Source organism: Echiichthys vipera (assembly GCF_963691815.1).
Source record: "Echiichthys vipera genome assembly, chromosome: 11".
Lineage (NCBI taxonomy): Eukaryota > Metazoa > Chordata > Actinopteri > Perciformes > Trachinidae > Echiichthys > Echiichthys vipera.
Window position 1 is genome coordinate 8,518,138 of NC_139836.1, and position 288,358 is coordinate 8,806,495.

At 41.2% G+C, this 288,358-nt stretch overlaps 3 protein-coding genes across 3 annotated transcripts; 2 read left to right on the forward strand and 1 right to left on the reverse strand.

The window, feature by feature from the left end:
* The first annotated feature begins 14,511 nt into the window (after nucleotides 1–14,511).
* inpp5a (inositol polyphosphate-5-phosphatase A) lies at nucleotides 14,512–176,922 on the forward strand. The gene is made up of 16 exons (XM_083922975.1): nucleotides 14,512–14,995; nucleotides 63,004–63,045; nucleotides 75,432–75,532; nucleotides 75,820–75,907; nucleotides 106,722–106,785; nucleotides 109,298–109,401; nucleotides 117,560–117,612; nucleotides 120,185–120,304; nucleotides 131,301–131,385; nucleotides 149,015–149,110; nucleotides 150,271–150,345; nucleotides 158,250–158,323; nucleotides 170,796–170,907; nucleotides 173,936–174,004; nucleotides 176,384–176,471; nucleotides 176,778–176,922. The coding sequence occupies exons 1-15, from the start codon at nucleotides 14,918–14,920 to the stop codon at nucleotides 176,462–176,464; spliced, it is 1,242 nt and encodes a 413-aa protein (XP_083779101.1). The 5' UTR covers nucleotides 14,512–14,917; the 3' UTR covers nucleotides 176,465–176,471; nucleotides 176,778–176,922.
* A 4,566-nt stretch (nucleotides 176,923–181,488) lies between these two features.
* nkx6.2 (NK6 homeobox 2) lies at nucleotides 181,489–183,449 on the reverse strand (the record flags this gene model as incomplete). The annotated part of the gene is made up of 3 exons (XM_083922783.1): nucleotides 183,004–183,449; nucleotides 182,222–182,394; nucleotides 181,489–181,737 (listed from the first exon to the last, which is right to left on the reverse strand). Exons 1-3 carry the CDS (start codon nucleotides 183,434–183,436, stop codon nucleotides 181,489–181,491), a joined length of 855 nt encoding a protein of 284 aa, XP_083778909.1. The 5' UTR covers nucleotides 183,437–183,449.
* A 50,596-nt stretch (nucleotides 183,450–234,045) lies between these two features.
* Nucleotides 234,046–257,094, forward strand: valopa (vertebrate ancient long opsin a; the record flags this gene model as incomplete). Its single annotated transcript, XM_083923152.1, has 5 exons — nucleotides 234,046–234,409; nucleotides 237,076–237,286; nucleotides 246,137–246,254; nucleotides 249,183–249,416; nucleotides 256,858–257,094. The coding sequence occupies 5 exons, from the start codon at nucleotides 234,046–234,048 to the stop codon at nucleotides 257,092–257,094; spliced, it is 1,164 nt and encodes a 387-aa protein (XP_083779278.1).
* Between the last annotated feature and the right edge of the window lie 31,264 nt (nucleotides 257,095–288,358).

Consider the following 288,358-nt stretch of genomic DNA (forward strand, 5'->3'; position numbering starts at 1 on the left):
TTTCCGAGTTGAGGGGAACTGTAGGGTCGGGTTAAAAATATTCTATAGGTTCGTCACTATCACTTACACATTTCACATAATTGTGTCCATTCATGCAGGGTCCACCCTGGACAGGACGCCAGTCCATCACAGGACACATAGAGACGAACAGAGACAGACAACCATTCACACCTACGGGCAATTTAGAGTCATCAATGAACCTAACACCTGCACGTCTTTGGACTGTGGGTGGAAGCTGGAGAACCCGGAACCCTGTCACTGTGAGGCGAATGTGCTAACCACCACTCCACCGTGTCACCCTAATTGGCTCCATGTTAATGTGAAAATGCTGCAATAATAGATTTAGTAGACCTACTATAAGCTACCTGTTCAGTAACAGCACCAAAATGCTGACAAAGGTAGAGACTAGCATTGTTTAGCATTAAGCAGCAAAAGAGTCGGCTATTTCTCTCAGAAGTTGGTGGAGACCAAACCAGAGAGAAAAGGGAGGGTGAAAATTTGATTTACAATCATCAGTTGGACACAAAAAAATCAAAATGGAGGCTAATATTTCTCTCTGTCAATGTGTAAATAACCAACACGTTCTCACTCTTAATTGCTTAAATCCAGCAGCTCGGTCAATGACTCAGCATCTGATACTGATGCGCAAGGCACAATTCAGTGTCTGTATGAGTGAGACACATTGGGCTTGCACCTGCTCAACCGCGGCACAGTGAAATGAGGCAATATAAAGAGCGACAAGAGGATAATAATTTATATTTAAAAAAATAAAGTCCACTTAGGGAGAAGTTTTGGGTGGATGGAAGGGTCAAACAAACACTGGACTGTCACCCAGGAGACTGCTGTTCATGTCCTGTGACTGAAAGTCAATGTTGACTTTTTTATGCTCATGTTACATAGGGTATGAAACCTATGTAAGTCAAGTATTTAACTAACATCACATAAGTAAGTTCTGTGACGATCTTACTTATTTTAACCCAAATCAGGATATTTTTTTCGTCTGTGTGTGAGTTGGAAATGAGAATGTGTTGAAATAAGCCAATGTTTGCTGACAGGTTTGTCATATAAATTTAAAAGCTGACAATAAGTCAGCTATTACACTTGCAGTGTGTTTCCACCGCCTCAAAGTAGCTAAATAGAAAAAAACACCTTTCCAAGATTAGCTTTATTTATTCTCTTATTTTGAAGTATTGTGTTTCCATAGAGTTTCAGTTACATGATTATAAGTGCTCTTAAAATAGTATGAGTTGAGGCAATGTCAGTCTTACCAGTGAGTCCCTCTTGAACTAAAAATTAATCAGGTCATCAGCTGCCTCTTTCAGAAAATAACTGACCTTTGTCCCAGTAGAATAATGTGCTCCAAATTAATTGGTAAGGGAGGGTAAATGAGTACGGGGCGATATTATAAAGCACCCAGTGGGAGCTCCAAAATAGGCTTTCTCGCAGTGGGATCCACTCTGGCCAACAGAGGGAGGTGGAGAAGATGCCAGAGATTTAAGGCTACAGTCCAGGCAGAAAAGGCTAACTTTGTGATCTGACCCAACTGAAACACTATGACAGGGTTAACTGGAACCCCCAGTTTATCACGGCCCTGCATGACCACTTCTTTGTGTTTGGGTTTATGTGTGGGCAGGCACAGTATGTTTTCCCCATGGCTGCAGTGCATTCACTTATATGATTTGATAAATCAAGCTCAAGTTAAAGGTTCTCTGGGCAACATTCAGCAAAACCCTTGTTGTTAGTGACACCTGTGGCCTGGGCGTCCAGTCAGCATCCTGTGGCTCGCGCCCGCATGCTCACGCACCCCATAGCCATGAGTGAGTAGCGGTTAAAACAGTGAGACTGAATTGACCGTTTTATTGGTAAATACTGTAAAATGAATCACAACCATAAGGAATAATGCTAGATTGCTGCCAACCAACAGTGGATACCACACAACCAAGCCACAAGCCAGCTTAGGTTTTGGTGAGCTAACATTAGAAGGCAAGCTAACGTTAGCCAGCTAGCTGTAGCTTGCTAAGCTGCATGGATCTGGCGTTGTTTCGTAATTCAGTGTCTTAATCAAGTAAGTAAAAGTTACAGTAATAAGTAATGGTAAGAGTACATTTTATTATATATTTACAAATGATTTATAATCACTGCACATTAACTTTAAAACACTAGTTAAATTTGAATCTTTTTTTATCAGAAATAATAATTTATTATTATTATATTTATTATAAAAAGTAATTTCTGGTAAATTATTATAATTTTTTGGCAGTTTTTTAAAGCCTTTATTTTACAGGACAGACAGAAAATGGGGTGAGAGAGCAGGAGACATGCAGCAAAGGGCCTTGTTGGAATTGAACCTACGGCTGCTGCCTCAAGGACCTTCAGCGTCTTTACATGGGCGACTGTTCTAACCGCTCAGCCACCGGCTGCCCAAATTTTTAGTTAATTTAACCATTATTTCATATTTGTGATAACCGTAACGAATCCCGGGATCGGAAGGTCGAAGACACTCAGGGGTGACAGGGGACATATGACTGAAAAAGCCTACCCGGAAAGTCCCATGATGCATTGCGGAATATATTTTATAGCTTTTTCGCCACTAACTCCAATAACGCATTGTAAAAACACCAAGTATGATATATCTCTGTGTTCGCTCTGATCTCAGCTATCATAATAATAATAATTATATATAATTATTAAAAATGTGGTTATTAATAAGTCACAAACATGCTTCTCTGAGGCAGTAAAAGGTGCGCTCGCTGTGATGAGAAGGATCATCTTAAGCATCATCCCAGTGTGAAAAAAAAGGAGTGCGTCAGGTTGTGTTTAGGTTATATGAATTCATACATTTTATGCGGTCCAAATAAAATGATTTGCCGAGCTTCGCGCCTCTCAGCAGAGCGAGTGGTCTGTGAGAGATAGCACGGAGCGGCGAAGAACTGATGAGTCAAGAGGCAAAACGCGAGTCAACATCGGCTCTGCTTCCCAGCGATGGCGGAGGCTAATGCAGCTTCATCTGGAGCTAAAAAGAGATGAGATGGTTATTATAGTTCTGTCACACTGTTTTATTTGTGCTCTTGTGCTGCTCACTTTCTCACCACACGGGTGAGGGGGGAGCGTCAGAGGTCAGGCAGGGGGAAGAGAGTGGGACTTTGGAGGTGCTGTGCTACATGCCAGAAAGGTAGAATAGCTTTAAGTAACATTGACTTAATTTTGTCACAAATGTGACGTTTAGAGGCCAGTGCATTACACTGATATTGGTGCGGGACTTGTAAATTTGACTTTGAAAAATTAGTAAATCCAAGTCACTCAAAATAACAAGTTGTAACGAGTTATTTTTTTCAGTGTAAGTAGCCTTTTAAAATGTGTCTTTAATCAATGTTTTTATGATAGCAATGCATCCAATGACAACTTGATGAACCTACAGACAATCATCAGCTGAATGTGCAGATCCCCCCGGCTTTAAAGAGCTTTATATAGCAAGTCTCAGTTAACTCTTTTGCTATCCTGCCCATTTTTCTGTTTTAGGCCACAGCAGGCAGCTGAACATGGGAGAAGTCAACCTTCAGGGCTTTCTGACAGAAAAGGTTTATTTCAAATAGTTTAGTTGCCTAAATTGAAATGATTTCTGGCAGAAAGCCCAGCAGACCAACTTCTCCCACGTGGCAGGCAGCTGATTTCAACAACAAAAAAGCCTCCAAAAACCTACACAACACTACCTGTTCAACACAGAACAGAGAGACGGACACAGTTAGTGACTAGCTGGGGAACATAGTGGAGCATTTAAAGAGACAAATTTCCTTCAGTAATTGGTTGAGACCCAAAAGCAGTACCGACTGGCTATGTGTTTGATTTAATTTATCCTCCGTGGGTAACAGCTAATATATTTCAGCTGCAAGAATGGAGTAGGAGTAGAGAGATGGCGTCTCTACAAACAGATATCTGCTTACAAATGCAGAAATCTAATAACAAAAAGATAATGAAAAGCTAAAGCGTTGTCAGGAGATAGCCGATGGGTTCCGTGATTGCATTCTGACCAATGTGTTCCGCCTCTAATGCTCTCCACATGGACCGTTTACCTGCATGCAACCAAAGCATGCTCATACATGATTGGTCAGTACTACTCGGGCTAAACCAGACCACTTCCATACCCAAATCTTTAAAGTACTTTGTTACTGTACTTGAGTACATTTTTCATGTATCTGTACTTTAGTTTAGTAGATTTAGTTTAGTGTACTTTTAACTTTTACTCCACTACATCTTTGAGCAAATATACTATACTTTCTACATTTCTACACTGGGTTACGTTACACGTTACAGTCACATCGCTATTTTCCCCCCAAATAAAACGTTATCAATAGCGGGAGAGTGATCCGAACTAATCAGGGCAGGCCCTTCTTCAACGAGTGGAGCGCGCCTGCACCCACCGGTGAACACACCCAAAATGGATATGGGAGAGGCTACCACCGAGACCGAGGCTGAGCCAGACATTCGCCACCCATGGCCCTATTTCAAAGAGTAATCTGAGATAACTGAGTCTAAAAATGATTTATAGAGATTACGGTCCCTCGAAAACACAAGGTGTGTTCTAATTCTGAGACACAGAATCGTAAGTTTTAAGTGTGAACTGTCAGAGGGTAAACACAGTAAGAAGGATAACAAAATAACTGATATGAGATTGTTTGCCACGGTATCAGTATTATCATCCGCAGCATTCTTATATAAAATGGCACAACCTGTACTATTTTTGTATTTACAAAATATACATACAGTGGTCACACTTGCACAGACAAGTCATTTTACTTTTAATACTTTCAGTATATTTTATACAAAGTACCTTCTTACTTTTACTCAAAGGTTAATGTGGAACTTCAACTTTGACTTAAGAACATTTTTGTCGGTTTATTTGTACTTTTGCTTAAGTACAGTGTTTGAGTTCTTCCTCCACCACTGTATGAATAAATTATAATGTTGCATAAAGACGAGATACAAGTTTGCATAACTTAAAGAGTGAAGATGTTGATGTTAATGTTGTGTTAAGAGCATTCCCCTGCCTCTAAGTGGTCTAAACATCAGTCATAGCAGGTTTAAAACTTAGAGTGGAACAAAAGGGCTACATTAAGGCGTATTAAACACTTTTAAAGTCAAGAAAAGAGTCACGCTACTTCCTAACAGATGATTCTTTGTGAAAATGATGCTGCTGCATTGTGGGCCACAAATCACATGATTTCTTTCATCGTTAAAGATATCATCTACAGTAGATCTCATTTTTCGACAAATAGAAATGCTGGAAAGGCTTGAAATCATCATCGTCTGTTTTTCCACAAAACGTTTAATTACCTAGTTAAATTCTTAAGATTACTCACTCAAGATTGTAGCAGTATGGCTTCGTTTGTACACTTAGTACATCCTCAGGTAATACAAATGAAGGTTCACTAACAATCGAAAAGTACTGTAGGCTAAACTTTATTCAAATGATGTGGGAATAAGACAGAGGGACATATATTGTCCAAAGGAATGACTGATAAACCTTGATCCACACACACATACAGACCTCCCTTCCACTGACGAAAGTTTTCTCATGCTAAATTCCCATGCTGACAGAGCTGGCTCTCTCGGGATACATACATCAGGTTCACATGACTGATTCCTGAGCGAGGCCGCTGGAGATAAAACTTCATGTCGAGCGAGCCTTAAAACATCATTACATGGCTGAATCCCTGCTCCTTTGGAGACATGAGAAAGCCTGATTATTTCCAGATTTGCCTATTTTTAGATTTTTAAGCAGTAGAGAGATCGGGGTCAAAGTGCACATACTTGCCTTCAGTCTGGAATTTCAACATCATTTTTTCCATTACCCAGAGTGCAGAAGGAGGGGCTTCTAACCAGCGCGTAGAACTTCTTTATCAGCAGCATACTCTCTCTCTCTCTCTCTCTCTCTCTCACACACACACACACACACACACACACAGATGTCATTACCTCCTCCTTACGTTCCCCCTGTGGGATATCCTGCCTAGAGCTAACGGTGTAGTATTTACTGACCCTCATGGAACACATTACCTGGGCTGTTATCTGCATGCACACAGAGCTCCACACATATTTGTCCCGTTATTTTTAGGGCCATTTCCACTTGCTTTCCCTTCTGCTGTTTGATTAGCAGGAAGAAAAGTGTTGGCATGCAAGCCTTAGCAGGGATACAGTTGCCTGGGTATTAATGGTTTATCAGAAATAGTTGTTTTTTTATTGAATTATGCAGACAAGTACACAAGGAAAAGTCTAATAGTTGTACAGTGTGTTTGCTTTAAGGTGAAAAAAAAGACAGAAAAACCAGCTATCCCTCCCAACAACCCACGTCAGACACGGTCACAATAACCAACCAAGTAACCAAATAACATGTAACATAAGTAGACAGGTAAAGGGGGGGAAATAAATCAATAAAACTAATAGCGAAAATAAATAAAGTAATTCACGAAAGAGGAAAAACAACAAAAATAATAAATAAAAAAGAAGAGGGTGTGGGATAGTTTTGAAGGAATAACTTGACGGTCGGGGCGGAAGTAGCTCAGTCCATAGGTGACTTGGCTAGGAACCGTGGGGTCGCTGGTTCAAGACCCTGTGTGGACCATGTATGGAGTGTGGACTGGTGGCTGGAGAGGTGCCAGTTCATCTCCTGGGCACTGCCAAGGTGCTGTTGAGCACTGGCGCTGGTCACTGGCAGCCCCCTCGCTCTAACATCTCTCCTTAATTGCATGTATAGGTCCTGTTTGTGCATGTGTGTATTTCGGGCCTGTGTGTGTAACATGTATAATAATAAGAGTGAAAAAATTAAATTTCCCCGTGCGGGATAAATAAAGTAATTCTTCTTCTTCTTCTTAAGGAAATACCCTTATGCCTATCCTATAGAAGACTTTTAAACACGACACTCACATCTAAAGACAATGTGTCATAAGTCACAGAGTTTTACTTCACAAACTCAAAGATCTTGCAAAGACTTGTAGAGTCACAAGGCTATCAGACTGTTCAGTCGTGACGTAACGCCCTTTCAAAATATGATTTGGGGTCTGAGCCGCTCCAAGCCTCATATTTAACACTGCAGCACCGTGTTCCCTGTTGTTTGAACAGATATGAGTCTTTAAAAAACACCATAATTGTCATTTTAACTCGTTCTTATCGATGTAAAAGATGTCTAACTGACAAAAGAGGTGATCGTAACTGTTCACATGCTCTGCCGTTGTGGTTTGTTCTGAAAGAACAGCCGAAAAGAAAAAGAGAAGACACCACGGAATGTGACAATGTGACAAGACCCTCATTTTCTACGGCCCAAGAGAACCAAGACTCACATTCTTGCGACCCCAAATAAATCCCCAGCCCATCTAAAGCTCAAGTTACAACTTGCTTATTTAACTTGAAAAAAAAGAGAAATGTATGAACAACCTTACTAGGGGTTCGATGTTCGTCTATTTCTTGACTGAGAGCAGTGGCTTTCCTGTCTTGTCATCGCCGTGAGGTTGCTAGGCATCCAGCAGATCATGACTCAATTGGCATTTTAACATTTTGTACAGATTAAACAAACAAGATGTGCAACAGCGTGCAGAAAGACTCATTTTGTTACCGAAGGCTGTTTCCCCCTGCCTTCATTCTCTATGCTAAGCTTAGCTAATTGGCAGCTGGCCCAATTTATTACCGTTTTCATGAGGATGGTATCAATATTCTTATCCAACTTGAATAAGCATATTTATATATCTATTATTCCTTTACAACCCTCTATTGGAAGTGTTTCCCAAAAGTAGTGGTTGGTGAATGGTTTGCTGAAATTCTAAGACACGATGGTGCACATACAGACAGTTACCAAGCAGTTCGCAAGCTTATTAGCTTTTCCCCTTCTTCTTAAAAATCTTTATTGAATGAAATGTACACCCTAGATTAAATAAAATAATACCAGGGGGAGTAGACAGCTCAGCACAAAGAAACTAAAGAAGCTCAGTGTACTATTGTGACTGACTAGTGCTCGCATGCCCTGGCTGGCTAGCATTATAGTGGTACCGTACCTCACCAGGGGTGTTTCCTATATTCCTCCGATCAATACCCTCTTAATATGATTCATTAAGGCAGGTGTCTCAAAGTGATCCAGTAAAGGGTTGCTGTGGCTGCAGGTTTCCATTCCAACGAAGCGAGAACACACCTGATCCAACAAATCCAACTGTGTGAAGGCGATTCAGTTGGTTGAATAAGTCTTGTCAGGTGAGTTCTTGCTTTGCTTTGTTTCAAAGGGTTTTTTGTTCGCAGCAATGTTTTTCCCGAGGTGAAATGGTTAATGTATGTCTCCCTGGGTCAAAGTCAGAGACCACATTTAAAGATTGACGACATGGCTCCACCTCCTCCCGCTGTGCAAAACGGAAGTCAAAATATCCCAGATAGGGGCGCGGCCATATTGTCATTTTGGAGCCAGAGTCTGCGCAGCAAGGATCGGGCGGTAGAGTCACGTCATCAAAGCGACGTCCATACACCCGAGATACTAATCGCTAGGCGATCACGGCTGTCAATCATGACATTTCACCTTGGATACTTATGACCTATTATGCACCCAGCCACCAGGGGACTATCCAGATACCTTGTACCATGTCATCCACTTACAGCTTATATCCTACTGATGTAATTCTCCCTGAAATGTACCTCAAATTTGTGGGTAAGGCAGTTTTCTCGGTGTTGACTGATATCTCCTCACGGAACAGATTTGTACCATCCTCACTGCATTTGAAACATCTATAACCGCGTTATATCAAGACACAAATGAGACCCTGGGAACATTGGGATGACCCCCCACAGCACCTAGAATGCTTAACCAGTCTTGCGAGGTCTGAAATGATAAATTATAAAATTTGTAGCCATAAAAACACCATCAGTGTCTCACTGTACCACAGCTCTTATTACCACTACTCATCCTTGATCATATTTACCACCATAATTATTATTATTGTCATATTCTGTCACCTTAGCTGTACTTGTTTCTATTATTCTCCAATAATTACTGTCATAACATATAAGTCATATTCACATTACTATAGATATTATTATAGTTACTGGAAGTGTGTCTGTCTCTGTCTTTGTGTCTGTCTTTGTCTCTCTCTGTCCATCTGTCTGTCTTTTCTCTCTTTCTCTCTCCTTTTCTTCCTCCCCAACCGGTGCAGACAGATGTCCGTCCTCCACAGAGCTGGGTCTGTCTGACGTTCCTGCCTGTTCTAGGGGAGGTTTTCGTCTCCACCGTACTCTACGGGGGAATTGTTGGGTCTCTGTAAATCATAAATAAGTCATATAGTGTGGTCTTTACCTACTCTGTAAAGTGTCTTGAGATAACTTGTGTTATGAATCGGCACTGTGAATAAAATTGAATTGAAGTGACTAGGTCAACCAGCGTATACGTAGAAGAAAATATTTTGTCACGTGCAACGCACCAACTTCATCTTCTTCCCCTTGCTACTCTTCCTCATCCTCCATCTCTCCTTCCTTCCGTCTTCTTCTGCCTATTGAGGACACCACTAATGGTTTTTCTTTTTTAGATTTGCCTTCTTTCGGCCTCCGCCTGAGCAAAAATATTAACTCTTAGCTATCCAAACCCAGTATGACTTACTGTGAGCACATAGGGTAACAAAATCTTAACTTTATGATAAACATTAGTCAGTCAGAATGGTACAGTGCAGTCTTTACAGTTTACATAACTCTAATGGTACTGGGTTTACCATGATTGCGATGAGTATCATTCTGCAAAAGAGATATTATCTACTTTCTATTGTTTTCAAGGGCGGCATGGTCCCTTTTTAATTAAATCTCTGTTCACAGCAGGATATACACACACACACACACACACACACACACACACACACACACACACACACACGCATGCGCACACACACACACACACACGCACACACACACACACACACACACAATAGCATTGGCACAGATTTATTCCCTTTGAATGTTATCATTACCGGATGACTGATTATAGATATTCTGTAGCATATTCTGTTCACACATACAGAACATGGCGAGACACCATGCAAATAAACATACACTCGTGCATCACAACTTCGGAGTCACAAAGATACACACTCACTCTCTCCCCACAAACACACTCTCTCCTCATGCCAGACACAGCTGTGAGCACTCTCGTTTTGGCGATAATCTCTCAGCTCTTTTCAAAGACTCTTAGTGACCGTGACCCCCTCCTAAAACACACACACGTCTGATAATACATAAGCCACCGAAACCACCTGTGTGATGACATACGTTACAATTCACAGAAATTAAAATATAGCAACGAAAGAGGCCAAAACACATATTTCACTCTCTCAATAAAGTGAGCTGTCACTCTGATTATCTTCCCTCATCTGTCCACTTAGGAACAAAAGCTCATTGGTCTGTAATCAAGCATGACATATGGCTGCCCTGCGCTACGGACCTCAACTTACCTTTGACTGAAGTGGGCTATTTATGGTCCCGGGCTCCCTCCAAACCATCAGGGGAGATCACATCATGCTGCGTAAAAAGCATGTCCGTAATTAATACATGATGGTCTGTGAATGATACAGAAGAGTCACGCTGTGTTTCTGCCAGATGTTGGGTTCCAGAAGCTAAAAGGTGACAGGAAGCAACATCACTGATCATTTATCTTCAAACAATTCTGCTGATGACCACAACTGCCAGCCTACTGCATTTAAACAGGTAGAGCTGTGAGAAAATATCCATAAACAATTCAGATTATCTGTGATATTATGTTTTGCAATAGTGTATACATTCTGAAAAGCACTGTATTGATTTTTAATTAACAGCTAGATGGCTAGATAGTATTATTGCAATGTAGCTTCAGCCACTGGACTCAATGCAATTATTCTGTGAGGTAAAATTACTGTTTTTGTCAAAGGAGTCTGGTGGCTTTGACGAGAGCATAGAAGGATGTAATGGCTTCTGTTCCCAGGCTGAAAGGTCTGTCTGACGGCAAGGTCGAGTGGTGTAGTCATTGGGACTTGCTAGCTTACTGGGTTGTCTCTAGATGGTAACCCTAGATTTGTGAACCCCCCCAGCAAAAACTCTGCAGGACTCACTTCCTGACCACCTTTACTAACCTTAACCATTCGAGTTCAATGCCTGAAATGAACCACCAATCATTCAAGGTTCCTGTCTGACTTCAACCATCTTGTTAGACTTTTGCAAATCTACCATCTAGACACGACCAGGTTACTGCTACTGTACTTCTACTAACTCACCCTAAGTTCCGCCCATAATCATTTCTACTGTAACGTCCCCAAGAATAAGGTGGATACTATGACAGTTTTCCTAAAATTTGATTTAAAAAAAAAAGCAATGTACCAAAATACAGTACGTTTATTTGTAACCCCTGTATCATGAAACACATATCGCCATATTTTGTACGATTATCTATTGGACACATATTTTTGCCTACAAAATCAATATGACCTCTTTTTTCTGTAATAAGGTCTACTCTTCAGCCTATGAGCTAGCATTCAACGGTCACGTTTTCACTTGAGGTTACTTTTCCTTTTCTTGAGGTGTTTTCCAGCTCAGTCCTAAGCCTGGTTCCAGATAACAGGTGAGCAAACGCTTTATCTGCAATTTGATGTCAACAAACAGGCTTTGTGAAGCCTGGAAAATACATATCCGAATAGATTCTCATTCACATTAATTGGTTTCCAGTCTTTGAACATGACATTTTCCAAAGTAGGAAATCTTTAGATCAAAGAGTGTGTCCACGTTTGGCAAAGGATGTCTACGGTGAGTCTATGCAAGGATCGCACACACAGTGGAAAGGGTAATTACAGTGTAACTTCCGCAGCACAACATGTTAAGACACGAGTGTCAGGTCAGTAACACTTCAGCTGTGTGCCAGTGGCTGCCGATTGAGCCCAGTGACATAGATTAGTGTGAATGCTATATGTTGTCAGGCATCCACTAGATCACAGATGTTCTTGTCAAGACTACTCAGAGGTTTGATGTGATGATGATGTATCAGTAGTTACACAGTCACACACATTTGAATGCAGTGAAGCACATTACGTTTCCAAATATTCACATTATTGATTGGTTTTGATTTCAGCTTGTGGACAAGCTGCTTTAAACCTCATCCATTTAACATGCATATCCTTAGGGAGCAGTTCTTGTGGCTCAGAGATCTAATGCGCATATTAAAGATGCATTACACCGCATTTTTTATGTTTACAACAAACTAAATTACTCCATAATTAGTTTATATTACTGCTGAGCCCAACAATTCAGGCTACAGCTTTTGCAATTTATAGCTGTTTTGGCCTCACAATTTTGGTGTCTAGGTTCCACAAACAAAAGCAGTTATGGTTTATATAAAGTAATATGCAGGACTATGACTATGCACACAAGAAACATCTATCAAATGCAAGTGGACATTTGACAAGACTCACACTTCTCTCTGTTTTTGCTGAATTTGTAAGCAAAACATTGTTTGTTTTGGACTCTTTCTGCCCCCCAGTGGTCAAAGATCAAGATAAAGGTAAAATCTGTATTTAAAATGTTCTTTTTGTTAGATGGTGGAGGTGTTTGTGCGCGGGTCTGCAGTTTATTTGCCTGTGTAAAGTGTAATACTTTTGAGCTTATTGACCCTCTTCACAGCAGACATTTTGACTTGTCATAGTAGGAAATCACAGGTGTGATAATAACATTAACGAGCCAGCATGCATAATACAAGGACCCTGAAACTTTAGAAGCTAAAAGTAACTCAACCATCATTCATTGTATTATTTACACCTGTGCTTTTCCTACTTTGAATGTACTAAATGATACTCCATGTCACAGATGACCTTTCAGTTGAATAGAAATCATAACAGCTTTAAATTAGACATTTCCCATTTCTGACCAGAGAGTTCCATCAGTTCTCAGTCTCTCCCTCACATATATTCTCTTATTCTTTCAAAATCGAACAAAGGGAAATCCTGAACAATATATGCAGGCACAGTAGACTTGGCCTCTTAACTTTACTTGCACCGCGGTTTCACAGTCAGACATTAGACTTACATGCCTGAACTCACGTAAGTAGGCCTACCTGAGTAGTAGTTAAGGTAACTTTATTCACACTGCAAAATCATAACAAAAGTTATCTCAGGACCCTTTACAGTGTAGGTATAGTCTTATTCATGATTTACATAGACCCAACAATTCCCCTGTTGAGTACACAGTGGCAACGGAAACCTTCCCTATTACAGGCAGGAACGTGGGACAGACCCAGCTCTGTGGAGGACGGACATCTGTCTGCACCGGTTGGGGAAGAAGAAAAGGAGAGAGAAAGATAGAAAAGACAGACGGGTGGACAGAGAGAGACAAAGACAGACAAAGTCCCAGAGATGCAAGCAAGCACAAAAGTAACAGTAACTATAATAATATCTATAGTAATGTGAATATGACTTATATGTTATGACAGTAATTATTGGAGAATAATAGAAACAAGCACAGCTAAGGTGACAGAATATGACAATAATAATAATTATGGTGGTAAATATGATCAAGGATGAGTAGCGGTAATAACAGCTGTGATACAGTGAGACATACCACTGATGGTGTTTTTGAAAAATGTATAAGACTAATGATAGTATATATGAGTAATATTTATAATAGCAGCAGGAAGCATCATGCAGGACCACGGCAGCAGGCAACTCCACCTGCAAGACGACAAAGCACAAACAACTCTGAGGAAGAAGTTGAATTAGTAACATGCGTTGATGAGACATGAATGATACAGACAGAGAGGAGAGAAGGTCAGAGTATCAGGAAAAGTATTATCCCCCGGCAGACTAGGCCTATAGCAGCATAGCTAAGGGCTAGTAAGCCCTAACTATAAGCTTTATCATAGAGGAAAGTTTCAAGTTTACTTTCAAATACGGGGATGGTGTCTACTGATCAGCACTCAGGAGTTGGTTCCACAGGAGAGGAGCTTGGCCTCTTGGAAGCCAAAATGCATGCTAAAGTGCCCTCTTTGCCGCCAAAACATGTAAGTGCCCTCTAGGATCCAAAACGCGTGTTAAAGTGCCCTCTAGGATCCAAAACGCGTGTTAAAGTGCCCTCTTCAGTGGCTTTTCGCCCCTGCCCTTCAAAAAGTCTGTACACGCCACTGGTACCATGACGCTGTACAGTGGAAGCTCAAAAAATGTCAAACTTGCAATATTTTCATGCAAAGCGCTCCACCAATTCAGGCCATGTACACTTCTCTGTCGCATATGTAAAACGTTGGGAATACAGTAAAAGCACAAAAGTCAGCCAGGTACTCTTAAAAACAAACTGAAGTTTAGGTTGCGGTTGTGGGCAATATAGGACTGCCCGACTGTCCGATAATGGACGCCGTGCGGTTAGGGACGGAGCCGTCGTGTTTACGGTGCGCTGGCCCTTTAAGACAGCCCGTGTTTCCATTGGCACGGTGACGTCAGAGCACGAAGGACTCCAGCCTATCCTCTCTAAACAGTGAAGGCAATGGTCCTGGCAGAGAGTCCTGCTTTCGGAGGGACACTTTTACACTGTCCGAAAGCTAGGGGAAACACTCGTCGCTGATATGAACCAGAGCCCTCGGACACTCGCCGTGGATTAAAACGGAAACTTTAAACGATGGCTCTGAACGTGAAAAAGTAGCACGAGAGAGCAGCACGCTAGCCGCCGCCGCCAACGGACCCTTCTCGTGCAGAGCAACTCCCGGTAGATGCACGGCCACTGCTGAAAAATATGTTCCAGCCGAGCCGCCTCAACCCCGGCTTCAGCGGAAGACTCCCAGTGTTGTAACCAGTTTCGTGAGACATTCGCCGGCTTCTGTTCGTTTGTTTTTTCCCCCTCCGCTCCTCACCTATAAAGTCCAAGTCGTACAAGTCCCCGAACCCACCTGCGAGAGAGAATTATGGCAGGGAAGCTGACAACCGCGCAAGGCACAGGAATACTGCTGGTGACAGCCAACGTTGGATCTCTGTTCGAGGATGTGAGTTCCCCATTGATAAACGCTCCGTGTCGGTGCTTCATGTTCACACCAGTGTTGTAGTTGCACTTGTTTTTCTTTTCGTACTGCCAACTCTGCCTTCATGTTATGCTAAACGACGTCTCAGCTGGTCACGACTCAGGTGTCAAGTCGCGTGCGGTAGCCTAAACACCTATACACCAAACACATGGGCTTCACATGCCCTTAATGAAACACGCTAGCTCTATGTGTTAAGGGTTATGCATTCTACACATGCAATGACCTATTTTCTCTCTCATGTCCTTTTCCGTATGAATGGCAAAGCTGTGAGTAGTGATGATAATGCTGCAGTATTGCCATAGTGCTTATTACCTATGATCCAGGCTGTAACTTGGGCATGCAGCAGCAATCTACCTTTGCAGAAAACACCCACCTTTTGTAGTCTGATGTCAATCTGCGCGTTTGGATGTGTTTATAGAACCCACACCATTATAAGAGTACAGAACAGAAGTTTACTGATATGTGGGGTTGCTTTCCTTGCAGTGATCACCGGGGATGCTGATTGCTGCAGTATACAGTGCAGTAGCTGATGTTTCACACCTTCTAGTTATTTTTTTTTTCATTCAGGTGAGGGCTGCCCTGCAGTATCTCCCTGAACAAGAGGTATGGTATTTCCTAGAGGAGACGGCGTAATGAGTAACACCAATGGCAATTGAGATTGTAGACTCACCAACATCCTATTTGCATCGAATTGAGAACAAGCAGCATTCAAATATTCATCCTAGATTAAGCCACTTTACTTGGCGGGACAAAGCAATAGCATGCTCCACGTGAAAATGGGTGTGTCAGGCCTCCTAAGGAGTGACTGTGCGGGTTGTTGAATGATACCTGTTGCTGTATTGGACTCTCTTGGCACCAAATGACACTGAGATATGGTGGAAAGTGGTACAATGAAATGCTTCAAGTTCAAACACTTTGTGTCACTTTCAGTGTTGTGTCAATAGAGAGTCCCCTTCTTCCTCCCTCCTTTCACCCGTGTGAGGAGCTGAGCCCAAACATGAGGGAAGAGCTGTCTCCCTCACTGGAGTAAGCCTATTAATAGCCGGCCTCTCACTAGCAGCACGCTTTTGGTGTCTTGTGTCTTTTTTCTTCCTCCACCAGACTTTTAACAGACGGCGCCAAAATGCACATTAGAGCATGTTTCCTTCGGTGAGCGGGTGTGCTGGTCAAATATAAGGCTATCTGTAGTCTCCAGTGTGTTAACACTCCTTTTGATATTCTTTGTGGACCGCTTTTAGTGCATGTCCCACTATTAGTTCCACTGTATAAGATACCATATGAAATGCATCAGGCCTTTTTAAAGTTGGATGTGTATTCTCATATCATGTCCGTTTTTTCCCCTTGTAGATTGTTTGATCTCTAGATGGAAATATGCTATTAAACTTTCCTTTACTCATTGCAACTCAAATAACATGGCTGCAGGCTTCTGTGTTGACAGCCATTACGAATGTAAACACTCTTAACTGCCTCAACATTGTGTTGTGGTGTGTTTGAATAAGGAGTGCCACTCTGCAAGTATTGATTAAAGCATTTCATGGAAAATATACACAGATTTTTTTTCCCCTTGTAGATTGAAGGTGTAGGCAAAAGAGGTCCCTTAAGATGAAGAGGACAAGATGGCTGTGGACAAATGTCAAGGATTGGTCTATAAGTTGATAATCGGGTGATGTTGGCTCTATTATCATATGCTGTCATGCCTCTTGGAGTTTGGACCCTCAGATTTGCGGGTTTCAGCCAAAATGATGCAGATAGAATTTGTGCACCCCATACATTTGGGCCGTGGATAGAGGATACTGGACACAAGTCGGTTTGTTCTATACTTTCTGAAACTGGTTGCCTGGTGGAAAGTATGTTGTGGTAACTGTAGTTTTCTGTGGTGTTATGGGTGCTTTTAAATTAAAAGAAGACTATGTCAATTTTTTAAGCTGAAATGACATAAAAAGCATATTTCTGTGTACTATAAAAACATCCTTTTCGATAAAAACTATGAAGTAAATACATTGCAAAACACTGTCCCATTGACAGTTTTAACCAATGTAACTAAAGCATTTATTATTTAAAGATTCATTGCTGTCAAATGTTATACTTTATTTGTTACATGATGGATGCACTCCCTCAGAATAGCTTGCAGTGTCTTAGATGGTGGATTTAGAAATTTGTCACAGCTCCATGGCTGTGTCTGTACACTGTACACTGTAGGTGGCCCAGCACTAACAATGCTCCCAACTCTGTCTTAAGCCCCTTTCCCACTGGTCGAAAAACCCACTCACACCCACTAACATCTGGCTTCTGTCCTTAGCGGGAAAGGTTACAATCGGCATTCATTCCCAGGACAAATAAGTCCGCAGCGGTCGCTGCTCCAGCTCCGATCGGCAGTGACGGAAACATGATACCAATTTTCTGGTGCGATGCTAAGATGCGTGTTGTTTCGCTCTGTAACTTATTTTACTTTTTCAAGTTTCAGTTTTATTGGTCTTATTTAATTTAACACAAGGTCAACAGTACAATGCAATGTGGTTGACGAGAGAAAGGGTCAACTCAGCAATAAATATAAAATAAGATAAAATAACATTAAGGTAAAAAGATAATAATAAGATAGGATGACAACACTAAACAAGGTAAAAAAAGACCATTAGATAAAAGTGAGAATAGAGGTAAGATGGGATCACCTCACTTAAATGTAGTACTATACATTATATGCATAAATGGAAATGAGGGTTTAGTATAAAAGTAAGTGACAGAGTAATGCAGAGATGTAGTTAGGTACGTTCTGATGTTAACATTTTTCTCATCTAATCCACAAATTCCGTCCATCTCCATGTAAGTAACGCTTGAACATCGTTTCAAATGAGTCGCCACTGAGTTTTAAAGAGAGACTGAATAAGTAAAAAGTAAGTAAGAAAAAAACAGAAAGGCATACCTGCTACTGGCAATAGGAGAGGAGTCTATCGCCTTTCTTTAGCTTGTTTCCCTGTGTTCAAAAATTCTGCATATAGACACTTATCTTTCTGTAAAAGGGATTTTAGTGGCTGCTTCAACTATTAAGTCCCACAGTACTGTTCCAGTTAAATGCCCAAGTTTTCCTTGGATTGTAATACTATTCATCTTGCTTTCCCTCACACTGTTGCTTATTCTATTCATATGAAAAATAATCTCTAATCCGTTGTGCAGATTTTTAAATACACTCATGTGGCCCGTGCATGGTGATTAAAACCGATGCCTTTGTGTTAAAGTGGAATTGAACCAATTAGAATTTCCTCTGTTATTTTTTAGAACAACATCTAAAGCAAAAGACAAACAATCCTCCTCCGGCTCTCTCCAGTCATTTTCCATTGTTGAGCCATCCTCAGTGAATCTCATTATGACAGCAAACAATGGTTTCTCAAACAGACATTGAGGGTTAACTATTATTTGCCTTTTCTTGAGTTTTCGCATGCTCACTTTGTTTTTCTAAGGTAAAGCCCCACCACCACCACCTCCCAGCCGACATCTGGATTATCTGTTTGCTACTTTTTCTAAAAACAGCAGGGATTAGTTTTTAAGGGTATCTTTATTAAATAGAGCAGCATATGCAGCTGCTCAGATGTCCTTGTATGACAAGACACAGTGTAGCACATGGGAAAACACCACACATCCTTTTTTTCCTGGTCCTAATTAGTCCAGTCCCATCCAAACCTGTCATTTTTCCCCCGACACCAACAGTCTTAACCCTGTTTATATCATGGAGAGAATTGCGGGTCTTTTTCTACACAGTACTTTTTTGTTTTCAAAGGGGTAATGTTTAGACTCCATCATTTGTGCTAACCGGGCTCAAAAACAAATGTTATTAATTTATGTTGAGTAAAGAATGTTACCTGTTGACCTTCTACACACACAAATGCGTGTGACATTGAGACATACATTACTCTACACTACACATTAAGTCCTCCTGAGCCTTAGAATATTTACCCCTGAGGCTTGGTCTCATTAGCCATTATCCGTTCCCATCATGTAGACGCAGCAGGAATGCACTGCAGTATTCCCACGGGTCCTGCAGGATTTTTGATCCACAGTCAGCCTGTAGTACACAGATCACAACAGAAGAAGCCAATTAATGATATTGCGTTAGTGTCAACTGATGTCTTGTGCCTGTGTCATCAGCCATCACAAGAAAAAAAGCAAGTGTGAGTGTGCAGATTAGTGTATAAATGAATGAGCTCCTGTAAAATGCAACTGTGGTACCTTATAACCATCACAGCTGAGTTGAACTCTGATTGGAAGCTCATGCTGGTATGTGGGCATATTCACGTCAAACTGCAGTGTTTTCCTTTTGGCATTGGCTTGTTTAAACAGGTGGACACCGTGCTAGCTGGACTTGGGCGTCACCAAATAACAGCACCATGACGCCTGAGGCGCAGGTTTTGTTTTGAAAGAGGATGGAGGTGTAGCCTCGTCCTTGACGTGTGCATGTAATCTGCTATATCAACCAACCAGTTACAGAAAACAACTCTGAAAAGGAAAGTTTGAATGCTGAAATTCATGCTTGAGAAACCTTTAACAATGTTCAAGTACTAAACGCAAGTTACCACGCATAATGTTTTACTTGCCTGACATGAACATCTGAGAAAATACATTTCAGACAAGCCTGTGCCAGTATGTGAATCCCAATTAACCCTTAAAAACACCAAAGTCACACAGTAACACAAACAAACTAACTGATGTAGGCAGTGGCAGACTACAAACTCTTGTGTTCTGTGAGGTAAAATGACTGTTTTGTCAAAGGAGTCAGAAAGGGCTGTCTGACAGCAAGGTAAAGCTGTGAAAATAAAGCGTACACTTAAATTGAGTTGGATCATTTTAGGTGGCTGAAGCTATGTTCCCACTCAAAGACTTCCAAAGTTACAGGAGGGGGCGAGTGTTGCCATCCCCACCACCCTGGGAGCATTTCAAAATCACACATATTTTTGTCTGCTTTTCAGGTGGTTCACGTGACATATTTTCCGATACCTGCTCTCTGTCCGCTGGTGGGAGTGTGCATACCTGTGTGTGTGAGCACTGCTCGCAGCAAAATAAGTCAATCGATGCCGGTCAATCGTGCACCCCTAGATAAGTAACATAAGGCTATTTAGTTTGTTTAATAGAAAGGACAAGGTATAGACCTTTCTATAGGACAGGTATTCTTAAGGGTGCACTCACACTGTCCATTCGTGCCGTGCCAGGTGCTTTAGGGTGATTGCCCCCCCGTTACCCCGTGGCACGTGTACGCTTGTACTCAGATTACTTGAAATGATCTGGGCCGTGGCTCGAATGTTTCTTGCTCATAGCTTACGTCATCACCCCTCGAAGATTTCTCTTTTTGAATATTTTCATCTGACCAAATCTGCAGTAAACACTCCACCTCCGCATCCAACCACCGCAAACTGTTCTGCGGATTCGTTTTAAAGGTCTGTCATGGGGAACAGACGCAGTGAGAAATCAGGACCACGTCAATGTTTGTGCTCGTACATGTGTGCACGCTTGTGCCCGTACATGTGCATCTGTACTTAACAAAAGCCCACCTCTCTCAACCGGGCCGCGGCTGGCAGGCGTGCTGTGCCTGGGTGGGGTACGGTTGCACTCACACTGGTCAAATGTACTAGACTTTAGCCGTGAATCATGCTTGGGAACGGTACGAGTGATCTGGCGCTATATAGAACATAAAATGAACTTGGCCTTCAAGGGAGGCAGGAGGTGCCATTGAGAGGTTGGGGCGACGGGGCCTAAGTTATAGTAGGGGAAACACCGGATTGCTGTACTGTTCACACTACACAACTTCCTATCTTGTTGACTTGTTCTCACACTACCTTACAGACCCACGACCGGGGGTCACAAACTACAAGAAAGAATTCCTGATGAGTTTGCCTGGTCTTCAAACTACATTTTTCCCGAAAACACACATGAGCTGTGACATGGGAAATGCCCCCCAGCAAGCAGCAAGCAAGCGGTCCAAGTTGATTGAGTACTGATTTAAAGCGTTAAAACAAAGACTGAAAAAAAAAAGTATTAAGGCATGTTTTCTTTTATTACGTGTTACAAATGCAGCACATACAGTAAAGTTTTAATTGTTACCGGCGCAGCTTTCCCCTCAAGTGTCTTGCGCTAGATATTTAGTGATATTTGTAAGATATTTAGTAAGATATTTAGTTTGTTAGATATCTGGAATTTGTTGGCAAGGCTCGTGCCGTCCATCGTCTACTGTTGAAATGCACTGTAGTAGTAGAGCTAATTATCAAGCGGATTAATGCTATTTAGAGATAATCGGCATCGGCTGATTGCTGCGCTTACAAGGCCAATAACAAAACAGCTGCAGCCACATCAGACAAAACTTTTGTATAGGCATCCTGAGCCCCCACTCCTACTCCGGACAAGTCAAACATTTAACAGATTTATCATCGGTCGATGAGCAAGTGTAACTGTGAAGCCTTTTAGAGGCCGTCTACGTGACGATGAAAAGTTTTGAAAATGGCGTTTTTCCTTCTGCGTTTTCAAACTACACAGAGACAATGCAGACAATAACGGGGTTAAATAAAGAATTAAATTGTTGCATTTTATCAGACACAAAAAAACTCCCAAAACCAATAACCTCATGATATCGACATTATATATCAGCCACTCTGCTCTCCAAATATTGGCATATATCAGCAAATCCATATCTGACGACCACTAACCAATGACTATTGAATACCTCATTGAACCCTGCTTGAACTATCCCTTTCACATCTTCCACCACCCAAAACCTCTTAGTTCTGTTTACAGGCTTTGGTTTGCTTGCATTTGTGCAGTCTGAACCTAAATAAACCCAACAAGAAAATAACAAAGTCAACTTTTCCACTCCGGTTTGGTCTAGAGAAAACAAACTCTACTGTAGGTGTGATTTGAGTGTCCTCGTCCACTGTGTGATCTCTGCTGGTAACTGAATCTGGCTCGCTCACAAAGATCATATCATGAGTTTAGGAGACTTTCCAGCGGAAAGCTCAGCTGGATTATTCCAAATGTTTTATATCGGACACATGCCAGCTTTTATTGCCGAGGATGTAAGCTGATGTGTCGCCCTGCGCGTAGACTCCTGTTCTGTTCATATTATCCTAATGATGGCTGTCTAAATTGTCCTGCGCGCTCATCGCAGTAAACACTGGTCACTGGCTGTGGTTTTCATTTGATTATAACCACTCTGTTTTTGATTACGCACACCTCTTGTTAGCCAAGCCAAGATAACCATACGGTGATGCAATAGATCACTATGAATAGCCCCCCTTGTGGGCTTGCTCTTCCAACTTATTTTTCATCATGTCTCTCCGTTTCTCCCTCTACGTCTCCCACTCCTGTCCACTGACGGCTCATTAGCTCAGGCTATCACAGCCCGGACCCCACTGAGCTGCCATATTTACACTAGTAAAAATAGTACGGAGCAGGAAAAAATACCTGGCTGACTCAATGTGTCCTCAAACCTGGAAGTTTACAGCATTGCAGTGTTTTCTCTTCAATGACTGTTATACAGTGAGTGAGTGAGTGAATGAGTGTGTGTGGTTGGGAAGTATTTGAGAGGTATTTGTCATTACCAAATGTCTCTGCATCTCATTAGTGGTAAAGAGCAGTGTGGTTCAAATGCATTTTCCTTGTAAAACATGTGAAGATGTTACTGCAGCCAGCATAGAAACTATATTTAGCCTCGTAGTCACGTGTCTGCTGGTAGTGAATTCCCTAACTGAATAATATAATTGAGCATTCAGGATGTGTATTTATAGTGTGGCAATAGTAGAGCAAATGTGTGATGCCAGACATGATGCTGTGTTGAGGGTGAAACAGAGGAAACAAATACTATGAAAGCCTTATTCTTTATATCAAGTCTTTACTTTGTGTCCAGCTCTCCTCCTTGTTTCCTCCCTTTTTATTTCTTTTTTTTGGGGGGGGGTGTCAAGTTTTCTGAGAAGCTCAGCAGCAGAGCCTGTGACTAAGTACTTCATCTGACAGCTTGATTGTGCGTTTCTTCCTCTGCCAAAGTCTGTTCCAGTGTGTTGCTGCAGGAGTGGAAAAGTTTATGAAAGAAAGATCAGATGATGCTATTTTGGTTTTCTCCCTACTCTGCCCTGCTCCATCCTGTCATAACACGGAATTAGAATTTCAAAAGGAAAAAGATGTTGGAAAGAACAGAAAAGGCAAAGAAAAGTCAGAATTGTAAGTACAGCTTATTGTTCACCAGTATGTACCCACAGTGGCTGTTATTAATTATATGTTTAACAGTATTTGACGGTATTAGACCGTATACAAAGGCTACACGGTGGTGTAGTGGTTAGCACTGTCGCCTCACAGCGAGAAAGTTCCAGGTTCGCATCCCGACTGGGGCCTTTCTGTGTGGAGTTTGCATGTTCTCCCCGTCTCTGCGTGGGTTTTCTCCGGGTACTCTGGTTTCCTCCCACCATCCAAAAACATGCATGTGTTAGGTTATTTGATGACTCTAAAATTGCACCCAGGTGTGAATGGTTGTCTGTCTCTGTTCGTCTCTATGTGTCCTGCGATAGACTGGCGTCCTGTCCCCGCCTCACGCCTGATGTCAGCTGGGAACGGCTCCAGCCCCCTGCGACCCCGACATGGATAAGCTGTTGAAGCAGGTTGAAGATGAATGAATAGACTGTATACAAGTAGTCAAATGCAATCTCATATTTAGAGCTGCAAAAATGAAATGATTCGGTGTGTATTGATTAATTGGTAATGAGTGATTTTTTTTTTTAGAAAACTGAACCCGAATTTATTTAAGTGGTGGACAAAACGAGATACATGAGGACGTCATCTTGGGCTTTTTTTTATCACTTTCTGGCATTTTATGGACCAGATAACTAATCAGTTAATAGAAATTAGTTGCTAATGAAAAAAATAATTTATAGACTGTTAACAATATGCTTTTTATATTTAAAAGTGTAATATTCCCCTAATCTATGATTTTGAAAAAAACCCATCATCATTTCAGATTGAAAGAAAAATGATAGACGGTAGAGAATTCAGTGGTATTGCAAAATTAGGAGCCATATACATTGTATGACACATTGCGTGTTAGATTGACGTCTTAAAACAACACCTCTGTTGTAATAACAATGTAAAAATATCAGGAATGTTGAACATGCTGTCAACAACACCATACAATAAAGAGTGTTTGGTGTATTGTACAATGTATGTATAATGTACGTATATTGCATAATCGTTTGCATTAAAACCTAATCTTGGAAGGGGACAGATGTTGCTTCAGCAGAGAGTGGTGATGTTCCAGTCTTTAAGGAAAGCCCTGTGAAGTCTCCCACAACCACTCCAGCCTGTCACTGGGCTAAAAGTGGAGGGCCCTCTTATGAGAGGTAAGCCCCGTCGTCTGCGTCACTCAGCGCTCCGGGTTTCCTTCACACAGTCAGTGGCTCGTGATGGAATATATGCCAGACTCACTGACAGCTGGACATCAGTCAACAAGTTAGCTTCCCCAAAATGTCATACAAAATGATTAGGTAACACAAATTAGTAATAGCTTACTGTCCTTTGATGTCACCACTTCCATCACCAGCTCTTTTGCAATAGAGGTTTCAGTCCTTTATTTTTAGCATTCCTCTGAAATACACTCAAAAAGCCAAAATGTGTCTGCAAAATGAAATCATTTCAATAGAAATGCGGCAGTCAGGGGATTCACTAGCAGGGGCGCAAATTCAGCATTGACCAATTCAGTTCAATTTTATTTACAGTGCCAAATCACAACAGAGTAGATGTAGACCACACTATGACTTATTCATGATTTACATAGACCCAAGAATTCCCCCGTTGAGCACACAGTGGCAACGAAAACCTTCCCTATAACGGGCAGGTACGTTGGACAGACCCAGCTCTGTGGAGGACGACATCTGTCTGCACCGGGGGCAAGCTGTGTTCATAGGGCTGATGTTTGAGGGAACAAAGTTTTATTTAGCTTATGTTTGTCATGATAAGAGTTTAGAATTTCAATACAAAACTAGGATAAAACAAGATGCTTAATACCTCTCTCGATGACATGGCAAAAAGAAAAAGCCACATAAAATAGATAGATAACAAAACTTTTTTTAATAACAACCTGCATACAGTGCTGATTCTGGAAAAAGTCACTGGAAATGTTCATTTTTCTCCTCGTACTTTCATCTGTGCAGCCCTGGGTTGAAAATCTGATCTGTAAATTTGCTTTTTTTTTAATAGCTTTGATACTTTCTATAATATCAAATGTGGCTATTGTATCATTTGAAAACATGGTATTTTACTGTATGGTATTATTGATACTTTTGATTAATTTAGCGTTCCTCTGTCAGGGTACAAACTGATTCTCAAAAGAGGAATGCTTTCAGAGACATTAGTTGATGTTAGAAATACGTCTTTTGAAAAAAACTGCAAATCTTTTTGTGTTTTCTTGTTCCTAACTGAAAGCTATCAAGCTTGGAGAGGTTTTTAGAAAGAGCGGTGGGGTGTACCAAATCTCCGCATGTTGTATTTTGGAGAGATTGTTGACTATTTTTGTTGAATTCTTAGGTGGTAACAGATTAAGTAAAATTATGCACTCCCTAAAAAGACAACAATAGATATGATAAATGGAGACGGAAATGGTAGATTAATGTTAATAGGACGTGTTTGTGTTTGTGTGTGTGCCACCGCTGCTTAAATCAGTACCCCACTTGGGCCATCCAAGTCAAAAAAGATCTTGAAATGCCACTGGCTGCTAGGGGATGGAGAGGGAAGATAGCAAGTTCACAATGGCATGACAAGGGCAAGCATTTTGCTCATTTTGCTAACAAGGGGGTTGGGGGACAACATCCCCTCCAGGGTTCTTTTGGATGTCCGAGGCTGCCTCACAACAGACGAACCTGAGCTCTGACATCTTTCTGTTTTTGATTTGGTGCTGGCATTACCACACCAGGACAGAACTGAGGTCACACTGCAGCTGTTCCATGTGATTCATTTCTAACTTTTATCCAAATTAGGAAGTTACAGAGTGCCCTCGGTAAGAACCAGCATATTTTGTGTCTTTTATCAGTGCAGATGTTCACAGTTTTCTCCCTCAAGTTTGTCTTCTGAAGCATTTGATACATGAATTATTGGAGGCAGAACATTACTGTATCCTCGTATCTCCTGTTTGTATGTATTGTTTTGTTCCATCGAGGCATTGGGCTGTTTTTCTGAGCTGTATCTCCCAGGTGCTGCATCAAGTCACCATGCCCAAGAACAGAGCAAACGGGTCTGCAGAGGTGCGGACATGATCATGTTGCTGATGTGGGGAGCCATCTGAAGACACCCCCCGCCCCCGGTCTAAGCTGTTGATCTTACCAGGCAAACTAAACAGTCACTCACTGAACCAGGACAGGAGAGTTTATAGTGGATTTCTCTCAGGGGAAATGACGCACTCACAGACATATATGTGAATCTGGAGACGGACTCTCAGCAATATATAACATGAGACAGGGACTTTACAGTGGGTCGACACAGCTGACTTTTTCCAGAGTTCATTGACCCCGCTCAGGAGGATTTGATAGTTTGTGTGAGTGTGTGTGTGTAAGCAGAGCAGGACAATGAATAGCCAGGCCCCATTGGGCCCAGATAAGGAACTGGGATAAGAGTGGGAGTGTCAGCACGGACCGAGCAAAGCTTGGGTTCACTCCAAGAGCCATAATTATCCAGGATGGGAAAGCCACCCATCCCAACGATGAGGCCAAGGACTCATTCCGAAGATTCCCTGAGACAACAGTGGCAGTTCAGTCCCCATGAAATTAAACATACGCACATACAATGCAACTGATGCAATGGAAGCTAAAGTCATTGTGTCTGCTTGTGCTCAGTCAAGTTGTACATGTTGTTGTGCTCCTGTCAGCTACAGAGGACACTGTCATTTGGTTAATTCTATCTGAATCATTTCTTTTGTCACCCTGGATCTAGGGCTGAAATAAGATGCAAACTCTTTGCCTCAAAGCTTAATTGAATCCATTTAACACAACTATATACTGTGGACAGGCACCACATCCATGGTGTACACAAAATAAAGGAAGAGAGTAAATAACAAGGAGAAACAGCGAAGACAATAGACAGGCCAGAGAAAACATAACAAGTTTCTAAAATTTGAGATAATTTCCAGTCGAAACCAAAAAAAAACTGTAAAGTGTGTCTACTGTAAAACACAACTTGATTACTACAACAGCACAACGTCAGTACTTCAGCATCTCAACAGAAAGTATCCAGTCTTGACCCGACGCAAGCTAATGCCTTTCTTTGACGACTTTCAACCACGTCACTGCAGCCGGGCAAGCACATGCTGATAATACAGCGCTGGCTTTTAAAAGCTTTAAACTACCGTATTTTTCGGACTATAAGTCGCAGACTATAAGTTTTTCATAGTTTGGCCGGGGGTGCGACTTATACTCTGGAGCGACTTATGTGTGAAATTATTAACACATTACCATAAAATATCAAATAATAGCCCGGACTATTATTTATGTCAGTCATGTAAGAGACTAGGCGTATATCAGCAATCGTCACACACACACACACGTCAACCAGTCAAAATTCGGCGGGGGGGCGGGTCACGGCAGAAGTGCATTGGGAAAATAAAGATGCTACCTGTGGTGTATCTGATCGAGCACTCGGTGCTCGACTGTTCATGACTGTGTCACTCGGTGTGTGCGGTGATTGATTGTTCCTGTATGTGTGTTATGAAGTTGTGCCGCTACTAAAAGAGTACATGTTACAGCCTCGCCTCCGTGTGTGATATTTATCATAGAGACCCACAATGCGCACTACAATAGTCACGCAATAACATAAAACCCCAACACTACCTGCTAATGCTTGAGCTAAGCGGCGCATTGTCTACCTTTGGAGTTGGCGGAGTTGTTCAGAAGTGACACCGAGGAAGAAGAGTTCATTGGATGTAGTGATTAGCAGTGACAGAGTGTTTGGTAAACGTATAGCATGTTCTATATGTTATAGTTCTGTGTGATTAGTGACAGAGTGTTTGGTAAACGTATAGCTTGTTCTATATGTTATAGTTCTTTGAATGACTCTTACCGTATTATGTTACGTTAACATACCAGGCACGTTCTCAGTTCGTTGTTTATGCGTCATATAACGTACACTTATTCAGCCTGTTGTTCTCTATTCTATTTTTATTTTAAATTGCCTTTAAAGATGATATGTCTGTTCTTGGTGTTGGATTTTATCAAATCAATTTCCCCAAAAATGCGACTTATACTCTAGTGCGACTTATATATGTTTTTCCCTTCTTTATTCTGCATTTTCGGCTGGTGAGACTTATACTTCGGAGCGACTTATAATCCAAAAAACACGGTAGATGTTTAGTATTTTTTCATTCTTACTGCTTGCTTCCACTTTCTGTTGCCATCAAAATGTAGTGTCACGCTACTCTGCTTTCCACAGACGACCAGATAACGTGTTTAATGTGCAAATAAATGTGTAAGCGATAACTAACCCATTTACTGTGTGACATGATTTACAACAACATTTTTCAACTCAAAATCAGGTTACTCTGGGGAGGAACTGAATGCTCTGTGCTCATAAACATATAGGGCAGATTCGGTGGTAATATGTCAGACCCCCAGTACACTAATGTTACTACGGTGTTGGATGAATAGATGTTAGAGCTCTGCGGTCTGGGGGGCCATGAGGCTTCAGCAGTAGGCGTCTCCCATGTGCACATTTGGAATGCACAGAGGAGTTACCTGAAGGAGTTCACAGCCAGAATACACACTGTGGATTTCCTAAGATGTACATCCATGTCCTGACATGCCTGCCTGTTAAGTCATCCATTGTGTTTGTGGATGGAAGTTGTGCGTTTAGTGAATGTTGAGTGTATTTTCAGATCAAATTATTATTGATTTTTTCTTGCATTAGACAAAGAATGTGAGTGAGCCTTCCTCTTTGTTCCTATACAGTGCATACATCTCCTCGCCTCTTGTTTCCCGTAAGCGGGAATAACAGAGCGTCTTCTACTAAAAGCCGGACCCTATTATTGATTTGTTGCTGAGTTAAGATATTATGTGTTATTGTGTTCTTCTGCCTCTTCTGTTAACATAGTTTGTGGTTTGAGCACTAATGCTTTGCAGTATCACGTCACATTCTGTCTTTATGCATTAAATTCAGGCTCAGCGTTAAAGGTTTGGTTCACTTTAAATCACTCGACTGCACCGGGATCTAGTTAGATATCTTTGTTTTTAATGATTGAGATATCTGCCGCCCCCTTTTATCGTTTTCCAAATAAATCGATATGCTAATTTGGGGATTTTTGTGATACACACGTCTAAATTTACAATAAAATCACAGTAACTGAAACTTCTCAGAAAATGTTTTGTGAAGTTCCCGAGGGAATATCATTTAAAAATTTCCGTTTTGGATTTATTCTCAAATTTTACATTAAGTAACGGTTCACTGAACTCACGGTTCACAATGCGGTTTTCCCGCGATTTTTAAACAGAATGACTTTGAATTTGAATAATGAGTGAAAAAGATCGGTGTATTAATTGAGGTATAATGCAAAACAGTGCACAATAGTTACAGAAGGTTACACAGTGGTCAGTGTGCATTAAAGGGGCGCTATGCAATTAGTTGTTCATTGATTTATGTGTGATTGTCAAGTTTGTATGAATCTTATACGCTTTCATTTCAGTTCTGACACCAAATACATAATTCCTGCATTAGTCCTAGTAATTTTCTTCTTCAGTTACACAGATATTGTCTTGTATCGTAGACTGAATTTCTTGCAATATATCGTGTATCGGGATGTTATCGAGTGTCAAATATCGTCACAGTATTGTATCGTGAGTTACCGGATCGTCCCGCCCCTAATACAGATATGAGAGATCTTGACTTGGGACAAAATGAAAGGTTTTGATTCCAACATATGGAGTTGTGAGTGACTTTTAACTTCTCAGTCAGTTTGATAGGTGTTGAATGATAAGAGTCACTTTTTGAAAATCAAACTCTGAGGTTACGGCTAGGATGCTCTTTGCTCTCGTAATAACAAAACCAGAGCTAGGATTTTACTACTACATTTGTAGTCAAAGTCTGCAGAGAATGTTGGATTGTTTTCAGAAAGAGGTTTATGTTTTTATGTTTTTGTGTGTGCCATGAAAGTGTGTGTATTTACACCTGGAATCCTGTGCACAGTTTATGTTCAGTACTTAGCTTGCGTCAACGCTGTTTATCGGAGGAATTTGGCACACTTTCATCTCGTAAACCCAAAGTGTGTTTTAAAGAGTCGGCTTAGCACCTGCAGGCCTTCTGTCCACTCATGTTTTTTTTAATCTTTGATCCATATCCACTTCACATACGTACTATCTGTTATGATGATGTCGTTTGTACACCCCTCACTGTGTTTGTCATAGTCACACATGTGCATGCTTTACTCTCCACGCTGCTGTGTTTTCTCTCAGTAAGTGACTGATGCGGAGGCACACGAACGGAATGATTACAGAAAGGCTCTTTTATCTCCTAGAAGTCAAACTACTTGAATAAAGCCGCTCTGTCGCAGAAGCAGGACCTCAAGATATGTGTCCTCCCCGGGGTCCACGTTACAGCAAACAGCTTTTATCACCAGCAGCTGCAGGGTTTATTCAGAAGAAAAGATGCATACAATTGGGAGTTGGTCAGAGACATCACGTACAGATTGGATTGACGGAATCGATAGCTTTGCAGACCGGAGTTTCACTGATTTTCTTAAGATATTATTCCAGGCTCAGCTGTACATCACTTTCAATTCAGTTATATCAGAAATGACTTTATTGTTTCAAACAGGAATTGTTTGAGGAATCTGTTCCCTAAAATATGTTGAAGACAAGATCCCAATTAACATCTAATACAACTGTTTTTTACATTTTTTTTTTTTTATACCATTTTTAGTTTATTTTTTATTTTCTAATTCTTTTTTGAATTTTTTTTTTTGGTTGAAAATGCACAGGGCTTAAAGTTCCCAGGCTCCAAGCCTGATTCCAGGAGTAGAGCACTTTTAAATTCATATAATACGTAATTCAAAACATTGTACACATTTCCATTGTACAAATGTTTGAATGTAATACATTGCATGTAAAATGATGTTAAATATTCTTCAATAAAGTTATTTGTTGAAGAAAGGAGCCTTCTGAGTACCTTTGCAGAGTTATATCGGTGCAAAATGGGTGCACATTCCAAGTAGATAAGGTCTTTTTTCAATCCAGCCAAAAATTCACTGTATTATCCACCATATCGGTAAATTTTCGCCCTCTAAAATCGATATTGGTGGCAAAAATCCCATATCGGTCATGCCCTAGTCAACTAATACTTGACTAATGGATTAGTGGATTTAATCGACATAAAGAATCAATTCTCCATAAAGAATCATGCCAAACCACCAGTTTTAAATTTTGTGTTTGCCAGAGATGTGCTAATAAGTTTCTTAAATACATCATTCGGCATAAATTACTAAACCATTTGGACAACGACAACCAAAACCACCTGTTAGTCAGTTAATCGAGTAGAAGTTCTACGAGATATAGTGTGATATGTTAATTGGTGAGCTTCAGAGATTCTTTGGAGAGGACCACGCTGGCTGTTCTCCCTGTTTCCTGTCTTTGTGCTAAACTAAGCTAACCAGCTGCTGGCTTCAGTTTTAATGTTCATACATGAGAATGGTATCTAACTGGAGGCAAGAAAGCAAATAAGCGTATTTCCTCAAATGTTTTCTTGAGGCATGTTTTGTTCTTACTGCACCTCATCTACATCACCAGTTAAACCTACATCAGCACGTGTATAATGATGACAGGAGGCAAACTAGAGCCGTAATGTAATCACTGAGTAAACATAAGAGAAAGCTTCTTGGTTTACATAAAAAAAACATTACCTTTACTGTTTACTGTTATCTGAAGAAGCTACAGATACCACATCTCATCCATCACCTAATATTTAGATATGCAAGAGGGTTTGAACCAACTGACTGACATTACCGTCCCTAGAGCCCTGCCCTCTTGCTCCGAATTTGTCACTCTTCTCTTTGCCTTTGCCATTAAAATTCCCTACTTTCATTTTTTTTTTTAGCCACATCATACAAAGAAGTGTCTGTTCACATATTTGAAGTGCACGAGGAGTCTCACATGCCAAATCAGACATGCTGTGATGAACTTGTTTGGCCAGTTGGACAAAGAACAACATTTTTGGACACTTTGAAGATCTTTATTAGCAAACTTTCACAAGCTGTAGTTTCTCCTGATGTCTAGGTTCTTTGCATCTACTGTGTCTTGGTTTATTAATCAAGTGAAAAAGCCTTTTCCTGCTGGGTTGCAGTCCTCCTTTCGGCACTCCCTTTATCCCTTGCAGAGAGCTCTACACTCCCCAGTTCCCTTTATCTTTTTCCCATACACACTCAGCCACACATTCCCAGCAGGACGGGTGTTTATTTAACCCTAAGCCTTTGATGGAGAGTGCTTATTGTCTCTGCTCCACGTACAGTCGGTGGGTGAATATTTCCCAGTTAAGGCCATTGTTTTCTTTCCACCGTGGCCCCAGTCTGAAAAAGTACTAGCCTGTCTGGCCAAGTCATCAAGTAGAGCCTGGTACTGACTCTGCCTGTGAGGGTGACTATAGTTTTCCTCTGGCCTCCTTCGGGTTTCCTCCTTCTTAGTCATCATGCAGTTGGTCAGAGCACCTGGATGCTGTGCTTCCTTCTATAGATTTATAGATTATAGATTTGGTCATAAATATACATTTCTGGTCTATTAAAAAGCACGTTCACGCATCAATCAGAGTGTTACATTGCTCAAAAGTATATCTTCCATCACTCCAAACTACGTCTGGTTTCTCTCAGCAACCCACAAAGCCATAATGGAAAACTCCCTTCCAATGAACATCACTATTTGACTGTTTGACACCCTCTGGTTCCCATTTAAGGCAAGCCAAGAAGTACGCTGATGGAGCAATACGTAAAACACACACACACTAATACACACTCACTACTAACGCTCCATCACTACTTGATAGCTGCTGTTATATGTCACATGGCACTCCAAAGAGTTTCACATTTATTATACTTGGGAAAACATTGTGTGGAATAGTGACTGTGGATGTGTGCCGAGTACATGGATATATTATTTTGTGGCTATTTCTGATCAGTTGTTGTGCTGCATCCAAAATCGCGTGTTGTTTTCTTCCCTCAGATGCAAATAGAGGGCCAGCTGCACAGGAGGGAGGTATTGGGTGTTACTCCTCAGCAAGCTGCTGTGGTGTTGGAGCTTGGCGCCTGCTTCAATTACTGCATCATTAGTCCTCCCACTCTCAGCCTCACTTGTGGAGGAAATGAAGGCCCAGAGCAGTTCAAAATACTGAACATCAGATTAGTACTGTATGCTTAAAAACCGTGAAATCTGCCTACAGCCAAACAGTCACACAACAGTGAAGCACCTTACCATTTACCTGTGACCTGTCAACTCCCTCTAACTGATCAAATGGGCTCCACACCTCATGCAAGGCATACATGGCCCAATGCAAGTGTACAGCATTTTTAGGTTTTCCATAGCAATCATATCTTTCTTGAATCCACTAGTTAGCATTATATGCAGTATATAAACAAATAATAAATAGCTTTAAACACACTGTTGAATGACAAATGTAGCACAGTTACTATCGCTTTATATTAGGGATGCTCGATATTGGCTTTTCTGCCGATATCCGATATCCGATATTGTCCAACTCTTAATTTCCGATACCGATATCACCCGATACCGATATCACCCGATACCGATATATGCCGTCTTTTTACACCAAAATTGTTAAGATAACAAAATCACATATCACCTAATATGGAATTAACACATTATGCCTAATTTTATTGTGATGCCCCACTGGATGCATACATAGATGCAACACGGCTTTTCAAATGTAAACACAGTCTGTACAAAATAAGTTCTTGAAAAAAGTGCCATTCATTTATTTGTTTTTGTTTTTAGAGATAATATTTTGCCTCAAACAACGCTACAGACAATAACAACACAAGGAAGATGCATAGCTTCAGTCCAGAGTAGTAAACAAACAGTCCTCTTTTTTCAGACTGAGTAACAGGCCATAACTTGGCAAATAATACAATCAATAAATTATAAACTGGGCTCAATCTGCCCTGCTCTTTCCTATGAGTATCAAAATAGTGCAAATAACAAGAAGGGCACAAGAATGTTTAAACTTTAACATTTAACATTTAAAGTGCAACAAATGAAGCTCCAAGAAGACCGATGCTGACCGGTCCATATGACTGGCCTATTTCTTTTTCCGCATGTCCTCATGTGTGAGAGGTAGATTTTTCTGTATGAAAACAAGCATCTCGGCATTGTCACAATGTATGCGATTTCTCTTCTCATCAATGACATGGGCAACAGTGCTGAACAGCCGTTCGCTGTCGACACTGGTGCAGGGTGCAGTCAGGTACTTGCGTGCAACACGAGCAACAGCAGGGAAGCGGGCCTGGTTGAGCCTCCAGTACTCCAAAGGGCATCCTTTCTGGAGGATGGCTTCTCCCAGGTATGCATGCACCTAAAGAATGCGTAAAAAATAAAGGAAAGCAATAATTATATAAAAGAATTCTTCCTTTTCTTTAATAGAATTTGTATTTACTTTTCTTTGAAGCACTGACAACCAAATGTTTATTTTATTCATTGTATGTACATTTTCATGTGAAGTACTCAACAGATTAAATAAGTTTGATTATAAAGTTTATTAACTACTCACCTGTGCCGTCTCGCCTGTAGGTGCTTGAGCAACTTCATTTTCCGCAAGGATTTCTTGGTACATGTCCCGCAGGTTCAACCCTCCAGTTCGGGCCCTCTTAGGTGGGCATTCCTGGTCCTCCTGGCCTGGGTCATCTGCACTGCCACCAGCAGCCTCTCTATTGCTGCCACGGGTCCTTTCATTCACCACTTTAAGAAGCATATTGCGTGCTCCCTCCTTCTTATCCATGTCAAAGAAACGATCTTTGTAACGGGCATCAACCATGGTTGCAATGGCATAAAGAGGTTCAGATTGCACACAATTAAAGCGATCACTGACAGCTTCAAGTAGAGCACGTTTGGCTGTTTTCACACCTTTGTCAGATTCATCCTCCTTGGTAAGCAGCCGTGTCAGTGACACCACAGCAGGGATAACATTTGCAGCAGTTGCCTCTGCAGAGCTGATGTCCTTGGTTAGCTGCTCAAAAGGTTGCAGTAAGGGGATCATCTTCTCCAGAATTCCCCATTGAGTTGCTGTCAGTTTCTGGGTTGCAGGGAGTTCATAATCATCAGCAAATGCACTTAAAGACCTCTTCTGCTCCACCAGGCTCTGCATCATATAATAGGTGGAATTCCACCTGGTGGGCACATCTTGTTGGAGCTTTTTAACAGGCATTTTGAGTTCCTTTTGTATGTCCTCAAGTTTACTGCAAGCTAGTGGTGAGTGCTTGAAGTGGCCTACCAGTCGCCTCCCCACGGCCAGAGCATCTGAAATATTGCGGTGAGACAGGGCACCTCCGTTCACTGCAAGCTGCAAGGTGTGCGCCATGCAGGGCAGACTTGACACACCAAACTCCACCGCAGCTTTAGCCATGTTACGCGCATTGTCTCTGACTACTACGTGTACTTTCGCCTTGGGGATATTCCATTTCTCGAACATACCTTCAAAAGTCGATGCAATTCGGTCTGCTGTGTGAGACCCACGGCACTCTTGAGAATGAAGAACAGCCTTTTTCAACACGAACTCCTCATCTAGCCATTGTGCAGTCAAGCTCAACATGCTAACCTGGTTAACGCTTGAAGACCAGATATCTGTAGTGAAGCTAATTGATACAGCACCAGAAATTAGTTTCTCGACGTGACTGTACACAATGCTGTACAATTCGGGTAAGCACTGGTCTGTGAAATATTTGCGACTGGGCATGGCATAACGTGGCTCGAGGAACTCCACAAGTTTGGTGAAGCCGGCGTCTTGAACGATAGAAAAAGGCTGGTTATCCACTGCGATACACTCCATGATTTTCAGATCGATGGCTTTCCGTCTGGGGTGGTCCTTGTCGTATTTATGTTTTTTCTCAGTTGACTCTTTGAGAGACAACTGTGTGGTTTTTCTCGGTGTCGGCCTCTTCTCGTCACTTCGCTGCACAAATGTTGCGTATAACTCCGCATGATTCTTCTTCAGGTGGGTAATCAAATTTGTTGTATTAAATGAAGACGCCTTGCTTCCTCCTCTCATAACGGACGCCTTGCAGTCATTGCAAAGCGCAAATTTACTGTTAGTGGGTGATACTTTGAAATACTTCCAAACCACAGACATCTCATTCACCGGGTGAGCTGAAGCTTGTTAGCCACGGTTAGCAACCTATGAGTCTAGTGTGCTGTTGTTGTTATACGTCATCAAGCACGCGCCTGTAAACGGCCGTGTTGCATTCAGGTACACTCGGAAATGCTGAAGCCTACGGCCCGTGTTGCATTCAGGTACACTCGGAAATTCTGATGCCAACAGAACAAACATCGGTTGTAAAAAACCGATACCGATATTTCCCGATATTACATTTTTAACTCAATATCGGCCGATAATATCGGTGGGCCGATATTATCGGACATCCCTACTTTATATGCTTATCAAATGTGGAGTATTTATTTGTTATCAATAGAACTAAACAGTGACTTTTCAAACAGCTCCGGTTCTGGAAGTGACTTTCATTCATTTACTCCCTTTGCGTTTTGGAAAATCCTTTTTAATTTAACGCCTGGAACCAAGCCAACCAGCTACGAGATACATTTTCGAAATTCAGCACAAAAAAGAAATTGTAAAATGGAAGAAAAGGGAAAGGTATAAGACTGTGCTCATAAACTTCCTTATAGGTCAGTGGTAGCAACTCACTGGCAGTTAGCAGTTTCGCGCGGTTGTGTGGCTTAACATTTTTAAAGCTCTCAGCAAGAAGCACCAATCAGAGACGTCTCTTATGCTTAGCATTGAGGGTAGTGTAGTACTTTTATGTCAGATTGTGAATAAAACATGTTTTCCTTGAAACAAGGTCGACATCATACAGAATTATGGCTTCTACAGGAGCATAAACCGTTGTTTCACAATCTCGTAGCCTCATGGTGAGTCTACATTTAATGGTTAAGACATTATGGAAAATTCAAAGGATTTTGACTTCTGGCACCACACTGTTGAGCCCTATAGGGGTGTAATGGTACACAGAGGTCATGGTTCTGTTCTGTTTTAGGAAATAGAAGCACAGATAAAAGTTTCCAGGCGGAACGTGGGTTTGTGAACTTTGATTCTGCATTAATTGCGTCAATCAGACCGTGTCCCCCGTACTGTGACTGTTCAGCACAAATACACAGACAGTTACGGCCCCAGTTATTAATAAAGTACTTGTTATAATATACCCTTTCACTCTCCATTACAACTGAGCTTACTCTATTTGCTGGTGAAGGCCATGAGAAACGGCAGAAAGCTCTGGAAGGAATCCGTGTCAGAGTCTGAGTCGCCAACAGCCGGGTGGTAGTGTCACCACTTCCACTAATTTCTTCTTTGTTATTGAAATTGTTTTCCAGCACGTACTGTACGTGTGCATTTCTGCGGGGAGTGTGTGTGTTTGTGTGTATGTGTGTGTGTGTGTGTGTGTGTGTGTGTGTGTGTGTGTGTGTGTGTGTGTGTGTGTGTGTGTGTGTGTGTGTGTGTGTGTGTGTGTGTGTGTGTGTGTGTGTGTGTGTGTGTGTGTGTGTGTGTGTGTGTGTGTGTGTGGTCCCACTCACTGCCTTATCACCCCTGGCCTTTGCAGAGGGTTATCACTTAGTCTTCCACTAGCAACAGTAAAGTTTCCACTGCGGACAGCTCGAACAATGGAGACTCTCCCTCGTCTCTCCACAGCTTCTGTCTCTCCTTAGGCAGCTATATATAAACCTCCACCACGAGTATATCTTTGTCTAAGACATCCTATTATTTTTTTATGCTGGCCGGAAAAAGGTCCCATGTTCCCAGGGCCTGGGAAACTGTGTGACAGTTAAGTACTTAGCCTCACCCAAATTTCCTCTTCCAATAACAAAAGCATCCAGAAAGTTGGCAAAGGAGACAATTAATCAAGTGGATTTGATTGTATTTTAAGGATTAAGATTAAGATCTTCCTGCTGCTTCTTGGAACACATTTCAAATTGCACTGTGCTTTTGTTGAAATATCATGCAGTAGGAACACTTCCCTGTACACATCTGGTATATAAGAGGTGCTTCAGTCAGTGTGTCCGTTCCTCAGTGGGTTTAAGTGATGAAGGAGCTAAAGACTTGTCACAGGAGCAGTAAACAGCTGTTTGTAACAAAGATTTGAACAGAAAGATGAGCAGTTAAGCGGTTATTTAAGTGGCCACTGAATTGACAGGCCATAGATAAAAATAAGAAAAGTCACACTTGGCGCTTAGACAGACAGACACACACACACACACACACACACACACACACACACACACACACACACACACACACACACACACACACACACACACACACACACACACACACACACACACGCACACACACACACACACACTCGTCTGAAGGGTTGCCCTGGCCCTTTGCCTGCAGCCTGTCAGCGCTCCTTTAGACAAGTGTCCGTTCGTCCCTTGGGCTGCGTGGGACAGGCCAGCCCCTGCTGGACAGATGGTGCTGTCCCCACCTTGCCTGCCTCACAGGTTTTTATTACCCAATTTGGCCAGCGAGAGGTTGGTTAGAAAGGGAGGACAAACGCACAGTGAGAAAGTAGTACATCCATCTACCTGCTAATGTTCATCGTTTAGCTTTTATAGGTATTTGCTTTCTCTGGATGACAGATGGAAATCTTGTTAAATTGTGTAAGTAAAGAATTTCACTGTATAATAAGCCCTGCTTAGTGTGTCAGTTGGGTTGTAGAAACTTTACTGTACCACTGATGTAGTATGGAAATTTAATCATGTACTTAGGCTATTTAAAGTTGTCCAATAGACATAAAACTGCCAGACACAAAGTAGAGCTGGGGTTTACAAGGTTTGGCATCTGCTTGGTGCTCCTTCTTATAAAATGAGGGAAAAAAAATGATGCCCTTTATCATCTTTATGTGCAGAGATATGGATTCTAGGAACATCTATTTCACTCCTGACCTAGTTATGTCTTGTTCTGTCTCTTTATCTTGATATCTACCTGTAGTGAAGGGAGGACTCGAGGTTACATCCACATCAATTTATTTTCGTTTTAATATGCATACCTTTTGATTCGTTTAGTCAAACGATCCAAACTACTCCTGCATTTCTGAGCACCTATAACAAAGAGTTTTTAAAATGCTGCTGACCCCGTTTTAGTTCGAAAGCTCTGACACACTTTGATAAATGGTATTGAAGTTGGGACAGGCAGAAACGGAGATCTTTGTAAATGATGACGCAGATACCCCAGCTCGCTTCCCGATTTGGGTCTTCTCAATCCTGACGTGTCCTTCCCTGATCCGTCTCGACTCTCACATCACATGGCGCTTTTTTGAAGAAAACAAACAACATCGGCCTTGACTACCAGTGGTCATTTCAACACGGATAATTCATTTCAGACGTTACTGACCTTCTTTACTGATTTTCAGTTTATATATGAGGAAAAGGTGTGTGCTTATCTGACTGCATTGGTTAAAGTGATGGTTAAGTGTAGTGTAAGTGGAGGTAAAGCTGCTGTATGTTTTGTTTGTTCTCACACATACGTACATGTTTTCACACTTGGATCCAATCGCAGCAACAGTGAGATGTGAGAGCCAGAGTGTGTGTCTTATCTGATTTGCTGCTGGCAGAGGTGAAGTGGTTTGTGAAGGGACACTTTATAAGATAGGCAGCTCGGGATGCTGGTCTGGGTCTGGCCTTTCCCCTCCGTCACGTTTTCCACTTCCTGCTTTCCTGCACGAAAAGGGAGTACAAGACTCGGTACACTTGGTGACACTGAAACCGTGAAGTGGCATATTAAGACTCGGGCTCTTTCTGGTGCTTGAAACTTCCAATGTCAGCATTGGTAAGCTGCACTGAACTCCTATTCATTTCACAGCAGATAAATGTTGTGATTAGGCCTAAACATGAAAAAAAAGGAGTGCATTGACCTCTGACCCTTGGCTGACCTTTGGTTCCTGCTCTTAGGTTCGCTGCCCCTCTCTTTTCCTTAAAGCAAACTGTCGCCTACAATAGAAATGATGTCCTCTGTTCCTAATGAGATACATGAGAGCTGAAATTAAATGAAGTTATCCAGACAACATAATCTTATTGGTGTCCTTACATTAACCATGACTACTCAAATGCGTATAATGCAACAATGTACTGTTTGTATCTAGGCACAGTGTGACAGTCAATACACTGAGCAGTAGCATGAATTCACATGACTTCACATAATTCATCAAAGGTAAACTTGAACATGAATGATTTGCGCTTATTTTCTTTGGCCCCATGAGCGAGTCAACTGATCACAGCGTTTCTACGGAAATACATTGATTTAGTAAGTGTGAAGCTGTCAATGGGAGAAAGACGAGTGGATGATTCTCATTTTTATTTCTTCAATGTTTCCATTTGATTGTATATGTTTGTGTGGTTTTTGATCTCAATTAGTCTTTTTCCTGCTTAAATAAAGGTCAGATATGTTAAAGAGTTTTTTACTCTCCAGTATCTATGTTTGTTATTATTATTATTACTATTATGAACTCAGTCATACATTTTTGTTCATCACACTGTGGTGGGAGAGATGAGACTTTGCTGCAGAGTCAATGTGTGAAACGACCTTAAAGCTAAAAATAATGTCCCTCCGGCTCAAGTGCATAGGCAGGCCCAGTGCGTGTTTGCGTAAGCCTTAAATTCACGTCCATTTCACCTCAAGGGGAAGTGAAGGGGAGTTTAGGCACACAATATTTTGCTTCTGTCTGTGTGACTCCTTGTTTTGTCTTTTCATCAGTTAGCCCAAATGGGTTAGATTTTGTTAGAGACAACAGTGTGAGTGTGAGTGTGCGTGTGCGTGTGCGTGTCTGTGTGTGTCCAGCCAAATAGTGTTTGTGAGTATGAATTTTACATCTGGAAAAGAGAGATTACATAGGACTTTGTCTCTCAATTCCTGTTTACGCGTCTCTCATGATGGCCAGTTTACACTCCTTATCCTGTGTGTGTGTGTGTGTGTGTGTGTGTGTGTGTGTGTGTGTGTGTGTGTGTGTGTGTGTGTGTGTGTGTGTGTGTGTGTGTGTGTGTGTGTGTGTGTGTGTGTGTGTGTGTGTGTGTGTGTGTGTGTGTGTGTGTGTGTGTGTGTGTGTGTGTGTGTGTGTGTGTGTGTGTGTGTGTGTGTGTGTGTGTGTGTGTGTGTGTTTTTCCCATTTTGTCCTATCTTATTGTATGCCGTCATTCTACTGAAAGGTCACCAGTGAGTGACAGGACTGCCCTGAAGATGTGATTAGATGCATCAAGTGATGGGAAAAGAGTGATGAATGTAGGAACTTGGGCCGTTGCATCTGCAAAACTAATGAGGTGTGTTGTTAGACCTGCTGCACTTTTGACGCTATCACAGATAATGAATGCCTGAAAACAGTAAATCATTTTGAGGGTAGGTATAATTCCATTTGTGGACCATACTAATTTTTTTAGTATCTGGTGAATACTCGCATTCCACTTTGAATTAAAGTATATTTGATTATTTTGCTGATGCTGGCTTCAACAATAAGTTGATTGTACAGTACAAAACATACTATTTTTACTTTCAAGGGACTCACCAAATTGCAGAGTGGATATTGAATAATTGACTGTTCTTCAGAATGTGAATGACTTTATGAATGGTATTGGTTGGTCCACCACTTTAGTAGAGAAAAAATCTCCCAGACGGATTACCATGGAGTTTTATACATACATTCATTGTGTCCATAGGAAAAATCCGAATGACTTTGTTGATTTTCCATTCAATGCAATCGGCAGCTCAAAATGTTCCCTTATCCAGTGAAATATCTTGACCTTTGCATTTTTGGTACAGGAATTTTCTCAGATGATGATTCCACTCATTTAGGTGATCCCCCATAGACTTTGGAAACTATAGGCGTGGTCTCTGACGTCACCCATAAGTTTCTGAAAAGCCAAAATGAATATCAATGCGGGTGGCTCCAGTCTATGGCGCCTGCTCCAGGCTAATCGAAAAATTGTGGGCCGAATAAAACCTACATTCTATAGCCATCTGTGACGACACCCGCTTGTCATTCGAAGTGGACATTCCTGTATGATTATGCGGAACTTTAAACCTTAATATAATTTAAGCATTGAAAGAAAATCCACCTCCCGTACATTTATCATGAACAGGGTAATACGCCAGAAACCTAAGCTGTCTTTTGTACCAGGCTGTAAACATATTTACATATTGATCTCAATTCTAAAGTTGGGCATTTTCACATGGGAGTCTAGGGGGACTGACTCACTTTTGAAGCCAACCTCAAGCGGCCATTAAAGGAACGGCAGTTTTTAGCATTTCTGTGTCTGCTTCATTTTTGGAGTGATCTGCTCAGTGATCCCCTGACCCGCCACGACATTCATGTTCCCCACAGGATAACTTTGGTGCTTCCCTATACTTCTTTTCTTTTTATCCAGACTCAACAACAGGTGGGATTTCTACTTTAACTTTGAGCCTTTAGCTCATTTAATGCCGCCTCACAGAGCTGCTAGCTTGACTGTAGACTCTTAGTCTTGTTTTTCACATGGATACAAGATTGTGTTGTCACAGTAGATCATGTGCCAAAGATCAAACAACCTAGGTGCGCTTCACTAATCTTCGGCACATACCATTTCTTGTATGACAGGACACTTATTCGTCTTATAGTGCCATGGCCAATCAAAGACGCTCCTTTTCTTTCTTTCGTTCAAATGGCCCACATGGCTGCTAATTCTAAAATAACTTCACTCCTCACACAGTCAAATGTATGATACACTTGACATGTTCTGTGAAATGTAGTCGAGCCTCATCACTTTCCCAACTGCTGCACTCTGATGCCAGTTCATGAGAAAGTTTTGCAACTGGATTGTGAAATGATTCAAGTTCGTCACAAAGATAGTGTACTGTAAAAAGAGGGAAATGATAAAGATAATCTCATATCCACTGCTTGTAGAGACCTAACCAGGGCTGTGTGCCAATGTTTGTCATAAAAAATGTCTTAAAATATACAGGGGGGAGCCACAGAGAATATTTAATGCAGGAAGAGAGAAGAAATGTCACTAAAGCATGAGAAGGATTCAGAGTAGGGATGCACTGATCCGACTATTTAAGTCCCATCAGTGATACCTGAGCTTTTGGTAGCAGCTGATACCGAGCATCATCAGATTCAGATGTTTATTTAGTGAGCTGTGTGTCTCACTGTGTGGAAGTGACTGGGATCATTCTTTTATGTGTAAGGCAACATCAAGCTTGATTATAACTAGTGATAGACAGATACATCGGCTGGCTGATATTATCGGCCGATATTTGCGTTTTTTACGTGTTTTTTCGGAATTTGCCAATGCAGGCTGCTGCGTTCTTTACCAGTTTTTTTCCCAGCATTATTTACAGACAGTGCCAAATATTGGCTCAAGTAAATTGTCAGTCCGTATCGGTCATCGGCTAAGGCTGATGACAAAAAAAACGGCATTGGCCCTAAAAAATATCCATATTGGTCGATTCTTAATTAAAACATTGCTTTCCTGACTTTGTCATCCATTAGCAGTCTAAATACCACCACCCAAACGCTTACATACACGTTCTACATACAGCTGGTGCATTCACTTCTGTAGTCGCTGAAATGGTGGATGGTCAGCCATCTTTAACTAGCTTGTCGTGTGTCCAACGTCTTCGCCTGGCCCAGGTTTTCACCACTGAGGGCTGTTGTGGTATTTCTAAGGCGTAACTCATCTACTGTGAGTCTGGTTGAGGTCTGGGCCTGGGCACAGTGTTATGGAAACGCAGCGCCCTCTCAGCTGTTTATTTTGGAAGTCCGGTTTTCTGGCACTCTGTGAAGGTCAATGCTGAGGGGAACCATTAAATGAGAGGACTACTTGGGAGATATATTCTAGATTTGGACATATTCTGGAAATGTTTTCTGATGGAAGAGCGAGGGGGAGCCTGGTTTGTCCCGTTTTGGGCTTGTCTGATATGCTATGATGGATTTAACCTATTTTTGTGTGACACGGATCCCCATGTGGATCTTTATGCTCTACATAGTACGCAATGACTGAAAGAATTGTTGTGGGGCTTCTCGGAGACATTTTAATGGGGTCCTGGTGGAAATGGAAACTGACCCTTCTATGCCCCCCTCCCGTTGTCACTTTTTTTTTCTCTTTCCATTCTAACTCTCTCTCAAGCTCTTCCACAGCAGGAAGAGCCCAATTATAGAGATATCGGACCCATGCTGAAAACGTGATAGCCTGTGAAATGTCTTCGGCGTCACACAGAGACAATGTTTGTCCTGCCCCAGTGCAAACAGGATGCTGTGTGCAGGAGAGCGACGCGAGATAAGAACAGACAACGGCAAGAGGAAAAGACAAAAAAAAGAAAGAAATGGCAGCCAAGGGGGCAGAGGACAACATGGACAGAGAGAGGGGAAACACAACTGAGAGACTGATGATGCTGAGATGATCTGATGACCCAGGGAGACACAGAAGCAGAGCACTCGTGCAGTCCCAGTATCACTAGAACGATGTGATTCTTGTACAGGAAGTAGAAGGGTTTGCGCCGCCACCTGAAGGAAACACAACTACAGACATTGTGTCATTTCTTATCCTCCTCCTACTTTTAACCATTTCCTGTTGCTTCCTTGCTAGACAGTAATTCACGATGACTTAATTTACCAAGGAAATTAGAGGTCGATTTGCATTATACTTCATCATTTGTAGCAATATATAATAAAGGCTCAGGTGCACAGTGTTGGCAAATCCCACGATCTGTGCATAGACACTGACAGCTGAGGTTTGTATTATAGTTGTAATGACGTTATTCTCACACAAAATCAGATTACGGGATGGTTATATCTTCTTTTTTTCCACTAAACCAAAGATTATTCTCACTCTCTGTGGACTTATCTACCGAGCTCACTTTGTCCTTAATGCTGCTGTTCAGATTAAAATGTGGGTCATGTTAACTTTAGAGAAACAGTTAAGGAATTAGACTAATTTATACTTAAAAGGGAGCCCCATCAATGCAGCGAGGTTCTATTCCCATCAATGTAATACCCGTGGTTGAAGAAGTACCCAGATCTTTTTACTAAGTAAAAATATACCATAATCTAGAATTACTCCGTCACAAGTAAGTAAGTAAAAGTCCTTTACTATACTTAAAATTTGAAATGATCAGTATTGGCATCAAAATATACTTAAAGGACAGAAAGTAAAAGTAGTCATTATGCAGATTGGCCCATTCCAGAATAATGTTTAGCATGCTATTGAATTCTGATTATTGATGCATTGAAACTATACATCATCTAAATGTTGCAGTTGGTAAAGGCGGGGCTTATGTACACTACCAGGTAGCTTGTGAATTCTACCAAGGATTAAAAAAAGTCTTATAATTTGAATATTATGGAGTAGATTTAAACTTCTAAAGCAGCAGCAATTGGAAATTCTCGCCTTAGAATTGTTGTTAGTTACTTTCCACGACCCAAATACTGCACCAGAGTGTTTTTTTGGGTTGACTCCAAAAGACACGTTTTATTTCCTTGACAAATAACCTTTAATTATCTTGTTTGATTAAGAATATCATAATATTTACTGCAAGTTGTTTGAACTTTTGCATACTGAATAACCATGCTCCACATGTCAGGGTTGATGTAGATTTATGTCTAAATATTTAAAGCCACAGCCTCATTTAGATGCAGTCTCACACCTCAAGGCTCACCTTAGACACCGTACGGAGAACGCATTCATACACTGCTGTTTATGTAAAGAGGGCAATTATTGATCTTGCTTAAAGGGGACATGATTGACATAGTCAGCCAATAGTGACAGTAAATAGCAACCTAACAGTCAGTTATTCATATCAGCAGAAAAAAGGCTTTTATTAGGTTGTGTTGTGGTGTGTATGACATTTGTCTTTTTTTGCTGGCTCTCAAGATTAACACCAGAAGTCTCTCTTTTGTTGGTTTTGTTAAATCCATATGAGTAATGCTCCCTGACACCAAGACACAAACTCCAGAATCAATATCAGAATCAATTTTAGACTTTTAAACCTTCCACACAAACACGAAGAGACTCAAACCCCATCTCGGCCCTCATCAGACATTTCAGTGCAGATGCCTCTAGAGATTGGAGGCATCTGGGTGATTTTGAAAGCTTGAGAAAGTAGAGCAGGCTATATATGTTGAATCTGTGATCGCCTAATTCTCTCCCTCGCTCTTTTTCCCGTTGTTAAATTATGCATAAGTATGGCATTTTTGCATATTGAAAGTGTGCGCAGAACCAGTTTGATGGTGTCCCTCAGGATGTCCTCAGGCCATCCGAGCAGTGAGCACCTCTTCAGTTGTTAAAACCTGCAGTACCTGCACTTTTCGGGAGTTTTGGTTGACAGCTGTGCAGTAAGACTGTGTTGTAATGTTTATTGTAACATGCAGTAATTGTCCGATGTGTGGTGGAATATCTTGTACTTTCTTGTTGAGAGTAATGGCAGTAACTTTTACATTTTAAATTACATCTTCAAAAAATATTGCAGAGCACCTCTGAAAACCTCAAGAGTTGACCTCAGGGCACTCAGCAGTTTAACTCAGCTGAGATACGTGGGGTCAAAAGAATAGTTCATGTAAAGAGAGGAACTATTGATCTTGTTTACAAGGGACACCAGGATTGACATATTCAGCCAATAGGAACGGTAAATGTCAAAAATACATCGGGACATCATATTTCACAGGTTGAACATCCTATTGCTAGCATCGTTTATAGAACAATCTAGTAGCTGTTCATGCTTGGTTATATATGTAAATACATGCTTAGGGCAAATATTTTTTACAGTATTTTCTGCAAAATATTTCTTTTATTGATTTATGAATCTGAACTTACACACTCAACCTCAAATGTTTGGTTTTGTTGGAACAGCAGTCCTAAACCCAGAACATATTCTGGTTTCAAATATATAAAACAAAAGGGAAGCAGAAAATCCTCAAATTGGAGAAGCTGCGACTAGAGTATGGTTGGAGATTTAGAAAAAACTATGTTGATTCAATTTAAGAAAATCCTGGAGTGTAAGTTCCTGCAGCTTCTCAGAAAAGCCCTGAACATCAGATAAACGTTATTCTCACACAGAAACAGATTACGGGATGGTTGTATCTTCTTTTTTCCCACTAAACCAAAGATTACTCTCACTCTATGTGGACTTATCTACGGAGCTCACTTCGTCCTTAATGCTGCTGTTCAGATTAAAATGTGGGTCATGTTAACTTTGGAGCAAGAGTAAAAAATTAGACTAATTTATACTTAAAAGTCCTAAAAAATCCTCAAATTGGAGAAGCTGCGACTAGAGAATGGTTGGCGATTTAGAATAAATGAATGAATCAAAATCGTAGAGTGTTAGTTCCTGCAGCTTCTGTAATACTCAGAAAAGCCCTCAACATCAGATAAACGTTATTCTCACACAGAAACGGATTACGGGATGGATTTGAGTGTCCCCCAGGAGAACAGCTTTCAGGATTTTGTTGAGTTATGAACATACACAGTAACCCGAAAATGGCCTTACTCCGGTTAAGGGAATAATCGGATTATTGAAGTTCCTCACGTATACATGAGAGGGGGTTGAATTTGCAAATGATGTGACTAACTCTTCTTCCAGTACAGTAGGTGGCACTCCGCCAACATATAGCTGGTTGGAACAGGGCTTTTTTCCGTAAGGGGGGTTAAATGGCCGACTTTAGGACAGAATTACGTCAGAAACAGGTCTTCTTGGTAGTGATGTTAATTGCCATGGTGAAGTCCTCCCTCGGTTTAAAGGTATCGCTCTATTGTTTTTGTTTGTTTCACTTTGTTTTCGGCGTTGTTGCTTCCTGGTCTATTCTATTTCTGGGGCAAAAACCAATGCTGCAGAATGGGGAGGGGGAGTAATAACCGACGGAGCATGCGCAGACGTGAAACCAGAGAGTAACCCGGGAAGGCAGGTTACATGCATGAATAATCTGGTACTGAATGAGTTAACTAGGTCTGTTAACCGGGGTATGGTGTTTACATGGTGTTTGAGAAACCATAGTATGCCCTTAACCCGAATATAATCGGGTTTTTAAACTGCATGTAATCGCACTGACAGAGAAATGTGTCATTTTCTTCAACGTTACTGACCGCCATCATTACATTTGGTCACCTGAGAATGGCTTTATATGCGTCAGTGTTGTGGTTGTCCAAACAAGCTGAGCAAACTAAGCTATTTCAAAGCCTTACCAAACTTTTTGTTATTGTTCTTATTGAGAGACCCCCAGCGGCAGAACATTACATATTGCGCATTTAAGTACCTTATAAATATGTGAAGATGTGGCAGAAACCCTGAACTGAAACTCTGACCAGTCACCACCAACTGCTGAAATAACTTCTCCAAGTTGACGTGTCTTCACTTGGAAGAAATATGGAGCAACGTCTGTGTAGTCGAGTAATAAATGAGTCAAGCAGCCAAAGAAGTAAATATTTCTCATGTAACTTTTTAGGGAAGTCCCAAAGCTTCCTGGGAAAAGACTGATAATGGGTACAAAGCTATTTTTGTAAAAACACTGACAAGATTCTGTGCATTGTAAATATCGTTCACATAGATTCTTTGTCGGGTTCCTTGACGATGTGACTTTCTCTGCAGCATATCCGACCCTGCTCCTTCTGTTGGATTACCCCAGCAGGAGCAAAGTAAACATGAGGATTAACCTTCAGCACTGAATCTGACACAGCTTTTAAATCTCAGATTTTCAGCTTAACACAACAAGAAATCCCCCCAGTTTTCTTCTACAGAAAACCTTTGCTTAGTACATTTTCCCATTTTCCAGTAAAGCATAAAAAATATATTCTACTTACAGTGACAGTAACCAGACCTGTGCGGCCTTTTATGAGATCTTTATATCACTGATACCATATGGAACGTTGTTTGATTCTTCAGGAAAGTGTCTGGTGCATGGTAAAGTTGAGCGTTTTTATTTCCCTTCCAGAGATGTTGCACTCATTCAGACGTGGATGTTTTTTCGTACAGCCTCAGTCTGTCGCTGTTGATGACCTTTGTGCTGAAAGTGTAAAAGCACTTTGTTTTTCAGAGATTCATCTTTTTAAGGAGAATATCAAGATGGCTTTTTCCGTGGCCCAGAGGCCGCGAATGGGAGGATTTGACTTATTCTCCCTACAATGAGAGTAACATTACATGTCCAAACGAAAATCTATTTATTTATTGAAGTGCTGTATGTCACTTTGTCAGGAATATCAAATCCTTTTGGATGTTTACAACAATTAAAATCTCAGTGATGTTATTCTGTCTGTTGTGATTTTCATTCTGATGTCTCTGATTGTGAAAGAAGCTTAGAAAGTGATGTAATCTACTTGAAGCTTCCACTATAACCTTTGTCTTAAACTCATAATAGGCACCAAATGATTTAGTAATTGAATAATAACAAAAAATGAACAGCAGAATTGATTTGCACTTTGTAGTATACTATACCCTCGATTATCAGGATGAACTTAAAACATCAGGGCTAACCTTGTTCTAGACCAGGAACAGCTAGTCTTGGGTGGGCCCTCACTGTTTCAGATCATGAAAAGCTTCTTATCTCCATGAGTTATCTTTTTACTAGATACTATAAAAAGCCATATAGGACACCGCCCAAGATTAAGTGAGTCAAGAAATGGAAAATGTATTGAGTAAGGAAATACTCATTCTAGTTTAGTCTCTTCTAAGGTTCTAGGTTTTTACATTTCTCATTGCTCCATCCAGCTCTTACTGTATTTCCTCTACAGCGACGATGCAGGAACATCTGCAGCAGTCAACCGACTGCAATGTTTTTGTGTGCTAGGTACCTCAACAGAAGGGTAAAGCCCAGTTCAGACCAAAGATTTGTGTTGAAACTTGCAGCTACATGCAACGTGCAGGTCTGCAATTTTCTAAAACCTTCCCGTTCAGACCAAAGAGACGAGGCGAGACGGGTTATCGACTCCATAACAACGCAATATAATTTAATTTGTAGCATTATTAAATATAAATGAGGACAGAGATAGTGAGATACTTGCTACAGCTGCATTTCTAGTGATAAAATGGCGCTTATTTCCCGGATTCACTGCTTTGTTCTGGATCGTGGCTGGCGCTCCCTCTCCTTATTCATTGTATTGCTTGTTGACTCTCTCTCTCTCCGTCTCTCTCTGTCTCTTTTTCCTCTCTCTCACTCGTTGAGCCTCCGATTGATTGATTGGCTGTTGAAACAGGTGAAGTGTGTGACGTTCTAAAACCAGCTGCTGGCGATTTGACAAGCAGAATCGCTGGCGACATCATCAGCCAGAAAGATTCGCAACGAGACTGCAACTTTCACCTGTGATGTTCTAAAACAGTTTTGTTGCGTTGTGAATCTTTGGTCTGAACTGGGCTTTACAAACAATCAGGACAGAATGGAGTGGTTCCATTGGTACCCTCCACAACTTTGGACAATGAAAACGGGAAAATAACTGCTCTAATGCGTGACAAACTGAACTGAACCGTACTGCTATTGTTGCACACTGTATAAGGAGGCAGATGAATAGTAGCAGTCAGTTGTATCTTGACCATGTTCATGAAGTAGAACACCCTGTAGCCCTGATGGACAGTAGAGATGCAGTAAGCAGCCTTCAGCTCTCTAATCACAGGCAAGAGAGTGTGACCAAGCTTTAGTGTGGATCAAGAGCAGACACAGCAGGTCCTCACAGCATGGAAAGCCTTTATCTCTGCTTGAAATGTGACTCCTAATTACAGTGTGCTGGGTCTTGGTGGCATCTGAAACACCAGACACTCCCTTCCTCATTCAGTGGTGCTTTGCAGTATCCCCTGTTATTCTGTCACTGATCTTTATATACAGATACACAGAGATAGATTCCCTTGCGTTATCAGTGTGGAAAGGAATGAACTCGTCTAAATTCGTAAAACCTTGTACTGGTGAAAAGCGTAGAGACATGCTGAGAGGATTCCTACATTTAACCGTGACCCATAAGTATCCTACATGTAGTTAGACAGGCGTAATCTTATATTTTACTGTTGTTTAAAAGGGCCAAGCTTTCATTTGCATTTCTCACTTCTTAATTGGTTATTACCAATGTCAGTCAACTATCATAGCAGTGCAGTCATGCGTAGACCTAGCAGTTAGTCCCTGCCTGCTACCATAATTTCTCATTCAGTGAAACAGGAGAAATGGATATCTGATCAGCTGCTCGAAATATCCCAGAATGTTGCGTGTGCAAGAAAAGAAGCAAATTATTAGACTTTGGTAAATTACGTGTGTGTGTGTGTGTGTGTGTGTGTGTGTGTGTGTGTGTATGTACTGTATGTGGTGAAGAAGCTTGACCGTAAAGCTCTGAACTTTGACTCTATGTCTCTGTGTCTTATTGGACATCCTGCAGCGTGTTTGAATCCTGTTTATAAAGATGGCTGAGGGCTACAACTGTAATACTCCATTGAACTGTATTATTTAGATATTGTTTTGAATTTTGTGAATTGTGCCTCCCTGTTTGCTACCTCAGGGTTCTGTGTAAGACTGAAGCAGTTTATTCAGCCCCAATGGCAAATGTGACTGAGCATATTTGTTTGGACATTATAATACTTTTCTGCGAGAAAAATGGTAATTTATTTTCAGTGACATAAATCCAATCAGTCCACAGCCTCTGTTCCTCATACAGATAGTGTATGACCCTATAAAGATAGACTGGCACTATGGCTTCTTGACATTCTCCAAGGGCTTGACAAAGCCCCAGTTGATTATTTTTAGGCATCTTGTATTGACATGTCCTGGTTTTTGTGGAGTGTTGCACGTGCCTGACCTTTACACACACACACACACACACACACACACACACACACACACACACACACACACACACACACACACACACACACACACACACACACAAATGTACTTTGCTGATGAAATGTAAGGCCACATTCACTATTTCTCCATACCCCAGGTGTTGCAGGTTTTCTGCTAGTTTGTGTCCCAGCAGCTGTCAGTGTAACGTACGATGTGTATGCTCTGAGTGATAATGATGCAGGTGCCAACATCTTTAACCCTGCAGGCCAAGTGGTTTGGCACATGTTTGATGCTAACCAAGGAGGAGGAATGAAAAGGAATTTGAACATCATCACTATGCATTGAGTTGCCATCTTAACAGCACACCTCAATTCATAGTACAGCACCTGGTCCTAATGTTGTTATTATTATTATTATTGTTATTATCATACATAAAATACCAGTGAGTATGAAATGGATGCAACATAAGGAAACATTCACTTGCATGTTGCATATACTTTATTGCAGTTGTAGTTTACTGCCTTGTAACTGTGCAACAAAGTTAATGGTTCAGGTTTGTCATTTTCTTAAAGATTATTTTTTGGCAGTCTTCCAAGCCTTAATTCGATAGGACAGACAGGAAATGGGGTAAGAGACAACAATGTGACATGCAGCAAAGGGCGGCAGGTTGGAGTCGAACCTTCGGCCACTGCCTCCAGGACCTTCAGCCTCTTTACATGGGGCGACTGCTCTAACCACTGTGCAACCAGCCGCCCCATGTTTTCAATAAACATAGTACAGGTTATGTGATTAATACTTTGCAAATTTGATACATAAAGAATATAGTTCAGAAACTAGTTTACTAAGTGTCGGTAATGACATCAAACTTGAATCTAAGCCTAGTTTATCACATTGAATGGGGATGTTGCCATATGTTCAGGGTTCCTGTTTCTGACTTGTTAGTAAAGAGGTATTTGAGTGCAGAACAGTAGCTCTGTGCATCATACTGTTGTAGGGAGATTGCGGTGTGTTGAGTAACACGGCAGAGGTGTGAGTGGGAGAGCTCACACTATTCAGATTGTAACAAAGCTTTATCCGTTGCTGGGCTCTCTTTCGGCCTTGTGCGTATCGCACAATGCAGAGACTGGGGGACAACTTCCAATACTGACTTACAGTGAAAAGCATTGTCCAAGATAATCATAAATGTCCTTGCTTTTTATCTTCCTTAGATTTCAAACTGTGAAAGACGATGAAAGAATTTATCAGAAGACTGCTGATGCACTGCAGTCTTAGCCCTACTGTACGGCCTCACCCCTAACACAACTCTTTCCATCTATTTAGAAGGTGTGTGAGCTTTTGAACAGCATTGTAAGTGAGTGCTGCAGTCTCATGCGGTGAGGAAAAGGCTGTGGTTACTCTGAGTGGTGTAATTTCCTGTTCTCTGATGACACTTAATCTACACAAATCCCAGCTGATTGCAATGTTGATTCACACTCAAAGGGGTGGGAGTGCATGCATTTGTATGAATGCTAGTTTACTCTTTTCCTTTGTTCATTATTCCATTACTACATTTACCCTGCAGCTACCATTCTGTTGAGTTATGCTGAGTGTACACTCTTTCTATTTGCTTTTGCTTTTCTTCCCACTATGCTCATTTTCAGGTTCATACTTGTATTTTGAGTTTCTACTAGAACATGTTTACATGCTTTAATGTAAACTTTTCCTCATACTGTTTGTCTGAATAAACCTGTATTCACTCTCTGTATATATACTATATATAAACCTGTGTATATATACATCTCTCTCTCTATATATAGAGCGATATATATTTATAGCAATATACATGTAGCATAGTTGTGACATCCCAACCGTACAGAAGTCCTGACGGCTTGTTTAAAGTCACAGTTTCTGAATACGGGCTGTGAACATTTCTCTGTGGATTGAATGTGTTAATGCTTTTACAGTCTTTATACAGCGCCTTCACCTGCTTTATAATAAAAAAAGACCTGGAAATCTGACTTTTTACATTATTGGACCTTAGTAGTTTCCATGCGTATTTACCTACAACGATGCCTGTGGCTGTTGTCACATGTAAAACAACAGTATCCACTCTCACAACCTCCATTCTGAATTCATTCTCTGATGCTTCTTCATATGATGTTGTTGTTTTTCCAAAGACAAAAAGTCCCATCATCCATTCTCTATATCTGCTTTTTCTGTTCACTTTCAAGGGGGTTTGGAACCTGTCCCAGCATGCATTGGGTATAAGACAATTCGATACCCTGAAGAACGCACAAGCACTAGAGAGTGAGCAAGGACACCTACATTACAAGAGGATTAGCAGTCAAACAAAAAAGCAAAACTAAACCGCAAGTGAAACCAACATTATATCGCCCTTAATTAGATTAAAGCTATCGTGAGATAAAACTTGCAACAACACTTGGGTAGCAGTCACTCCTCTTATAGTCACTTCTATTATATAATATATCCATGTCGGTAGCAGCAGAGGAAAGCCTCAGATCTCTGTGGAGCGATGAAGAGACTGCTAACTTCCTCAAATGAATACATGAAAGTAAATAAATTTCTCTTTTCTTTCTTTTGATGTTTGACTTGTGCTGAAGGGGGCGAGACATAAAACTCCGAGTTCAAATGGGCCAAGGGGGCTTTCAGGCGCTAATAGATGAACCGACAGGCACTTTGTTTGAATCATACTGACTCTTTAACCCTCCTCCACACCTCCACATCTTATCCTCTAGAAGGATGAAGACGTCTCCCAGGAGCCAGCCTACGTCTAAATCAGTGTTTTATCAGAGAGGGTCTGCTCTAATTAATTCCTTAATGAGCCTCTTTGATGTGGAGTTACATAAAACACTGAGGGGACACACCTCTGCGTCATCCGACCTCCACCGAGTAACTGTGGAGGAGAGTTGTTGGGGGAAGTGACATCGGCGGCGACCTGTTGAAGGACACGGGGGGCCAGCCAATCAACGGATCCCCCTGCTGATTCTCCAACTGCTCTCCTTCCTCAGATCGCCTCCCTCAATCTTCTAGGCAGGGTATATTTAGTCAGCTGCCTGCTCCCCTGAAAGCCAGTAACCTCCTTTCCTAACAGTCTGTACACACACACACACACACACACACACACACACACACACACACACACACACACACACACACACACACACACACACACACACACACACACACACACACACACACACACACACACACACACACACACACACACACACACACACACACACACACACACAAGGAGCTGTGCCACAAGGGTTGGAAAAACAAGGCCCTGATGGGGAAGGCTGTCTTTAACATCTTTTATCTAGATTTTAGTCTTGGGTCTAGCAGCTTATTGTTCTTGATAAGGCCATTTGCGTTGAATACAAGAAAAGAAATAATGAATCCTGTTAGAAATAATGACTATGACTAGCTTGGAACAATATCAAAGCAGTGAAGGGATCTCTTTGAAAAGATGTTATTGTGAGCTGTGATTGTTTGGGGAAGCGTTCCAAGCCTTCCTACTAGCGAAAGCCATCAGTGATTTATTCTCTCATTTTGCATGGCAAATGAGGTGGTTAGGATTTAGAATAAAGAATCAATTTCTTCCTTCCATGCCTAGCTCATAGTCTGTCTGCTCAAATGGGACATGACCTGTTGAACATGTGCTTCAAAAGGGTGATTATTTGGTTCTTTGAATGGCCATTCTGACAAAGTCACAAGGCTTTTTAGGTGATTTGAATATGGGAGGTGAGACGGACTGCTACAAAACACACTAAGCTGAATGGGCAGAGCATGATAGCACCGCCAATCTGTGTTTGGTTAAAGGTCTAAAGCTGCTATAATCAGTATATTTAGATTCAAGGTCCCATATAATGCTCATTTTAAAGTTTATACTTGTGTTTGAGGTTTCTACTAGAACATATTTACTTGCTTTAAGGTTCAAAAAGCACACTATTTTTCCCATACTGTCAGTCTGAATATATCTGTATTCACCGGCTGTCTGAAACACTCTGTTTAGGGCCTGCACCCTTTCTTTTCTGACTTTTAGAGATTATCTTTTGAACCTTTTTGGGGCCTTAAAGCAATAGAAGAAAGAAAAGAAAGAGGTAGAGTGAGAAAGGGGATTATATGATGCAAAGGACCGTGGGTCTGACTTAAACCCAGGCCACTGCTAAGGACGCTTACCAGGTGAGCTACCAGGGCGCTCCATGAGCAGGTCTCTTTAAGCCTCTCTCCCGAAAAAGCTCAGTCTTCCGCATTTGCACTCTCGGTGTCGCCGCACAATCACTGTAGCCGGTGAATGACTGTAACATCACTGGAGCAGCACTTTCAACCTATATATATATAGTATAGTTGTGACATCACAACAGTGCAGAAGTCCTAACAGCTCGTTTAAAGACACATTGTCTGAATTCTGGCTGTGTGCATTTCTCTATGGATTTTGGTACTTTCACATTATTTATACAGCAACTTGACTGCTTTATAATAAAAAAAGACATGGGAATCTCACTTTTTACAATATGGGACCTATGGGACAACCAGCTGCCCCTCCTTGTTGCTGTGTTTTGTGTATTATTGAATATTGGCACCACTTTCAGCTGCATCCATTCAGAAATGCTCTTCATAGGCCCACATCATTTACAGTAGACAGTCAACATCGTGTCATTCACGTATGTTACTGTACATGTTAAGAAACTTAAACACAGGAGCAGAAGGTTGTCACATTTTCCGTCGTGTGTCTGATTTGCTTCAGCTCGAGGTCGGCTTGTTTATACCTCAGAGATATACAGAGGCAGCCACATAGAGCCGTACTGTATTCTCTCTACCTTGATTTTTAACTCGTACCTCAAATACAGTTTGTTTTTTTTTCTGTGGTAGACCTGCGTGTCTGATATTAATGCCAGGTGTAACCAAGCAACCGTTGCTTTTTTTAAAACTCTGACTCTCCACTCTCTTCTTTTCAATTATGGAGGTTACATGCTGCAGAGCGAAGTTTTAAAAAAAGAAAACAAACGTACTTCTCTTCCCCCATGCCGGTGTGCTCTGATAGAGCTGAGCATACTTGCTGGGAACTGGAAGAAGAGCACAGTTGTTGGGGAAGGTTGAAACAAAATAACAGCAAGCGGGGACGGGAGGATGGACAAACCCAGAGATCTGCACAACCTAATGAAAATATTGTAGTTGAAATTGAGGTCAAGAGGAAACAGGGTGAGGGTTCCTTGGAGTATGAGTAGGTGGAGAGTCATGTGATGGCCATGTGTTCCCAGCAGATCGCCACATGTGCCTTTAATGGGATCGGCCTTGACGTAATTTCCCCAACAGCCTTGATTCAAACGGCATGCTGTAATACCAAGACGGGTTGAGGAATGCTACTACACTATTAGCCAAAGAATGCTTCGCTGAAGACCCACAGGGAAGAAAAGTATGTGCACTTTAGGTCATAACCTTTGAGGCTCTGTGGCAGCCTGAAGGTTGGGACTTCTGCTCAACTCGTAGAACTTAGTTAGTGTTTTAATCCCGTAGAGCCAACACTGACGATTGGTAACTACTGTACACTTTGCATTTAAAAGTACAGACTGATGGCATTCTATTTGTGTGCAGTTACGTTTATCTTGTTAGAATAATTTCTCGTTAATTTCTTGAAATGTTTGCACACAAGCTTTAATGCATCACTTCCTGCTGACAGAGAGGCCACACCTTACACTGACATTTAGTGTGCACGAATAAGGACAATTTATAGAGTCCTCATAGAATGACACACACACACGAGTTTGAAAGCGAGGGAAAGGAATCAAGGCTCGGGGAAATACACGGAATTGCTGGGGTTGTCTGAGTCAGTTCAAGAGTTCATGAACAATCAACGAGACCAGACCTCTGGGCCTTGTGAATCAGCTGCTTAAAAGTCTGTTTGAGGGGGCAAGGTGCAATTAGTACTCAGGGGATAGGGACCGTGTTGGGTGTGATTGGGGATTGGGCTCAGGTGATTCTGTTTGGGTCAGTGTGGAAGTGGCATTTGGGCTAAGTAAAGGTGATTGGGAATTGGGATTGGAAAGGGGATTGTGCATTTCTTGGGGAATACCAGACTCAGCCACGACACACACACACACACACACACACACACACACACACACACACACACACACACACACACACACACACACACACACACACACACACACACACACACACACACACACACACACACACACACACACACACACACACACACACACACACACACACACACACACACACACACACAAACACACACAAACACAAAGTTTAGTGGTGTTCAGTCATACGGATAATTTTGCTTACTTATGATGTTCACTCTAATAGAATGGGGCTGCTTATAATTATCATCCGCACACACCAATGTTAGCACATTTCAAAGGGACTGTTTATGCTGTAGAAAGTAGTTCCAATAAAAAAAAAAAATTCACAGCCAGGTTCATCACCTCCATTGCATTGGAGTGTACGTTTCATATATCGATATGCTCAGCACATTGCTTGACACTAGTGGTAAATTAAATTATATTTTTGTGATTGTTTGGGTTAGAGCTGCAATGATTAGTTGAGAAAGCGAAAAAAGTCAATCGACAGAAAAATGATTAATCAATGATTTATTGATTAATTAATGCCTGCCCTTTGTCGAACACTGTTGCAAATCAAACTGTCATTGTTTGGAAACATCAGCAAACATATTTTAAAGGAGGCGAAACAACCCAATGGACAGTGGGCAGGTTTCATGATTCCCTCTCATTTTGTCGAAAGTTGATGTTTTGCTGAGACACTCATCAAAAGTGCAATGACACTGAAGATATACCTATCTTAAGTCTTAAGGGCTGGTATTTTCAATACATTTCTGCTAAAAACCAAAGTAGAGTCTCTTAGTTCCCCACGCTGTCTCAAAAGTAGGCCAATCGACTGAGAAAACAGAGGCATGGCTAAAGAAGAGAGAGGAGGTGGAGAGAACTAAGCGAGTGAAAGTGCCAGCGGTGGAAGAGAAGGTGTTCGTGGAGGAGAGGCTGGTGGTGGGGAGGGTTTGGGTTTATTTTTACCTTTCTGCCAGTATAGCCCCACTTTCTAATTAACTGCAAATTAACTTCTGATAAGCTGAGGGCTGGTGGCAAAGTGCCGCGGCTACAGATATAGACTCAGTTCACCCTCCCTTCACTTCCGTTATTAGACTTTCTCTCCGGCGTCCAGGCCTCTGAGGGCCCACCAGTCCTCTGAGCGATCCTGGCAAGGCTGACATCTGTTCCCCAGAAACATCGCATCAGAGATGGGGTCAGTCTAAATCTGAGCGCTCTCTGGGTGAATATCTACATGAGCAACCTGCTGTACTCTTTCCACTCCGTGCTCCATGTGGAGTCGATCTAGGACACATATTCCCTAGATAGGATACTTCAAGACTTGTTTGTCGGCAGTATGCTTTTATTGCCTCATTTCCATGGTCACACATCCGTCAAGTTGGTGTCTGCTGTGTCCACTGGTGCACTTGGGAAGATTTTTTTTTTCTTTCAAAGAGTAAATTCATTGCCCTCATGAGTGTCTGTGTGATGTAAGTATGATACACAGGACTGTATTTTATCTAAGCTTGAGGCACACACACAAACTGTTTTTAAATGGGGTATTGGGGCATCATTTGCCAAGAAACCAGCGACTCAAATATGCCCTGCATGATGCACAACAACTCTGAAAGAAGAACTACGACTTTCACCCATCGGTCTGGCCTGTCAATGTAAACTTATGACTGAATGTGATCCTTTACAGTAGTACCAGGATGGCCAGGTCTACTCTCTGGTTTGAACCTTTCTGTTCCTCTGTCTGCTTGTCTTGCTCTCTTTTTCTCTTCCTCCATCCATGTGACTAATGACAAGGTCCAGTGCTTATGTCCTTATATAGACCTATGCTCTGTCTGATCTGGCTGGGGCTGGGGCACACACACTCACACACACACACACACACACACACATCGTCTTGGGAAATTTAGTTGCCCCTGGAAATGTCAACGTATATCAGGCATGACATCTTCTGAGGGTATTAATGAATCTGTTAGTATACTTGATTTGGGAACTGATGGTCTATTCTTGGCTCTTGTATTCCACACATCACAGGGATAATTTGTCCCTCATGCCCTTATTTTCAGAACAAAACTTTTCTGCCATTAATGATAAAAGGATAGTTCATTTTAGGGTTTATACCTAAGGCTGGGACACACACTCAGACTGTTGAGGCAATTATGAATGTAATTTAGGTGCGACGACTGATCGGACCAAGTTGGATCTGGTCTGTTCCAGTCTGGGTCATTATGTATTGAAAGTTGTCAGATAAAATCATGTAGTGAGTGATGTGTCAAAATTCTAATCTTAATTCTTCCATCATTCTCATAAAGATATTTAAAAAAAAAGATTATGGTTATTGCAACTGACATCAGCCTCCACTGTTGTCACCTGAGGGAGACATAGCAGTAAGTTTGCAACTTTACCTGAAGTTAGCTTTGTTTCACAAAAGGTGTTTTTACGCCTGACATTAAGACGGTAATTTGCTTGCTTTCTTGAGGCCTGATACTTAACGTCAGACGGAACAAAGTGTAATGTCGGCCATATTTAGCACCCTTGACTCTACACATATTGGCGGCTCTATTTCCATATAAATAGAGTTGATGCGGCTTGGCGGCACAGGCATGACTTAGGCGGAGGTGTTGATAACGTGAACTGTTGTGGGACCCACAGCAGGGAGTTTTAAAAGCAGGAAAGGATCGCTGAAATGAGAGGCAGCAAAATATCGGCAGTCGGGATGAGCAACTGGAAAGCCTGTGAAATCCATGAGCTGCCGACCAGCACGGCAGGGAAAGTCGTGAATTATCAGATCACGTGGGAGAACTTCTTTGACGCATATGTTGTACGTCACTGTACACCCTACTTTGTGCTTCACGTCACGTGTTCATGCCTTTATCCCAGAAAGCTGTCTTTTGGGAAAAGAGGAATATTACGCCTCGGTGTCACACAGACAGGACCTCAAATTGCAGTCTTTGCCTGGCTGTGAATGTGACAAATTTTCTATATAAAAAACCCTAAATTTCAATTACCTCCAATAGACCAGACTGGCATTGTGTCATTGCCAAGGCCACACACCCTTCAGGGGGATAGAAAACAGACAATCCTATAGCATCCCATAGCTATCAATGCAATTTGACATTTGTTTGGATCATCATTTTGTATGTATTTTGTTGTTTCTTTAATGTTCTTTATATAGACATGCCTAGTAATTGTTTTGCAACCTTAACTGAACCTGAGCATCCATGATTCTGTTCTGATTGATGCTGTTACAAAATAATTTCCCAGTCTGGGACCATTAAAGTAATTCTATTCTATTCCTTAAGAAATGAAGGTGGATTGCCTTCATGTCTTCTCAGTCTTCCCCCGTCTAAGTGGATGACTAAAATGCAGCAGTCAGCCGTAATCTTATCGTATCTTATGAGCCTTTTGAATATGAACCTCCTTGTGAATGTCTTAGCATTTTCCCATATTTCTGTCCATATGTGCATTTCTTTCCCCCAAAAGGGGACGGAGCCTTGGCGATGATGCAATGCCAGTCTGGTGGATTCCCTCGGCTATACAGTCCACGTTGTACACACTTTTCCATCCTGGATATCTGTTAAACGCCCCTTTTTTCTCCTATTTTACTCTTGTAGCGCAAATTGCACTGTATTAAATGTTGAATATTTCCAGTCTTATTTTTCCAGTTATTACCGCGCCATCCATGCCTACAGGTAGCCTGTCCATCCCGTTCTTGTGAATGCCATATCTCAGGAACGAGGAATGAGGGAATGTTTTCAAAATGTGGCACATACAGTATGTCCACCACTTAAGGTCAAAGCTAGTTATGACAAAATTTCACACAATAGGATAAATGATGAAGTGATGACATTTTATGGATTAAAGGTCATAATATTTCAGTTCATTATTCAACGCCATAACTCAGGAAGAGAAAGGGAGACATTTGGTCGAGTACAGAACCGGTGACACTAATGTTGAAAATGCGGTCACTGTATTGATCTTCTGTGCTGCCAGGTTGAGGATGTCTGTAGCATCCATGTTTTACAAAAAAATACACTTCTTACCTTGTTTTTACTAAATTCCTTTAAAGTCTTCACTACATATAACCCCCCCCCCCCATTGATTCGTATTGAAGATCCGAAGCTCAAAGGTTATTATTATTATTAAGTATTCGGGACAGCTCTTTGGAGGAGGCATACAGCTGCAAGGTGGTCATCATAGTTGGATAGAGTTGTCATGGCGATTAGGTTTTTGGTGGGCTTTGTGCCCCAGTGCCATCCAAGGATACTGTGCCTGCTTCTGTAATATATAAGGGCTTTGATGCATCTACAGAGCCTGCAGATCCCTTGCGTGTTCTTATTATAGTGTAGTTTTCCAAGGACAAACTCTACAACTCGCACATGCGCAGTGCTGTTCATCAGACCAAGTTATCGACATAGGGAGATCTCTCCTTAAATGGTAGACTGTCTAGGGCCCTGTCTCTGTTTCCACTGCACAAACCAAATCCAGAGTCCAGGTCTGGGAATATCCTTTTAAAGAGGAGGAGAGAGAGGGAGGGAGTATCAGATGCAGGCAGAGCAAAAGAAGGTGAGAGAAAGAAAGATGGCGAGAGGCTCACAGATATCTTGGAGAACATGATTCGTGCACCTTAAAGAAACTGTATTTGGAGCAAGGCAACTTCTCACACGCCCATGTTTGTGTTATTATCTAGAGAAAATCTTTCATGTTTTATGTGGGAAAGTGTGTCAGTTCATCAGTGTTGGGCCCAACTAGACAGTATCCAGATGTCACTTGTGTGTGTTTCGTCCTGATTAGTATATTACATAAGCAAGTGAAACCCATCTGGCATTATGAAATTCACACTTTGAACTCCATTGGGTCTGTGATGTTGCCAGAAAATACTCATCTTGTTTCTTTTTTCTTTTCAGCCTGAAAATCTACAGAAAACATGGCTGAGGGAGTTTTACCAGGTAAGAGACCCAGAACCCAGCCTCAAATATGAGATGATGCAAGTCAAACAAATAACATCTTACTGATTGGTGTCTTTAACTGATTCACTGGCACCTCACCTGCTGATCTTGTGATACTCCACGTACAGTAACATACAGTATACTCCTAGAGTCTTCGTCAGTCAGCTCACAAAACTAAAACACTACAGCTACAGAGTGACATCTAAACTCCTGGCTATAGACAGTACTTGTGCTTTATTTTATAAATGGTTGAAATTAATGTATGGCATCTGAATACACACACATTAAGAATATTTTTTAGGGAGAATCCATACTTAAAGAGGATTATTGTATTATATTGTAATGTATCTTATCAGAATCAATGCAATTTACTAATTTCCACATAGCCCTCCCCTGATTTGCTACGTTACAGTGGAGATACTATTGGCCCAGGCCTGGCATGTGTTTCTAGAGATTTAGTCATGGGACTGCGAACAGAAACCTTGAGGCTAGTCCACATGATTTTCTTTTTCAGTTGCAGCTCTGTAGGTTAGGTCAAGTAAAAGAATGTGCTTCCTTTAGCTACATCTTTTTTTGCAAAGAGGAAATCTAAATCTGTGTGTCTTCTGTTAATGGGCAAAGTGAAAGCTTCAATTCACTTAAAAAAAATGTTTAAAAAAAAATCTTGCAGTCTAATGTTGGGTTTAGCTCCTGTGATCGTATTCACCTTATTTTCACCCCTCTAAATGCAATGTTGTTTATTTTCTTCAAAAAAACAAAAGCTCAAGCACAGTCATCTTTCATATCTTACCTTCTCATCTACATAGGAACCCCTGACTAACCACAACTCTTTCCACTGGGGTAAGGGAAGTGAGGCAGCTAGAACTTGCAACTGTCTGAAAGTAAAAGACAGAGAGAAGAGAGAGGGAGTGACACACAGGTAGTTTTGCTATGAGAACCAGTATTTGTGTTGTGGTGTGTGTAAAAAGGTGAATTCAGTATTCAAATACATGCAATATGTTTTAATTGCATATAACTCCTAGAGAACATATTTTGACATTTAAAGATGTTGTTAGTTAAAGTTAAATTGACTTCTGTTCTTATTTGTTCAAAATTGTACTTGTTTTCTAAAAAAAACAATGGAAGTTTTATTATTTTCTGCTGTGACAGCACCTCCTACAGGGTTGTGAAGTTTCGGTTTCCGATACTGGTGGTACTGCAGATTGACATAGCCTTATGGCTAAATCTGATGGTCGGCCAGCACCACAACTGGAACCATTAAAGAAACACAGCTAATGCTAGCTAGCAACTAACCCTCCTCTGTTTAATGTGTGATGAACACAACACTGAGTCAGGAGGAGCTGTCAATGACTCAGCAGTATTGAAATAACAGGAACAAAATGTAGCATCTAGTGGGAATTAGTGCTAATGTTAGCAATCTAAGCTATATAGCTTCAAGTGAAAGCTAGTTAACCTGACTTAGCTTGCTAGCTTTCACTCTCCCAGTATAATATAAACATAACAGTAGATATGGATCCTCCCAAATAATGAATCTTGTAAAGGGGCAAAAGCCTTAAATTGCTAACAGGTGAAAGCGAATGCTATGTGTGCCTGTTGAAGAGTTTTTTGGCTATAAGACTATAATGTTCTCTTGCCAGTATTGCACTACTGAAGTTGACAGCTCCAAAGGTATTCTATAACTAAAGATAGCACATTACAAGCTGCACCAATGGTATAAAACTGTATACACTTCCTGTCTCCTAAGTAAGTGTGGGTTTGTGAGTATGTGAGTATATTTTCTTTTGCTAACATTAGATTTTTACACAGCTAACAACCATATTTAGCATTATGACAAATTAGTTATCTGAGGTGTTGAGTAACGTTAGTTGATGTTAGCTTAGCTGTGTTGCCAGATCTCGGGACATTGTGTTGCTGAGAGAGAAACAGGTCTCAAACTAAGTTGTTTTTCCCCCCTTTGTCAGTTATTTTGTTGTCAGAATGTTTGGGAGATACGTGGCTTGTGAAAAAATTGGTTAGAATTGGTGTTCACTTTCATTTCTCCCATTGAAATCAATACATGCAGGACCTGCCGCTAGTCTTCTAAAGAGGTGGGGCAGTGAAACCCACGTGACACAGGAAATTAGTCAGAGGTGCGCCCGCCATCTCACTTCTAAACCATCCCTGGAGTCTCCAAACAACACTGTCCCCAATTGTTAGTGAGCCGCTGCCATAGGAATGCCCACCCAGAGGCCTGAAGCTTTGTTTTCACAAAAGTAACCTCCTTATAAAATTTAAGAATCTGCACAAAAGCTGCAGCATCGTAATGGTTTATATTTCTTTACACAGAAAGAAATGAAAGCGTCAGTCGACCAATGTCACATCACCAGTCAAAGTCAAATGTGGCAGCACTTAATAAATGACACAAAACAAATATTGGATAGAAACTTCAAAAAGAAGATAGATGATAAAATACACCCAAGGAGAAACAGTGATGTAGAAAGTGAGAGAGACAGAATAAAATTAGCTGTATCTCCAAATGTATCAGCTAGGATGTCTTGCTGTTAGTATAAATAGCCCAGTACTGATGTATGTGTCAGTGATAGTAGCGTGCCAGTGTCACGAATGTCTCAGGTAAACAGCAAGATAGGCTCAGGTAGATTTTCTCACCAGGAAGTTGTCTGACGTACTTAGGGTTTTTTCCTGTTGCAGCTTTATTGTTACAGTAAGTAGTATCCTGGAATAACTGCACGTGACCCAGATATGTATTTTCCAGTCACGACACCACAATCCTAAATTGTGAGCTTACTGGGATGAATGAATAACTGCACAGTGATGCCTGGACTACAAAAAGAAAATAATTCAATGAAAGGAAAGGTAAGAAAAGGTGAAAAGTAAGATAACACTTATGAGGGGCATAGGTGCTATATATCACACATCGTCAGTGAGGCGAGCACACACTGTATGTTTAGGAACTATTTAAGAAAACTTCGATTCAGAGTTTCATTTCTCTCCATGATCATGCTCCTCTTTGAGGGTTTATATTCTAGGATGTTACATTATGAATGAAGTGTTGATAATGCATTAGTTCTTTGAGGAAATGCGTTTCTGTGGGTAGAAGTCAAACAGCCTTTTTGTGGTGAATGTTAATAATATAAATGCTGTAGCTCTTTGATGCAGAGAAGTCAAAAGTATGCTCAGCGTGCGTACAAATGCAGGCAAACTTTCTGAGGTAGCAGCATCCATCCTGCATGAAGCGTTGCTGCCTGTGCAAGCTTTTTTATGCTCCTGTCGGCTCTTGGTGCTTCTATTTGTGCACATAATATGCGTAGAGATATATTTATTTTATATTATTTTTATAGTTCTTTTTCACAAGGAGCTGATTCTTCCACTGTTCCTGTTGGGACAGAGCGTCATTGGCTGGAGACTAACTGGAAAAAGTGGTTAGTTCAGAACAGTATGTAAACCAAGTAAATAAACGACACGTCAAACACTGCTGAGAAAAACACACAGTCTTATTTACTATTCCCAGGAAGTACCAGTCCATTGGTTGTGACAGAAAATATTCCCGACTCACCCTGAACACACACAGCCATACACAGGCTGACTGCCACCATCCATGGCCTACGGCGAATTCAAGAATCCCATTTCACATATTCAAATATTGAAGAACATAAAGATTCCTACTTCTAGCCTAAAGAGATTCACATTATTTATCAGGATGTTTCAAATTTGCAACGAAATTTGTTTGTACGGTTGGTGTTGAATATGAATACCAGCTCTGTGGACATGAGGCATTTGAGATGTGTTTATTACAGCACTGTATCTGCACTCAAATGCTCTATCTGTAATGGATTGCCGCATGTGGGAGTCACAGACATTCTAATATAAATTGAATGCACATCATACTTTTAAACATAATGCAGGACTAATAACTAAGAGAAATCAATACAGAATTCATAATTAGGTTCCCTGTTAATAGACCAATAAGTTCCATTAAGTCCACTTTATGTCAACTCAAATCAACAGCGGTTATTGTACTAAGAGCTGAAACATATATTATACCTCACCGCATGACTTTCTTTCACTGAGCAGAATTCAATTTAGCTGATAGTTTGTATACAGTAGGATCTAAAGGTTACCAAATCCTGCTTTTCATTTTGCAACATCCTCATAGATTTTTCTCTCCATGATCATGCTCCCAGTCTGCCTTTACTCCTGGTCCTCATACAATATTTCAATTTTGCTAACTAATACAGCCTCACAGTATAACTACATTAGGCCTAACCTAAAGTTTAAAAAATGTAAACTTTGCAATAATCACACTACAGCCATTGTGCAATCTTTTACATTATTCAGTTGTATAAATACCAGCATATCTGTGTTCCCAGGGTCCAATGTTCCCTAGCTGAATGTAAACAGGCCACCATGTTAGTGACGCTGCTGACTGCGGAGGGTCTGCCAACCCAGACCGTCACTCACAGTTATGCTGCGTTCCCTTGTAATTAGAAATGGGGAACATCCAATTCTGAGTCAGGCTTTTAGTAAGGGCAGAAGTGTAATACGTGTGTGTGTGTGTGTGTATGGATTTAATAGGGTAACATATATGGGACGGACTGGAAGTAGAGAGGTGAATGTGTTTCAATAAAGTTTACAAAAGAGCAAAAAAAGATGCAGCTAGAAACAACATATCACAATTCTTATTGCGTATAACTTTAAGGATACCGTTCTTAGCAATGTTTTTCCCCTTTGTCATTTATGTTTAAATCAACCAACAATTTATAGCCTTCTGATGTTGTATATAGAATACTACTCCTTGAAACCTATACCCTCAATTGTGCCGTCAAGACAGTTTTCATGACTTTCATGTCTCACTGGACAACATCATTGCAATGTGTAGTCTACAAATATTGACACAACATATTATGTAGGTTAACAACTTTGAGTGATTTAGGACCTCTGTTTTAATGTTGACAACATTCAAGACTTAACATTTCGGGGGAACCTTTAAGTGGTTAAATTGGAATTAAAAGTGATGTTATGAACCTTTTTCAGGGCAGTCCTAACCAGATTATTGCACCAATCAAATTACCAGTAGATTGTAATCAAAGTAGATAAATATATTGATATCTTAGTAAAAAAGAAGACAAGTCTGTTTCATTAAAGAAATTGGGATTGCTAACAGTGCTAATGGCAACAGTAGTAACAGAAATAACAGTAGCGATGGGGGTTAGTTGTCTGCATTGTTAGCTCACATACTCACTGGGGTGACCTGGCTTCCGTGAGATAGCAGTGCTCATCAATGGTAACATTACCAGTCTCAATTGGGACATCGTCGTTATCAGCGAGTAACCTCTGTATGAGCACATTGCAGAGCGGCTAGTTGCTGGCAACAACAACCTGTTTTCATTCCCAGTTCGCCAAATACCAACGCCAACCGGAGGGGCTCGCATGCACTTACATGCATGCACGTCCAGAACGGCTACTAAAACAAAAGAACAGAGGATCTCACATTACAACACACACACAGAGGGAGTGTGACTTAATTTTCTGCTCATTATTCCATTATATCTTTACATACAGTAGCAAGTCTTTGTTTACTGCTATATTAATGTTCTGAATATCGTGTACAAAACCTTGATGTTCTGTATGTTGTCACGTAGTGTAGTGTCTTGTACAGTCGAGAGAGGAATGTGGAGAGAGGAATGTCAGTCTGACGGTTTGGATCTTCACAGCCTTTCTGAAACAAAATACTGATGTAGGTGTCAGCGTTGACATAGTCCTGGTAAGGAACCTGATTGGTAACAATAAACAAATCAGTTCCTTCAGGCTTAATCTAAACTAGACAATCAAAGTAAACATGCCTCATTGTAATCTTCGAATCTTGTATGGGACATCATTTCATCCCATTTCTACAGTGGTTATTATTGCTCAACTAATCAACTAATCTAATCTGAAAGGGCCTCTAAATAATTTCACCTCATTTGAGACTTCATAGTTGGTTACAGAAGTTAAAAAATACAGAGGAATATCCCTCTGCTCAGTTGCCTGGCCCCTGCAAGTCAACTTTGATTTACTCTTCCTTGTAATTATCTGTCACTGGCGGGCCAGAACATGTTGATTGCCAGGTGATTCCAGCTTCTATGTTTTGTTAAGCACTGAGGTTATTGGATATGCGTGTGTGTGTGTGTGGAGAGTCATGTTCTGGTTACGGCTCTTGAGGAATTCTGTTTGCATTGTACAGCAGGCTTGTGCAGCTTAGACGAAGGTATCACATCTGCGAATGTGTGTGTTGTGGGAAAGAGGGAAAGAAAAGCATGCATGGCGAGAGAGAGAGGTGTGCCCGTGTGCGAACGAGGCAGGCATGTACCTCCTGCCAGCTCTGTGCTGCTGCCGGCTGACGTCATGGAAAGAAGCATCAGACTCTGAACTCGGCACGGCTGGGAACAACCACCAGTGACGGCTAAAGTGAACTACAATCAGCCGTGCTGCGCTAGCTCATCGTGACCCCTCCGCACATGCAATACGCTCACTGTGTCTTGGGATCCATCGATCATCTGCTATGTGGAACTGTTAAAACTATGATTTGTCTTTCACTGGAAAATCTCAGTGGATTGGAAAAAGAAAGGCACATTGTGTGTTTAACAAGGAGTATTTTTATGACTTCTGCTCTGAGTTGACTTGGCAAGAATCCAAAGGCTGTTTGACACAGGAACACATAGGTCTCAAACCCAGTAAATTGAATCAGCACTTTTATTATACATCTTATCATCAGAAAACTTGAAATAGGTGTGGCCAATTCACACTGTAGCACCCCCCCCCCCCCCCCCCCAAAAAAAAAGCTGTGTAAATCTCTGCTCCAAAGCAACTGTATGCATTGCACAGAAAGGGTTACTTTTATTTTTAATGAATCAAAACTAATCCTTTCGTAATTCCACTGAAATATAAACAATAAAAGCTGTTAAACTGGCTTTTATAGACAGGAGATTGCAGTAACGGGCACTGTGCAAGTTTGCCTGTACCTGCACTTTTCCTACGTCAAGATTCAAAATGTTTATTAAGTACGATTGTGTGAAATACATAAAAGACATAACATTAAGATAGAATAAAATATAAGAAATTAAAAGATAAAAATCATCAAAGAAAAACAGTAAATTGTTCACATAAAGATAAGAATATATATTATGCAATAAAAATATATTTCCTATGTAAAAAACATATGGAACAAAATCTCCATTAAATAAAAATGGTAAATAATCAACACTACAAGACATATCAATATAATAAAATCAAATATAATAACATATTTATTCAGCATTTAATTCATCTCCATTAAACAAAAACACTAAATAGTAAATATAAAAATACATTTAACATAATATAATATGATACATTATAACAAAACATATAAGAAGCAATCAAACATATCTATTATAGAAAAACAGTAGACAAAGCTGCAGTATATAATAAAATATAATAACAAAATATAAGATGCAGTAAAAATCTATAATAATTAAAGGAATCAATAGAGTGTGTATTCTAGCTGTCGAGCCTCCAGCTCTTCAGCAGTAAACACAGTAGATCAAGTCTGCAGCTTCAGGGAATTCCTTGAGGAAAATAATTATTTGTTTTGTGACACACACACACACAACACATCATTGGCATGTTTGTACCAGCTACTGCAAAAACCTGCTACCGTGCTCACTCGCTTCTCCTCTGCTGATCTGACACTCTGACTCATTTAGCAGAGGTTGTGTTTTCCGGCCTCCCCAAAATCCAAGCATGTTAGGAGCAGTTGAGACGAACTCTGCAGTGTTAACTTGGGGAGCACCAAGATATCTGTGGGTGTAGGTCTCTTCTTAGAGAATCGCAGGGCATTTCTGTAAGGATGTGATCTTATTGTAAGCATTTACAGGAATCTAGATCTCACCGTAACATTTTAGGGGTGTAAAGAAACTTTGTTATTGGGGCGGCAGTAGCGCAGTCCATAGGTGACTTGGCTGGGAACCCCAGCTTCGCCGATTGGAGTCCCTGTGTGGACCATGAATGGAGCGTGGGCTGGTGTTTGGCACTGCCGAGGTGCTGTTGAGCAAGGCACCGAACTGCTTGGGGCGCTGAGCCATTGGCAGTCCCCTCGCCTAGCTCTGACATCTCTCCATCAATTGCATGTGTATATATATATATATATATATATATAGGTCCTGTATAATAATAAAAACAGAGTGAAAAAATAGAACTTCCCTTGCGGGATAAATAAAAAGAATTCTTCTTAATTCTTCTTCTTATTAACATCTGGTAGTCAGCCCTTACATGTAGATCCAAGTTTGTGCAATCACTGAGTCAGCTTTTCCTTCATGTGTTCTTAACTTGTATGCATATCTTAGATGGCAAATTACAGGAAACAGGGTGGAAACATCCAACAGGCTTAGTTACAGTTAAAGGGCGATGTCTCCCACTGCAAAAATCGGATCACAAGTTACTGTGTTGTCTTGAGACTTGGGTTTAGCCTTTGGATAGATTGTATTGGAGCCTATGACACAAAATAAAGTGAAAAAGCAAAGCTATTATGTGTGAGGCTCATTCTACATGCAAAGACTAAAGCTTTGCCAAAGTCTTTGCTTCTCATTTTCTTACTTCTAATGCCAGTGCGTCAAATCCAATCCTGTATCACGACCTCTCTCTGTCTAAGGATGTCCCAGTCATTTACACATAAGCAAAGCAGGGTCATTTGCCTGCACCACATGTGTGCAATAGATGGGGTTCAATGGTAATCTGGCATTGATGGTAGTATAAGGAGTGCTTTGCATCGCACCACACTGAATTGAATAATCCCGCAGCTTATTTGCATTGGAAACTTCTCTGGACCATCACAGGCCACTCCGCACATCCAGTGTTGTTATCTGTACATTTCAGAGACTCAAAGTTTTGAAGGTGATCAGATGGTTCATTGATGTGATGTTTCCTCTAAAGACCCAATCTCTAATTATTTTATGACTCCTGAACCTTCTGTTGAAACCCCATGCCTGCCTGACAAAGAGATGTATTGGAATTTAAACATTTGGGTTTAATGTTGTGTGTGTATACACTGGGGATCAAAATTAGAAAACAACGTATTAATAGTTCAATATTGATATTTTTTACAGTAACCACTGTGTCATAAGATCTTGGTCCATTCTGACTCAGTCTCTTCCACAGTACAGTTACTGTAGTGCGTTTCATAGACATTACTTTGTTGCCGAGGATTTTCCAGAGATTCTCTATGGGGTTTAGATCTGGACTCTGGGCTGACCATTTCATTGTTTCAATATTCTTAGCTTCACGGAACTGCTTAACCCGTTTGGCAGTGTGACAGGGGGCATTGCCTTGTATGAACATTGTGGACTGATTGGGAGACAGTTGCAGTGGAGATATTGCATGTTGCAGAAGGAGTTTTTTTCTGAATGTTTTTGTTGTAATACTCATTTCAGCCACAAGAGGCTGAAGAGCACAACCATGCTGATTAAAATACATTTCTAGCCAAAAGAAAGACACTACAGTAACGTAACATAACTCCTATCTAAAACATGGGGCTGTGGTGCACTTCAGCCTCTTGTGGCTGTAGTGGTTATTACAATTCAATTTTATTTATAGTGTCAAATCATAACACAAGTTATCCCAGGACACTTTCCATAGAGATTATTGCGTCTAGACTGAGACCCAACAATTTCTCTATGAGTAAACAACAACAATCACTTAGAAAGTAAGTGCCATAAACACAGGAGAGAAAACTATTTAAAACAGACTTGGAACCAGAATTATTATTTTTTCTCAATTGCCTCCGAGGGCTTCCATATGTACTTATTAGTATAATTAATTTGATAACTTGCTTAACACCAGATTGTATCCCAAAGCCCAATTTCTCCCATCTTATATTATCAGAAGATTTTGACTGAGTGAATTCACAGTTGTTCAGTAAAGCAACTTTGTTTCACAATCTCCTATGATCCCTGTGATATTTCCCACCTCCAAATAGGAACCACAAAGTAGGACTCCTGATTAGTCCTCATCAAAGGCCGTGTCTGTCTCGTAGCTGATATCTGGTGCACAGTGCCTCTTTTGACCTTTACTAGTTAATGAAGATGAAACCTATGTCACGTCATCACGCTTGCCCTCCACTTCTCACCTCTGAGGCCTGCTGCTGCTGCGTCTTCTGCCAAGATTGAGATCAAGATGCCAGTGTGTTTTGTGCCAGAATGACCACATTCCAGCAAGAACGGGTGTTCTTTCTTTAAGACCGTCAGACTAGGAAGCAATACTCAGTGTTGAGAAGAGGAGGCAAAGCGTGATGACGTGACGTCACATAGGCGACATGAAATGTAGTCATTCTCATTACCTGTTTTCCAGAGCCTTTCACTGAGCAATCTTACTAAAAACTTTCAAACTCTTAACAAGAAAAAAATCTTATTTAATGCAGAAAACATCATTGGTGTTATCCAGGACAGATAATGACTGTAACCAGGAATTTTTTTTTCATTTCAATAGACACCAATGTAAATTTTTGGCGAGCTGAGGTCCCATGGGGTCTACAGAAGGCTGTATTACAGTTTAGGGCAGTACTTTCTCTTAACAGGCCACCTCTGCTTAATGGGCAAATGCACAATATATGTATGTATGTTTGTATATCTATCCATCTATCCATCTATCCATCTATCTATCTGTCTATCTGTATGTATATATATATATATATATATATATATATATATATATATATATATATATATATATATATATATATGAGATAATTGGGAACTCAAATGTTGGAATTCAAATATTGTCAAGAATAGGTCATGGTAAGACAGAGAGAGAGAAAAAGAGAAAGGGTGAGAGGGCATGCTGACATCCCTGTGAGGTTGAGAAATGGTTCCATATGTCAGTCATGGCCAGACAGCCTTCTCTCAGCACTGCCATAGCAGCTGTCACTGTCTGAGGGTTGTTTAGAGAGGCCACTACTGTTGCTGCCCACCATAAAATCATGTTTTATAGATACAATATTTAGCGAGTCAATATTCCGGTCACTGCTCGGCACAAATGTCAACAGAATTTCTTGTTAACAGTGGTACCTTTAATTAGATATTGGTCACAGGCTTGCTCTTTGCCAAAGTAAAGTAAGGTTGATCCTGTTTGGTTTGGGGCTGATAGCATTGGTGATTCTAGTAATGAAATTACCACCTGGATACTGTCTGTTTGCCAACGTAGACCTGAATTTACAGCCTGGAAAGATAAATAGAATGCAGTCGATTAACGCAAGCACGTGCGTGTGAGTGTGAACACGCACACATTCACGTCCCACACGTCACATTTGAGCCTGACATTAGTTGCAAGCTCCTTGAGAGTGTGACCTTTTCCATCGTGAGTTGATAGGTCCACTAATCTTTCCAAGTTTGAGCCGCCGTAGGTCTCCGCTCTTGGGTCATCGGGCTAAGTGACAAGCCATAGGTTGATGGAAAATCCATAGTGTTATTGCCATACATTACTTTTATTTGATTGGGCCTGTAGTGAGCATAATGCAAGGCTGGGGTGGGGTGCCGGTGAAGTAGCAGGACCCCCGTTCGGGTCCAGGGAACATTTGTCGCTCCTCCACCCCCCAACACACAGTGACATTGATGTATGTTCTCTGCCTGCCATCCATAGGGCCGACCCTGTGAGTGCCTGTGAGTGCTGTAAATCACTCTGTGCTATTGATTTTTCCATTAGAGGTCAGCCACCCTGAACACCTCTGACAGGGTGCTCACAAACACCTCGCTGTGTGTAAGAGGGAATGTTAATGGAAAGCAGCATGAGCTCATGGGACTGCGGATGGGACAGCCTGCAGGAAGTGAATCTTACCACTTTCACTTTATATACAGCATGCAATGCATTCATCACAGAACATGCATGCAACTGGATGCAATGCTGGAGTCTTGCCCACATCCTAATAAGAATTCCTGCAGCGATGGAGTTGTTATTGGTAAAGTGAGGGATTTGTCAGCACGAGCTGACATGTGACCATCTGTAACACCGTGCTATACATACATACTGTGCTGCAAGCACATCCCTGGTGGTGGATGAAGAGGGGCCGACGTTATGCTTGTGGAACAAGCTCACTAAGTGCCTTCTGCCTACATTAGCAAGGCACTTTGTCTTGTGTAAATATAGTAGCATGTCACAGAGTTGAGTTAGGGAGAATCATAGAGGCGGCGCTCATTTAGATTTTGCGCTTGCCTGAATAATTCAACTTAAGGTGTGTTTATTATGAGCAGATGGGCCTACTGTAGTGTTGTTACAGCTGTTATCGGTGCACTTGTGATGAAAAATATAATACAGTGGCACTGTTTACCTTTCCATTCTTTTTGACGTGTGTTTTTTTTTTGTCTTTCTCTCTTCCCATACAGACAGTGCAGTCACACAAGCCTCACTTCTTGGCAGTGCACTGTCAGGAGGTGGGAGGGAAGAATTATGAGGCATCCATGTCGCACGTGGATTGTTTCGTCAAGTAAGTGTCATGCTCATGGCCTAATTGTTTTGATATAATTGTAATAGCTGTGCAGTCTCTATGAGGAGGAAACAGTCTGTTTTAAACAGGAGGAGTACTCCCCCCGCTGGTCGCATCACAGCTGCACGCCAGCACAGCAAAATATGTTGCTTTAAAATAATAAGCCTTTTAGTGTAAATCTTGGACCAGGATATTTTAAATTTGGTTCAACTTAAAGAAATCCTTGGCGTCTTTGACTGACATTTCCTGACATATCCGGCTGTCTGTGTGTGCGATCTGTCCATCAGAGAACTGTTGTCCAGTGATGCCATGAGGGAGTACAGCAGAGCCCGCGTCTACCTCGATGAGAACTACAAATCCCAGGAGCATTTCACAGTAAGGGCTGTTTTATGTGTTGATGGTCCATTCACTTACAATCACACACACACACAATCTCTTTGAAGTAGAAGTGTTTTTAAAAAAAAATGTTTTAATCTAAGCTTCCATTTGTTGAATTAGGGAGGAGTCATGGGCTCAACACTTATTTGATTAGATTCGATCTGCAGTTTCCTTTCCTCATTTAATCTATTTCATGAAAACATACTTGGAAAACAGACAGCAGAATTGTGTTTTAAACATTGTTCTTCAAGGGCATATGTTGTAAAAAGTAAGATTCCCATGTCATTTTTGATAATATTGCAGGTCGAGGTGCTATTTCAATACTGTGAAGGTATCAAAACGCTCGAGCTACAGAGTCACAACTATAATACATATAGGTACATACATATATAGAAAGCGCTCCTACAGTTCTATACAGGCATTAGACCCGGAAATGCTGACCAATCACAGCAGGCGCTAAAACAAAGCGTTTCAGACAGAGGGTGAATACAGGTATATTCAGACAGAGAGTGTGAAATAAAATGTATTTTTTGAACATTAAAGCATGTAAACCTACAGTGAACCTAAAATTATGAACCTACAATTTAGCATACACCACCTTTTTGAATAAGACGCTAAAAAGTAATGCTTCTATAATTACACTATTACTCTTTTATGCTAAATCATACTTTCAGTCTTGAGAGACCCTCGTTTCTCTGAATTCACCACAAAAGGAAACATCAGACAGTCAGGTGTCATCACACGAGTCATTTTGTGATCATAGCTTAAACTGGGGACGCCGGTGGAATTTTAGCTCATGGTTGAAAGGGCTTACAATGAGTGTATTTGAAGAATGCATCATTCAGGGGCTTTGGCATATTAAGATCTCAATACAGCAGAGACCCACATATGGACTGCAGCCATGACGCAAGAACCACAAGCTGTTGGTTGATGCAAAGAAAAATATATGGATACTTTGTGGGATCTACTCATGTATTTTGAATACAAGGGCATAACTTGGAGTAAATGTTAATAAAACTTAAGACAGGAATCATGGCTTAATATTCCAGTCGAATGTACTTTTGCCCGCCGCTTTCCCCTCAATATGTAGTAACAGCAGACGGCCACAAGATGGCAGTAGATACTTTAAGAATTTTGCTGTCCGAGCTCAGTTTAAAACTTAATGATCTGGGACTGCTTTTTTATTGATTGTCAGGATTTATTTGCGTCTAATGAATTCTTTAGCATTAGTAAAACGGCGAAGAACGTCTCAGACTTGTGATGTCAACAGGTAGGAAGTGTGGAGCTGCTCCATAAATGATATTTGGGAGACTGATTTAGTTTGTTTTTCTCTTTTATTTCCACACACGCTTTATTCCCCTGGATGCTCTCAGTGTCATCCACAACATCTATCCCAGTTTATCGTCAATGAAGCAGCTCCACTCTTTATACAGGATGGCATCACAAATTTGAGTTTTAGCAGTCTAGTTTTTACATTTGTGAGTTTTGGAAGACTTTAAGTACATCCTACACTGTAGGAATAACATGTGTGAATTTAAAAAAAAAAGAAAAAAGTACAGTTTAAAATAGATACAAAGGCAAAGCTCACTGTCGGAACAAGTAATTACATCAAAAGTACATGCAAATATTTTAATTTGTCTAGTTTTACAAAAGTTTCTGGTCCAATAGTGGTGACACACTGTCAACTGTACTATCATCTTCATTCATTTATATATAAGCTTCCTGTTTAACTGCTAATCAAAAAATAATAGTTACATCTTTGGATATAATGACTAAACTACAGCCTTGGGTCTTGGTAAATGACCTTTTTCACCCATTTACTGAGCTGCGTAGATGTTTTGTACATGGCCTCTTGGTGGAGCCACATACTCAGACCTACATTAACTGCAGCAGCTCTGTGTTCTGTAACCAGCCGCTGCTTTACAGGGAAACATGGTTGTGAGTGCAGTTTTATGTCTGATGCTTAATTGACAGACTACAGGTTTATCATATGCTCATCTTTGCATTCCCAGCAGATTATGTGGAAAAAACAGAGTGTAGAGTAACCTGTGGAGAAAGGCCCAGATATAGACTGTGATCACTGAGTTGTGTGTGTGTGTGTCTTGGTTCTCCTCCATGATTTTTTGGCGTTATCACCACGCTACGCTGCACCTCCGCAAATGCTCATAAATCACAGCAACCACTGAGTCACATTTGCTCTTTTCAAAAAAATATTACAAACATTGGCCTTTAGAAAATATAATTATCTGCCATTTCATATAAGTGCCGCTAATATCCCAGCATTATGAGCTGTTTATTTAATGGTGTTTGTCTATAGATTAACCTTTTTGTTGTATTTTCATTTCAATCAAATAGAGATGGCAGTTTGTGCTTCTCTTTGTGAATCAGTCAGTGGAAAGGGAAACATCTGATGTGCTTTCTATGATGTTGATATTGAAATCCTGGCAACAGTAAATATGAATAGACTCTCCAGTCTTTCTCACACAGGGCCTGCCATTTAGCTTTGATGACATCACCCGTATTTGTTTTCTCAATCTTCGATTTCTTTCCCCCGTGCTCCGGGGATAATTGTTTGTTGTCTGCCCCGCCTGTCAATTTTCAGATAAAGTGGGAAGTGGGAACACTTTTCTAGGTCCGGAGCTTCCGCTTTGCACGAGGTCGCGTTGTGTTTTTGTACGCAGCTATGCACATGTAGTTTCTTTGGAAGTAGACAAGGGAATGTTTTTGGATGAGTGGGAGTGTAGTAATGTAGCGAGTGTATGGTAAAGGCCAGAGAGATTGTTTACATGTCTGCCCAGTGTGAGAGCTTGTTTGAACTGTACCTCTGTGTCAGTGAAAGGGGGGAATGTGATTGATAAATGAATGTGTGAAATTCTGTTACCACAGACACTTTTTTTGCAACTGTGATTGGAGCTGAAAAAATGAACCAATAAGATGATCGACACAAACTCACTCAGCAACTCATTTTTTTAAGCAACATTGCTAAATTAATTCAGCAGTTTCTCAGATGTGAGATTTTTCTGTGATAGTAAATGAATGTAGTGTTGATTAGACAAAAGAAGCACTTTGAATATGTCAGTTTGCGCTCAATTTTTCTGGGAATTACGACAGCTTTTTTTTGTAGTAGTAGCAACTGTTCTGACATTTTATGGTCCGAAGGTGGAATTGGAAAATATTCAGCTTATAGTTTGCAATGAAAATAATCATTAGTTGATAATATAATAGTATCTATTGAACAGGTGGACTTTGGCGTCTCTGAATGGCATTTTTACAGAGACTGTAGAAACTAGGAGTGTCTTCAGTTCATTCTAAATGGGAAATTGATCCCAATGAGCTTCAGTTATTGTAATCAAAAGAAGAACCGTGATTTATATGGCCGTTAAATCACAATTAAAGGCTTCTTTTGATATTTTTCTATAAGAATTTGAAAATGTAAATGACAGTTGTCAAGGCATAAAATCAAACGATACGTTGATCTTTGCGAATCGAGACTCAATAGTCAAGCAGTGGCTTGGCCTTCAGTGCTTCAAAAAAAGTGTTGAAAGCAAAAAGTGCATTGAATCTTGACGTTAAAACTGAAACCCTAATTGAACCACGGTTTTGAAGAATGGTAACACATGGTAGTAGAAATGGATAAACCAATCCTCCTTAGGTTTTGACACTTTGTAAGTCTAGAGCCAGCTGGAAAAAAAAGTAGTTATTTTAGTGATACAGGTGCACCTGAAATGAGCTGAATCTGAAGTGTGGTGTAGAGGCTTGGGGGAGCTGTAATCATGTCTGTTTACTGTATCTTAATTCCCCTAAAAGGAAACCGTAATAATGTCCTGATGTGGAAATGCTACATGTAACGCCTTGCTGCTGAATCTGAACAATGACAAGTTCGGTCGAGCTGGAGCTCCTCCTCTCCTCCCAGAGGAAGGGCAGCAGTGATGGGGAAGAGCTTGACTGACATGTCCCCCCCCTACGGCTGAGCCCTGGCCTGGTGTTTTACAGCCCTGTTAAGGTATACAGCAGGTAAAATGTCAATTAGGAAGGCCCGCCCTGATAACTCAACTCCCAATCCACTTGTTCTTGGCCATTAATATTTATCATGGGCCTGGTCCTGCAGCTGAAGCCCATGTCATCTGGAAGAATGTGTGCTAATGTTACCACTTCCTGATACACACTTGTACCGTGGTGTCTGTACGGCTCAACAGAAACGCCTGCAAACACACTGCTGCTGCCACTGACGCACGGTTTAATCAAGCTATCCACACACACAGACAGTGACACACCTCGGCACACACTGCCTCCTCAGCCCTCAGTTGTTCCAGGGCATTTTAATGGGAAATTAAAGGCATCCCTCATGTCTGTGGTCTGCAGGACAGGAATGAGAGCAGCGACAGAGGATAAATCAGGCTCTGTGGCTTGACAGGACACCGCTGTCTTCTTTGGATGTGTGTGTATGCATGTGTTTGTACTTACAACTGCTAAGAGGCACTGTTGTAGAATGCAAGCGCTCTGTCCTGAGCAATTTGTGTCATGGATCTAAAACAGTCATACTGGAAGTTTAAAGTTTATTCTCGCCGTGTCAGTGTCTTTATGTTACAGTGTATACAGACAGCAGATGCTTATAGACTTCTAATGAAGAGCATTATGCATGGGTAAACCTTTCCAGTAAATAAGCTCCTTTAAGATGATCGGACGACACAAAAATAAAACGAATGACATAGGTGCAAAACGATTAAGATTATTCAACTGAATTGTAGTATCTTAAGATATGGATGCAAGTTTCAGATCAGCAGGTAAGCTCTTCCAAATGGACAAGATTTAGAGTCAGCAAAAGGGCTCAGATATGTGTCGTCACTAGAGGAAACGTTTTACTAGTCAAAAGCTACTGTAGTTGAGAAAACGCCGCAGACAAGTCTGTATTGAGGTGTCGTATTTAGAGGCAGTCCCTTAAAAGGGAAGTAGCTGGTTCCTCTATGACTGTATGACGTACAGTCTCACATTGTAAACTTAAAGCTTGTGACAAAATGATTGACATCATCAGCTAGATGCCTAATCATTTTTTGCTTTTCCTGCCCAAGCTGCCGCCTGATCTCTGGTCAGTAGAGCGGCCCTGTCAGTAGCTGCCAGCAGCCCTGCCTCACTCCGCTCCAGAGGTGAGTCCTTAATTCTCCTCCAGGCAGCGCGCTGTAATGCAATCATCAGTACCGCTCTGCTCGGCCAGGAATTTATGAACACTTAGTGTCCCTCTGTGCTGACAGGGCCTCAGCGTGAGTGTGTTTACAGTATTGCCCAGAAATGCGTGTCACTCGCATTTATCGCCTCTTTTTTCTTTTTTTCTTTTTTAACTGCATCCTATATCACCCCCCTGTTCCATCTTTTTATGATGAAACAAAAACCAGGTTGCATATAGAGATTATATACTTTCCAGAGAAAGTGGGGTCATAGAGGAGAGGTCTCTGTGTACAGTCTGTTGGTTTTACACACAGAGGTTAACTAGCAGGAGCAGCCCTCCTCCCTCCCTCCTACACCTCTCAGCTCTGTGTTTAAAAAGACCGCAGCAGCCATATAAGGCGGTTAAAATATTGCTAACTAAATCTAAGAGAGTTCTTATTTCAATATGGTGAGAAGTACGGCACCGACTGAGGCCACTTGAATGGAGTAGATGTCAGCACGGTAATACGGCCGGGCCATAACTCTCCACGGCCATCACTCATACTCTCAGGGCAGACATAAGTGCATATACACACACACACACACACACACACAAACACACACACACACACACACACACACACACACACACACACACACACACACACACACACACACACACACACACACACACACACACACACACACACACACACACACACATACATAGTGACAAAGATGAATAAACACTTACGCAAGCACACACACGTTGAAACTCACACACACACTTTGGACATGGGGTTGAGCGACAATCAATGAATCTGCCATCAGACGTGAGTTATGAGGCAGAGAGAGTGGGCATTCCCTGTGTGAAAATATTTTGACTGAAAATGTAGATATAATTAATAGATTGTGTAAAGAGGTGGAGAAGTTGATGCATTTATTACAAGGAGTCAAATCTGGGGGGGGGGCTTTCACTCTCCGAGATCACCGCTGTACCTGCTCTCATACACACTCAGAAGTCCACAAACACACACCGAGCCTCTCCTCATAAACAGCGCTCTGATAAAGTGTTTCAGGATCGAGGGGGGAGCAACGCGGTGCTCGGAGGTGGAGGTGGTGTTGTCCTGCGGTGGAGGGTGGGATGTTGTGGTGGAGGTGGTTGGTGGTGGTGGGGTTGGGGTGGAGGGGTCTCCAGCCACAGATAATGATGTGATTCCAGCATGAGGCGGGCCTGGTGTACCTCGCCACCGTCCATTATGATGTGCGGCCCCCAGCCACGGAGGGGGCAGAGTGAAGGTGAGCCTGTCATATCGATCTTTTTAGTGCTAAAATATGAGCCACTTTACTCTGCTCCCCGGCGCAGTGATGTGAAAAATAATAACTCGGACCCAAATTAAAAATATTGATCGCTTAGGAGGTGTTGAGAGCAAATAAACACCCTCTGAAGGATTTTTATCCTCCCCCTCCCTCTCTACCCTCCACCCTCTTCTGTCTTGTCCCCCCCCGCCCAGTGAAAGGGCCGGGTCAGGGATGGTGGCTGGCTGAACTGTAAAAATATCACACCATCTTGTTGCTCAGTAGTCTTCATAATAACCACCTACCAGCCTCTTGATGCTCTTTATTGTTCCCAGACACAAATCAACAAGCAACCATCTTTTCAGTTACTCTCTAACACTGATTGATCGGGTTTTGACTCCATAATCTGGCATTAGCTCGGCTCCATTCACACACACACACACACACACACACACACACACACACACACACACACACACACACACACACACACACACACACACACACACACACACACACCCCACCACCAACCCCCCACGGTCATAATTTTTTGCACATCCGAGCTTGACTTTTTTATTCCTCCCCGCTATAACAGATGAGCTGACACGGGGCCATCAAACGGGTGGGAAAACAATTGCCACAAGGTTAATTTTATTGCCTGCTCCATGCATTTGTGAGCAGGCGGGAGGTGTCCTCTGCCCGGGTCCTGATGAATGGCTGCGCCGAGCAGGCAGGAATGAAAATGAGAGGGGAGAGGCCAGGCACGGGGAGCTGGAGTCCCGCCACTCGCACCTGAAATTGAAATTTTTTCTGACATGCTCAAAATTGGTATTCTGATATATAAGAGAGGCGATGTTCCATTTAGTTTGATGATGAAGGCCGTCATGTGTCCCAGTCAATTGCATTTTACGACACCCACTTTACCTCATACATCCGAAGAAGGTTAATATCCTCACATCCTAAATGGTGGATGTCAGATTGTCCAGAGTCGGTAGGAAAATAAACTACTTAGTGTATCTAAATGCTGTCGTAATACTTGGCTGTCCTGGTAGCAGCACTATTGATTGTCTACAAGGACGTTTGTTCTGTTTTGGGGCCAAGGCAGGATGAATAGATATTTGATGGAGCGTGGAGAGTGGGGCTGGACCAGCATCTGCATCTCAGTGCTGTGTCAGTAGGGATGAGAGCCAGGCGTCGGGGGAGAATCACATGCTGCCTGTTGACATCAGGGAGAGAGAGCGGGGCCGGAGCTGGCGATATCTCCAGTTCCCCACTTGAGCCGGGTCCTCTTGCTGAAAGCTCACTCCTGTCTGCTGGCTCCAGGCCCTCACTCTCTGTGTGTGTTTGTGTGTTTGTGTGTTTGTCTGTGTGTGTGTGTGTGTGTGTGTGTGTGTGTGTGTGTGTGTGTGTGTGTGTGTGTGTGTGTGTGTGTGTGTGTGTGTGTGTGTGTGTGTGTGTGTGTGTGTGTGTGTGTGTGTGTGTGTGTGTGTGTGTGTGTGTGTGTGTGTGTGTGTGTGTGTGTGTGTGTGTGTGTGTGTGTGTGTGTGTGTGTGTGTGTGTGTGTGTGTGTGTGTGTGTGTGTGTGTGTGCGTGCGTGCGTGTGGATGCGCGTGTGCGTGTGGATGCGCGTGTGCGCTTGTGTGCGTGTGCGTAGCATCACTGATATAAGGCTATCTCCGGCCAGCTCTGTGCCCATACATATCGATTCAGCCTCCGCCACTGGCTATAGCTGCTTCATTTGCATGGCCCAGCTGACCCAGGCATTCAGTGGCCATTATATTCCCATTAGCTAATCTCTCAGCTTTGATTTCCATAATCCTCTGTCTATTGAGAGCTCTCACAGTGCCCGCTCTCCAAGGAGAAAAAAGACCCCCCAACCACCCCGCCCCAGTCACTTCACTCTCCAAAAATCAGCGCAGCAACATGCTTCACATACACAAACATGCATATGTAGATTTAAACAAAGCAATGATTCCCTATTGTTATGCATCATTGTCTATTATTGTTATGCATCATTGTCTATTACTTTTACTTAAGTAAAAGTAAAATGAAAGAAGTATTATCTGAAAATGTGCTTCAGTATCAAGGGAGAAAAAGATATTGTGCATTTGGATTATTATTAATGATGCATGTACATGTAAGCAACATTGTACTGATGCTAAACACTGGTCAAGGTGGAACTAATTTAATACTAGTTCATTTTACATACTTATGGGTAGCCTATGACATATAAAGTGATGGTTTTCTGTGTAAAATTAAAAAAAAAAGACTAACTACAACAGGTTGGAGAAGGTAGATCGATAGATGGATTTATAGAGACATAGATACATACTTACATACTTTATTTTCCAGACCCATCAACCAATAAGAAATTAAAAAAACACGATTAGATCATAAAAATATCAGTGCTATTTTAAGCTCCTATTTAGAACACCAACTGACAGAGGCACGAAGGAGTTCTTGTATCAGTTTAATCTCAGTCGCTTAGCTCGGTTTCGCCTGCCTAACAGCTCATACTGTGAGTGTAGAATATGGGATGGCTCCTCCAGGATTCTCTTCACCTGTTTCAGTACACACCTTTCAAACAGACACTGCAGATTATAATGATCTTTAAAGCCAATCATTTTGAACCGGGTGCAGTAGCTGTGATTTAGCTGAAACAGGGAGGTTCCCAAACCAAACAGTCACACCCTATCTGATTACACTCTCCAAGACAGCTTGATAAAATAAAAACATCATTCTCTGCTCAACTCCATACAGTCTCTTTAGAAAGTACAATCTTTGGAGGAGTTCAAAACACACCCAGTCCACATGGGTGGTCCAGGTTAAAGTTCTGTCTATGTAGACACCAATGTACTTATAGGACTGGACTTGTAAAATTGGTTGGTTGTGAACTTTGCTGTGATCACCGACTCCTTTGTGATCAAAAATTATCTCCTCTGTCTTTTTAATGTTGATTGTGAGATGATTGGTACCACACAACTCGACACACCTTTCCACTTCAGAATTATAAGTTTGTTAGTGTTGTCATGTACCCGGAGTAAGCTCAGCACTGTAAAATGTTCAGATCAAGTATGTCGAGACTATTGCTGGTGAGTGTTGACGCATCAGAAGAGGATTGTTGAAGTCTGAACTTTGGCATCAAAGCAACCAAATGCAGATCAGTAACACTGGAAAGACAAAAAGGACGTTTTTGTCCTCACAAAGACTAACTTTGCGAGATACCATCTTGATTTGATTAATTTAGACCGCTAGAGCTTCATATTAACTTTGGCTGAACTTTAGATTGCATTTTTTTTTTTTCCCATCACTAACATCAGAATCACGTCCGGAGAGGATATTGTCTTGGACGTGAGCGAGAGAGTCCTGTATTAAGACAGACAGGAACAAATGAAACCTAACCTTCAAATAGCTCTTGGTTTCTTTTTATTATTGAACAAGGTGTCATGGAGCAACACTGTCATACGTCACACAATCATGAGATGTGTAATGACAACTACAGACCATCCACATTTTCAGTTATACCTAAAACCTGCCCAACACAACCCTGGCATAGTGGTGGCAGTAGCTCAATCTGTCGAGACTTGGCTTAGGAAGCGGAAGGTAGCCAGTAAAGTCCCACACGAACCAGGTACCGAGTATGGACCAGTAGCAGTTCACCTCCGGGCACTGCCAAGGTTCCCTTGAGCAAGGCTAAACCCCTAAATGCTCACTATGCTTAGTGTGTGGCCCTGTCTCCTAAAAAATGTCAAAAAATCTCATGACTTAACTGCATTTTTGATAAAGTTTTGGGGGAAACTTATTTTGTCCAGGATTACAAATACTTTTCTAATCAAAGTCTGTTATGGATGAGGTCGGTGTGGATGAATGGGGCAAACAAATACGTGATTTTCACCCAGGAGACCGTTGTCTAAAGTCAATTTATGTAACGTGCGTGAGTTAATGTACTTAACTTACGTATGTAACTAAAGTTAAGTAACCTACTTACTTACTAACCCAAACCATAATCTTTTTCTCAACCTATCCAAGTAGTTTTGTTTCAATTCACAAGGTTAACTCAGTCGTTCAAAACTGCAACAGTTCCACAACTTGTGGCTGTCGCTGGTTCGAAGACGTGCAATGTGGGTGATAATGTTTCTGTTAATCAGGAAAAATAACTTCTATAAATGACTGACTTCTTAATTGTTAGCAGTTTTAAGTATTTAAAGAGCTGCGAGAGTGTGGACAACCTTAAAACAGGCAGCAATGATCTGTTTTACTGAGTTGAAGTGTCTATTAGGCTGTTGTTGTTGTTTTTTCTCTCTTATTTATTAAGTGTGTCTAAGGCTATCACTAAACAGGATGCAGTGAAGTTGATCAGTTACCTACTGCTAACACATTCACCTCCCCCATCTCCATGCACCAGTGTCACCCACTCATCCTCTCCTATAATAGGCATCCAGTGTGCCAGGCCAAACTGACCTTAATCGCCCTCAGTCGAGTTGTCTTGGAGTGATCGCTTACATTGATCAAAGAGGACCTACCACCTACCGCCCACTCTCCACCCTTGACACCCCCTCCTCTCCAAATGAGCTGATAATTAATAAGGGCTGGCTCTGCAAACACCAGCCAACAGACAGCATGATGGATCGGACAGCTTGGATGCAAACCAATACAATGCCAAGCTTTTCTCCGGCCCCTGGGTGTCCTTTACCCTGCATGATCAGGCATGCACGGGAGCACCCACCCTGCTAATTAAATACCCACAGGTTGCCCTTGTTTTTCAGCAGCAATGCTTTCTGTCTGTTCACTATTGGCATGTGTTTAATAATTCATGGGGCTGAGGACAGGGCTTAGGGTTTTTGCTGCAATGTTGTAGTCTTTGTCATAAAGTCAGTTAGATTTCAGAGGTTTAGTAGCTCACAACATAATGCAAGGTGTTCATTTGTGGAATATTAACTTGGGCGATAAGGCCAAGGTCTTCTTGCTAACGATACACATCAAGATATATCTTTTCCCCCCCTGTAATTCTATAAATAAATAGCCTATATGAATAACCACATGATCAAGTTTGAATACTCCTCTATTAATGGAGTATTTTCTTATCAAATACAAACATTTGGGTATTTTGCAACCTGGACTCTATTTCCCCATTGACTAATAGTAAGTTACTAATGGCAACAACTTTTTTTTTTTTTTTTTTTTTTTCAATTGGTCCAGTATTGAGCGTGAGTGTAATCAAAAGTGAACCTGCCCACCAACAATATGCGTCCACTAAAATTGCTTGTTTTTGCCAATGACGGGATCAGATTATTATCTTAAGTGTCTGACTGTATTATGGGAAGATAGGGAAGTTGCTGTTATCCTGTAATGCTTTGGTGTGGCAGTAGCTACTGATGCAGGTCAACATAGTAACTTTAGCTAATACCATTAGCCTAATGCTCTGTCTGCAAAAAGTGTCTGCACTCTTGGAACAGCATTTTTCTTTAGTGAAATGTGCTTTGGTAGGATGTCTTCTCCTCTTTGTCTGGCAGGAGTGTCCCAGTCGAACTGCAGACCCGATGGTCTGTGAAAGGCAGTGTATCCAGAGTTATTAGGATCTATTTGTAGCACAACTAGCCAAAACTTCTGCCTGTTTGCGTCCAGAGGGAACCTTTATGAAAGCTGCTTGAAGAGCTCAAACGTTATTTTGCACAGACCTTCACTTCTTCAACATCTTGCAGAATTTCAGAATGAGATTTCAGAACAAGACTTTGTCATTTTTCCATAATACAGTCAGACATTTATGATAACAATCTGAGCCTGTCAGAATGCCCATTTAAGTTTATTAACATTAGTGCCCATATGATGGTAATATTGCCTTAATGAAATTCCCACTTTGTTTATGCCTTTTATTAAAAAGAATAGTTTGTTTTTCATTTAAATGTCCGGGAGAGCTCAGTAATAAAAATGATCCAATTATATATTAGTTGCTTTTTGTGAGTTGCTATAAATGTAACTGACTGTGTTAAATGGACTTTGTGATATCAGCAAATACAGCATCTTTGTCCAACCAATTGATATTATATTGTATCGTTTTAAATTGTGTGATTTAAACCCCTATACCCCTATGTCATAGACGTTTTATAGTGTTTCATTGATGTATACAGTATGTATTATTGCCAAGCCTTAGTTTTGCTCTTTGATGGTTGATTTAATGATTCTGAACCAACACCTACATCCTAAATGCTGATCGTGTCAGATAAAGTAATAATTAGCATTCAGACAATTGTTATCATTCATCTGAACAGGCGATCACACCACTGTGGGACATTTGCTGTAGAGCTGCCAAATAACTACACCTTCAGGCGATTTCCTCTGTCAGTGACGTGGTCCAACATCGGTTACTACAGAGCTGTCTGCTTTGTTGCTGAATGATCTGAGCACTGATGGCCACATCCATGACTAATCTATACTGCTGTGCTAATAACGTCCTTTTAATCAGTGCACTTCCTCTTGTTTTGTCACCACTTGACTCGTTGGCTGCTAATTATAAGATATGGGTATTTTCCAGAGAGGAAAATACCGTTATCTGCTTCACTAGACTGAGTCAGGCCTAGAACCAGTGACAGTTTAAGTAATTGTTGTGTGTTTTCATTGTCATTTGGAATTGGTGTGCATCTTAGAGAGCATTTAGGAAAATGAAGAAACAGAAAGTGGAAACTGCAGGTCTGATTCCTAATTATGTTAGGTCCCGTCTCAGCAAGGCAACAGCTGGAGTAGGAAGTGTGGCTGTCTGGTCCTCGTTGGCCCCTAACCAGTGTGATTGGGTGTAATTGGTGAATGTGGTCTAAAAGGAGTGGAGGGTCGCCGGCTATGGGTTGTGAGCCTGTCATAATAACAACCAACAATGTGATCATTTCATTTCCTTTTCACTTACACTTCACCTCACTTCACATGAGCCTGGACAGTCAAACACACACACATACAGACACGGGGACAAGGTTAACGTTGGGCCCCATTTATTTCACTCTAACAATGACTCTAAATAGCCTTTCAAAAGCGGAGTGAGGAGGGAGACAAAAATAATCGAATCACACAATTACTGCTTGGCTTCATTCTATAGTTAAGTGCATTTTTATTGTGTAACGTTTCTTTTTTCCCTGCACCCTCTCCCACCCCCTCTGTTTTTCCTGCCTCCCTCGGCAAGCGTTCTCTCCCTGCCACTTCTCATCTAATATGGCCATAATTGGGTTTGGTTGTACAAATCAGATTTCGGCAATTGGGTTATCCTCCTCTGAAATTGGAGAGGTCCCTGGGCTGGCATGGGTGGAGAGTTAATCTGCTTTTGTTAAGCCCTCCTTTTGGTGGCTGCGGCGGCAACATGCGGCTGTGCCAGTTAAAGCGTTTTACCTGTCACTGTGGACATGGCTCGTAATTTACCCCCTCTTCAAAAAAAAAAACCTCCCTCACACACATACATTATACACATCCAGCCACCATCTGCTTCTCCTCGTGCAAATAATGACATTTGAATCGAGCATTAACGGGCTTAATTACTTTAAAATTGTCATTTTAATTTACACTGATATAGTATTGATCACACAAGCAGAGATTAAGGCCCTCAGTGGAGCGGTTGATGTGGAATTAAACAGGGCCGGGTCCTCCTGGGGCCCGCCTGGCCTGTCCTGCCGCAGCCAGAAGAGGAATGACATCCTCCCCCTAATGAACTGGCAGCATGCGCAGACATGAATTTCAGGCCCCGCTGGAGAAGGAGGGAAATAATGGGGTTTGGGGAGCCATGGCGGGTTATTCATTCACTGCCATGCACCAATTCTCCTGTGATTCATCCCTAGGCCCCCAGACCCCCACTGCCTGTTTGCCTGCCACATTCAGCCCGCCTGACCTTTCTCCCGCCTAAGTCCAGCCTAAGTGTATATATATATATATTTATATATATATATATATATATATAAATATATATATGCTCTGCTCCCTCCTTCCTCGCCCCATACCAGGTATCATGTACATAAAGAGGGACTGGCATTGGGGTGTTCGGGTGCAGAGGGAGCAGGGACAAGACACCTACAGCGAGCCACCTGCTTCTAATCCAAACATCCCCCCCAGCGGTGGAAGCGCTGCTCCGTGATTCTCCCTCTCATCCTGGCTCACTGACCTGTCTGAAGAGGACGACACTTTCCTGGGGAATTGATCTCTTAGCTCAAGCCTGGTGTCACGCACGGCTGGGTTATATCGGGGGGGTCGTTACATTAAATCCAAGCAGTTTCTCCCCAGTTTAAAGAAAGCCTGTGGCTCCTCTGTTGTGGAGTAATTATAGTAGTAGAAACAACCTCTTGACACCTTTCTCCAATGAACACACTCAAACAATCACACTCCACACAAGTGCTTTTAATGACTGGTTCTTAGAGCCAGGTGCCCAATAAGAATAAAGCCAGGGCTGTGTGCAGACACAGGAAGGAAGAATATTCCGATGCATGCGCTGTTTCTGACATGGCACACTTCAACTGAAAACCACTGTAACGCCTCTTACTCATTTGTGTTAATGGAGCAACTGTGATTTATTCAAATCTTCACAAGTAAAATATCATTTATAGCATTCATTTTTAAAAAGCAGTTGTGAAAATGTTTTCCAAACAGCTGATAATAGGCTAAAGCAGGTGGGCCATTCACAGTAATCGCTGTTCTTTCCACTTATAATATAATACTATGTGTTCAGAATCAGAATCAGGTTTGTTGCCAAGTTATTTGCATTACAAGGAATTTGCCTTTATTTTAAGGTGCTTACATGGAAACAGACATAAACATAAACCCAAGCATAATAAACTATTAACCATAAAATAGAAAGTATATACATATATGTATTTACACAAGTAGTTAATTCAGAACTGCACACCTGCCTTTCAACAGACAACAGTAAGAATCTTCAGTAGCCATAGTATGAATGTAGAGCAATCGTGGTGGTAACTCCATCAGCCTCCATATATTACGGCAGTAATATGTTGTTGCAGCTGTACTCACAGTTTGTATTGCGTGCTCTCCTCTTCATCTCTTACTTTCCTGTTGTTCTCCAATCTGAGCTGTCAAGAGCTTTGGATATGATTTATGGAAACAGGTATACATCATGAAATCAGACGGTGATGGCTCGGTGGCAAAGTCAAAACAGAACTCAAGTATATGCTTGTCCTTGAGCCAGTTGACTACCAGTGTTTCCTAAAACAGCCCAAGGGTCTCGGAGGAAATTGAAAGTGTGTTTGTGTGTGTGTGTGTGTGTGTGTGGGGGGGTTGTTTGTGATGTACACATTTGATTGCATTACCTACACCTGGGTGGGTGGAAGCCATCTTGACAATGAGGGCTGAACAAAACAACAACCTCTTCTCTGTCTTGGCTGGGAACTCCCTATGACGGATATCTAGATGTCTCCAATACACGTAATGGACTTGGCAAGGCCCGAGGTGGCTGGGCTTGGGCCTTCTACTCCACTCTGTCATCCAATCACCTTATTCTAATGCTTTTGCATTGTTTAGTCAACCAGCCGTCCATTTACATCAACCCATAACCACACAGCCACACCACAGAGGCACTTAATAGAATTAGCAGGTATTGTGCAGCACATTTTAAACACATAGGCCGTTTTAAACACACACACTCCGTCACTCCACCTCCCTCCCTGGGCTGATGATCCCCCGCCTTCTGTCAGAGTAATGGCATCACAAGCGCACCATGCAGCACCAGCCTCTTCTCTTTAACTGTCATAACTCTATACCGTGCCTACCATGGACAGTTTATTCAGATCTTTAAATGTGTAGCCAATATTGTTGTCATGTTTATGTTATGTACTACATATTAATAGCCCATGAAGCACATTTGTTGCCTTATTGAATCATTTTTCACTCGCTCCTCATTAGAAAATAGGAAGCCAAACCTCTTGACTGAAACCGGCGGTTAATTCTAAGGCTCATAATTTCCTAATCTGATTTGGGGAATGTTTGTGAGTCTGTTCAGCTAGCCAGCATATAAATAGACCAAAAAAAAAAATGGAACAGCCACATGGCTGGGAATTTGCAGTCATATGCCCTCTTTTGCCCTTGACTGAATGCATTACTTTTCATTTCAAACCTCAACACTTCAATGCTATCTTTTCAAACAAATGAGTCTCATATGCTTCCCCCCTTGTGATTAACACGAAGCAATTTCACATCAAATAACCCCAAATATGTCTCAAGACCTCATTTTCTAATGATATTAAATCTTGAAAGTTTATTTGGAATGACTCATCCGTGGGGTCAGAGGAAATGAGCAATCCCTTTGTCCCCTAGCCTCCACCCCCTGTTAAACTATTACCTATAAAAGAAGCCATACACTCCCATTGAGAGGGTGTGTTCTGCCGGTGTAATAACAAGGACCTTCCTCCTTGTCCCATTCCTCGGCCGATTGATTTTTGTTAGGAAAATTAATGCAGTCGCTGTAAGGTTCTGGAGGTCAGAGGTAGACGGGCTTCAGCAGATGAGGGGCGGTGCTGGGCAAACGGAAAGGCAGCATTCTGCTACGGGACCTCCAGAGTCTGCCTGATGAAACTTACTGTGGGTTTGTTTGAGGGCGGAGCGTCCAATAGCTTATGATGTATTGTCTCTGTGCTGTTTCATGCACACACCAAAATTCATCTCCTATGATTGACCAAGCAAATATATTGGCCCATTTATTAACTGCACTCACTCAACCCAATGTGGGTTTGTTGCCCTTGTTTTATGTTGTACGCTCTTCTGTTTTTTGTCTTGATGGCGGAGAAACACTTACAAATACAATTCATTTAAAGCCTCACTTCAGAACCAATCCAAGTGGTACAGTTACGGAGCAAAGCATACCCATATCTCAGTGAGTAATGCTTCCCAAGTAGTAACCAATCTAACACACGGAGTGACCCAGTCAGCAGGGTCCCTGCACAAGTTTAAACCACAATGGCACCCTGTGTGCACCGTGCTGTAGCTAATTTCCAACTCATTAAAGAGCTCCCTAATTAGATTGGATGTTATGCTCTTTCAGTTAAATTCAAGCTCTTAATTTTAACTGCCTAATTACATTTCTGAAAAGAAAAAAAAAACCTTTCAAAGCGCTCTTTGGCCAACTGGAAATGAAGCATTTCTCAGAACTGAATCTTCTCGTTTCTTTTTAGTGAGTCTATATCTTTGAGAGCTGATGAGCGTAAATCAATGGAATGAGCTTAATTGTTGATATAGAGGATCCAATAGAGTGATTTCAGCTGATATATGTAATTCTTTCTGGCAGCCTTATCGGAGATCCAAAGTTTGGGGTAAAAAGTTGTTTGGAACAGTTGATTTACTGTTTCCCCAAAATAGGGGAACGCCTAGTTCCCAAATTAGTTGGAGTAAAGATGTGTATTGAAACTACGGTTGAATACAATTGCTGCACTGTTGTGTTTATTGGTGGAACAGAACAATAATTTACGTTATTGATACCAGCTGTGCTTTTCCTGCTTTGACAATTCAAGACTTCTGTGAAAAAAAACGTCCTTATAATTTTAATAATAATAAAGTCTCACCTTATTTATGGTGTCAGGGAAGCTAACCACTGCTAACTTCCTTTCTTAGACATTATAGTTGCCCATTATACTACACTAGCTTACAAATCAATTAGAAGCCAGTGTCAGTGATATTTTAACACCTGATGCACTGCAGAATGGCCTGCTGGCAAGTTAGTTAGCCAGAAAACAGCAAAATCCAACAGCTGGCTAGCTTCTTCTCAAGCTAAACGTTTTTGTGTAGTAGATTAGGGCTAGAGGCTGTTAGTGTGTCACAGTAAATATAGTCTTGTATTGGCAGACCATACTCAAGCACTGCGGTCTTGCTTCTTGAGATAACACTCATGTAAAGGGGGAAACATTTATAAAACAGATAGTGAAAGGGGCCCGACATGGTAAACTAGACAACAGCAACTGAGACAAATCAACCCCTTCAGACGATTAACATTTGTTTGTTTTATGGCAGTGAGAGGCACATAGATGGGCCTTTCTACAAGTACACATAATTTAAAGGCAAAACACTTGCTAAACAAGACAATACACATACATACACATACACAATAAAAGTTCCCTAAAAACAAATGAATTCACCAAAACTTAAAAACATAGGATCATGTACAATTACATATCTGATCCTTGTTTGAAAATGGTGTCACTTTGAGCTTAAAAAATTCCCATTTGTGATACATTTGGAGTTCTGGTGGTAAGGAGTTACACATATTGATTAAAAAAAACATTTTGAGACCTTCTGTTTAGAAGAAGTTTTATGAAAAAGCACTTTTGTATAGATGCATTGCTATAGTAACATTATGGAGTTCACCTACACCTCACCTCAATGATATTTACAGGTCAAAGGGGAAAGAAAGCCGTCTTCTGTAGCTTTGTTGTTTTTGCTCTTGCCGTCAGTGTTCTGCTAAATGTCCCTGATGGCAAAGCCAGTCATGTCTCGTATTGAGTCTGATTTGTTCTCAGATGTAACAGATGCACTGTACATTGCGTATTCTTCTCTACTGACACGTGACCTAATGACATACAATACAGTACCACCTGGTCATCTGTCGAGGACTCAAAGGGGCGACCCAGGAGCCTTGTTGCAGACCATGGGCCCCTCCAAATCCTCTTTTCCTCCCACATTTCTGTGTGTGTGATATTTACAGGAGAGCAGACGTGAGTTTGCTGCCACTCTTGCCCCTGGCACAGGACCTCTGCTCGCTCACATCTTAAAGCTGTCGTTTTACGAGGGGCCACGGGAGAGGCCGGATGCTGTGATTGTACGCATAAAAAGAAACATCTGCGTAAGAAAAGCCCTCCCTTGTTCAGTCTTTTTTATTTATTATTATAATAATACAATAAGAGGAAAAAAACCCATGACATAATTTCTTGTTATCTAAGAAGCTGAGGCTGCATTTACATTTGCTTTTCATGCAGCGTCCATGTGCTCTTAGGGGCGATGCACTGGAGTATAACTAAGCTAGCATGGAGGATATCCAACCATTTAAATCAAGCCTCTGGGAATTTTACATAACACATCATTGGCAAGCATTGGTTTTTACATAAAGACAAAGAAGGCCACAAAGAGCCACCGGACGGGCGTCTTAGCCTGAGACGAGCCGCTGCGTGTGTTTTTGCAGACTCCTCTAAAGCTTCACGGTCCTGTGGTCACTGTTGTGCTCCGAGAACGCCTCTGCTCATACCCAGACAGAACACAGACAGAAAGCTGCTTATTTTTTTTTTACACATCCAGGGGGGAAAAAATATTTTTCTGAACGCGACCTCCAAACTGAACCCTCTCCTCTGATGGGGCGACTTCTCAGCTTGATCTTCAGAGGAGCGCTCTCGAGCCTCTGGGCTCAAGGAGATACTGTAGGCCGCCATCGATTGTTCCTGTGCCGCAGAAGCTGTCATATATTATAGATGTTTCACGAGATGGCTCATGATCTAGACGATGTTGCCTTCATTTAGGAAGAGTTGTGTTTGTACTAAGGGTGGAGGAAGGGCTCTTGATACAGAGAAATGAGGACCTTTCTGATAAATTCTTCTCACAAGTGACAAAATAATGCCACTAAGATGCTGCAAACTAATATATTTCATTATGGGGCTCTGCAATAGAGCTGTATCTCACTGGGCAGCCAAGGATGCCACTTTGTCATTACAAGGCCACATGAGCGAGTCACCGGCAGCGTGGGACAGGGACAGAATCAAAGCTGTCTCTGGACAGAAGCTGACTGATTACTTTTCCAGCTAACATCAGAGCTCTGACAGCCAGCGTCCTTAGGGAGAGTTGAGTTTGCTCAATACTGATTATTTGACATCGAAAGTTGCTTATGTCACCGGTCACTTTACCCCAGATGTTGACAGGTGTGTGCGCGCATGTGCTTCACCTCTACAAATGCCCTTAAAGTGTTCATTGAAGGCAAGTAAACAAGTTGTGCATTTAGACAATCAGACAAAAAAAACTTTTCAAACTTCTTTACGGTCTTCATTTAACCGCAGCGATCAGTTAAAATGATATTGCTTCCATTCACCGCACAGCCTCTATAATCCTAATTCAATCAATTCCTTCCCAAATGAGGCATCATGAATAGGCACAATATTAAATCAGATAATAATATAGATTGATGAACAGTCCATGACAACATTAGCGGCCTTTCCAAAATGCAGAGATGAAAAAAAAAGGGAAGAAAATCAATGAACTCAAAGACCTGTCATTTGCATGGGCCTCTTCCCCTAATGGGAATAGTTTTACAGACAGGGAATTACAAGTTGAAATATTCTTTTTGATTATTGGACATCCATAGCCAAATATGATTTACATTAATGAGCATAAGTATATTAAAGGCATTTTATCCCCCAGCATCCGAAACAATTGAATAATGGCTCTGGCAAACAGGCAGAGGCCCGAGAAAATAGAGAGGAGGTAATGTCACTTTAATTACTAATGGATACCTCAATTGTTCAGACTTTGATTTTTCATCTTTGGGAATAATCTAATAAGGAATATATTCATCATCTTCATATCCCCTTTTAAAACGATGATTTTGTCAAGCCCAGACAGCGTAGTTATTTAAAGAAAGTGGCCATTTACCATGCTGGCCTCTAAGATTAACGGTTTATTTGAAGATTGCTTTCAAAAGATTATTTTCCTGTGAAGAAAGAAGTAAGGTCTTTCTATACCCAATTGCAGATGTCCGATACACTTAGGTTTGAGAAGTTGACCTTGTTAGTGGACACAGACATTGTAAAATTTCCCTTTAGAACTATAATTGCCCCACACTCTTCACTGTTTGTCATTGAATGGATGTTACACACTAGAGATCAAATTATAAATACTTGATTTATTCTGAAATGCTGTTGTTATTTTATTGTTCAGACTTTGATAGAATATCAGCTGTGGCATACCACTGCTGTACTAGCATGTTTTTTTTTAAATAACCAAGGCACAAAAACCTTTATTTTGTGAGAAAAGAAAAGGTGAGCAAGATTAGAGAACACTTTCAGATCCCTCCCAGGTATTGGTGTTAATCTGGCACTGAATTGTTGGACACACCCCATTTATCTGCAGCTCTCCTGGTTACTTTGAAAGATGGTGAACTGCTCTAAGGAGACTGAAACCCTGAGACAGCAGGTTGTCCAGATGAAGGCCAAAGGGATGACCCTCTCAGCCATCAGAGAGAGGCTGGGTGTTCAGTCTGTGATTTCAAGAAGATTGAAACTATATAGCAGAAAGATGGAGGCTCTGAAAGAACAGGCTTGCCTGCAGTTACATCTAACTCCCAAAGAGGCTGCTAGAAACAACATATTTCAACATGTACAACTTTAACTGCCCAGGAGTTTGTGTAAACAGTTTCCTGCCACAAGTTCCAGCATAGTTGCTCAGTTTCTTTTCCTTCTCTGTAGGGGTTAAAGAACACAACAGGGCCAGTGAAACTTCCGCCAGAGGACAACCCTACGGCAATCTGTTGGATCTACTTGATTCTGTGTGAACTAATGCAACTCAAAAGCGTCTTTTATTTAAATGCCTGCTTCTTTAAATCTCTACACCTTCAGTTTGTAATGCAGACATTGTGCTTTAGTCTTTAGAGTTAGAGTCTCACGCCTGAGCAGAGATGACCCTGGTGACATCATCTTTAGCTGTTTTTGTTGCCTGTAGTTCATACAGAAGCTGCACCCGTATCAAGCTGTAAGCAAAACACCCTCAGCATAGCTTCATTTAAATCATTTTCATTATATATTTACAGACTGTTCTGCCATGCAAAGGACATTTTGCCCAGTCTCCTTAAGAGGTCAACAGCAGCACTGGCCCCACAGGTGTAATCCCATTTACTTTGATCCTCTGTTTTTATGTCCTCGTTAAAAGCTGCTGAAGTAGCATCACGGTATGAGTAAATACGCAGCTGGAATATATATGAGCATTAATCATTCTCTGTAGTGGACAGGACACTACTACCTCACTGGAAATTGAGGACTGTGCAGAAATGATACATTACATTGAATTTAGATATTTATCCTTTAATCATGACAGGAGTTTTGTACCTTTCCTATAAGCATCCAGCATGTATTACATCAAAATGTACCCTATCATATTTCTGGCTTATTGCTTTATCAGAAGACATTTATTCAAACCACCCTCTCTGAAAGTAGAAAGGAGGTGCTATTACTGTATGTATCCAACATTTTTAACAAAGTTATCAAACTCTTCCATCTGGATTATGCTGAAGAAGCCAATGATGTGGTCTAAAGCAAAACGAAGCCCGGGCATTATAAAGAAGCACTTTTAAAGTCTGAGTCACATCATGCGTATTCACTTTTCTCTTTTTCTTTTTTTTTGTTGAATGTCATTGCTGTGATGGTTTTATTGCTTTAGACCCCTCTGCCGGGCAGGTTAGGGGAGCGACTGCACGACTGATGAGCATGGCAGGAAATTGGCAGATGGAAGCATCCATTTCACCGCTAATTAGGGGGTCCAGAAGCCCGCCGACTGACAGGGTTCAACTGGGCAATGTAGTGCCTGCCAGCTCCCATCCCGTGCGCTTTATAAAACGCTCTTTAATTCCCCGGCACAATATCATTAACTTTGTAAGTGGATGAACACAATGGACAAGCAATTTAATTAACTTCTACCATTGAATGTTAGAGGGGAGACTAAATGAAATTAATGCACAATATTTCCCAGGGAGGCAGCCAACCTTGGGAGTGGGTCTGGATTGTTGGCAGGTCAGGCGCTGCCGTGGCTTTGGCCAATTATGCCTTGTTTAGACCCATCCATAATATTTTCCTCAAAAGAAAATAAAATCAGTGGTTTTGAGATCAATCATGAGCGTATGTCGCTCTGCATTCTGGGAGATTTTAGAATAATGAAGTGGAAGCCTGGAAACACTGAAATAGAGCTGAAATACAGGTATCAAAACGGATCCATACAGCAGTGGGCGGTTACTTGAGATAGACGATCAATAAATGGATGGTTGGAGGTTGAGTTTGGGAAATGTAGTAAATACATTTGTTTTTGATTGTTGAACTAGACATTGTAATGCTGGTCGGTCTCTCCATTACTTTGATCCAGATTGAAATATTTACTTTAATAACTGTTGGGTGGATTGCCATGAAACTGAGACTTTCATGGTCTCCAGTGGTTGAATGCTCATGACTTTTTTCTATAATGACATCATGTGGTTTACATTTTTGTATTTCTCAACAGCTATTGGATGAATTGCCATGACATTCATGGTCCCCAGAAGATGAATCCTCTTGTGACACTAGCAGGTTGACATTTGTGCTCTAGAGGGAAATGTTGCGTTTTGATGAAGACATTCATGATCTTTTGGAAATGTGTCACTCCATTCATCAACAGGTCAAGATTTCAGTTTGTAAAAATACTTAATTGATCAAATTTTATTATCTATTTGGCCATTAGGGCTGGACAACATGGCCAACATCTTCAACAATATAGCATGTTAATGTATAGCATGATCAGATGACCTAAAGGAGGTGAAAACTGCCATAACTATTGATGGAAATGGAGAAAGAACCAAATTGGAACTAAAACCGGAATCAGAGTTAGCAGATTTTTTTCTTTAACTAAAAAACAGAAAACTGCACAAATATTTGCTAATTTCATCTAAAAAATACGCTTATATAGTTGCGTTGATGTTGAAACTTTTTCCACACAGTAAATCAGGCCAATGAGCAAAACTGATACCGGCATTGGTATCAATAGAATTGTATCAATTCCAATCCCTGGCCGTAACGCAGTTCGGCTTTTCAACATTGTGATAGAAACGAGGTAGAAAAATATATTTGATAGACATTTGTCGTTTTTTGTTGTTTTTACGATATATATAGCACCATATCGCCCAGCCCTATTTGATATTTCAGTACAATAACCATTACAGCCTTGCAGGGCTGCTAGTGTTGCTGTAGACTCTTAGTCTGGTTTGTTTTGTAATGTTACAGATGCAAAAATCATTACTGCATTTCAGAATGAAGAGCCTTATCTGACCATATTTCAGTATTATCCACTGTAGCCACAATACAAGTTAAAATGAGGTTCAGGTGGTCTGGATCTGCTGCTCCTGCTTTAATTGTAAGGGATCAATACTAGTCCTGCTTCGCCATGTAAACCAATTTCCTTGCAAGGTTTGCTCATGAGGTCCTCATGGGGACAGTGGAAGAGCATTAAGGAAAGTAAGCTTAACTTAGATCTTAATTACTCTGGAATAAACAAGTACATTTGTGTTAACATGTTTCCTTTTAGTATATCTTTGGACTGTCTAATTCCTTCCCTCCGTCCCTTACCTATGCACCCCAGAGACAAGGGCTCCTTCAGGACGTGACGGATGGCTCCAACACTCGGGCCGCTTTCAAATCACAGGAAGTGATAGAGGAAGTTTTAATGAGAGTTTTGTCTGTGTATCCAGTCAGACCTTCCAGGCAGCCGATGAATAATAGACACTGTGGCTCAATACTCTGAATACTCAATCAATGGCACTGGGAGAGGGCCTTGGCAAACACATATGGCAGCCCGGGGTGGGCGGTGGGCTCAGGAGGGGGTAGAAAATACTAAGGCTTCTCCATCTGTATCTCTGGGCTGAAAGAACAAGACATTTCTATTGATGCTGTTCACTTTTGTGCCGTGGTGTTTTCCTTGCCAGGGATGACAAACAGGCTGTTTGTGCAGTATTGGAGATTTGTGCAGAGAGGCTCCTGTGAAGGTGCTCTTTTAGCCCCAGATCCTGCATATCAATGGGTCCCTTGCGAGAACTGATCTTGAAATAGATATGTGGATTGGTACATTCAGTAGCTGTCAGAGTACATAGCATGCTTACTGTTCTATTGTCTGCTGAACCTTAACACTTTGTATTGGAGTGTGTTTAGAATGAAGCTGTGTCCTTAGTGACTAATGAGGATATTATAATGAGGATATTATGCAGCTATTAGTCAGAGCTTATGTCTCCTTCTCTAAGCTGTTTTGACGTAACATGTGTTTCTGATATATCGCAACGCCATTTCTTCATGACAGCATATCTGATTGACCTTTCGGATAAGACGGCGTGCGCATGTATGTGTACACATTCCTGAGGGTTTTTCCTGGTGATGGTTCTATGTGCAGGTTTATGCGGAAGTGTGATATCAGTCGGGATTTGACAGATGATGGGATCCCAGAGAGTTCTGAGCAATGAGATATAAACTGGAAAACCGCCCATTTTGTCTCTGCTGTCCAGAGGGCGAAATGCCACAGAAAACCCTGAGGAGATATTTCTCTGAGGGGGCTGAAACGAGCCTGAACACTGAGATAACCCTGATCACGGTGCAAGTACTGTATCAAGGTAGTGGTGTTAATGAGTCATTCTTTTTTTTTTTTTATTACAACTTTTTTTTTTTTCATAGTTTGGGTCATCTTTCCTGTAATAACAAGACTGTGTTCACCAAGGTAATTTCTTAAAATATGTTAACATTGTTAAAAAGGAATACCGGCAGTCAGAGAATCAAACCGGTTGTAGACTAATGGATTAATAAACTAATCAAATGAGGTCTAACATTCTTATTATTGGCATTTCGGATGCGCTCAGTTTCACTTTTTCCTCTAAATAAAGTGGTTTAGCTAATCAACAACTACAACTACAAACAAATCCCAAGTTGTAACCAACCATAATTATGTTTAAAGGTCCCATATTATGCTCTCTCTCTCATGCTTGTATTTTGGGTTTCTACTAGAACAAAAAATACATTATTGTTCTCATACTGTGTGTTTGAATATACCTGTATTCACCCTCTGTCTGAAGCGATTTGTTTTAGCGCATGTCTATTCAAGACTCCCCTCTGACAAAGCTCGATCTGCTCTGATTGGTCAACATTTCCAGGTCTTCCGTACCTGTGTTCTCTGTGTCGGGGAATGACTGTAACGGCACTGTAGTGACACTTTATACCTATAGTTTCGAAATCACAACTGTACAGAAGCCTGACGGGTCGTTTAAAGGCACAGTTTCTTAATACAGGCTGTGTGCATTTCTCTGTGGATTGAGTGTTTTGATACTTTCACAGTATTTATATAGCATCTCCACCTGCTTTATAGTAAAAACAATGCATGGAAATCTGACTTAATTTTTGCAATATGAGACCTTTAAAGGTTAACAAAGCAGTACCAGTGCCAAAGGATTTCATTTAAAAGTATTCTTATGAAACTGATTGGTGGCACTCCTAAAACTCTATAAACTTCAACACTAACCATTTTGGTGTTAAAAAATGTCATTCTTTCATCATTGGACCTCACAGAGAATTACAAATCACCCCCAGGTGTGACGGGCAGGTACTAACTTCTGTTACCACAATGAACAATAATCAAAAATAGAAACTTTTCATCGGGATACATTTATACATTGCACCAGTACACGCTTAAAACCACTCCATTTAAACAACTAAATCTGTGTACAGTGTGTTCAGATGTAGGAATACAACCTAAAATACAAAACCAACAAAAGGTAATGGTAAAGGAAACAAAGATGTCCCGCCACAGTTCTCTCTTCTCTTTTGAGTAAGCCCCACTTGTTAAAGCCCTTTATGAGTATATCATCTGTTTTCCTATTAAAACCCCTCACTGGAGGCACACGCTCTCTGCTCCACAAACCCATAAGGCTGCACTTTGCTAGTGTCTGGGGGACGACAGAACATTACCCTCGGAAGTTGTACAGTGACACTGCGATGACACCGGAGTGTGTATGTGTCGGCTCTCCTGGGACGGGCCACTCTCCCTTAGCACAGATTGGAGGTGAGACCTTGAAGAAAAATTATTACTTTTATGTTTGCTTTATGGCTCATTTTTCACATTAAACGCAGAAAATCTATTCAGAGGTCACAGAATTCCTGCTTCTCTTCGTCGGCCAGAACTAATTTTTGCAGCCCTCGGTATCGATAAAGCATTCAGCGGAGCAAAGTATGCAGGCTATGTACTGCAGCTCTCAAGTCTCTATTTTCCACCAGCCAGTCTATTGGGACTTGTTCAGCCCATATCTGCTGGGGTTTTGGAAATGTCAACTACACACTTGTACGAACAGACACACACACACACACACACACACACACAGACAGTGAGCAGTGTGTCAGTGTGCCCTTATCTGTAAGCGGCGTAGCCAATACGACTCGTGATAAGACATAGCATTGCCAGAAGGACTCATAAAACCCCGGCTTTTATGGCGCGGTTATTGTCTTTCTGTCTACAATTATGGTGATTACTCATTTTCCCTCACCCCCCCTCCCCGCAACCCTCATGGTGCACTTAATAGACTGCATTTTACTAATGGAAAATTAAGTAGCAGCCGTGGCAGTAGGGTTTATAAATATGTAAAATATACTTTTAATTATTTCAAGTGAATCTGGCAGCTAATCAATAAAGAGGGACGTGACAAACATACGTTTGACACAGGCCATTGTAAAGCCACTGGTAAAAGATAAGCATGGCCTGTCAGCGCAGTCCAGCCCTAATGAATATTTTGAGGCTGTCATGTAAGGAGACAAATGGATTAATTGCGCCCTGCTAATATAATAGCTTCTTCATGAAGAGTGCAGGAGGGAGGCAGAGGAGAGGAGAGAGAGCACGGCAGCTGCTACGTCCTGAACCCTGTTGTCAAATAAATATTTATGAGGGTTGAGGGTTAAGTAGATTTTTGCGATTACACGGATAGCCACTTAAGCATAGTTGTTTATCATTTATTTGAAAATTGATTCACGCCGATTTGTTTGATGTCATATTAATTTCATTTTTCGTAGGCATTGAGGGACTGTAGAAGGATCTGTGGGGGCTCTTTGGAACGAGAGCAAAGGGTTTAATCTTTGTTTTATTTTTTATTTTTTGCAGACAGTTGTTGTCAAAGACTCCCTGCAGTCATTTATCAGGTTTTGGGATTGAGTTCAGATTTTCTTTTAAGTCAGTGAGTGTATTCTTTGGGGCTGCAGCTGATGATCATTTTCATCATCTGTTTATACAGTATGTACAGCATTTTTCCAGTTATCTGTTGACCATTGCAATTTCACAGAGCTCAAGGTGAACTCGTTTGCCTTCCATTTGTCAAAGATATTCACTTTACATATCGTACAGATATAACAGAGAATAGAAGAAAATCCTCATATTCAAGCAGATGGAACCAGTAAATCTTTAATTTGTTTTTCTTCATAGACCATTTATCACTCATAATCCGTTCATTAATTGTTTGAGCAGTTGCACTCAAGGCTGGGTGATATGTCTATATCAAAACAATTAAAAAATATCTTTTGTACAGAACATTTAAGTCATTCAAATGACTTTTTATGTTCTGATCCTTGCATGTTAATTTGGCACTAAAGTTCTTAATCAAATGAGAAAAAACTCAGAACTTTTCACTAACTATTTAATTCACACAGAAGTACACAGAAATAGGCTTTACTATGTTGTTGTTTCATGAAAACCATTTATTAATTGAATTAACAGGAAAACTGCTATATTGTGATGAATATCGTTATCGAGATAGTAAATAACCTATATTAGGATAGAACCGTTTGGCCACGCCACCTAGCCCTAGTTGTACTCTGACTTTCCATAGAAATTGCACCTTTTTTATTTGTTATAGAGTGAAATATATTCTTTTATCTCTATCATCGAACGTCATATTTCAAACTAGTCATTTTTACTTGACTGCCCGCTGAAATATTTACACAAACAGCAGCAGTTAGCATAGTGGCACCATTTTGACGAATAGCACGTTTTTCCCTCCCCTCGGCCTGTTCTCCTATCCATCTCGAGTGTCGTTGGCACTTTAAGGTGAAAGAGAACATAAAGACAAGTGAGCACAAATAAGTGTAGGGGGCCTTCCTGGAACACCGTCCTCTTGCAATGGAAAGCTGTGACCTTGAGTCCTGCCTTCACCCAACGCTGTCCCCTCTCTCTCTCTCTCACACACACACACACACACACACACACACACACACACACACACACACACACACACACACACACACACACACACACCCCACCCCACCTCCCTCTTTCTCTGTCCTCCGTTAGAGCAGGAGAAGAAATGAGGCAGCGAGGTGGTGGTGGTGGTGGTGGTGGGGGGTTTTGGGTCACCAGCCGCTGTTCTCATCAATTAAATGTGCGACAGTGTTTTCCGTCGGCTGAACTTATATGTCAAGGAGATAGGCAGGACCTCATGTTTGTGCTTTTGACAAATCAGCAAATGTTTAATCTCAAGATGTGCCGGCGCTCATAAATAATGCAGAGGCCGGGGGCCGGGCCCAAACTCTCTCCCAACGTGCCGGAGAGAGGCGTCTGCTCCCGGCTTCAATAGGAAAACACAGGAAAAACCCTCCAGACTAAATCCTGCCTGGAGCCTTTTCTTATACAGATGTCCCTCCTTCTTTTGATCACATCCCTCTAATCCCACCTCATCACAACTCTTTTATTTTACTTTACCTGAGCCTTACCTCCCGTTATCTCATCCATCTTTGTCTTTCGCCACTTTTCCCTCTCATGTTTTAATTTGGTCGCTCTGGTCCTTAAAGTGAAAGCTACGCACCCTCTTCCTCTCAGACTCCTCTCAGAATTATCTCGAGCCAAAGGTCTGCTATCTCAAAGACACAGAGGATTGAGCTTGAGCTTTGCCTCCATTTGCCCTAAATGTAAAGAGGGCAACAGAAAGCAGTGTAGTGGACTGTGAACCGCATCAAATCCCCCTCTGCACCACTCTCACTTCTTCCCACAGACTTGGATTGGCTTGTCCACCGACTGGGAAAGTTTCCTGATGTTCACAGGGGAAATTAAGATTTTAAGCCTATTGAAGTTGATCTTTGCTCATTCAAAAGTCCATCTGAATGTGTCCTTTGAAAGCTCAAATTGTTGACTCGCCACATTAGAGGACTCCCCGAGAATCGGGTGCGCAGAGACTGTACTGTACCGAGAGCACGTTGCACCTGTTGTTGTGTAGTTGATAGTGTGTAGTGTTTGTGACTCCCCTTTGAGAGGAGCTGTGGGAAGTGTGCTGTGGAGTGTGTTAAGATTGAGGCTCTATACTTTCAGCCCAGTTTATTAGTCAAGCATTCTCACATTAGGTCAATCCTTTGCACACTTAACGTTGTGAAAAGGGTCATGAACAGGGGTCTTGGAAACCGGAGAAATAATGTGATTGTAGCACTTGAACGGCTTGGAAGTTTGGCAATAATGGTTGGAAATGTAGGCGTTTTTAATTCCACCCATCATGTGGAAAATCTGTGAAGTGATAAATCGTGACAATCTTGATCCAGAGCCAGTAAAGAAATAAATATCTTGTAAAAATGTATAGAATCATTTATGGAAAATGTTTCCAATCTCACAAATACTTTTCCTCTTGCAGGCTCTCGGAAGTTTCTACTTTATCCACGAGTCTTTGAAAAACATCCACCAGTTTGATTTCAAAGGTGAGTATCCCTCTCCCACACACTTCCACACATGCATCATCACCGATGTGTGATAAAATCACACCGTGCCCCCTCATCCCACCCCTGCATATCAAACACAACCATTCGCAGGCTATTCCCCCTTCCATCAGAAAGCAGCGAGCTAAGATTGGCTTTGAGGATAATATAAAGGGTGGGGACAGAATGGTAATGCTTATTAATATTAGGATTTAATTCATAAGGTTTCGGGCCTACAGTAATGATGTGCCGCGGGTTATTGGACAGTTACGGCGGTCTCATCAGGCTGCGGTGTCAGAGGGCCCCGGGGTCCGCTGGCCGCGCTAATTAAAGAAGGGATATAGATGTGGAGGCACCTCGCTTCTTATTAGACCCAAGTCAGCATTAGCACCAGTTACCCCAGTGAAGGACAGGGCGAAGGCAGGGGAGGGGTCGGGAGGGGAGAGGACCACTCCCCACGAACACACACATACTTTAAAGATTTGATTTAAAGTCAGAATTACATCAACTACTGTACGTTCTGTCTAGCTATGTTGATTGTTTTTTTATTACCAGCTTTATTCCCAGCAGACATTTTGAAGTGTGAGCAGCAGAAGTGCAGGTGTTCCTGATAATTGGCTCTGTTCCATTCAAGTGAGCCGTGACAGTTAACCAGCATGCACAATACCAAGACCTTGACACCGAAGCAGCTAAATGGAATCCAGCCATCACCCATGTCATTATGCACACCTGGGATCTGTCTTTATATAAGCTGCTATTCCTACACAGCGAAACAATGTGTGACGTCCACACCAAGAACAATAACGATGTGAGCATCAATACTGATGAAGAATTAAGTTCTGTAAACGGCGCTGCCAGGAACACGCTGTGTGCTCCAGCTGCGTTGGACCCCTAAAAGTTCAGTGGTGGAACAAGTATGCAGGTCTATTACTTAAGAAAAAATATTTGGTGTATAGTATCCGCAATACTACAGTATAAAGATACTCTGTTACAATTAAAAGTCCTGCCTTCAAAGTCTCACTTAAGTAACAGCACAAAATTATAAGCATCAGAATGTACTCAAAGTACCAAAAGTACAGTAAAAGTGCCCATTATGCATTGAATGTCTATTAAATTACTGGAGTATAAAGAGTGATCCATTAGATGTTGCAGTTGGTAAAGGTGTGAAACGTCACATTATATCATAATATATTAGTTGAGTATATTTTGTAGTAGTTATCTAAATATGCAAAGTAACTAAAGTTGACAAATTAACGCTGGTGGAGTAAAAAGCTTAGGCTCAACATGTAGTGGAGTTGAAGTATAAAGTAGCATAGAATGAAAATACTCAACTAAAGCAAGGTACCTCAAAAGTGCAGTACGTGAATTCATGTTCTTAGTTTCATTCCACCGCTACAAAGTGGATATCGCTGACCTGTTGCTGACGTTGCACAGAGAAGGAAAAAGAAAAACTGAAGGGTATTGGCTCACAAAGACCAGAGGAGTTAGGAGATTCCTACTGTTAGGAGCATTGTCACATTTATAAAGGCCTCGAGTTTCCTTCTCACCTTTGTCAAACAGAAAATAAAATAGTTTCTAATGTGTTAAAATGTATTGGGAATATCAGTGTTTATTTGTTCCGTGTAAGATTAGTAAAATGGTCTTTGAACATATTTTCTGTCAGTGATAAAAGGTGCTTATTCAGTGCTAAAAGACGGTCAGCGCCACCGCAACACCTTCTTCTTATTCATATTTCATGTTTTGATGGATCCTGATGGATTTTGATTGGCTGTCATCTTTCATCAAAACGTCCTAAAGTTGACCCCAACGTTATTGTTCACCTGTCACTGTCAGTATATCTGAGTTAGAACGATTTTTAAAAGCACAGATTCACACTTATCGCTCTCGTTCTTGGTGTGGACGGCCTTTAACTGACACCAGTCCTCCTTCACACATGTTCAATCATCAGTCCTGGCAGCAGTGCTTGCACATGAGCTTGAATATGTACTTTGTGGTCACATTATATATGTAGCTCAAAATCACAAATCACCAGAATGTGTCATAGGACTAACACAGGACGTACAGTACAACACCCTCTGTCTTTTGAATCCTGATGGGATAAGGAAGGACCTTCCCATTATAAACCCTTTAAGCTCAGTGATACAAACAGGCGGACGTGCCACGCCAGGTGTAAAAAGCAAGAGGAGATGGTTGGCTCAGGCACTTCATGTTGATTTTATAGTAAATACACAGGGATCTAAATATGTTTAGGGTCATATCTCCCAGTGATGCTCCTGTGAGCTCACCTCTCTCCACTGAATACCTCTGTTCTTCATCCTGACCAGCAGGTGGTGCAGTTGTCTGTTACTCTAGCTTTCAATGAGCTCTAATTGTATCAGGAGATTCAGACTCACACCCGTGGGGTCTCCAGAAATTAACCTGCCATGTTTGATACAATAAGCTGCTTTTTTCCCCTTTCCTTGCTCTGTTTCTCCACCTCTCTTTCTGTCTTCCGTCCCCTCCATCTCCACTTTAGCCAAGAAATTCAAGAAGGTTGTCGGGAAGGAAACCTACTCAGAGACACTAGAAAGCACGCCTTCGCTGGAGAAGGAGAAGTTTCCACAGGACTACTTTCCTGAGGTGGGTAATGTAATAAGCACATTTGACTGACTGATGGTGGCAGCTTTCTGCTGAGGCGTGGACTGACGGATATCACAGTGAGGGGGTGGGTGGGGTTGTCATGACAAATGAACACACAGCTCTTTTACAGCATATGCAAGTTTAATAAAGCTGCAAAATTGAAAAAAGTCATCAATCAAGGACGAAAACGAATGAATTTTGATTTATTCTCCCCTAAACAAGATTGCAAAAGATATCTTACGAAATACTCGATCCACTCAGCTGTGTTCGGTAATACGGTGGCAAACTTAAATAATATATACAAAAAAGAGATTTCCTTCCCCTACTTTTTTATTCATTTTTCAAAAGCAATTTTGTTTTCCATGTATCTTTTTGTTTTAGTGTCCAGTGGTTTGGGGTTTTTTTTCATCGAGGAAATCCAGGCGTCACATGGCTGATTTAAAGACAAATCAGTCAAAAAATTCAAATCGTGGAACAGAGAAAGTCCTCGTTGTGTTCTGCCGCGTCCCGTGAAGCAATTCTCTGCTCGCTCCGCTGTGTTCACTTTTCTGGTTCCGGTGTGCTGTGTTATCAGAGGGGCGCTGAGCATAGCTGTGCTGATATAGTAATAAAGAGCACGACCGCCCGTGTGTCATCCCCGCACTCCCCACTCATCTGTCAACCATGCTCCGACGGCCGCCTCCGCAAATATATGCAAAACAGATGGATACGGCCCCTTCACACACTTCCCCCCAATTTCCGTCTCTTTCACACACTGCAGGACTCCCCACCCTGAGCCATCCTGGATATACACACAAACACATGCATAAGCGCACACACACACACACACACACACACACACACACACACACACACACACACACACAAACATCTTCTCGTCTCTAGGTTTCCCATTTTCCCATTCTGGAGATGATCTAAAACCAATTACACTGATTGAGGCGCAAAAGCCATTTAAAATAATTACAGCAGAAGCATTGTTCTGCGTTTAACAGGACAAGCTTAGAAAACCACAAAACAAACCTGGCATGGCACAGCGTGAGAAGGATGAGGGGAGTGATGTAGGGAGAAAAGGAGGTGTGTGTGTGTGTATGTTGGAGGTGGGGGGAAGATGAGAAAAGTTTTGCCCGGTGATTAATGCCTCTTTCCCGGCTGGGATATGAATCTGGGATGATGCTCCAGAGAGCAGCACTCCAGATAATGTTAGCCCATTTAAAAAGAGCAGATTTGTGTAGTCTATCAGGGTCGCAGAGTATTTTTTTTTCTCCCCTCCCTCCCTCCTCCGGCCCCTCCGTAGTGAGAAATTGGTTGTTATCATAGATCACAGATACTGCTCAAACCTCTTATGAAAGATGAATTAATTTCACTAATGCTTTAATGCAAAGCTCTCATGAGGGAGGCAGACTGGTGATAACCCCTGCCTCGTCCCCGCTTCCTCCGCTAGTGATTTATGCCCTCTTTTAGTAGATGAAACCGCCTAGATTTGCCATCCATCTGCAGCTTTGAGGAATCCTATTACACGGGGATCTTGGAGCGGACAGAACGTCACACAGAGTCCCAAACCAGTTGCTTGAGTCCCAGCTCTCAGTTTTTGGGTCACGCAGCCTCAGATGTGTGGTGTGAATTATTGTAACAGATTTGGAAAGATAAGGATTTAAAGTTAAAGACAAACACACAGAGAACAGTTCTTGTTTACATGCTCATAACTGATGGGGAAAAAAAGAAAAAGATGTGTATTCAAAGTGCATCCGGTTTGTGAGACAGAATCCTTAGAGGAAGGTTAGAGAGTGACAGCAGACGGCTCAGGTGGCCGCTGGGAGACAGATGTGTGTGTTTCTCGGCTTGTGTCTTCCCTTTACAGTCCCCATTAATAAAGTGTCACTGAGCGAGCTGCTGATGACATCATGGTGGGAGGGTTCAGTGTGTGCGTGTGTCAGTTTGTGTGTATGAAAAAGAAACCAAATGTCATTCAGTACATTTTACTGCACTTGGGTGGTGCGTGGTGATTTAGACCCACAGGGTGTGGAAATCCTGTGCAGAGCAGGGGCTGTAACTGTTGTTTATTCTAACTATCGATTCCCCTGCAAATTATTTTTCAAGATTAATGGACCACATATTCCCAGAACCCAAAGTGATGTCTTCAAATTGCTAATTCCACAGCCCAAAGATGTTCGATTAGGACTGAAATAAAACCTAGAGGAGCAGAACTTACTCACATTTACCAGCGCTTGACTTGAAAAGTAAACAAATACTTGATTATTGAGACAGATGCCAATTTTAGAGAGGAAAAATTCCCCTATAATAGTGGACAATATTATATATATATGTTTAGTTGGAATGGAAAAAGACCTCATCGATGTGTATTATGATCCAATTTTCACAAATATGACTCTTGAAAGGCTGCTTTCCTAAACAAATAACTTCATTAAAGAATATTTAATTAGTAATTAGTATACAGCATATATTCAATGTATTACATTGTAAACCAATTCTAGAAATGACCATTCAAATAAAGAGTAAATAAAAATGTAATTAATAGCTAAATATTTCTGCATGTTCAATATCAGTCAATTGCCGACCTTTTAAGTATAGAATAAATCAAATAAAAGATATAGCTCGGCTGTACGGCTGACTATTTCTATATCACGGCAAGCATCTTTCTGCGTTATATATTCAGTAAAAAAGGTTTTCATATCGGCGCATATTAGAAAACATATCTGCCAAAAAAACGCTATGTCTGACCGATAAATGGCTCCAGTTCTAATATCACGCACTTGGCTTTCCATTTCAGCTTTTAAAAGTGGCTCAAACTCAGTGTCATAAAATAAAAATATTGGTAAAAATCACTTACGTTCCCCCCTTCCTGCTTGTGGCCCTTTTCTGCTCTTACGGTAGCTTGATTCTGATTTAAGTGACAACCCCTCCATATGCAAAACCTCCGTTGTTACCGTAATCCCACCTTGAGTTATAGCTGTAAGTGAAGGGGAGAGAAGTGGGGGGACATTAATTGAAATGCTGAATAAGAAGGAAGTGGACAAAATCGTGAGCGCAGTTCTTTTGAAAGGTCGCCATGATGGATTTGGCGGCTTGTCGTTTCCCGTTGTTCCGTCAATCTCTTCACCTCCCCAGTGGGGCATTAATATATTTATTTGTTTGGCGCAGTAATACATGCCTCCAAAAACCATTGCATCATAAGGATTTGTCATTGCCTTATATAAATAAAGTATACGACCCAGACCTTAATGTGCCCTTGCTATTGATTGTTTTACACAGCCGTAGGAAGAAAAAAAAAAGAGAAGGGAAGGGAATGGCGGACAGGCTGTAGATCAACATCGATATGAGTTTGTATTTGTTGTTTGGCACCATGAGCGTGTCCATAAAAGCATTGACTTTTCATACCCTTTTAGTGCCCTCTGTAGTAAGCTCTGATACGGGGCTGTGATTACTTTCAAGTTCTGCCCCCGATGAAAGTAAACTTCCTTCATGTTTTCCTCCTTTGATTTAAACACTGTGCCTGATTCGCAGATGCGATGCGTACGTTAAGGAGATGAAGTCATTTAAACTGGCATCGCTTGTAAAATGCTCTCTGCATTTATCACCAAACAAGACACCTGTGACACAGATGCTGTTCTCTGTGACAGGCGTGATCCACGAGACTGCAAGCGGCTCATAAATGAGGGGATAATGTCGAAACGAGAGCTAAACGAAGGCTTTCTACGCTCATTTTTTTTCTTTTAGTGCACAGAAGGATCAGAAAAAAATCTATTGATTTTACAACTGAACTCAACTGCGAAAATCCAATTAAGGCTGTTTGAATCCATCATTTTCTCTGTTCCTCTTGAATTCACCACGCAAATTCTTGCAGCGCTTGGCATTCCGGCGTCATGTTTACTGCAACATTTGAGTGGTGACAGTGACGGGAGACCGCTCTCTGCACATGTGGTGAATCTTTATCCGAGCACACACACACACACACACATACACACACACACACGGATGTTCATGTGCTGTCCAGTCATATAAACCCTGTGTGAGGCCCTCTCTTTATTTGATGGGCCCCCTGGATGATGGAATAAAGATAAATGTGACTGTCTAGCGGGGCTCAAATCAATCAGCGTTTGTGTGTATTACTTATTACTCACAGTGCATTTCTGTCACAGGGCTTTTGTGTAACCCCCACCTTACCCCCCTCCCTACCCTGCACTCTTCTATCAGCATCCCCCCCCCCCCCCCCCCCACACACACACACACACACACACCAAACATCACTCCGCCATAATATTATTTATGGGGGTCGGACTTTGAGCTGAAATATAAGAAAGGTCAAAGAATCAAACTGGTTGGACCGGGAAAATGTGGCAGGAGGGTGTTTTGGACAAGGGACTATGCGTGTGTGTGTGTGTGTGTGTGTGTGTGTGTGTGTGTGTGTGTGTGTGTGTGTGTGTGTGTGTGTGTGTGTGTGTGTGTGTGTGTGTGTGTGTGTGTGTGTGTGTGTGTGTGTGTGTGTGTGTGTGTGTGTGTGTGTGTGTGTGTGTGTGTGTGTGTGTGTGTGTGTGTGTGTGTGTGTGTGTGTGTGTGTGTGTGTGTGTGTGTGTGTGTGTGTGTGTGTGTGTGTGTGTGTGTGTGTGTGTGTGTGTGTGTGTGTGTGTGTGTGTGTGTGTGTGTGTGTGTGTGCGTGCGTGCGTGCGTGCGTGCGTGTGTGCGTGTCACGTCTGACATTTCATAAGAGCATCATTTTCCATTGGTCACAATTCGGGAGTTTTATGTAGTGATTTCTAGTTTCTAGTGAATCTGATGGTCCTGTTGTCCTCCATCACCCCGTCTTGTCTTTTTTTCACCCTTATTTCCTCTTTCTTTCCATCTCTTTCTCATCCTGTGTGTGTGTGTGTGTGTGATTCGCGGTCAGCCCGTATATATGTATTGCCCGACACCCCTGGACGCAACCCACTGTGTAGCTGCCGTTCATCACTGTCATGGGCGGAGACGCCATCGCTGACCTGTGGAAGGTCAGCCAATGTCACCCCCGAGCCTCGTGACCTTTTACCGGTGCCCTCTGACTCCCCTCAGACCCCCCCCCCCCCCACCCTGCAACCCCTCTCACTGACTCTTTACAACCACCAAACCTGATGTATGATATGATTACGTGTCACCTCTCAGTAATCTTTAGCCCAAATATGTCTTCTCTCTTTTTTTTAAAATAACAAAGCAACGAGCATGTTTGCGAAATTCCTCCGTTTTTTTAAGACGGTGTATTTGTGTGAAGGGAGGGAGGGGTGATGATGATGATGATGATGATGATGATGATGTTGCAGCAGCAGATTAAATGGGGCTGGACAGCATCTGTGTCATCATGTCTGCTCCAACATCAGCTGCAGCACCAAAATCATGTCGTCATCATGTCAACCAATAGAGAGAGACACACTTCTCTTCTCCTCCGCTGTGATTGATTGTGAGAGATAATCATCTTAACCGGACTCCCATTACAAAATAAAAGCATTGAAATTGGGTAAAATAGGCTCTATGATATGTAGATAGCTTGTACTGCTTGGACCGGGATGGCTGTCTGCGTGTTTACCGCACGCGTGGGCGTGTGCGTGTGCGTGTGCGTGTGCGTGTGTTGTGAGTGTGTTCATAAGCAAGCGATGAAGCGGGGGGTCAATCAGTCATACGTGGAGGAAATGGGGCAATCTGGGGCCGGGTGTCAAGGAAGTGATGGATTTTAATGCTGCGATTGTAGTTAATGGCTCTTTAAATTAAATCGAGATTAAACGTCTCTGGCTTCAGTCAGAGCTTGTATGAGCACTGAGCAAGGCCCCCCCCCCCAAAAAAAAAAAAAAAAACTCTCACTCTTCATCTTGTCCCTCCTCATCCTCCCCACTCTTAGACTTTCTTTCCTCAACTTTACATCAGCAAACCCATACAGTACACTAATGGCCAATATAATTGAATATTTATGTTCATTTTGTGTACATAAACACATGATTGTAATTACTGTGTTTCAAATCTTTTTTCTTTTTTCTAAAGTGTATGGTCAATCTGTTCTGCTGCAGTGTGACACTCGCATCTTATTCCAATTTCTCCTTTCAAAGTCACAATATTGGGACGGCGAGTTATAATTGGGCCCATACATCCTGCCCAAGCAGTATGGATTAATTCAAGTATGCTAATGTAATTCAATTTGATACAGTTAATCTTGTACTAATGCAGATTGAAGGATGTGAGGTGCAATCAAATACCTCTTAGCCTTTTAATTTGCATTTGAGTTTTTTAAATAAAATTAGTCAATTTGTAATTATGTGACCTGGCCCATAATTAGTTTATTCATCACCGCAGTTAACTCCCCATTAGGAGTATCGGAGGGAGATAGACAGAAAAAGAGAGAGGCTGAGGGAAAGAGACGTATTTATCTATTCCGAATGAGAATACTCACAACATCAATTTGTCTCTCATTTAATAACCAGCTTCATGGTGAATCATGTGCTGTTTGAGAAAGGGCTTTGGACTTTATTAGATAATTAACTCAAGGCTGGTGGGATCTGATCAAACAGCTGTGTACTGGAAGTCTGCACTGAGTTGAATTCTCTGAATAATTTGTATTACTTTCACCTCTACAGGCCGTAGGTTTTGTGTTGAACATTTCTATGCATTATTTATTAGACATGCTGCAAAGCAACTAGCAAGCACTTAAAGTGTCTGAAGAAAAAAATGAGCTCTAGATCCATTTCTGACGGATTGAAACAAATATGTCTCACATTTACATGTAATCAGTGGTGGCAAGTAACTTAGTATATTTACTGACGTACTCCTTGCATCTTCTTTTGATGCTACTTCATCCTTCTACTTTGACAGCTCAGAGAGAATGTACCTTTTAGGGCATTGCGTTTATTCAACTAATTACTTTTACCAGATTAAGATTTTACAAACTGAACATAGGGTGAGCTCATAATATATTACTTACTATTAAACTAGCCAGTAGTCTATCTAAAATTGGCTGCACATTGACGGATTACATTAGTATCCAATAATGTCATGTCTTATTCATAATTGGCAGAGTTTTTGTTTAACAATTTAAACACAGGACTTTTACCCAAGGGACCACCTTTAGACAATGGTAATTCTACTTCTACTGAAGTAAAGGATCTGAATACTTCTTCTGCAACTAAACTAAATTGTCATCGCTTAATGTGTTGATTCCCTTTCTCAAATAATCGGTTTTTATTTTTTTGGTCCATAAAATAATGAAAAATTCTATTCTTAAGTTCAACTTGATGTTGCTAACTTTCTACAACCTACTGTCTAAAACATAAAGATATTTCATTTCTAACACATAAGATTAAATAAAGCAGCAAATCGTCACAACTGAAGTCCTGAAAAATGACTTGCATATATAATCAATCGTTAATTTAGTTGCCAAACAGTTTGGAAGTCGATTGTCTAACCTATAGAAAGAAGTACTCCGATCCTTTTATCCATAATTTAGGTAAAAGTAGTAAAACCACAATGTTAGAACCTGAATTCATAATTTGACTGAGCAAAACATTCTTAAAGTGTCACAACTAGAAGTATTCACTATGCAAAATGGACTTTCATTTTCATTATTTATGTATATATACTGTATATACGTACATTTATTATTGGCTTAATATTTAAGTAAAAAGCATTTTAATGTGGATCACTATCCACCTATTTTTCCTAGTTTCAATACTGTTACAATATTTTGTGTGCAAAAAATAATAACCTTATTATTTAAAACAACTTGTAGTTATATCTGTTCCATACTGTGAATGTAGTGGAGTAAAAAGTGCAATAATAATAATCTAATGAAATGTAGTGACGTAGTATAAAGTAGCATCAAATTCACCTAATTAAGTAAAGTAAATGTAAAGTATGTGTGTTACTTCCACCACTGATAATGTACTAATATATAATAAATCATTAATCCATTGATGTTTATCTGTATCTGTAATAACATTTCGCCAAAAGTTTTATTTAATTAAGACATGTTTTGGATGGAAATTCAACTTTAGGATGATACACATTGTTACATGCCTGTGAAACATCTGACATCCTGTCTTTCATTCGCTTTGAGTTGACTGAATCCTTAATAATGTCAAAATCTACCGTTGTTATGCTAAATTGAGTTTCTCTGTGCGTTCTGCAGTGCAAGTGGTCCAGAAAGGGATTCATCAGGACTCGATGGGCCCTGGCTGACTGGTGAGTTCCTGCAGTGACACATCATTACAACTGTATCATTGTGATTAGACGTGTCTCTAACCACGTCAGTCACGTCCGGCTTCACCCACAAGCCCGGTGTGCTGTGCGAGGTGTAGTGGTGGTCATAGACAGCACACACACTCACACACACACACACACACACACACACACACACACACACACACACAAACATACACACACACACACACACACACACACACACACACACACACACACACACACACACACACACACACACACACACACACACACAGAGTGAGTTCCATAGCTGAACCCTCTTCGGACAGTGTGCCACGGAAGAGAGCAGGGATTTGATTAGACGTAATCGCGTTAGTCAAGCAGTTGCATATGACAGATGACCAAAAACATTACATGCAATTGAACCTGAACAGCATGAATACAAACGCCAGCTTCCAGTGTGCGGAGCAGAGGACTCGGAGGGGGTTGGGAGAAGGTGGAGGGGGTGGAGGGGGGGGGGGGGTGTAATCTAATCGAAGGATGACATGAGAACTAAAGAGCTGAAACGGTAAGCATTTAATTGGAGCATGACGTTTGACAAGAGCGGCCGAGAGAGAGAGAGGCCAGTGAAGAATAGGGAGATCAGATCGGAGATGGCATAGACAGAGATAACCCAAAGCCATGCATGTATTCATTTGTTCAGGATGTCACTGCAGAATAAACCCCTCAAGATAAGACCAATTCCTCTGGGTCGCCCTGCCGAACACCATGCTAACAAAACAGCCTAGATTGATAGGATCAGCAGGGAGGTGTTCATCACTGTGCATTGAGCCATCTCCCTCTTCCCTGAGGACAAACTGGAAGAAGGCAGATCAGTTTGCATGGAGGGATATCTGCGCTCTTATAGTATGTAGTGAAAGAAGAAGAAGAAGAATTACTTTATTTATCCAGCACGGGGAAATTGAATTTTTTCACTCTTATTATTATACATACATACACACACAGGCCCGAAATACACACATGCACAAACAGGGCCTATACATGCAATTAGGGAGAGATGTTAGAGCGAGGGGGCTGCCAGTGACCAGCACCCCAAGCAGTTGGGGGTTCGGTGCCTTGCTCAACAGCACCTCTGCAGTGCCCAGGAGATGAACTGGCACCTCTCCAGCCACCAGTCCACGCTCCATACATGGTCCTCACGGGGACTTGAACCAGCGACCCTATGGTTCCCAGCCAAGTCACCTATGGACTGAGCTACTGCCGCCCCGATAGTGAGTCTGGGTGGCATTTATTTAATCCCCCTCGTAAAAAATAAAAACATTGATCATGTGTCCCAAGTTGGTAATGACAAAAAGGTTTTTCTCATTTAATTGAATTGAAAGTGTAATTCTTCTCATGTTTTTGTCACACACTTACATACATCAAATAAGCCATCGAGACAGTTTTTTTTTCATGTAACAATTATTAACGGAAAAATCCCGGAGAGTCGCTAACGGCTGGACGTGGCTAACAATAATTAGCTCGGGGCAGTGAAGGCATTAAAAAGTCTTTTTAATCACCAAAAATGCTCAAAGTAACAGAAAACCTCTGCAGTAGCATGAGAAGAGTCCCTACACAGAAAACAAAAACAAAATCCACTTGAATGGACTTTACTATGAGAGGAGCTGGTACAGGGGCCAGTAGGTAAGTCTTTAAAACACTCTATTAAATAAACTCCAGGTTCACTGACTAAGTTGTTGGTGCTTTGTTTGGTTTTGTTTTTCTTTTTTTTTTTTTGGTGCTTTGATTAGGCCATCTAATCTCTCTTTATGCATTTATTCAAATCACACTCACTTATAAGTCCAATTAGGGCTGGACGATATAGCCAAAACCTGCTAACCTGTTATAGGTAATTTCATCTCTATAACAATATCTCTCTGTTAATTCAATAAATAAATTGTCTATGTCTTTATGAACTAACCACATGGTACTCTTGTGTGCATTTAATGCATTACAAGGATTTTCTCATTTTATCAAGAACTTTAGTGCAAAATATAAACTCTAAATATTTCAATATATCAGATTTTATGAAAATGAATGAATTTGACTTATTATGTGCTTATTATCAATTTAGATGATGTCATTGTATATCACGATATCTCGATATATGATGTCATATGATTCCACTGAAAGATGATAAATGATCGTATCGAATTATCGTCCAGTCCACTATCATATTTGTGTCCAAGAGTTTGCTTCCAAAACATCATCAAAATACGAAGCAGGTATGAGATTTTAATGGTACGATCAATGTCTCATGGATTCACAGTATTACACAATATTTTTCATTATCAATGATAAGATGAAATTGAAACTTGAAACTGTTTTTCAAATGGATGTGTGTGCAAAAAGTCTTCCTTTTGAAAACAAATGAAATATATATATATTTTTTTCAATGCCCTAGATAAGTCAGTGATAACCGTCAGTTTTCATATTGCATATACCATGAAACTGGTATGGCTGAAACCCTAATACACAGTGAGCTTTCATCAGTGCTGTAGTTGCTTATGATCATTATGGTAAAAGTCTTTGAGACTGTGTTCTTTCATCCTAGTGCCTTTGATCTGGTCAACATCCACCTGTTCCATGATGCATCCAACCTGGTAGCCTGGGAGAAAAGCCCCTCTGTCTACTCTGGGACCAGGCAGAAAGCGCTGGGCTACGTTTTAGACAGGTAACTGTACACACCGGACACCACCTCTGTCTCTCTCTTAGCTTTTCATCCACGCTGTATGTTTTCTTTTCATTGACATAAAACCATAAAGAGGCAAATCCAAGTCATCGCCTCACTTTGGGGAGACTCCTTGCGTCAGTGTTTTACAATGTTTGAGAATGGGAATTGGTTATTTACAAAAATGTAGATACTATCTACAATTCCCAGTGCTGTCTGGCATGGCAAAACCTGTATAGATATTTTAATGGAGGCTTAGAATGAGCAAGAGAGGTACGTTGGAGGCGATTTCAGTAGGATTCAGTTCTAGACCAGTGGGATTACATCCGTCTGTAAAAGTAGGGGGTCTTACTCACTACACGGTCTGTGAACTCCCAACTCTCTTTTATCTGTTCTTTTTCTGTCCCTCTCTCTAGCTCTTTTCTTTTTGTGGTGTAATCCTACATTTCTATTCGTTTTTGTCCCACTACCTTCAGGCAAACTGATGAAAGTGTTCTTCGATTGCCTGTTTGGGGATGCGGAACACTTTCATCTCTAAAGAAATAGTAGTCAATGATATTGGAAAAAGATTTGGTGCACAAAAAGTATCTTGAAATGGGTCTATTTTACATGGAATTAATAATGGATAATATTGGTCCACAGTGGATGAATCCTAATTTCATAATTTACTGAGCACATTCATGCTCCCCAGAGACGGCACACTTTCCATTTCGGACACTCCATAAGCTCAGCCTCCAGGTCTTTTTGTCAACTTTGTACACTAGAAATAAAAAATTATTGCCCTTATTTCAATATGTGCCGTAGAGGATGAACCCTACAGTTTTTGTTGGCCTTCTGACTACTCCTGTTGCAACACCATCGGGCAAAATGTCCAATTCCATATTAAATGTGTAATAATCTACCAGGCAGATTGCCGTGCCATTCGCACAGTTGTGCTCCCGAGAGGATCAGCCCTTAGAATAAATTTAGCATTTTTAATTATCCTGGCGAGGCTCTGGGAATCTTATTCGTAATGATAAAAACGTCTTCACTCTGCGCTGAGTAAAGCTGGCTTCTATACAAACAGGCCAGGCTATCCATTCATAGGCCATGCTAATGTGATTTATAGGATATCCATTTGCAGCAGAGGCAGAATGAGAGAGTGCACAGCGTGACCCCTGCTCCCTACCTGGCCACGCTAACACAGAATAAAAGCCTCGCAGCAGGCGACCTCCCATTCAAATGGCATCAGAATGCACTACATGGCTCCCCGCCTTCTCAACTTTGAATAACTACATGCATATATGGGTGGTTTATATTATCACCAGGTCTTATTTTACCTGTACTGTATTCTTGATTTGATGTAGGTATGGTCCACTTTTAATGGACAGAGAAGCTGGAGTGTTTAAAGAATATGGCAGCGTTTGCTTTTTTATTATGCTGTAAATTACCTGGATTTACTGGCATAATGAAGTTTCAAAAGGACCTCTGTTGTTGCTTACATTTAAGCGTTTTCATTGTATTTCCTCTGCTTTCATCATGCTTTTTCACTTGATTTATTTCCCCTGCTTGTAAATGCACCTAAATAGCTGAGTCGCTGCGGTTTAGCTGGGTGGCTGAGGGGACTGAATAGAAATAGGGTTGGCTGAGTGGCAGTTTCCACGCTCCCTCTTCCTAAATCCCCTTGCGTCGTGAATGGTAACCTTGTTGTTACTTCTGGTCCATATCATTTAAAGGTTCTTTTTTGACAGGGGTCCTAAGTGGTGTCAGACAGGGGATCCTAAGTGGTGTGAGGTAAGGTGGCTGGGGGAGGTCGTTATATATTCCCGCTTCCCTGGTACAAGGGTGGGATAGTGGTGGCATCGCGCCTCAGTCGCTCACTTTGGGGTAAACCGCCGGGTGCATATCCGGAGCACCGGAGTGAGAAAAAGCTGGCGGTGCAGAGGGAAGGGAGGAGGAGCACAAAGGGTGCTTGGGCTTCTGTAAAGGGCAGTGAATAATGGGTTGGTCCTTTCACAGAGGCTGCTAACCTTTTGGCAGCCACCAGCAAACTCCATTCTCCTCCGCCGATCTGGGAGGACAATGTGCCCGGGCCGGGCTTTGAATGAAGCGCTACCACCAACAGTGTTCCCATTCAGCGGCTGGTTGGGAACCATCTTTTTGGCCATTGTCCTAACTCTGACTCCTACCCCCAGAAAGCAGAGCAGGAAAAGGGACAGGGGGAATATCTAAAGCCAAACTCCCCCCTCCTTCCCTCTGCTCTCTCCCTCTCTGAGCTCTAATCTCTCACTGCGGGATGGGAGAGAAGGGGAGGAGGAGGGGAGCTGCTGAACACAGCCACCAGCTGAGTTCCGAGAGACAGCAGGCACAGGAGCCTGATCACACAGCAGTGCTGCGGACACAGCTCTGCTGCTGGGCATCAAACTTGAGCCTCCACCTTATCTGCGGCCCAGGCTCAATAATGCAGCTTACGGCCCATTGAGAAGACATCTGATAAGCCTTTTCCTCTGTGGCCCTTTTAACTGCTAAACGGTGTTTATCTCCAAAGTGCTTCAAGGCCTCGGGGGAACAATGCTGAGAAGAAACAGCGTTTAGCCAGCCAGACCTCACTATTGAGTCACATCAAAAAAGCACTGCTCTATAGCTTGGGTTGATGTGTGGGCCACTTCCATGAGAGCAAAGCTCAGCTTGAAATGCATCCCCTGCTTGTTTTCCTGTCCTTTTTACGAATGTGCATATGTGCTTGGGGCTGCGTCAAGGATTATTTATCTTGTTGATGTGGACAAGCAATGTTTTATAATCATGTCAAGTTTGTTGCTTTATGTTTTAAGGATGATTTAATTGGACTTTTAATTGAATTTAAAGAATCATTTTCAAGAGTTATATAAAGGGACAGGATTCTAGAAATGTGTTTGCAGTAAAAAATTGGCTTATTTACTTATTTCTGAGCGAGACAGCTGATGTAATGGAAGTGATGCTGAAACTCCCCAGAGGATGGAAAACATGGCTGCTAAATGAGCCTGTGAAATGATGGCATGAGATAAAATCAACAGTTTTTTTTACCCCTCTTCCTTAAAAAAAAATCCCTTTTGTGTATTGGAGTTTGTTTCTTTTTTTCCAACCCCTATTCAGAGTGGCTGGTCCGGTTCAGGGAAGAACAGTTTTACATTACAACTGTGAAATCCTGGCATAAAGGCATCCTTTGTGGCGTGCCATTATTTTCACACAAATATAGTCCATTGTCACAGTGCTGAAGTTAATTTGATCAACATTGGGGACATTTAACTGTTTTGTTCGCTGAAAAGACTTGTTTCATGCTCATTTTCGGGGCATTGAAAAGCAATGATTGGCAGAAAAATAATGTTGCCGTTAACAATTCAAAGCAATTAGTTTCCCATGGGGAGGCAGTGGGCCGCACTGGCCACCACACAGCGATGCTTTGTCATTTTATGGACGGTCATCAGTCAACTGTCAGAGCGTCTCAAAGAGCCCTCCAATCTAAATGTTTCCCTTTAGGCTTTTCCCAGAACAACAGGCTGAAAGAGCAGAGAAAGGCCGGCTAGTTTTCAGCCAATAGACATGTTGAGCTGCAGGAGGGAGGACTGGATAATCACAGGGAGATCCTCCATAAAGCCAGCATGAATTTATTAAAGAGAGAGGTTTGTGTGTGTCCATGTCTCATGCGTCAAACGAAAAGCAGCAAATGTTGTATTTAGACATATAGCAGCTATATATATATATATATATATATATATATATATACACATACGCTTTGATTCAAACGCTATCAAAGCGTATGTGTAAGTATGAGCTGCTTCGAGTGTAAGGTTGAGATTGTGTGTTCGCGTGCGTGTGCGTGTGTGTGTGCGTGTGCGTGTGTGTGCATGCGTGTGTGTGTTTTGTCTGTGACTCTGACTGCCTTCTCACCCTGGGAGGCCTGCAGGAGCAGAGGTTAATCTTCCCCAGTGTCTCTCTGCTCATAGTGGACCTGTTTATTACACACACACACACACACACACACACACACACACACACACACACGCACACGCACACGCACACGCACACACACACACACCATGCTCCAGCAGTCACTCAGAGTGAGGGTGGGGGTTTGACAGACATGACGCCTGCGAACATTGAATATTGCCTCCTCCCATTTGTCTCCTTTTTACAGATAGACATAGACCATTTGAGTAAAGTGAGTAATTCAGCACCATGGCACAACAACTAAAGCAATCAAGTCAAGTGTTTCCCAACAGTATGTGGACAGATTGTGATCTTATTTGGCTGCCCATCTTTGTCTTTACATATGGCTCTAGTTACCTTATGCATTAGATAAGCCAGTACAGTACAAGCATGGCCAAATGTACTCATCTACTGAAACACTACCTGACCCTGGGTTTTCTGTATGTCCGTTCATGGTAATTTGATGATTTCCCCTACTTAGGGAAAAGCAACAGTTTAGCACAATATAAACTAGAATATAAAGGTGTAACTGTACAACTACATTTGGGCACAGACCCCCCCTAAAAGATAGAGCCACAACATTATGTAATTATCATAGATGGTATCAAATATACATATAGTCTTCGTGACGTCACCTATACATTTCTAAAGAGCCAAAATGAAGTTCGATGTGGGCGGCTCGGGTCACTCCTGACGTTGCGTTCTCGGCCGAGCCTGATTTGGCGTCACTCCTGGCTCATCCAGAAATGGGCAAAGAGGCGGGTTGTGGCTAGATATATAGAAGTTCACCCCCCAGTAGAGAGACAAAAACCGTTTTTTTTTTTGTACCAGACTATAAACAAGTTTTTTTTGTTGTATAGTTGGGCATTTTAACACGGGGGTCAATGGGGATTGACTCTCTTTTGGAGCTAGCCTCCATTGGTCATTCGAGGAACTGCAGTTTTTGGCAGTTCTTTTTTTGCTTTATTTCTCAGCACTGGAGAGTACTGCTTAGTAATAATGCAGGACCCAGTTGATGTTTCATCAGTATTCAAATCACCAGGAACGAATTGAAGCACAGGGAACCTCTGGCTTTTGAGGCCATCGTGTGCTAGGGTGGCCCTGGGGCAGTTGCTCGCTTTGCTCGGCTGGTAATCCAGTCTTGAGTTCAGGTGGTCTGGTATTCAGTTCCAGAAATATAGACCTCCATTCTGTTACACAGAGCAAAGAATCAGCAGACATCTCTCAGTGACAGATAAGTTCTTCACATTGTCTCATAAGTTGGCTCCACCTTTTCTCAAAGGTGTCCTCCCCATCTTGAGTTTGTGTTGACAGTGCCGTTGGCTCAAGCTGACTTATTCTTTAACCTCTGTGTGACCGCAGCAACATCCCTTGCACCTCCTCAGCACCCCATCTTCCCTGCATGGTGTTCATGGTGGGGTGGGCGTCCAGGGGAAGGCTGTCCTGCAGTGTCAAAGGTCCTGTCAGGGGCCACCGCTGGCCTTTTCAGAGAGACGTCACCCAGCAAATTCTTTACAATGTTAACATTCTCCCAAATTCTCAACATTTACTTACAATGGATGACTGCGCTCAACCCAGCTATTGTGTGCAAAGTTGAATCTGAACGGCCAACTTATGGTAAGTCATCTTGTCAGTATAATTGTGACATGGCCCCCCGTTGCACCCTCATAATCTCATATTGGCTGTCTATTATGGCTCAGTTTAGCTGTCAATCACAGCGTGTAATCTGGCAAGGACTCAGTAAGGGATTGAGGGAGAAAGATTCATAAGAAGGCGGGGTTTGTATGTGTTATTGTTGTATACATGAGTATTCTCTGTGAGATCGAAATGCTGTCCCTGGCTGTGGTGCAGGAGCATTTCAGAGTCTTCGGCAAAGGTGTGTGTTGTTTTTTTTGCATTCTTGTTCACTTCTATGACAGCTATGTATCTATGTTTGTGTGTGAGAGAAAAGTCGAATCAGAAAGAGAAAATGTGCTGTGGTTGCTTTGTGCCGGTGGTTTAAGGAGCCTGGGAGCAGAGTCGGGGGCCATGCTATAAATTAGCGTCTGACCTCTGTCTTTGTGTGGCCCCTAAGAAGGCCTGAAGAAGGGCCCAGCCCAAACCTCAGCAAGAACGGCCCTTGTGAAGAGCCTCTTTCAGGGGTGTCACTGCACGATGAATTGGCCCGGAGAAGCATGTTTATAGACTGTGTAAAGGAGTGCGTCTTTGTGGGAGAATGTCACTGACACTGTTACAGTTTGCCTGAATGAACTGTGATGACGAGGCTAATGGGGGGCCCCCACCGAGGGTGAGGGTCAGTGAGGGGGGCCCCCCAAGCTCTGGACCCCCCACCCTCAGGCCTCTTTCACGCCCAGTAGCTGTAGCTAATGTCGCAATTCTTCGTTCCCCCGACAAAGGCCAAGAAAAAAGTCAACTTTCACACCAGCGGGTCACCATGAGTGCTTTAGGAAATGATCGTGTAAACAGAGTGTTACCTTCTGACCTGTGGCTGATACCTTGGAGCAGCAGACAAAACAGCCAGGCTGCGGGTATTAGACATGGCTGTTAGTGGGATAAAGCTACAGGACACAGAGGAGGAAGACCCCCAGGCTTCTGCCAAATTCATCTTTTAACCCTTTTATATTTTATTTTTTTGCCTCATTATCTGATCCACAAATGAGCAGATTACGGACTGAGACAAAGTAAAAGTTTGTTGGATTTACTTTTGCTTATATTCTCCACCCACAGGAGCACTGGTGGTAAATTCTCTATTAGCACAAGGAATTTGTTCCCGCGCCAATAACAACTGCATCGACGCCCGTGTACAGACGTTTTACTGCCCTCCTTTCGAGCCAATGGAATAAACTAACCCTGTTTGAATAGAGTTGAGTCTCTTAGCACCAGGATGTAAGGTCATTAATGACATCGGCCCCAGTTTGAGTGCATAAATGAGCTATTGCACACACATACACACGCAAACACGTGTGCACACAAACAGTTTAGTCTGTATAACTGTTAATATAGCCCCTTTCACACATGCACTGCAAACCTGAAATGATCTAGATATTACCCGGACGAGCTCTATGTGTGAACGCAAATGTCCAAATCAGTTGAATCGGGCATCAAACTGACTTCACCCTGCCAGCTACCCAGTACATGTAATCTCTGAGTGAGCCCGTGTGTGATCACAGCAAGAGCGTGGGTGTGTTGGTTATGTTTTTATCATGCGGCTCGTGCATAAGTAAAACAAAACAAGAGGGTTGATTTACACAAAGAATCCAACAAAAGTGTCTAACTTAAGAAGTCAAGAACATCGGTTGGTAAGGACTGACGCCAAATTAGCCAGACAAATTTGAGGAATGGCAAGACTCTGGCTATGTGACCACGGTGTAATCTGCGTCATGTCCTCCCTCCTGCACGCTCTACCCAGGCGCCGCCCCTGGCCCATACCAAACAGAGTATTTCCAGTAAGTGAGAACGTGTCTGACACGGACAAGTATTCAGCTTAGAATCTTAGCAGTAATGCAGTCAGTGTCCAAACACACACCAACCTGTTTGTTTTTGAGTCTCATCGTTTCTATTTGGCCCCGCCTGTTACAGCAAGCTTTTTGGGAAACCACCACATCATTAGACTTTTTTTGCCAATAATGTTTGACACTTCTGCCATCAAACAAGAGTCATTTTATTGTGAGTAGAGCTGAAACAATAAGTCAATTGATCAGTTGATCGTCACTGGTTTCAGATTCTTTTTACGGTATCTATGACAGTAGCTGAATATCTTTGGGATTTGGTATGACAAACAAGCGATCTGAAGATGTCAAGATCTTGTTTATTTTATTAAATATTACTATGATATTATATAGACCAAACCATTAATCCATAACTTGAGAATTGCTACCAAATTGCAACTACAATTAGAGTAAATAATGAGAAAAAAGTCTTCCTCCACTCCTGCAGAAATGAATGCAGCAGAGGTCCATAGTAAAGATGGACCCGTTTTAATTATTAATTACATCAATCATAACCATTAAACATTTTAGTGTTTTTTCGGAGATGAATTTCTAAATGCTGTTCCCATCTCTCGGTTGACCCCTCTTGAAAATCCTATTGAATAAAAAGACTTTCTGTTTAATATAATGGGATGTCAAAGTTACATACTCTCTATTTAATATAATAGCTGCATTCCCCGCCTCTTTACTCTAGTCACCTTCGCCTCCCTGCCATTCCCTCTCTCTGCCTCATAGAGAAGAAGTGGCCATGCTTTACGACAGCCGACCAGAGCCGAGACCCACCACTAAGAAGAGGCTCCTTCTCTCTTTACGGCCCCATAAATATATTGTTATCTGGGCCTGGGAAGTCCACGTTGAGATTTATCCGCGCGGTTAGTGGAGATAGCGAGCCAAGCATCCTGAATCATTAATTACACAAGAGGCTGCGCTACGTCCACCTTAATTTCCTATCTCAGCTCTGTAGAGGAGCCACTTTTAAGTAGGTGATGAGGCATTGGAGTTAATTATATGTCGCTTAGCTGCAGTTTTTTAACACACTGAGATGCTGGCGCTGTGGCGAGGTTCTGGAGATTTGGAAGTCGTCCATGACAGCGATGATCTAAACTCCATGAATTCTCTGACATTAGACTCTCAGGTTTTAGAAAGCAATGCATACAGTACATTAAAAACATTTGCCAGACAGGAGACAATAAAACGTGGGGGATTGAAACACCCTTGGGAGGCATCGAAAGAGCACAATCAAGAGTCACTTTAGGTGCACTCTAAGTGGAGCGGAGCCTGTGGAAGCTTGCATGGATGGAGTCCTCCAAGCTGTACAAGTGTGTTGGCGACTCTCGGTCGAAAGCCACAAGCCCACCAACAAATCTCAGTTGATCTGATTTTTTGTACAGAACAAACCCACAGGATATCCTCAGGATCTGTCTCCTTTTATGGCTTTTGATGCTGCTTCCCTCTCCCTTTGATCAGTTTAGTAAAGTGAATTTACTTTGCCTTCAAAGCAGATTATCAAAGATTCATTGATTAAATTGTGGTGTCAGCTGAGAATTAACAGTTTGAACTGAAAGTGTTTACTTGAATCCCTGCAAAACATGCTCTCTGAGCCGTTTCAGTCACTGCCTCCCTTAAACTTATTACTGCATTTGCATAATACATGGTTTCCTGAATGGGAATGCAGTAATGATAGGCTAATCTAATCAGGGCATCTGTTTTTCATGGCCATTTGTCCAGAATTTTTTTTTTTTTTTTTTTTTCAAAGTCACAAGCAGTTTAAACACTTAGAGATTTGAATGCGCGATTCTTTTCAGCCCTGTTTGGGTTTACAAATAGCCATCGCATGCGCAACCATTTCATTTCCTTACAAAGTTACAGGTTAGTTTACAGCTTGGTTTTAAATCAAATATTCTGCCTTTCCCAGGTCGGCAATCTTCTACAAAAGGTTCCCTTCCTGAAGCACAGCTTAAGTTTTTCATAGTCATCTGACTAAAGGAAAAGAACACAGGAGGTCATCTTATTTAAAAGTATATCTCTTATATCTGCGTAAAACAAAATCATAAAATGATTATAAATGATTATTTTTGATCTTAGGTAAGCCATTTTTTTTTACGAATGGTCAAGAGCACTCTCATTAAGACAACAAAAAACAACAAATTGTTTCACAAACTCAATGAAACATACGTTTTAAATTGAAGGGAACATGAAAGTATCAAATCCAGATTATTGTATATTATATTATTACCTGATTTAGCTGTTTCTTGTTCCTGTAACGCCAGTACAGACGCTCTGAAGGCCATTTATTTAAGTTTATTCAACACGTCGATTTCACTCCTTCTGAACTTCTTCCTAGAGCCTTTTTTGGTAACATTTCTCTCTTTCTTGGGCATTTACACACGGCACCACACCTTAGCTTTTATGGTGTTTAGGGGGAATTACATGGGTTAGAGCAGATTTGAATTGTTAAGAACATTTGGTACACCTGGTGTTGACTCCTCTTTTTTTTCTCTTTACATTTAAAAACAAACAAACAAAAAAAATTGCTTTGTGTAGAAGTATGGGCTATATATGTATATTTACGGTCATATATCCATATGTATATGTAGATGTGCTTCTATGGATGTTTATATGTAGGCCTATAAATTATATTATGCTACTTTGTATGTATTATGTAATTTATAAAATGTTATAATATTGATTTTTGTATAGTAAGATTTACAAATTGTACATATAGTGGATAAAAGATACAGATTGCAGAAATCACTGAATTGTTAAAAAGGGGTCGGATTAAATAAGTGAAAACTTCTTCCTGCTCCTTTTCAGACGGAATAAATTGTGTATATGTTGTTACAGGTTTTTCTTTTGTTTTCTCTCTTATTTTTTAAACTAATTTAATTTTGTATACTTTTGTATTCTTTTTTGTTTTTTTACATGTCTTTCTCAAATAAATTCATAAATTCAAATTCAAACATAAAATAAGAGAAAATATAAGTCACATTGTTCAAATAAGTGAAATAAGTTTGTAAGTTTGGTTTAGACCATTTTGTTCTATTCAGGAGAAACGTTTTGCTCCCATTCTCTTGAATATCACAAAGTAACCTGTTCTGGAAAATGAATGGTAAATTGTTACATATATATCCTTCTTACCTATGAATCTAGAAATCTATCATCATCACAGCCCTCCCGTTGTTTCTAGTATTTCCTCTATCTGCCCCATCCTCACATCCACTGTGTGTGTGTGTTTGTGTGTTTAGTGGTAATATATGAATGCTGTGAAACTCATGTACCAAAAGATTGTGTCAGACCACAAAAGCTGTCAAAAAGGTCACATAAAGCCATTGTCCCAGCTCTGTAAAGGTGAATATCTTCTTATTGAAGTGTTCAGACACCAGGTGGTGCTGTGGCCCTCATGAACTAAGTACCCTGAGGTCAGGGCGATCCTCCAATGCTTTAGTGGTAATGTATGTTACAATTTGGGATTGTGAGGAATGATGTTCAGCTGCCAGCACCCATCCCAGATGTCATGATGGTCGTTTAAAACATTTTCACTGACATGTGATTGTAATGTCTTTCAGGATCACAGACCAGCGCCATGAGAAGTTGCCATATTTTGTCTTTGGGGACTTTAACTTCAGGTTGGACTCGAAGCAGGTCATTGAGGTGAGTGTTTTAGCTTTACACCAAACTTCTGATGAAAGACTGATTGTATAGATTATCTGTGCGACATTGGGGCATTTGTCCCCAACTGTATGCTAATGTACTGTATACATATGTGGTTAAACATGATCAAACTCCTTGTAATATAAAGTGTGTGTGGTTGTATTTGTGTGCATTAGAGTGAGACTGCAATATAGTAAAAGTGGTTTTAGTAGCCCACTGTCTCTTTAGAGTTATGACTCATTAAACGCTTCACTGTTGCTGGCCCAGCTGTGTTTGCCAACTGAGCCTCCAAGTGCATTGTTATGTTATGGTGCCATTCACTGCTCTTTCTCTCTCCCTTCCTCTCCTGCTCCCTCCCCTCTTTCTTCCTTCTCCTCCTCCTCCCCTCCTTTTCTTGGTGCAAATGAGGCCAGTGAGAGCCAAGGTAGCGCAATCATTCAGCATTCTCCATGAGGAGATGGGGCTGGGGGGTGGGGGGGGGGGATAACAAGTCATAAAGGCCCACCGCAGACAGTGGTGTCCTATGATAACAGAGTGGGAGAGCCACTTGTTGGCCGATCCTCTCCCTCCTCTCCGGCACAATGGCCCTGAAGTCAGTGGGCCTGTTCAAGGTGTGGGCATTGTTCATTTCAACCAGAGCCCCATTCAGGATAGAAGGGAAGAGGAGGGAAGCCTTTCTGAATGGAGGGGTTTTGCTCAAATGACTTAGGAAGGACTTCACTCTGTGTGGCACAGAAGAAGAAGCCCTTTGTAGTTGCGTCATCTAGGGGGGCGGTAAATCACCATCAGCTAAGTGGGATCAGCAATCCAGCAGGGTCATTTTGATTGATGGCCTCAAAGTTTGTGCAGTAGATTTGATTTTGGATCTGTAATTAGGTCACATTAACTGACTGATCACGTGGACATGTGTTGCTATGGAGCTAATAAATCTCAGTACAGAATCCACAACAGCAGATGTGCAAACACAGAGGTTACTCAGAAGTCAACTTTTGCAATCAAACGTCCCCTGGCACACATTCAGGTCTCCACTGTGATGTTAAAGCAATGATAGGCTCTTTGATATCTTATCTGCATTGCTGTGATTAAAAAATAAGCTTTGAAACATATAAAATGTTACATGGTTTTATGAGAAAATATGTATTTTTAATGCCAACGCTGGCAGGCGACATGGACGCATTAAGCTGAAACGAAAGCATCCAATTAAACGGAGTCAGATGAGATGATGGGGGCTTGTACAGCTAATCTAGATAACTCTCTCCTCATGTTTCCTGTCTTGTCCGTGCTGCTCTGTGGTAGGTAAGCACTCATCCTCTCCATGTCTCTACCACTCTGAAATGCTGTTTGAGTGCAGTAGGGGTCATGACCCCTTTTCCAGGGATGTGTAAGGCTTGCATCGGTGTGTGTCCATCTCTGCCCCCTCTCCCCTCCACACAGCTCCTTTCTTATGCACCTTGGCCCCCATTCACATACACATCCAGAGCGAATATACACACACACACACACACACACACACACACACACACACACACACACACACACACACATACACACACACACACACACACACACACACACACAGACACAGACACACACACACACTCACACACTCACACACAAACCAATTTGTTAGGCCGATTGAATCTGATTGATTCACCCCGTTTAAAGGGGTGTGAAAGCAATACGGGGGGGGGGGGGGGGGGCTTTCAGACTTCCCCTCAGGAAGTTAGAGCTGTGGGCTATGGCTTAAACCACACACACACACACACACACACACACACACACACACACACACACACACACACACACACACACACACACACACACACACACACACACACACACACACACACACACACACACACACACACACACACACACACACACACACACACACACACACACACACACACACACACACACACACACACACACACACACACACACACACAAACACACACACAGCTAGACCTTTTCCTTCCAGCTTAATGAGGGTTCCTCAAACCTGCCGACCATTTAATGGGGACAACAGAAAAGGCTGATGATGTCATCTGTGTGAAATGCGTGGTTAGAGGGGCAGCACTGCTCTTTATAAAGCTGTCCTGTGCAGTGGTCAGCCTGTCCGATTTAACCTTTCGCATTAGTGGCAAAGAGAGCTGTGATGTCACCAATAAACAGATGGGTTGCAACCTTAGCGTAGGATGTAACTCACAGCCAGGAGGCCGTTTTAAGCCCTTTAATGACAATTAATGTCAACAGGACAATTAGTGCACATCCACCGAAGTGCTTAACTGTAGATGGGTTGGTGGTGGATCGATCGTCCATACTTATCCTAAGATTGATTCAGACGCAGAGAGGCCGGCTCTCATTCTCACTGTCTGAGAGTCTCATTTTTTGCTTTTCTCACTATTCTCTCAATCGATTGGAAAGGGCCCAAAAAAAGCAAATGCAGATGAATAGATATTTGGACGCATCAAAGGAATACGTCGCTCTCAAAATGACCATTTGTTTACCAATTAATCACCCCGTTTTTCTCACCTGCCTCCACAAAGAACTGAATGGAAGTGAAAGGGGCCTTTGCCATGTACCCCCTTATTATGTTAATTCATGCTCTGTTTATAGATTCTTTGTTCACACGAATTCAAAATAACACAGGGTGACTGATTGATATACAAATGATCGTTTTGAGGGTGACTTATTCCTTTAAGTGGACGCAGTAATTTCAGATTTAAACCACTTGCCTTTTCTGATTAGTGGAACACCAGGGGCGACCCTCAAGCACCCACGGGGATCACTAGGCCCCACTTTGAGAGTCACTGGATCAGAAAATACTCCAGTACATTTCTCTACAGCTGCACGCTACACCACTTCTCTTCTTCTCTGTCTCTGGTCCATTGTGGGTGACTAGACTGTGGACAACCACAAGCCACTCCCTTATTACCCATCCTGCCTTGTGGGTGGGTTGATGGGACAGGGGGTATTTTGGGATGTATCCATGTGTGTACAGAAAAAGGAGGTGGGTTTGTAAGGGGGTGGGTTTGTTATTGTCACAGGGCAAATTCCAGGTGGCAAATTCCTGGCATGCTTGTGCGGCAGGATCAGTAACCAAAGGGCCGCGGTCGCCCCCCTCCTGCCCGCTGTGGGCAACCCCATTAATTGTGTCCGACAGAGGGAATTGGTTTCAATTGACCCCCATTCAGCGGCCCTTTGACTGGCAGACAAAGGACACAGCCACGTGGAGACTAATGCTAGGGCTGAGCAGCCTGGAGGTGGTCCAGTCCCCACCAACCTTCTCTCTCCTCTCCCCTCTCCCATGGGTGTGATCAGGCTTTGGCTTGATCATGCTTTGCATCGGTGCTGATAAAACAGGAAAGCGAGAAGGAATGGTTTTGAAGATTTTGTCCGGCAAATCGGATACATCACAGCCTGCAGTTTCTTTGAATCCCTCATGGAGCACTCATGTTCAAGCAGGCAGTGACTCAACTGACTAGAGATGCATTGCATAATGTCCCAGGCCTGTTGAAATAAATGAGACCCTACTCGATTGTCGAGTTTTTAAAGGAGAGCTCAAATTAGGGACGGCAAATGTTATTGTAATGAATATGGGAGCAGGCAGTGAGCACTGCACAGTTGGAGTGGGATGAATTTTTAAATTAAAGAGGCTGATATTATTGATCTCAACCATGCATGTAAATCAATTCCCTTCCATTAAACCGTTTGCCTCAATTAAGACGAATGCTTTTCAGCTCATTCTGCGTCTCTCTTTTTTTTCATGGTCTCCCTTTTTAGGACAAGTTGTGTAGTTGGTCACAGAGATTTTTAAATAAACATCAATATAATTAAATACTAGAGAGCATCTTGCTTGGGGCAATGGCCCCTTTCCTACATTCTACCCCCTACTTTCGCCACCCTTGCTCGGACCACACCTATCGAATGTATCTTGCACGTTTGCAATGCTATTGATGTGACACAGTCTGTCCACAGTCAGACGCACAGACGTATAAACACCTGGAAAAATACTCAAAACTGCCTCTGAACGTCTAGAAATGCTCAATCCACAGAGAAATGCACAAAGCCTGTTTTCAGAAGCAATACTATCTAAGCTGTTGGTTAAAAGTGCAGTCAGTTACAGTCTTTCCCCACCTGCAATGACAGACGATGGAGCTCAGATGTGATGGACCTGACCAATCAGAGTAGACTTAAAGAGACAGGCACTAACACGGAGCGTTATGTATAAGTAATCAGAATCCCAGTGCCAGCAAGCAGGAGCAGGGCAGGGAATCGGTTGAAACGAGCAGTGATGATCCGAAATCCTGCAGGATCAGACAGGCGATTTAGTCCCACACAAACACTTGACACTGCCAGTATGTGTCATGTTAATAGTAACAATAATGTTACAATAATAATGCAATAACCCCTTAAAAAAATCACATCATAGAAACCCATGTGCAGCCTTTCAGACCAAAGCTGAGCAGTGCTCAGTCATGGCTCCAGGTCACATGAGCCTTGTTGACCGATTCACAACTAGGGCTTCTTCTTGGTTCCGTTCTTCAGACAAGGGGTGGTATAAGGTATACAGTGGTGTGTGTGAAGAGTGTGTGTGTCCCTTGAGGTGGCCAGTGGCTGTGAATCAGCGGTGTCGATGACAGCCTCAGGGCTCCGTGCCTGGACTCCTAGTATATTTAAAATCCCTCCTAATTAAACTTAATAGAATGTAAATTTAATATCTGCAGAGATTGTGTGCTGCTGGCCGGCCTGCTCCAATTTAAGGATTGATAGAGGCCAACGGGAAGGTTAATTGCTGACTTGATCTACTGTCCCTGTGACATGGTGTGGGGCTGTTTTTAATTGGGGCTGATCTGCTGCTACATGGACAGATTTCATTAGGCTAGCTGGCCCCTCTCTGACTGAAGAGAGAGATTTGGATCAGCGCCCCCTGTCCGCGTCTGCGGGAAGTGGAGAGGGCCAGACCAGGCATCAATCTTCCTTCCTTTGTCCTGTGTCCTTTCTCTCGCTTGAGCAGCATGAAATTAAAGGTGGGGCCAGAGACTAGCCCCACTCCTAATGAATGCTGTAAAATGCTCAGTAATGACATGCCAGCATGATAGATCAGTCATTTTATTTTCACACTGCTACTCGGCGCACACGCCCATGACAACAGAGACAGAAATATAAACACGTTTTTGGAAGATAAATTCTGTCATGAATTAATTTTTTTATTTGTATTTATGTATGTGTGAGGTTTTGTACACAATGACTGGGAGGATGCTTTGCTTTTTTTCTTCTATTTATAGATGCTAATTTTTATTTTGTAAAAAAAAAAAATGTAATTGCCCTGACTGAAAAAGTAAAGGATATATGTGACAAACCATGTCAGAGCCCCATAAAATACTTCAATTTGTATTTATAATCTAATATGTTTGGTGTCACAGTCCCAGTCTCTGTGTTACCCCTCTCTTTGAAACCAACATGAGTTCATTACATAGTTGATGGCTGTTGTCCTGGCTGCTGAACCTAGTCTGAGTAAATAATTTGCACCAGTAAAGGGTAAACAATTTTTCTCTTTTTAGCCCTGACTTTGACTAACATGTGTGTATCTGGCCAGCTATAAATCAAAAGGCAGCCAGTGTAATTAAGTGTACACTACATTAGTCAGGCTAATTAATTTTGGGGGCCATCCATCCATTAACCAGTGGGCCAGCACTGATTGGGCCTCTGTTCTGTGGAACCCCTCACTAGGGACTGTGACCCTTCTTGGCTGCCCTCAGTTTCCAGATACACTCATGGACCCAGAGTCACAGATGTAGCACACATACAGTACAGTACATGCACCAGCCCTTGTGTACCTTATCAGATTTGAACTAAAAAGGGAAGTTTATTACAATAAACGTCACAGTTTTAATGTCCTAATTCTTCAGGACAGTGTTCTTTTCTTCCTCTTTTATGTAATTTATTGTTAAATATAGAGCATTTGTGAGGCTCTTACTAGGAGGAGTGTTGTATACGTATGACTGTTTAATTGCTAGGCGAAATCGTATTGACAAATCCTTTACATGGTTTGTCATAGCCCACTAAATCAATATGCTTTTCTGTGGAAGACAACCCACCTGACACTTCTCACTGTAATTTGTCCTGATGCAGTAAACCCCACCCATTTACTACACACCTTGCAGGTTAAAAACAGACTTATCAACACCTGCTGTATGACCCCCCGCCTGTTTATGGCCAATGGAGATGTTTCCTCAGAATACAATAAAGGGATATTATCTGACTCAAAGAGTCCAATCTATCACAATGAGGGCCCATTATATCACAGATAACCCATCTGGATATAGAGGGAGACTATTCCCTCTAGACAACAGCGCCTGTTCTCTCTCTCTCTCTCTATTCGGTCTGTTTGCTTTCGATGCTAATGAATCCAGCGCTGAAGACACAGAGGAAAAAAGAGTTCAGCTATGAGGGCGTAACTTGAACGATGCAGCTTTGATGGGAGCGCTGTCCATATAATTAAAACGTTGGCAAATGAAGAACAAGCAGTGGCTTCTGTTGGTCCTGCTCATTAACAACAGGCCGTTTGAGCCCGGCGCCAGCCATGCTATTGCCATTGTGTGCTTGGAGGGGAGGGGGAGGGGGGTGGCACTGTGACTGGCAGCTGGGAACACCATACCAACAGTGGGATGGTGTGACAAACTAAGCCAAGGATGAGCGCAGAGCCTGGCACTATCAGGGGCTGGGAGGGCACGTTGCCTTGTAGGCCCCTGGGGTTGGGGTTGGCCCCGGTCAGGGATGTAATCAAAGTTACCCCTCAATGGTTCACCAACGCTGTCCTCTACAGCAGAGGAAACTGGTCTGTTCGATATAAACAACTTATAGTAAGTCTGATACATCCATTAAAGATTCATCAGCTATAGTGATTCTGTTTTGTGAAAGGTGGATTTTCCATTGTCGAACACCTTCTCACTCCCTATATCAGTATATGTAACCCAACCTTGGACCCAACACTCCCTTCCTCCAGCTGGTGTTTAGTACCTTATTAGTGCACATTAGATACATTAAGGGAGATTTCTTTACCAGTCCTCATACTGATACCTGGCCTTTGGGTTTACTCCAATAGCAGTTAGTTAGTATCCATCCAATACCATTGTTTAATTAATAAGCTGTATACCTCACTGTGTGAAAATGACTGGGAACATTGTTTTCTGTGTAAGGCAACATCAGGCTTGAATTGCAATTAATTGTTATTAATTAGTAAAGTAATAAATCCTGCACCAGCAACTTTGTGAAAAATCTTACAGGAATTGCAATTCAGGTGAAAATGTTACCCTTCAAGCGCTGCCACTAATTAGTCAAAACTTAAATGGGAAATTTCAAAAAGTATATAATGTTTACAGTAGAAACATCGAATTGAATTGAAGCAATCGGCCCCATTTTCACAATACTCGATCCAGCTATTTGAGTCAGTATTAGCCTGATATCAGTATCAGATTTATGCATCCCTAGTTTCTTCCATGTTTTGTAGTTTTAAATGCCTTTTCCTGTGATCATCCCTCACTCTCCAAAAACATTCCCTCACTCATTTCAGTTACGTATCTTCTCTTTTGCTTTCTCCTGTCATCTTACCGTTCTTTCTTTCCCCCAAAACTCCTCTCTCTCTTCTCTTCTCTGTTTTGTCCCACACTGTCTTAAACATCCTCTCTGGGTATTTCTTCTTTATACAAAATAGTTTTCTAGCACTAAAAATTGTGAGGCAAAATGTCTGTCACAATTTCACAAAGGCCAGGGAGACTTGTATAAATTGCTTGTTTGTTTTGTCCAAAAATTCCAAGACATTGAGTTCAGAAAACTTAGAAAACCTGTAAATATTAAAACATCAGACGCTAGAACAAGTACATGTTTTTTGCTGAAAAAACTATTTGTTATCAAAATTGTTGCAGATTATGTTTCTGACAGTTTGAAATTGTCTATAAAAGTTCAGGTAAAAACTACCACAGAAATAACACAGAATGTTTATTCACTTTCAAGGAGGTCCATCTGTGAAACTGATTTAGCTGTTCATTGTTTCATTGTTTGTATGTGTTTGTATGTTACAAACACATGGACTCTAAACTAGTCATCTTATAGATATCAGGCACTTCATGTAAGAAATGGTTTCTATAATGCAATTTGAAATATTTACAGTTTATTTAAAATTATGGAGATAAGTCTCTTTGTGTCGTGAATCTATTGATAACCATGATGTGTTTGCCAAGATTATGCAAACAATATACATATTCCAAATGGAATTAACTGTAATTGGATCAGTCTGTAAATTAAAGTGGACTCAATACTCAATCCATGTCTTTTTTATTTAATCCACCACGCGGTGTAATCTCTATAAATCATGAATAATCAACTTTGAGTCAGTCTCTGTCTTTCTTCATCTCTTGCTATATTGATGGTTTGTCTCATCCCCCCTGCCTTTTAAAATCACAAGGAGGAACAGCAACAGCTCACAGTGATGCTTTTATTTAGTCCAGATGAAATGTGGCATAAACTGTGAAGGATAGGGATCTCTTTGTGCCTGGTACATAGTGTTCAGCGTGTATGATGTCAGTCTATTTTTGACTAATGCAGTCCTCAGCCTTTGTAGACCAGAGCACAATAATTGTTTTTTCTCTCTCTGAAGGATGGAGTGGTTGCCAAGATAACACATGTTGTCTCTGGGGAGCTGTGCGCAAACATGCACGCACACACCGTCTCCACTGCTGTTTCCAGGATTTTAATCATTATCGTTTGTTGTAATGCATATGCAAATCAGCCGCCTCTATAAGAATGGATGCACATGGCTGAATTCAGAGCCTACTCAACAAGTCGGTCACAGCCTTGGTTATTCAAACTATTTAAATCAGGCAATACCATAAAGGTCCCATATTCTACTCATTTTCAGGTTCACTTTTATTTTTGTTTTTCTACTAGAACATGTTTACATGCTTTAATGTTCAAAAAACACATTCTTTTTCTCATACTGTCTGTCTGAATATACCTGTATTCACCCTCTGTCTAACCCCCTTCTGAAAAAGCATAGTTTGCTCTGATTGGTTTAGTGTTTTCGGGTCTTCCACATTTGCGCTTTATGCATCCATGCACCATCATTGCAGCCGGGGAATGGCTGTAAAGGCATTGCCCTTTCTATCTATATTTAGTATAGTAGTGACATCCCAACCGTACAGAAGTCCTAACGGCTCGTTTAAAGACACAGTCTCTGAATGCAGGCTGTGTGCATTTTTCTGTGGATTGAGCGTTCTGATACTTTCCCAGTATTTATATAGAACCTCAGCCTGTTTTATGGTTTTAAAAAAAGACATGGAAATCTCCCTTCTTACAATAGGGGGCCTTTTAACTCATGGTATTTATTTGATGGCTCATTCCATTACGAGCTGCAAAAGGACAACAGATAAGTGATGATAAAATATTGTGCTGTTGTTAAGGAAGCCAGTAGAAGTGCTCGGATTATTTAAACAACTTGGCCTACAGCTTTTCCCAGTGTGAATCTTTACTGTCAGCAGCAGGGCGATGTTCCTACAGAATGGCTCATTGTAACACAGCTGTAAACCCAACTTTGGCACCATGGGCTTTTAAACAACTCTGCCCTCTGACATTAAAAGTGGCTGGGCTCCATTCATATCCGCACACACATATCCCATCATATTTAAGAGGGCCCATTAAGGGCTGCATTGAGAATTCATGGGCCTTTCTCTCACTCCCCCTTTTGTGATTTATCTGTGACGGCCATATTGCCGGGCCCTTTCAGAAGGAGTGGCTCCAGTTTTTGTCTTAAAAGGCCCAAAACAATGCATTTCAGGCCCATTTCTCCGACGGGGCCTCCTCTTTCAGGGGGCAGAGAGAGCCGGGGCTGGCCTAACATCTGTTTGTGTCCAGAGCCAGGCGGGACCGGAGAACAGCGTGCCTCGGTGGCCCCCTTCTCCTCTCCCTGGGGGTCTTTGTTCCCGATTTCATGCTATCAGAGCGGCAGCATGTTTTCCTGCGCAGAGCTGTCAGGGGCATAAAAGGCCCTGAGTGGGGTCACATCAAGAGGGATGGGCATGAAAAATTGGTAAAATGTATCACAAAGCCCACCCACTAGATGGTTGCCTAGCGCCCTGCGGTGGGGTGTCAAGACCCCTCCTCCCCCTCTGTACCTTCCTCTTTCCCCTTTCCTTGGCTGAATTACACCTCTCTCTCTCCCTCACCCTCTCCCTCTCTCTCCCTCTCCCTCTCTCTCTCTCTCTCTCTCTCTCTCTCTCTCTCTCTCTCTCTCCCTCTCCCTCTCCCTCTCTCTCTCCCTCTCCCTCTCCCTCTCTCTCACTCTCTCTCTCTCTCTCTCACCCTGGCGGACAAGCACATCATTTAGATGAAATGGTGCAAACAAATTAAAGGGTGGTGCTTCAAATGAATCAATGTTCTTTGTGTGTGAGGACGGTTTTGTGCCTCGCCAGGGTCTTCTCCTCCCAGTGCACCCTGGAAGCAAGATGGCTGGTCACCTGCCCGCCTGAAAAAGCCATAACCCTAACCCTGCTTTGGTAGTTCAACTGTTGCTACGGAGAAAAGAAAGAGAAAAGGTTATTCTCCTATACACAAATTGTTTTTCCGCTATGAAAAGGAGTATTGCAGGGCTGCCAGGGCAAGTTGTAAAAATAATAAGGTCGCTGTTGACGGTAGATTTGTGCAGGAAGTCCTGTGTCCTGCTAGTGTCGATTTGCTCTGACTGATCCGTGAACTGCAGCGTTTTAACTCCTCCCTTTAGTATCGACTCGTATACCATGCAGTAGAAACGCAATTGACGTTGCATATTTGTAGTATTTGTAGGCTGGTTGATTGTGCTAACCAAGCTCTAGCTCTCTTTAAAGGGAACATCATTAGACATTCATTAATTCTTAGGTCCTGATCTCTATCGAATACCAGAGTAATGAACCCAACAGACCCTGCATTCCTATTGGACCAGCACTAATCGCCAATCACTGATTGGGTCTTCAATATTCTGTAATTGACTCAGCAACGACAAATAACACTCACTGTCTGTTTCCTTTAATTGATTCCCAGCCACAGCTACGGTGGGATAGGTAAATTAAATGAGAGTGCGACGTTTTCAGGTGCTTAGTAAGTGTTTATACTCCATATCAATATCTCTTCTGTTGGCCATGTTTAAATGTGCTGCAACGATTGCTTCACGGTTGGATGTGAATTTGTTTCCTCATTAACAGGATAAATGCTCTAAGTCTTAAAAAGAAAACATGAATGGCCACAGCACTGCTGGCTGCTCCTTCAAATCACAAAGCCTCCTTTTTGGAAACACAACAACTGCAGCTAACAACATTCAAATGAATGCCACATTAAGATGGCTATTGAGCAATTTAGGCATGCATGGCCTTATTGAGAGGTTAAGAGAAGCCAGTGCGTTAAACAGTCTTGCAGACATCTGCCGTGGTTGGTTTTAAAGTGCTGACTAAAAGTGTTAGGGGAGGTTTCTCAGATTAAATCTCTCATTAGGTTTTCTTTGTACAGGTGGCAGTAATGTGTCAAGAGCCCAGCCTGAGACAATGTCCTCCTCTTACTGGGACTAATACGCCTCAGGAGAGCCCACCCTCCTTTTACTGCCACTACTTTACACAGAGACACAGTCACAATGAAGCATCTGGTGGCCTTTTCCTGTGTGGAAGGCTTTTCCATAGCCATTGTGTCTGCTAGTGTGCATGTGTTAGAGAAAGAAATCAGGAGGCTTAGTACATTTCCATGGCTCAACTTGTCTTGTTTAACTGACTGTGTATTAGTATGAATCTTTACTTAAAATGTTTGGAGATGATTTCAGAACATTTGCTCCCTGCTCTGATTATGAGTTTGAGTGGGTGGGCAAGGGCGTGCTTGTGCATCTGTGTGTGTGTCTGTGCAACCCCCCAGTAGTGAGAGGTCACCAGGGTCAAAGTGATGAATTTTTATAGGCCTGTTCTCTGTGTTTCAGCCCTGTCCCTTTCTCTGCGCGCTGCACTGCCTCTCAAAGACAACCATGCAGGGCAATTTGTCCTGCGGGGCCCTGCAGAATGGGCCAGCAGAGAAGTTAAATACCAGGGGGGAACACACACACACACACTCACACAAAACATACACATACATTCAGTTTCTCTCTCACACACTCACACCCCTCCGTCCTGTTGTCCTGAATGATTTGTGGCCTGTCCATTATCCATTCCGAGGGGACAAATGCTTTTGGCCGGTTTCTGAAGGTAAAGCCAGAATGGCAGCCCTCAATGCGTGCTATTGTTTTTAGAGAAGTTTCCCAGATGTTATAATGCACAAGATAAATAGGGCACATTATCACTACCTTGCACGCCCTCTTACCTCTCCAAGCTCGTTTTTTGGCGAGGGCGTGGCAGGTTAGGAGACCTCCTACGACGCATACACTGCCATCAAACCTCGTCATCAGCTCTCACACAGCTCAGCGAGTTCATGGGAAGGGGTGAGGGTTTGTGTGTGAGAGTCGCTCGCTGTTAGGGGTGACACAGGCCAGGTTTACTAGGGTCACTTGTTGACCAGTGGGTCACACACAGGCTAACTTTCCGAGTGATAATGTGTCCACTCTCACCTCTCCTTCATGTTGAATTCCCATGCTGCTGTGTGTGTCAATGATGAATCTATAGTGTTTGGAAGCATTAAATTAGCCAGCTACAGGGAGAAGAGTGGATAACTCTGGCTTGTGTCCAGTCAGATCGGGTGGGGAGGGTCACAGCTGATTTACTGGCTCTCCTGCGTTAATAGCTGGCAGGAAAGCAGGAGGCCGAATTTGTTGTTGCCTCCTTTGGATGCCCCCTTCTACCCAGCTTGGGCAGATGTCGCAATCATGCATGCGGGATGGCCGTGATGAACGGTGGCGAATGGAAGAAAAGTGATCAGAGTGCTAAGCAATTCATGCTGAACCTGCCAGCCCCCGCTGGCACACCTTAACTCAGCTGGCAGTCCCGCTTTGCGTGGCAGCGAGAAAATAATGGCGCGTTCTGACAATGCCACTGCCCCTGCTGACACAAAGGGCAGCCCCTGTTCGCTGCCTCCGGTAATGAAGAATGGATAGTTAGCTCATTGTCCACTCATCGTCTGTCTCTCTCTGCACGCAGTCTCATACTCTCTCTACCTAATTGAGGTTTAATCACTGAGTTCTAAACGCTCTCAGTGGATTATTATATTGGTGGAATGACAGTTTAGTGTGAATCATTGCATGGGACTGGGGTGAGGGAGGGAGGAACATAAACCCCAGAGGAGTTAGGAGGAATTATCACACTACGGTGTCTCCATCAGTGCCAGTATGGACACAGTCAAATACAGTCAACCAAGGACACGCCATTAGATATTATGTAAACGGCATCCCTTAGTTGGATCAATCAGGAATCTTTTAATACATAATTAATGTAAGCAGCAATTATTTTACTGACATTTGAAGTGACGTTATCGGTAATATGATTCACTCTCACAGAGCCTTTATTGTGAAAGGTAAGTAAAAATATATTGACGTGCAAAATAATAAATAAATTGGCTGCGGCAACAATTTACAATGCACATTGAGGAAACCCTGCTGTTGCACTGGCTAACATGTTCCTCCATTACCATGAACACACACACACACTGTAGTTTATTCTGAATCAATCCCACACACAACGTCCTGCTGTTGTAAATACACACTAGAGCATCAAATGTGTATTAATCCGGAGCTGAAAATAGTCCCCCAACAAATGCACTATTTACTCCTGTTTGAGTAAGTTTTGCTCAAACCTCCAGATGTTTTATGAAATTACTCTTTTTTTAAATGAAATGATTTATCTGTGATCTGTTTTTAAAGGTTTACATCTTCAAGTAGGAACCAATGGTCTCGGGGCTGAGTGCCACAGAGGGTAGGCACGTATTGAGAGAAGGACTCACACACTGTTGGTTTAGGTTTTTTTTGGTGGGATTGTTGACAATAAGAATGATAAAGAATAACACCAGCCTCATCCTTCAAGTTTTCCCAAGAAAAAAGAATGTTCACAAGAATCAGCAGAGAAGGTTTTATTTTTCTGAATATCTTAAATATTTTGTGCCATTGTAATTCAATGTTCTTTTTCTTAGTGTTTAAGTTGAGCACAGTGGATCGCCTCCATCTGTTGGCAGCATCAGAGACAGAAGGCTTGAATGTGTGTGTGTCTTTGGTCTTTGAAGTGGGACAGATTGCTTTAACCTCTCTTCTAAGGAGAGCAGCTGGAATAGAGAGCTCCTTTAAACAGCCGCTTCCTCCTTCGACAGTCATGAGATTATCCTCCATTGATGCACAAAGGCAGCGCCTTCCTCGGCAACCTCTCATCCCAGCCCCCCGGCCTCTGGCCCTCTACAAACACTCAGTGTTGACCTGTGACCCATAATGCAGAGATGTGATGCCAAGTCACTTTGCAGGAAAGAGTTAAAGAGTCCGGAGGAGTGAAGACATCCTTACTGTCTCTGGGACTACAGCTGCTTTTCCTGACAGCTGTCTGTCAGTATTTTCCCATCACCTGGTATCCCCTCTCCCTCCCATGACTAATTGTCATGTATTAAATAAGGAGTCAATTCCAGCAGAATTAATTCTGATAATATCATTTAGGGTGGTCAGTTAGAGCACATCTATGTGTAATGTGCTTAGGATGGAGGAGCTTTGAAGGGAAAGATCTGTTCAGAGATTCTGCTCAAGCACCTGGGCTCTGCTGGCAGTATGAAGGAGACATCGCTGCATTGATATGCTCCTAAGTGACAGCATGGGATTCTCATTTTCCCCATCTTGGTGTTTGGTGGGCAGATCTTGTGACACGGCCACTGGGGTGTGTGTGTGTGTGTGTGTGTGTGTGTGTGTGTGTGTGTGTGTGTGTGTGGGTGTGTGTGTTGGATGTTTTTCACAAAAGACGACAGTGGAAAGCTGTGATCAATCGGGTGCAATCAGCCACCACCAACTGCACCGACACACTGATTGGTCAGCCAATGAGATTATGAATGGATCAATCAGCCACATGTCAGGATCCAACTCCATGTGACAGTACAGCTCAGGAGAGTGTAATATAGGGCTTAGTTTGTTAATGATAAATGAAAGGAATCGCTTCATCCTGTTGAGCTGGACACTGAGGGGCAAATTCACAAAAGGATTGTGCAGCTTTTGGGGACACTAAACCTGCTCAAATAATGCTAAAAGAAACCGTGCAATTCTCAGAGCACCACCAAGGGTGAAATGCACCTCTATCTGCACTGGCTAGCAAATAGTGTCTCAGTGCCCCTGTGCTATTTACACATATTTAAATGAGGTAGTATGCATAGCTGTGGTGCCTTTTCTATGCAAATAAGCATGAAGATCAGCGCTGCTTAATAAATGTCGGGTTTTTATCAGCAGTAACTAAGAACAATTCTACAGCTGACAGTGAACATGTCTTTAAAAAACGACTTTCTCTTTGCTGTCCTGCAAACGCATTGCATCAAATATACCTGAAAAAGAAAATATTACACACATACCGCCGTTGGGCAGAGAAAAGTTACGACAATCAGCAGACAGACAAACTGTAGGCAGTGGGGTTTTTTTTCTCGTCATCTCACCTTTCTGTAATAATGATTTATGTGACAGTAACAACTGAAATTTACACACACAACACGACGATAACAAAAATGTTTCATTCAAATGTAAAGGCTATGTGTATGCAGATAGAAATTATGTACTTCTTTATTTGCATATGGAAGAAGGAAGTTATATTCTGCCTACTGTGATACATGAATCATTGTAATCTGAGGCAAAAAAGGGCAAATTACATTCGGCTGCAAACCTTTGTGCTGTAATATCATTAGCGTAATATCTTTTTTGAATCAGACCTTGGGACGGGGCAGATGTACAATTCATGGTGCTATCAGCAGCCACGATCCATTCTTTGTGAAATCCCCCCTGAGTGCATGTAAAACACATCTTGAAATTAATCAAGTGTCTTCAGCTTCTTTGTCGCTCTTACAAAAGGCTAAAAATCTGTGGTTGGAATCATGAGTTTCCCTGGAGAAACAAGAAAAGGCAGCATTAGCTAATTGTCTGTTTTGTTAATTAAGTCTTTCTTGCAGTGACACTCTTGGCACTCTTGGTTATAGGCTAATATGAATACAAAACCTGTGCTTTAATTATGTCACTGAGAATGATGTCATCCCAGGTAGGAACCTACATACATGCTCTTCTACCTGTTCATATAATGTAGGCATACCATTGCCAAATGTAGAGGACACATGCATGTTTAGTGATGACCCCTGTCTACCAGATTATGAAAGTCCTTTGACTGTGAATGGAAGGGCTATTTTGGTCCTCCGGATATTGATGCTTATTGTGCCAATAAGCAGTGTGAGCTTCTGGCCTCGGTATTAGCGGTGAAGTATCCAGGGATTTCTGCTTGACTGATTTTTGAATTTGTAAAGTTGACAACAGAAGGGGGCTCGCTTAGAAGAATTGCAAGACCCCGATGCTCGTAGTGTCCAAACATTTAGGTCCATTTGGAAAAAAGCTTTTTTTTATTATTATTTGTTTTTATATTTTAAACTCCCAGCCTTCCCTACACTGTCTTGAAAGGTTTTTGTCACTTATATGTGAAGTTGTACTAAACCGAAAGTGTACCACCCATTCGGTGCAGTCGGGGCTAATCAGAGATGGTAAAATGGATGTCTTTCTGTGCTTGTCTTTGCTGGCTGTGGCTACAATGACTTTTTGACAGGGAAAGTATCTCTTGCCCTCCTCACTAGCTCCTTCTTTGGCCTATTCATTGCACAAAGCTGCTTAAGCGCACTTAAGCGCATTAGCATTTGGCTGCCAGGGGACCATATTGACCCTGCATTTGGATCGCCTAAATAAGTGAAAGATAGAGCGATTTGTTAGGGCTTTAGAAAGTTGCTTTCGGGGAGGGGGGTGAGCATGAAGGAATGGGGCTGAGGCAGTGGTGGTGGGGGGTGGTGGGACTGCAGAGAGTTGTTCCAGTTTCTCTCAGGGCATGGTGTTTGTTCTAATCTGATGTGCCGTTCCTTCGTGGCCGAAGCAGGACTGATTTGTGACATTTCAGTCTAAAGGGCCTTTTTCTGCTCCCTATATTGGCTTGACCTGATTATCTAATCTGTGCTTTGAATTTCAATCAGGTCACCCAGTCTCTGCCGTGTGGTATGGGAACCACTGGCTGAAGGATTACCTCATTCAACTGTCTTCAAACACAGATGGTCGAATGTTTAACTAATTGTTAAAAGGGTCCACAAAGGGGAATTTAACCATGCACACAGTCGAAGGGGTCAGTACATAGACCCAGATAAAGAGAACAGTGAGGAGGTAGTTTGTGGGACGGTTCTTTAAAAAACCATCCAAATGCGAGGCAGTGTAGTGCATGGTTTTGGGGACAAGAGCTGCAGTAATAGTAATTATAAACTACTGTACAATGAGAGTGTGTTTGTGTGTGATGGTGTCATCTGGGTAACAGCGTGAAGATAAATTCATAAATGGTTTCTCCTTAAGTAATGTTCTTGTTTTTCTTATGAACACACAGCCAGCGTATATTCCTTACAGGTTTGACCTTCACATTCATTTACGTCCTTCCTCTCTCACCTCCAGAGTCTCTGCTCCACTGCCACCATGCAGACAGTCAGAGCGGCCGACACCAACGAGGTCGACAAGCTAATATTCCGAGAAAGTGACAATGACAGAAAGGTAAGCTATGCTGCGTCAATGATGCCTGTCACAATACTGACCTGTCATAACCTCATTAAAATTAAACACACATTTATAACTGAATTTAAATCTTGTCATTCTAACACATTTTTGTAAAATTTTAATGAAAAAACAAATTTGTCTTCAGGCCTGCTCACGCTAGAAAATCCCAAAGCGAGAAATTAGCAGTGCTAGAGGCTTGGTGACATAGGTGCTACTAACATGGCTAGCTGGTGATCTATGCAATAGCTAGCAGGGAACATCCTAGCGCTAGTCAGTCACGACAGCTCTTAGAGCTTCTCTCTATGTTCACTGTACTGTGCCGTCAATGTATCATCATTTCATTCAATAAAGAGTTATTATAGAGGTGGAAGTAGAACAACGTTAATCTGGCTATCTTATCAATCCAATTTCCTAATTGCTCAGTCGCTAACTGGACAATACGTCCACATGGTAAATATTAGCTTCCTCTTGGTCAATGTTGAGAATTTGCGTGTCAAAGTTGAACTTGATTTGAAGGATTTGTATTACTTGTGTATATATATATATCATGATATAGCAGGTTTTCTGGTTATTCAATAAACCATCCATCTGAAATGACCACATCGTAAAAGCCAATTTTTGTAGGCTCCTGTGTGAATTAAATACTTGACGAGTGAAAAGTATTGAGTATGTTAATTTAATTGAGAACGCAAAATTAAAATTAACATTAACATTTAATATTGCTGTAACATAGATCAGCCGCAGGTTTTTCCGGATATATATAGAAAAATATATATGACAGATATATTTCTATCGGTTTGACAATTGATATTGTCACATGACCCAGCCCTACAGCGCAATAACTGGTGTGAGCAGGCCTTGATAGGAACATGATGATGCATATACAGTATACCGCATGTTGAAGAGGAAAATTGGACTTGTAATTAGATAATAGTTATTTTCTCGTTCTATATATGTCACATCTCAGCCTGAGTTATTACAGGTTGTGTTAGCATGCTGTTTAAAGTGATGTGATGCCTCAGTGAGACACGTGTAGAATGAACATTGCTGTCTGCCACGCAGCTCACTGCTGTTCATTAGAGCTCTGATTACAAAGCACAGTTCACATTAGCATTGGTATTAATCAGAGCGCCGTTTCTTTCTTGCCACTGGTTTAGGTTCTTCTCCAACTTGAAAAGAAGCTTTTTAATTATGTCAACCTGGATGTTTTCCGGGAAAACAATGGGACCTCAGTAAGTCATCCCTTTCCTTCCTAACCCTGTATATATCCATCTGCTCTCTCATTTCTCCACGTCCAGTTGTTTATTACAAATTTAATTCACTTCATCAACTGTATAGACATTCTTTTTACACAGCACAATAACATCAGCTGCCATTTACTACATTTGATTATCTGTGAAAGGAACAGAGCACGAGAATGAAAGTCAAAAGTTTAATTGTAGCCACAAAATTTGATTTGAGGCCATTCCATATTGGGATAGTACAGAAAGGGTAGTGTAAACAGGCCATTGCTGCAGCTGCTGACCGGAGTCAAGCAGATGTTTTAGTTGATGCCCTCACATCACTTCTTGTGCACACAACACACACTCTCTTTGTCCCTACTGTTGGGCCAAATGTCTTTGAAATAACTTTTAAATTAGACAGAGTGGGGATGAGGTGAGTGTTAAATGCCCGCATAAGAAAAACACCCTGTACACACTTCTACTTTTATATGACTATGTATTACATTAAGGAGTTCAAAGCAGGACCTTGTTAAAAAACCCATGAAGGACGTACACACACATACACACATCAGTAGAATGGACTGTGAAATCACAGAGTGTATTCATGTTTGTGTTGTAGGCCACATGATGTAAAAACATTATAAAAGTCTGATTTATTAACATTAAGTTGAATCCTCATGATAATGTAGCATTTCGCTACAGTTTTAAAGTTTGTATATATGTATGTATGTGTGTTTTTATGGAATGCATATTAATATAATACTTACATTCTGACTTCAGAGATGCTCTTGTTCAGCTTTGCTCTGCTTTATGTACTGAATGCAGGAATTTAGTGGAATTTACTCCACTAGGCTACTTCTTCCCCCTCAGGCTGCGCTCCAAGTCAGTTATCAGTTATTGTGATATCCTGGGGACAATAAAAGTAGCACCTGGGACACAGAGTTACAGTGTGCGGGGTAGTAGAAAAACATTACAAGTGAAATCATTACGTTCATGTGTCATGGAATACATATCATTTAAATTGTTAAGTTTACAAAAGCTTTTAAAGTGGAAAAACTCATAGTGTGTTTACTATGAGATATGTATGTAAATATCCATCACTATACACCAATCGGAAACAGGTTTGCACTATTGATCAAACAGGTTGAAATAAACAAAAACAGCAACTCAACCAATTACCCAAAGTATCATGAACTATGTCAAAACACTTTTAATATTTAAATCAGATATAAGTGGAGGGGACACCTAGCAGAACTCCCAGGGTGGATCAGAGTGAGTCAAAAAAGGGATGTGACTTAACTGGCATAGTTCATAATAAATAGTAAACAATAAAACTTTACCCGTTCTGTAGAATGGGCATAAATAACTTGAGTTTAGGACATTAGTTAAGTCTGGGACAGTTGCAGGACACTGAGGGAGTTCATTTCAAGCCCTGATCCTTAGATTTCTTCTTCAATTGTTACAGCATCTCTGTGGAAAAGCTTCCACGTAATGCAACACAACACTAACGGTTGACGTAATGTAGCTCTGACATGCGTCGATGCGTGACATTTATTTTACTATCACATACGTTCCTGTATTTTCTCCCGGCTTTCCGTCTCCCTGTCACTGTGGGCCGGCCAGCTGGAGTTAGGTTTGAGGAGAGTTTTAGTCTGATATGTTTGAATAATGCACGGCTCGTGTGTATTTAATATTTCATGGCTTAAGAAAGCCTTTGAAATATTATGCACTACAGAATGAAGGCTACATACTTAGGTTGCTGCATTGTGTTTCCAACTTGCATCCAGAAATGAGTTTATAATCAAATGCATTGAGAGTACACTGACTGTACAATGGGTTGTGTTTCCCCTCATGCTTGAAAGGCAGCGGCAGACTGATATAATAAAGAACAATGCATCGACTGCGCCTGTAGTTTGAAGTATTTGAAGGGAATATGAACATTACCAACTATAAGAGATTGAAAAAGGTTGCTGTTCATTTTCATACAATATTTACCATTTAGAGTAAATTATACTATACAGTTCTGGGTAATATGTTACCAATGGGAATGGACATTTTATTATGGGTTCTTGAAAAGTCACAGCTAAAAAGTAGGAAGCATTTTCTGTACTTTAAGATCATAACGTAATCTTTTCTATTTTACTGCAGTTACACAATGCTCACCCAAAACTCAGCCTGGCTTTGTGGGTTTAATATCACTTGGACACGCAATTTCTGTGTCTGTTTTGACCTTCCAATGAAGATTTGAATATATTGTTAATTTGAGTGAGAAACAACCCTTAAGCACATGTCCTAAATACATGTTATAGTGTGATCTGTGTGCCTCTAGTGATATGGTTAGTTCACCAGAACAGCAGTAAAGGGCATCATTCAACTATTTAACCAAAGATTGAATTTGAAAGACTCACATGCTGGCAGATATTGACCCTACACATTATACAGTTGGACAGAGGGAGGATCATTGAATGTGATCAGCAGAAATGTGCAGGAGGTGTGTAACAGTAGCTGTGGGAGGCTGAGGCTTTTCCTCCTCCCTTCTCCTCCTCCTCCTCCTCCTCCTCCTCCTCCTCCTCCTCACCACCAAGCCTGACAAGATGGATGACATAATGGGGGCATCAGAGATAATCTGATGGTCATGGTCTAGTTAAACACACCATGTTATGATGCTTATAAAACAAACTACCTTTCCAAAAGGATAAATGTCCCTCCTCACACTCCTCCACTGGGGAAGGGGGGGAAGAAAAAAAAAATCCATTGCATCCTTCATCAACTGCAAGACTTGTACCAGCTTGACAGAAATTTAATTCGGGGCAGCTCTTGAAAATAATTATTGTATTTTGAGAGGAGTAATCATTGCCCAGGACATGATTGAATGTGTCCATGCCTATTGACTTTTGCTATGATTAATAGGTTTGTTTAGTCGATATTCCCATCGAAATTGTATAATTAATTATCCCCGGTGCTGTCACGGCGGGACGATGGAGAGCCCTGATGAGTATTTGGGAAGATTAAATTTTCCGGGCGCTCATGGCGTCAAGGGGCACCGCGGGGCCTTGCTCCGGTGGAGAGATGGGAGGAGCTGTGTGTGTGTGTGTGTGTGTGTGTGTGTGTGTGTGTGTGTGTGTGTGTGTGTGTGTGTGTGTGTGTGTGTGTGTGTGTGTGTGTGTGTGTGTGTGTGTGTGTGTGTGTGTGTGTGTGTGTGTGTGTGTGTGTGTGTGTGTGTGTGTGTGTGTGTGTGTGTGTGTGTGTGTGTGTGTGTGTGTGTGTGTGTGTGTGGTGCACATGTTTTTTTTGTTGTGTTTTTTTTTTGCTTTGCATCCGTAGATCTGCACGGTTTCTTCCTCTCCTGGAGCACACACCCGGGGGGCCGTCCCCCTCCTCCGTCCCCATTGATTTTGTTTCAGTATCTCTTTATTGTAACTTTATCAGTGTGGTGTCGGCAGATGGGGGACCAGGAGAGGAGGGTGCGTTTGTGTACTAGCTGTAGTAAGTGATGAACCTTTCTGTCTGGCCTGCCTCTCCTTGTCATGCTGGCAGCGTAGTTCTCAGCATTACTCAGACGCCCAGAGACGTTTTCAACATGAGAGGACATAAAGGAATAAAGACAAATGCCGCTCCAGCTTCAAGTTTTTTTCATTTTTTTACCTGTCAGAGCTCTAAGTGGTAATACAGAAGCCATGCTGAATCAAATCTGACCTTATAGGATTTATATAAACTGATGCTATATTAGGTCCCTAGTTGCCTTCGTTTAGCTTGCCTCTATTTTAAATGGTTGAGAAAAGTATTGACAGTGTACTTTGCCTTTTCAGAATAGATGGCAAACGCACGTCTTATTCACAGTTAAATGGATGTTCAACCAAAGTTTCTCACGGTCATTGCTTAGTTGATGCTTCTGAGTGGGGAAGTCACAATGACGCCCTTATTGTGAAAGTTGTTGACATTTTGTCTCCTTCCTCTCTACACCATATTACCATGGAAATGAGAGTCCAGAAGTGCAGCGTACTGTCCTGTTGTTTTGTTTGAGTTGGTCCCTCTCGACCCTAATCGCCCCTCCTGCCAGTGACAGTTTATCGCTTTTCCACACAAAATAATGAAGATCCCATAAAAAGAAGGAAAAATATGGCCCATGCAATGAAAGCCAAGTACAAGGTGTAAAAATCAAATTAAATGACCTTTCACCCCAACATTTATTGATGGGTTTTAATGGCAGCAGGTGTTGTCACAGGGGATATTTGACAACGCGTAAATCAAAGCACAATTACAGGTGGTGGACAAGCGGCCAGCCCAGTGAGAGGGACAGTTGCGTGCCAAAGACCTCGTCTTCCCTTTTTTTTTTTTTTTTTTATCCCCCTTAACTTCCTACCTCTGAACTATCACTGCCACTCTGATTTAAGAGCGCACTGACCGTCCAAGCAAAGTCAGAAATTTGAGCCTGGGACAGGGTAGTTTTTATCCAGACACTTCTTCATCTTTTCCCTTCTGTGATATTGCTGGAGCTGCATCAACTCGCACCACCACCTCCACAACTCCCAAGGTCATTTCTGGTTGACAAACTACTCCTGGCGTTATAATGTCATGAGGCCTTGAACCAATATAAGCTGTTTTTTTAAACCACTGACCTGGCAGAGCAGCAGAGCATTATGCTTAATTGACCTGAGATGAAATGTAGTGTGAAATTTGTTGCTGCAGGGTTTTTCATTCACCTGAATGAATTACTCAACATTCACTTAAGGCGCACACTCCGTAGATACACACAGCCATATGTTGCTCATCCCCTGCTGTTTAAACTGTCACACACATACAAACAAACAGAATCACACCTGTCAACATGATACACATGTAGAAAATGATTGATTTGTGCGCTCACCATTATACCAGTATGAGCATGTATTGCTAAATATATTTCTCACACTACAGCCAGACTGATAAATCAGTTGGGCCGATATATCAGCTGATGTTAGTTTACTGCAAATCTATTTGTATCTGTGTATATGACAGCCAACAAGTTACAAGACATTTCAGTACAGAAAGGCCAAAAATGTGTTTGGGCTCATGGAGAAACAATGTCGCCATTTTGTAGTATGTCCATCAGAGATGATTGATACGTTTATTTTCCAACTGGAAAAGTCCCTCATTATACATTTTGGCAGTAATTCTTTTTGAATGTTAAATGTTTTATGTAGAAAATGACTTCTGTATGTATATAATAGTAGTTGTACTAATGTATACATAATTGACCTCTCACTAAACTTCTCCCCCAAACAGTGGTTGACCATTCATAGCTTAGCAACAGTAACTAGGCCTGTCAAACCCAGCAGCATTTTACAGCATGTTGTACATAAGCTAAGCAGCCAATGCTACAATGAAATAAGAGTGTGACCTTTCATTTTTTCCTTATCATACTAACTAGGTCCTATAAGCTCTAAGTTGCAATGAGGGAACAATCTTCTTTCTGTGTGGGACATGTAGCTTTAACGCCAGTCTATTAGCACAATATCATGAACATAGCCATTATGATCACTTTACAGGGTTTTCGTTTTTAAAAAAAGTCAATTTGAAACATAAAATAAATCAGTCATCAGAGACAGTGTTTTCAAACAACTCATGAAGATAAAGTAGCTAGCTAGTTACATTTATCTTTTCAATTGGCAAAATCCGTTACTAGTTGGAATTGAAAAGCTTTCTTCTACCCCACCAATTACTAAGAACTTAAAGTGGTATATCTGCTACTGTTATACAGTGTTTTTGGAACAAATAGTTCTGGAGAACTCCCCCGAGAGCTACATACTACAATGCTTTTTTTCTGTTGGCATTCACACACACAATAAGAGCACTGAAGTGATGTAAACTTTTCGTTTTTACGAGTGGAAATCACATTGTATTTTCCCTGTGGCATATGTTCAGTAAAGTCTGGACTTCACTGTGTGTTCATTTCATTTTTTTTCCCATTTTTGCTGCACAAGCTCCTGTTTGTGTTGTGTTGTTTGTTTTATCTGTTGTTTACACCACTAACAGGTTTTGAAAAAGGCAGTTGCATCGTCTGTGTTTGGCCAATAACCATACGTTTACATCACTCAGGGTTCCTCTTCTTGCGGTTTGAATAAAATTAAAACTATGTTCTTAGTACTGTGAAAAAGTTCCTCCGGTCTGAAAACCTATTAGCGCAGAAAGCTTGACAGGTGTAACGCAACAGTACGGTGAATTATCTGATTTTTTTTTAATTTAAATTTCATTTACAACTCATATCAGATTTCTTTAAACTCTCCATTATCTGTATAGCTATCGGCCTCATAACGCCAGTATCAGTCAGGTTGTAACACACACACGCACACACACACACACACACACACTAACACATACATTGGACGGAGGGAATCAGTGGGTGGATGGTGAGACACAGTGGAGCGTGGGGTTGCATCCCCTGCTCAGCCATCCCTCATCCACAGTGTGTGAGTCTCTCCTGTGACCCCGGCAGTGTGAGTTTGATGAATGCAGCACATCTGCCCTTCTGAACCGCTGAGACTCCGTCTGGGAGGCCCCTCTGCCTGCAAGTAATGGCCACTGTTCTACACCACTGACACATAATCACACATACACACAAACACACTGAGCATCATCGTGAAGGCACATACTGGACTGGCTGTTTTTATACACGTGTTCTCAACAGTGTGAAGACAAACAATGCATACACAGTCTTGCATGCACAACATAAATATGTCAGCGTAGATAGAAGACTGTAGTTACCTTCTGCTGATATAATAACTCACTTGTGAGGACGTCCTTCCAAATGTTACCCATGTGCACCACGTCATTCCCGCTGTTATTTCATTATGTAGCCATCAACATATTGCTGCGTGTAATACACCAAAGTAATGTCATTAACGTCAGCTGCCTATACATCCGCTGTCAGGCTCATACTGTCTGGGATGAGGTCTTCATCGGGCCATAATTGTAGCCTGGTGTTTGAAACATGTACAATAGCCCAATTTACCACTAAACAAACATGTCTCGGCTTCATCTCCATGTCTTCCTGTCTGAAAGGAAAGGGTGGGGCTAACACGAGGTCCTCCGGGGTTGCTGGGAAACGTCGCTGTCAGTCTCTCAGGGAGGCAGTCATGCAGGTGCCCAAGCTACCTGTTCATCTCCCAGATAATTAATGTGTACAAGGAGCCGCTAATTGCACTTTTCACTAATGATTTATGGGTTTTGTGAAAGGGGGGAAATTGGGGGATGTGTGTGTGTACACTCTAGTGAGTGAGTACAGCTGGGTGAGGAGACATGATTGATGAAGAGTGTGTGGATGCACTGTCAAGAGTGGAGAGATAGACCCCCAGTAGTACAGGGCTAGTAACACACACACACACACACACACAACTGGTCAACTGCTGTCAATTTTTGCCAGCATGGGGAACATGGATTAACTAAACTAAACTAAATAAACCCAAAGACTCTCCTAAGCTGTCGTTTGGCTTAGTCCCATTCCCCCTCGCTGGGGTCTGATGATAAAGAGCACTGACTTTTGATGTTCAGTTAATATATGAGATATTGAGTTAAACTGTCTCAATCAGGCGTCAAATTGTCCTTAGTAGAATTGTCTTTGCATGTGCCTGTTTATTGTGAAAACTTCATTATTTTGCAGAAGAGGAATCTAGAGTTTGAACCCTAAATACACACTGTGTGAACCATATTCATAATGACAAAGCTGCCTACAGTGGAAAACTGTTTCTACCAACTAAGATTTAGAGATGAATGTATGAACTAATGTGAATGTAAAGCAGAGCGGAGCTGAAAAAGAGCATTCAGGCTCCGTTGACTTTCCTTTGATCAAAAATGTGAAAAAAGTAATAAATTCAATCAACTTCACTACACTCCCTCCCTCTCCTCATTCCCATTCTTTTTTTTTCTCTCCACAGCTTTTAGAGTATGACAAAGAGCTGTCAGTGTTCAAGGATCGGCTGCATGAACTGGAGATCTCTTTCCCACCCAGGTATGGAGCCATTTGGTCAGATGGTCCTGAAATGTCTGTTCTTAGTGCAAAGTCTAAGTAACATTTTCCACCAATATTTAACAACAACTCACTTGCTGTCTCATCTAACTGAACCTCCTACCTCTTTGCACCTCCACATTCCAAAGTCAGGAAAATACCACACGGTCAGAGCCTTGGTTCTACCACAACCACGAAAATAGGGCCCTTATGACGTATTCACATAGGACAATCATTTGTGATTATTCCCATTACTTTTTTTTGCGTCATCAACTATCCCAAAATTTTACTGTTATTTAATTGCAGTAAACTGATCAAAAGTAAAGCAAAATAACTACATCATGATGACGGTTTGTGAAAAGTCTGAATTCATGCTTTGTTTGGAACGATCAGGGCTGTGCTAACATTGCACTGTACAAATATGAGTTGCTATCCTAGAGCTCCGGCTGCCCACAGACAGCTACAATCTCTTACTCTTTTTCCTATTCAGCAATGTCAGGACATCAAGAGAATCAAAACAGTCATAGGCTTCTGAACCACAGCATCACACTGATTTACTATTTCACATGTATTAGTTTCTTTACATCGACTTGTATGTAATCGTGCCGGACAATGTTAGTGTGAACACGACATAAGTCTTTTTTTATCTACAATCTCAAGTCTACGATGGATTTAATGTTGACTTTTAAGTGTTAAGTGTTTCCCATGTTGGATATTATTTGACCTGTCATAGCTGACACTTAAAAAATATGCATTTACCATGATGAAACTTTCAGACATCCTGAATAAAAGCTGGCGATAGAATATAGACCATTCAAGTACATTATCAGCTGGTGGGAGGTGATGATGTGCGAAAGTTGAGCTGCATCCACCAAACATAAGAAGTTAAACAGTTTTTAATACAGAGGCATTTTAAGTCAAAGTCCCATATGCAGAAGAACTCTGTGTGTATGCTAACTTCTGAGAATATAAAATCTGTAATGCACAAATCGAAGGAGTAAAAGAAAATGTAGTTTAAAAATGTTTTTTAATGGATGTTGTACAACAAAGATAATAATCTAAAGAGCTAAGAAATACACCTATTAAGCTTTGTTACAACACATTTGAAAGGTTTAATAGGCTTGTTAATGGTTTATTTAGCTTCAAGCCATTTCCTCAAATTATAAAGGAAGACTTAATCATTCAGTTAATCTAAAAAATATAAAAAAAAATAAAAGCATTACCGAGTCTTTTACTGGACTGTGACGAACAACAACATTAGGGTAGTATCACATGTTGGTGATCCTGTGCAGATCCTAGCCATAAGGACTCATTATTATTATTATGTAAAATCACGAGGAGTCTATCATCCCCTTATTGTTCGAAATGATTATATGAAAGCTGTTGGATGTGTTTGATGGGTATCAGTTGTTGAGTATGATTAGATATGGTCCCAAACTGCTCCCATGTGTGTGTTTTTTCATATGTGTGTATGGGTGTGTGCGAATGCTTTGGGCAGCATTGATATTCCGTCTCAGTGGGACTTGGGGGAGACTGGAGCGGGTGGTCTCCTCTCTTCTTCCTCAAACAAATGCATTTGCAATTAGCCCTTTCAGAGGAGAGGGAGGGCAAACACGCGGCCTGCGTGGAAATATGTTTCGGGAGCAGCGCGTTAATGGCGCTTGACCTTTGCCGTCGGTTGTGACTCAATCAGTGCAGATAATGAAACGCTGTAATCAAACAATAATTACTTGATAAACTGCTCTGGTGGCAGGCGCAGGGCGGTGGGGGATTTTAGTGTGTGTGTGTGTGTGTGTGTGTGTGTGTGTGTGTGTGTGTGTGTGTGTGTGTGTGTGTGTGTGTGTGTGTGTGTGTGTGTGTGTGTGTGTGTGTGTGTGTGTGTGTGTGTGTGTGTGTGTGTGTGTGTGTGTGTGTGTGTGTGTGTGTGTGTGTGTGTGTGTGTGTGTGTGTGTGTGTGTGTGTGTGTGTGTGTGTGTGAGAGAAAGACAGTGGGCTTGAGATGCATAGAGATATCAAAGCGTATGTGTGAGCCGCTTTGAGTGTAAGGTTGGATTGCATGTGTGTGTGGGCATATATGTGTATAACTGAATGTGAGAGCTCCTGTGTGTGTGTGTGTGAGAGCGGGTGCATGTGTCAAGGTTCTGCCAGTCCCTGTTTTTTAAATGACTCTGTGTCTTAATCAGGGACCCCATTTACATCACTTTGCATAAGTGACAGGTGGATTTATTGTCCTTTTACACTGGCTGACTTTTGCACCTATCCATATAATACTGAATCATCTCTCCACTGGGAGGAATGAATGTGCTACTGTGGAAGAATACAAATGATTTCCACATACTTGAGGTGATGATGAATCAAATAGATGAAATCCGGGAGCAGCATATGAAATTTGATTTGATCTACTCTGCGTGCGCGACAAACCACATCATTGTCAGCCTTGTAATGGGTAGCAGCGGCCTAGTTAAACTTAAACAACCCCCTCCTCCCACTTCGCACATATACACACCCCACACTCATATACCGGTACCCCTCCCCCTGTCAGGTCTGCCTTGTGCTCCTTGAGCAATCAAGCCTCAACGATTGTTCTCCATCACATAGCCCGCTCCGGACCGGCCCCTCGCCATCTGTGAGGTTATTACTCTCTCAGAACACACCCTCGCTGACACGCACACTCATGCACGCACACGGCTCACTTTTGTTCAAATCTATAAATCAATACTAGTCCCAAACATTTAATCTGCAAGTTAATTCTGCCGGTTGTCCAGCAATGGATAGGAAGTTGTCACAAAATGAGACATGCTGTCAAGGTTGAACTAAGGATCGGATAACGCAACGTGACTGATGCACTTAGGAAGCGATAGCCTCAGTGCAAAAAATGGTATCTCCAGCTTTCTATTTTTACCAGGTAACCACAGCTGAAGTATCGCTGGCTAGCAGCTCCTTTTCATTTTTTTTTGGAATGGACATCCAGTTTTGGCAGACATCCATCTCTGTCCCCACACATACACCCATAAATTCTTGTTCCTGCGTCGCTGCAGATGCTGCAAGCCATAAAATGCATATCTCTTTACTTTCAAAAAGTCGTCTGTCAAAGTTGGCCGTGACAAGTCTTAAGTACTTGGGCACCGGGGTGAGGAATTTGCCTGGGCCTTGTCACAGTTGGACCTGGAGCCAGTCGGCTGCTGTGGGACGACTTATACACACTCACACACAGAAGCCCATGTATGGCCACTAGTTTTCTCAACCAGTGCACTGGGAGAGAATAGATGAGTCAATTCATTTGAAAACAATCATTTATTTACACACAGTTTCTCCTGCATGGGACTGCAATAAGCCATTAGATCATTATCTTTACATAGGCTGCAGTATGGCCATTTGACTGAAAATAATGGGAAGTTTTATTATACATTATTGTACTTTTGATTTCATATTTGAAATGGCATAACTAAGGTAATATCCCCTAAAACATACTAAGGCACCAGTAACTTATTCATGTATTATGATTGATTTAGGGGAAAGCTTTTAGTACTCCCCTGATCTGATTTCTTTGCCCTTTTTTTGCACGAGATCGATGCAAAAATTGAATCGGGACCCCAGATTCAGGAGGAAATGCAGTGGACAATGAGGGAGCAGTGGAAGAATGTATTCTGCCTGTAACATGGTTACTGGGAATGGGCTTTGAGGGAGATTTTGAGTGACATCAGACCAGCAGTACAACTCCATCAATGGACGAATCACAAGCGATTTCAGAGCAGGGAGATGGGGTGGGAGTTGTGGGAGGAAAGATGGGAAAAGTCAGGAGTAGAAAAGATGGCTGCTGTCCCATGGGTCTGTTTGTAAAGTGGGAGAGATGAGCAGTATAGATACATACAGTACATAACATCTGAGTACTGGCTCACGTTATTGAAAAACACTACAGGGCTATATAGCGTCATGGAAATGTAGCCTAAATAAATGAAAATATGAGCATAGAAATAGAACAAAACATTTATTGATCGATAATATCTTAAAACCAAAACTACATTAGTGCAAACTTAACCAAAAAGGACCCCAAATGTCATGTCAGCCTCACACTTGCATGCTGACAGTGTCCATGCAACACTGAAGCGACTGTCTATACCGGTTCTGTCTTGTCCGTGAATTTAGCAGGGCAGACAGGTGTTGGCGTTCCATGCAGAGTTCTCCGGTGGCAGTAAATGTACCGTGTAGGTTACAGTTTGCTCATGAATAAACACTGCAGCTCCTCAAGACCCAGGAAGTTCCCTGTGTCTTGCCTCCCAGCTGCCGGGCAAAAGTGGTGGCAGAGTCTGTGGGATTACACACTAGAGCAGAGTGTGCAGACTCTGTAAATGTAAATGAATATATTTATTCAGCCTCTTTATTGGGCACCAACCTTGCGTTTAGGTGCATATTGTCCAAAAAATAGGCTTGCAGTGTAAATATACGCTTCAGGTTGAGCTCACTCCCATGAGAAGCAGCTGAGACGCTAGCCTGACGGAGCAGACGGCTGCATAGATTAATTATATAGATATAGATTAGTATATTTGTTGCATGATTTTCAAGTGAAAAGCGTTTCTGTGAAGCTGTACTTAAATAAAGGCTTACATTAGCTAATTGCTAATGTAAACATGCTAACACGCTTGCATTGACTATGTTACTATGCTAATGTTTAGCAGGTATGTTCACTAGCATGTCAGTATTTTGAAATTGCTGTCAAATTTTGATCTGATGTAGCACTAGAGGAAAAGTCAGGGGATCGCCAAAGTCAGTAGGATCTATACTCTAAAGGACACAAATGTCTAAAATTGAATTCCATAGTTGAAATATTTCAGTCTGGACCATAGTGGTGGACTGACTGACATCTGCTAGCATAACAAAAAGTAAAACGCTGCAGAATTACACCAAAATGCAACAAAATCCAATGAATTGTTTGAGTAAAAGTAGACTCGCTGCTACTTAAAAAGAATAATTAGAGCTGGAAAACAGCAGATGACCGGTTCTGGATTAAACAAGCTAGCGGCTAATAACCTGGGAATTCACTAGCGCAGTGCAAACACACATATCTCTGTGGTCTGTATTTTTTTATTCCAGTGCTCAGCTGAACCTCTCATTAAAGGAGCTGTATTCGAAATTCAGAACATTAATAAAGCAGCAAACAACTTTTCTGTGTAAAGATATGGTGGGGTAGTGGCGTCCTGAGCATAGAATGGGGTCATTCTCCCTCTGTGTGTGTTGTAATCCCAGTTTATCTGTCGTTTGTTGTGATAGTTGGTCCGACCGCACGTGCATGTTAGTGCATGTTGCCATTAAAAAACTTCATGTATTGGGGTGAGAGCTGTGGGGAGGCAACCCCAGCCCACTTTTTTCCCCAGTATTTCCAGTATAGTGCCTTTAAGCTCATACAGAGAGAAGGAGGCAAGAGCATTGCTCCAGTCCCATGTATCTGTGTTTGTCAAGTCTAGACACGGAAAGAAGTGGAGGAGCAGAGCGTGGCCCAGGGGGTCAGGAGGTGAGGACGGCAGGGAGGCAGAATCTGATAAACAGTTGTGTCTTCAGTGTTTAGGAAGCACCCTGGGACCAACTTTGGCACGTTCACATACATTTCCCAAAGCTGCTGTGAGGACAAGCCAAGAAGTGACTGGGGGGAAAGGTACAACATTCACAGGTTCATGAAAGAGGAAGGAGGAGGTTTGAAAGCTGATGCCAGGCAGAATGACTTTGCTCTTCAGATGAGGGAGAAGATTCTGGTCAAGTGACACGAATGGCTCCCTGCCAGTTACCGAATGACTGCTAATAAGTACATATGAGAGACTCGTCACAGCACTGGAGAATTCCTCGAGACTCGTTTTGAGCTCATAGGAAGTGCTCCCACAGATGGCTCTCCTGTATACAGTCAGTGCCTTTGTCCTGTGAATAACACTCTTCACGCAACACCCCTGTCCTCTGAAGGCCTGTACGAATGATGTCACCCTCTCTGCATGTGTCTCTGTTTGTTTGACTGTGCATACATTATTCCTATAGCTCGGCTGTTTGCATCCTTCGTGAACAGGCTTCTTGTTCTCTGCTCCTGTGAAAGGACATGCTATACCGAAGCGCAGGCGTGTGACTCCATCTAAGGAGCACCACAGACGTACTTTAACGACAATGTTTGGTTAAAGCACTGCGTCCGAGCCACTGTAAGTGTGTGGCTCGTGCGGGGTGGGGGGGGGGGTGGGGGGGCATCTCAGCGCTACAGGCTGAACTACTGAACAGGAACATTGTTTTACAACCATCAGCGCATCCATCATTCTAACTACTAGAGAGCCTGTGAAAATGATGAGGGTGGCCATTGTGGCGATAATAGCTGGAGATTGTCCACTGTCATGTGTCATTGCCTCTTGTCTGAGATGATGCCACTGAGAGGGAGGCTTTGTTAAAAACAATCTTAAACGAGAGAGGATGAAACGGGTGCCATCTGCGTCTTCTTGTCTTCATTTAGAGCGGCTAAAGGCAGAACATGTCATAGCTGAACCCCAGCAGGCTGACAGCCATGAGCTACTGATGGCATTTCGGTCTGTTTGTACTGCACTATGCCAATGTTGTGCCTGCGAACCTCCCAGCTCTGCAAACTGAGGCAAACATTCAGCTTTATTGATAGCGTTTGGCTGATCTTTTTGAATATGTGTATCGTGTGTGTGTGTGTGTGTGTGTTTGTGTGTGCACGTGTGTGTTGTGTTTTGCCAAGCCTCCCCTGACAACGGCAAACAAACATTGCTGTAGAGGCAGCGAGTCATTCAAAAACCAAAGTTTCTGACTTTTTAGCTTATCCCAGCCCGACGACAATGGCTGCTTCAACAGCCCAAAATGCTCTATCACTGTTCTATGACTTTTATCTCTGGCTTCCTGCCCTACCTATATTCTCAAGTTTATATTGCCCTCATTAAATACAGAGCGCCCGAATCGCCCACTGTTTGGCCTGTCACTTATTTGTCATTAGATAGAACGAGGTAATAGCTTTTGATGTGGAGATAAGAGAAGGTGGGACAAGGAAGTCTGGTCTGCCAAGAGTGTCTGGTCCCGGGGAAGCAGGATTATAGCCAACAAATTCAATACACAGCATTTTGTTTTTGTAGAATACTTACTGCTCAGACAAGATATGTTCAGATACAGTTGCTCGTATGGCACAGTAACATATGTCACAGCAGCCTCTCCCTCTGCTGGGCGAGGCTGAGTGACACACTATGGGTAGGGTCCGTGCTCACCTCGGCAGTTTTTACTGTTGCAAGACAAACAAGCTGACACCGGCTGGAACACATGTGAGTAATGTGTCAGCAGCCAAGTCAAACATTAAACTCCAAACCAAGCATGAATGAATGAGCTCTCGATGGGTGCTAGAGGGTCTCAACGTGCGACCGCACACACATGTATCATCTCCGAGGTGGTCAGCGAAAGAATGGCAGAACAAGCATGAAAGCACAACAGAGGATTTCTGTGAAGTCCAAGACAAATATTCCATCAACAGTGTCTGCGTCATTATTCGACACTGATGATGGTCAGTGTCTCAAACTTTTCTCTTCACTTGGTAACATGTAGGCTTCCTATGTTTTAAACTTGGCCTCTTGGATGTACGGATTATACTTCATATTAATTGTACACAGTATGTATAGCATGCTAATCGTTATAGTATACTGTGTTTTGCAATTCTATACAAGCAATTAACATTTGCTACTCAGAAATGATAAAAAATAAAAAACATTATGTAATGTCAGTTTGTTTTTTCTGAGGTGTCCCTGGAGGTTTTTCTCCACCATCCACAATTAGTTTTATTTTTCCAGTTGAGAGCACTCAAAACCTCCTTAGAATAAGAAAAAAAATCATTCAATTATTGAATATTGTGGTCTTTTTTAGAGGACCTTGCATTATAATAAGGGAAAACTGTTTCCCCTTAAATGTTAAGGTTGAAGACAAAACAATGCCTACAACAACCTGTTCTCACTCCCAGCTCTTGAAATACGGCAGCTTGGTCAGTGATCCTCAGCGTCTGATACTGACGCACATGGCACCCGTCTGTTTGAGATGCATCAGGCTTTCAACTGCTATAGGGATGAGGTCAGGGTGGTGGATGGGTCAAACAAGCAGGAGTCCCGGGTGAAACCAAAAGTCAGCGTTGACTTATTTGACCTCAGGTTAAGTACGTAACCTATGTACGTTATGTAACCCAGGCCAAGATCCTTTCCTAAGCTAGTTTTGTTGACTAAACCTTACCCTACCCTACACATTGTAAAATGATGCCAAATAAGTACTCAGACCGTTGAAAACATGATGGCAAGGAGTCCTGCCGCAGCAGCCATATGTCATGAGTAGGGAGAGAGAATGTGTTGCACATAACAAACTGTATTTGAACTTCAAAATCAAAACAATTTGGCTCTTGTGCATTAATAAGTGCAAACATGTAATTCCTAAGGGCCTGAACAGGATTAAAACTGTAATAGAACACATTTGATTCAATAGCATCCCAATCAGCCATCTCAGCTTTAATCGCATGACTGTCACCAAATGATACTCTGTTTGAGCCATTAGACTTTCCTGATTTCTTAATGTCACGTCTGTTCCTCATGCTTACTCATGCCGCTGAAGAATACCTATACAAATCAGTTAAACTCTGTTGATTTCTTCCCATGGGGCCAACATGAAAACTATTTTGGTTTAGTTAATGCCTGTCAGCTGGTGAAGGCAGGTTATCCAGCTGCTGTCACTCGGCTCGGAGCTGCCAAGATGGCAGAGACCGTCCGTCTCTCAGCTCGTCACATATGGATGCTTCTGGTCCGTCAGGTACCGACGATGATCCTTTAACTTGTAGCCTGATGTTAAAAAAGCTGCGGGTCCGGTGTGTTACGTGTCACTATCTTCTTACAGTGCTTACATATTTTTGGTGTCTTATCTGTGACTTTGTTACCGTTTAGTAACACCCCTAGCTGCAGGTCTCAGTAACTTTACATTCTACGAATCATTATTGGTAGTGTAACATAACAGCCCTGGGACCAGAGTACATATATATATATATACACATGTGTGTGTGTGTGGGCACCTTGAAGTGCAGCTCCCCCTCCTACACAGGTACACAATTGTTGGAGTTATCAGCTTGGCCCATTAATTAGTGTAATTAGTCTTGCTGCGGGCAATAAGGCTCTGATATGAGCTGACGGCCTCCAGCCCACACGCCCTCTCGGACCGTTTACCTTCCCCGATAAGTTTGTGAGCTCGCTAATCGGACACATTAATCACTTTGGCCCCAGCGCGCCATTCCACTGTTTGCTGTTGCATTAAGACTTGTTATCTCTATTAGAGCCAACGGAGGGTGCGGTAAAACAGAAAGGAGAACAACCTATACCTGCACACACAGGGACACAGAATGGCCCTTTAATGGCCATTGTTGAGTATTTTTAATCAGCGTTTACAATGGCTGGCTGTCATCAAAAATGACTGAACGATAGCAAAGTTTTGTTGTTGAAGTGCTTGGGGAAGTTCGCTATCAGGCGGGAGTTCATTGTTTGAAGGAGGTGAGGGGGAAAACTTGATTTTCTCTCAATCTCTTTAACACCAAAATGACCCCAGGCTTGTTAGTCAATAAAGCTATAACAGAGTCCCTGATAGGAGGATTGTTCACAGGCTGTTTAAGGCTGAGGACCGTCCCTCAGGAAGCAGGAGCATTCAGGCCACCCTGAAGTGGAGCAGCTTCACAAGCCCTTTGAAGACTTTGCTCTTTTCCACCCTCACTTTGCCTCTTTCTGTCTGATCCGTCTTTATCCCCTCTCTTCTGCCTCCCTGTCTATCTCTGTTTCACTCATCCTATTCTTCATGCTCCCTTTTATCCCGGGATCACTCCTTTTAGCCTTTTGATTAGCATACCAAAACCCTATGCATTTCCCCCATGGTTTAAGTGCTATTGATGCTAATTGGAGGCAGGGAACTTCTCTAAGTAGCTTTCTGCAGGTCTGTTTGTACACCTGGTGGGGGGGCGGTGTGTGTGTGTGTGTGTGTGTGTGTGTGTGTGTGTGTGTGTGTGTGTGTGTGTGTGTGTGTGTGTGTGTGTGTGTGTGTGTGTGTGTGTGTGTGTGTGTGTGTGTGTGTGTGTGTGTGTGTGTGTGTGTGTGTGTGTGTGTGTGTGTGTGTGTGTGTGTGTGTGTGTGTGTGTGTGTGTGTGTGTGTGTGTGTGTGTGTAAGATGCAGGCACCCCATCTCATGCCCCAGCTTTAACCCCATACACACACGTCATATGTTCACGCAGTTTTTTCAAAAACAGTCATCCAGATGGTCAAAATTGGTTTTCCATCACATCAGTGGGACAGTGCTCATTGCTAATCTAAGAGGTTGATGTTAAAAATAGAATAAAATGACATATCTTATAAACACAGAAAACAAGACAATGTAGGCAACAAGATGGCAGCTAGTATCTAAACGTTCACATTTCAGCTGGTCAGGGACAGAATGTTATATCTTGAGTTCTAGAACGTGCACACTTGTTTTTGGTGCTGTTAAAGGAAATGCTTTCTGACTGATGGTGCCTCTGTTTGAGTTGTTGTTGTTTCAGTATAATGTAGTGCTTTAAGGCCCAGTCACGCAAAACCCACGTCATAGAAGTAGTATTGACAGAGGCCGACTGTTTGGTCGCCTCATGTTGTCTGGACTGAAAAGTTTAACTTAAACACACTGCAAAGACTACACCCAATGGGAAACCTCAAGACCGACAGGACGGATTTAAGGCGCGATAGGGCCAGCTGGCACACTAACAACACTACTCGATGTTGAGAGAACAAATTATATTTTTTACAGTATCTACTAAAGAGCTCAATGGATAAAAAGAAAATCGTACCTGATATACAGCCATGTCTACAGCCAGAAAAAACGTAACCATGTATCTGCTAACCACAGAAACATTGATACTGAACGCTTTTTGCAATGTACGGAGCTTTCATCTGACTCCAGAGTAAAACCATCCAGGTTAATGTCACACGTTCAGAGCAAGTACTTATTCAAACCAAAACCACAATCTTTTCATAAATGCCTAAACCTAAGTAACGTTAATAGTTTTTGTTTGAATTCTCAACGTTGATCATGTGTTTAAAACTTACAATGCCAACATTTTATTCTGCCAACTGGGCAGCTGATATAACAAGTTTCTCTTCTCGTGCACTGTCGGCCAGCCGTCGCCCTAGTGTGTCTGCGCCTTTAGAACGGTGACATGGAGACAGTCCAACAAAGGTCCCCAGTTGCATGCAAACCGAGAATGTTGCAGTTCATGGCCTTCGCCTTAACCCCTGGGTCACTGGGGCGCCTCTAAACCCAAGTCTTTATCATTGTTGTTCAGATGAGAAATAAAAATCTGGCAGCATTGTTGGATTTGTTGTAATTAGCTGTGAGCACATAGAGAGGAAGTATTAGCAGCAACATTAGCAGTTTCGGTTGCAGCTGCAGCAGTAGCAACCACGTATCGATTTTGATGCACACATACACACAAAGCAACTGAATGCTTCTAAAATGTATTCTTAGCACAAAGTCCAATTAAGCTCTCAGAGCTTGGCAAGTGTGATGAATTGAAGGCCCGATGTGTGTGTTTATTTTATCATTAGGGTACCACCGTCCTCGGAGAAGAGGCACTTTGTGTTATGCTACGGTTAGCACGCGTGGCACTGAAGGAGCAAATTGGATTGGTATTACAGTACGTAAGCCCGGTCTTACATCCTGATGAGCGCCGACAAACAAATTGGATTGGTGGCGTGTAAATCTGAAGCAGTTTGATGAGCCGAAGGCGCAAATTGAATTCTCCACAATGTAAATCTCTATCAGTTCTGTGACTCTCCGCCCGACTCCAGCCCTGCCGGAGCTTAAATCATGCGATTGTTCCCTGCTGTTCCAAGATACAATCGCTCATGGCCATTTGCTGCGGCACCTAATCTGTTTTTGATGACCCTGTAGGGATGTAGCTATACATATGGGCAACTGAATCTCCCTCTGGCCTGCTCTGACTAAATCGCTCTACAGTATTTCTTTTCTCTACCCCCCCCCCCCTCTCTCTCTCTCTCTCTCTCTCTCTGTCTCTCTGTCTCTCTGTCATAAACACATCCTGTACAGTTGGCAGAGAAAGAGTGCTGTGATTGAGCCATCCATGTGTGTTGATACAAGAGATTGGCCATACTTATGGACCTCCTGTTTTCTCAGGGAACCATTTTGATCTCTGTGTGTGAGATAAGGCAGATGACGTGACGTCTCATATTTATGACTCCTCAGGAGCCCTGTTGATTCATACAAATCATATTTATTGCCTTCCTTATTGGCTTTCCTCTCTTGTCTTGTTCCTTGTGCAGTGCTTTACTAGAAAGTAAAGCTCATCATTACTTGAACACCAAATCTGTATAAACTACTATAAACGTTTGAGTCATATATTTTTTCCTTATTTCCCCATCACTGATTGTGTTTTGCCTTTGTGTCCCTGCAGTTATCCGTACAGTGAAGACAGCAGTCAGGGGAAGCAGTACATGAACACCAGATGCCCCGCCTGGTGTGACCGAATCCTCTTGTCCCCCTCTGCCAGAGACCTGGTCTTAAAGGTGAGCCTAAACCTGCCTCGTTTGATCCAATTCATGGGTTTTGATTGCTTTTAAAAGTCACATTCCTTCATATTCTAAACCAAAATGTCAGCACTCCTCCCTCAACTGAAACACAGGTCTTCATAAATGCCTCACCCTTTGTTCTTTATTCTACAACTCATCTTCCTCGATCCACATTACCCTCCCCGCCCTCTTACACTTCACAGATGGAAGGACGAGGTGCCTGTGAATATTAATTTGGAGCTCTAAGCCATGGGTCCACCCAGACAGTATATATATCCCAGCACTTATAGAGTTCCAGTGGGCCCTGTCTTCTTCATAAAGCCACAGATCTGTCTCCTCCCTCAGAGAATCCAACACTGCAGGGCCTCCGTTCAGCTTCAAATCCATCCCAGCATTGTAAACTCCAGCCAATCTGCCACCTCTATCCTCTCATCCTTCTCTGTTTGCTAGATTACTTAGAGATCCGACATGCAGCTCTGAAAAGTTTCCCCCAGATTTGTTGTGACCCGTTTTCCATAAGACAGCTTTGGATCTGCCTTTTTTTTTTTTTTGCCGGGTATTTTTATGAACACCATATTATTATTATTTGTGTGACGCCTTGTTGTCTTCCTTAACCCCCCTAAAGCAACACAATGTCTGCTTTGTGAGGTGACAAATGAGGTGACGTTTTGTGCGATGACGTGTCCAAAATAGTGCTGGTTCTAACAACTAACAGGACTTTTCACATGTAAACACATGTATCTATAGGCGTCAGATTGCGCTACAGAGCGTGCCATTACAGCCAGGTAGCCAACATGGCCTTAGGGTTCCGGTTATATCGCCACCTGCTGGTTTGGCACGTTCCTGACAACTCTGGGTCTTGCGTTTTCATTTGGACAAAGATTTATTGTTCGAATGGACTAGGCCTTAGAATCTCCGACACTGGGAATAAATTCCGAGTCGTTTCAGCGTTGTAACACGCAGGTTTACCTCTGTTAATGTGGGTTGAAAGACATGCAGCAGTGTATTGTACAGGTACAGTCCACAGCAGGCGGCTGCTCAGGAAGTTTGGCTTTCCTTTGTCCGCCACAAATGAGAAATTCCTTCCTGATCTTTTTTCTTCAACGGCTGAAGCCCCACTGGAACAACAGCTCACGTCACTGTACTACGGTTGTGAAAAACAAAAACTGTACAAATACCCAGTTTATTTCACCCACTTAATGTGTCAGGATTATGTAAAAAGTGATTCACACACACACACCCTCACAGCTGGGTTGTTGTTTGCTTTTCTTCCCCTCAAGCACCGGCTAATTGCTTGTAATGCAGGGACAGAGTGGAACAGTTAGTGTGTTCGCAGATTGGCTGATGATTCACTGAGCACACACTCTCTGGCTCCGAGTATTACAGATTGTTGAGACATAGGCCCGTAAACAGCCCGGTGTGTGGCGTCATCTATCATGGCACGGTCGGTTAACTCGCCATCATGTTATTTTCTGCTTGCCGAGCCCTAACACGCCAAAGGTTGCCCGCTGGCTGTGCGGCGAGGCACCAGCTCCGGGAGCTCCGGTAATGAATGTTTAGCCGAGCGAGCGCTCCCTCTCTGCCGGAGGGCCCCGGGTAATTTGTTTATCTGTCTAAAGATTATGCAGCCCGAAAATCCACAATTTTATGCTGCCTTTGTAAATTATCAAGTGTGTGTTTGATGAATGTATCTCAGGGTTTTGGGAGGCGGCGGCGGCTCGGGGGCCGGCTGCCAGACAAATAGAGAGGTGCCAGTGCGTAGCCCGCTAGGAAAGGTAGAGTGAGGTGGAGGCACACCGTGTGCTGACCCCGCTCCACTGCAGAATTGGTCTGAAGTTAATTTGGATTTCGCTTTATGGTTCATTCTCAAGCTCTCTGTCTCTTTCTTCTGAAGCGCCAGTGCAGCTCAGCGAGTCACAACTGATGGCACCCTCCAGCCTGTGTGTGAGTGTGAGTGTGTACGTGGGGGTTGGGGGCGGCTGTTTAAAAAGTCTTTAGTTCAACTAGACAAGTGTGATTTATACTCCAGTCTGCAGATTCATGTGCGAGCGCGTAACAGCTTCTTTGTGTGCAGAAAGTGATATTGAAACATGATTCTCTCAGATGGGCTCTTAGATTACACAAAGAGAGTGTTTGGTCCAGAGGCAAATGTCCACTTTGTAAATGACTCCTGCTTTTCATTTCTCTTCACTGCTCTGTGCACAAACTGTGGCGAGTTCCTTAAGGTGCGTTCAGCTCAGTGTATACGGTTGTTATTCATGGATCAGACGCGGGGCTACGGCCCTGTGACAATCTGGAATAACACTTCAATTCAACAAAACAGACTTATGCTATTTGTTTCCTGAGTTATTCATGAATTAAAGTTTACCTAAATAATCATAAGACATAATAGAGACACATATGTTTGGTCACTTTCCTGTAAATTGGCTAAATGGCTGTCCAGTACAATTCTCTGAACTAAGTGTCTCACATGCCCTTAATTACTTAGCAGTTATAAGTGGTGCTCATTTTAAATGTGTCCCCCGTAGTCCCTTCAGCTGTTTGTACAAAGTTGCAAACTGAACAGAGTCAGAATGAATATATATTACCCTGAAATATTTTGCCAATGACACTGCACTGATTTAGCACCTTAACAAATTGATTTTCGCAATTAATTGGAATGTCCAAAGTGTTCACAACAGAAAAATGAAAGAATAAGAGTCACTATAGCCTGTGTTGGTAATATGGGAACATTTTAAACTCCCAATTGTGGGCTTCCAGGTGACTTTTACTTTAAATCAACAATATAGTGCTGCTAATTGTGCCTAATGAAGCAGGTACATTAATTTCTCATGCATGAATGTGTCATAAAACACGACAGACGTGATGTAATGTAATGACTGCACTGTGTAAACACAAACACGGTGCTGCTGACTCTGCATCCTGTGTGTTTACTGTGGAGCGGCGGCCGTGCTGCAGCACAGCGTGCAACGTGCGAATCAAACATGTTCTCACCACTAAACATTTTCATTTTATGTGTCTGCAGCCTGAAAACGAAGAGAAGTCTATAGTCTATGATAACATCGGGCCCAATGTCTGCATGGGGGACCACAAGGTAACAACAGGGGCTCTGCCCACCTCTTCACTGTGTTGTTTCAGCGTAAACTGATTGAGTCAGTCCGACCCTACAATGCAAAAGGACGGACTGCTGTCAACACATGTGCATCAACTGTTTGTATCATATGCTGTTTGTCTGGATAGGAATACTGAATGGCTGATACCGTTATTAAAGGTTTTCACCTTTTATTGCAGCTTGAGGATTGAGTTGGATTCACTTATCAACAAATATCTCAGTTTTTCTCAGTTGCTTTGGAACATTTCTCAGATCAGAATTGAAATTCTCAAAACTAGTTGTTCAACCTCCACATCATCAAGTCACATCATAAAAAAAAAAAAAAGTCTCTTTATTTTTTTAAACAAATTGCAAATGCTTTGGCACATCCATGCAAATGATTATGTACAAATGTTTCCTACATTATCACTTTCTTATGTCATGTTGATCAAAACGTATTATACTGGTTCTGAGTTGAATAGTCTTGAGCACCATATCATCATCATCAGTTCATTGCAAACGTCATTATCTGTCAACTATGTTTTTATACATTTCTATTAGACTCTTTTTCCAAATGTGTCCTGAATAGATGAATGTAAGAAGTGTTAGATCAACCAATGATCAATCAGTTCTCTAAAATAGCTCTGAGGTGAATCTCATGAACCTTTAACTGTTGAGTGTATATAGACAGAACACAACACAGTGTTACAATCTGTGACAATGGAAGAACAACAAGGACGTGAACAGGGTCAACTGCGGGGAAGAAAACCAGGAGTAAGGCTGTGGTGAAAGGGTATGGGACGTGAAGCAGAGCAATACTAGTATTATGTTTTGATACTGTGTCGGTTCTCAAAACCACTTGATTTTTAATTGATAGTTTTCATGCAAAGATTGGTTCTGATTTGTTCTTTACGGGCTTCAGGTGATCCATTGGGTGGTGCTGTTTGTACGAAAAAAGTTTCGAGAGATAGATAGATAGATAGATAGATAACTTTATTTGTCCCCGAGGGGAAATTAGGTCATCGTAGCAGCGGTACAGAGCAATCAGAAGTACTAAAAATAAGATAAAATATAAAATACAAAATATGAACAACAATAAAATAGAAGTACAGTATTGCAGATAATGTGCAAGTGAGATAAGGTGCATGTCAGTGATCACTTGAGTAGTGAGAGTTTATTCCCTGAGCGCCGCTCAGCGTTGTTGTGCAGCGTGGTAGAGTTTGACGGCAGCAGGTAGGAATGATTTCCTGTGCCGTTCCTTAAGGCAGCGAGGTTGAATGAGTCTGCTGCTGAAGCTGCTCTGAAGCTTGTCCAGGGTTTTATGGAGGGGATGGAAGACATTGTCCATGATCACAAAGTGATGCACAAAGTGTTAAGGATGATTCAAGAAATGTAAAGCGACTGAGAAAAGTTCTGAGAGCCATTATTATTCATTAAAGTGGGGCTACGACCTGCATTTATTTACACCGTCTTTTAAATTGACACTTGTTTTCTTGATGAATCCATTAGATCTTTGATCCATAAAATAGTGAAAAATATTCAGTAGTGTTTCCCAAATCCCAAGATGACTTCTTTAAATGTTTTGGTTTGTCCACAACTAAAAAGATATTTAGTTTACTGTCTTAGAGGAGGAAAAAAACGACAACATTATCATCTAAGAAGCTCGAATCAGAGAATTGAGACTGTTTTTGTCTTAAAAGTTACTCAAATGAATGAATCAGTGATCAAAGTAGTTGGTGCTGATATTGGATCAGATAAACTCTCTGCAGCTCTAGTTTAAAGTTTTAGTTTCCAATAGCCAATTCAGCATGCTTTATCAGAAGAACATTTTGAGGCATTTCCGCAGAGGGCCGAAATATATTCAGTATTGAAACTAAATTTCACCCACCAGCAGTCGGCACTCAACCTTCCTTTAAAGTCGTTCCTGTCTCACAAAGAAAGTAGCAGTCAGAGCAGCGCGGAGGGGATTTTTGAAGCTGATTGTATAGAAAGTGTTTAACACTGTCGCTCCAGTCTCCACGGTGTCAGACAGAAGGTCTTGCGCTGAAAGAGAGGCGCCTTAAGTCAGGTCTTTCATCAATACTTAGTGTGCCGTAGACGGTAGTGTGTGTGTGTGAGGTGACCTGAGCACACTGACAGATAGTGCAGCAGCGCTCACCTCCCAGCCACACACTACTGCTAAAATCACAGCTGGCTATGTTTAAAAAATGTCCAATGTAGTTAGCACACGGGCCCAAAAATGCACCGCGCTGGTATGTGAGTTTAACCTGCGTGTCACGGGTGCTCGGAGAGGGAGAGAGCTTCCCCTTGTCCCAGAGAGGGAGAGGGAGCATTAATAAGGGCTTGTTTTTTAACTGTGGTCTGTCTCTGTCCCCCTGCCAGCCCGTCTTCCTGTCCTTCCGAATAACAGCGGGGGCAGGTAAACCTAATGCAAATAAGCACAAGTGTTGTGTGGTGCAGTGATGTCTTGGTAAATATTAATTTTTCTTTATTACAACTCTTCTCATTGTTGCTGTCGTTTGCTTTGATTTGCTTGATTTTTCATTGCAAAATGGTCCTTTTATTTAAGAGTTTTATTCCAGAATAAAACCAAACAAACAGAAAAATGATTGCTTAAAATGCAAATTCAGTCATTTTAAGACATTTACTTACAAACTTACTGCATCTTGTGCTTTAACTTTAAAAAAAAAATGAATAAGTGGGCATCAGGTCATTTTTACTTTGATTGAAATGAATACTTATTTATGAATAAAAATGACCATTTTTCGTCTCGCAGGGAAGAGTTGCCAAAGGGGGGAGAAGATATTCCGTGAAGCGCCTCAGTGAGAACACTGGAGAAACAACCAGGACACCAACACACACACACACACACACACACACACACACACACACACACACACACACACACACACGCACACGCACACACACACACACAGAAACACACAGGAACACACACACACTTTGCACAAGCGTACACTGAAGAACCCAGACACCGTTTTTCAGCAGTGCTGACCAGTTGCAGTTGTCCTGACACCACCATCCATATGAAAACCCAGCCGTTTTCTCTCCATAAAACACTTGTTGAGATGTGGACGAGCACCCGAAGGCCCGGCTCCAGACAAGACACACATCGCTGACCTCACTGTTGCCATGCAACCCCATTCCCCAGAGAAGAAGAAAGAGGACGGACGGATGACTCTTTTCCACGCCACAGCCTCGTTGCCAAAACTCTAATTGAAAGCAGTCCTACTACATACTTTTAGACACCGTACTTGCCATTTTTAGGTATGCCTCTGTGTTTAGAAGCTACTTTCCACACAGTATGTAAGGTGTTTTAAGAAAAGAAAAGTGCAATGCAAAAAAAGTTGTATATCTATATTGTTAGGTTTATTTGTACATTGGACAGTATAACATAGAGTTGTTGATGGTTTTAGTGCCGTTCTCTTTTCTGACCAAACTTCATGGTCCCTTTGTCGGAACAGACAGAACGTCTCCGTTTATTTCGACAATTTATATAAATATATATATATATATATAAATATATATATATATATAAATATATATATATACATTTTTGTTTTGTTTTTGAGTTGTTGTGTGCACAACACCCTGCCATGCCTCACACATCAGTTGACTCTCATTTTATATACTGTACTTTTTAAAGAGATAATTTATAATTCTTACCAAAATGTTGTATGCTGAAGCGTGTGCAGAGCGGACAGAGGGACTGTTTGGGTGTTCCTGCAGCCACAGTGACCTTTGAGCAGTCAGCGGGAGAGGAGAGGAACACAAACAGTGATTTATTGCCTATCCAAGAATGTTTTAAGCAGTGCCATAGACCATGCAAGTATATATAAGATAATGTTTTCATATCTAGCACTCTCACATTATTTCATCATTCTTCTTACTCTAACTTATTTCTATAATATTATGGTTCTGAATGTGATATTTTAGATACGCGTGGGTATCCTTAAAATGTAAACTCTGTGTCCTTTTTTTTGTTACTGCGTTACGGTGCCAAGTATCTTGCACAGAAAGTGTGTAAGAGTTATAAAATACTTACGTCAGACGGTAAAGGTATTGATTATGTCATGTTAAGAAAATAGAGAGAAACTCTAAATGCTGGGGGAGGGAGGGGGGGGGGGCAGGAAGACTTGCTTTTTATTTGTTCTGTGTGCAGCCTTCGTTGCAGATAATTTGAGCATTAAAGAGGCGACCCGGCGTTTCTTCCTATCGATTTCATTTACTACACTACAGATTTCAGAGTGTGTGAACCGTCAGATTGATGGTCAGATATTTTTATTTTTTTTCTCCCCCTTCCATCTTAAATCACCGCAAGTGGAAATGATTTTGTGCCTGCCAAAATTGATGTTTTGTCCTGTGTGATTTGGTTTGTTTTTGTTGTAAAAAGCCTGCTTGTTCCCGGTGCCGCGGGTCACTGGGAGTGTACTGTAGGAGCACAAGCCGCAGCTCTCCTCCGCTCCATCCTCTGAGCGCAGATAGAGATGCGGCGCTGCGGCCTGTGCCCGCGCGGCCCGGCCCGGCCCGGCCCGACCCGGCCTCTGCTGTAGGTGACGCAGTTCTCAAGCAATAAAAAACCATTAGAGCTCAATAGCTGTTTGTCTCTCATTTTGCCTCTTTACTGCACAATAAGAGCTAAAAAAATAAAAAAAGGGTCTCCATCAATTAGCCTCCCGCCAGATTAACGGTGTATTATCAGTGTGCTATCGCGGGAATGGTCGTTTTTCTTCACCGTGACACCGGCTGAACACGGACAACGAATAATGACACTTCTAGAGGATTAGAGTTCATTTATTTAGGATGTTCTATTTGTTTCATTGACCTAAGCATCGGCACATTCCCGGGTGATGTTTTTTTTTAAATATATAAATACTTGTAGATTGAATTATAATGAACGTATTTGAAGCCCTTTGAACGGGGGGTGTTATCCTGAAGTGGATCTAAAAAGTGGCTTTCAGATAATATAGAAATACATTATATAAATAAATGTGAAGCCGGTTGTGTCATTTAAGTGCGCGGTGTAAATAACAAATGCACTTTTAGATCAGCTTATGGCATACGAACCCTTCCTGAGAATTAAACTCTTCGGATCCATTTAGATTATTTTTTCTCAAAACTCAAACACCCTCAGCAATTCTATTCAATAACTACGTATAATATAAAGATACTTAAGTCACACCAAAATGGAGTTTTAAAAAGAAAAACACCTGTATAATAAAGTGCAGTATGAGCCAATAGGATGGCTGTAAAGTCGTTTTCTTTAGGGGGGTATTGCCCTTCCCTTGATCCAGGGCCTCGTGTCGTGGAGTGACAGCAGGTTTCCACTTCATATCTTTATGGTTTAGCAAAGGGTCCACAGTGAGAGCTGGTTTGAGGACGGGTCGCTGCTCATTGGCTCCCACTCATCCCAACGACGGGAGGAAGGCAAAGGTGTAGTACCGCCTGTTGGCCAGAGGGGGAGCCCTTCTGTGGAGGATCTGGACTATTTACACTAAACATTCTAAACATGGTCATTTCCTCCACTTCATTAATGGTGACCTAAACTACAGCTGATGTCCCCAAAGACTTCTTTAATCCCGACTTGCATAATAAAACATCTATTATTAAAAGACAACAGATTGGCCCATTTGAGGTGACATTTTTGCTTTGGTTTGTAAAAAAAGAAATATCAACAGCTGCCTATAATAATAATAATAATAATAATTAAACTAATAATACTCAAATATCCAACATTTGACCATTTACCATATTCTTTATAATGCTGTCTAGACTATTTACTCCTTTATGTAGCTTGTTTGGATCGCTTATTGAGAATTAAGTATAAAAGTTGAACCTATAAACATTGAATTGCTTTCATTTCTTTCTTTTTTTCTTCAGTAAACGATGTAAAACAAATATGCTAACTAAATAAAAGGTATTGTGGCATTGTTATTGTGAGAGTTCCCCGTGTTCCACCAAAACGGAAATCATTGTCGAGTTAAATCAGCATTTGTTGCCAATAATGAAATTCAATTATTGATAGTCATGAATTTATCTTTAATTTATATTAAGCCCATACATTAAAACAAAACCCATCATTAAACAAAAAAAATGCTTGTTAAATAATTTATTCATAATACAAAGTGTTTTTTTTTCTTCCTATAACCTTCCCGGAAGCAATAATACTCTCTTTAATTCCAACATAAACCGTGGTCCAGGAGTGATGAGGTAAAACACAAACTTTCTCAAATGAAATCCAAAAAGACAAAAAGTGTGTACTGTGATGTCGTTAAAACAGGCTGTCTTTTACAGTGATTATTTACAGCAGTTTGCATTTATACATTTGTGTGCCGGTACTGAGTTGACAAGTGTAAAACGTGGAGGAGAAGGGGCAACGTTACTCTGCGGGAAAAGAAACGAAGCAGCAGGTGTATATCTGAGAGGGAGTAAGCGCGTGCCACGTTTCAGACCGGTTCAAACAACATAACTTATTCAGTAAAAAATATATACAATCTCACGTACAATTTTCATCTTTAGGCTACAGCGCAAATCATTCATTCGTCTGGAACCTGCGCCCACTTCAAAACATTTTAGTCTCTCGCCTTTTAGGACGGTGGATACCCTGGTTAAACTGAGCTTTAGAAGCATCACAGGCCCCGTCTACACCTGCCGTTTTAAACATGCGTCTTGGATCCAGGTCAGAGTTGGCTGCTGATTTATGGGTTCTATTCGAAGCTCACGGTTGCCTCTCAAAGCTGCACAAAAAACACTTTGTTGCTTTTCTTTAAACCAAAGATAAAGGATCTAAAATGGTAACACTTTCATTGCTTCGGAATAATAAAAAAAAGGACTGGTAATAATGTCTTCTTTTCTTCAGATGGAAATATTATGAGCAGTGAAACCAATTAAAAAAGAACATTCGACGGTCTCATCCAGAGCTCAATGAATGGCCTTCCTGACTTGTAAAGGTGACACAGGCTGCTAATCTTGAGTAGAGGTGTAGCGGGAAATAATGTAACAAGTGTCATGGATTATACTGCACCAGTAAAGCAAAGCAGCATTACATGAGGAATAAAAGTCATGAGTCACACTAATAAGCCCAACATTGATCTGGATTTTGTGTATATAATATTGTGTTGACATTTACACCTGTTGTTAGATCTCCAGTTGAATGCGTAAAAACGGATTTGCATCCCCCAAACAATTTCCTGTCCCAATATTTTTTGTCCTTTCGACTGACGTGGACCTCTCGTGATCAGTCTTCTTAAAGTACAGGTGTGACAGGAGTCGTATCTCCGCGTTTGCAGTGTCTGTAAGTGGGTTCGGATGCAGCCAAAAGCATCTCTGGTCGTGTTTTGGTGAGCACGTCTTTCGTGGCACACACTCTGTTTTTACGCATTTTCTTGCTCTGTCTGAGCACAATGCATCCCCTCAGGCGCATGTTGCTGTGTCAGGTGGAAAGGGGGGGGAGGGTCAGAAAGAGTGCATCACAAGGTGTCCGAGCTGTTACTGCAGGGGCTGATCAGCGCCAGGTTGGTGGCCTTGTGCTTTTTCAACAGTCTCGTGATTTTCTCGTCGTCTGAATTTGGGTCCAGTGGTTTGTTGTACTCGTCGTCGTCCTCGTTATCCGAGCTCTCCTTCATCTTTTCTGTCTCCGAGTCGTGCTTCTTCTTGGCAGTGGCCATTTCCGCTGCGTGTCTCTTCCGCCATTTGGTTCTTCTGTTCTGGAACCAGACCTGTCGAGGAGGGGGACAGATGTGCACAGATGCTCAACAGGTCCCCAAATGAACAAGTAATCGCAGGCTCAAAAGGCAGAAATGCCCCCAAAAACTGATCCAAGCATGTGTAAATAATCCTGGATACACATAATTATTAATAATAGCAGTAATGTATAATAACAAAATCAGTAATTTATACATTTATTTTTGTTTACTTGGGATGGGGATGGAAGGAAGGGATGGGGGATGTGATGATACCCAGTGTTATGTTTGTATGCTGACCCATTAGTGATTGCTGATTATTGTACGCTTTTCCAAAAGAAACAGATAATAATAAAAATAATATTAATTTCAATACTACAGGTCACAAATAATTGATTTCCTTGACCCGAACAGCCAAAAGCAGTATTTCACAAATTGCAGAAAAGTGAAAGTTGACCAAATATTTTCCACAACGTTGCCAAAAAAAAGTGAGATTTTTCTGTTCTGTTTGTTTGCTTACCTTGACTTGACTCTCGGTCATCCCTAAAGAGTAAGCCAGGCGGGCCCTCTCTGGGCCGGCCAGATATTTCGTCTGCTCGAAAGTTTTCTCCAGTGCAAAGATTTGCTGTCCTGAAAAAGTCGGTCTGGAGTGTTTCTTCTTCCCGTCCTTGTCCAACATCATATTAGCTTGGGCTGGAGAAGAAGCATAAGGAGACGTGGTGAGAAACAGCGTGAAAGTTTACACTCATAACTGTGGATAACTAGTGATAAAGCCCACGTGCAATCAATGTGTGCAAATGGGATGCTGCTGTAAATTAACTCAAATACTCTACAATGGGAGTTTACTGACGAACCATTAATACAAATACATTTTAGTATTGTTTTAATATTATAATAAGAATTATACCTAATAATAAATACAATGAAATATTATTATAGCAGAATATAATTTTATAATTCAATGTTGGAACTGTCCGTGTCCCCAAAAGTGGCCCGCCTTCATGGTGACCGTAAAGTACTAATATTGATCCTTTTTGTCCATCTTTAATATTCACTATTATAGCTTAACATTACCCGTGATGACCGTGTAGCTACAGTGTTGTGTCGTTATTTTGGTTTGTGTGTTTGCCCTCTGTGGTGTCGGACAGGCCTTTTATACAGGTTTACGGTCACCGAGTAGTCAAAGCTCTGCACATAAAGTCTACAGCCTCACAGAGGTGCCTTGGCCTTTTTCTGGATTTTTACTGTTCAAAAACTCCCCCTAAAAGTGTACAAACATACAGCCAGACAGTCGGGACTTACATGGACATGGAACCCGCGGGTCCCTCCAGGGAGAACCCTGCATCACCCCGGGCCAGAAGATGGGCGCTCTCCCCGGCAGCTCGGCCAGGGGCTTCGGGTACCGCGACATCGCCGGGCTGAAGTACATCCCCGCTGCTGCGGCGGCGGCTGCGGTGGTCGCCAGGCCGTTTATCCTGGGGAACCCGGAGAGCAACTGTCCGGCCGTGGTGATGGGTCTCCCCAGGATGTCGCTTATTCCGTGCGGGGTCCCTCCGATCATCTGGGAGTTGAGGCTGGAGAGGTGGGGCGCCTTGAATCCCGCCGGGCCCTGCTGCAGCGCATACGGGAAAAGGGACGTCTTCATCTCGGTCATGTTGTGCAACGCCGCCAGCGGGGTGCTGCCTAGGACGAAAGCACTCTGCCGGTTAGCCTCCATTTGCCCGACTGCTAACATTTGTGAACATGAACCACCAAACTCGCTTGGGTAAAAACGTGAAATAAAAATCACCTAACGAGAGTAAATCGAGGCGGAGAGCGGAGCGGTGATGTTCAGGAGCCAGGCCACTTCTGCCGCCTCCTGCAAAAGTATCCCGGAGGAGGAAGAAGCAGACTCTTGAAATGTGGACAAACTTGAGCAAAGACGAACTTCTCTTCTCTCTGGGGAAGTGAGGAGCTCGGTCACACTCCCAAAAATGTTTCTCCGCGTTTGTTTTGGTCGGAGTGTGTCAGCTGGGAGAAGGCTGCATGCGTCCGCCACAGGAATCCTCACGGAAGTCGGCCGCTCTGATGATGTTTTTAGTGGTTTTGATGGGAACCATTAAGGGGTCGACTTGTCTTTCCATAAATTGACTCGCTCTAGGCTGCGAGTGAAGCGGGACCCGCTGATAATAGTGCAGCCACCTGCACGCGCGCTATTCCCATTGGACGGAACTGAGTGAGACAGCACCCTGATTGGAGGAGACAGAAACTCCGCTGCTTCACACGTGCGTCTCTGCTGGACGGGTGCTGCCTTGACGTGCTGTCGGAAATAGTAGCTTCAAGTTAAAGTGCGTATGAACGACCCTACTCGGCGGTTATAAGGACTGACTGAATTTATTTATGATAGATGATCTATGTTGCGGACAAGTGACGTTTCAGAGCAAGTACACAGCCGAAAGAATAGGCTAATATAGCATAGGCTGTAACACAATTTTAGGCCTTAATAAAAGTTTTCCACTTTTCTCTTTTTCATAACATTTTTGGATTTGTATTCTCCACTTTAAATGTACTCTGAAAAGCCGCGCCCGGTGTTCATTTTTCGAACTTTTCTGTGCAGAAGAAAATACCGCAACTAAAGCAGGTAGGCTAGTCCAGAAACTTTAGGACTAACTCTTTTTCACGAGCGGCTGTAAACACTTGATTGTTGCTGAAAGCCGCATTGAAGACTTAGAAATTGCGAAAGGCAGAGTGTGAGAGGAGACCGTGAACGCATCAACAGCAACACTCCATTAAGATCTTTAGCGGCGCTGTTAATGATGCGTCTCCCACCGTGGAAATCATTGTTTCCACATATGACAAAGAATATACATTTACATTATAAGCTGTGGCCGCAGACAGTGTGAGTATATTAAAGCAGAAACGGGACCCGGCGGGGGTGAGGACGGATCTAATGTTTAGAGACTGAGATTACATTTTAAAAGACATAAACTGATTCAACTTGATTTGTTTGCTTTCTTTATTGCTATTTTTAAATTTGCTTTCGTTGATATCTTTGATATAATATACGGCAAGGGCTTTTCAACCAGTCAGCGTGTTTTTTTTTTTTATTTCCCCTGCACACTTTTTTGTGATTGATCCCGGTAGGCTACTTTAGAGAATGAGGTCGGAATAAACTCAGTTATTCCAGCGCGTGCTGTTATCTCTCTTCGTAAAAAAAAAAAAAAGACGGGATCCGTCACTTTCCCCTATCTCGAACATCTCCATTATTTCATGTCTTCTCATGTTTTTCATCGGGTATTAGGAGCAAAAAAAAGTGGCCCCACAGAACAGTCTTGTCAGATCAAACAGAAGTGGATCATTACACAGTATAAACTCTTTACAGGCCAGAGCTGGTTTTTATAAGAGTGAGATAATCAGTGTTTTTCAGACAAACTGCGTTATTAGGGAGAAAGTGTGTGAGAAAAAGCGCCAGGCTCCAGTCATCACTCTGAGTGCTGTAATATTTTATGGAGATGTGAGAAGGTTGTAAGAGTGAAATATGGCCACGTTAGCATTTGAAAGGCTTCAGCAAATGCACCTTGCTGCCCATTTGCTCACCGGGGAAAGATTGTGGATTTTAAAAGGTTTTCAACGCGAGGTGATTCACAATTTTGACTGTATTTCTTCACGTCGAAGGGATGCAGTACACACGTTTTCTAATTCTGCAAATGGCCCTCTATTTCTAATTCATATCCGTGCATCCCCCCCCCCTGATCATACCCTACATTGGTTTTATTACCTGATTTTAAAGTCTTTCCAAAATGATCGAGAAGCTCTTGAATAAATAAATAAATATGGTTTTGTAATTTTGAAAGTGCGCCCGTTGCTCGATCTCGTGGTTTTTTGTGCACCGTTGAGTGAGTGGAATAAAGCAGCTCCTGGCTGACCCAGCGTGAGATCAATGACAGAAAGATTGGCACTTTTTCCAGTTCATCTCCAGCAGGAGACGAGAGCTGCCAAACAGCCCGTCACCGTGAAACCATAATCGCGATTTAACATAATGAATGATTTGGATTTTTATCTCCTAAATTCACAAGTAATTTCGAATTTAAACTCTTAAACTCGAATCTGTTAGAGAAATAGACACGGCGCTTAAAAAGAATGGAGAGTAAAAAGCTCGATAGAGAGCCTTATTATAGGAAAACAAACCAATGTGTTTCTACGGTTAAACACCAATATATTAACTGAGAGTCAAGTTGTGTTATTCAAAATGTTAATTGTTAATTAATACAACTATATCAACATTAACTACAATAATAACAACAATATAATAATAATAATAATAATAATAATAGTTTAACGACATTAATAACAAAGACAAATAAAAGAGGAAATGTTGATTTTATTATTATGTATTGAATTCTTTGTAATAAAATGTGAACCTGTTGCTCCCATCAGCAGTGAACTAAGTCACGATGCTGCGGCCTAGATGGATATAATACAGGATTTATGCTGTAAACCCTATTGTGCTTTTTAATAATGACTCGTTGGCCTGCTGATGGCGCGTATACCGCAGGCCTTTGTCCCGCCATTGAAGGGGAATAGGTTAATAAACAGCGTAAAGATAATCTTATCTGAGTGTAACCTCGACACGAATGGGAATTGACAGAGCAGTGGCGGGGAAGATAAGCAGATGTTTGGACAAAAAGACGCTTGTTGCAGTCAGTAGATCTACTCAGAGTCACCGAGGCGTCCAGCTGCTTCACCAGCAGTCTGATCAGCGCCTCTCTGTCCTTTAAACCATGAGCACCAACACCATGAACAGTCAAAATACACACATATATGCTATTTGATTTAGGACAGAAAATGCAAAACGTAAAAAATAACACTTAAGGTATAGGTATGCATTATTTTTATTGTTATTATTAGACCTATTTTCAAAGCAATCGTATAATTTCACAAGATGATCTGTTGTCAGATAAGTCTTTCTCTTTAAACATTCAGTGGGAAGTGAAATGGGAGAAAGGGGACTGGGAGTGCTTTTCAAACATTTGATTACATGTAAATGAGTATGTGCACAGGACATCCACCCAAAGCCTGTATCATGTGGCCACGAGAGCCCTCTAGTGGCACAATTTGAGAGTGATTTAAATGGGCTTTTTTTTTAGCTGGAGTCCACCTGTTAACATGCACGAGTCGAGCTGTTGCTGTAAACCCTGGAGGAACAAAAGGGGTCACCATCAAACAGGTTGTAAACTTTCGTTAAAACGTAGTTAAGCTTTAAAACAATATAGACCCTCATGAAAAGTCACTTTTCCTAATAAAATAAAATAAAAAGACATTTGTGATATGATGAACTGTCACCAACTCAAGTGTGGAATTTGTAAGAAAACAAATGTCCCTTAAGTCCACCAAAATCAAATCAGGAGCTGTGGGGAAATCAGTCCTTTCAGACAAGGTTTTGTATATCAAGGCTGTTGTTGTTTAAAACTGTTTTCCAAAGGAGAATCAGGACAAAAAGTAATGATAAAAACACATGGAAACATTTTTTGGGCCAAAAAGGGACTGGGGTTTCAGTGCATCAGGTGCAAAAATTATAATTATGTAAAATACAATAAAAACTCCCCAAAACAAACAAAAAGAACATCACAATTTGAAGTCCTTTTATTAAAGATAATTTAAAGTGTACAACAGATAGCAGAGGCCTCTCCGGTAACATTTTCTTTATGTAACTCCAATGGGATCCATTCATTCCTTTTAAGTTAAAGGGGAATTTCACCCACTAAAATGTTTGTTTTTGTGTCGGACTGTATGGGAAGATGGAGAAGTTGAAGCTGCTGTTATCCTGCCATGCTTTCATCTGTAGCTAATGATGAAACTGTGCTTCGGTAGGATGTCTTCTCCTCTTTGGTTTGCAGTAGTGTCCCGCTCAAACTGCAGACCCGATGGTCTTCAAGTTGCACTGTATCCGGAGTTATTGGGATCCATTTGTAGCACAATTAGCCATAACTTCTGCCTGTCTGCATCCAAAGGGAACGTTGCGCGCTGTGAAGTGTAAGTCCACATTCAAGATTCAAGATTCAAGAAGCTTTATTTATCCCAAGGGAAATTATTGTGCAACAGTTTCAATACAAAGGTGGGAAAGGATCAGAGTAACAATAAGCTAACATAATCAAATAAAATAAAGCCAACATAAAATAAATCAAACAATAACTAAGTGTGACAGAGTGCAACGGACATTGTGGTTAAACGCAGGTATATACAATATACAACAATACGCACTGTGCAGTTTAGCAGCATATATAAATAAAATAAGTACAAACTAAATAAGTGAGAAGGAGCGATAATTGAAACAGTGTTAAAAATGTAGCAGCATTTCCTACAGAACTAAGTTACAGTAAAGTACAGTGAAGTGTAGCAGCCTTCTGACTGAAGTAAGTTAGTTACAGTAAAGTACAGTAAAGTGTAGCAGCATTTCTTACTGAAGTAAGTTACAATACAACTAAATAAAGTAATGCAGTGGTGTTATAAAGTGACAAAGTGACAAAGTGACATTTTCTCAGGATACAGTGTCTCCACTGTTCCTTACCTGACCGGGGGGAGATGAATTATAAAGTTTGATGGCCACTGGAAGAAAGGACTTCCTCCGGCGTTCAGCGTTACACCGGGGGAGAATGAGTCTGTGGCTGAAGGTGCTTCTGCTGGAGGTCAGCAGCTGGTGGAGAGGGTGAGAGTTGTTGTCCAGGATGCTGTGCAGTTTAGACAGCATCCTCCGCTCAGACACCGCCACCAAAGAGTCCAGTTTGACCCCCAGAACGGAGCCAGCCTTCCTGATGATCTTACTGATCCTCTATGCGTCTGCTGCCCTCAGTCTGCTGCCCCAGCACACAACAGCAAAGAAGATGGCACTAGCGACCACTGACTGGTAGAACATCCTCAGCATGGTGTTACATACATTGAATGACCGGAGCCTCCTCAGGAAATAGAGACGACTCTGGCCCTTCTTGTAGACAGCCTTAGTGTTCTTATACCAGTCCAGTTTGTTGCCCAGGTATACTCCAAGATATTTGTAACCCAGGACAACATCCACAGCCACGCCGTTGATGGAGATGGGTGTGGGGGCAGATTTACTCCTGCGTCCTCCGCATCTAGTCTCGGCTGGTAGGCAAACTGTAGCGGGTCCAGTGATGAGCTGACCAGGGGCCGAAGAAGTGACAGGACCAGCCTCTCCAGGGACTTCATCAGGTGCCACGCCACCGGTCTGTAGTCTTCGGAGGTGCTGGGACGCACCTTCTTCGGTACTGGTACCAGGCAGGATGTCTTCCACAGCACAGGGACCTTCTCAAGACTCAGGCTGAGGTTGAAGATGTGCTGCAGGACTCCACTCAGCTGGGTCGCACATGCTTTGAGGACCCTCGGGCTGACACTGTCGGGACCTGCTGCCTTGCCTGGGTGGAGTCTGCACAGCTCCTTCCTCACCTGCTCTGCAGTGAAGGTCTGTCTGCTGTGTGCGTTGGTGGGGGTGGAGAAAGGTGATGGCGGGGGGGAGGGGACAGGTAGGGCAATGTCAGGAAGGAATTGAGGGGGGGGGGGGGTGTCAACAGGGCTGGAGGTTTGGAGGTGGATGGTTGTGGAGGAGCCGTCGGGGGGTGGTCCAGAGCCCTTTCATCAAATCTGTTGAAGAGCAGATTCAGCTCATTGGCACGTTCAGTACCACCACCTACTGCCTGGCTACCAGATGGTTTGTAGCCAGTGATGCTCCTCATGCCGCTCCACACGTCCTTTAAATTGTTCTGCTGGAGTTTTTGCTCCAGCTTCCTCCTGTAGGTGTCTTTGCCCTGTTGGATCCTCTCCTTCAGCTCCCTCTGGACCTGCCTCATCTGCTCTCTGTCCCCTTCTCTGAAGGCCCTCTTCTTCGCATTCAGCAGGACCTTGATGTCTCTGGTGACCCACGGCTTGTTATTTGGGAAACAGCGTACAGTCACTGTAGGAACAACGCTGTCCACACAGAAATTGATGTACCCTGTTATGCAGTCCGTGAGATCATCAAGGTCCTCCCCATGTGAATTACAGAGCAAATCCCAGCCTGTGAGTTCAAAGCAGTCCAGTAAAGCTTCATCGGTCTCCTGTGACCATCTCCTCACAGTCCTGGTGGTCACAGGAAGCCGCTGGACTTGGGGCTTATACAGGGGCTGCAGATGGATGAGGTTGTTGTCTGATCTTCCAAGAGGAGGAAGGGCAGTGGAGCTGTAAGCCTCCTTAACATTAGCATACAGCAGGTCCAGTGTCTTGTTTTCCCTGGTGGGACAGTCCACAAACTGCTTGAAAGTGGGCAGTGTTGCAGCCAGAGTGATGTGGTTGAAGTCCCCAGATATTGCAATGAATGCGTCTGAGTGCTATCCCCCACCTTTCCTCTTGCCACTCTCACGGTGACTCCTGTCCGCCCGAACAGTCTGAAAGCCTTTCACAAGCACGTTAGAGTCCGGGATGTCCTCGTGGAGCCATGTTTCCGTGAAACACAGCACACTGCTCACATGATACATCCACTGAGTCTTCACCAGGCCCGCCAGCTCGTCCATCTTATTAGCCAGCGACCTCACGTTCCCCATGGTGATGGAAGGGAGAGATGGTTTATATCTCCTCTTCTTTTCCCGGTGTTGACGTCCAGCCTTACATCCCCTATACTTTCTCCTCAGTTCTGCTGGGATTTCAGGCCTCTCCTGCATTAGTGCCGTTGGTGTTAGCGACAACAGCTGTTCACGAGTGTAAACAATGGGGCCACCGCATTGTTGCGTCCAGACGGAGACGCGGTCGGCAAAAATAGTCCCAAGAATGAGACAAACGGACAAAAAACATGTAAGAAAGTTAACAAACATATTTGGCTAAGGTTAGCACAATGACTTACAGGAAAAAGGCACCAATAAAAAGACAGTAAATAACATAAAATAGCTAAAAAGTGCCGAAAAGAGAGGGAGCAATTGTTGCTGGCTGTCGCTCGATACAGCGCCGGAACACATTGTTCCATGTTGTTGGCACAATGAACACACAAAAGAACCATTCTTTTTTGATTCAAATCATTAAGATTACCCCAAACTATGCTTCACAATACTCTACCACTCTGAAGTTCCACTCCAGTGTCTTCTGGCATAATACAGTCAGACAACAACAATGATAACAATCTGTGGACGTAGGTGCCCCATCTGATTACATTGCAGCCAGGTTCACAGTGGCCAACGCTCAATACTGGACCTGTTTTAATAAGAAGTTGTTGCTATCAGTCACTTACACAGAAATACATGGGCAAATTGGGTCAAGGTTAAAAAACACTGAAATTCCCCTTTAAGATAAAACACTTGTCAGGAGTGTTTGCTATCATTAGCCTGATGGTTAAGTGTCAAGTGTGTGTGTTGACCACTGGAGGCACTGTTACACACCACAGAGAGTGCTTTCATCCAACTGTTTCAAAATAAATGTAGGCCTGATATTTATTTTTGTTTTCAACTAAACTTTGGGGGTTCAGTCCCTCATATTAGCTCATTTAGTTGTAGTTAAAGTCTTTATTTTCAACACAAAATGTATAAGGTTTCATCAATAAATCAAATGTATTTAAAATATTGTGTATGATATTCCACACATATATATGGATTCAAAAAACTTTCCAATTTAGTTTTTATTCTTTTAATTACCACATCACACAGGCCTGCTGGTCAGTGTAAACAATGTTTGATCCTCTAAGCAGGGTTGCCTGGTTCTAGACCTCTGAGGAATGGACAAATCTTGAAGGGACTACATGAGTGAACATGTTATCGGTGTTTAACATTTGTTCAGTGAGTTCCAATTTTTCTCCCACAGCCCCTCTAGAGGCGGGGAAAATGCCCCGGACACATTGATTGCAATTTTATCAACAGGTAACAACACTGCAGAAGCTAGAAACATTAAATTCAAATAACATGAACTGCACATTCGTTTTCAACAATGTTTTTCATCATAGATTCTGTTGTGCAAATGAATGACACAAGTTGGTCTAAACTGGAAGAGTTTCTACGCACAAAACCAGTGGTGCGAAGTATTTAGATTCTTTACTGAAGTAAAATAAATATTTCAATATAAGTAAAGGTGCTGCACTCTAACTTAACTTTATTTGAGTTAAAGTGTTATCCGCAAAATGTATGTATGTAATTGTAAGTGTAAAAAGTAAAAGGTATGCAAATGTTCTGTCAGTCAGTGGGTATCTACGGCAATAAAGATCGTCACATGATTGTAGCGTTGCTGTCTTGTGAGAACCATTTATCTCTAAAGATCTTTTCATGTCAGGTTTGTGACGATGCATTTACCAGCTGATCCACAAGTCTTTTCTGCCCCCAGTGTGAGTGCGCCCTTAGGGTTAGCCCACCTCTCCCAAACGGTCCGTGGCCTCGCACTGTCCATCCGTACATTGCCCAAACAGGTAATGTCTAGTTCGTTTGACCAGTGTGAGTGCAATTGTACAAGTACCCTAAAGCCCGGGGCACGGTACGGATGGACAGTGTGAGTGCGCCCTTAAAGACTCCATTAAGCGTAGGAAGTAGGAGAATTTTCTCTACACATAAAGGAACACTTCATCCTTCAGTTTATCCCAAATGTTCAGCATCAACACATATTGAGATACATGGTTTTCACTAGACACAAAGGAGATAAAAAACTGTCATCGGAAAAGGAACTAAAGATAGATATATTGCAGTAAAAAGTACAACAATTCCCTCTGAGATATAGTGGAACAGAAGTATAAAGTAGCACGAAATGGAAGTTAAGTACAGTTCTTGATTAAATGTACTTAGTTAGAAACCACACAACACACTCCTGTTTCTCTGTCGTTCCCATTTAGATTTGTAATCGCAGGAATGCACAGTTGGATCTAATCAACATTAATAATGACTTGTATCAGTGTTATATTAGTGACAGCTGTGTCTGGCAGAAAACAGGTCTATTCAACTTTAGTTTTCACTCCACAGTATTACCTGAGGTCATGTAACACCCTGAAATGGCTCTTGGGAGCTATTGAATAGATTTGTCTTTTGTGATAACATTACACAATACATTTTTTAAGCTATCTTTGATCATTTTTGAGTGTGTGTGTAGAGTGATAGTGATGACGTTTAAATTTGAATATCATTTACAAATTTGATTCAAAATTTCAAACCTCTCTCAAAAGAGGCATTAAACACACTGGAGGAAGGAAGCTCATGGACCAGTAACACCACTAGATGGCAACCTGCATCAAGGTGGAGGACAAGAAACTGCAAGAGCCTCCGGGTTGTGTGTGTGGATTGCACCCTGTGGTCTACATTACATGACAACTGAGGCTGTGAATGAAAGGCAGATGTACCACCACTTGGTTGCAGTTACATGTTTACATATTTTGGTGTTTTGGATACTCTAGTTAACTGATGATAAGGTGATAATAAAGTCTACCGAGTTTCAGGTGGTACAATCATTTGAAATACAGTCCACAAGTATCCAGTCTGGTGAGATATAGCATAATAAACTTTATCTATGTAAGTTATCTTTAACTTTATCAATGGAGATGTAACCAATGAGTTAGGTTGTGGATTTAGAATTGTTCTTTAAATGAAAGCCACTATGTGTTGGGTCTGAAAACATGACTTTGGCGCCCCTCAGTGGTTGAATCGAAAAGAAAACGTATGGGTTGAAAGAAATACAAACTGCACCCATTTTCACTGAGGTTACTTTATTTTTACACCAGGAAATCACTTTGTTTAACCTATAATGTCAAAAAACATTTCTAGTTAGTTGAACAACCAAAGGAAGTGTTATTTAAATAACTTACTTCTAGGCTTGCTATGCCTTGACAGTTCAGTGTGTTTATCCAAGACCCTGAACTAGCAGGTAGGTCCGTTCTCTGTCCAGTTCACCCTTCCTCCGGGTGCTCGAGACTTCTGCAAGTGGCAACATCTGTGTCTAAAAAGGACATTTTGATTTTATTTTATTTTCTATATACGTTAGCATTTGTATATATGTTAGACAATAATATTGCACAGCGCTGTCGATATTTACATCAAACATAGCTTACTACTGCGTCAGCGGCTAAGTAACTCCAGGTCTACAGACTGGCTTTTCTCCTTCACTTATGCAATCTCGCTAGCTTCTTAGCCTAGCTTGTTAACCTTTGTTACCTTTGAGACAGGGTTTGTGCAACCTGCCCATAGATTGTATAAAGTACCTCTTTGCTAATGTTTTGGATTAGCCAGGAGCAGGCCGGTAAGGCACTGCCAGCATGGTGATGGCCGAAGCTGCCCACTTTGAGCTTAATTTTACCTCTTCAGAAACCTATGGGTGACGTTACAGAGGCTACGGTTCATATTTGATACAGTTTATGGTTTTCTCCTTGGCAGCTTTCCCAGTGTTTCCCTGCCCAATGCCTCAGTGAGGAGCGTACCTATGTTCCCCCGGGCCCTATGTTTCCCACTTTGTATGTGACAGAAAGCTTTTCACAGAAAGGGTCCTATGTTCCCCGGTCTGTTATTTTTACCACAATCAGTGCCGACTTCCCCGGCAAATAGGCTTTTGTAGACCCTAACACTACCTCCTAACCCTGACCCTCACCTTTACCTCGAATCATAGCGGAGGCATAGGCTTATTCGAGCGGGGAACATAGGACCTGGGTAACATAGGGATGACTCCCCCTCAGTGTATGCTGGGTAAATTAAAGTTTTTTTTTAATTTTATAAAAGTAATCAACTATCTTTATACCAGGACAGTAGCCTGGTAAAAATAGTGCTGTATCATTCATATCCTTCAAGACAAAACTTTCTTGTCCAGTGTGTTTGTTTCCATGTTATAGGGCCATTTGGAAATCAGACAATGTAAGCTCCGCTACAGTGCAGATCAGGGAGCAATAACTTGGGGGGCTTGAGGGAAATGAAAGCACTGGGTGGTACATTGCGGCATTGATTGACCATCTCACTCACTCACTTATCTTAAACCGCTTATCCAGGGTTGGATTGACCGTAACTTAGAAAAATGTTGTTTTAGGCCAAACTCTCAGGCAGTCTATTTGTTGAGCAGGGTTGGATAGGGGAGAACCATACCTTTATGGATACTTGAGGATTTTGGAATATGATCCCAGTAAATTTCCAATGAAGACTTCATGAACGCTGGTTTTACAAAGGCTACATGGTCAGTTTATTGCTTTGAGCTTGCAACAAAAAAATGAGGAGTAAAATAACATCATGAAACCTGCAATGCACAACACAAATGGGACCCCATAATAATTCTCAATCAGGCTGTCCTTCTTCACTGTGTATACACAAGTGTAATGCACTGTAATTTGTATGTAACTGACATTTATTACTGTAGAAATTACATACCGAGGAGGGTTGGGGTGGTGGTTGGGCCCCAAAGCACAGGACTTTCACGGAGGGGCTTGGAGTCCTAGAAGTAGTAGACTGAACTACAATCATTTTTCTAACCCTAACCAAGTTGTTTTGCTGCCAAAAATTCCATCATATCACCTGTAACATAGTCCTACTGTCTAAAATGAGCCCCGCAAACGACTGCGCTTTTCGTTACAGATGCCGCCATGAAGTCTCGTCTCTTAGCTTGAACAAAACGGATCCAGGCACAAAGCTAGCTCCATTAGTTTTCCTCTTAGGAAGACTATGGATTCGATGTGCATCCTACACAAACACAACAAATCACTATGATGGAAACGAAGAAAAAATGAAAATTATATAAATAAAAATTCACTGAGTAACCACGACTAATACTCACTTCTGCGTATCGGGGAGTTGCCGATCCTACGTAATATGACGCATGAAGTTGAAAAAAAGAGGTTTTTGGAAGAACTGCTCAAAACAGCCTCTTTCACCTCTGATTTCGGCCCATGTCTTGTAAACCATATCAAAAAAGTGTCAATTTTTCAAGAATGGTTAAACAAAAACACTCAACTTGCAGGTTACATTTTAAAGGGATACTTTAACCATTTAATCCAGGTCTGTGCCATTACAATGTGGTCATTGTGATTGCATCATTTGAACACAGTGCCCAAATTACCATGCCACAGACCTGGACTAAAATCAGCAATGCATCTCTTTAACCGTCACGTTTTGTTGCCTAAACATATTGGTTGCCATTTCACAGTGCCCATTAGAACGTCGTATTTAGTAAGATATCATAATAACCTGTTGATGAGAATGCATTGTTCTGAGTGTGCTTGATGTGTAATTGATCTTGCTCAATCCACTGCATCGCTGTTTCTGATGCCGGCCGTCACATTTTTACTGCCTGTCAGTTGTCAGTGTTGTAATATCTGACGGGAAAGAGCATCAGATTCATGATATCTTATTAACACTGAATTGCATTTGCTGGCAGCATTTCACATCACTAATGGAGATGTTGTGGCGGACCTTACAGATCTGTGTTTGATTAAATACCCCTGTAAGATGAAGGGAAAGCCAGCCGAGGTACTGAGGTAACGCAGATAAGCAGTCTGGTGCATCTGTGTAAAGATCTAATCAGGTGGGGATTCATGGATACAGCAAACCATGTGTTCATAAAATGCTCGCAAATGGCTATCCATTTTAATATACAGAGGCTACTGTACGCAGTTTGCAGGGGTTAATGCAAGGAACTTTTGTGAGCCTGAAAAGCTGTCCAGTAGAAAATGTGTAGATTAATTATTGTATGTAAGCATTATATGAATTTAAAACTCCAATACAGGACAAGATTACAAGTTTCAATAGGTGATTTGAAATCCAATGCAGCTGCTGAAGTCCAGCATGGTGTCATCATGCAGCCTCATGCATACAGGTGGGTTTTATGTTTTCACAGACTTTGTCATGAGTTATTTTTCACTATCTTATCTAATGCCACCAAAGATCATTAATATGCATAACTGTGCAGAAAGTCATTCTGATAAAAGACGCTTGTCTTGCACCCTCAAGCCTCCTAATGTCCCTTCCCATCTCTGAGGCAGTAGATATGTGTTTTTTGTTGTTTTGGCAACCATGTACCTTGGTAGCCTGGTATGTAATCTGATACATGTAGAAATTGTACATCTTCATGTCACAACCCACAGAGGTTGATGTAATCTTATGTACATATTCTATATTCAGATGAAATGTATGGTGGAGACGCTGGGTCAACCGAAGGACAAACTCCTCAGTGACAGCACCTACACCCTCCTCAATTTCAGCCCCAACCAGGACTGCACAAAGCCAGCATAGAGGCTCTAGGTATAGAACCCTATCTCCTCAAGTGGAGTAGATATATGTTTTCTACATTTAGCTACAGCTGCAACTTTAAAAAACTGTTTCTCAAATATTCTGCATGCTATGCTGCTTTAGAGGGTGAAGTGCAAGGCTGTGACTGGCTTCCTGCCCCTGAAACTCAGAGGCAGCCGACCAGGTTCCTCTGTCTGGATGACCTGGTGAAGGTAGATGGCCCTTTTTTGACTGTACAAGTTAATAATTAATACCAATAATCAGTAGTGTATTAGTTTGAACCATATTTGACTTTGTTTCCAAAATGCTGCTGAACCCAGAGGAGAACTCTGAAGAGAGGACCGACCTGTTGAACGCTGTTTCAACTGACAAAGGTACAGTCACAGCTGATGAAGCCTCAGCTGCACCACCCATGCCTGACTCAGATGAAGCTGCAGTCAACAGTCTCTTTGCCGGTGAAGCTCCTTCTTCAGCTTTAACGGCCGACTCCGCTGACATGTTGCATAACATTACCTGATGTAATGGTAGTAAAAAGGAGTGTCCAAGAATTGCCCCTGGATGTTTGCACAATGCCACAGGTTTCTTTACTTGCAGAAATTGTTTTGCATCTTCTGATTATGAAAAGGTCAACCCAAAGAAATAGTAGGCCTATAAGAAAATGATAACACGCAGGTCTATAAATGTTATCTACCTTCTTGTATGTATCAAATGTGGCATCCAATATGTAAAGAGAACAAGAACACTTAGATTCAGGATCAATGAACACAGATGTGCCTAATGACTACAAATATCAGAGGGAACAAAAAGACTCAAGACCCAGACCAAGAATGAGAACATATTGACTGATTTTGCAGCTTGTACAGCTGTTTGGATACGTTGTATTCATCTTAGTCCAAAATAACATTTGTTTTACCTCTCATCCGCTTGGAAACCATGCAAATAGCAAATTAAAGAATGTATTTATTGTTTGGTTAAGTCTGTCCTTGAAAACACACACACTCAGCCAGTAGAGAATCATAGTGGGAAACTAAAACTGACCCAGGTGTTTTAACTTAAATGTTGCCTGATACTCTTCTGGAGAGTGTATTGGCATATACAGACCGAGAAAACCCTCCTATTAGCTGTATTGCACCTATTAAAACCCCAAAAGTCAGAAGGATTGTGAGGCACTGCTTTCCCCGCTTTTGTATTCATACTGAAAATCAAGATCAAGCATGCTGTTGCCCTTCTGCTCCACGGGAGGTTTCTGTCCTCCCTGAGCTTGCTTACCGTTACCGCCCCAGTCAAACACCATTAACATTATGACTTCATAGAGTTTGGTGACATCTTGTAATTGTAACCACTACTACATGACTAAAGGTCTATGTAGCCAGAGTCATTAAAAACACATATGTGGGTGTGCATTGCCTTTAAGTAGAAACAAAAAGAAAATAACCTCTTGAATGGGCTGACTTACAGACAGAGAGATGCTTTACTGCCAGAACAGTAAAAAGAAGAGTAGCACGGGCAGTGACAGTGAGTTAAAGCATGGGACACTTACTGTAATCTGGTGGATTGATAGGAGTCTGACCATTGCCAGAATCTGTATTCATCTGCAGGGGGAGCCACTGCAACAAAGATCACACATCCAATCTCTGTCTCTCTCACACACTCACACCAATTTACAAAGTGAATATAGACAACACACACTGAATATGATCTGACAGCAAGCAGATAATGAGTATAGAGGTAGAAGTGATCAGACACTTGTTCACCATTATCCCATTTTAATGTGTATCTGTGCTGTCTCAAGTAGGTGAGGAAAACAGATTGAAGTGCTCCAGAACTAAATGTTGCTCATGATGTTTTAGTTGTGTCTTATCTTGTCTCTGAAACAGGCCTACTTGGGTTTTGCATGTCACAAAATATATCATGAAAAGGCCGTGAGCCCCTCCCCCCTCCCAAAGCACTCTCAGGCGGTCAGTATCACAGTAGCCTCGCGCAGCAGTCCCAGCTGCAGTCAGAGCAGAGAGGAGACCCGCACCACTGACATAAGCTAAACATCTAGTTTGCTCATCATGTCTCAGTGCAAACTGTACACTAAAAGTGTGTGTCTGTCACTCTCTGCAGATTGTTGTAAGTCACGCTTCCAGCCAGAGTTATAACTGGTTTTCAGTGTCTCCACGCTGCAGGGAGGCCTACAAGGCCATCAACTGTGTGGACAAACCCTAACTTACCCTTAATAACTGAGGTGTGTGCCACACGTTGGCTCTGCATTGAACCAGTGGTTGCACACATTTTGGAACAATGGGAGGCGCTTAAACTGCATTTCGCATTCCCTGATTCCAGTGAACAATGCTACATGGCTGAGGTTTTAAACTCAGGTTACCTGGCTACTAAATGCTCCAATATTATCCCCAGCTAGTCACTAACTGTGTCTGTCTGTCTGTCTAGGGTACACTGGTTTTATCTAAACTTTTCTACAGAATACAGCTGCCTGCTGCTGCTGAAACAAGCTGAGAGTGGAGTTGTGGGCCAGAAAACCAAAATAATATCAGCTGAAATATAGCCATAACAATAAAAAACTAACAGAGGATAAAACACGTCATAGAAATCTGAGGAACTGCAAAGTTGTGTAACAACTGTGTGCATTGGACTTTATTCATTTTATGTGCTTGTTGATAATCAATTTTTATTAAGAATAGTGTTTTTTTGTTATTTTTTTATTGTTACTAACCCATGTAAACATTTTACTCAGAACTGAATTTTTTGTGTATTATTTCATTTTTTCATGAGCATTTTAATAACGGCTTTGCATTCCTTCAGCACGTTAGGTCGATACGGAGAGGTGCTGCATCTTTGAATAATTTCCACACTTTTTAGTTGGTCCCTCCAACGGTTTTAATTATGAAATAACTGTATTAAGAAATTCAATGTTTTTATTTTATTTTACCCTATCTATTTATTACATCATCTATTTATATTGTATTCTTGTTTTTTTAAATAATCTTTTAGTATTTATTCATGATCTTATTTTCATTCAATTTCATTATTTATCCAAGAAAATAAAGAAATAAAAATAAATAAAATAAATAAATGAAAACACACATTTTATATATTGGTTTATTCATTAAATCTGACCACTTGCCATAATTCAGCCCTTTTTTCACTAACCCTCTAGTTATATTTATTAATTGTTATACCATGCTGGTATTCAATTCAATATGACTTGAAAATCCTTAAAATCCTTTTTGGAATTATATTCTTTCTTTACCAGTCCCTATTTATATTTTTCATTATGTTATTTTTTATTACATCATTAAACAACATTAAATAAATCGTCATACCATTGGGCGCTAGGTTATTTCCTTTGATTACCCATTAGAGAGTTAATGAGATGAATTGTTTTTTTTAAAGCTGACTGACATTTCAAATGGTCCCATTAATCTCTTTTCAACAAACCGTATTCTCTTAAATTGGGCCATTTAACAACCGATTTGGTTATATTTTTTTTATCACACTCATGATCCCCTTCAGCCTGTGCCCCTCGTGGTGTTCATTCAGGGTGCTGCTTTTTTAACCAATCCTCAACCACATAACCTTAGCCATTTGAGGTCAATACCTTTCCTCAACCATCTCAAACCTTGGGTCACCATCCAGTCACGACTGTCATTGCGTGCCGGCCAGTAATTGAACATCAGTACCTGTAATTAACAGCAGCCCTTAATGATTATGCAGCTATGAGGCAGCAATTATTTAGTCAGAACAGTGAAATTATCACAACACAGGTTCCCTCGAGATGTCTGTTTGGATTTTACTTTATTGGCCGTTGAGAATTGAAATGAAATATCTGTCCATCATGAAACATTAACCTTTTCCTAAAATGTTAATGCCTTGAAAAAAACATGGTTTAGAGTATTCGGAAAGTTCATTTGTCAATGATTTCCAACAAATGATGTCTGTGTCCTTTTGGTGAGTCACAGTGTTTCACCAAACCCAGTTGGAAAGAAAAACATTTATCTACATGATAATTTTATTGATTTAAAACAAGTTATATAAATAACTTCATGAGCATTCACATCCAAGGAACTACAGTAGTTCTACAAGGATATATATAGTGTGGGCTTGTGAAGCTAAAGAAGTTCTTGGGAATCATCAAACAGATGAGCAGAGGGTTGATTTCAGGTAAGAAGGTGGAGCATCCAGGAAGTTCCTCACAGTGTCTGGTGCTCTCTAGCCAGTGCCAGCCGTGAGATTAATGTTAGGCAGATATCAAGGGTACAGACCAGGCTGTTTAGGAGAGCGGCCACAGGGTCGGGCTGATTGATCGCTCTGACACCCAAAGGTCAGCACTGCTAGGATTCTCCTGCTCTGACACAGCATGAGGACCTCGGCGCCCACTGCTGTTTGAATTTTCTCCACTTCCCTGAAAACACTGAGCATTATTCATTCCTGAGGACATTTATCACTGTGCTCTCATGGCAGCTGGCCGGCCCGCTTTGGTTGTTGCCGGTATTCATGACAGCGCAAATGAGAAGTGAGAGAATTACAGGCAGATGAAGGGTTAAGGAGTTTATCCGGATTAAGACAAATGAGTGGCTGGGCCTGGCAGCATTGTCTGTTCTCTCAGCTTTTTGTTTCTGGGTCAGGACTTACAATTACCCCACACAACAGGGATATTTCATGAGAAATGCCTGTTGCTATTACCAAAGTCATCCTTAATGAGCCAGTTTGTGGAGCGTAATTTTTAATCAGTGTTTTTAAGTGTCTTTTAAAGGCTTACCTTTTCTTTTAAAGAAAGAGCTAGTCTAGGTTATTGATCGATCGGTAGCCTCGGTGTGGAAGGTAGATGCCCATACTGGTGTGATAGGAGTCTCTCCAGAGGACTGAGTCTCATTCTTTGTGTGTCTGAGCACTTCTGAGAGCAGCTCGACAGCTCATTTGCTCCCTAATAGAGATGAACTGGTAAGGGGAGTCAAAACAAGAGATGCTGCTTTCTTCAGGTAGGAGGGGGACCAGAGGAGGGGGGTGGCTTCAGGTTCCCTACCATCACCACTGTAATTGATTACATTCATCACAGCACCTTACTGTACTGTATAAAACTGCTGCTTGGATAGTGTACCCATGTCAGCCTTCAAATGAAGACATATTACCTGGCAGGGATTTTAAAGAAAATGTCCAAACTCCTCCATGTCCACCCATGTCCAATATTCAATTCAATTCAATTAAATTCAATTCACAAACAACTCCGGGGAAGAAGTTGAATTAGTAACATGCATTGATGAGACATGAATGATACAGACAGAGAGGAGAGAAGCGCAGAGTATCTGGAAAAGTATTATCCCCCGGTAGACTAAGCCTATAGCAGCATAATTAAGCGGAACAAAATCAGCTTAAAAATAACAACATTGCTAAGGGCTCGTAAGCCCCTAAAGCTGTAAGCTTTATCAAAAAGGAAAGTTTTAAGTTTACTCTTAAATATGGGGACAGTGTCTGTATTCCGAATAACACTTGGGAGTTGGTTCCACAGGAGAGGAGCTTGGTAGCTGAAGGCTCTGCCTCCAATTCTACTTTTGGAGACTCTAGGAACGACAAGTAGCCCTGCATTCTCAGAGCGCAGCGATCTAGTCGGGTAATACAGTACTATGAGCTCTTTAAGATACGACGGAGCCTGAGCAATAAGAGCTTTGTAGGTAAGGAGAAGGATTTTAAATTCTATTCTAGATTTTACAGGTAGCCAGTGCAGAGAAGCTAATACAGGAGAAATATGTTCTCTTTGATTTGTGTTAGTTAGTACACGAGCTGCAGCATTTTGGACCAACTGGAGACTCTTAACAGACTTATTGGAGCAGCCTGATAATAAGGAGTTGCAGTAGTCCAGCCTAGAAGTAACAAATGCATGGACTATTTTTTCTGCATCTTTCTGAGACACAATGTTCCTGATTTTCACAATATTACGCAGGTGAAAATATGCGGTCCTTGTCGTAAATTTTATGTGAGAATCGAAGGACATATCCTGATCAAAAATAACACCCAGATTCCTTACTGTGGTGCTGGAGGATAACACAACATCATCCAGAGTAACAATATCTTTAGCTATTAAGTTTCGGAGGTTTTTGGGGCCAAGTATAATGACTTCAGTTTTATCTGAGTTTAACATCAGAAAATTGCAGGTCATCCAGCTTTTTATTTCCTTAATGCACATTTGAAGTTTATCTAACTGATCAGTGTCTTCTGGTTTGATCGACAAATATAATTGTGTATCATCAGCATAACAATGAAAGTTTATTGAGTGCTTCCTTATAATATTTCCTAAGGGAAGCATATATAAGGTGAAAAGAATCGGTCCAAGGACAGAACCCTGTGGGACTCCATGACTAACTTTAGTGTGAATGGAGGATTTGTCATTAACATGTACAAACTGAGATCTATCTGATAAATATGACTTAAACCAGCTCAGTGCAGTGCAGAGCTGTGGCTCTCTGTCAGCCTGGCTACAGTGCTGAAAAGAAATCTAGGATTGTTCTTATTCTCCTCTATTAAAGATGAGTAATAGGCTGCTCTGGCATTATGGAGGGCCTTCCCTAGACTTTCATGCCAAGCTAAGCGAGATTCCTCCAATTTAGTAGAGTGCATTTTACTTTCTAATTTTCGCGATACTTGTTTTAATTCACGGGTTTGTGAGTTATACCACGGAGCTAACTTCCTCCGTTTCATTATCTTCTTTTTTAACAGAGCAACAGAGTCGAGTGTTGTTCGTAGAGAGCCTGCAACACTGTCAACAAGGTGATCAATTTCAGAGAAACTAACGTTAATGCAGAAATCTTGAATATTAGGATAAGGCATTAAATTAAATGCAGATGGAATAGATTCCTTAAATTTAGTTATAGCACTATCAGATAAACATCTAGTGTAGAAACTTTTGCCCAGAGGTGAGTAGTCCTGTAATATGAATTCAAAAGGTATTAAATAATGGTCTGATAAAATAGGATTCTGTGGAAAGACTATAAAGTCATTGATTTCCACACCATAAGCCAAAACAAGGTCGAGGGTGTGATTAAAACAGTGAGTAGGTTTGTGTACACTCTGACTTAAACCAATCGAATCTAATAGAGAGATAAACACAGTACTAAGGCTATTATTATCAACGTCCACGTGAATATTGAAATCTCCTACAATGATTACTTTATCAGATTTAAGGACTAAATTTGACAGAAACTCTGAGAATTCAGACAGAAATTCAGAGTATGGACCAGGAGCACGGTACACTATAACAAGTATAATTGGCTGCACAGTTTTCCAGGTTGAATGTGAAAGACAAAGAACAAGACTTTCAAATGAATTATAATTTAGTTAAGGTTTAGGGTTGATTAATAGGCCTGAGTCATAAATAGCTGCAACGCCTCCTCCTCGACCACTGCCTTGAGGAATATGAGTATTAATATGACTGGGAGGAGTGGATTCATTTAGGCTAACATATTCTTCAGGACACAGCCAGGTTTCAGTCAGACAGAGTAAATCAATATGGTTATCTGATATCAGATCGTTTACTAAAACAGCTTTAGATGACAGAGATCTGATGTTTAAAAGTCCACATTTTATTTTCTGATTATGTTGCATTATCGCAGATTTGGTGTTGATTTTTATCAAGTTTTTCTGTATAGCGCCTCTTCTGTTCATTTTTGATCTGGTTAATTTAGATGATCTTGGGGCACACATCGTTTGTATACTATACTGAGCTGGAAAATGCTCCACAGGGAGCGCAGAGAGGTGTGTTAGACTGTGACTCTGCTTCCTGATCCCGACATTGGGTTGGCATGGTTTTAGACCGCTAACAACTGCGTACAGGTTTTTAGATATGAGAGCAGCACCCTCCAAAGTAGGATGAATACCATCTCTCCTAATAAGACCAGGTTTTCCCCAGAAAGACTGCCAATTATCTACGAAGCCCACATTATTTACCGGGCACCATCCAGACAGCCAGTGACGGAATGATGACATGGCTATACATGTCATAGCAGGTCAAGTTGGGCAGGGGACCAGAGAAAATTACGACATAGTTTTTGCATATGCACACACCGACTCCACATTAATTTTAGTGACCTCCGATCGACGTAATCGGGTGTCATTACCGCCGACGTGAATAACAATCTTATTATATTTACGTTTATCCTTAGCCAGCAGTTTCAAATAGGACTCAATGTCGCCCGCTCTGGCCCCTGGGACACATTTTACTATGGTCCCTGGTGTCGCGAAGTTCACATTTCTCAGAATGGAGCTGCCAATAACCAGTGTTGATTCCTCAGCATGTGTGTCACTGAGTGGAGAAAACTTGTTTGAAACGTGAACGGATGGATGGTTAACCATGGGCTTTGATTAAGAACTATGCTTTCCTCTCACAGTCACCCAGGAGGACCCTGGCTGCTCAGGGATTGCCGGGGGAGGGTTAGCAGAAGCCAACGCTACACTATGTGGCTTTGCACCGGCTAAAGATATAGGTGGCCGGCTAGCTACCATAGCACAAGACTGAGCTTCCATGGTGCTGAGCCGTGCCTCTAACTCACTGAGCCTCGCCTCCAGCGCTACAAATACACTACACTTATTACATCTACCATTATCACTAAAGGAGGCAGAGGAGTAGCTAAACATAAGACACTCCGAGCAAGAGAGAGCGGGGGAAGCCATCACCAACCGAGAAGCTAACTTCTAAGTTAAAGTGGCTAACAGCGTGTAAATTTAATTAGCAAGAAAGCGGCTGAAAGAAGGAGAGCTGTGAGTGCTGGAGTAGAACTAGTTGATGTTTAAATGTGAAGCGGTTACTCTCTCTCTTCCTGTTACCGTAACAACAAGCAACAAACAGAACGCGACTGACACATTTACTCAAACAAAACTATAAAGACTAATCGGATAGGTAACGTTATGTTTGACACCGTCATGAAAAACTAAACATAGAGGCATCCAGGAGGACAGCTAATGTTACTCAGTCTCTTCCTGTTTATCCGTCCCTATGGCAACCTCGTTATTGGTCTTGTTTTATGAATATACTAAAGTAGATTTAGTACATTGACTAAATTAATTTAAAAATAAACAAATAAAAAATAGATTTAATACATTGACTAAATTAATTTAAAAATAAACAAAAGCAGATTTAGTACAATGACCAAACCAATTCAAAAATAAACAAATAAGAAGCAGATTTAGTACATTGACTAAATGAATTTAACAATAAAAAAAACAAAAAGCAGATTTAGTACATTGACCAAATTAATTTAAAATAAAAAGTAGATTTAGTACATTGACTAAATTAAATTTAAAAAATAAATATGAAGCAGATTTAGTACAATGACTAAATTAATTTAAAAGTACATATGTGTGTGGTCTTTGTAAACATATATCAGGCAGCTGTGCATAAAACATACAATTTGGCATTATTTTAGAGCACCATCAGCGCTAATTGTTTTTCTTTGTAATGTGATAAGCATTCACACATTAATGTCAAGGCTGACTATAGAGGCCAGCCTGAAAGAGGTTTGGTCCAGGATAAAGGCTTATGGATGATGGGGACCTGTCACAAGGGGTTCTTTTTCCATGTTCTCATTACCATTGAACTCCGACAGATACCTCATTGTATAATCTGACTGCAAAGGAACAGAAAAGCAGCCAGAGAGTGTTACCACACAGTGACCTGGCTTCCTTTCAGCCTCTGGTGCAGCAGAGAGAACTATTCTTTTTTCATTGAGTAATGCTGTGAATGACTTCCATTGTCAGTATGTGCCTGCATGTAAACCATCCAGACCTCAGTTGAAATGTACACTGACTGAAATTATCTCTTCAGATGCAATATTTTAATAAGATCCTGCTTGAGGTTACCAATTGAATCGCTGCTGCTCATATCATGCATACAGAATACACAGAGGCTAACATAATGAAAATAAAAGTTTCTAAGAGACAGCAAAGAAGGGGGATGGGTTTCCTTTACACATCCAGAACATATCATATCGCCTTTCAAAGCTCTGATTATCATTTTATTTTGGTGATTTTTTTTTTAACATAGGGCCCGGGAAACATAGGTACGCTCCCATACTATACGCCAGTCAGCATATAAATTCAGGGATATCGGAGACAAGAAAACTGCCCTTACTGACCAACTGATTACTGAAGTATTGGACAATTTGCATTTTGTGACAATTACAGATTACAGAGATCAGGAGCTGGTGGAGACCAAAACATAGCTCAAAGCAGTAATCCCTTAATTATGCAGAACTTTAAGCCTTAAAGCTATGGTCTACAATCTGAAAATCAATTGAGCCTCTGAGACAGATTTGAAAAAAAGCTGTCTCAACATCTGTCTTCAGTCTCAAATCCTGGCGTAAACTTCTCCACCGGTCAAAGGAATCCCCGATGTTGAATCGTCTTTGGTTCCTATGTAAGTCACGGATGTTGACTCGTCTTTGGTTCCTATGTAAGTCGTGGATGTTGACTCGTCTTTGGTTCCTATGTAAGTCACGGATGTTGACTCGTCTTTGGTTCCTATGTAAGTCACGGAGGTTGACTCGTCTTTGGTTCCTATGTAAGTCCCCAATGTTGACTCGTCTTTGGTTCCTATGTAAGTCACGGAGGTTGACTCGTCTTTGGTTCCTATGTAAGCCCCCGATGTTGACTCGTCTTTGGTTCCTATGTAAGTCCCCGATGTTGACTCGTCTTTGGTTCCTATGTAAGTCCCCGATGTTGACTCGTCTTTGGTTCCTATGTAAGTCCCCGATGTTGACTCGGCTTTGGTTCCTATTTAAGTCCCCGATGTTGACTTGTCTTTGGTTCCTATGTAAGTCGGTCAACTTACGTTTTCTTCCAACCTTCGCAGAGGCCGCTTGCTGGTATCGGTCTTTTCCTTCTCTTCGGTATCAGAAGCTCCGGTAGCTGAGCTGCTAAGCTAATCTCTAGCCACCACTTACAGAGAGGGAGGGGGAGCGGGAGGGGACGAGGCGGGATGACGAGCAGCAGGGCAGACGAGAGGAGACGAGGGGATTGGATGGATCTTTTTGCTATTGTGTAGATCGGACTACAAGACTATAATCGATGTATAGACAAAGATAATAATAATTACCAATATTCCAAATCATAGACAACAGCTCTAATATAATTCAAGCAGGTGTGTTATATAAAAAGCCTGCCCCTCTTCACCATAAAATGGAGTTAGCTCAGTCACTGAGTAAAGTCTATTAATGGATGACCATTGTGAGATGTAGCTGAAAGCTCCAGAAAAAGCTACTAAATTGAACTTAAATAGGACTGGGACTTTAAGGAATTAATTACAGAAAAAATAACACATCAAAAAAACTCTGCAATTAATCGCAATTTATTTTTGCATTTTTGCGGAACGTTGCTCACTGCACAAGTTCCTGCCCAGCCCGTAATACTGATGCACAGGACGCAACACAAGAGAAATGAAACTGATGAGAGGTGAGATGATGAGCTGTTGCTGGGTTCAGTGGGCGACATTTGAGATCTAAAGTACAGTTCAGACCAAAGATTCGCAACGCAACAAGTTGAAACTTGCAAGTACTTGCAACGTGCAGGTCTGCAACGTTCTGAAACCTGCCCGTTTACACCAATGCGACGAGACGAGACGGTTTATCATCTCCATAGCAACGGCTCTCTGTACTTCCGTTGTGACCTCCGACTTTTCAGGCTTTTTTTCATAGCCGGATATAATTTGTAGCATCATTAAATATAAATGACATACAGTGAGATATTTGCTCAAGCAACATTTCTATAGAGATGAAACAGAGAAAATGCTGTTTTATTTCCCTGATTCACGGCTTTGTTCTGGATTACTGCGCTCGCTCTCCATATTTATTGTATTGCTTGCTCGACCCTCTCTCTCTGTCTCCCTTAGACACATGCTTGTTGAGCCTCCGTTCATAACGGCCTTTTCAACCAGCTGACAGTTTGTCAGTGACCTGACCAGTGGACTTTGCTAAGACTTAATTGGCTGTTGAAACAGGTGACCTGTGTGTCGTTCTAAAACCAGCTGTGTGCGATTTGACAAGTTGAATTGCTGGCGACGACATCAACCAGCAAGATTTGCAAAGAGACGGGACAGTTCACACCGTTGCAACGTTCACCTGCGATGTTCCAAAACACTTGCGTTACAGATCATTGGTCTAAACTGGGCTTAAGAAACGACCAAGTGGAAACATGGACAAGAGCACGGCTGTGTAAGAATTCACCTCCCACCGGAGCCCTTCAGCCTCCACTCCACCTCAACGCTGAACATGCTGCAGCTAACGTTAGCACAGACAACACTGAACATGCTGCAGCTAATGTTTGCACAGACAACACTGAACATGCTGCAGCTAATGTTTGCACAGACAACACTGAACATGCTGCAGCTAACAATGTTAGCACAGACAACGCTGAACATGCTGCAGCTAACGTTAGCACAGACAACACTGAACATGCTGCAGCTAACGTTAGCACAGACAACACTGAACATGCTGCAGCTAACAACGTTAGCACAGACAACGCTGAACATGCTGCAGCTAACGTTAGCACAGACTGTTATTTGATGAGGAATCATTTTTGTTTCTGTGTTTTTGAAAACATGGGAGAAAAAGCACTCAATGTTTAGCTGTTTATTTTATGCCAAGGATTTTCTAAATATTTTTGCAATGTTAGCATTCCACTTTTCTTTAATATACCGTACTAAGCACTGTTTTATTTTTTATAATATATTAAGTCATGTATCAAAATCCATTTAAATTGAAAAATGTTGCTACTTGTGTCGAATATTGATATGCAGTTGATCGTGGTTAATTAATTACAAAGCCTCTAATTAATTAGATTAATTAACTTTGTGAAAATACGGACACCCAATATAGTATGATCAGAACTGCAGTTGTGTCTGTTTTTAGACTTTATATACTATAATATATCTTTCCAGAAACAATGTCCTGGTTACTCATGAGGATAATCCTGGTTTCTTCTGTGCTCCTGTGGTTTTGTTAAGTAATCATTGCAACAACCACAGGAGGGTGTGTGACACCAATGACAACTGATCCATAATATTGCCTTTGCTCCCTGCTGCGCTGTCAGCTTCATACCCTGCAAGGTCAATTTCTTAATGAACACTGAGACTTTAGGTTGATGAGTTTGTCCCTTGCAGATTCAGAGGCCCTGTGGGAAAATGACCCCTCCTAACCTCAGCTGTGACCAAGAACCAAGACCTCTTGGAGTTAATAATAAAATACTGTAATTCCGTAACAGCACATGTCACCTTTTCTTCTTTAATAGCCTACTATTAATATGTTGTGATTTCTCTTACGTCAGAACATTTCTTTGATCCCGGCTTTAACTTTCTCTGCAAGAATTATACAAGGAGATCGATACAAACTCTGAGGAAAACGGTGTTAATCTTCTCATCTAACTCTCGGCAAAAAAGGAATTTATTGAACTTTCGAACTGGGACGAAGATTTCTTGGGTCACTGTTGATAGTTTCAATACATTGTTCAGCTATCTTGTCTCTTTCTTATTTTAAGACCATCTTAATCACTTGATCAATCAAACCTACATGTGCATTTCTCTCAGAAAAAGGTTATAATAAATGGTGTTTGTTCATTTTGGACCAGAACAATATTTCACAGATAAGTCCATGCATAGCCATGTGCATTTTTCTCAGAATCAGGAATATATCATAGCTTCAATGTGGTACAAAGATAAATAATTTCTGATCAGAATTTAATGACTAGCTACATGTGTCAAACCACATTTACATCTTGCTGTGTTCTTTGAAGTTTGAACTAAATTAGTTTAAGTGACTTGAACAAATCCAGACATATAATATTTAATCTGGCCATGCAATATGACAATAATGCCTTTTAAACCATAGATAAACAGTGCCCGAAACTCATTTTGTTTCAGATATCAGTGCAATAAAGTGGACTTTACAATAAGCCTGTGAGTCAAGCAGCACATGAACAGGGCAGTTATACAGTGAGGCTCAAGTGCACTACAAAGTACAAACCATGACTTACCATTGTGATGATATATTTATCCACAGTTCAAATTTCATTAATCAGTGTCCACACTGAAATATCTTGCAATATTCTACGAATACATGACCACGTGCAGTATAGGAGATGCACTGGAGGCAACGCTTAGGAAAAACACATCTTCTAGTCCATAGTTCAAGGACGAAAGGAACTATACTGCAGGGACAGTTACAACATGTAACTGTATTACCTGGTAAATCGGTGGATGGTATGTATGCAGTGTGGTCTGCAGCTGTGGAGGACATTGAGTCAAAATAATACACCATTATTTTTAGGAAATGTACAGCTGTATATCCCCTAAAAAATGTTGTCAGCACATTTGAGATCAAAGAGTCTTATTGAGTTCAAACACTGACTCTTTCAAAACCTACTTTTTGAAAATTTGATTGCAAACGTATGTGAGTCTTAATCACCAGACAAGAGCAATTATATCAGAGCATTGAAAATGAGGACGCGTGGGAGCTCTAAAGCTTAACACTAAGTATGTGTGTCATTTTTGCTTAATAGATTGATAAATATGTAAACTAAATATGACACACATTACTTTTTGTGTTGCAGCATCCGTTAGATCCATGTAAATTCAATAAATTCCAAGTCATAAATGGATTACTTAGATTAAGAAAACATATCCTAATGTATTTGATATTTGTGACAAATGTAACTTCCCATACGTTTTGGTTGTGTTCTAAGATTGTCCCTTTTTAGCTGTATATCTTTATTTTGTAAAAAATACGTATATCTATATGATTAACCAATTAAACCTGATGCACTAGTTGCTTTGTGAAGTTGTTCAAAGCTTCTATGCCATTGCCACATGCAGCAGACTCTTACATTCGGTATGTCAGTAGCAGAGAGGATCATTCTCAAGCATTTCTCCAGATGGTTTAGGGATACATCTTGTGAAGCTTCAGAGCAACACACAAGATACCTGTGTCCCCATTATTAGACACCTAACTCTCCCATTTGCTAGCCGAAGTCCCTACTGCATATCACATGTATACCCAGTTTTTCTATTCTTAGTCATGTTTTATGAAATAGGCTGAAACATTTATTATTTATCTCTGTCTAGTCGTCCTTTTTGTGGTTGTTGTCTTCTTTATTTTTTTTTCTATTTTGAATTTTGGTTGTGAGCATAGACTATAAAAAATGGACGTAGCATACCTGTTGGGGTCCGTTCTCTCAACTCGATCCAATCGTACTCGCCTACGGCAGTAGTCATCTTGTCAGACGTTGACCCCGCGTCATTACCAAAAAAGGGCATGTATGTGACGTTGGGGGGAGGGAGATACGTCCATCTGGCTGACGTTTACCTCTGAGGGAAAGTAAGGGCCAGAGGCTAGCTGTCACTCAAGAGGCCATGCCCCTAATTATTCGTAAACTTTAATCTCCAACAAAATAAAAACTAGCCCGGTACAAAAAATTCACCCCCCTCAGTGTTGTCATGGAGATATGACCTCATGGGGGTTAATGAGGAATTGCTCTATTATGAAACCTGCTTGTAGAATACTTGGAGAACTGCAGTTTTTGGCATTTCTGTACTGGATCAACCAGGAAGTCACTGTGGTGGGGGCTTGGTTGTGAGTTTATATTGTTACTTTTTTGTGTAATGAAAACTAAACATAATTAAAAATCAAACAAAACAAGGACCATCTCCTCTTTATAAAAACTAGACCACAGTGCCCCCTCCTCTTATACTTCTTTTAATAACCCTTTATTATTAATACTGTATTACCAATCTGACTTTAATTATTAAATCATTTCCATTTTTGCAGTGCAGTTTTATATGTTTTTTGGTCTGTAGTCAAAAATCAAGATTACCCGAACAACAATTAGTTAGTGTTGTTAAAAGCTGCCCTGATCAATTATTTTCTCATGCATAATGTGAAAAGGCTCACATGTAGCGATGAACTCAATCAGCTCTGCAGTTCTTGTTCTCTAGGCATATCTTGCCCCCCTCCCATTCAGACAGATTTTCAGCAGACCAGACCGATGGTGCACCAATCACAACCGTTTATCTCAGGTGGGACGGTTGAAGACGATGACAGAGGAGCGTCATGGCATTTTTCGTCCAGAACAACTTACCAGGCTCATGAAAATGAAATCAAACTGTCAAACTAAGCCGCACTGATGAAGTACTTACTGTATTGCCCATTTCTCACCTCTAATGTTGCGCCTGAACTTGCATGTGTCACTATGTTTAGGTTTTGTTATTTGTTGTACAGTAGGCCGATCCAATTTCGTCTGGAGCATTTTCGTCTGCACCATTGACACCCCTTGGAAATTGAAAATTAACTTAGAGGTTCCAGACAGCGATGCCAGGCTACAGGTGGCCTGAAACGTGACTCCAATTTAATGTAAATGTATCTCCGTGTCTTCCAGTTGTGAGGGACAGTGTACTAACACAAATCTTACCCTCTTTTCATCTTGTTCTGCTTCCCCCAAAATGGTAACTGAGGCAGCTTTAAGTGTACAGTTCAGTAGGCCTATTGGACTAGTGCATCTCAGTGGCCCACAATGTGCATCAAATACAACTCCACTATCCTATTTTCCTGTGATCTCATTTATCGATTTCATCATTTAATGACTTAGTATAATTGCAATATCAGATGTTTTACCTTAGCTTCAGTGGTAGGATTTGGCTCCAGTTTTCTTTTCATGGGCGAGTATAAAGAGAAAATGCTGCTGTTTGTCACTCCATAAACCTAGAGATAAACCAAGGTTGTTACTTCAGCTTATTACACGGCGCTCTGTTTGTCCAGGTGACATTTACATGTGGATGCAGGTGACAGTCCACAGCAGAGAACTCAGAGTCATAAAAGTACTTGATGCAGAACTTCTATTAATCCGTGCCGTTCTCTCTCTCTCACAGCCCCCTTGAGGCTTTTCTTTACAAGTGTAGCTATCTGGGTAGATACCAAGATGCAGAGTTATACTGCCTGTTATCCCTGCCTTACTGCAAAACAATGTCAGGATTTAGATTGAATTTCCTCATCCAGGTGACCCTCTGCTGGGAGCCGTGGATGTGTTTCAGCGGTTCCACCGTGAACTCTCTCAGGGGGCTGCTGCTCACGGCCCATTTAGTGATTCACTCCAGGAGAGCTGTCACCATGAGAGGAATGTCACTCCCACTCCTCTGCCCTCATGAATTCACATCAGGCTGGCGTGGCCGACTCTGCTTACTGCCTATATTCATCAGACACAGCAGACTATTTTTTTGAGACACCGAAGGCACTGGAAGCACTGAGTTTTGGTGCCAGTAAAGCGAGTTCCAATCATACTTGCATTCAGAAGTAGGAGGTCAGGAGAAAGTGGAACTCACATGTTATAACAAACACCATGTGGACGTGAACTACAGTAAACGCATCGTCCCGACTCGTTGATAAAAAGAGTTGTGTATGGAAGTACTTTGTGTATTGGGCAGATGACCATAGCTTTATCGGGCCGGGGGGGCAACAGCTTTAGCAGGGGACCCCAAACTTCCCTTTCCCGGGCCACATTAACCAGCTCTAAATCTAGGGCTGTCAATAGTATGAATGGTATGAATGAAGTGAACCAAGTCGTACTTGAGATACGTTCTCTGCATCGTTCTGCTCAGACTTCACTGCCTGCCCTAGATCCTAGATCCTCAGCTCTGGCTTCATGCACTTCTGCCTCCTTCTGTGGCTGTGACAGTGACAATAGCAGCATCTTTTACACTGAAAACATTTTTCATTTATCCAACATGCATGAGAGACAGGCGTGCATGAACAATTCCTGATTGATTTTTTAAATTATTTTTTTTTTTACAGATAAATAGTAACCCCTACCCCTAAAAATGCTCTTTTGAACAGCTCTGTATCCGTCTGCCAATGAAACAACCATAATTCCCCTCACTAGCCCTGATTCAATACAAATAAAGATCTTCCTCTAGCATTAACCACAGTGATTTTGTTGCCTCATCAATACAAAGGACTCTGTATGTCAGTCCTGGTCTTGGGTATCAAAGGCCTGTGCTTTGTGCACCCAGCACCTCTTTAGGACTTCAGTGCTTCATCGATACGTTGGTCCACCATGCCAGTCAAATTGGTAGACTTCCTGTTGTCTTCTCCAGAGCAGGATATCACCTCTGCTGAGTGCACAGATGACAGACAGAGGGAACTATGGATAGTTTACATCCTGTTCATTCATCTGCAAGAAAGGGCCAACAGTGTCTCTTTACTTTTAATAAGTGGACGATGTCAAGAGAACTGCTATTCAGTGATACAATACCAAGAATTATTTTTTGTACATACATTTTGTTTTAATTTGTTGTATAAAATCTACATGCTGAGCAAAAGTGGAACCATAGGTGAATGATTCTATATATTTTACTTCACTTTTTCTATAAATACCTACATGCCTGACCGCTCCTTCTTCTATGTTTTCACAGGGATTTTCCTGAGTTTGATAGAGGCTGAACATAGTGATGTGGTATTTTTCACATGTTTTCCAACAGGTTAATAGGTTTATTCTGCTCCGTTAGTCTAAAGTTTCCAAGAAGGGTCTGTGTGTCCAAAGAGGAATTAAGCCATAGTTCAGTTGAGCATATCGGCGAGATGAGAGCAGCTCCTGACATATTTTTCTAGAGGATATCCACTTGACTGGCTCATTAGCCTTGGAGCTGTTCTCTTCAACTCCTAACTTGGACACTCGCCCATCCTACCAATCTGTTGCTGATGCTGATGTATCTTTATTGTGCTACAGTGGTTTTGCGGTAGAATGAATACAGTCCAACATTTGTAAAAACTACCTGATGTGTCTTGGTGGATAGTGGATGACATGGCCATGTTCAGTGGGGTATAAACTGTAATCTTCTGCAGACATAATGTGGTAATGTGAACATATAAAAACAGGTGTCTTTGCAACCGTTTAGTACATTTTGTGCAGGCTGTTCTCATTCTCTGTTGGTACATACAGTATAACTATGATAAGTAAAGCACAGTAACTTGTGTGCATTCCATGTATTTATTTTGTGTAGTCCACACATTAATTACTGTAGAATTCAATGCACTGTAGTTTGTGTGTATTCCACGTTTTAAACTGATGTGCTGTAGTGTAAAACAGCTAATCTCCTTTTAATAATCCTGATCCTCATTTTGATGCCTTCCCCAAACCATCACCTTTAGTTTCCTAAGGGTAACTGGCGCGGCCCACTACATTTTCGGTTTCATGACATTAAAGAACTAAAATATTTTATGAAAACATTTTTTGTGCACAATTTATCACAAGATATTACACAAACCTGTTGATGAGAATACATTGTTTTGTGTGGTGTATTTAAAGGAATAGTTCACCCAAAGTATAGTGCTCACCTTCTAAGTTAGCTACCGATTAGTATTAAGGAGAGCAGAATGCCCCCCCAAATGAAAGCAAGTCAGTGGAAACAGACATCAACTGTGCAGACAGACAGCCAAAAATAAAAAAACTTCTAAGAATTCCTGTTTTCTGTGCAGCATTACAAGTGTCTTGTATCCATTCGTGGGCTCATGGAAATACAAACAATATTTTTTGCCCAACTACTGCTAAATCAAAAAATGTTCAAATTATCCCGTTAAATTTGTTGTGCACATGAATAATTCTTACTTTTTTTTTTATCCCATTAACATGTGAAAGCTCAACAGGAAGTCAGCCAGGTATACCAGACGAAGTCTCAGGGGCGCGCGCTCCCAACCAGCTCGATTAGAGAAGGAATCTAGAGTGCATGTTAAAAAATGTTGAAGCGTGAGGAAGGCCACAGAGGCTTTTTATTTTTATAGCAGGAAACTTAAACATTTTGAAGGCCAAGAACCCCTAAGGTGAAAGAGATATGGAGCATGGACCTCCTGCTGCTACACTGAATAAAATTGAATACCATATTGAATTGGGCCTACTATAACATATCAGGCTGCCTTAACCCTTACTCCTTTTTATGGTGCACAAGCTATTAAATAATAATTATGATATGTATATATTTATACATCATGTTTTAATGTCAAACACACATGTGGGAGAATCCTTAGGTTTAACTGTATCTGCGGATGGCTACCTTACATATAGGCTAGTAAGCCTAGTACAAATAGGGTGTGAACAAAATGTGTTTTTTTTTGTATGTTTGTTCTGAAAAATAGGCCAATTTGTCTTTGCTAAATAATATGCTGGATTCATCCTAACGGATTTTTTTAAGACATATCTTTGGGGGACAAAAATTATCTCCCTGTTGAAGTGGGGTTGCATAAGGTACTTATCCATAGTCAGCGCATTACCAACAGTATGACGGTCGGCACGCTCCCAGTTTGGAGAAACCGACCGCAATGTACTGTAAGCCCGTTTCCAGTACGATCTTATCTTATCTGGATAATCAGCACAAAGTGGGTCACGTTGCATAATACAGAGGAAGGAAGGAACACGATGTCTGTCCGGTCCCCATGTGGCCACAGTGGGATGAAAGGGGAGGAGGGATGTGTTTTTGAGGTGACACATGGTTTTCTCAGCGCAGACAGATCAACATCTCCCTGGCCTTCTCGAGACTCCAGGCGAACAGCTGAGCCTGGCCTCATTTCCGGAGCTCCGTCTTCGCCTGCCTCACCCTTCTCGCTGCCTTCTCAACATGATTTGTGTTTAATCTCAAATGAAGGACGCCTCATTAGAGTAAGGGGGAATTTTTTCAACAGCATCCAAGGTGTGTTTTGAGAAGTATTAAGGGACTGATAACCCTAAAATATATTTAATTAATGTGGTGGGTTTTATTGGAGAGTTTTTTTTGTATTGTGATGTTCCCATCATGTTTATGGTACTGTTTCCCCTTTATTGGAAAGTTGAAACTTGACAACAGCAAAACATATGGCTAGAAAGAATGGGAATAATGCAGCTTTCCTGTCAGATTGAACCCAATAAAATAAAAATATAATCCGTTCTGGGGAATTCTGATATTTTTATCGGGCAAAAGTAAAAATTGTACCATTCTGAATATCCACACAGTGTATGAGCTATTAACACATTTAATACTAAAACTATAATTGCGTCTTCTTCCAAAATAGTCATATAGACTAGTACTTTGTTCATATCCACATGTATTGTCTTCTGCAAAAGCTATTACATTTTCTTTAATTGTTCAAGCATAAAGCAAAACCATCTACATTAATTGTCTCATAATGGCTCGAAAATAAAGTTGAACCAGAAAATTCGAATTTTTCGGCAGAAGATGAGGAAAGTTGGAATATTTTTTCAGCACATTTCAGTCAGCTCCAGGGATCAGTCTATAAGCGCAAAGTACACCATATGCTTACACAGGAAGCATATGCTTACTTAAGAAACATACAGAAATGTATATTTACTTGCGTTTAAGCATGAACAAGCACATACACAAACGCAAACAGACACACACACGCACGCACACAGGCACACACACACAAACATAAACACAGCAGGGTAGGGGAATAAATCGGTCCGACTTTCTTAGAAGTGTCCGTGGCCTGAGACATGCATCAGGGGCTTCCAGTCTGGATTTCCAGCGGCGTTGAAGGTCCCAACAGACAGCCAGCTGCTCCATCACACTCTTCACCTGAGGCTACGCTTATTTGGCAACACTGAGATACTCCAAACAGCTACATGGGGAGCTAACATTCCTCTAATCAGTATTTTCACCTCTACTGTCCAACTCTGACCTTAGTCTGACCTTAGACTTCAGTCATTGTTCAGCTCAGATATTAGTGGCGTCTTAAACCTTACTGACCTACATGTGGGCCAGTCATTACAAAGTCATGCTGTGTGCAGCTATTGCAACTGCTGTTTGGGCAAATAAAAGTAAGGACCTAGAAATTATATTTAGAAATGAATTTCACAACCACTAAAACTAAAATATAAACTGTCACAAAGTCATTTCATTTAAGCTTCTGTTGTTTTCTGTGTGCTTGGCTCTCCCCCCCTTCCTAGCGGCACAATTAGACTACTGCAACAAGCAATAACTTTATAACTTAACTAAATTTGCCTAAAAAGAGCCCGGGATGATTTTACACCTTAATATCACTTGAAGTCGATTGAGAAAAATGGGCCATAAGTAGCATTTGAGCTAAAAGGAGTTTGACACCTCTGCTTTAATGGTTTTCCAACTTGTTACTAGAACACGGCCAACTTGGGTGTGATGTTCTTGCCAGTTCTGAGCGCTGACTTGAAAGGTAAGCTAAGATAGGTTAGCTTATGGATGGATAAGTATGAAGCTAATGGATTGGAGATGAGGAAACTGCTAGCCTGGCTTTAAAACCGACCTACCTAAACATTCTTGTCTTGTTTGTCTTGTTAAAAAATCGGTATACTCTTACTTTTTTTTTTTGTGCACATAACTTCGCCACACCATAGCATGTAGCATACCTGCTCTACACAAAAGTTGGGTAACAAAAAGTAAGACATGAGTGACTTTTCCCTCATAATAGGAAGTGATCCGACATTTACAGACATGTCCCTGGGGAGTAGTTTGGAAAGGTCAAGCCACTGCAACACCAGTGGTGGCTCGTCTGCGTGAGTGTCACATTACACCAAACGAACAGCATAATGCCATGCTCACTGATTCAGCATAGTGCTAAAAGGTTACAAGAAATGAACAGTGTAACACATAGGTAATTTATCTTTACAATCACAAAGGTTGCTGCAGCTTCACAGGACGGGTGCATATTATTAGCATGTGCAGGATGCGTCTGGCATTGTGTACAACTACAAAAGAGCAATTAGCATTTATATAGTTTCCAAGTACGGCAGGGGAACATGATTAAGATAACTACAAGATGGGTAAAGGCTGAGGGTTGATTATCACCGACATGTGTGACTTAATGAGAGCGTTCAATTATGTCCCACTTTGCTATTATGCCACTTTCCCCTACAGACCAATTATCTTATGAACATGACATCTAATAGTTTAAAATGAAAATGAGATGAAGAGAGTTTGAACTTTCACAGCTTTCATTTCTTATTCATGGAAGAAATGCAGTTGCTGTGGTTGTACTGGTTACACACAACCATGTGAGCAGCTGTCATTGGAAACAGTTGGAAAAGGGAAGGACATTTCAAAAGACACCTGGCAGGGGATTTGGATGAACCATTTATCAAACTCTTGCCGAAGTCGGTCCAGAGACGAGCAAAAACAGCTTTAATATTGAGAAAGGCCTTCGTTGTTCTTCTCTTCTTTCAATGAAGAATTATTCTCTACTTCTGATATAACTGATGCTATTGAAGCATCTATGTGTAGCACTCCCCTCAATAGACCTTTTACTAAGGGGAGGCTTCTGGGTTCATTTACTGTATGTTAACCCTATTTTCTTAAGTAATTTTCTGAAAGTAATTTCGGATTTCGTTTAATACGACCTCAACTGATACACCTAGATGAATTCACGTTTTCAACTTCGGCAAAGGAAATATAACAAGACTCTTTTAAAAAAAATAACAAATCAATGATTTACTTCAGGTTTTAAATGTATTCAAACAAAACACAAATACACTTTAACTGAAATATATTTAAAGTAAATTATTTGTTTACTGCCAGTTATAAAATAAATCAAATTTAGCAAAACACCAAATAGTACCTTTTCAGTTGAATAGAACACCTTTAAGTTCCCCATATCCTTTAAGCTTCAAAACTACTCTTAAAGTCTCAAAATACCAATTAATTTACTCCAACTAAATTCAACCCTAAATATTTAGATTTTAGTTACTTTCAGTAATAAACTCAAACACTCAGTGGGCCCACACTCACACGCACACACACACAGCCGGAAAAATAAAATAACCCCGTTGCAGGCCTGATATGGTGACTTTGTGTGCGATGAAATCCAGCGTCTGAAGTCTGGAAGGTGACAATGCAGGTAGATGAAGACAGACGAGCAGGCGATGGAGCCTAGCAGCTAGGGACGATATCCAACGACGACGAGTCTCACACTCTAGCATCGGCCGAGCCGAATCCTCCTGCTCCCGCGTTGAGACAACAAGGCACAGCCTATCAGAAGCTGGTTTAGCTCCTCACGGCTAAGTTCATTCGCTTAGCTAACGAATGCTAACAGCATGCTCAAAGTTAGCTCAGTAGCTGGGCTAAGCTAAAACAGTGCAGCTTCGACAGGAGTTCCGAGCGGAAACTTCTCAAGCTGTACACCGAACAGCAGTAGCTCCAATATCCAGGTTCCGAGTGTCGAGCAGACAGTCTCTTAAACATTGAAAACTACACACTTAACTATTTTCCTTGTAGAATATCATACTCGCGGACATGCGACTCCGTTGCGCTTAGTCACATCGCTGTTCTCTCAATAGACATATAAAGAAAAGCTAAAAAAAGCTGTTCCTGGTCAGGAATCACAGGAGGAGACACTTATTTTGTCCTGGCCAGACTCTCACACACAGCTTGATAAACTTAATTTTTTTCTCTGCTCTGATCGCTGTCCCTCATTCACTCAGAGCACATCTCCTTTCACATTTTCATGCCATTTATTGGTCACGCCCCCGAAGAAGAGGCTCTGTATCACTGATACAATCAAAACCCATTCAGAGTAGTACATCATCTCTGGAGTCTTGTATATCCCTCTGGGGCCTTTTTTGTAATGGAAACATGGCGAGTGAGAGGACCTTTTAGAGGGCGTGCCCTGCTACTTTCTGACCGGCCAGATTTTACCCTAATAGAAACACACCTATTGTTATGATCTCAACACAGATGGTCACAAGTCCAAGTCAAGTCTCAAGTCTTTGCGGGGAAGTCCGAGTCAAGTCTCAAGTCTCTGAGGGGCAAGACCAAGTCAAGTCTCAAGTCTCTGAGGAAAGCAGCAAGTCCTAATCAAGTCTCTTATGGTTTTAACAAAAAATAAAATAGAGTTGGAGTGCAACCGTATTGTACAAGGTCCCAACTAATGACATCGTATAATCTAGAGTAAATTAAAAAAAAGTCTGCTGCTCGGCAATCACAAATGGACACTTATGCTATATGCATCAATTGCAAATTAACTGTGTGTAGTGGGATACATAGTGCTTAGCGGGAGTCATATAGTACTGCCAAAGAGTCTACAGGCACGAGCACTCACACTAGTTCATGAAGGGCACTTGGGGATAGTGGGGACCAAACAACACCTCAGAACCAAGGTTTGGTGGCCTGGCATTGACAAAGCAGCCGAGAGATATTGTAAGGCGTGTCAAATTTTAGCCAGAACTGACCCACCAGAACCGCTGAGGACCACACCCTTACCTTACAGGCCCTGGCAGGATATTGCAATAGATCTGCTAGGACCGCTGCCAACCAATCAATCCTTACTTGTGGAAGTAGATTACTCCATCACTATTATGAGTATGATCTTCTGACCTCTACAACTACAGAGAAGGTCATTGACAGTCTGGAGTCAATCTTCAGCAGACATGGATTACCTGTCACATGCAGTGAAGGAGTTCAAGTACCTCGGGATCATGTTCACGAGTGAGGGGACGATGAAGCGTGAGTTTGGCCGGAGAATCGGAGCAGCGGGGGCAGTGTTGCAGTCGCTCTACCGCACCGTTGTGACGAAAAGAGAGCTGAGCCGGAAGGCAAAGCTCTCGATCTACCGGTCAATCTTCGTTCCTACCCTCACCTATGGTCATGAAAGTTGGGTCATGACCGAAAGAACGAGGTCGCGAGTACAAGCGGCCGAAATGGGTTTTCTCAGGAGGGTGGCTGGAGTCTCCCTTAGAGATAGGGTGAGAAGTTCAGCCATCCGTGAGGAACTCGGAGTAGAGCCGCTGCTCCTTAGCGTTGAAAGGAGCCAGTTGAGGTGGTTCGGGCATCTGGTAAGGATGCCCCCTGGGCGCCTCCCTAGGGAGGTGTTCCAAGAAGATGAGATGAGATGAGAGAGATGCAAATCAGATAACGGACCTCAGTTCAAATCTGACTTATTAAGGGAATACTGTGAAAATAATGGAATCAAACACATAAAGACAACACCAAAATGGGCTCAAGCTATTGGAGAAGTTGAGCGCAGGAAAAAATCCCTGCTGAACGTCTCTTAAATAGAAAGTTACCAGTCATCGGTGAAGCAAGCACACCAGTGCTGGAGGAACGAGATAGAGATGCAGAGCAAAAAGGAAAGGCAAAATTATAGGCTGATGAACGAAGAGGAGCTCAATACTCAAAAGTGGACATCGGAGACACAGTTCTTATACAACAGGACAAAGTGGACAAGTTTACCACACCATTCAAAGCAACACCACACAAAGTTGTGAGTAAAACATGAAATCAAGTTGTGGTTGAATCTCCAGCAGGAGCACGCTATCGGAGGAACACCACACATGTGAAAAGATATGAGACAAACAGGCCTAAGGAAATACTCAGGGGGAAACACCGGAATTCGAAGACAGTGTACTACAGGGAGACACATGCACAGAGAGATATCACGCATACACCACAGGAGGACTCTCAGATGTTAGACATGCCAGTGACCAGACCTCAGAGGATCAAAAGGGCACCTGAGAGACTTGGTGATTTTGTACTGAAGTGAATTGTGTGCATTGTCGGGATGTATTGTAAAGTAGTTTTACACTGTTGAAAAGAGAGATTGTAAGGTTGTAAGGTGACTATTAAGTTGAGGAAAACTGGGGTTTTAAAAAGCTTAATAATAGCACAATAGCCAAGGTTAGACTGTACAGTAGAGTATAGGGTTCTAAGTGGATGTTAAGTTCCAAGAAAAGGAGGGATATCATGTATTGGGTTAGACAGGTCACATTGGTAGGGGAAAACAGAAAGAACAGAAATGGATATAGCGATGAGGTGTGAAGTTGTAATGGTTCGTGGTTAGACAATAAAGTCCGTTGTCAGTCGTGCTGCTGCCTGTCTCAGGACACTGAAAAAAGAGATGTTTAATGTCAGAGAGCTCTTTCTGTGAAATAAATAAAAATCCTCCAGCCTCTCAAACGCAGTGTAATGGTTAAAGCTAATAACGCATAACATTAACGTCATGTGGTCAACAATAAACTTGTAACGTAAACCTGCCTTCAGCTGACATTAATAATTAACGAGTATTTCTTTTAACGGCGTTAGCTATCAGATGGTGGCAGCCCCGGAAAGAAAACACATAAAATGATGTAATGTAATGAACGCCAATCAAAAAATGAATCTCTCACAAAGCTAACATTAGTAGCAAGCTAACGTTGATAGTTTATGCAGCTGAGTTTAACACAGACGTTGCATTCTGTGATTCTTTTGTTTCGGTTGTGTCGGAAGTTATTAAAGCCAAACAATATGAAAAATGGTAATGGTACTGCAGCAGTAGACCGGACTGAAGTTAGTTTGAAGTTGGATATTCGGATGGACTGGTACTGGAGTAGGTCCGTTGAATATCCAACTTAAAACTATCTTTGCCCCAGTCAGCAGCAGCAGCAGGTGACCTGCTCTCTGTGTCATCTGTGGAGTGTGGCTGCTCACACATCTCTGTGGGAGAGAAGTACCTGATCTTAATGCTCCAAAAAGTACATGAATAAAAAGATTGTGCACAAGTCTCAAATCTCGAGTCCAAGTGAAGTCTTCAGTCACATATCGCATCCGCGAACCCAACCTCCCTCCTTACACAGAGATTTGCTGTCTTATACTACGTGTCATGCTTTCAATACATGGAATACACACGCAATAAATATGTGGAATACACACAAATTAGTGTGCATTACTTTACTTGTTATATGTACGACAAATGTAATGAGATAAAAAAATGACACCTAAAATTTCTGTGCACTTCCCTGGCGGCCTTCTAAAGAGGCACAATCAGATTGTATGTTGTTTTCCATAGTCTCTATTCCACCTTCTCCGGCTTGACCAATACGCTGATGGGGGAATAAATGCCAGTCTATTTCCCTTACCTGCATTTTCCTGGAAAGGCGCTGACAATTATCATTCGCCTCCTGATGGGGGGTTGTCTGGGCCTCTCATGTGGCAGATAAGAGCGTCTGCAAATAAACTGGGAGAGACAAACGCGTAATGCCATCCGGCGGACTGGCATATAAAGAAAGGTCCCAGGATGAGTGTCATCAAAACAAGTCACTAAAATCTTATTCCGTCACCTCCCCCCTTCCCAGACTATACGCACTGTCAGGGCCATGGCTCTTTGATCTCTAAAAGGTCCACAGAATGGGAGTAAATTAGCTGAGGCTGAAGGTGCAGAAATGATATTGACGCTCTGTCATAGGTCATCTCTGCTTCACATACCGGTGGCCTGCAATGTCAATAGGTGTTCATTCAAAGGGAGAGAAATCAGAGAAAGGAGTACAAAGCTAATTTGATTCGAACGACTCTCGCTGGTTGATTTGCAGGAGCTGAAATTGAAGTTCCTTCTAAGTCTGCTGAAACTTTCAGACTCAGGATAAACATTAAAGCATGCTCTTGCAAAATCAGAGAAGATGGTTTGTTTTCAGCGCCAGTGTTAAGCTGTATCCCAGTCTGACAATCTGCATATAATGACCACAATGATCCTCCGTATCACACATGTGAAATGATAAGCAGAGCAGTAAGAAATGCCCCACAACTTTCAAAAATGATTTGGATATTTAAAATAGATTTTGTCCCATATTCACTGCAAACTTGAAATTACCTGGAGGATCTGTATGCATGTAGAACACAATCAGTTCAAATCGGTTGAACCAGACATTAAATGGACTTTACCCAGCCAGCTCCCTAGTACAAAGTCTGTGTAATCTCTAATTGAGCCCAAAGTGTGAAAATTCAAACGAGTGGTCGTGTTGATTGCGTTTCTACCATGCGGCTCATACGAAAACGTAAGAAAACAGAAAGGTAATTTACAAAAAGGATGGAAACGAAAGTGTCTAACAGGAGAGATGACGAGGGGCCGTATGACAGTATCACAATATATATTGTCAGACAATTGGACACAATAGCAACTCAAATTCAGGCCACACATACCGCAATGTAGAGGTTGGATCCTGGATGCCCCCACTCCCTACTGGATCAGCAAACTTTCTATTGCTACTGTACACAGGTTAGAACCAATGTTGCTGCTGACCTTCATCCTGCTGTTGCCCCTAGTGCTGCGGTTTTCACTGCCTGACCTCGAGTTGATAGAGCTGCTAAGTAGCTCCATCTCTAGGCTGGTGCCCCTGGCTCTCCTCCTGGTGAGGTAGTTGTCGGTTTGTTGGCCTTTGCTAGCTTGGTAGCTTCGAGCCAGGCTTTATTTGCCCACCTTAGCTCCATTATGCTCCACATCTTTGCCCAATTTGGATCAGCCGAGAGTCAAGATGGTGATGGCGAGAGCCATCTGGAGCCTCACACTCTTAGTTTCTCTTCATCTATGGATGACATCAATTATTAATACATTCAGGCAAGTTTCCACTGAGTCTGTCAGGTTATGTGATGTATTAGGTCAATATAAACTGAACATTACTCATATTACTATTCATTCTTTCAGCATTTCTTAACGTTTGTTACTTTTTATCACACATCATTAATTTTGCTGTAACTGCTTTTATGTATTGCTAAAGCCTGTCAAATATGCCTTTCTTTTGGTAGAAATGTTCACTTTTTAAAACAGATGGGCAGAAAGAAGATACATAAATCCTCAACAACGAGGATTGGTCTCGGACGTTTTTTTTCAAGCTCATGAAATATGGTGAAGAGATTTAATAGAAGAATCCAGATGAGATTAACTATGTTTCCTGGATATTTCCTGTAGCCTGTATCCCAGTGTATGAAGCGTACTGTAAAAGCGAAGACTCGCCCACCTGTTTCCAAACCTCCAACCTCAACACATGCTAAGGATGAGTACAGGTTGTGTGCAGTAAGCTAATAGCACAAAAGCATTTCAAAGGACACATTTAACTCACAGCTGTTGATTATCAGATTATTCCTCTCTCATTTCAAATCAGTAAGATCTAATCTAAAAATCAATACTCGTAGATGACCTGTAATTATAGCTTTCTAGCAACAGCCAGGCATCATGAGGCATTATAAAATGGATGGCTTGAATCAAGCAATCGGATTGGTTGTTACTGTATACCCGAATACCACGGCTATTACATCCAATTCCTGGTCAGAATTCTATATCATCCCGCTTTCATCTTTTTATAGAGTGTAGGGACCTAAACATAAACTTGCATAATATTTCAACATATCTATAAAGTGATCGGTTATCCTTATTTCTAACAACGCTCTCTGTTATAGGAAATGTCAACCAGCTAGGCCAGTGTGTTGGTGATATGGTGGTGACAGAGTGCTATCTTTAGCTCAAGCTAACACTAAATATTCACGGACGTAGTAGCTAAAAATTTCCACGGAAGAAAAAATATTTTCCGCAGATATCTTAACAGGATTGAGATAGCAACGCAGTTTAGTGTTTATATGTGTGGTCTTTATTCAGTTTGAATGTCTATAAGCTAACTAGGGCTGGGACTTTAACGTGTTAATTCCGATTAATTAAATACAGAAAAAATAACGCAACAAAAAAAATAAAGCAAGTGGAAACATGGACAAGAGCACGGTCGTGCGCAAATTTTGCAAGAAAGAATTCGCCTCCCACCGGAGCTCTTCAGCCTACGCTCCACCCCAATGCCAACATGCTGCAGCTAACGTTAGCACAGGGAGTGTCATTAGTTGATGGATAATTTTTGTTTCTGTTTTTGAAAACATGGGAGCCAGGTTCAACTGTTTATTTTATGCCACTTTTCTTGAATATACCGTACTAAGCACTGTTTTTTTTTTTAGAATATATTAAGTCATGTATCAAATCCATTTAAATTGAAAAATGTTGCTACTTGTGTCAAATATTGATATGCGATTAATCATGATTAATTAATTACAAAGCCGCTAATTCATTAGATTTTTTTTAGATTAACATTTTTTTAATTGCGTCCCACCACTAAAGCTAACATTAGCTTAAACTGAGTGGTGGCTCAATGGGCAGTAGAAACGGTCTCTGTTGCTTATATCTGCCCATAACGCCTAGCCGAACAACGCCCATTAGCTGTGATATAATCCCAATATACCACGGTCTGTCGTGAGCTATTGGTCGATTATGTTTTGGGGTTGTCTGTTGGTCTATGTTTATTTTTATCTACAGTATACAGCATTAACAGTTGTATTCGATTGTTTACACAGTTAGATTGGAAACACACTTGAAACACAATCACTTAAACCTGAAACTCTTGTACCTAATCCCTAAACCAAATCTGCAAAACTCAATTTCTGCTTTCACTGTTTTCAATTCTAAAGCACACCTTTTGTGGAAGACTACACAGTTATAGTAAATTAAAATCATAATCACAAGCTTAATTTACTAATTGGCAACACACACTTCTCACAGAGGTAAACAGTAATTGCTTAATTTTATTTTACTTAGAATTTAGCGCTTTAGCTCTATTAAACAAAAAGGCAGGATGCAGCCTGATGTCTTTTTTTTGTTTTCATTTGTTTTTTTCTTTTTGTGTTTAGACTTTTGAAAGATATTGCCAATTATTTATCTTTTTGTGTTCTTTTCTTTTGTTGTTACTATAGTATGGGTTTCAAAATACTGCATTTAGAATATATATGAAATATTTGAGTTGATATACATTACTGTGTACCAATTTTTTTACCCCAGCTACAACGATTTACGACACTGAAAATCCAAAAGGCATGAACCACTGAGTGATAAGATACCGATAGTAGTGTTTTGTGGTGAGCATTGTTGTTGTTTGGAAAGATCTATTCTTATGATGCATGTGTGTGTGTGTGTGTGTGTGTGTGTGTGTGTGTGTGCGCGCGCTTGTGCATGTGTGTGTGGCATTTTAATGCAAAAAACTATTTTGGAAAGGGATAAAACAGCTTTAAAAGCAGTGTTTGCTTTTGCTAGAGATTTGTCAAACATCCTAAATGTCTTTAGAACTAAAAAGAGAATCTCTGGAAAATCCTCAGCAACAAAGTAATGTCTCAGAAGCCCACTACAGTTACTGAACTGTGGAAGAGACTGAAGAAGAATGGATCAAGATCAAACCAGAGCAGAGTGAGAAACTAGTGATGTCCTGTGGGCGCAGATGTGCTGAAGTCATTCAAAGCTGTGGCCTCTACACTTCCTGTTCATTTTTGAATCCTATGGAAGAAAACACTGTTGAAATCTTCTCTTTTGACACATGCTAGTACAGCAGTGGTATTGCCATAGCAGATATTCTATCAACTTCTGAAAAATAAAAAATAACCAAATTTCAGAATGAATCAAGTATTTATTAATTGTTCTCTAATTTTGATCTCCATCGACATTTTTGTTGAAGACAGAGCAATGGCAGCTTTTTGTTATTCTTGCTATTAGACAATCACCAAATCTCTCGTCATTTTTCAGTGAAACCAAATGATGTGTAGCATCTTTTCCGCTCTCGATTACAGTTTCTTTAACTCAAGTCGTTCAGGGTGATCCTGCATAAACGCCCCCCCAGGCTGCTTAAAATGCACTCTGTCTGATCGGGGCAAACCAGCTGTTTGGGGCAGACTTCCAGCGGTTTGTGGAAGAGACAACAAATGGGAGGACTAAATGGGCAGAAAGAGAAAGACTGGAAAGTTCTTGTGAGAAGGAAAGGGCTGTTTGACATCAAGGTATAGTAAAAACATTCTGGGGAACACTTAAACTAATATAGGTTTTTTTTTGGTTGGCTAAAAAAGGTTTAGCTGAAAATTGCTCATCTTCTGTGTCACGCCTCCTTCCTGTTTCTCGACACAGTGGGCATGCTGACCGCCATCTACTGTAGGAGACACACTGACTATGGATAAGTAGTACCTCATACAACTACACTTCAAAATATCCAAACTATCCCTTCAGTACACAAAATAACTGTCTGTTCATTGGAACAACACAAGTGTGCATGGGTTTCTCACATTTTTACCACACTGTAATAGAGAGCTGAAGAAATTAACCCTCCATTTAACGGATGTCCTTCTGTTGTCATCGCTTCCCAAGATCCCCCCTCCCTGGTGGCTTGTATTCCCATTCCATCCTAAGCCTTTGGAGATACGGCTAGACCGGCCAATTCCACAGGTCACTGCCCTGGTGGAAGCCTGGTAAACATGTAATACAGAGGTGGGATGAGATGGGATTGTGCTGTCTGTCAACAGAACATGGTTGAAACCATCAGTTCTGAGATACCGCATGCACCTCAGTGATAAGTGAGTAACCTACTGTACGGTGATTTCTTTAATATTGTTGAATTTGTGTTTGTTTGGGATTGAAATCAATGCCCCCAACACAGAATTACCATGTCATCTTGTAGGTGTTCATGCAAAACCGTTTTGTCGAGTGTAATACAAGTTAATGCTGCTGTAGAGTAAACGCTGAATGGATAGTATTTCCGCAAAAAAATTATGTTTTGAGCAAAACTTATTGGATCTGCTCTTTTGACTCTTCTTGAGCAAAGTACAAGGTTGAGCTTGGCAACGGCACTTTAAAACACCTGCCAAACAAAAAGCAGTTATACAGTACAGGGGTCTAGACAGACAGTGCTTGCAATAAATCCTCATTTACGTGATGGTCACTGAGGTGTGACAAGCTGGCTCTCACAAGACGGAGCTAGATCAAAGACTGGGCAGAGATAGAGACAGCGGGAAGGTGATTCACCTCTGAGGAAAAGTTCTATGCAGACTTCACCTTCAAGTGAAAGTGGAACCTAAACTATGGCCTGAATTGTGAATTAAATATGTACAATAAACAGTATGTACTATATACAGTGGAGGCTGGTGACTCCAAAATTGGGGAGGAAGAACATTTGTGTGGTATTTTACACAATGTTTACTTATCTTTCCTCTATGTGCTCAATAAGAGTTTTATCAGCATCAGTTCACATAAAAAAATAGTGGAAAACTTTACTCTGGGCAACATATAACTGAGCCTGTGTAACGGAGATCACTGTAGTGACATGACTGATGAAGGCAAAATAAGACTCTGGTAAAATATTATTTCAGAATGAATTAAAAAAAAATGAATTAAAGAAGGTGTAGAAAAACTCGTCCTTTGCTTTGGCGGGGGAATCAGTGTGATAACTATTTGAATTAATTTTAATTAGATGATAACCGAACTTATTAAAGTCCATGGACACAACTGGGAGTCAGATTGTTTTAGACTTTCTTATGTCCGTCATCTAAATAGAAGTGAAAAAAATGTTCGCTGTTTTCTCGCCTTGGTCCGTACCTGATAGCTGCCCTGTTAGCTGAAATATGGAGCTCTCTGTTCTGGCCCCGGTACCTTGTTGCCCATGGGACTGTCTCACAATCCATAATATTATTACCGCAAAATTAATTAAAAGCTAAAAGCATTTGCCGTTTGTCAATACCAAGTATTCAAAGTTTGGACTTTTGAGCTTAATAGTTCAGACTTGGCAGGTTCGGCTTGGGAGTCCACATTCCGGAGGATGGAAGGACACAGCACGGCCGTTAATGTGAAATGCATTTTGGCTTTCTGAAGTCCACATAAGTCACCCTCCGATGCATCCACGATAAAATGGGCGGAGCAAGTCACATCCATGCAGTTGGACCGTACTTGGCTAGATACGGACTATTGAATTGGAACAGTACTCAAGCTGCGCCTGATGCCATATAAGCCGTAAGACTTTCATCTATTAATTGTTTGTTAAGTTACTGTCCTGTCTACCAAATAGGGATTTAAAACACTGGTGATTGATTATATGACCCACTAAAGCACTTGCACATGCCTCTTTGCTGAGTATTCCGATCTATGTGTCTGTGGAGACATTCCCTCGCTAAATGCAAAGGCGGCACTATGTTAGTGAAGCTGCTGAAAGCAGTTGATATGCTGTTAATGCTTTGTTCACCGGTAATCGGAAATCAGGAATCATCGTTAGTCAGTCAGGCTTGTAGTAAGGGCGGAAGTGTAATAGAAATGTGTGTGTGTATGGATTTAAGATGGTAACATACATAAAAAAGTCAACACACATAGCCACATAGCGACTGAACAAGACAAGATGGAGGGCTCTGAAAGAACAGGCAGACCTGCAATTACATCTTAACACCAAAGAGTCCGCTAGAAACAAGGTATCTCAGATCTTACAGATTATGACTTAAAGATTATTATTTTTTGTATCACAAGTTTGCAAGAAATATGCAAATAATATGTTATCTAATGCTTACTTTTGGTTCATTTCTAGCAATCTACAGACATAGATAGAGTGGAATAAACACCTGTGGTTGTTTTGAGCAAAATAGCCCAAGATCTCAAAATTGACCAGTGCATTTAAACCAATGTTTTTGCCTGCAGTGTCTCCCCTTAATGTCAGCAGCAACTGAACCGTGCACAATTCTTGCAATATGATCACTGCAACACTATTAAGTTCAGCTGGGAGCTGTTTCCAACCTTTGAGTTACCAATAATGTCCCAGGGTCATAACCTCCTTTACAGGCCACCTCATTATAATACGCACCTTCTAGTAGCACCAGGTATTTCATTTCTGTCTTGAAAGAAGCTGATTGGACAGCTGTGCCTGAAGAAATCCTCCTCATTCCCCTAAACAGCTAAACTATATGAGATACTCTTGAGTGAGGCAGTAGTGTGCTGGGGTTTCAATTCAAAAGTGAATGCTACAGTTCGTAGTGTGTAGTTTGTTTGTTAGTTTTGTGACTTTGTTGTTTTAAAGTGTTTGTTCAGATTCACCAAAGTCAGACAATAACACAAACTAATCAATCGTGTGTAAAATAACTGCCGCCTCTGCCCACAGCAGCACATTTATAGCTTCCTTGCCTGTCCTCCTGGAGATGTGCAGACTGTCATGTACTGTAGGTAATACACTGACTACGGATACAAACTTTATTCAACCCCACTTCAAAAAAATCCAAACTATACCTTCCATGTATATTTGCCCATTTTCTGTCTTTATTATTTAATCATGCCTTTGTTTTAGAATGTGTCACACACTTTTCTGTAACTCGTATGGTTGTACTGTGTGCGGTGTGAAGTGAAGCAGTTTAGCTCAGTCAGCCATCCTGTACCATAAAAACAAGTGCAATGGATCTCTTCAGCACATGGATGTCATTGATCCTTTTCACTGTTCATGTGTGCTCCGTGATCACTCTTAAGTTTGCTTTCCATCTGCTCATAGCACATTGATACTTTGTTTTATATCTTTGGAAGACAGGACAGAATGAGCACTGTCATGTTTCCCTTTTCAAAGCTGATAGGTGATTAGTAAGCAGGTGGTTATGGTTGAGTGTTTCTGTTTGGTGGGGAGGTGGGTGATTGTCTAACAAAATCAAAGCCCAGCCTGTTGTGTGTTGATTATTACAGCAGGCATTTCTATAAATGTCATTTGAAAGATCTGCACTGAGCCAGAAATACATACAAGTTGATTACATGGCTTGAGTGAATGACTCAGGTTAATGTATGAGGCATGTCACTTAAAGCGGAATACATACAGTACGTTTTAGTTGTACATGGTAATGTGTGAAAGGTGAACACGTTTGCTTGGATTTTGATTAATGCTTTAATCTCCACTGTGACCAATTAACCTTAAGTGGTCCATGATTACGCACCGGAAAAGGCAAAGCCACTAGATCTTAATGTGTAATTCTTTAACACTCCTGAAAAAAAAGACTCACTAGGTGTATGAATCATGAATGGGTGTAATTATCAGTTAAGGATAGAGGAGAATCGGCCGTTGCTATAAGCTTTCCAGACGGAGTGTGCGTCAAGCTTGAAGAGTTGTCATCAGTGTCCGCAGCGCGCAAGTGGACGCGTGGCGTCCCGTCGCCTCTCCTGGAGGGCAGCAGCCGCAGCCGCCTATATAAGAGCTTCCAAGATGCCACTGATCGGTCATTCATGTACTTGCTGCCAGCGCTTTTCAAGACATCGCCTCTACACGCACCGTGCAACGTGTGCTCCGCCACAACTCTGCTCTCACACGCTCTCCAGCAGCGCAACTTCATATGTCCGTGGGATTTCTCGCTCCCTTGCTCCAGCATGCGCGTCAGCCAACGCGGGTTTCAACATAAAAACTTTGTCAAAGAAGAGTCCCAGGGCGCACAGGATGCTCCACAGCGTGATTAACGCAGACCAGTGAGCGCCGCTGTCCAGGAGCGACTCCACATGAACTTGAGAGTGTAAGAAAAAGAAAAGAAAGAAAGAGGATTTTCTCTCGCTTAGGGTTACCAAGAAAGTAGCCAACACTCTGGGCATGGACAATGGATACTTTAAGTCTCTCAGTGAACGCTGTGTCCTACACTGTGGCAGCTAACCTCTCCGACATTGATGACCCGTTTACCGGACCCATCAAGAACATAGCGCCATGGAACTTCACTATCCTGGCAGTGCTCATGTTTGTGGTCACCTCGCTGTCTTTGAGCGAAAACTTCCTCGTCATGTTTGTCACTTTCAAGTTCAAACAACTCAGACAACCCCTGAACTATATTATAGTTAATTTGGCCATCGCTGACTTTCTGGTCTCCCTCACCGGTGGAGTTATAAGTTTCCTGACAAACGCCAGAGGTTACTTCTTCCTTGGGAAATGGGCTTGCGTCTTGGAGGGTTTTGCTGTTACTTATTTCGGTAGGTTTTTCTTTTTTTCCCCCTTTATGATACAGTAATAGTAGGGCTGCTTAAGACAGCTTCCATAACTGTAGGTGTCAGTGTTGGAGCTTTTTTAGAAATATAATTGCAAAGATGTGTGATGTTTGTATAACAGCTGCCGCCGGCACATCCTCTTGACCACATCAGCTCGACTTCCACATCTGTTCATAAATTAGAGCATCTGGGAGAGAGGTAAAATTAAAAGTGACAAATCACTTCCACTGTAACTGTTGCCAAAATGAACAAGTTGACTGAGGATCACTTCATTTGAGCATTCATATCTTGAATGTTTGTGTAGAATACGCAATCACTTACTATGTGTAAAAAAGTATTTCTTAATGAGCATTGAACAAAATGATATAAAGTGTAGCAAAAACATATCAACCACTAAAGACTGATTTTAAGAAAACGTTCTTGTTTAATCAGCATTAGACATTTATTTTGTAAGTCTATTCCAGCTTGTATACTGCACCCTTTAAAGCTCACCCATCCATAATGCAGCACTATAAGTGTAATCTGTTTATGGAGCATGTTGCAAACTACACTAGAGCTAAATGATTGAGATGATGTACATAAGTGTGTGCAAGGTAAAATCCTATTTTAAATAGTCAAGATAAAAGGAAACTTGTGTCAGTGTCTGTCTCAGTGGTATAGATTTTTGAAACTGTATCAGTAACAAAAGCCCAGTGATTCTTCAAGGCAGAGTTTAAAGCCATGTGAAGGAGCTTCCTCGCCGCAGTGCATGACTTGTCATAAGTAGGTTACCAGCGCCGTGACCACCAATAACATTGGTGGTCTGAAGCCAGAATAGAGGTAAGGCACAATAATAGCATAAAAATCAATACTTGATTCTCTTTTGATACAAAAAGAAAAAAGTCCATGGCACACAAAATAGGATCATTTTTCAAGAAGTAAATCCTTCACACAGTGCCGGCTTAGAAAAAGTCACTGAACGCATACCAACACAGTTTATTTTCTTCTCCGTTGCTTTATTTGTGCAGCCCAAAATCTGATTGTGGATCTGTTTTTTAATTATGGCTTTGATACTTTTGATACTATCATATGGGGATATTGTTTTGAAACGTGTGGCATTGAAAAGTGTTGAAATATCGATACTTTTGACAACCTTATACAGAGGTTCTCAAAGTGGGATCCCGGACATCTGGGGAACAAACAACCTGCAGTACATTAAATCGAGAGAAAAGAGAATACTCTGGGTAATTCAGGCAAAGGCTCCTTATTGGATTTGTTAACAAGGTTTTTGCAGTCCCATTTTAGCAGCTTGGACAACTTAAATAGGAGTGACAAGAAGTCACGGGATGTCTTTATTACAGACTGAAGAACGCTCAGGAGACTTATTTTAAGTCTTGGGTTTATAACGTGTGCGGATCGGAATGTTATTATTGCATGGTGGATTCGGTGTACTGGGTGTGAAGCATTGAATTATCACACAAAAGAACGCCATTAATCATGATTTTGGAGTGTATGAAAACAAATATCCCAGTGCAAAGAGTGCCCAAGCACATAGCAACAGAAAACTAAATTTTATTAGTCAGATGACAATAGGCTCCATGCTAAAAAAAACCATTTGATGTACTTAATGATCGTTGAAGAAGCCAATCAATAGCCTACTGAAGTGAGGCTTACATTTTCAAGGGGCTTGTGCTTGAAAGCCACTGCAATTTAAGTCTCGACAGCAGTTTCAGTGATTGACAGCTGTGTTGCATTGGTATCACAGGCGTATCAGAGCATGTGTGTGTGTGTGTGTGTGTGTGTGTGTGGTACATGTACGTGTAAGGAAATTGGGAGGTGATTACGCTGAGCTCCTCCCAGTGAGTGGGATGATGGTAAATTTAATATTCTACTCAGGGTGAGAGTATTTTCTATTTCTGCCTATTTTTAGTGTTTCTATATGTGCACCTGGGCTTTACAGATAAGCACATTTACATTTATGAGGTACAAAAAAAACAAGAAAGAAAAACACATCCTTTGATGGTCAGTTTTAGTCCACTTTTAAATGCTAGAAAAACTGCATTGAAGTGTTGGTGTTAACTGCAGTAGTGGACCTTTGCAGAGGCTCTTGTTTCAATATGTGTGACATGATTGAACACCCTGGTTCCCACCTCTCTGCTTTGTCCTCTCCAGCCTAGTCTAGTAGACAGACACTAGGAGTACCTGGCCGTGGAGACATAAGTAATTATTTAATCTGTGAGAGTGACTAATTACCATAATTAAAGTCGGCTTTTTTTTAGCCCATTATAGGAGGCAGCCTAATGCACCCACCCTGGATCATTAAAGTATTTCTAGCAACAGCTATGCCACTTTACCTCTGCTCAGTACAGAACTGAGATACTATGTCAAAAATTAAGAAATTAGGGGGACTATTAGGGGGGCATCTAAACCAGTAGGTCCAAGTTGGAAAAGTTTCTAATTACATTTCAGAACTCTGGTGAAAGAGGGAAGGAATGTTAGATAAAAAGGCAAATAAATACATTATGTGCTCAAATATTGTGACCTTCCAGAAACTATTTTCTTCCCGTTTATTAGTCAGATAACAAATAACAAGTGCATTAACAGTTCATAAAACAAATACCAGGACTTCCACTGAGCTCCTCTACATACTGACCCCTTGCTCTTTGCTTCAGGGATCGTGGCACTGTGGTCGCTAACCGTTCTGTCCTTCGAACGATTCTTTGTGATCTGCCGGCCTCTGGGGAACATCCGACTGCAAGCGAAGCATGCGATCCTGGGTCTGCTGTTCGTCTGGTCCTTCTCCTTCATCTGGACCTTCCCTCCGGTGCTGGGCTGGAACAGATACACTATAAGCAAGATCGGAACAACCTGTGAGCCCGACTGGTGAGAAATGAGCCTGTTATTATCTCTGTATCCCACAAAGAGTTATGACTGTTCAAACTGTCAGACAACAGAGAGAAACTGATCTTACAGGGTCCATTCACCTCAATCACAAATACATATTTTCTCACTTTATCCTCACCGTGGAGGTTTTGTTGATGCTGTTTCTTCGTACCTGAGAAATCAGCACAATGAAAACTGCTGACAGTGAGGTTTGTGGATTATTGATTAGACATTGCTTCTGGAATGACATGTTACTGTGTGATTTTTTTTTTTTTAATGTCATTTTTAGTGCTTTTATCAGCGCAAAAACAATTCTACTCACCTCCATTGTACAGGGATGGCAGCTCACGGTTCAGAGCACATTTTAAAATCTTGCCACAAAAACCAGAGGAGTAAGGGATAAATATGCTTTTTGTGATATGACTGAAGTGATCCTTTAATAATGAAGACTGTTATTATTATTTCAGCCCACATCATACAATTCAAAAATGTACTCTGAAGTCAGGCCCTGTTTTCCTAACCTCAAAGTTTAACTTCAACCTGCGACCACTTGGGGGCATCACATGAAACCTCAAGTTTCAGCTTTGCACAATAAAATACAGCTGCTACACACACACACACACACACACACACACACACACACACACACACACACACACACACACACACACACACACACACACACACACACACACACACACACACACACACACAGACCTTTCTGGCCCTGGGTTGTGCAGCACCTGTGCCAGTTTTGTTATGTTTCTGTCAGGAATGAAAATAAATGCAGTTACTGTGTGACACCCTTATATTAAAATAAAGAACACCTATAGGCTACAAAATGAATTGCATTACTGTAGATGTCACTGGTGGAAAAAGATCACATTGAACAACAGCCTTCCTCTGTATAGTCTTTAGACAAAAGAGGACACAACTCAGACAATTAAACAAATATTGACACTGTGGCAGGTGCAACCAGCATTGGCATGCACCGGCACTGATCAGCTGGCCAATTGTGTGCCCTAGGTGAGATTTTAGCTGGTGCCCCCTCTTGCATCGCAATTTCAATACAAATGTTCATATTGTTCTGTGTTCAGTGTATAAATTCTATCTTAGTATTATGCCAAAGGTGGTGCAGTGAGCTTATGCAAAAGTACATGGATTTAGCTCATCATTCTGTTATCAAACAGCAGTAACTATCTGCCATGATTCTGATTCATTCTACATTACATATAAGCCTATTACTTACACAAAAACCGTATAGCTTTGTCATTTTAGGTTAAAAATGACTCTAAAAATAAAAAACAAATTTTAAACAAGTTAGGAAAAAAATACAACATAAATTAGGCATTTCACTAAATAAGATATATAACAAATAATGTGGGAAATATTGCACACAAATTAAAATATTGACTGCAGATGCAATATGCATAATGCGTTCTAAAGCAAAAATAATCCACGAGAAAACAAGAAAACAACTGACATAAAATGTTGTATGTATAAATATAAATGGGGCATTTCACAAAGTAAGATGTTGAAGAAAGTATTGTAACAACACTGATTAACAACATGCTTATTTAGTTATCTCCAGAAGGTACACTACAGTACGATCACGTCACCAAAGGGGGCATAATCATAGTTTGATGAAAACAAAGTCATAGAATAAAACTCACTAGCAGTGGCACAAGCACTTCAATCAGCTAATAACATATGCCATACTATTCCATCATCTGACGGTATAGCTAATCAGCTAGGTGGCAGGTCCGTTTTTCAAAATAATGAATGCTCAATTAAACAAAATGTTAAACATTGCTGTAGTATTTCTTTACCTCTGTATTGAGCGTATTGAGTGTGTCGAGCGTATTGAGGTATGGTAGGAACAGAACCCTGTCATCTCCATGCACACTGACAGCTAGACTGCAGTAAGCCTCTGGCTTTACTGTACATCTGAAACAGCTTTCACTAGTTTACCAGGAACCACTGATAACCTCACACAGCTCACCATCATTGCTATAAACACAGAAATACGCCTGTTGAATGCAATGACTTGATCCCGATGTTGTGGTCGGGCCAGGTCTTTGTAAAGATGATTTACCATTGCTGGGTTAGTCTGAGAATTATTTTGTCCATTTTATTTCCTTGCGACTGGACATTGACCAGGAGTAGACTTAGTAGTGGGGTGGTCTTAGGTCCAAGCTGGTGTAGCCGGGCTCTCTTCCCCTCTTTCTGGGAAGGTTGCACCACTGGCTAGTGGTGCCTGCAGCATGTAGGCTTGGATGGTAGATGTTATGAGCAGCAATCGGCCACACTACTGGCCACCACGCCTACATTTGCTGCCATCTTGCATCTGGCAAATGTGGAAAAGCAAACAGTTGTCTATGTACACATCCAGCACCACCAGCTAGTCACTAAAGCAAGCGTAGCATTAGATCTGGCAGGCCACAACGTCAAGCTCTAGAGGCATAGCTGTCATCAGCGGTACATATCAGCTGATGGCTCAGCTGACTCTGCATTTCCGCTCCCATTTGGGTAATCGCATTTAGAGCGGGGTATTTAAACTGCTCTTGCCCAACCCCACTTCCTGCTTCCTCTGCTGGCACTTTCGCAACCCATCTCCACCTCAGGTCCTCCTGTCATTATATTGTGGTTGACTGCTCTGCTTTGTCTGGGTTTTCTTTGCGGCTGCGCTCCTGTCGCCTTATGCCGTTCATGATGGCTCATGTAGGGCAGGAAGGTGCTCTTCCTGATTCAGGGTTTCCAAGCAAGCACGTGGAAGAGCAGGGGGTCCCAGAATAGTACCAGACTGTCAAAAAAAACTTGTGCAAGAAAATAAAGATTATTTTTGACAAAGTGGTTCTGACTGAAATGTTGTTAAGTGCAACAGCTGCAACTTTCAACGAGATTGATAAGAGCAGTGACACTGAACCAGTGAACCGTGAAGTTATGGGTTGTTTCAATGAGGTGAAAGAGGCTAAAACGTTCTGTAGAGGGGAACTGCACAATTAGGCGGTAATTCTCTTTGCGGTCATCAATTTGAGCTTACATTACACACAGTTATTTGCAGTTATATACAAATGATCAATGAAGGAGCATTAAACTAACTCCTAACCTTAATCTCAATACCAGACGTTAACCTTATGCTAACCCTGGTGATTCAAACTAACCTTTAGCCCATTAATAATACAGTTTTAATTATCCTTCCCGCCACACACCGCACATGCAAACAGATAAAGATTACAGACATTCCACACTCAGCCCTGTGGCTCAGATCTACGTTGCTGCTTCAGCTGTATTAGCACACACTGGGCCTCATTTATCAAACTTGCGTGGAAACGGGTGCAGATCTGAGCGCATAATTGGTCATAGGAAAGGACCCACGTGTGATTTATGAAACATTCGTATCGGACCAATCTCAGCGTATGAATGAGCGAGCCTTGATAAATGCGGCGGCTGAATTTGATCGTCTTTAACATGTTACGCCCCTAAATATTCCTGGTTCGGAGGCCTCGCCCACTGAGGTCAAACATGGAGAGAAGGAGCGCAGGTTAGAAAATAAACTTTTCCGACCCACAGATCGGCATCCTGACATCCGAGATAGAGCAAAATAAAGATGTGTTTTTGTCAGTCTTAAGAGTGGAATAAAAGGGGCCCATAAAAACACTGTATGGAAAAAAATAATGGAGGGGGTCAAACCAAGGCAGCGCTCCACTGTGACCCGTGTGCGCCTGTGCGCACTGTTGGACAGGTGTGCCGTATTCAGCACCCCTGCCGTGAATTGCACCCCCTCACATTAAAGCTGATATTCAAACGATCCATTTAATTCATTTTATAATTATGGCTGCAGTTTATTTCCACAGAACATACAAAAAGGTGTTGTTTTGTGTTCGCTATTATCCAAGTTTGTGATTTTAAACTCTTTAAAATAGTTTAAAGACTGTAAGTTACCAATGGTCTGACCGTTCTGGGTTACCTGTATATAAACTCCTCCTATAGGTGGAAACAACAGCCTTCTGATCCAGAATATCACTGGCGCACAACACTGGCGCTACCGGTGGTTCATTAGGTATTCCGTTAGAGGATACCTTTGTCATCTAGAAGAACCATACCAAGATGTTAATCGTCTGATACCTTGTTTGATTTAATGCAATTTATCGAGGGTAGCCACGAACCGACGAGATGACTTTGGCTCTGCAGTGCGTCTTGCTGCACCCGCGCGACAACACATTCATTCATTAATTCAATGTCGGGGTCGCGGGGGGCTGGAGCCGAGCTGTTCTGATATTTAAAATAATTGCGTGTGTCCCCCCCTGGCCACCACGTTCAAAAGCGATAGCTTAGCATCACACATCACCTGTACATTTATGTGCGTAATCATTCATGTATGGTGCCTTCAGACGCACATGAGTACAATAAATCGCTCCAACCACAATTTCTATTTTTTTTATTCGTTTTAAGAATCCGTTTTGATCTGTTCTTAATATGTGACTGCTTATGCTTAATGACAGCTGAGGTTTGTTCATTATTCTCAGACAGGTTTTGCTGTGCTGCACCGCAAATACACAGGCTCAAATTTGCGTACACGACCTCAGATCGTAGCTCACGCTCACGTCCAAATTGATAAATGCCGACGTTTTCCAGGAAATGGTCGTACGCACGTTTTTCTGCCGTACGTTCGTTTGATAAATGAGGCCCACTGTGTGTATGTTTCTCATGGAAAAAGTCAAGAAACAGGTCAGCTCTGACCTTGGCCCTCAGGGTGCCATCTGGGTAATGCTATTTAACTACATTGATCAAAGGTGTGCAGATAGAGGGCTGAGTGTTTGCCTCAAGCCCTGTAAGGGAAACATTGCTCAGATGAAGCACGGTGGGAATGAATGACAATACAATTAAAAGATCACCTAATGGAGATATCCAATTCATAGATGAACGACTCCACCACTGGCTTCACGCAGCACGAGTTCTGTCAGAAAACATTTGGTTAACAGCGGGAATGCGGACAACACAGGTGCTAGAAGTCCAGAGTGCCACATGCACAGCCTGATGCATTTTAAAAGCCTCATTTATGCACATCTTTTTATCTCTGGATACGTGCAGATATTCAGTAGTGGATGGCTTCAGAATGTTAAAAAGCATGGAAAGAATACATACACAAGGTTGTGCGGGAGAATTTCAAAGTAGGTGGCTGTATCCTTGGTTAGGGGTTTGGATAAAAATACAGCAGCGGAAATGCTGCTGATTTTCTTCCAAATCCCTTTCAGTATTGTGTCAGACATTTATTACAAAGACACACACAGATGGAGGTTGCCAGCTCAAAACCCTGGACTTGCTTGGTGATTCTAGAGACACATGCAGGTTGTCAAATAGATAGAAGACAGAAGAAGAATCATAGTTCAGTTTGTCTATTTTTCACATATCATTGACTAAAACTGTAATGCAATCAAAGCCCCAACCACAGCAAATTCTAGGTTCATCCAATGCGGCCAGTGTGCCAATGTTAAGGTCATATTTCCATGACAACACTGAGGGTGAATTTATTTGTACCAGGCTAGTTTTTATTTTATTGGAGGTTAAAGTTTATGAATAATTAGGGGCGTGGCCTCTTGAGTGACAGCTAGCCACTGGCCCTCACTTCTCCTCGGAGGCTAGTAGTCAGGATTAGCATGCTAACTCTGTCATCTCGACCTCGACTGCCATCATGCTTGTGGTGGTGTTACCATACGTGTACTTTATTTACAACTAATTTGTATGTTACAACCATAAACTGTATATTATATAGCAAATTAAAAGGTGTTGGTGTCGCGAGTGTTGGCTCTGTTATGCTAATTAAATAGCCGTACTTGCACTATAACTTGCAGTACGTGCAAGCTAGTGTATGGCACATACACTAGATGCTAATCTGGAGCACCGGGAGGATTCAGGCCGTGAGTGTTTTACAGTCTATGGGCATGGTACTGTGTTGAATATCAGTTTAAATCATAGCTCATAAATGCTGGTGGGTTAGGTTTGGCATGAAATGCGGTGCCCAAGATGGGCATCACGGAGGGCACGGGCATAAGGGGACTCTCTGTGTTATAAAAACACTTTAAAAATCTTCTTTAAAAGGATCTGAGTCACTTACTAAAGGTTAAAATGATGTTTAAAATGTAAATTTAGGTTTAAAAAGAGATTAAGGGTGCCACTGGCCAGAGAAGTCAACCGGAGATGGTTTAGTTATTACAATCCCCTCCTTCCTGCACAATTGCTCCTTCTGTGTGTAGGACATCATGAGGTGCCATTTTATCATTAAAACATTACAAAAAAAAAAGTAAAATATTTTGTTAAAACTGTGTGCATGTGCAATATAAAAGACTTATAGACATATTCGTACCCAAAGTAAAAGGTTGTATAAAAAGTGCTTTAAAAGTGCTATAACGTAGGTGCATGCATTTCACAACTGTCAAACAGTGAAATCACAATCTGTAAATTCATATTCACATAGGCCGCAGTATAAATATTCAAGTTAAATAAAATGTTTTAGAATATAAATATATTTGAAAAGAGGAAATTGTGAGATGAAAAGATTGGCCCTCAAATGTCTTTCGTGGTGAATAAGATGTAAAAGTCTTTATTTGTGTTTGTTCGGTAGGACCCCCTCTGCTGGTAGAAATATATAAATAACGGAAAGAATCAATAAAATAGATTAAAATGCTCGATGTTGGTCAAAACATCTATAATAATCTTTCATCTTATTGTAATTTAAGTGTTCTCAGAGAAAACTAGACTCCTGCATCTCCTCTTGGCTCTGTTTTGAGGCTTTAGAAAATATAGCCTGTGATTGGAGACTTTTGGATAATCCCTATTGGGTCAGGGCAGAGAGGGGAGAGGGAGAGCTGCAAGAAGAACTCCCACGCTACTTCAAACTTAGGCGTTTTCAATATGCCTCTGCACTGGCGTATGTCCCTCTGTCTCATTCTTGTGAATGAGATATTTCAGGAACCCCTGGAGGGATTTTCTTCAAATTTGAAAGAAATGTCCACTTTGACTCAAGGATAAACTGATTCAATTTTGGATGTCAAAGGTAAAGGTCACTGTAACCTCACATCTGTCACACTCTTGTGAATGCGATATCTCAGGAACACCTTGATGAGTTGGGAGATCAAAGGTCACTGTGACGTTACAAAACCATGTTCATTACTCAAGAATGACTATGCTAATTATAACAACATTTCACACAGATGTGTAATAGGATAAGATTATGAAGTGATGCCATTTTATATCCAAAAGGTCAAAGGTCAACTTTACTGTGACATTATAATATTCTGCAAAAATACTTTTCTAGCCATTATTCAATGACTTAACTCAGGAACAGATTGAGAGACATTTACCACAATTTTGAAACGTTTGAAACTTATAACTACACTTAATACCTTTTATTATTGAATCAAATTAAATTATTTGACTACATATATTTTGAAAGTCTGGACAGTTTGGATGTAAACTAAAACTGAACTGGTTGGTGGAGGCACACAACTGCATGGCGGGAATGAATTCATACACCTGAAATTGACTGCTGACTGGCAAAGAGTGGACAAATGCAACAGGGTTCAGGGTTTTTCTGTATGTGGTACGGAAAATAAATTTGAACCAGGAGTAGGGTTTATGTTTAAAAAAAAAAACCTGTGCAGATATGATGAGTCCAGGTGGAGCTGCTTGAGCACAACCAAAGGGTGCATTACCGTCTGTAGAGGTGCAATTAGAAGAAAATAAGCATTGCATTTTCATGTCCTGCCTTCAGGGTCACTGAATGAAGGGGGGGTTCTGAATGATTCAGGGAGCCCAGAGCTGTGCATAGGCCCTAGAACATATCAGAAATTCAAGATAATTAGAGCTCCAGAGTCACAAGTGAGACACTTTCACAGGCCCAGAATATGTAGAAGCATCCCTGAATGTTATTTTGTGCACCGAATAAATCCTTCACAAGTGTGTCTTTACGCCACGGTATGGCACTGGCCACTCGCCGGAATTATTTTATATCAAAGAAGCTATTTTTATGCAAAATGAAGCACTAGGGTCGCTGGTTCACTGGCAGGATAAATCTGGGTGGGTAAGAGAAAAAGCAACACTTTCTCTTCCCTCATTACCACCACTGAGGTATCCTTGAGCAAGCCCATAACCCCCAAACCGCTCGAGTGGAGCTGCTCAGTGGCCAGCAGAGCAGACTGTGGTTGTACTGGGAAGTTTCCAGGTATGAATGTGTAACTGTGTGAATGTGATCAGTGCGTTCCTGAAAAAGAGAGCATTGCTCTCAGTGTTCTCCCCCTGAATAAATAAAGGTTAAAGAAACAAGGACCAAGCAGCATGATTACAAACAAACACACATACACACAACTCTGTCTTCCAGGTAGATTGCTACACATTAATCTGGAGGATTCAGTATTCTCATGGAAATGACATAATTAGACTAAATGAGTGGCCACCGGGACTTTAATTATGTCACAGAGATTTGTCTCAGCTGTGAAATGTTCCTTTTAACTGAAGCTCAAATGAGGTGCAAAACTGTAATCTTTCTCTCCAGCCAGATAAAAGCTTCTAAATGTCAAAATGACATTTCAAAGCTTGCAACTGGGAAATTATGGAAGTGTTAACCCGTTTGTTCTTAAAGGGACACACAAGAGTTTTTCGACGATGCATTAATCTATTATTCCATATCTTTTTTTAGTGATAGTTCACTATGTGTCACTACATCTATTTTAAGCAAAACATTGTTTGTTAGGAACTATTCTATTGGTCTGGGTTTCAGGTTTGCATTTGACCCAGTTTAAAGCTCATTCATTGTAAATGTGAACATCTTTGTTCTCCACCTCTGAACAGGTATTCAACCAACATGATCGATCACAGCTACATCATCACTTTCTTCACCACCTGCTTCATTCTGCCTCTTGGAGTCATATTTTTTTGCTATGGAAAGCTCCTGCGGAAGCTCAGGAAGGTCAGTATGGGTTCTAACACTACACACATAGAAATTATTCATTTATAAATGCAGCTCAGATTTTCAGTCATGTTTAGGAAATTTGTCAAATGTATTTCCCTGAATGTCAAATCATTTCTTTAAACCAATCAGAAACATCAAGGGGGGCTGTCGGTATGAATGGGTGGTTGCATAATGGTGCTTAGATGTTCCAACTTGTTTACAGAGACGGAAACTTTGAAGTCAGCAGCAGAGACCAGAAGTGAGAGTGAGAGTAATTAAGTCAAGTCAAGTCAAGTCAGTTTTATTGTCAAAAATTGCAATATGCATGACATACAAAATGCAAAAAATGAAATTACAGTCCTCTCAGACCCAGTGCAATCGGCATATACATACAACATAATAAAAATAATAAAAATATACAAAGAGTAAAAATATACAAAGAGTAAAAATATACAGAGAGTTAAAAAAATGTAAAGTGGCAGTGGATTGTAAAGTGAATAAGATAATAATAATAATATATTATATAATAATTAGACTCCACTAGTGTGCTGACAGGAGGTTTGTAGTCATAAGGATCCACATCCAAGTAACAATAGTTTGCTGAAAATATTATCATGATTTGGGGAATTTATTACAGGAAATGTCAGGTATAGGCCAGTCATCCTGTAGTTGCTGAAAGTTTGAAGTAAGTTCCCGAAAACCTGTAGTAATGCACATTTAGTCATATCTTCATGGCACATTGCTTCCCTTTCTCACTTTGATCATGGCAGTAAACATGCTGTAATGTGAATATTGTGATTTTGAAATGTAGCTGCAGTTGACATATGGTACAGTATAAAGAAACCTGCTTGTACTTAAACTGCAAGTTTATTACATTTTGTTTGTTGCATGCAAACAAAAGAGCATCATAAGGGCCACAGATTGGAGTCATTAGATTATTCCTTAGAGGTTACACTCTGCACATTTTTGGTGACTTTCTGTAAATAACCCCACAGTACATTAAGTGGAAGTAGAGGTGCAATAAGTGTTTTTCACATGGTAAACTTTTGGGGAAAAGGGATGACCCCCTAGCGGTAACTTAGCTAAGCTACTTGGATCTGGTATTTCTTACTTTGTAAAGTTAGTTGATAAGATAATTTGCAAGCGACGAGACAGCCAGATCATTCCTGGGAATCTGGATGAACTACCTGATGTTGTCCACTCAAGGCAATATTTTGCTACATCAGCTAGTTAGCAATAAATTTGCATTAGCAAGCAAGCTAACATTAGCAGCTAAAACTACAATATATTCCACATGTCAGTGTCCACACATGATGTGCCTACACACACTCTGCAACGGCAGCCTGCAGACCCTCAGCCAGGCTAGACCCCAGCACCAGAGGTCCTATCCTGGACTGGAGTCCAACTCCCCGCAGGACAGCCGCCAACCTAAGGTCCATCTCTGGGCCTCTGCTGCACAAAGTTTAATGGAAACATAGCATGTGTTGACTTCATTTGTTGATGTTAACAGATTCCATTTAGCTATCACTCTTTGTTGCGTGTGAGTGGAAGAGACACAAGGGAGGGACTCAGGATTGTTTAAAACATCATATTCTTTGGAGTTTCCCAGAATTTTTTTTTCCGAGAACTTAACTCTGAAGTCAGTCGACAGCCTATTATAGGCAACAGAGAAACTCTATAAATGTCTCAATTTTAAGTCATGTAACCCATTTGCCCATTGGCAACAAAAAACGGTTAATATGTTAATATGTGTAAAAAGACAGTAATGTATTGGGGAGGCTCCCTGCCACTGAATAAGAGTGGCCAGTGGCCTGCTAAAAAATCAGAAACTCATTAGTATGGCCTTACTGAATTTAAGTGTCCCTCTTATTTAGCTTAGTGCAGCGCCAGTGAAAGGACAGCAACTTACGACTCCTCACCAGCTCCGCTCTCTTCCAGATATCACCATTTCTGGCTCTAAAATACCAGGATGGCGACATGCAAATGCAAAACTCTCTCTCTTGTTGAATCACATGTTTTCTGATCGAGGCAGCCCACAAACTGACTATTGTCTTATTTCAGTTTGTCGGTTGGTAGGCACTCCAGATGCCCAAATGTATGTGCACAAGCACTGAAAAATTGGGTTTTTCATAATGTGTCCCCTTTAAGATAAAATTGTTTTTTTTTCATATCCTAATAGACTACCCATTTCACCTCCATGGCTCAACAAGGGTTGTACCAGGGTCGATTCTGTGTTTGAAAGGGTTCACTGCCGTTGACCAACTCGGCTTTGTGGTCGAGCTGTTGGTTGAACAGCAGACAAGAGTAAATTTCCATGTAAATGACACTACCAGCGTCCCTCAGTACTGGGTAATTGGTATGCATTGGTGTCAGGTCAAAGGTTGTGACCCAGGTTGTATCTGAACTGTCATGACCAAGGATCAAGCTGTATTGATTGGCTTGGTTTGAGTGGTCAAAAAAAGGATTTTGCAAGGGTCAGATAAACAAGGTCTGTCCCTGGTCATATTTGTGAAAAAGGTTTTTACAAACTACTGTATTAGCTAGTCATAGTTGGTCTCTCTGTTACTTGTAAAGAAATGAATGGTTGAGAACCAAAATACATTTCAGATCTTCTGCTCAGCTACGAGTCATCCAGACCTCTCAAATCGTCTGGGACAGGTCTGCTCTGTGTCCCAGGCAGCGTTCAGTTTTTATGCTCCACAAATCTGGAACAAACTTCCAGAAAACTGCAGGTCTCCTGCTACTCTTTTAAATCAAGACTGAAGACTTTTCTATTTTCTGCTGCTTTTCAGTAAACTGCACTGTAACTTCTGTAACTGTAACAATCTTTTATATGTTTTATGCGTTTGTTTTTCCCAGTGCTTTTAATGTTTTATGTAAAGCACTTTGAATTACCTTGTTGTTGAATTGTGCTATACAAATAAACTTGCCTTGCCTTGCCTCCAGGTATCTCATGGTCGGCTGGCCAGCGCCAGGAAGCCAGAGAGGCAGGTGACCCGTATGGTGGTGGTGATGATCGTGGCATTCATGGTGGGCTGGACGCCGTACGCAGCCTTCGCCATACTGGTCACAGTTCATCCAACCATCAAGCTTGACCCCAGGCTGGCTTCCATCCCTGCCTTCTTTTCCAAGACAGCTACTGTCTACAACCCAATCATCTACGTCTTCATGAACAAACAGGTAATTGACATTTTTCATGCTGGAAAGGAACTTGATTCAGCCATTAGGATCCGTTTGCTTATTAATTCCAGTATTTGTTTGTGGTGTCCAGTGCCAAACTGGTTCTAGCAGTGTAGTGAGAAGGTAGTTGAGGCACGTCACTGTATGCAGTAGATTACAGCTGCTGCAGAATACTGAGAGGTTTTTTCTGTTGTTTTTGGGAGTTAGCTTGTCCTTCAATAATGCATGGGTTATGAATAAATGAAACATGGAATCCAGAGAGTACAATTGTCCATGCTTGGCTAAGAAATACATTATCCACCTCATGGTATGCTTGTGAGACATGCAATTTTTCATGCCATTCACATTGTGCTGTCTAGCTCTTTTTTTCAGTGTAAGTGAGACACACATTTTGGCTAATCGTTATTGACTGTACAAATATTGACTATATGACAGCAGCCAATAGAATAGGGATGATGTGTAGTTTTCAAACTCATTACATAGGATTAATGGCCTCTCCATAAGTTCATAGATTCCTTTTGAATTTATTTCATAGTTTGTGTAAGTAATTTGTCAGTTTCTCTTTAAAACAAACCACCTTTATTCAAAATAACATTTTGCATTTGAATTGCATGGTGACTACTGATGGATGATGGATGGATACTATGCATGTGATGTATATTGCTCAAATGTCATTAAACAGTAAACGTGCTGTTATGTGAATCATGTCGATTTGAAATGCAGCTGCAGTTCAGGTACAAATGAGAACACATATTTTTATTTTACATTTGAATGCATTTAGTAGTAGTAAATACCTCTGTAGACCAACTGTTCATGCATACAAAAGAGCATTCTGAAGGCTACAGATTGGAGTTCCATCAACCTGCACACAGCTGTAACTACACCTACAGGACATAAAACAGGATTTCTTTTATGTGGAAACTGAGCTGTGTTTAGGCATACATTTTATGATTTTCATGATTTCTTCAAGCAAAGTTTGCATGAAGTGATCATATTCAAAAGTTTGCCAGACTATTCAACGGCTGGAAAAAACAACAATTCCCAGCATAAATGCTATGGTGGTTGTGTGAATGATTTACACGTCATGATGCAGAGTGGGACTTGTTGCATCAGTTGCATCCTACTCTTCAGTAAAACAGTTCCTATGTGCAGAAATAGAAAGACATAAGAAAGCACTGATGCCCTGTAGGGCTGACTGCTCCTAGAATGCTGCTAACCATGAGCATGCTGTGTCCAATTCACTGATGTCACATCGGTTTTATTTAGCTCTTAATGCAGTTTGGAGTCACCACTGTAAAACGTTGTCCTGTGAAGCTCCATTTATACTTTATATATAACTGAAGTTCTTTAAAGACTTTTTCATGTTAACATGTATTCCACCTCGTTCTAGCAGAGCTCTGCAGTCTGTGGCAAGTTTTTATTGTATATGACAGGTTTCTATATTTTTGGTAGATTCTCTACAGTTCAGTCAGTAGATTGAACATTAAAACTGTCAAGGAGAGTTAGGACAAAAAAAATCAAACATACAGTACAGTAGGGCTATGGAAGTCCTACGTATATGAGCTTGGCACAATGCCTAGAACCAGCCTTCCTTGCCAGGGAGCTCCGTTTGCATGTTCATTTGACTGCTCCACTTTTGAGCTGCACTCGCTGTTTGCATGAGTAAGACAGTGTCTCAACTAAGACACAGACGGGATGTAATTACCAAAAACTGCCAGTGCTTGTAGGAGTCAGCTGACCTCCAGTGCTGGATGAGTTACATAATAAGGTGAAGTGAACCAGTCTCAAGAGATTCCCATGATTCATGGCTACTGCTACTTGGAGTAACTCAAAGTAGGTCAAAGGTGAAAGAACATTCTAGAAATATCCATTTATCCTGTCTGTGGGTATTATTTCAAATGTATGTCACATGAGGCGCACACTCTTTGATCAATAGGAAGGATCTTAAAATAAGGAATGAAAGAAAATGAAGTCTGGGCTGTTTTGACAAGATAAACTACAATGTTTAGCCCACAAGGGCTTTAATGTTAAAAGGAAACTTTATCGATCTGTTCTGAGAAAATATACGTTGTTCTTCTCCTACTCCTGCTGCAATAGATTGAGTTTAGCAAAACTCCAGGCGTTAAAGCACAAATGCAATTCAGAAGAAAGGCCATCATCATGATTAGAAGAGACAATAGGCGTCATGCAGCAACACATTTTCATTTGCTATTAAGACAAAAAATAAGAGAAGTCAGCTCTAGATGAACCAAACCTTAACCACTGAAATCTCCAACATCTGCAGAATGACGTGTTAAAGTCACTTGAAATAAACATGACATTTCCTGAGTATCAGTAACGGAACTTCAAACATACATTATTAAAACATATTATAATCTAATATATGGATATTATAATATATAATTTACAATGATTGCATTTGATATATGACATTCATGCTTCTCAAATTTTTCTTCTTCTCAAATATGTTTCTCAAATTTAAAACGAGCTTCAAGTTTCAAGAAGTTACAAGAAGCAGTCTATGATTTCGGCCTCCGTGCAACAATTTTCATTAAATATGTATTAAAAATGAAAACCATACAAGTTAAAACAAAATGAGAGTCTAAGACAACATAGTACAGTTGAATTATAGCGCTGTATTTTTATTTTTATATTTCATATAAATGTATGTATACAGTATTTGCAAATGGGTAAACTGAATGTAAGGTATGTAGTAAATGTATATGCATAAAGAAAAGCAATATGTTTATTTACACAGGGGTGTAACAGTTTTTATAAACAGTAGGTACGTGTAGAAGATAGGATAAGGTGGACTGTGAAAACAAGATGTTGTTGATCTTGGTAAGAGTGCTCTTATCCACCCTATAAGAGAAAAAATTAATAAAAAACATTGGTGACTCTTAGAAACCAATGGGTCCTAGTAAAAAGACAAATCCTGGATAGAAACAAAAATAAGAGAAAACATGATCATAAATCATGTCTTGCATGAGGCCCAGTGTTAGTCAGTTAATGTTTCATGCTCATATTTTTTCAGATGATAATCAAAGTGATATTTTGGGTCACAAATGACCTACAGAGGGAACACGGGCCATTCCAACTGAACCCCAGATTCACATAAAAGAGCATTGTTGAGCTCACTATGTAAAAGCTCAAGAGTTTCTTTGAAAGAAACATAAATATTTACAGTCCCATCATATCCCAAACCTGTAAATCACAAATGCACCAATGAATGACTGGATGGCAGCAGAGCACCTACAGGCTAATAGCAGCTATGGCTCAGAAGTAGACATTCGAGAGTTGGCAGTCGGATCCCTGGCTACTCCAGTCTGCATGTTGAAGTGTCCTTGGGCAAGACACTGAACCCAAGATTGCTCCCTGTGCTGTGCATTGATGTTGAATGTGGTGTGAATCGTCTGAATAGATTAGATGGTGATTAGATGTACATTGCCATCAGGATGAATGTCTGTGTGAAAGAGTGAACGTGGCAGTAGTGTAAAGCCTTGAGTTGTCAGAAGACTAGAAAGGCACGATATGGGTACAAGTCCATTTACCATTACGACCTCAGCGCCTGTGTCCTTGGATATTGTTGCCAATATGAAAAGGTACTATATAAGCACTGTGTACAGTTAAAAGGTATGCAATTGTATGTAATTCACTGATTTACATAAAGCAAAGTGACACTGCTGTAATCACTGACAACAGAATTGAGCCAAACAAATGCAGTCTAGTCTGTAATGTTTTCTCATACAATAAACCCATCATCTGCACTCAACCTGCACTCAATGGACCTAAAGAGCTGCAGAACTACAAAGAAAACAAACAGACCCTGAAAGCTGAAAAAAAGAACTGGAAATGATCCATGATGTAATGGACAGCAGTGGTCTGTGGTTCTGGGGACATTTTACCAACCAAAAAAAGAACCTCAATGGAGTGTAGCACTTCCTGAAAGTGAAGGAACTCTCGGGGTGAGGTTTGCTGCACTAAACATTTGTGATGGGTTAAATTTCAACTCGGTTTCATTCAGAAAATGAGAAGGTACTCTAGTATCGATAGATGATATATAGGATCTTTGTAGCGTGTGATTTATATTGAACATATACACATTTTACATTATATTGAACTTATCCTGATGAAAAACACAGGTTAAATCATTAAGAATGCAGCTTTGCATAAAGTGTCTGCTCTCAATGTCTTTTTTGTGAGCCTTGATGTGTCTCTTCAGGTTGCTGGTATTCTTTCCGCCTATTCTATGACCACATAGCTTCCCTTCTGATAAAATGATGTGTTCTGTTCATCGTCCAAAAGTGCCCCGTCCCCACCTGTTAACATACAGTCTCTGCTCCACACAGAGAGTGCGAGTTTAGAAGAACTCCACTCATCTCACAGAACCGATACATTTCCATTTGATTAAATATATCAACCCATATCCGTGTTTTCTCTCGCTGTATAGGTGATATGTGTTTTGAACATCTACATTGTATGATCAGCTCAGTATGTGTGTGTCACCTGCCTTACTCGCTCTGCTGGGCAAGGAGATAAAGTCAGAACTGTTGATTTCTTCCCATGGAGCCCGCAGTGTGAAAACTGAGCTAAAAGGAGAGTTAATATTAGACTTACATTCCCCAGGTGGTGGACACAACTCCAAATGAATGCTAACAATTATGCTACATGTTTGCATTCAAAATGTTATAAGTAATGCAGTGTAAAGTATGAATTTACCTGACCGTATAACATATGTGACAGAAAACATCTATGTATCCAAGTTTCCACAGCAGCATTTCAATCACCTCATTAAATTGCCTTGATCATTTACCCCCTCTAGCCTTTGAGCTGAAAATGACTACTCCTGTGATTCTCAAATTCAGCTGTAAACTCCTTTAAAGGTTTTGGCCAAAGAAGGTGAGGGTTAGGGCTAGGTATGAAAAACATTTGGTTAGCATTAGAAAAAAAGCCATAACGGACCGGAAAACAATAGAGAAAAATCGCTAAATCAGATGTGCAACAACGCACAAAAAACAAAGATTTTAGCCAACAAAAGGTGACAGTTAGGGTTAATTGAACCCCACTCCCCTGGCTTAAAGTCCTGTGTTTTAGGAGACAGCCACCACCCAAACCTGCCTTCTGACAGGGCGGCTTGCTGTCTTCTTCTATGTCACACGCTTTCACTATGGAGAAAACACACACACAATAAATATGTGTATTACACACACATTACTGCACATTACTTTTTGTAGTTATATCATGTACAAAAAATGCATGAGAACGGCCTGCTGCTAGAGATGTTCAGGGATAATTTGTTTCAGGCTATTCATGTTGCCATTAAGATGACATTTAATGACCTTTTTCCCTGCAGGATTGTTTTAAAAGTTATATTTTTCAAAGTAAAAGAAGGATTATACAAGTATTCAGTGTAAAAGGTTTAACAGCACATTTAAAGTCTCAAAGTGAACAAAGCCATAGACATCGTAGCCTTTGGTTTTTCATGACATCTGAGTACCAGAGGTGTTATCACCACTCTTTGAATGCATTACTGGTTTGAGGGGAGCAGTTAGAAGGCTTGCGTGATAAATTGGACGGGTCATTAAGGGTCAGGAATCATGATTTCTCCCTGGGGCATCACAGAGTGGGAGCTTTGACTCTGAAAAAAGGTCAGTTAGTGTTTTTAGATTTAAAGTAATGTGGAAACCAATGATTGTGGGGCTATTAGTGAGGATGGGTTGAAAATGGCTGTGTTCTTCCAAGAATAACTATTGATAGACATTGTAACCCCAATTGTGTGTGTGTGTGTGTGTGTGTATGTGTGTCTGTCTGTGTGTGTCTGTGTGTTTGTGTGTGTATGTGTGTGTGTCTGTGTGTTTGTCTAAGAGGGCAATGCAAACACAATTGTTTATTTGAAGTACAAAAGTTTACAAAGGATGAGATTTGCCTCAAACATCAAAGCCTTTTTTTATCATACATAAAAAAATCCTCAACAAAACATATGAATGGCATGAGAACTACAGGTCTTACACTATATTGAACTACTTTCTCAGGCTTTGAAAAGTTCCAATCCAGCAAACATTTTATAGTGGAGGCGTTAAAGTGTCCATAGAAACTCGGCACAACTGAACTCCCAGTCTTGTGGCGAGCGGTAGGAGTGTCCGGTATATATATAAATGTGTTTGTTTATTTATATATAAATTCTACCCTTCGTTCCTTTTCTGCTTAAATGGCCAGCTGGAGCTGCTGCGCCAGGCTACTGTGAAGTGTGACCGCCTGTGAGTGTGAGTGACGGGGGGAGAAACTCTGCAGCTGCCCCTGCACGTTGGGGAAAGTCTCCGGATCAGTTCAGAACGACGGAGTGAAAAACTTGGAAAATGCTCCAATGGATGTTTATTCTTCAAGATCGCTGATTTGCTCATTTAGCTGTCAATCAAAAAAGGATTCCGCCTCAAATTCAAATTCAATGAAATGTACACACAGCAGTACATATTTCACCACTTTTTTTTTGACTCACACTCCCGCTATGCTCTTATTCGTGTGTTTCTGTTTTACATCACTCCTTTCTGCACCTGTTCTTGTTCTTGCAATCGTTTCAGTCACGAGTTCCTTAAATCCGCTAAATGTAGATAGGATATCACCAAGTTTCAACACTGGTAAACATGCCACCTAATGGCCACAAGGTGCAGGTAAGCTAACAGTGGGCAGGTGAGAATGCTTAAGTTAGCATAAAGACTGGCATTAGCGGGGAAAAGCTGGCTTGGCTTTGTCTAATGTTAAACAATATACCTACCAACACATTTAAAACTGAAAATTATTACACTGTATCACGTTTCTATATTCCATGAACAAACACAAATCGCCAATGTGTGCTTTTATCAGGACTCGTTTTACACTATGTACTGTATCCTTCTAAAATCAAATTGCTGTCACATTTCTGTTTGTGTACAGATTAACTACATGATACAAAATGTTAATTAGTAAGCCTGCTGATAGTTGTGCCTGTGAATATTCTCATTTGTCCAAGTCACCGTTATCCCCAAAGAAATTTAAGTCAAAAGCAACTGGACTTTGTTATTTGTCTAGGAAGACGTTTTTACCTCTCATCCAAGAAGCTTCATCAGTTCATGTACGCATCTGACCAGGCTCCGTCCCCGTAACTTGCCTCTTGGATGAGAGGGGAAACATCTTGCTAGACAAATGACCAATTCCAGGTGCGTTTGGCTTAGATTTCTTTGGGGGTGCTGATAGTTGTGTTTATTTTTTGACAGAGCCAGGATACCTGTTCCCAACTGTGTGTGGCGTCAATTAGCATATAGTACTTTTCAGTAGTACATTACCAAAATCTACAGGGTGGGAAAAATTCTAAAAAGGAATACCTTTTCAGAACTTTAGACGTGGTCCGTAAAAACGTAAATGCAAATCATTTTGATCAAGCTATTTTCTCTCGTTTTCTGTCCAGTTCAGGAAGTGCCTAATACAGCTCTTCAGCGGCACAGGGATCATCCCAGACAGCAACCTGAACCAGACCTCGGAACGACCTGGAATTACTGCAGAGAGTCAAACAGGGGAAATGTCAGCCATTGCAGCCCGCATCCCCGTGGGTGGCACTGTGTCGCACAGGTCTGACGATTCTCCAACCGACTGTGGCTCATTTGCCCAGCTGCCCATCCCGGAGAACAAAGTGTGTCCAATGTAACAGTAACCTCATCTCAATAGGTGTTTTCTCGCTATCCTCTGACCTCCAAAATAACCATCTCTACATAACTTAGTGTGTTTCAAAAAAGTGTTTGGATAATGACAGAACTTTAAATGTTGATTTAATCTGTGTGGAAAACAGCTTTGAAGAATTTTCATGGTGGATGGTTCTAGCACTTTATAAAAATATATTTCACTCGCAATCAAGAACAGACCCAAATCATCAAAAAATAGAAAAAAGTTTTGTGCTCCAGCCTGTTTTGGTAGTTTGCTCAATAGGCCCAACAAACGGGGCAAAACGAACTGTACAGCCAGAAATGCTCAGAGCTTAACCTGCTTGATATTTTGTAAATATTTGCTTGCAGGACACTGTCCATTGTCCACTTATTTTAGACTATCTTGGATGTTCTCTTGACCATTATAGCACATCTGCCATAGTATCACATTAGAGGGCACTTGATTCGACTTGATAGCATCTGCCTTCATATCCCTATAAAAAAGAGACTGCTAACAACTGAAACCTTAACATCAGTGAGTTGAGGGCTAGCCAGTTTTTCAGATACCACAATGCATCCAGCCTTTCATCTCGTCCTCTACTTCTCTTTGAAGCCCTGTGATGGTGCCTGTAGAGAAAGTGTTGTTTTCTATGCCGTTTCAGTACTTTGGTTTGGCAGCGCATCTTCATTCATCTCTACTTGTCAAGAGGATGGCGGAAACTTCTGAATTTGGATACTTTTATTTTTAGTTTATAGTTGAGGTCAAAGCTTTCATCTTTAGTGAAGATGGTCAATGGGACTTGAAGATTCCAGTCTCCCTTAGCCTCTGTTGCAGATGGAGGAGGACAACATATTTATGAAGTGCCAGCAGCGGATCAACAAACACACATGAATACAGTACACACAACTACGAGCAACAAATATACATACATACTACTCATGCACACACAGATTGCAGCTCACTGCCTGCATTATGATATGCTTTCTATAGGCACTGTGATGATACAATGCACCAATAAATATCCAAGCACAATAGTGGATTAGCTAAGTAGCCATGTACAAAAGCAATGAGTATTTCCATCATAAGCACAGGTCAACAGCAATATTAAAGCTAAATACTGTCACACTGTTGAGCACGTCAGCGTTACTCTACAGTAGATGTAGCAGTGAGTGTTAAAATGTCTTTTACTTGACTTTGTGGTGCATGTTTGTTAACTATTACTGGATATCTGTCAAAACACTGTTGTATTCTCTATGTTGCACAGTGATTCACCATGTTAAAAAAAACAACAACAGTATGGTGTCTGTTTGCAATGTACTGAGTCTGTGTTACGATTAAATTAATTGTGATGCCTTTATATAATTAGCATAACACCATGACACCATTCAATCTCACACCAGTGTTTCCCAGAATTTACTACTACTAATAATAAAAACTACACATTAAACCTGTATGGAACTTAGACCTGCAATAATTTATATATATGTAAATATGTGTATAAGATATATACGGTATATATATATATATATATTAGCAATTGACAAAATGCCTCTGTGTGTTGTGAAAGACTTGCTCACAGTGCTAAAATCACAGAGAATTATCACTCAAATTAGCAGTGACACCATATTCTATTTAGCTTCTATTTCGTTTTGGTTTCACAACTGGACACTTAGACCTGGTCCACACGTACATGGCATAGAGTGTAAAAAAATAACAAACCTAGCTTCCATCCCTGAGATAAGAAGTGAAGCCAGCGGAAGTGCCTTAAACCTGAATTCTGCATTCCAATGGTAAATAAGTCAATGAGAAAATGAGCCTAATTCTCACTTGATTAAACATTTTCTTACTGAGCTTATGGCCTCAATCGCTAGTTTTAGGTTTACTCTAATACAGCATGATGTTCATTCAGTAAATGATGGTCCCATTTAGAATAAAATAGATGATACAGAAGGGTAAGATTCAGAGTGGGACAGGGGTTGTTTTCAGTGTCATCGTTGTAGAGTTGTTTGTAACAGTTTGGTCACCTTAAAATGTTTTGATCATCATTTGGTGCTTGTACCTTTCTCACCAAGCTAGCAGCGAGCAGCTCCACCCTCTTGTCCAAATATGGTCATTTCTGGCTCCAAAATACCAAAATGGCGACACCCAAATGCCAAACTACTGGCTTCAAAACAGTAGTCCACAAACCAGTGGGTGACAATATGGTGGCTTTGTCCATTAGATCTATGGTACACAGGTAAAGGTTCTCAAAAGAAATTCTGTCAACGATAATTATCTAAAAAAGTCTCTGTCCAAATTAAAACAGGTAAACACACTGAAGCAATGCAAAGAGCATGCACAGAATCAACAGGCGGTGATATAACCCTAACACCATGTGTAATGCCATCAAGAAAATAACTTGATGGTCGTCAATTAGTACCCTAAAAAAATTATTACTTTAAGGCTACATGGCTGCATCCATTTCTCTGTATAACTTTTGACGCCTCTGTTCATCAATATAGGCAAAACGTTACCGTACATTTATGTGTAAACATGTCAAAAGTACTGTTAGTGGTTAGAACCACTAGAACACTATTCTGTCCATGTATGCTATTGCAAAAACTTTTGCCTCAATTTTCACCCCAGAAAGCTGATAAGCTTGTACACCCTGAGGTTAAGCTATCCCAAACCTAATTTTTCTCTTTCAGATTTTCTAAAAAATCTTTACCCTGGTTGGAGTTTCCAAAAGATCTGTTTACAGTGACCTAAAATGCAGTGCAAATTCAAACAAATGCTAATGTTCCTTTGTGTCTTTGTACGTGAGTGCAAGTAGGCAACTGTTTGTTAAGTCATAACAGTGTCATATGGGGCGGTGTATCTGCTGGCTTGTTTTGGTAATTCTTTGCCCCCATGTGGACAAACATCAATTCATGCAGGTTTAAGTGTTACAATTAGCATTCATCTGCCATAACCAGGAAAATCCTATTTCAGTGTGTTCTCATTTCCAGGGCATCAAAAACCACGGTTTTGTCATAGCCCTCTGTGTTTGAAACCAAAGCACAAGGCACCTTTGAGCATCTGCACGTAATGTACCACACTTTCAACTTTGTAGGGAGGAGGTCAGGGTGGTGGGTGGTTCAATGCACACTTTAACTCCACCCACAATTTCCCCCCTAACCCTAACCATGTAGTTTTGTTGGTAAATATAACCAAGTAGTTTTGGTTACGTAAAGGCGTGTATGCAGCGCCACAGTTGAAAGCACAGTGTTAGCCAGTGCGTTCAGATTTTATGGCATATTGCAATTTGAATTCCTTGCAAAGTCATAGGCACATAATGTAAAAAGTTTACGTTTAAAAGTGTAAAGTAAAAAATGTGGTTTAGTTGCTCGTAGATAGCCCATTTCCATTTTTTTCCTAGAGAGTTTCTTTTTTATGGTGATAACAATATCACAACACAAACTACCTAATTTATTGACGTTGAAATGTTCAAGCATCATATCCCAGGTCTGTCACAATTTGCTGTTACTGTTTGAAAAAGTAAAATAAAAAAAAACACTAGTCTGATTGTGCTTAATTGCTAAATTCCAATATAACCATGTTGTTTGACAGTGTTTTCCCTCTTTAATTGTATTATCAGAATTGTTTTGACTTTATCAGTCTTACATTTAACCACTTCCCACTTGTCTTGCAAATGGGTCTGTATTGCCTCAAGGGGACAAAATTCAGGAGATTTCCACTTGATTGATTGTTGTATAAACACAATTTGTAAGAGTAGTATATTTATGTTGTTTGTTTTTTTCAAACATGTCCCAATTCTCGATTATATAGGTGAATTGTTCAGCCACCACAGTGTGGGCAATTGTTTTCAACAGAAAATAATTGTTTGACTCTAACCTCTGTGGTAAAGTCCATCAACAACATTGTCCAACATTATCTTCCACATGGATAGATCCAATCTTATATACACTGGAGATCAAAATTAGAGGACAAATTATTCATTCTTTATTTATTCTGAAGTATTGTTCATTTTTATTGTCCAGAATTTGATAGAATATCCGCTGTGGCGTACTAGCATGCTTTTCTTTTAATAACCAACACACTTCAACATTTTTTTTTCTGAAAAAAAGCAGTGATCCAAATTAGAGAACACTTTCAGATACCTTCCAGTTATTGGTGTTAATCTGGCACCTGGTGACAATTTACTTAATTGTTGGACACACTCCATTTATCTGGCAGCTCTCCTAAACCCCATAGAGAATCTCTGGAAAAACCTTGGTAATAAAGTAATGTCTTAGAAACCCACTACAGTTACTGAACTGTGGAAGAGACTGAAGAAGAATGGACCAAGATCAAACCAGAGCAGTGTGAGAAACTAGTGATGTCCTGTGGGCGCAGATGTGCTGAAGTTAGATTTTTGAATTTTATAGCCCGAAGAAAACATTGTTTAAATCTTCTCTTCTGACCCAGTGTTTATTGTTCTCTAATTTTACTCACTGTTATCTTTTCAGAAAAGTAAAGGTTATGTTGAAGCTCCTTGGTTTTTTAACAAACAGTCTAGTACAGCAGTGGGATAGCCACAGCTGATATTCTATCAAATTATATATAAAAAAATAACAATATTTCAGAATGAATCAAGATTTTAATATAATTAATATTATGTTCTCTAATTTAATCTCCAGTGTACTGTATCAATGGATGGACATGAGCTCAAGCAAACTTGTGGTCGCAGATCTCCCAGTGAGTGAAGGGCTTTACCAAGAAGCCATTCCAAGCTTCTCACACACACACACACACACACACACACACACACACACACACACACACACACACACACACACACACACACACAATACAGTAGGCTTGTAGGGGATTTGAAAGTAGTGACTTCACCTTGAACATCAGACAGGACATAAATCAAACAAACCTGCCATAGTTACATTTTGGTGCATTAAGGATTACAAACTGCACTGCATACTGATAAGCAGAGAGATAACTTCCAACATGTATAGATAGATTAAAGCTCCACTTTCTCACCTCCAAACCGTTTCCATCAGGCCACTCCATCAGTTTGTTGTGTTGTACTTAAAAAGGCATGGAGTTGTTCTGTTGTAGGTTTTTTGTGTCATAACTACTTTTGTCTTGATTTACATGGGTTTACAGGTCATAGATGCACGCTGGTTATAAAAATGTCTGTATTAAAGTATATTTTTTGAAAAGCCATAATGCACTGTGTTGTTCTGTTGTTACAAAATAATAATGAATATGGTAACTACTTTGATTGATGTTGTGATTGAGTTCTGGATAGCACTCTTTCCACCTCTTCCTGTGCTCCATTAGGCATGGTACGATTTGAGGTGAAATTCAAATTTTCTGATGCATTCCCACTATACCGCTGGAGGATCAGGCTCATCCCACTGTAAAATTGTCAAGGGCTTGTGGATTCACAAGATTTCTGAGGCTTTTGCCAATGTTATGTCATAGGTCCTCAATCTATAGAGATTCGCTAGAGAGGGCCCAGAAAAAAAAGCTGCTACCTCCATGTACAGCAGGCTACATAGATCACCAACAAGCATCGTTTCTATCTTTGTGTCCTTTGATGATATAGCCCTTTAAACTGTTTTTAAAATATAATTACAGTACACTCCTTGCACCCTCCGACACTTGGAGGGTGCAAGGAGAACCATTGGAGTGCAGAACTCGTCTGGCTGGCCGAGCACATCTGGTACCAACACTGGCCTTGTGCATATCCCTGCTTGCCTGTAGTGTAAAATGCTGTCATTGGATTCGTGTAAAAGTAGAACAAGGCCACATATTAAATCATATCGTTTACCGTGAGTCTCAACACCAAAATCAATATTTTATGCAACATTTTATACAACCACACCTGTTTACAGGCACAGTTCATCACCCAGAACTCTGAACATGTTGCCATGCATCTCACTAACTTTCAGCAACAAGAAGATATTTACTTGAACTACATGGAAAGAGTAACCTGACCTAACCTGGGGTGAAGATATTGGTTACTGATTGGATAAACCATCTGTCTATTGAGCCAAATCAACCAGATCAGATCAACGAGGCGTGTGACATACTAACAGAGCATCAAGGCAAAGCTCAGAAAGTAAACAACTTGCTGGTAAAGGATATTTGCCATTTGTGTAATGTGAATTTACGGATAATAGCACAATATCAGGTCCCAGGTCCATATTCCAACAGAAGGATGTAAGAGAATAAAGCGTTAGCGAGCTTCTAACAGAATTAGGGCTACCACTGTCTGAAAATGTGTCTAGATCAGGACAGATTGGCATGCGTTGCGTCACACTCAAACCCGCCTCAAAACCAACGCTGATTGGATGTTCGCTTGGCAAACGGCTCCAAATTTTCTCCAATGCGCGTAACCAGGAGGATCTGCGAGTAAAATACAATGGAGCTCTCAAGATCAGGATGGTCTCATGAGGCTCTTCACACTATGGATTTTTTTACTTTAACCTTCACTGAGCTTAATTGCACAACATACACTACACTGTACAGTGCAATATTAAGGTTGGAAAGCCAGGAAATCGATAGAGAACGAGAGATAATCTGAATTATGTGAGCATCATCCTTCAATCTGATATGTAACTAGACCAGCTTCTGCCAAATATAGAACAGAAAAAAAAGCACAGCGGGATTTCTGTCTTCATTCTGTTGCACAAATAGGTTTTTCAAGGTCCTATCCTGCTCCCACATTGAAGTGATCAATATTTGCAACCTACTTGTGATGGATGTTTGACCACATGCATGTTCCAAAGCAACACACATTATGAAGTGTATTGACAGAAAATGTATTACAGCAGGTATTTGGGAGCAACAGGAATGACCAGACATTACATGGCCTAATATGATGACATTATTAGAAAATGCCCTCAGTCCTGTGTCCAAATTGTTGTAGATTAGATTAGTGTTATATCCAATACTGATGTGACGGCCAGCATGTCCACCCTCTCCTTCATGCTCTCCCTCTTCTCTCCACCCCTCAGTTCCACAGCCAATGTAGATCCAGACTGCAAAATGGATATGTGACCTTTTTGCTTGTTAAAAATGTATATGTAAAAGGGAATTTGGGAAATTTGGACCAGTATTTAATATACTGTGGACACTTGGAACTTTATAGCTTAGAAAATTCTCTAAGCTATAAATAGTAAAATGTCTTGTGTTTTACAAGAATATGGTAGCCCATTTCCACTAAAGAAAGAAAAAAAGTTAAACATGGTGGTAATTAAATAACTAATAACAAGTCACACTGTCAACTGTCATATTTTATACTTACCACATCATAAATTTGAATTTAAGTCTTGACGGTTCATTTTGTCGACTTTCTCTGCATTCCTATTTGCTTTAAAAAAAAAAACAGTCATTTTTTCAGCACTTTTTCTGACTTATGGTTTTCTCAATTTAACTTTAATTTAAATTTTCACTTTTAAAAAGTATAAAGCGCACACACAAGAAGAACACAAACTACCATGAAAAAATACACTGGTGCCTATAAAAATGTACAGATCTTTAGTGATAAACAATCAAAATCTTTTATAGGTCAAGGTTCAACAGTTCACGATTGTAAAAGTTTCACTTTTTATATAAACAAATACAGCATACAAAATAAGAAATAAAACAATCTTTGTACATGTTTAATTGTTTGGTCTACATACATAAATGAAATACTGTGAACAAGTCTACACATTCAACTGGTTTTCTTCAATTAGACCACTTAGCTGAAATACAAATGGAGCAGACCCCCTACTACATATAGAACTGGGCAGTATGACAAAAATCTCTTATCACAATATAGGTCATTTCATATCCGGATAATGATTTATGTCACGATATAGCTAATTTTTTTCTAATTCGAATGAATGAGCAGTTTATGTAACAATAACCACGTTGAAAGGCTTATTTAATATTACATTGTGATACATTGTAGGTATTCGATTTTTTGGATAGGCCTATTGTTTTTTTAAAATCTAATTTGTTTTGTCTTTTTTGCTTAACGTAGGCTATCAATAAAGGTAAACTGCAAAATATGTTTACCCAGTACATTCTTGGAATATTCATTCCTTTTTTTTGCATGGTGAATGTGTGGGAATTATAAGATGAGCCTTGAACTAGAGTTGAGCGCAAGCGGGCCCACACAGGTGCGCACAGCCTTCATGGCCCATACAGCTGCTTCAATTGATTGTAAGGGACTTGCTGTGAGCATCCCCCAAGAGCCGTGTCGTGCAGCTTACGGAGTCCGCGGAGTTGACCGTAAGTGGCTACCTTACCTAAGCCTACCATCAATGTTGTCTTTTGACGAGAACAATATTATAGAGCTACTGAACATATATTTGACTTTTTTCCTGCACATTGGCCATCAAATATTAGACTTTAAATAATGATGAAAAAAGATAATCAGCTATAGCAGCAGCATGTATACCATGCATGTTTATAACAGTGTCTGTTCTTAAGGAAGTGGGGTGATGGAGGAAACAGCTCTGGGGCGTTTCTTCTTTTTGTTTTGGTTTGAATCGTCCTGAACCTTCTGCCAGATGTTAGCAGCTCAAACACGGAGTAACTGGGCTGTGTGTTGTCTCTGAGGATGCTGTGGGCTTTCTTGTTGAGTCTTTTTGTGTAAATGGTGTCCAGTCCAGGGAGCTCAGAACTGGGATGGTGAAAATTTTAAAAGAAGATTGATTGAGAACATATTTGAAGATCAAGTGGGTTTTTTAATGGTAAAAAAAATGGTAAAATGGAATTCTCTGCTTTCTATTTCTTAGTTGTCCAGGTTTTTATTATTATTATTATTATTATTATTATTATTTTCTTCTTTCAAATAATTGTGGATTGAGTCTCTTTTTTGTTTCCGGACTGGTGCACAGATGAAAGGGCCGCTCTGTGGGAGAACACCCTGAGCTGTTCCCTGAAGATAGTTGAGATTCAGTGCCTTGCTCAAGGGTCTTTGTTGATGAGCATCTCTGCTGCTCTCAAGTGGTTCTTCCCCCCTCCCCTACCCACTGGAAGATTTCAATCCATCCTTTGAAGCAACAGTGACACCAGTGACTCCATATCAATCATGAAGAGAAAGATGAAATATTTAAAAAGATCGTCAAGCCACAAGCCATGGATGACAGCTCGGATGAAAGTGTTTGTGGAAGCAGAGCAGAGGCAAGGAGGGGATGACACAACATAGAAGCAGAGGTTACAGTACCAGAGTAAAGGCGGATGTAACCTTCAACAGATTTCCAGTGCTTTCCAGTCTTTAGATGAGGATTTACATAGGTTTTCTCTTTACCCTCATATGCAAACTTCAGATTTAGTCTTAAATTTAACATTTCCCTGAAAAGCACAAATGTAATTACAATACCTCAAATGATCTTTCTTTGAGGTGAACTTAGTCTAAAAGTTTTTTACAAGTAACTCCCCACTAAAACTAAGTGTGTTTTCACACCTACAGTGTTTGTAATGATTGTAATAAGTTGATGTTCGATTTCTTTTGGTGGTGACATGATTGCAGGTTTCTTTATTGTCTATAGGACCCACATGATTAAATAATTGAATCCCCATTCACGTTCTTTAGTGCACCTGCTCTATGGGTCACACAATGCTGAAATACAGGCAAATGTTTTGCCTTCTGTGACATTGAGCAACTTTCAGAGGAATGAACAAAGACCCATCTTGAATGCTGTATAGGCCTACAGTTTCCTTTATACTGTACATCCAACCTGTATTGCATTAAAATAAGCAGTATTACCTAAGCGTTAGTTATTTGCATGTGTCAGTAGTGTTGCTGTTTTATGTATCAAATAGCTTCTGGGTGGCTTAGCTCTTTCACTGATCAGTTAGTGCAGTAGCCCACACAAGCTACATTAATCAAGCATATCTGAAATTTAAGTGGCGCAAACTTTTTTCTGTCTGAAAAAAAAACTGCTGAGGATCAGTGACACCACCGCCATACTCGATGTATATGTACGTGGAAGAAGAATACAATAGGTTTAATGAAGTAAACTACTTTTGCCATGTTGGAGGAGCTTAGCGTGCTAAATTTAGTTGGGGTTAATCATATATATATATATGTAGATGTTGCAGAGATGGTAGCGACCAAAACTGTTTTTGTACGAGGCTGTAAATTTGTTTATTTCTGCTCTAAAGTTGGGTATTTTAACATTGTGCTCTATGGGGATCATATTCAACATTCATAACAGTAAAATATTGAAAATCAGCTTCTCATCTGTGAAATGTTAGTCCATGTTGCTTAGTTGTTGTCAGGGGACCTGATTTCTGAAAAGACTATCAGGGACATTTCCTGTTCAGCAGTCAATATATCATTAAAATATCAAACACTATTATCTATGAAAAATCAGAGAATTACATTTTTATATATTTTTTGAGCATGGTAACGGTAAAAACAATAACAACAACAAAAAGCACATTGTGATTCAGGCACAGGAAATTTTTTAATATTTTTTAAAATATATATTTTAATATTTAAATATGCACATTTCAGACGTTTGAAGAGCAAAGATAGGATAACAATAGCTTTAAAACCATGTTAGTATACAGAAAAGACTGAAATGATCACAAAACATATGAAAATCAATAATAATAATAGTATAATATTACACTAGAATTATGCTAGGCGTTTGTGTTGTAAAATTAAACCTATAGGTTCCACTGTAATTACATGGAACATATCTCCGTGGTAATTACATAATTAGATCAGGTCAGTTTGTTTGTGTTGAACAGCACAGGGAAATAATGATTATCCTATCCTGGGTACAGTGAGCACTACCTTCTCTTCCTCTCTCATTTCCCCCCTTTCTTTTTCTTTTTCTCTGTCCACTCATCTTTTCTATCTCATCCCTTCCTAAACCTCAGCTTTGACTGACATACTTTTTGGAAAAGCACACACAGGACCGGTTTATATTTATGTAAGGACAATATTTCAAATGAAATATGCAGTATATAGGAATACCTCATTTAAACTTGAATTTCTAATTGAATTTAGAAGAAATAGCCTTTCAACTTTGAGGCCATGCTATAGCTAGGTAATTCACTTAAGTGAAACTAATCCATCATGATGGATGATAACTGTTAGAGTTGTTATGTGTTCTGAAGAAGCATGAGTACACAGAGGTATATTCGTCAGGTGAGCCTGGGGATGAATGCGCTACAAGCAGTCCACTAGTAACAGCCTCTAATTACCTGTATCAGGCTTAGCCACATACTGACCTCGATGGTGGGTACAGCCATGCCCATGTTTAATAGTATTTTATATCTTGCAGTCTGTTTTTAACACACCCTTGTCCCAAGATGGCTGTAGTAAAGACATATCTCATAAGCCAGGATCTGGTATCTACATGTATATAGCTACGGGGGCAACGTTAGCTTTTTGAAGATTCATTTAATGTAAAGTAGCTGGTAACACACCTCACTACACTTCCCAAGTAGCTTGCTCAACACTCAACACATAATAAGCAATATGAGAACTTGTCAAATATATTTTCATAGCCAGGCTATCAGATGGAATTTCAGTGTCTGACAGGCTATAAGCAATTTATTGCCAAGCGGCACTGTGGAGAAGATCACATTTCAGTAGAGGTAGCACGGCACACGTTGTGTTTGTTTACTAGAAAGTTCATGTGTTTTTTTAAGGGAGACGAGATGAGATATGGCTGATGTCAAAGAAAGCTAAAACTAGGCCGCCAATATGGTAACATTTGGCATTTGAAGCCAACTCAAGAGGTGAGCTGAAAAAGGCCAAGGTTATGAAAGGAGGCAAGGACACCAATCAAAGATGGAGGTGCTTTTGGGGTATAACACATGCGCAGTGGAACTGGAGCTGCACTGTTCTCTTTCTATGATAGTGCACCACCTATTGAGCATCACAGCAATTGCAGACCAGATGCGCATGTGTCATACCCCAAAAGCACCGGCATCTTTGATTGGTGACTCTTTAAACTAATTTCGGAAAAGACGAGGAAAAGTGTCAACACTGCAGTATGTAAGTCTTAGCTTAGAGGTACATTACCGCCTCCTAGTGGACTGGAGTCACTACACTGTATTTCAAAAACTCTCTCAGTCTCATTAAGTTCCACCTGGGAGCGCCTGTGAAGTCAAGTGCGACACCTAGTGGTAAAATTTGAAGACTGTAAAACTGTATGAAACTAGAGACCATCATGCGTACATAACATCTGGGACAGAAAATCGTGCCCTCAATTTGATCTCAACTACACACCTGTAAAGTTTCTAGGTGTGTCCCTGACTAAAATTTTTCATAGTTGAATCTGATTCGTTACGTCTTAGCCTATTGCCTATTGTTTTTTTTTTGCTCATGAAAAACCCTCTGATTTGGGACTGCGAGCCATGGATATGAAGCAGACAGCGGCGGTTGCAGAGGGTTACCGAGAGATGTGATTTCTGATTTTTGACAGTATATTTAGAATTGTAGTTTCACTTTAACTTTGACTGCGCTGTGTCAGATTGTGTTGTGTGGAACGTCCATAGTGAAAAATAACAAATGGGCAAATATTCAGATTAAAGCCAGGCCAAGATGCGCTCTGACGGTGCCTTAGTCTAAGAGGGAAAGGGGGTTATTCCCACACACTAAAGAGATACGTTAATAGCAACATAATTTATTAATAGGCTTATATTTATACCCAAATGGGCTATTTATCATGGTTTATTGGGAGAAACCAAGCATCTATACGTAAAATCAGACATTCAGCATCCCCAGAGCCAGAATGGAAAAATCCATTGTTTCAGAACCACATTTTGCACATTTTGCGACGATTCGACTGTGAGTTTGGCAGTCGAATCATGCTCCTTGGATCGAATGGTGAATGTGAATGTGATAGTATGTCCGAGCCTTTAAGCGTGTTTGTGCTGTCTCTCTGTATTATAGTGGACAGCTCTTAATGACAGGACTTCTATTTCGATTACTTCTGTGTCAGTTAATCTTTCCTAGACTCCCGGAGGAACACCCAAGGCCACGATTCCCTTGGCGCCTTCAATCTGACTATCTGCAGGCTGCAAGATACAGATGCAGGGTTAAGCGATAACGCTCACCGTCACTTCCTTAATGTCATGTTTATGCATAATAGCCAATGAGATGTTAGCAAATCTCCTCTTGCTGTCTCCCTCCACCTTCCTAGTATAAGAATCTGATCTTTGCTGTTTGAGACTTTAAATTGAACTGGCTTCTCGCATTACTTTCTGTTGACAACTCTTCTGTTCTCCTCAATCTAGAATGAATAAACTCCTTTCAGCATAAGACATACGGGACTCTGGCATTTTGAATTCTTTCCTGGCATCATAATAAATTCCTCCCTAACAAGGTGCCCCTCATAAACTCTCATAAACTCCAGTTGAGGTTGTAAAATACCTTTCTGCCATTGGATGGCTCTTATTTTAGCCTTTCTTTTAAAGGGGCTGTACTCAAAATACTGAAAAAATGTGGCTGGGATTGCCTCAACATGCACTTAAATGCATGCACGGATGGAGAGTGACTTCTATATCTTTACATAGCCCACCTGAGTGTAAAACCTTTAAAGTAGAATTTAAAAATGTAATTAGCAATGCATAAAACCAATGAATCGTTAACCTTATGAATCAAGAGTCCATAGTTTAACAATAGCATTTAAATCTCTGTCGGAAAAAAAGTTCAAACCACAAAAATGAGTCGAATCACAACCTTAAAAAAACTAAAGTCAAATCGAAGGGGAGATTTGGTGAACACCCTCAGTGTTTATGTATTTACTGTTTCATGATGGTACTCAGACATACAAGCCACCCTCTTTCCTATTTACTTAATAATTCACCTATAGGGAGCTTTTTTTTAATCCTCTCATAAATCATTTTAAGTGCTCATACTCTTATCTAGTCAAAACACTGACAGGTGCTGTCAATCATCTATGTGAATATAGTGACAAGAGGTTGGTTGAGTATGGCACAACATGCACAGAGTTTCTACTTGGTTTCTTAACCATTGGCTACTATGCTAAAACAACCCAGCTATGGTTGGCATATTGCCTTTGATGCATTAACACTTCCTACAATATAAAAGGCACAGATGGAAATCAACAAAATGCAGGTGTCCAGTCCAGGGAGCTCTAACCTGATGCCTTCACCTTCACCACACTGGAGTATGTGGCGTTCTGCGGCTATGCAGACAGTGTTCCACCCTGTGGCGGCGTTGGTCAGGATAGACTTGATGATGCTTCTGTAGAAGTTTAGGAGTAGTTTGGAGGTAGTTTGGCCAGCTTCAATTTTCTGAGAAAAAAAGCATCTCCGTAGAGCTTTCTTTACCAGCTGCATGGTATTGTTTGTCCATGCCAGCTGGTTCGACAGTGTGACTCCCAGGAACTTCAGCTTTTCTACCTCCTCCACTGTCTCCCGATGTATGTTGAGGGGGGCGTGCGGTTCCACCATAGTCCTCCAGAAGTCAATGATCATCTCCTTGCTTTTGGAGGTGATGAGCACCAGGTCACTTCATCCACTTTCTTATCCTCAGTCGTGTCATTGGTGAATTTAACAACAGTGTTTGAGGGGTAGATGTGGGTGCTGTCATATGTGAATAGTGTGAAAAGCATTGGGCTAAGCACACAGCCCTGAGGTGTTCCACCTCTGAAAGTGAGGGTGGAGGAGATGTTTTTTGCCCACTCTGACTTGCTGTTGATGGTCCATGATGAAATCAATGACCCACACAGGGAGGAGCTGAGACCCAAGGTGTACAGTTTGGAGACCAACATGTGAGGGATGACTGTATTAAATGCAGAACTGAAGTCCACAAATAACATCCTCACATAGGTGTTTGGTGTCTCCAAGTGTATCAGGGCGGGGTGGAGGGCTCGTTATTAGGTGCCTTTCCATTACAGCTGAATACCTGAAATAAGGCAGAAATTGATACATGGGACCAAAGAGGTGGACTGACTGACCAACAGACAATGCCATCTGTAGAGGGACACCACTAACACGGCTAAAAAACAACACTAGATCACTTTTCAGGATAAATTATTACCTGGCCTCTTCAAATCATAAACCAGTATGTTCTAATGTGTCTATCGGAGCCCAAAGAGCTGTAGAATCTATGTTTTGCTGTTGGGAACAAATCCAGATGGATCAAAAAGTTTGGCACACAACTTTTTATCATTTCCATGACCATCCGTTCTTTCATCACTGCCTGCCTTGGATGCACCCTTGGGTCTGTCAAGACACACCATCATATACCTCTTAATTTATCAAGAGGACTCCCACTGGCCACAAGCCACTACCTTTTTGATTGATCTACCACCTGAGATTGACCTCAAGACCTTATTGGATATGATGGAGAACAGAGTCACAGAGAAAGAGTATAATTAAACAAAATCCAGCCATGTTAATAACATGATGCCCCAAAACCTGGGCACTAATCAATAAAATCAATCAGTAAAAGTGGGATGGTGATTTAAGGCAGAGGAGACAGCTTCACAGTGATAACCTAAGGAATATCTTCTTCAACAATAGACTGATAGCTGCATTTAAGGACTTTGTGGGTGTCATCATGCTCTCAGCGGGAGCCGAAAGATCTCCCTGAGCACTTCTCTAATGCCCTGTGCCGCATGCCTTGCCTTCCTTGTAACCCGCAGTACACAAGTGATTTAGGATCCCTTTGCCCCATGTTTCTTCAGACTTATCCTCTTAATAAAATAACAGAAGACAAATTGTCTTTCCTCTTCTAGCGCTGTGAAAGCACTATGCTCTTTCTCTTTTCCTTCCGCTAAGGCACTTGTGGAAGTGATGACAAAATGATGCTCTTGTGTCAAGGGGGAGGTCATTCATAAAGCACCAGAACTGTGGTAAGTAGTGTGGAGAATGAGAAAAGACATATATTCATCCAACACCGCCAGTTCAAAGCACAGTTACGACATGATGAGCTTTTGCAGTAAGTGCTGTGTACAAATGTATTTCATAAAGATGTCTAAGTGTGTTTTAGTAGGAGCTTACTGTGTGTGTGTGTGTGTGTGTGTGTGTGTGTGTGTGTTTGTGTGTGTGTGTGAGTGAGCGAGTGAGAAAGGGTGGTAGCAAGAGACATCAAGAGAGTGATGGCAAAATTATATGTTCTAATCTGGGTTTGAATTGCATATGTCCGATTAAAAGAGTGGCAGGAGGCTGAAAATTATTGTAGATGGCAATTATTGATCTGTACTTTACATATACAATTTACAGCAAATAAGCCTGTAATAGTCTTGACTGACTATAAGTGCAATGGTAATCTCTTGTAGTTGCCATATTTCATGTAGCCTATGTTTTCATCTATTTTCAGGTTTCTGTCGTCACTGTGCCGTCTTCAAAAGCAACATTCAGCCACAACAAATCGATCTCTCTTCACCTCCAGGTGAAATCAATTTCATCCCCATGTTTTCATGGTGAAAGCAATTTTGTACTTGTCAAGCGCATGAGTGATATACAGTTGCAATGATTTAATTTCCCACGATCCTCCCACTCATCCTATTGGTCCTAATAACTTTGCCTCTGATGTGAAAGCCTGCATCGGCCCCCTGCCTGGCCACCAATATGAAACCCTCCACAAGAAACCTGGGTGTAGTCTTCGATTCCCACATAACAACAAGCTTGTATGAACCTGCTTCTTCCAACTCTTCAGCATCTAAAAAATCAAATCAATGCTATCTACTGGAAATCTAGAGTCACTAATCCATACCCTTATCTTTTCACACCTAAGCTACTGATATTCCCTCCTCTCCTGTCTCAGTCAAGCAGCCCTGTTTTGCCTGCAACTGCAAAAAACGCTGCAGCCTGGGTGCAACCACTTAAATTCGGTAGATCTCACATAACACTAATCTTGCTTCTTTTCATTGGCTCCCTATAAAGTACAGAATAGACTTTAAGATACTGTTTATCACATACTAGGCCCTCCACGGTCTTGCCCACTCATATATCTCTGAACTCCTACATGCCTATTCCACCTCTAGGCCACTCAGATCATCCGACCAAGGTCTCTTATCCATACCACGCTCTCTCCACAAAACCAAAGTATGCATTTGCTTTTGGCTCAGCCCCTCTGGGACTCTCCCCCTCTCTGTTAGATCAGTTAAGTCAGTAAAAACCTCATCTCCAACATCTCTACCAACTTTCCTTCCCTGTATAGGGGCTGTAATGTAATTCTATCTGTATCCACTGTATTGTGTCCTTTCTGTTTATAGACATATTGTATGCTTCTTATTTTATGCATCTGTATCTTTCAAAGCACTTTGTAAACTTTGTTTTAAAGTTGTTATTTAAATAAAATCTTTCTTACTTTGTGCCTCATTGGCATTCTTGTCAGTAAATCTCCATGTAATAAATTATTGGGACTGTATAGCTGCACACACATACGTACATACATTTGTACCCTTTGGGAAATACATTTTTTCCTTCAGCTCTTTTTCTTGATTAACACACACACACACACAGGCACAATATATCAGTACGGAGTGTAGATGGTGCTGAGGCAGGTCGAATGAAGTTTATGCTAGCCAACCTGTAACAGCACACATTCACTCAAAACCAAGCCCTTAAGGAGATATTTCACCCATTTTAATCCAGGTCTGTGTCATGGCAATGTGGGCATTGTGATCAGATGAAAGGTATTTTGCTTGTCTCAATAGCTGAAGAATGGAGCATCATCAATGTGCCAAAGTAAAATAACGCGTAACGACATGTTTGGCCTCATCATTCTCTGCCAAAATCCACCGGATGATGCAGTTTTGTCTCATTCATTCGATGTTCCATTCCTCAGGGGACTTCTGCTACTGAGACAGGCCAAACACCATTTAACTGAACACAATGCTGGGATGTCTTTACACCAGTGGAGTTTGCTCTAAGACTGCAAGGGAAGCTCAGGTTCCCCTAAAATCCCCCCCCCCCCCCCCAAAAAAAAAGTGGTTAATTATGTACTGTTGTGTGTACATTTCATGGACTAACAACGCACTAGAAAGCCTTCATCTTTTGTTCAGAATTAGCTACTTATCACAGGTAACCGCCACAACTTCCTTCTCATTCATTCCCACAGCACCTTTACACAGTCGGCCAAAATGGGTTTTCTCAGGAGGGTGGCTGGAGTCTCCCTTAGAGATAGAGTGAGAAGTTCAGCCATCTGTGAGGAACTCGGAGTAGAGCCGCTGCTCCATTGCGTTGAAAGGAGCCAGTTGAGGTGGTTTGGGCATCTAGTAAGGATCCCCCTGGGCATCTCCCTAGGGAGGTGTTCCAGGCACGTCCAGCTGGGAGGAGGCCTCGGGGAAGATCCAGGACTAGGTAGAGAGATTATATCTCCACACTGGCCTGGGAACGCCTCGGGATCCCCCAGTTAGATCTGGTTAATGTGGCCCAGGAAAGGGAAGTTTGGGGTCCCCTGCTAAAGCTGCTGCCCCCGCGACCCGACCCCGGATAAGCGGTTGAAGATGAGATGAGATGAGATAAACAAACACATTTATGATGTAGGCCAGAAAGATGAGCTTCCCCTCCTTGAAAGACCAGCAGCCACCACTACTTTACAGAAAACCTCAGAATTAAATGGCTGCAGCTTCAGCTGTGTTCAATGAAAAATGAAAACTACTGTTTATGTTTGTTTGCCAAGTTGTTGATAGTTCTTTGATTTTCTGAAAGGAACTGTGTATAATTATTGAGCATAACTGGGAATAAACCTTTTTTTAAAACTTAACTTAAACCGCGTTTCTCTGTTGATTAAACATACTAAAGCAGACATCTCTCTTTAGAAAAGTTTTTAATTTTGATCAAAAGACAACAATAAAATTCTAAAATCACAATTTTTTTTCAAGCATGCAAGAGGTGGTGCTGGTTCTAGACCAGCAAAGAGTTGGTCTGGAACCAGTTTTCCTGGCTGAGAGCTGGTTCTTAGGCTGTTGAAACACAAAAAACAGTTCAAGATTTTGCACCGGCTCTGAACCAGCTCTGAAAAGGTCTTGGTCGAAAAAGGGTAACAGACCTGGATCAAAATGGATAAAGTATCTCTTTTATTATGAATAACTATAAGCCATATGATAAATGTAGATGGTAGAGTGAAAATTCCCCCCAGTACAGTTGTCAATAACAGGGAAATTAGCTACTGTATAAAGACTAAAATTGCTTTTTGTACCAGGCTGTAAACATTTATTTCTGCTGTAGGTGAATATTTTAACATGTGGGTCTGTGGGGATTGACTCGCTTTTGGAGCCAGACTCAAGTGGCCGTTCGAGGAGCTGCAGTTTTTGACACTTCCGTGTTGGCTTTGTTTTTTAGCCCTTGAGGTTACCGCTTGGTGGCATCATGAATATTTGGTAGGACAGGGCTTGTTAGGAGTGTAACAGAAAGCTAAGAAATAGTAAACCATAACACTTTGCCTGGATGGTTTGGGTCTAACATTTAACAGTCAGTCTTTACTTTGATCATCACCTATAGTTGTATTTACAGATGGACAAAAATTTATTTTGTACTTCTGGCTATCTGTCACAGTCTGGCACGGTGCCCTCAAACTTATTTAATTACTGTAATGAGTTTTCTGTTTGCTGAGGTTTCCCTCCTGCGTTCCCAAGCTCCCTTGCCAAACACACCTGCTCTGAATCAGGATTGTTTGTCTTTCTCAGAGTTTTCCCAGCCAATAAACTCACTGCCTACTTTCCTGCCTAATCACATCATTCCCCTCACCTGAGCTTCTCCACCCATTTCTCCACCTATACGTCATCCCCTCATCAGATTAGTTTGTATTTAAGACATGGTTTTTCAGTTCAGTCTACATACTATATCGATCTATATGCCATCCGCCAAAATTGCTTAAATAAGTGACTATGCTACACGCCACTGCCAGATGTGGCGAGTGCTAATGTCATGCCCTGGTCCCAAGCAAATACACCCTAACAGTGCTACAGTAGATAAATAATTTGCTAACAGCTAGCTATTGGAGACCAGGCTAATTCCAGGATAAAAAGCATTAATTCTGAAAGTTGCATCACCGCCACCAAACTAAGGAGCTAGTGGTGGATTTCCGCAGGAGTAAATCTGCCCCCACACCCATCTCCATCAACGGCGTGACTGTGGATGTTGTCCAGGATTACAAATACCTTGGAGTATACCTGGACAACAAACTGGACTGGTCCAAGAACACTGAGGCAGTCTACAAGAAGGGCCAGAGTCGTCTCTATTTCCTGAGGAGGCTCCGGTCATTCAATGTATGTAACACCATGCTGCGGATGTTCTACCAGTCAGTGGTAGCCAGTGCCATCTTCTTTGCTGTTGTGTGCTGGGGCAGCAGACTGAGGGCAGCAGACGCAAAGAGAATCAGTAAGATCATCAGGAAGGCTGGCTCCGTCCTGGGGGTCAAACTGGACTCTTTGGTGGCGGTGTCTGAGAGGCGGATGCTGTCTAAACTGCACAGCATCCTGGACAACAACTCTCACCCTCTCCACCAGCTGCTGACCTCCAGCAGAAGCACCTTCAGCCACAGACTCATTCTCCCCCGGTGTAACACTGAACGCCGGAGGAAGTCCTTTCTTCCAGTGGCCATCAAACTCTATAATTCATCTCCCAGGTAAGGAAGGTAAGGAACAGTGGAGACACTGTATCCTGAAAATGTCACTTTGTCACTTTATATCATCACTACACCACTTTATTCAGTTGTACTGTCACTTAGTTCAGTAAGAAATGCTGCTATACTACACTGTCACTTTATACCACCACTACATCACTTATTTTTGTGGTACTGTAACTTACTGCTGCTACACTTTACTGTGCTTAGGACATGCTGCTACATTTCACTGTGGTTTACTGTAACTTACTGTAACTTATTTCAGTACGAAATGCTGCTACACTCCACTGTGCCATACTGTCACTTAGTTATGTAGGAAATGCTGCTACATTTTTAACATTTTTAACACTTATAACTTATCGCTCCTTCTCACTTATTAGTTTGTACTTATTTCATTTCAATCTGCTGCTAAACTGCACGCTGCGTATTGTTGTATATTGTATATACCTACGCTTAACCACGATGTCTGTTGCACTCTGTCACACTTAGTTCATTGCTTGATTTATCTGATGTTAGCTTTATTTTGATTTGATTTATGTTCATGCTTATTGTTACTCTGATCCTTTTCCACCTTTGTATTGAAACTGTTGCAAAATAATTTCCCTCGGGATAAAGAAAGCTTCTTGAATCTTGAATTGAATCTTGATGCTTGAAATGTTATATGTTTGCTACAACGTAACATCACTGGTCTCTCATCATCTATACTGTAGTGAGTAACGGAGAGTTAGCTGTACCAAGCATGCCATTTGGAAGTGAAACAGTTGACAGGGATCCAGTCTCAATACACTACACAGTTTGTACATAACACACTACTGACAAAGCTGTCCCATTTATCTAAAGAGCTTGCACTCGACACGGCTCTTCCTTAGGTCCTCAATCAACTGTTGTCGAGAAAATCAAAGGATAGACATGCCTACAAACAGAGGCCTCTTACAATTTACTTAGATAGAGCACCCAATTAAAATTGAGGCTTACTGTATCAGCTGAAACCCTGTTGACGATGTCAACACAGCACAATAAACATAACACCCATCAAATTAGCTGGCACAGCTCTATGTCAGCCTTATTAACAGGGAAAAATAGATCTTCAGAGCTCTAATAAGAGTTACAAAAGTGCCCCCCCCCCCTCGCCCCCACACACTGTAAACAGAATTGGATAAATAACTTACATAACTCATGATGACACAGACCAATTTATGTGTTACCTTATTTGACTATGATCTTGAATCTCTCTTCCTTTGTTGATTAGCTGCGTTCATCTGCTCTGTGGAGATGCAAGTAACATTTAACTGATTTGCTGACTTTTAGATGTTAACTGCAAAAACTGTTAATCCTGAATGTTTGGCCACCTGGGGGTATTAAAACAAGATTAAATGTCAAAGTTCTCTTTTTGGGTGATTTAATATCTTGAGTCTATTTAAACTAAAGGGTGTGTGGGTGAAAAGAAGAGGTGAAACATAGATAAAGGCATGGGAATCCCTGTCTGCAAATGATGTGATTTTTATAGATCAGATACAGAGGCAGCCCCGCTCTACAAAACAACTCTATGAATGTCATTTTCACATGATATTTGTCAGAGCTGGGTCTAATTGCTGGTGTATAAATATTCCACAACATTTTTTCCTCCCAAGATGAAAAAGGACATTAGGACTTTCTATTTCCCCGACACTTTTAAACCCATCATTAATTGATAAGATGTCATCATTTTGTCAAGACTTCAGAGTTAATGTTTTATCCCAGGATGAAACGGCCTGAAAGAACAGACCCCTTGTTGTTGGTACCTCATGGCTGATTTAGATGGAAACTAAAAATAAATCCAAATGTCAGTGATAGATTTAGGCTGGAATAGGTAATGGATTTAAATACTTGCTAAATTGGGCTATGATATAATTAGTTTTGAGAGATTATATGTACATTCTCTTTCACCTGTTGGTAGACGTTGCCTTGACAGTGTATTCCACTTGATTAATTAAATTGTTAAATTCATTCAAACTGAATGTACCTGTGAATGTTCCAATCAGTTTACAGAGATTACAAAATAAAATCTATCTGGTAATACATTTGTATCTATTTGATTATATTACCATTTTTAACAGCTCTTTGCTGCCCTTTCAGTGTCAAGTCAATCTTATTTATATAGCCTAGTATATATTTGTGTGTGTGTGTGTGTGTGTGTGTGTGTGTGTGTGTGTGTGTGTGTGTGTGTGTGTGTATAGATAGATGGCTGACAGGTTTAGTAACATGTGAGATTAGCTGCAGACAGAGACAAACACATATAGCATGATCTCCTTCCAGGCTTACACCTGGAAGATAACAATAACTATGACAAACAGGTTATCAAAGTAACACCCAGCAAATGGAGGGTTGAATGACAAGCAACATTAGCCTCCACTGAGCTGTGTTTCTGGCTGCCTTATGAATTTACGTACAATAGTTACCTTTTTGCTCTGTTTTGGTCTCCATCCACTTCTGAGGAAAATATTTAGCTCTTTAGCTGCTAAATGCTCCGCTATGCTCACCATAGACTCTATAAAATATGCACGTAGTCTCTTTTATGTCACCCATAGGTTTCCGAAGAGCCAAAATTAAGCTCAAAGTGGGCAGCTCCTGGTGGCACTGGCTGTCGCCATCTCTATATAATATTGCCTGTTTCCAGGTAATCTAAAAACACGTAAAGAGGCGGAGCCCGGCTAGAGAAGGCTTACAAGCTAGGCGAAGAACCTAGCTAGACTTCTTCACCAGGGAGTAAATGCGAGGGTGGCAGCCGGGAGACAAAGTTACTGGATTTATCAATACAATTTAGCCAGCGCAAATCAGGGTTCACTGTGCACACGTTTATGGTTTTGACACTGATAAAAGTCAATGGAACTTTAAGCTATATGTAACTTTGTTATCGACGAGTCCTGTGCAAGATTATTTTCTTAATATTATGTCTCTCGAGAAATAATAAGTAATAATACATTTACCACTTACCGAGAAACATGGAGCATAGACTTCTTGAATGGTCCTTCAGCTCAATTAAATGCACAGTAAGCCCTATTATTAGTACTATGTTTAGATGAATAATTCTCCAAAAGGTACCAACATCACCAAGGAGTTAGTTTAGTATCCAGGCTGCCGGGAGCTGAGGTGTTGTGACGGTAGCGGAGCAGACAGGTAACAGCTGACATTAGCCTCCTGTGACAACAGCCACCTGTCACTCTTCATTAATAAGACAGAACATTGCCGTGTCTCCAGATGACACAGGGCCGATTGATGCCCTTTTTAACTGCATTGTAGACATTAAGTCGTGGATGGCAGCAAACTTCCTGTAGCTCAACCAGGACAAAACAGAGGTTTTGGTCAATGGTCCTGAAGGCGAGAGAGAGAAACTTTTACCAAAGTTACAGGATTTTTAGCCCTCAAAATCTGTAAAAAATGTGGCGTGATTTTTTACTCTGAGCTCACTTTTATTCCACACATCAAAAACATAACAAAGATAGATTTTTACCATCTTAAGAATATAGCCAGAGTCCGTCCGTTTCTCTCTCAGGCGTGCTGATGCATGCTTTTATCTCTTGTTGCTTAGATTATTGTAATGCTCTCTGGTCTTCCCAAAAAGAACATATACAACTTACAATTACTACAGAACTCAGCCGCACTCGTGCTGACGAGGACCAAAGGGCGGGAGCACATTACACCAGTTATAAAATTGCTGCATTGGCTCCCTGTGCGCTTCAGGATCGATTTTAAGGTTCTTTTACTACTTTTTAAATGTCTTAACGGTCTCGGCCTTTTGATTTATCTACAATATTTTTACCCAATAAACCCTCGTGGACCCTGAGGTCCTCAGGTGCTGGCCTTTTAACCATTAATGCATTCAGTTACTATGGCCCTCGATTGTAGAACAGCCTGTCAGAGAACCTCTGGGCCGCAGAGAATGTTGATGTTCTTAAAAAGAGGCTAAAGGGGCGTCCAGTAGCACAGTGGTTAGAGGCCCCCCCCAATGTAAATAGGCTGAAGGTCCTCGGAGCAGCAGTCGCGGTTTCGACTCCGACCTGTGGCCCTTTGCTGCATGCCTCCCCCTCTCTCCCCATTTCCTGTCTGTCCTATCTAATTAAGGCTTGGAAAACTGCCAAAAAAAATAATATTTTAAAAAAAGACCCACGTTTTTCAGGCTTTTAAATGGATTGTTTAGTTCTTTCTAATTTATTTTATGCTCAATCCTTTTCTTACATTTTTTATTATTATTTTATTTTATATTATTTATTTTAAGCTTATCAGCCTGTGAATATTCTCATTTATCCAGGTCATCGTTATCAACATTTAGCAACAGTTGCTTTTGACTGAAATTGCTTTGAGGATTTTAAGCTTATCCTGTTTTATTGTTCTATTTTTTATGTTTTATGTTATGCTATGTTCCATGTTTTATTTATTGGGTCTATTTTATACATTTACTGTTTTTGTTCCCTCAGTTTTTAGCATCTATTTTTTTTATCTTATTTTACGGCTTTAACTGTTTTTATTACCTCAGTTTTAAGCTTATACCTATACCTTTGTTTCTTCCTTGAGGCCGACCACATCAGGAGTTATTTCTGGTCCACCGATGGGGGTGCAGTCCCGTGAACGGCCCTGGCCAGAGAGCTCTACACTGTGTTGTGGAGCCTCCTTGTGTTCCCTGTGGCGGCGTCCCCTGTAGCCATGGACCATGATTCCTCCCGGTGTGCGCGGCCCCCAAAGGTAGATTCTTCCTCACCTCAGATCTCGGTGCCCAGTCTCTTCAGTGACAGTTAGTGTATGTGTGTGTGTGTGTGTGTGTGTGTGTGTGTCTATGTTTGTGTGTACGGGTGTGTATGTCTGTGTGTATGGTTATGTATGTGCGTGAGTGTGTATATTTGTGGGGGCGGGAGGTTTGGGTTTTCATGCTGTTTCTTTGTTGTTTTGTTTTGTTCTGATTTGATTTACTGTAAGGCACTTGCTACTGAAAAGTATGAAAAGTGCCATATAAAAAAGTTGATATGATTTGATTTAGAAATGAGCTAGGCTATAGAGACCAAAAGGCTAACAATGATTATATCTGCTGTAAAGTTGGGCATTTTGACATGGGGCTCTATGGGGATTTACTCAGTTTTGGAGCACGCATAAAGCAGCCACTCGATTAATTGCAGTATCAAATTTGTGTGATAACATGAAATCATGTTTCCCCCTACATGTATAAAGATGATTGTGGAAATAGCACGATTTTAAGTTGCATGGCTGTATTATGTGCAAATCCCTCCCTAGCTCCCTAAATAACCCCAGCTAACATTACATTGTATGTGCCGTTTGTCTGCAATGAAACTTCATTCACATGCCATTATGTCCTACTATCAATACAGGACAAACTTCTCAGTGATATGATGTTACTTACAGCCTGTGCTTCCGACTTCAGGCCCTTAATGGAGGGCCCTGTCTTTCAACAACAACCTAGCGGAAGATCATGCCTCATACTGGGCTTTGTTTGTGAACGAATACGTGAAGTGCTGTGAACAAACACATTCACGTGTGGCTGTATTTGGCCCAAAAAACAACAAAATTGCATCCATTGTTGCCTGGTGCTTTCTTCTTTAGGAAAATAATGTCCTCCACAACCAAAAAAACCTTTGTCCGAGACATGTTTAACAGCCTGTTGCTCACCAATACAGAGTAGTAACAATGAGGCCCGGCTGTGCAGGGGCAGGACTTCACGGCACCTCCTGATGTGGGCATGCTGTGCCTGGAGCAGATAAACTTTTTGGAAAAATCAACAAAGGCTTGACGTAAGACCGCCAGGAGAGTACAAAAAAACTGTCTGAACTCTTATGGGCTGTAACTCCTACACATGTTTACCTCATGATTTGAAAGTTTGGTCATGTTTAGCATGGACATCTGACATTATAACAATATATAATATATAAAGTAAGACAGAAAAAAGGAAAACCATAATAGGTCCACTGAGCTGTACTAAACATTCAGAACATTAATATAGCAGCAAACAAATACTTGCTATATAAAGATGAAGTGAAGCAATGGCTTTCTGCAGAGAATAAAGTCCCTCTCCTTCTGTGTGTGTTGTAATCTGAGTTTCTCTTTTAATTTTGATAGTCGGTCTGGCCACGTATGTATGTTACTGTATGTGGCTATTAAAAAAACGTTGGTATATTTGGAAATGAAAATCCTTTTTTCAGGATATCAAGTAAAGCTTTCACATGACAACAAATTGACATACAGAGGGAAGAGAATATATTCTGGATATATGCAAAATAAGATAATCAAGTATGATTTATGGACAGTTTCATGGCTCCAAGCTATTTGACAAATAATGTTTCCCATAGTTCCATGAAGACTCCCTGACACACCTTGTAGGATATCCAAATGAAAGCCCACAGGTTTGATACATGGTCCAGATGAATTCTCTATACATTTAAGGCAAAGCACTGTATTCTTTGTAGTGAGTAATACAGTATATTTAAAAAAGAAAGGTTCAGTGTTAGTGATCTCTGCACTTCTTCCTCCTTCTGTTTCTCGATCACTTCCACTTATGTTTAAAAAAATTGATGAAAGTACTGCACTTAACACAAACAAATATTTACAGAACAAAATAATCAATCAGAAACCCAATGAGACCCACAGATCATTTGCCACTTGACTCCCTGGCTGATCCCTGTTGCTGGGGAGGGATGTGGAGCGTGATCTAGGACGGACAGCCATTAGTGAGTCACACTTTAGAGAGCAAGAACGAAACCAAGACAGATGGCAAGTGTGGGGAAGATGGCAAGAGATGAACTGAAATAGTCAGCCAGAGAGCTACAATGCTGCAACCGCACACTGTGTTCATTTCTCATCACCAAAGAGAGGCGTGTAATGAGTGGGACCCTGACAGTGTACCATGAAATCTCCACAGGGCAAGCTTAGGGCCTCACGCTTTTGTCCCATATTTAATCAGTAATGTAGTTTGACTCGCTGGCATGATGGAATTCTTTAGCTAACGTCATTGATTGATTATGGGATTGGATCCTTCCTCTTATTACAGAGAGAACATTGTGGGAAGTATGAGGAAATTATAAAGTATTTTGAGATTTTGATCCCAGTCTGTTGTGTTTGTTAGAGCTATCTATGTTGCAAAGTTTTATTCTTGTACATCAGTGAAAAGTACTAAACAGAAACTCCTGTTAAACTCATAATATATGAGATTTGGATGAGATCTGTCTCTTTTCTCGCCAGCAACAGACACAGAAAAGGATCCATGACTAACCGTCAAATGAAAGGCATGTGTTCAAACAACTAGTGGAAAACCGCATGACAGCAATTCAAATACTCAGATTTAATGGTCACGTCTTTAAAAAAAATTAAATAATTTTATGTAAATGTGAAAAAAAGTTAGTCATCTAAAACGTGAAATTGCTTTAAATGCGAGTTGGTGGGACAAAGATGTCATTTTTATCTGCAAGTTATGTCTGAGCAAGACAAAATATATCATCTAGTTAAATCCTTCTGTGGTTTTATGCCATATCCTGTCTCTGGTTTGCGATTTTTAAAATGCTCCATGTGGCACCAACGTTCCAGCAGCATCTTTTTAAACTCCTTCGTAAGATTTCCTTAGTTATCACATTCCAGCAAATTGATCTTATAAGCAGAAACAACAAATCATGAAAAAGCCTTTTTCAGGATCACTGTTCATCTGTTCATTTTTGATTGCTAAAGGGTGTTATCAAAGATGCAGACCAAAATGTCTCAGGACGCACATATAAAGACATTCAACTAAACATAAACATGCAACGACGTAGAGCTGAGCAACACTTGCTAGGAACAAAATAGTGGCCAAGTCACAACTTTCTCTAATTATATCTGTACAGTGCGTGCAATACAGTAATAGAATCCTCATTCATATTTGATCAGTGCTGCCTAGTATGACAGTTTGATCTGAGTTTCATGAGCCTATAGTAAGTTGTAGTGGAAGAAGTTATTCACTGAGAGAACTACATTCAAGAGCGTGTTGCTCCTCTGTTAGTCATCAGAACTCATCTTAAACCCGCCCCACATGAGATAAACGGTCGTGATTGGCCCGTCAGATCAGCTGCTGGAAATCTGTCTGAATTGGAAGGGAGCCAAACGTACCTACCAGAGTCCAAGAACTGCCAACTGCACTTACAGCTAGCTATGTTTGTTTGAACTCACAGTGTGTGTGTGTGTGTGTGTGTGTGTGTGTGTGTGTGTGTGTGTGTGTGTGTGTGTGTGTGTGTGTGTGTGTGTGTGTGTGTGTGTGTGTGTGTGGTCACTGTCATCAGTCCAGTTCACAGCATGCACTTGCATGCATGTCATGGGTGTAGGGTATATAGAATATACAGAGAATTAAAAGTTGACAAAATAATGTAGGTCTACATATAAATTGATCAGACTGGTTTATTTGAATTTCTCCCATGCTAACACAACTGTGATATTGATTTGGCATTGCAGCCAAACAGGCAACCAGGTGATTCATTTGACTTTCGATAGTAATGAATAAAGTGCACAAAGGAATACACTACACTCTGTAACTCTCTTTTATGATTTCTACCTCATTCCCCAACTCCTCCTCTACCAAAACTGATGTGAAGAAATAACCAATGTAATTTGATTTGGCACAGTACAGCTCTCTGGCCATTTAGCAGAAGATCATTTCGACAGCTCCTGACCTCATTGTCATGTGCAGCGTTTTGGAAATAATTGCATCACGTATGACCTACTTTGCTTTGCCAGGTCCCCATAAATATCTTAGTTATAATGTAAATGTAAACAGGTAACATCACAGCTTGCTCTCAGATAGAATGTTGCTCAGTGTCTATTTTGAATTGAGGGCACAGGGTGAACTGGAGTTGCTTTCACTGGGTTCACTCATATTCATATTATTATTCATAGAGTACATTTCCACAGTGTCTGACTACATTTAGTGTTACAGCTAAGTGAACAACCTCTGTCCTTGGATTGATAATGTCTGGGCATATCTGACTATACATTTGCAAACACTGAGTGTTGTGAACACAAACTGAAACCCACAGGGGCTGGCTGGAAGTGTTAATGGTGCCATAATTGACGATTGCTTCAGGTGCAAATTTGCTCAAACATATCTATCCAAAGGTACTATAATGTTAACCTGACCGCCAGATGTATGGATTAGCATGATTCTCATTTGCTCAGCATTTCCATCTGGGAACTCTCGTTAATAGATCTTTTGGGAAGGGGCGAAAATACTGGTTGCTGATTGGATAAACCATCTGTCTATCACCACCTATGTTGTTGATAGATGGGCAAAATCCACCAATCAGATCAACGGAGTGCATGATGTACTAACAGAGCGCCGAGCCAAAGCTCAGAAAGTGAACAACATGTCGGTAAAGGATATTTGCCGCTTGTGTAACACGAATGTACGAATAAAAGGCATAATATCAGGTTCCCGGTCCATATTCCAACAGAAGGATCCAAAAGAAAAAAAGCGTTAGCGAGCAGCTAACAGATTTAAGTCTACAGCTGTCTTTAAATGTGTCTAAATCAGGTTGGATTTGCATGCGTTGCTTCCGGTTGGTTGGTAGACTTAAACTTGTCCTTAAAACCAAGGCTGATTGGACGTTTGCTTGGCAAACAGCTCCAAATTTCAGACTGATCTGCAAGTAAAATACAATGGAGGCTACACAAGGCTACTATAATGTAATACAGATAGACACTATGAGGACCATTTTAATGGTCTGAACAACCCTGCAGTCCTCTTTAAGCAAGAAAGGTGCTTGTTCGAACATGATTGATATAATTCTAAGGATAAATGTAGCCTGGAGGAAAGGCATACAATTGGGCTAATGATGTCATAACTGGAGGGTCAATAATTTGTACTGGAGTCACTGGGAAAATCCGGGGGTGAAGAAAGCGAATGAATAATACTTCCGCTTTTCTTTCATTAACAGTTACTCTGAAAGTGCCCTTGAACAAGATTTACTTCAGTTCATTCCTGTGTAACTAGGTTACAGATATAAAACAAAGTCAGGACTTATATGGCAAACTGCAGATAAACATGTCCATTCAGTCCATTCATTCTTAGCAGGGTTTCTGTGTTTCTTTCTAGCTACTACAAAACAGGTGGTGTTAGTAAGTTAATGAAAATGTATTTATATGGCACCTACATAGGGTACAGAGTGCTTTACAAGACGAAGAAAAAAAAAAAATTTGTAATTCCCAATGGATAATTCAAACTTTTTACTCTATGATTATACACATTACAGACACACAGGCCCCAAATGCACATATACAGCATCTTATCCAAATCCTGTTTTTTTTTTTTTTGCCATACCCAAATGGAAGTTCAATCCTCTGAACAATGCCAAAATAACTTTTTTGAGCAATGTTGACCTGAACTAAGGTGGAGAGATATCGTCGCCATCCATGGAATTTTTTCCATCAAAATCTGGGTGCTAGGACAGCAAAAAAAGCAGTCACCTTTGGTTGTTTGTTTGGCACGCGGTATGGTCAACAGGCTTTGGCTGGAAGACCTAAGTGGCCTCTCAGTGAAGTAAGGTTTTGCAACAGAAATGTAGGCAGGAACTAAGCCATGTTGTCACTTATGGTTGAAAAAAAATAATCTTAAAATCAATACTGAACTTCACTGGCAGCCTGTGCAGCAATGCTTACATAGCATTAACGATAGCAGGGAGTGTCTAGGATGTGTTAATCATCTGGTTTTATTGAAACATATAGC

What these genes read in the sequence shown, in the direction of transcription:
- inpp5a (XM_083922975.1), top strand. Translation starts at nt 14,918, where the DNA reads ATGGCAGGGAAGCTGACAACCGCGCAAGGCACAGGAATACTGCTGGTG. An exon ending in ACTCGAAGCAGGTCATTGAG is followed by an intron (nt 131,386 to 149,014) that starts GTGAGTGTTTTA and finishes TCTCACCTCCAG; the next exon opens with AGTCTCTGCTCCACTGCCAC. An exon ending in AAAGTGACAATGACAGAAAG is followed by an intron (nt 149,111 to 150,270) that starts GTAAGCTATGCT and finishes CCACTGGTTTAG; the next exon opens with GTTCTTCTCCAACTTGAAAA.